This window comes from Heterocephalus glaber, unplaced genomic scaffold (genome assembly GCF_053883595.1).
Source record: "Heterocephalus glaber isolate CG9 unplaced genomic scaffold, H.glaber_assembly_v1.0 deba00001454, whole genome shotgun sequence".
In the NCBI taxonomy this organism is placed as follows: Eukaryota; Metazoa; Chordata; class Mammalia; order Rodentia; family Bathyergidae; genus Heterocephalus; species Heterocephalus glaber.
Window position 1 is genome coordinate 933,449 of NW_028258303.1, and position 246,504 is coordinate 1,179,952.

At 36.7% G+C, this 246,504-nt stretch overlaps 1 protein-coding gene and 1 long non-coding RNA gene across 7 annotated transcripts; one reads left to right on the forward strand and one right to left on the reverse strand.

Annotated features, from left to right (window-relative positions):
- Positions 1-6,594: 6,594 nt before the first annotated feature.
- Rap1gds1 (Rap1 GTPase-GDP dissociation stimulator 1) lies at positions 6,595-132,992 on the reverse strand. Of its 6 annotated transcripts, none has more exons than XM_021261098.2 (15): positions 132,798-132,992; positions 102,388-102,495; positions 92,981-93,161; positions 88,359-88,484; positions 62,203-62,349; positions 50,877-51,005; positions 45,659-45,784; positions 35,337-35,480; positions 34,751-34,882; positions 33,001-33,135; positions 32,203-32,328; positions 31,362-31,501; positions 15,814-15,940; positions 12,405-12,533; positions 6,595-8,472 (listed from the first exon to the last, which is right to left on the reverse strand). In XM_021261098.2, the coding sequence occupies exons 4-15, from the start codon at positions 88,477-88,479 to the stop codon at positions 8,345-8,347; spliced, it is 1,584 nt and encodes a 527-aa protein (XP_021116757.1). In that variant the 5' UTR covers positions 88,480-88,484; positions 92,981-93,161; positions 102,388-102,495; positions 132,798-132,992; the 3' UTR covers positions 6,595-8,344. The 6 variants fall into 6 exon arrangements, with proteins under 6 accessions (XP_021116757.1, XP_004848157.1, XP_004848156.1 ...); XM_004848100.4 differs by having other exon boundaries at positions 31,362-31,498; positions 93,039-93,161; positions 132,798-132,991; XM_004848099.4 differs by having other exon boundaries at positions 93,039-93,161; positions 132,798-132,991.
- Positions 132,993-133,028: 36 nt separating this feature from the next.
- Positions 133,029-136,590, forward strand: LOC110349964 (uncharacterized). The gene is made up of 2 exons (XR_002396201.2): positions 133,029-133,228; positions 136,358-136,590. It is a non-coding gene; the product is annotated as an uncharacterized LOC110349964 (long non-coding RNA).
- The last annotated feature ends 109,914 nt before the right edge of the window (positions 136,591-246,504 follow it).

Genomic DNA, 246,504 nt, shown 5'->3' on the forward strand with positions numbered 1-246,504 from the left:
AAACTGGGGCCTTTCCCTTGTTCTGGGCTCAACCTGTGGATGTGAATACACTGAGCCTGTATTCATCTAAGATAAAATCCTCCTGTTTCCCAGTGAGTGGTCTCTCAAGTCTTTTAAATTCTGCAACAGTAGCACGAATTTGGGAAACAGGAAAGTTGGAATGTTACATTTTCTCCTGAACAAAATTGGGGTTCTGCCAGTAAGAAAGATAGAGGAGCCAGACATTGGGTAAATAACTCATAATATTTGCCACAAAAGTATTTTCAACTCTCTTCATAGATGGCAGGGCTACGAGGAGTTCTGGCATTACCTTGGGCCTGGGTTGGTCACCCTTATAGGAAACAAGGCTTGGCAACTATTCCTGTGCTATTGCCATGTCTTGGTTCCCAGTCTAGGTGATCCTTGGTGGCATAGTGAATTACCTGGCTTTTCTGGAGCCTGGTGAAGATGGGGAAGCATCCTCTCCTGTGGTGCACAATGTACCTGAAAAGCTGAGGAGTGAGGTGTTCCTCTTTACTCTGGGCTTGACTGGGAGTGCAGCCTTTATAAATGAGGAGACATGTTCTTGGGGTTGGCTCTAGGGAGGAAACTGAGTTGCTCATGTTATTCTGGGAGGCCAGTGGGTGCAGTCTGTGGTAGGAATTCTCCAAAGGGAGATCTAAAATAGCAGAGTGCAGTTAAGTGTGGGCTAGCAGGAAGGGTAGTTCCTGACTTGTGGCATAAAGAGGATGATCAGTTTGCCCTTTATCTCAGGAGAAGGGTTGCATTCCTGACCTGGCTAAGGGATTTTCTAAATTTCTGCCAGTCCTATGAGGGACTGTAGGCTCAGCACCAGCTCCTTCCTATTGGGAGGATGGATGCACACAGGCTTGGGCCTGGCTTGCAGCTATCCACCTGTGTTCCTGCCATTCGTCAGAATGCAGCTGTCACCAGCCCTCAGGATGTCCCTGGGAGGGATAAAAACAATGCTAGGGAAATGACTTAGGTCAAAGGTTTGGACATCACGTCCTTTCCCATAGTGCTGCTTCTTTGCCCCTAAAGATCCACTCCCCTTACTCCTGACGTGGAAGCAGACAAGTGCACGTGAGTCTACGCGTTCACATTTGCCAGGCTTCCAGGGACTATGGGGTTAAAGTGAGCACAAGATGTGGACGAGTTGGAGATTCCAAAAAGCAGGAGGGGCACATTTGTGCAGAGGGCCATGTGCTAGGGCTGCATCTTTTTTTAATTTTTTTGGTGCTGAGGATTGAACCTGGGGCTTCACACATGCTAAGTGTATGATGTACTACTGAGCTACAAGTCCAGCCTCTAGATGGTCTTCAGGCCTTTGCACTGAGCAACATCCCTAGCTGCCACCAACACCACCACAACCACCAGCATCATCATCATCTTGAGGCAGGGTCTTGCTAAGTCACTAAATTGCTCGGGCTGGGTTCAAACTTGCAATCCTCCTGTCTCAGCCTCCTAGAGTACTGATTACAAGCTTGTGCCATCATGCCTGGCTACATTTTTCTATTTTAACAGAAAAGTCAGAGAACTAGATTTTTATGCAAAATCATTTAAATTTTAAATATTTATAGCTATACATTCCCTCCTCCTCCAATTTTTCTCCTTCTCTCTTGCTCCCCTCCTTCTTCTTTAAACACCTTGTGAGCCAAACAAAACATGGGTAAAGGCCCCCATAACATCTCTAGTCTATAGGGGAAATGGGTAGACCAGGTCACAGGATATTAAACGATGATTCTTGTGAAAGAAAAGACCCCCTCTGTTCCCTCTCCACATGAGCAGGGTCTGCAGATGGTTCATTAGCTTGACAGAAGTCAGAGCAGGGATTCACAGGCTTGGTGAGTTGCTGGCAGTGAAGCAAGCAGACTCTAGGCAGCTGACCAGCAGCTCTGTGGGTGCTGCAGATCCGTTCTGCTCCCTTCTTTTTGAGGGACTCACATTGATACCCATGGGAAAGAGGTGGCATGAGTGGCAGCGGGTGTAAGTGATGGGCTCCCTGGAGGCCCAGGAGCAAGAGTGGGCAGGAACAGAGTCCAGAGGTCCACATGAGGAGTGTCCAGGAAGGGTGTGAAGAGGCTACGGGAGTCTCTGTCCCTATAAGGGAAGGACTTCTGAGGATGAGGAGGGGAGCTTTGGGTTTAGGATTGGGGGCAGAATGTAGAGAGACTGACAGGTCAGCTGGGTTTTATTATGGAACTGCTCTAGCATCTGAAAATGCTAACTTAGCCTTTGGGTTTGGTTTCAAAACTCAAAACTGTATCTTACATTTCCAGCTGTGTGGTAAAAAGTAAGTTATGGCACACTCATGTGATTGAAGAATATGCAGTCATTAAAATGAGGCTTACAAAAATAAGTTCATAGTACTGTGAAAAATGTTTGGTGTGTAAGTGGGGAGAAGGATGTACCTACACATGGCATAATATCAACTATGTTACACACAGGGCAAGCGCTGAGGGAAAGCCGACAGTACATCAGTCTGGAACTCTGTAACAGACACCAGCCACAGCTGCAACAAGCATACTTCCTGTGAACTTTCGCATCAGGTTATGAGACACACAAATGCTTGGTTAACCCTTCCTTGTACAGTGGCGGGAAAGCACTTTCATTTGACGGTCTTCAGTGCTCAGCTTGCTCGGACTTCTTTTGGCTCAGAGGAAGTCACTGTATTTCTCAATTATCTCACAGGGGAACAAGAAAGCAAGAAGTGGGAGAAGGGAAAACAGGATTTCTTTTTCTTTTTTTCAGACATGGTCTTGATACATAGTTCAGGCTGGCCTTGAACTATTTAGCCCAGGCTGGCCTCAAACTTGTGGCAATCCTCCTGACTCAGCCTCCCAAGTGCTGGGATTACAGGTGTGCACCACCATACCTGCCAAAACAGGATTTAATAGTGATTACTTTGGGATATCATGAAGCTACTTGATCACCCTGCTGTGTCACCTCCTCTAACTTCTGCTGGGGAGCAGGGATGAGGTTGTGTGGGTGAAAAAGCCAGAATGTGACTCATCAGCAACTCCCCCTTATTTTTCTTAACTGCATAAAAAAAGAAGTAATTGCAGGAGTGGAATGGTGGAGTGGGTGACATTCTGGAAATCTACAAAAGGAGGGGTGGGGCAAAGACATCTGTCTACTGCTGGTTGGCCCCAGTTAAAATCTGGTGAAAATGAACTAGCTAGATTTTTTATCTTCAAGAAAATGTAAAGACTAATTCTATCATATTTTGAAGTCTGCAGAGATGGGTCTGCAGTCAAGAGCTACTCTGGTTAGTATTTCTTCCCCATTGCTCTCCCATCCTGTCAGAGACTCCATTTCTTCTTGTGTTGGACATGATTTACATGTCTTTATATCATCTTAGAGTACTATTCACTCTTCTCTTCTCTCAAAAGTTCAAAATTATTTTAGGTATTTGTTTGCCATTCTTGTGCTAGAAACAGAGAAGCTAAGCAAAAGAGGCTGAGCTGGATCTCCCTGAAAAGAGGTCAAGGACAGCAGCCTGACGGCTGGTTCTCAGCACCTGGAAGCATCCCTGAGGTTAGGGTGAACTGCTCCCATGGGGGGCTCTGGCTTCTTCCCACTCCCATAAGCCTGGCTTTCTTTACAGGGCAGCTGCCTTCCAAAGGAGAGGAGAGGCATTGGCTAAAGGGAGGCCCACGTAAAAGATTTCGTTATAAAATTCGAAGTAACTTTGTAACTCAGTTCTGTCAGTAAGCTGGGGGACAGCCAGAATGTCCTTCCTTTCAGGACTCTGTAGTGTTCCTGGGAATCAAATGACAATGTAACTACTGGGGTAGTGGTACTGTCTCTCAATTACGTAAATTATGGATTATTTTTATTTATTATTTTTTGGTACTGGGGATTGAATTTAGGACCCCGCACTTGCCAGGCAGGTACTATGCTGCTGATCTAAATCCCTGGCACAAAATTGTGGATTTTAAAAAGATCTATTGTTACCTAAAAAGTAATATATACTAAGTCTGGGTCAAGGCTTTAACATTTTTTTTTTGAACATTTTTTAAGATAAACTCTAGCAAAAATCTTTAAAATTCTGTCAAAAAAAAAAAAATCTCAAACCTGAAACTAAGAGACTTCAAAATATGATAGAATTAGGCTTTACATTTTCTGGAAGGTAAAAAGTCTTGCTAGTTCACTTTCACCTAATCCTAAAACCAGAAATTACCTATACATGTGACCAACACTGCACACTACAAAGCTTTGCACATACTGAGTGTGGTTTTAACTGTGTGGTTAAGCATATTAAAGAGTACACATGCCTCTAAGGAAAATCACGCATCTAGAGCCATGGACAAATTCCAGTAATATGCTCTGAGGCTGGGATGAAATGAAAAGGCCTGTGTGCTTTCAGATGGTGACGGAGTAATTCATTTCCTACCTGAGCACTGACTTTAATGTCTTAGCACCCTACTTACTCCTTGAAAGTGGCAATGGTAATACTGGAGACCAGCAAAATCACATGAGCTGCCTGTGAGACAATAGCACTGTTGGCAGCCTGATCCTCTTTTTGCGTAGCAAGTGGGAGCTCAGCATTTCTCCTAAGGAGGGCAACGCCAGTCTACAGGAAAAGCCAGGGACAGAAGGAGCACAGGTTAAGGGCATAAAGGCACCAGACCTACTTGGCTTAAATCTGGTTGAATTATATCTTTGAATACAGTATATAAATGAGCTGTCACAATATTAAGTTCCAATCTGTTATAAATAGCAGGCAGGTGTACACTGTCCATTTTGAAGAGTTGGATTATAATCTCTGGGGCCACAGCTACAAAGCTGAGTTTGGTAGAAGTTCTGTTTATACTGAGAGTTCCTAATATTACCACTTTATTTACATGGACTTGGTAGTAAGTAATGTTAATAAAAGTACTACTGAGCCACTCTCACCATTCCCACTTTACGGGGATAGTGCTATGGTGAGGACCTATGCTCAGGGTCTGCTCTTCAGTGCTGGCTGTTTCAGCCTCAAGGAAGAAAGCCAGGGGTTATGAGTTCTGTGGAGAACCTACTAAGGGCTCCTCAGCTGATCAGAAGACGCACTGTCTCCAATTCAATGGTTGCTTTTTGAATTCTTCTAGGTAGGAATCCTGCAGAAGGGACAGGAGAGTGCAGTCTAGGCCATAAAATATCGCAATTTTGTCCAGCCTTATCTTGAACCTTTGAAAATTTTGTCACAAAAATCCTGGAAAAGAGGGATTATCAAGCTTGCAATACTGATGAAAACCCAGAGTAAGCAACTTGGCCATGCCATACAGGCGACTTGTAACAGAACTAGGATGTGACTACTGATCAGTGTCCAAACATCACACTTTTCTCTGTATCATACTTTTAAAGTAGTGTTATCACACTTCAGTCAGATACACCTATAAAACATGTTAATGAAGCTAGATGGCATGTTCATATATATATACATGAAGAGATCACATTTGCATGTGAAAAATGCCTTAACTTTCCTAGCTACAGCTGATTTATCCTAATCATTAAGTGCTTTTTGATAGATACTTATACAACTCAAATGCTATTTGTTCCCTAGAGCTGAGTGGCTTTTAAGCTTACTGATTCTAATAACAGTTAAATAAAAGGTAATGATCATCTAAGTAAATGTCTTCACATGTAGACATCTTCACCTTGTATGTTCAGTGGAGTTGGATAAGGTCCATAATGATACCAAAGAGCATTTTAAACAAAATTCTTCACATGCAGTCTTCTTCAGATCACTTCACACTAAAGCTTGCACACAAAGTGGCAACATATTTCATTCATGAGTAAATCATTGTAAAACTGAGGTCTTGTTCCACATCTCCATCTTATCACAGTATGCTCAAAGTCTGATCAAGCAAAATACTGAATTCTGGGCCCATGTTTTGTCACTTTCTCTGAGAGCACAGCAATGTGCTACTCTGGGCAGGTGGTCAGCAAGGTTCCAAGATGCAAGTGGAACTGAGGGAAGGGGATTTATTACACCTCATTCATGTCTCTTCCTCCCAACTCAGGGACAGTGAGAGCTTCACTCTGCTGCTTGCTCCTCCTGTCTCCCTTAAAATGTACTCATCATGGGTAGCAAATTAATTTAATTGTGGCTTCTAGAAATAAGATGTGGTAGTAGCGGTACATGATAATGGGCAGTGTGGCTGTATTCTACTAGCTGCCATGCTTAGCAGTGCCCCACCTCATCTGGTGACCCTGACACCTTAAGGGCACTGCCTTCTGATCCTCCTGTAGACTGAACTTGGTTTTACTGAAAATGGGAGCTCCTAGCATATCAACGAACTGACCGCTGGCAGCTGGCCGAGATGATGACTTCTTCAAATCTATGATTTAAGGATATTTTGGTTGTAAAGATTTTTGTTTAATGTGAAAGTATAGACCCACTATTAAGCAAATATTTATCGGAAGCCACAGACTATCTAAAATCTCAAATTCTCTTATCAATTAGTCTATCTGGAAGTAGTTCAAGCAATCTGGAAATTTCATGGAAGTAAGAATTCATTCATTCACTCAACACATATGGAGCACCAACAATGATCTGTTCAAGGAGCTGGAAATACAGATGAAACACAAAAAGAAATCAGTTGATGCCACTATAGTTTGATATACTATTTATTAAGTTATTAATATGGACAGTCTATTCAGCAACATTACAGATGTCTTTCAAAACCTAACAAAATATAGTCCACTATCCAGCCCAGGAAAAAGACAATAAAATAACTCTCACAGTAAGTTTCGCATAAGCACTCACAATAGCCCCTTATTCGGGCATCAAAGGAAACAGTCAAAAGACTGGGTTTTAACTGTCTTCATTTATGCGTTTAAGAGTCAAAACTCCAACTCAGATCACCTCATGACAGGGTGTGTGGGATCTCACACCGGAGAGGAAAGGGCTCTGATGCCTCCTTGGTGGCCCATTCTACTCCTCTTCAGTCCTTCTGGAACACAGCCCTCCCTGCCTGCTAGGCTAGTAGTGGTCAAACTTGGGTACTGGAGTGAACTCAAGTGGGTCCCAGGGATGTTTGATAAATTCACAAAGACTGTGTTCAAAGCTCTAAAAATCCATTTTGTGGTGGTAGTGGCAGTGAAGGGTACACTGTATTTGGCCAAGGGGGCTCTTCTCATCTTGAATCTTGGCTTTCTTCTAGACTATAAGATTAGCACAGTTCTCAGTGGGAGTGTGGGTGAGAAACTCCAACAGTGATTGGTACAAGGCTCTCTGCAGAATGTACTGGACTGGCTACTATGGCTTTTAGAACCTGCCTTCCCTTCTTTAGTACTGGCAAGCTTATTTCTTCATCTTTCCTCCTATGTCCTACTAATGTAAGATGTAGACTATGAAAGATGAAATTTCTTGCTTTCAATCTGAATGATAAAAACAAAAAATTCATTTCCCAATGAACAATACTCAGTTAAAAATAAATGCCAAGGGCTGGGGATTTAGCTCTGTGGTTCTGCTGCCTGCCTCGCAAGCAAAAGGTACTGAGTTCAATCCTTGGAACAAAAAGAAAAGCCAAATGACTTTTAAAGACAAGTGCCGGACAATGCTGATTAACAGAGAGAGGAAGTTCTGAGGTGAAATTACACATATATCAGAATCTAAAATATAGGGAAAACCCCAAATGCTATAGCGTGATAGGGATTCTTTAACCCCTTTAGTTCTAATCACACTGAAAACTACAAATGTTTTCAACATTGGGCTACTGATGACCTGTCAATTAAATATAGAATCAGAAACCTCATGAAGTCTTGCCAAGTTTGTGGCAGTTTCAATAGTTTGTATACTTAGGAAAAAAGGGGAACAATAGGGTAAAGAGTGGGAGCAATGGAATTTCATTCAATGCTAGGTACCATGGGATTGATATTAGTAGGCAAGACTAATGAATGAGCAGCCATAGATTTTCTGGTCACTGTGCTTTCCAAGCACCAAAAATGGAGCTACTTTTACTATTCAACTTCACCTAGACAGATAGCTTCTGCTGCATTGTTTCAATTTACCAGTACATTATTAAGTAGTTTACCATATGTGAGGAGGAAATCATTATGTAGTATCAAGTTTACATCATCATAGGACTACAACATGCACATTCTACTTAATGTAACTCAAGCAACAGGAATACAAGAGAACAGTTATGGGTAGAGACTTGTTTGGACAGTTGTGTTCACACTAACTATGGGTTCAGAAATCTTATTAGGCAGGTACCTATAGCAGTTCTTCAGTTGATATTAGAACATTACACGCATGCACAAGTGATGTGGTAGAGAATGGAGTTGAAGAGGCAGCTGGATGGAGGACAGCAAGGAGTCAGAGTTGGGAAGAGCTGTGTGTCAGGAAGGGCAGTTCTCAGCTTTCCACTGTAAGTCTCTGCTCTGTGAGAGAGGCCTGTTGGGCAACGCTTTTGTTCTCATGACTGCGAAGTTTGGATACAACATCTAGAAAGGCCAAATCCTGAACTTCTTTGTGTAGAGATTCTGGAAGACAGACACAAGATAACAAGTTTATGTTAGGAAGTTCTAATCTTACTGTATTATCTACCTAAAACAAACCCAAAATGTGTCTTTTGATGATATGGAGGTATAAAACTAGGAACAATTCTAGAAAAAGTCATAGCAGTAGCACAATAATATCTTCATAAAAAATGTAATATATCAGAGAAAATTATACTTAATTTAAAAAAGATAAAATAAGTTCTACAGTCTAAGGTTTACTCAGGTAATTGGCTATGATTACATGCAGCTCACTGTATAATTTCAAGGTTCAATAATACACAACTTAACCCTATCCCCAGTTCAAACATCTAGTCTAATCATTTACTGCAAAATTTTTAAGATCTATTTCAAATTAATTTTGTGGAAAATGAGACAAATTTCTGTGATACTGGGCTCCCTTTCAGATTTCCTATCCTCTTCTTTTGCACTTTCTTGCTCCATTTAACCTTAATTATAGGAAAATATAGGATTCCTGCTAAGATTCTAAGAAACTATTACAAATAATGAGGCCCAATAGTTTAATCTAATATTTAATCAGCACAGCTCAAACTGACATGTTTATTTGGAAGTGAATGACACCTAAAACTGAACATTTTTAGTAGAAGGAGAAAAATTCATCCTTAAATTCATACGGAATCTCAAAGGACTCCAAATCTACAAAACAACATTGAATAAGAATAAAATTGTAGGTCTCTTGTAAGTCTTTATCTACTATAAAGCTGCAATAATCAAAAGAATGTAGCACTGGCATAAAAACAGACATACAGACCAATAAGGAGCCCAGAAATCAATCCTCACATTTGTGGCTGAAGATTTCAATGAAGGTACTCAGACCAATAAAAGTAGAAAGGACTAACTTTTCAACAAATCGTGTTGAGGAAACTGAATATGCATATGCAAGAAAATTAAACTGCACTCTTACCTTACACTATATACCAAAATAAATTCAAACTTCATGACAGTAGATTTAGCAATGATTTCTTGGGTATGACACCAAACGTATAAGCAACAAAAGAAAAAATGGATTTCATCAAAATAAAAACTGTGCATTAAAGAACATTAACAGAGTAACCAAAAAACCCCACAAAAAACTGAATTTAAAAAATGGGCAAATGATTTGAGTGTACATTTTTCCATAAAAAGATTTATAAATGAGTGAGCACATGAAAAGGTCCCCAATATTGCTAATCAAAATAAAATATGAATAAAAATAATAGTAAAATACTATCCCACATGCATTTATTTAGATTATCAGAAAACAAAAGTAAGCAACAAGTGGTGGTGAGGATGCTGAGAAACTGGAACCCATGTGCAATACTGGTGGAAATGTTACATGACTCAGCCACTGTATGGCAGTTCCTTAAAAAATTAAATACAAATCACTACATGATCCAGTAATTCCACTTCTGGGTATATAAACAAAAGAAAACGAAAGCATGGACTTGAAGAGAGATTTTTATACCAATGTTCACAGCAGCATTATTCATAAGTAAGCCAAAAAGGTGTAAACAACCCAAATGTCCATGAGCAAAATGTGATATACCCATACAATGAAATACTAAGCCTTAAAAAAGAAATGAAATTCTGACATGTGCTACACTACTCATGAGACTTAAATATATGTGCTGAGTGCAATAAGCCAAATACAGAAGGACAACTATTTTATTTCACTTACATGAAGTGCCTAGAACAGTTAAAATTCATAGAGACAGAAAACAGAGTTGTGGCAGCCAAGAGGTGGGGTAGGGATAAATAAATGGGAAGTTATTGCTCAATGGACAGAGTTTGGGAAGATAAAAAAGGTCTGGTGAATACGGTAGTGATGGTCGCATAGCAACATGATGTACTTAATGCCACTGCTGCACACCTAAAAATGGTTAAAATAGCAGATGCCATATTTCGTGTATTTTGACTGCAATTAAAAAGTGCTTCAACAAACAACTAAGGCCATGCTGAAAACAAATGAAAAAACTAGAAAGTCTCAGCAAGGAAACAAGGAAGAAGCAAATGGAAATCTTAGAACTCAAACAATAATTACTTTACAATGATAACTAAAATAAACTCAACAGGTTCAACATTGGAATGGAGGGGACAGAGGAAATAATCAGTGAGCTTTAAGATAGAACAACAGAAACTATTCTGAACAACAGAGAAAAAAATAAATTAGGGAGAGGAAAAAAAAAAGGTAAAGCCTGCAGGATCTGCAGGACTACGGCCGGAGAGCTCACGTTTGTGTCATCAGAGACCTAGTATGAGATGAGAAATGGGCTGGACTAGAAAGCAGCTGAAGAAAGAATGGCTAAAAACTTCCCAATCTATAGATTCAAGAATCTGGGAAAACTTCAAACACGGTTTCTGTCCCTCGTCAAAAACTAGGGCACATTGCAGTCAAACTTCTGAGAATTAATGATGAAGATAAAAGTCTGGAGAGACAGAAATGGTATGTTACCCTCTGGGGGGAAAATAACAAATAGGAACACAGTGGACTTCTCATCAAAAACTATGGATACCAGAAAAGGACAGAGGAAAATGGCACAACATTTTTTCAAGAACAGAAAGTACAGAACTGTGAACCCAGAATCCTATTCAGGGAAAATATTTTTCAGGAGTGAAGCAAAATATGACATTCTCAAAGGAGGGAAAACTAAGAGAATGTGTAGCTAACACACCCCAAATAATGGGAATTCTCTAAATAGGTAAGGAATGATTTTAAATAGTGAAAACAAAAAACTAATTTTAAAAGTGGGTAAATACAGTACTTTTCTTAAAGAGTATTTTAAATTCTGATAGGTGAAACAAAAATTATAACACTGTCTAATTTAGTTTTAAATATAGAAGAAATATTTGAGACCATATAAATATCAGTCAGTAAATGGAGTAAAAACCTTCAAGCAACCCACAGAAAAAAAAAGAAAACAGAGAAACAAGAATAGACTAGAAAACAAAAACAAAACTGGCCTAAGTCATAACATTATCATTACATTAAATGTAAATGGTCTAAAAACATCAAATAAATGGCCTCGGTACAGTAGATTATAAAACATGACTCTATTATATACTGTCTATGAGACACTTCAACTCTAACTATATAGTGTTGAAACTAAAGAGTGGAAAAAGAATGTAAATGGTCTTCAGAAGAAAGGAGTAGCTATATGTTTTGGACCAGGGATTGAACTCAGGACTTTGTGCTTGTGAGGCAGACGGCGGAACCACTGAGCTAAATCCCTGGCCCTTAGGAGTCATGTTAATGTCAGATAAAGTAGACTTCAGAGCAAGGAAAATAATCAGAGACAAAGGATATTATAGGAGGGTTAAAATCCACCAAGAAGGCACAGCAATCCTAATGCTGCATGTACCTAACAACAGACTGGAAAAATATGTGAAGAAAAAAACATGGAAATAAGGAAAAAAACACAAATCTGTAATTATAGCTGGAGACTACAACACCCCTCTTCTTTTCAACAGACAGTCAGAAAACCAGCGAAATTATAGCAAGCTTGATACCACTCCCAACCAACAGAGTCTAGTAGGCATTATAATACAGCACTTTATGCAACAGCAAATAAAATCTTATATAAAGTTCATGTACAGTATATATACCAATGATTTCTTGAACAAATTCCTTTGCTGGTGGTATACCATAAAAAAATAAGAATTTGCTCTTTATATAAAACAACATTTTGGGGTTATTGAAACTTACAATTAAGAATTTGACTTTTGCCTTTTTTTGTGTGTGGAACCAGGGATCAAACTCAGGACCTTGAGCTTGCCAGGCAGGTGTGGTGCATCCCTGGCCCCCCTAAGTTAATTTCTAATGCCTTTTAAATACAAAGTCAGCATTTAGTATTGCTTTTTGTTTAATATTTGACATCAATGGTATATTCATGGACATGACATGATGAAGACACACTTACCAGATCCCATAAGGGCACAGGTCAGGACCATGGAATTGTATTTTATTTCAGGAGCACTTCTTTCATCTGCTAGCAGTCTGTGTAAAATCTGTACAAGCTTAGCACTTTCTAGATCTTTCTCAGCTGTGCCTAGGATATGAAACAAAGTTTAAGCTATATTTACTGTGGGTAAACACAGTACTATCAGGCTAACCATTTCTAGAAACTTAGGTGAAATCCTCTAAAAGAAACCAAGAGATAATATCAAATTCACACTCTGAAAAGAATAGACAACTAGATTTCAGTAGACATTTCTAGAGTTTAGGGTTAGCAACACTAAAACATTCTGTTTACTATCTCCATCATCATGACCAATCTTGTTTCATCCACTTACTCTCATCACTCTCCCAAATTTTTGGAGGAAATCCTATATATAAATCATTTAATTTCTTCCACATATATTTCAGTATGTTTTTTTTTTTTGGTACCAGGGATCGAACTCAGGACCTTGCACACCTTGCAGGCACTTGAACCACTGACCTTAATCCCTGGCCCTCAGTATGTATTTTAACAATTGAGAACTCAGTGGAATTAAAATCCCATAAAGATTTTCCACTGAAAAGACATACTTATTATTAAAATTTATATGGAAAACCTCAGGCCTTAGCATGCCTAAAACAATCTTGAAAAAGAAGAATAAAGTGGAAGAAAACTTTCTACCCAATACTAAGGCGTATAGTAACCAAATAGTGTGGTATTACTGATGAAGAAATAGAGAAATACACAGATCAAAGAAACTGAAAAGAGAACACAGAAATAGACCCATACATATATGCTCAACTGATTTTGATAATGGTACAAACTCAATAGAGTAAAGACAGCTTTTCCAAAAAAACAGTGCTAGCTAGAGGAATTAGACACCCACAGCTTGGATGTGCACTGACCCCACAAGAACCCTGACCTAATTATAGCTCATCCAGATATTAGATATTAACTCAAAATGGATCATAGACTTACATATAAAATGCAAAACTATTTTAGAATAAAGAATTCTCAAGACTCAACAGTTAAAAGACAAACTAGAGGGCTGGGGATTTAGCTCAGTTGTTCTGCTGCCTGCTTTGCAAGCACAAGGTCCCAAGTTCGATCCCCAGCACCAAAAAAAAGACAAATTAGAAAATGGGCAAAAGACATTCATAGGAATTTCACCAAAGAATATATATGGCACATAAGTGCATTAAAAAATGTTCAGTTTCATTAGCCATTAAGGAAATGGTAATTAAAACCACAAAAAGATCGCAAAGTAGCTCTCAGAACAGCTAAAAAAATAGTGACAATATAAAATACTGGTGAAGATGAAGAGAAAACGGGACCATTCATTTAGTGTTGGTGGGAATGTAAAATGGTACACCCATTTGTAAGAATTTGACAGTTTCTTTAAAAACTAAACATGTAGCTACCATATGACCCAGGAATTATTCACACCATTTATCCAAAAAGATGATCACTTATGTTCATACAAAGACCTACCTGTTCTCAAATATTCATAGCAGCTTTTTAATTTTTAAAGCCCCAAACTGGAATTAGCCCAGATGGTGGCTAGTTAAACAAACCAGTACATAAATACCACGAAATTCTACACAAAGGCATGAACTACTGATAAACACAAAAAATTAGATGACTCTTGGAATTATGCAGCAGGAAAACAGAACAACTCCCCAAAAGTAACATAATTTATCATCTAATTTGTAACCTTCTTTAAATGACAACTTTAGTAATGAAAGGCAGGTTAGAGATTTCTGGGATTAGAGGCAGAGTTGAAGATATGGGCTATGGTAACAAAGGCCCCTTATTCCAACTGCACATGAAACTATGTTTTAAAGAGAAAGTCTTTAAAATGTGATTTTAATACTATATACAAATATTTATAATACTTTCTTAATAAGTCTAACATCTTGTAAGGATACAAGACTCGTTACAGTTTTCAAAGCATGTTATGTGTTGTATCTCAGGCTTAAAGAACCCAAGACAAAGTAGGTAACAATAGAAATATGGCATGTATTTACATAGTTCTATGGTTAAGGTGACCATAAAGAACCAAGCAACTGCTCAGCTATCAGGAAGCTAATGAAACTGCAGCTTGTTTGGAAGTTATTACTTAGGGTACAAAACCAGATTCATCCTATGCTCAGTAATCAAAGATATCTTTAAATGCTCCATCACTTTGAGCTGATAGGTCATTTGCCCAGTTTGACATGACATGGACTCACTGACTCCAACCCTTTTTGAGGCCTCTCCACTCAAAGGTGTCTGGACTTTTATATAGACTCATATATCCACTTAAACCATGTGACACTAAGTGAGGACCTCCAAAGTGTCCTTAACCATAGAAAAAAATCTCTGAGAGTAAGCATAAATAAATGTTCCTGAAGTCCTGTATGTTATCTTTAAAACCCAAGCAATTTTACATCCCATATATAACATGGCTATAATTTTTAAAAATAATTATGAATTGCTTAAACATTTAAAGCCCTTTACAAAGATGAAAACAATGTTTTTATACTTAAAACTGGAGTAAATCACACTGGAGGAAGAGACACCATGTTTGTGTATGTGTGTTTTGTTTCTCCTTCCTGAGACTGGAATGGGTGGGTCTGCTTACCTCAGTGTGAGAATAACAGATATAAATTATCAGAAGGGATTAAGAGGTGATGAGTTAACAGTATTTCCCCAGCTGGCCTTGAACTTCACAGAATATACCTACTAAGTCCATAGTCTTCCTGTGAGTAAAGCAGCCATAGGCCTTAACTATGGGCTACATGGCTCTAATGCACTGTATCAGGATTGGTTCCTGAGCCAAAGGTTGCTACCCATACAGTAGGTATATATGAGCCAGCTTCTCAGGGAGAATTCTGCCCATAGGTGAGCTGTATGCTAGAAAGAAACTAATACAATCATTTAGACTCTTCTTTTGGGGAGTTCTAAATATCAAATACAAAGAAGATGAAAATTTAGAGTGAGGGCAATACTACAAAGCAATAGAAACCATAGTGATAGAGAAGATTACCAGGAGAGAGTTAGTAGAACCAATAGGGACTAAAGGAAAAAAATCTCAGTCACAGAAGGAGTAGGGAATTTTATCTCAAGTATTTTCCATGAGGGCTGCTGAAAATATTTTCCATATTCTCTAAGTAGCTATAACCTTAGATAATACTTATAAGTTAGACCAATCTTGAAGCACTGTCCTAAAATGTTACCAAAAGGACAACCAAAATAAATAACTATGGTAACAACCTATATAAGATGACAGAAATACCAACACATTGCTTCCACTGAATGTTTCTATTCAACATCTGACTTCACATCTCTTATGCTTCCTCCATCCAAGATTAAAAATAGTAGAAAATAAGTTTGTCACTGAAGTACTTACCCAATTCTAAAGCTGCTATTAATGCCAAAGCAACAAGGGCTTCATTCTGCATTATTACATGTTCACTAGTTGCCATGGTAACTAGATGCTTGATGCCACCACTCTGTACAATGGCTTTAATTACATCCTACAATAAATAAATATCACAGAATCATAAAATTTAATTCTAAATACAAAGAAACTGCATTATAATCAGTCAATTCATTGTTAGGTTGAGTGGTTTTGTGACAGTGTCCAGTATCAATCATTACATTTTAACCATAAGTTTTTTCTTCACAGAAAGAAAGGAAAAGGCTTTTACCTTTAAATAAATTCATCAAAAGATGACAACTGGGCTGGGGATTTAGCTCAGTGGTTCCACAGCTTGTCTTGCAAGTGCAAGGTCCCGAGTTCAATCCCCGGTACCATAAAAACAAAAAAATCCCAACCAAACAAAAAAGATGACAACTTACACTGTGTAAGTGAAAAAGACCACTGCAATTCATTTGGAGTAAGAGAGGCCTAACAGCTATCAAAGGCAAAGAAATAAAAGCACCACTGCCCTGAATATTGACCTACCTGAGGGTCAACAAAAGAAGAGACTTAGAATTACAAACAAACAAACAAAAAAGTTCTAACATTTTTATGAGAGTGCCAGATGCTCTGGGTACAGTTTTTATAAACCGTACTTTTAAAAGTACCTTTTGCCCCTTGGTTCACTCTGATAAATATGAGAACTGGATTGCATGCCAAAGGACTGAGCAGAACTTCAATCCAAATTCTCTTTCTACCCCCGTTTCTCATGCTGACCAGCGTTGCCCTCTGAGCAGAAGAGATAGTGAGCTTGGGCTAAATGAATCCCAGCACTAACACTGACTTTACGAAAACCACTAAGTCTCTATTATCTCTGTGACTTCATCTGTGCCACTGGAATGATGTAAGTATACAACTGATAAAGTTATTATACAGAAGGCACATATAAGGATATCATGAAAAAGTTAGATTGAAAAAACAAAATAAAACACCCAAACATTTCCAGTAACCATACTGTTTTTACTCCATTGAGGGTTTTGTTAACATAGAACTCAGATTAAATATGATTTAGAGGGAATTTTCAAATTTAGAAAACTTTAAAAGTAATATCTTTATTAAATTTTTGCTACTTTTAGTAATGTGAAGCTCTAGATATTATAAGAAATACCCTGTTTAAACTAGTTTCAATGGTACAAAAGTAACTGTAATTATAAATATTTTTCAAATTAAGTTGATAAGTATTTGAAAAAGAATTTCTTTTATGCTTCCATCTTATGTGTATTTTAAGATTTACAGAAAATATCTTTGCTTTGAGCTCAAACTTTAGTGAAATCAGTGGAGTCTAAGAATTGAGTGTTTATGATAACTGAGTTCTGGCATTTATTAAGTCTTTTCCCATTAACTTCTTAGAAAAGTAAGAAACTGTCTTTTAAACCCTTTTCTAACCTGATTCACTGCTTACCTGGTGACAGTTTATTTCAATCTGATATATAATTCTTAAAATTATTTTATAAAAGTCACAAAATATCTTACTGTATAAAGAACATAAGACATTATGGATGCACAGGAAAGGTCCTTGGACTGTCATTTCATCCTCTATTGTTCAATTCACCCTGAAAGTCCACTGTAGTAGAAGAGCAGGGAATGGACGAAGGAAGTTTGTACATCAGAAATGAATAGTCCCTCCTTTAAATCCAAGCATAGCTTGTTTTTCATTGCTATTCCCAGAACATATTTGAATATTTTCTCTTAAAATACCTGTCCTCTCTCCAACTATTTCAATTTCTCTGACGAATATGGGAAATAAAAGAAATAAAAGTATTGTACTTGTGTGATATGATGGAGAAGAGTAATACTGATGGCTACCCTCTGGAGAACAATTTTATGCTGGACATTGTATTGGGAAGCTTACAGATATTAGTTCACTTTTATTCTGCAGAAAAATCTCATGAGCTAAATATTGTCTCCAGTTTATGGATGAAGAAGTTGAATCTCAGATTAACCTACAGTGAGTGATTAAGGGTAAAACCAAGGTTCAAATCCTCTAAGTATGGTGACGAGGTCCTTGTTCTAATTAACTTGTGGCCAATGGAAAAGTATTGGCACTAAAATTCATATTGCCTTGCATGGCCAGTTAGTTAATGTGATGTGAAGAGGACCTATGAATATATTTTCAAGTTATATTTTACCTTCAACATATTTTTAAAAAAGTGAAAAACAGAGTTCTTCACCAGTTCATAGAGCAAGAAAGTTCATCTGGTAAATTACAAGTAATTTAAATAAACTTCAAAAGTGAATCCAGGGATCATTTTAGCTTCTGTTAGACCATTTAATTTACAATAAGTAAGCTGTAGATATATATATAATCGAAGTTTTTTAGGAAGTCCTAGATGTGGATATGTCAGCAAAGTCTCTAGAAAGTTGTAGATGTTTTACAAAGTTTGAAACAGTATTGGTATATATAAAACCAAAGCAAATGACCTATGCTAATAATTTGGTCAGTTTGGTCAACTTGTTCCTGATTACTGAAACAAGCTTAGTTCAAGACTTTGTTAAAAGCTATATAATATATAATAAGGGGTGGATTACAACAGAATATTCTAAGATAGTTCTGGACTTGAGATCATCAATTAATTAAGACAAAGTTGGCATAACCACTGAGTCACCTAAAATTTTTTTTCCCTATTGTATCATCAAAGTCCTCTCAATATGGGATTTAAATAAATGTTTCTTGGATGAATGAGCAAATAACTATGTTTAAGTGGGTTTTTAGCTTAATAACTGAAGAAGAATTTATATTCTTAAAGGGTAAAGAAAAGTACCAACTTCATAGGCAGAGATTTTATAGTCCTAGTGTAAAGTAAAACTTATTTTATTTCCTGTTTTTGCTATCTGCAGCTGCAAACATCTAGTTAGCTAGCCCAGGACACTTTCAAGGGAAGCTGTATTTACCTAAAGGCACATAACAGGAATATTCTGCATATGGGTGAGATGACTAAGGAGTGTGAAACATCGTGAGTTAGTGTAGACTTTGAACAGCTGAATTTTAAAAGAGAATTCAGGGTGATTTTAAAAGGAATGTGATCTTCAAAGTTTAAGAATTGAACACGGGGTCGCACAGAACACGCCGAATCAGCCCGCTGCAGACTGGCAGGTCTGCCCATGCCCTACTGAGGTCCCCAGTCCCACAGAATACGCCGAATCAGCCCACTGCACACAGGAAGGTCTGTGCACGCCCCACCCAGGTCCTGAGTCACACAGAAGACACCGAATCACCGTGCTGCAGACAGGCAGCCACCTGGTTCCATACTACAAAGACGCAGAGGACACCAGACCACCAGACCAAGGTACCGAGTCCCGCTGTTCCCGCCCCAGAGGTAGGGGCTTCTGAGCCATCCTCCCACTGCTCCTGGTCCAGAGGACGGGGCGTCCCAGTTACCATCCCTCCCGCTGCTCCCAGCCCAGAGGAAAGGGCTTTTGGGCTACCTTCTGTCCCGCTGCTTCTGGCCCAGAGGAAGGGGGTTCCAGGCCACCATCCCTCCCACCACTCCCGGCCCAGAGGGAAGGGCTTCTGAGCCACCATCCCACTGCTCCTGGTTCAGAGGAAGGGGCTTCCCGGCCACCATTCCTCCTGCTGCTCTCAGCCCACAGGAAAGAGCTTTTGGGTCACCATCCCTACCTGCTCCCGGCCCCTGTCCCACCTCATCCAGCTCAGAGGAGGTAATCCATGCAGATGCTAACAGCCCCCCGTCCCAGTCGAAATGAGAAAACACGTAAATAAGTCTCAAACCAGACTTCCAGATCACCTACAGCAGCCCCAAAGGGAAATGAGATGGAACACTCTGATACTCAACCACCTGGACCCACTGAACACTGGCAACAAAAGGGGATCTGGAAAAAATGAAATCAGAAATAATTTCTCAGATAACAGGAGAAATTGTGCCCCTAGTGCAAGAAAGACATGATTAATAAATCTAGAGAGGAGCTAAGGAACATGATGGAGTCCCAACATAAGAATCAAATGGAATCCATAAAACAGATACAAATAGATTTCCAGGACATGAAAAACTCCATTGAAAGTCTACACAGCAGAATGAGCCAATGTGAGGACAGAATTTCAGATATAGAAGATAAGATTGCAATTAGTGACCAGGAAAAGAAAAATTGCTTCAAAATTCTAAGGGAACATGAGAAATCAATGCAGCAGCTGCTAGATGATGCAGAGAAGAATAACATAAAACTGATTGGGCTCAATGAAGAAACAGGAGAGAGTGCAGATGACATAAAAAATCTCTTCACAGAAATAATGGCAGAAAACTTCCCAAGTAGGGGAAAAGAGCTTGACATACAGATAAGTGAGGCATATAGGACTCCAAATAGCCTTGATCAAAAAAAATCTACACATAGGCATATAATTGTTAAGATTCCAGAAACACAACAGAAGAACAAAGTTCTCCAAGCAGTCAGAGAAAAGAAACAAATCACATACAAAGGAAAGCCCATCAGAATCACAGCAGACTTCTCAACACAAACCATCAAGGCAAGAAGAGCTTGGAGTGACATATTCCAAGCCCTAAAAGAAAACAGCCTCCAACCCAGATTGATGTACCCTGCAAAACTATCTTTCAAAATGGATGGAGAAGTAAGATACTTTCATGACAAAGAGCACCTTAGGAACTTCGTGAATACAAAACCAGCACTCCAAAAAATTTTACACAATATCCTAGGAAGAGACATTGAGGATCACAACCCCAGGAAGCAAAGCAGAATGAACCCATCTGGCATGACAAGAAATTAAATGTAAAGGGGGAGAACCCAACAAAAAGAAAAAGTCATGGCAATGACAAGTCAATACGTTTCAGTTATAACCATCAATGTTAATGGTCTCAATTCACCAATCAAAAGAAATAGACTGGCAGAATGGGTCAAGAAGCAAAATCCAACAATATGCTGCATACAAGAAACACACTTAATTCAAAAGGAAACTCATAGACTGAAAGTTAAAGGGTGGAAAACAATACTCCATGCGACAGGAACCCGAAAAAAAGCAGGAGTAGCTATCCTCTTGGCAGATCAAGTAGATTTCCAACCAACAATGATTAAGAGAGACAAAAAAAGGACACAACATCCTTGTAAAGGGAAGAATCCAAGAGGAAGAGATGACAATCATAAATATCTATGCACCAAACACTAGTGCACACAACTATATAAAACAAATATTAACAGACATGAAAAGTCATATATGCACTAATACAATTATAGTGGGGGACCTCAACACCCCACTGTCACAAATAGATAGATCAACTAGACAAAAAATAAGCAATGAAATACAAGAACTCAATCGAACTCTTGAACAAATGAATTTAACAGATGTTTACAGAGTCTGCCACCCCCAAAAAATCAGAATACACATTCTTCTCAGCTGCACATGGGTAATTCTTCAAAACAGAACACATACTCACGTATAGAACATGTTTAAGTAAGTGGAAAGAAATTGAAGTTATCCCCTGTATATTATCAGACCATAGTGCAATGAAGCTGGAGATCCATAGCAAAAGAAACTCAAAAACTTTCATAAACAGGTGGAAATTGAACAACACATTTCTGAATAGCCAATGGGTCACAGAGGAAATTAAAGAAGAAATCAGACAGTTCCTTCAATTAAATGACAATGACAATACAACATATCGGAATCTATGGGACACAATGAAAGCAGTCTTATTTGGGAAATTCATAGCAGTGAATACGCATATTAGGAAAACAGAACGAGCCCAATTAAAAAACCTGATGCTGAACCTCAAGCTTCTAGTAAAAGAAGAGCAGGACAACCCCAAAGCTCATACAAGGGAGGAAATTATAAAGATCAGAGGAGAAATCAATGCAATGGAGACTAAGAGAACGATACAAAAAATTAATGAAGCCAAGAGCTGGTTCTTCAAAAGAATCAACAAAATTGACAAACTTTTAGCCAACCTTGTCAGAAAAAGGAAAGAAAAGGCCCAAATCCATGCAATTAGGAATGAAAAGGGTGAAATGACAACAGACCCAGCAGAAATCCAGAGGATCATCAATACCTACTCCAGAACCTATATGCCAATAAGATGGACAACACAGAAGAAATGGACAGATTCCTAGATACACATGAATTACCAAAGTTGAACCAAGAAGACCTAAAAATTCTGAACAACCCAATATCAACCAATGAAATTGAAAATGTAATTAAAAACTTATCAACTAAGAAAAGCCCAGGCCCTGATGGCTTCACTGCTGAATTCTACAAGACATTTAGAGAGGAACTGCTGCCACTACTGTTTAAACTCTTCAATGAAATTGAAAGGGAAGCAATACTCCCAAATTCATTCCTGGAAGCAAGCATCACCTTGATCCCCAAAGCAGAGAAAGACACAACCAAAAAGGAGAACTATAGGCCAATCTCTCTAATGAACATAGATGCAAAAATCCTTAATAAGATAATGGCAAACAGAATGCAGAAGATCATCAAGAAGATCATACACCCTGATCAAGTGGGATTCATCCCAGGGACGCAGGGATGGTTCAATATACACAAATCAATCAATGTAATTACACTATATCAATAGAGCCAAGGACAAAACCATATGATTATCTCCATCGATGCAGAAAAAGCATTTCACAAAATCCAACATGCATTTATGATAAAAACCCTAAAAAAATTGGAATAGATGGTCTCTACCTCAAACTGATAGAAGCCATCTATGAAAAACCAACAGCCAATATCATACTAAATGGTCACAAACTGAAATCCTTCACACTAAAATCAGGAATAAGACAAGGATGTCCACTATCACCACTCTTGTTCAATACAGTTCTGGAAACATTAGCCATGGCAATTAGACAACAGAAAGAAATAAAAGGAATAAAGACAGGAAATGAAGAAGCCAAATTGTCATTATTTGCAGATGACATGATACTCTATATAGAAGACCCCAAGAACTCCATCAAAAGTCTTCTAGACTTAATAACCAAATTCAGTCAAGTAGCTGGTTACAAGGTCAACACACAAAAATCAATAGCTTTCCTCTACACCAATGACAGACTCACTGAGAGAGAAATACGGTAAATAATTCCTTTCACAATAGCATCCAAAAAACTGAAATAGCTAGGAATCATCCTAGTGAAAGAAATCAAAGACCTCTTCTCTGAAAACTATGGCACTCTGAAAAGAGAGATTGAAGATGATATCAGAAAATGGACAGACATCCCCTGTCCCTGGGTAGGAAGGATTAACATAGTGAAAATGGCCATACTTCCAAAACTGCTATACAGATTTAATGCAATTCCAATTGAGATCCCAGCAGCATACTTCATAGACCTCGAGAAAACAATCCAAAAATTCATTTGGAACAAGAGACCCAGAATAGCAAAAGCAATTCTAGGTAACAGAGACACGGCAGGGGGTATCACAATCCCCAAGCTGCAACTCTACTACAAAGCTACTGTGATAAAAACAGCATGGGACTGGCAAAGAAACAGACCTGAGGACCAGTGGAACAGATCAGAAGATGCAGAAACAACGCCAGACACACTCAGCCATCTCATCTTTGACAAAGGAGCCAAACACCCTCACTGGAGGAAAGATAGCCTCTTTAATAAATGGTGCTGGAAAAATTGGGCTTCAACTTGCCAAAGATTAAAACTAGACCTGTATCTCTCACCATGCACTAAACTAAAATCTAAATGGATTAAAGATCTAAGTATTAAAATAGAAACTCTGAACCAGTTGGAACAGAGGTTAGGTAGAACCCTTGAAGACATCGGTGTAGGAAAAGATTTTCTGAACAAAACCTCAGTTGCCCGTGAACTAGCACAAACAATCAACAAATGGGATCTCTTCTTATTAAAAGGCTTCTGCACAGCAAGAGAAACCACCAGCATTGTGAAGAGACAACCCACAATGTGGGAAAAAAATCTTCACCTGCTCTTCCTCAGACAAAGGTCTACTATCTCAAATCTATAAAGAACTTAAAAAGATCAGGCCTCCCAAATTTAAAGACCCAATCCAAAAATGGACATCTGAAATGAACAGACATTTCTCACACAACGAAGTAGAAATAGCAAATAAATACATGAAAAAATGTTCAACATCACTGGTCATTCGAGAGGTGCAAATGAAAACAACGCTGAGAGTCCACTTCACTCCAGAAAGAATGGCTGCTATCATGAAAGCAACCAATAACAAATGCTGGCGGGGCTGTGGGGAAAGAGGAACCCTGCTCCACTGCTGGTGGGAGTGTAGACTGGTGCAAGCACTGTGGAAATCAGTATGGAGATACCTCAAAGAACTAGGACTGGAAGTCCCATTTGACCCCGCTATTCCACTGCTGGGGATCTTCCCCAAAGAATTAAAAGAATCATACCACAGTGATATATGTGCACCCATGTTCATAGCAGTGCAGTTTGTAATAGCTAAAACTTGGAAACAGCCCAAATGTCCATCAACTGGAGACTGGATAAAGAAAATGTGGTTTTTTTATAAAATGGAGTACTACTCAGCCCTAAAAAATGAGAAATTAGAGACATTTATAGCTAAGTGGATGCACATTGAGGCAACAGTCTTAAGTGAAATAAATAGGACACACATGTAAATACTGAATAGCTTCTCTGGTGTGAGAAACTGAAAGTGTAAATAAGGACTAAATGTATAATAGGTAATGTGAAATAGGAAGAAAAGGGGCAAAGGGGAAGGAAGTGGGAGGGCTAGGGGAAAGGATAGAAGGGAATGGGATTAATATGAGAAAATGGAAAAATAGGAACAAAATCTTTGTAAATAGGGAGGAATGGAGGGGTTGAAGGGAGGGCTGGGCAAGGGTGAAAAATAAGAACCAAGAGAGACTATGTAAAGGTGCAAATTTCTAATGATGAATGTCATTAAATTGTATACCTAAAATGTACCAATGATTAGAATGAATAATTGATAATGTAAAATGGGAAGAAAAGGTCCAAAGGGGTAGGGGTAGTGGGAGGGGCAAGGGAAAGGAAAGAAGGGAAAGGAGAAATGATGAGAAATGGAAAAAATAGAAATAAAGTCTTTGTAAATAGGGAAGGGTGGAGGGGGTGAAGGGAGGGCTAGGAATGGGGAAAAAAACAAGAACAAAGATGCATCATGTAAAGGTACAATTCCCAATGAGAAATGTAATTGTGTTGTATACCTACAATGTACCAATAAAAGAATACAAAAAAAAAAAAGAATTGAACATGGGTGGCACAAACATGGTTGCAGTCCTATGAACTACAATCCTGCAAGCTGGGGGTGCTCTGTTCCATGAGGGGTTGGTGCATGACAGCTCAAGGGCCTGTTCGTCATGGAAGCGCCAGTGGGGTAGGTGTACAGTGGCAGCCACCACAGAAACAATGCAAGGTAGCCAAAGTGCAAACCTGAAGTTCAACTGGAAAAGTGGAACACAAAAACTGGAACATCAATGCTAAACATAAGAATCTCTGAAACCTTTAGAGAAGTTCATGACTACCTCCCAAGGATCTTCTTGAACTGAGATCTTATGAACTTTCATACTCAAAATTTAAACTGCTAAACATCAAACCCCTAAAGGTCAAGAGCAGTACCACAAGGCTGGAGGTAGATCCCCCAAGATGTGGCTTTTTAGGCAAGGAGAAGGCCAGGTGAAAGTGGTAGGTGAGCTGCCTACAGCTCCTCACAAATACTGTTATCAAATTTTGGTACATCCACCCTTTAACAGAAGAAGCAAATGAAGAGATGTAGAGAGATGAACCAGAAAGGACTGTTGCTTTCACTCAGTATCTGTAGTATGGCTGCTACCACAGGCAGCAACTTAAATGATACAGATACTACAGTGAAGCGGGGAAAAAAAGGCTATGATGAAATGGGACATTACTGACAGGTGTGACCCCACAGCCCTTCTTCACCCAGTACTTTGTAGACCACATTCTGAAGGAACTGCACCATCTTCCACTTGGGAAGAGAAGCAGGGTAGTCAATCTGTTTTCTGCTGAATCTGTGTTCAGCAGAGGGGACTCCCATTCTTAAGAGGCAGGGGACACTGCCCAGTCTTGGAAAGGCTAGTTAACTCTAACTACTCTGCCAGCCCATAGCTGGGCTAATGACCTGGCTGTGGGCCCTCAAACCAATGAGATTAGCAAAGGGCTTTGTAAAAGAGGAAGAAAGCAGGGTGGTAGCATAAAAAACAGGTAAATAGACCAATGGAATCAGAAAGAGTACCTAGAAGTAATTCCATGCATTTATAGCCAGCCAATTCTTGACAAGAGTGTCCAAAAAACTAAGAAGGGTAGTCTCTTCAATAAATGGTGCTGGAAGAACTAGATATCCACATGCAGAAGGCTGAAACTTGATTCCTAACTCTTATCCTGTAACAGTGATGGTAAAACTTTTAGAGCTTTTAGTGATAACATACAGCCCTGCTGCAGCATGTGTGCCATATGTTCACCACCACTGCCCTATACCATCTCAAAATGGATCAAAGACAAAAAAAATAAAACTACTGGAAGAAAATATAGGGAAAAAACTTCAATTAAAAATGGACAAAGAATATGAATACATACTTCTCTAATGAAGAAATTCAAATGGCCAACAAATTTACCAAAGAATGCTCAACTTCATTAGCAAGGGAAATGCAAGTCAAAACTACAATGAGAGACCATTCCACCCCAGTTAGAACAGTTATTAAAATAACAAACATTAGTAGGGATGTGGAAAAAAGGGAATTCTCATCCACTGCTAGTAGGAGTGTAAATTAGTATTGCCATCACAGAGAACACTTTTGAGGTTGCTTAAGAAACTATAAATAGACATACCATGTGATCTGGATACATAAATATACAAAGGAAATGTATCAGCATAAAAAGAGTCACCTACCTTATGTGTTCAGGTTTGCTGCTGAACTATTTACAATAGTTATAATAGGGAACCAACATAGATATTCATCAGTGGATGAATGGATAAAGAAAACATGATATATATTCAAAATGGAATATTATTTAGCCATAAAAAGAATGATATACTATCATGTGCAGCAAAATAGATGGAACTGAAGGTCAATGTTAAGTAAGTTAGAGAATGACAAATATCATGTGGTCTCTCTCATATGTTAATGTTTAAAAAAGTCAATCAGAATGTATTAGTGATTACTAGAAGCTGGGAAGAGTTGGAGGGGTGGGGGGGGGAGGAATAGTAGGAGACTGTATAAGAAGGTACCTAGTTAGAAATATTAAGTTCTGATGTTCTATAGCACAGCAGGATCATAGTTCACAATTCTCTGTCGTATATTTTATGAATAACTACAAGTAAGGAGCTGGAAGGTTTCAAAAAAAAAAAAAAAGAGAAAAAGAAACATTAATTATCCTCATTTTATTACCATGTAATTATATACATGTAGTGAAATATCACCCTTTACCCCATAAATACATATAGCTACTAGGTTAATCAAAATTTTAATATGTTTAAAGGAGATAGAAATGTTATCTACCCTAATTTTATCATTACACAGTGTATACTGTGTATCAAACTTTACCTCATAAAAATTTGTACAGTTAAAATAATAAAATAATTCAAAACACACAAGGTCATATTGCTATTAAGCAGTAGTACAAGGATTCAAACTGGTGGTTTCTCAAAGCCATAATGTACAGAAAACATCTGGCCAAGTGGTAGGCTTGTGAAATGAAAATTCCTTGCAGGTGGAGGCTGTCATTAGAGGACAGTGTAGGTCCCAAGTAGCCTGCAACCTGGCATTAAGATCAACTACGGGGCTTTGTCTGAGGCATGGCATGGCCTTACGTGCATAATAATTTGGAACAAGATCTTTGAAATAACTTTCAAGTCTGAACTTTAGATCCATTCCCAGTAATGAAATTAAAGATGATTAAATTCTTGCATTACCTTGGTTGGTTAATGCCCCAAAGAACCAATAATTATATTTTGCAAAACTGAAAGGGGACTGTAGAAATGTGAGGCTTTGGGGAGTTGCTAGTCTTAAAATCTTTCCCAATCTCAAGACTATCAGTGTGCTGACAACAAACCCAAACTGGACGAAATGGACGATAAACCAAAATTCTATGAAGAAATGACAAGTAGAGAGCTGTGATTCATGACAGTTGGTTACAGAGTTATAGGAATGTAACAAATTTGTATCTAGTGTTTAATTATTAAAATCTTATTACAGAATAGCATTTTCCAAAGTAAGTGAAGTATAATCTAAGTAAATGCCACTTATAAAACAATCCTTTCTCAAATAGTCTGGAAACCAGAGGATTACATAAAGTTAAGGAGTTTCTCTAGAATATTATTAATACTTACCACAAACCCTAAAGGCAAGGGAAGGGAAGCACTATTACTGTAATCAACTTGACCGTACAACTATATCTGCTTTGTGGAGCATTTCTTGCAATTACTATCTGATAGAATATCTTTGAGAACTGCTGCTCAAAAGTAACCACCAACTCTACTTTAGTATTTTTTAAATTTAAAAATAATTAAAAAAATAGTTCTGATCTGGAACTCATGTGATGAAAAGATATGATTCTGATCATTAAAGTGTGTGAACGTAGGTTTCTACTGCTGCTTAGTAACAGTGTACTCCCAACTACAGGAAAGATATGTAATGGAAAAAATAGCCATTTATACTAAATTGTAAACCTAAAGTCAAGTGTGACTATAAAGGTGCAATCCTATAAAATTTCCAATTGTTTACTGAAACACATACACAGAGCTAGAAAAGTACAATGCTGTATTTCTCTTGTATTGCAAAGGGCCTACCTGGATACTTAAAATTTCTTTTGGTGGGGGAAGTACAAGGTTAGATGAGGGAAAGGGAAATCTATAATAAATGAAATTCAAAAAAATGCCTTAAAATCATCAAATTTCAACTTAATATTATAGCATTTGAGTAGTTTTGGCTCCTAAATATTGTTATTTAAAAAGCCAAGATAAAAAAAAAAAACCAAGATGAATCTTTCTGCAGATACATTTTTGTGTACACTAATGGTTTGGTTGACTGATATTATTTGTTCATAATGAATTAATCATGACTGTTGGTCTTACTACCACAGGTAACAGGCATTTTATGAGAGTTCCCAAACCAAATGCAAGAAATGTGTTTATTGTAATGTAATAAAACAATTATGATTTGCCTAAACTCTAAAGTGTTGGTGGGTATACTCATGGACTGGGGCAAAGAGATTCAAAGATTTAAGGATTAAAGGATTTGGGAGGTAAACCCCTCTAAAAAGCATGGGGCGGGGACCAGGAGTAAGCAGTGAGGGAGTGCTAGCTGCACTTCTCCCTGCACCATCTTACTGTGATGAATGGTATAAACCGACCTGTTGCCAAGCCCCAAACTTCGAATTGTCTATAAACCACCTATTCCTTCCTATAAGACTTTCTGGATCTTTTCTCAAGTTCTCTTCTCTTCCATCCTCACTGGTCAGTTGAACCAGGAAATGAAACAATGAAATCTGTGTGTGACAAAAACTGTTAAATAGTCAAACTGCTCAACCCCAAAGAATTTTAATTCAGATGTTCATCATCTCTTATGCATTTTTTTTGGTAACTCTCAAAACTCGTTTCCATTAAATTCTAGAGTCATCTTTCTAAATGAAAACCAAATAATGGCACCTTGTTAGCTAAAATCCTTTAAAAACTCCCTAATTCTCTTGAGAATCAAATCCATACACTCTCACTTAGCATATTATTCATTTTAATCTCCAATTCTCATCCTCTCTGGCCACTGTCTATATATATTCCCACAGCACGCTCTAGCAATACTGCTACATTTGCAGTTTCCCTCTAAAAGTATGGTGTTTTATATCTTTTTGCTTTTGTACACTTGTCCTCATTACCTGAAAGGCCCTTTCCCTACTTTCCCTTTTCTTCTTGAGAGATTCCCTGTTAACCTGTAAAAGACCATCCCTAAAAGGTCCAGAGGAGTAGGGGAAGTGGGAAGGAAAGGGGAAAGGACAGAAGGGAAAGGAAAAATTATGAGAAAAGGAAAAAATGGAAAGAAAGTCTTTGTAAATAGGGAAGGGTGGAGAGGGTGAAGGAAGCACAAGGAATGGGGAAAAAATAAGAACCAAGATACATCATATACAGGTACAAGGACCCAATGATAAATGTAAATGTATTGTGTACCTAAAATGTACCAATAAAAGAATTTAAGAAGAAAACAAAACAAAACAAAAAAACCCATCCCTTCTGTGACACCACCCTGGGTCAGAAAGAATTGATTGGTCACTCTTTTCTCTATTCATACCTGAACAGTGTATGTTCTTTGTAATTAGCTCTTTTTATATTTATATCCTCATTAGAAAATTCTTTAAAGTAACGTCATGTTTTAGTATTTACACTGTAAGCACCTAAATTGAACAAATGGGCCTCAGAGAAGAATTGTGATGGAGTAGGATGAGAGAGGTATCAAAGGAGGTCACTTTGCCATTCTTTCTTGATACCTGTCATCTTGCCAATATACTACTTGGTTCTGTGTTGGTGTCACTGAGGATATACAGGCTCTTAGGCTGGTCTGGGTGAGACAGGAATCAAGAAGGTCCTGGTTAACACCTGTCTTTCCCCAGTGGAAGATCTCAAGATATGGCATCTGTTGGGAACACTCTTGAGGTGAACCAGCTGGACAGCTAATGATGGTAAAGTCTATTATTTATATGAAAGAGACCTAAACAAGTTAAGGGACTACCTTTACTTTTTTTTATCTTGGCATATTTTATCTGTTCTATAAATAAATAATAGTAAATTTGAATTCTAAAGTGACTTTCTTCTCATATACAATCACTATTCAAGCTGTATAACAAGTGTAACAATCAAAAAGTTCATAAGTATAAAAATACTTCATCTGTTCATTCACTGATTAAGTAGCACGTGCCAGACAAGTATGAGGGAGGCTGACACTGGTATGACAATATACTAGGCATCATGTACTATCTAGGTATTTGATTTCTTTTTGTTTTTTTTTTTTTTGGTACCGGTGATCGAACTCGGGACTTTGTGCTTGTGAGGCAGGTGGCGGAATCACTGAGCTAAGTCCCCAGCCCTCAGTTTATATATATATATTTATATATTAATATGTCCAGATGTGAAGACACTCAGTCATTTAAATGGTAGACATAAAATGTGAACCCATTTCTATTTTATTCTATAGACTGACACTCCCTCACCCCCCACTGGGCTTTTAGTTTTGTTTTTGGAGATAAGGTCTTGCTATGTAGTACAGACTGGCCTTCAACTTGGTAAGTAGCCCAGTCTAAGCTCAAACTTGTGATCCTCCTGCCTCAGGCCCTGACTGCTCGGATTACAGGTATGAGCCCCTACACCCAACCAAAGCCTTACTCTTTACCATGACAGAACAAAACTAAATTTAAAAAGCTCAATCTTCACCTTTCCTCAGAAGTTCTGGTTAATGTATTTATATAAAACATAAACATGGAAGCTCATGATGTAGGATCTACACACTGGCCAATGTAATGTTTTATAGTCAGCGGTTTCCTCTGAAACTTACTTTTGATTTACTGTGCCGTATGAGGGCAGAGAGCAGTCTGTTTGACTCTCCCATCACACCAGCATGATCTTTGGCTTCACACCATTCCACTAAACGTTCCACTAATTTAACATTCTTCCCCAGTTGTTCAGCAGCTTCTGCTGTTGGAAAGAAGGCAAATAAAAAGAAATCACTAATAGTCAATCATTTGAAAAAACTGTTAAAGATGTCAAGAGTGCGAAAAAAATTTATCTCCAAAAATCACAGCACAGTAATTTTACTAAAGCAAAAACTGCAAATACTCTGTACCTGAAAGATTATTTAGCTTCTTCTATTAAGTTGAGAGTTTTCATAAAAAATACAAAAATAAATGACTTTATACTGGTATTCTGTTAGTACTCTGGCAGAGTGTAACAAAGCAATCAATATAGAGAGGGGTTTAGAATCTAGAAATAGCTAAATAAACATAATTCATTTCTAGCACGATTTTCATTTGTTTCTGCAAACAGAAAAATGCTCCCCATTTGTAAAACTTCAAAAATTTGACTGTCTCTGTACTGAAATACGATTTTGAAGACAAAGTTAAATACTGGACACAGAAAGTCACAAAAACCCTCAGGAATTGATAATAAACCAATTTAAAACCAGGATTATATGTATGAATAAAGAGGTACACTATAATTTCCACTTAAAGCCAGATATAAGAAGAGTAGTAATGAATAGGATTCCAAAACCAATCCCTTTTAACTTTTATTTCTATAATTATATAGTTATGAATCCTAAAATCTAAGTCCTTTTTCACTCAGAGGCATATTAAGACTATCACGTATTAATGCAACTTGTGAAAGCGTTTTTTTTTTACCTTGTGCATCTATTAACATTCTTAGTGTTCCCAGAAGTTTGAACTGAACAGGAGGCATTTCAGATTTAAGAAACTTCAAAACTGTCTCTGTGACCCCAGCTGATAACATTTTTGCTTTATTTACAACTACAAAGAAAGAGTATAGTTAAAATGGTGTCAGTATTCTTGATGATAAACATTAAATTCAACACACATTTATGTAGAAAAAAATTAAGGATGAGATTGGATGTTTATACATGTAATTACTTTATTTGTTTGTAAGAATGTAACATACAAAAATCATTTTAACCTAATCTCAAAACTTTTACATAATTTAAGAAAATCTGAAAACGCTTACTTACAAAAAGCATATTCCTCAACTTAAATAAATCTTTTTCCTTACTGTTATCCCTTATCCAACTGTATTAATATGTCGTAGACATTAATAAACAATATTACCATTATGATCTCCACTTATTAAGAAAAGTGTGAACAATTTTTAAAATTAACTTTATTGGTATAATTTAAATATACCTAATGATCACATTCATCAAAGCGGGTTTGTACCTGTACATGATATAGCTCGATCATTCTTTTTCTCCCATTTCCCTTCCCTCCCTTCAATCTCCCCTCCCTGCCTTATTTACACAAGCTGTTTCCATTTCTTCCTTCTTTTATTGATTTTTTTCCCTTTTTCCCTCTTCCCCTTTCCCTTTCCTTTTGAACAGTTTTTTCCTATTTTATATTATCACAGGATAATTATCTTCCCCCAGTGATAGATTTTATTTTCTACAGTTCCCTCCTGTTTTCACATTATACCTGGAATGGCCAGATTTCGGAGGGCACTTAGGGCTGCATGCTGTACAGTTACATTTCCATCTTCCACGTGTCTGTCCAGTAAATCCATGAGTTTTTCTACAATTCCATTGTCTACCATATGAATGCAATTACCATCTGAATTAAACAAAAATAATTTTATTCCTCTATAAAAATGTGTAGGTACACTCTGTAGTATTGATACTCTAACTGCTCATGATCTACATTGGGGAAAATGGAGCTATATCAAAATAAAATGAATTCCAACTATTTCTCCACTCAGATTTATAGATTTTAATTTTCTTGAGAAGTCCAATTATGAAGATTCTTAAAACAGAACTATGAAGGTTCTTAAAATTTTAAAAATCAGAAATATGACCAGAAAATTTCCTCCTTTAGAGTCTGATTATATATGAAAGTAGAAACTAGATACTTAAAAGTGTCTGCCAATAGTTTTTATTTATAGTAAAGTATGCTCATGTTGTGCCAATACTAGTGACAATCATCTAACTTTTGTTATCATGGCTGACACTTATTTTTCAAAGCAGAGAAATTATAATGAACCACTATTTATCTCACATTTAGCTTCAATAATTACCAATATTTTGCCAGCCTTAACCTCATTATTACAGAGTTACTCCCAAAAAGAAGGGAGTGAAAAGTGGGATGAGTTAGCCATTATAATACACATATTAAGCAATCCTGATCAGAAAATCCAAAATCTGAAATGCTTTAAAGTACAAATTCTGAGGGGGGTAATGACAGAATAAAAGTAGAAAACTTCACAACTGATTTCATGTGTTTCATCACATAAAAACACAGGTGAAGTAAAAATATTGCCTAAAATTGCTTTCACGAATACAAAGTGTATAGGAAATTATATAAATAAATTTCATGTGTAGACTTGGGTTCTGTCACAAGCTATCTCATGTACATGCAAATATTTCAAAATCTGAAAACTATCTCAAATCTGAAAACATTTTTTTTTGTACTAGGGATCGAACTCAGGACCTTGAGCTTGCAAGGCAGGTGCAGTGCCACTGAGCTAAATCCCCGGATGAAAACACTTCTCCAAGCATTTTGTATAAAGGATACTCAAACTGTACTACATATTGGCCATTCGTTTTGAAATAGAATTAAGCTAAAAAAACGGGCTGGGGGTTTAGCTCAATGGTTCCAGCACTTGCCTTGCAAGCACAAGTTTCTGGGTTCGATCCCCAGTACCAAAAAAAAAAAATGACTCACATTTGCTAGATACAGTATGAGTTTTTAGAGTGAATAGCAAGAGTGCCAGATTTCGTAAAGAGGTCTGTGTCTCTGAAATTTTATTAAACAAAATAAAATACTCTGTACTGAACCAGAGGATTATTCACACTTGAGTTTTATGGGTATAAGAGTATAAATCAGGGCCCAAAAATCCTACAATGAGTATTCAGATTATTCAAGTAAAAATAAAATCACCAGGGCGAAGAACATATTGCCCATATTAGTTATCTATTAGAATGGCATTCATGTTTACTAAGATTTGCAGTGCAAAACATTCAAAAGAAGAACCTCTTGATCACTATTCATGATTTGTAAACTATTAGAATTTAAGTTAGGAAAGTCACTGTAAGTATTGCAGGCTTCTGAAAAATTAAAAAAGCAGCACATACATTTCTGAACTGTTTTAAGTACATGTTTTAAGGAAATAAAAAAAATTAAAAATGTAGAACATTTGATTTACAAAGGAAGAGCTAACTAATATGTTTACCATTCCTGGCAAAATTTGCAATTGCCAATGCTCCAGCAAGCTGTAGCTGGTGGTTATTTGATGGAATCCAAGAAAGGACTCTTTGGAACACATTGCCTTTCCCCCCTTCAAATAGTTTCTGCATGGATTCATCTGTAGGTAAATGAAACAAATAGTTAAATATGAATTAACAGCAACAAATCCATATTCCTAAATAAATATACAACAGGGGAACTACATACTTCACAAATTATTAAGTTCATTATAGGAAAATTAATGACTCTTTTTATAAGCTTTTGGAGATTAGATAACAGAGTTTAGAAGTTTTCTAGTACAAGTTTCAAGTAGCCCTCTAGCTTTGGTCCAACTGGTGCTACAACTCTTTCTTCTACATAACAGTTCTTCAAATACTGACAGATAACAAAAGCTCCTCTTTCTCAGGTTCATCATCTCCAGTTCTTTTCATGATATGCTTAAGACTTTCAGTATCATCACATTATCAAGGAGATAGGAAAATGAGAAAATGCCTACTACAGTATCTGAAGAAGAAACTCAAAACATTTACACAATTTCACAACCATATTCTTAGGCATAAATTACAACTCACCTCCAAGAAGTAATAAAACCATCAGATCTGAAGCAGTTTTGAGTTCGGCAATATCATCCTCTTTGTCACTATTTACCTTCTCCTGAACAATCTCTAGTAGACACTCTACCAGGCCTGCTTCAACCAGCTGTAGTTTAATAGCATCTAAGAACAATGTGAATAAAACCAAAATTTTAAATGAAATAGGTAGTCTGGTATAAATAATCCACTATGTAACCAGGAAAAGGCATGACTTACATATATCACCTTCAGACATTTGAGTTTCAAAACAGAATGTAGCTTAAATACCCAACAATTTTTTTTTCCATTTGAAATTATTCTTACAAATATTGCATCTCCTAAACAAATCAATTCTCAGCTCTGAAGGCAACTACTATACTCAGTACTATTCTAGATTTTATGATTATATTTAAAGGCAATGCTATATTACATATTACAATATGCCTATAACACATATACTTGTCATATAAACTTAAAATACATCACTAACAGGTCTTGAATACTGTTGAAAAATAAAGAGCTATTAGTAAATTGTAACCTACACCAAAAGTACATTTAGAGCCTCATATTTGTATAGATCCTAATTTGCTTTAGTGTGTGTGTGGTACTGGAGATTGAACCCAGAACTTTCACAGTGAGATACATCCCCAGTCCTTTTTTGAGATAAGGTCTTGCTAAGTTGCCCAACCTGGAGTGAACTTTTGATTTTTCTGGCACAGCTTTCTGAGTGCTGGGATTACAGGTGTGTGCTACCACACTCAGCTAAATGTTAATTTTTCTGGTGGAATTCATCTATAACCTTCTGAACTTTAGAAGTCATATTTTTAAAAAGGGCTTCAGGTTTCATTAATTTAAAGCCTTCTTGAATCTTGGGTACAGAGTGGTTCCTTATAGTAAATTCTTTTCTGAATGTTTTAAAATGTTCACATCAGTTGAAAGAAAAAAACTGTGAAGCTGACGGGCAACTTAAAATAGGGAAAAATTTATACACCAATTATATTTTTAAAAAATGACCATAGTAAACTCAACCCCAACATCAAATAATTTTTTTGGGGGTGGTACTAGAGATTGAATCCAGGACCTCTGCACTGAGCTACATCTCAAGACCTTTATTGCATTTCTTTTTCTTTTGAGACAGAGTCTCACAAATTGCCAAGACTGGGCTCAAACCTGACAATTCTCCTGCCTCAGCCTCTTAGAGTGCTGGGATTAAAGGTGTGCACCACTATACCTGGTGAAATCAATTTTAATGCTTTCAATTTATTTTCATTATAGCAATCATTCCACTGGAGGTTTTATACTTGCATTCATATCTGTCTCCTGCTAGCACAACTTATTACTCTGTTTTAACTTAAACTGGCTTTTCTAAATGCTTTAGATACTCCTTCAGAGAAATGTCAACTGACCAACCTTAGAAATATAATTGTAACATGGGAGTTTTTAATTTAATTTTAATTTTTTAGTTGGATTTTATTTTGGTCATTGGTTTCCCTAAATTGTATGTGCACATATATACAGCAAGAGTAGTTTTAGCTTGTCATATGGGAAGGAAAAAAAGACTTATATCTCAAAATACACAAAATATTCAACCTGGAATACTTTTTTTGTACAGGTATACTTGTACTACGCTATTCTGAAAGTAGAGCATTTCCCTGGTTACAGAAGCAAGAACTAGAAGCATGGTAGAAATTGAAAACCATTAGCTAAGCATGGTGGTGCATGCCTGTAAAACCCAGCCCCTGGGAGAGGCTGAGGCATGGAGATCATGAATTGGAGGTCAGCATGGGCTGGCTACACTGTGAGTTAGAGGCTTGCATAGTGAGACTGGATTGCATAGTGAGATCTTTACAAACCAAAACCAAGCCAAACCACTCTTGAAAATACTAAAATCCCTGACCTACACAACCCCAAAAGACTGTATGTCAGAATCACTCTTCCTCTGTACACCAAGAAAACCACAGATGGTACACAAAGTCCAGAAACAAGTTTTCAAAGATGTCACTCTATTCAATACATAATTATAAAACAGAGGTAAAGATGTAGAGAATGCAAATAAAAAACATGAGAACATTCATTTTGAAAGTCTGCAAGGAAGGTATAGATAGTTCTCTGGCATAAAATTGACTGAAGATTCATGCTAAAATTTTCATTTTGCAAAACCACCAAATGAGATGAAAAAAAAATTTTCCCCTAAGAGTAAGTCCTAAGTCATTCAGAAAATATAGAATGCGTTAAGATTAAAGACCACAGATCTGTCTTCTTACAGTTTTACTGTAATTCAAAATATATTTAGGAGAAAAAATATATATATATATTTAGGAGGCTTAAATTGTTTTAATTAGGATTAGCAAGGCATTTTGGCAGAGCAGACAGCTTAGCACATTTATCAATACTATTTTGTCCAAGGACATCTGTATTTATCACTACTGTTTGTATAAATACGTATGAATGCATATATACATGTATGTATGTTTATATATTAAATAGCCTTTTTAAATGGTGAACAACACTCACAAATGGAGAAAAATGTACAAAATATAAATAGTAAGCATAATCAATTATTAGGATGCAAATTACCATGTATCATCACCTAGCTCAAAAATTCATTGCCAATAATCCAGAGAGCCCCTCTGTGCATTCCCGATTATAAGCCCTTCCCTGGATTCTTCTCAGTCAGTATCTAGGTTGTTATAGTGATGACTTCTATACTTTTCTTTACTGTTTCACCAAAATTAATCATTCCCCAATAATTAGTTTAAACTCTTTTTGAACTTTATTATTTGTGAAATCAACAAGTTTATATTTGTGAAATCAAAATATTTTTCAATGTCAGTTTTTTCCCTTAGACACTGTGTTTGCAAGATTCATATACACTAGAACCGGAACCAGGTAAGGTGGCGCAAACCTGTAATCCTTGCACTTAAGAGGCTGAGGCAGGGCTGGGGATTTAGTTCAGTGGTGCCGATGCCTGCCTGGCAAGCACAAAGTCACAAGTTTGATCCCCCATACCAAAAAAAAAAAAACCAAAAAAACCTGAAGATAAATAATTTGAGTGACCACAAAAGTCATTAAAATTAACCTCCTGTTTACAGTTTGAAAGGTATTTAATTTGGGCTGGGAATTTAGCTCAGTGGTTCTAGTGCCCACCTCAAAAGCACAAGGTCCCAAGTTCGATCCCCGGAACCAAAAAAAAAAAAAGAAAAAAAAAAGGCTGAGGCATAAGGATCACTATGATTTTGAGAGCAGCCAGGGCTACACAGTTGAGTTTCAAGGCTAGCCTGAACTACACAGTGAGACCTTGTCTCAGAAAACCACACATTAATACACACTAATGTTTATAGCTGTCTTCATTCTTTTCCATAACTGCATTTTCCCCACTATATGAATATACCACGATTTACTGATCATTTTACTTTTAACAGTTATGAGTTTGTTCCAGTTTTTTGTAATCATAAATAATGCTGCCTGCAATGGCGCCTGGTGAGCACTCACATAGGTTTCTGGGCATACACCTAAGAATGGAACTGCTGGATCTTAATAATGTCTACCCCAGCTTCAGCAGATGTTATTTTCTGAGTTGCACCAATTTACACTCCTACCTGCACTTAATGAGTTTCCACACCCTCATTAATATTTGGTATTATAAGATTTTCCAGTAGGTAAATAGTACTATTTTATAGTGGTTTTACCTATTATGAAATTGATAATGTTTTCATGCCTTTTTAGCCATTTGGATTTTATCTTTTGTCAAGTATGCACTGTTTTTGTTTATTTTCTCTACTTTTCTTAACAATTTGTGGAAGTTTTTATATACTGTACAAATAAGTCCTGTCCCAGTTATATGTGTAGTCTCGCACCTATTGGATTTTCACTTTAATGTGTCTTTTGAAAATGGAAGATTTACTCTTAAGGTAACCAAAGTTATTAGTCCTTCCTTTATAATCAGAGCTTTATGTGATCTGAGAAAACTTTCTATACTTCAAGGCCATGTTTTCTTATCTGATAAATTTTCTTATATAAAATTTCACATATGGGTTAGTAACTTATTTGGAGTTAAATTTTTTTAAATATAGTATGAAGTGGGTGTGTGTGAATGTCTCCAATTATATTTTTCTCATATTCCCAGTACTGTTCATTAAAAAGACTGTTTTGCAGTGATATTTTAAAAAATCTAATATATCTGTGTTTCTGGGCTATGTGATCTTATCCATCCTTGAAGTGGTATGAAACTGTCTTTTACTTAATACAGTTTCATTAGAATAAAGTTTTGTTATGGTTACCCAGTAAGGCCAGCTCTGCTACCACATTCTGTTTGGGTTTTTTTCCACATTCTTTTTAACCTTATTTTGGTGATATGGTCTGGATTTGAAATGTCCACCAAAACTCATATGGTAAAGGTCTGGTTGCTGATGGACTCTGGAAACCGACTGAATCATGAGGGCTCTAACTTCATAATTTGACTGCATTAGGAGGTCAGGGAAACAAGAGGTGGAGTGTGGCTGAAGGAAGTAGATCATGGAAGCATGATCTTGGCAACTGTATGTTGTCTCCAGCCCCTTCCTCTCTAGCTCTTGAATTCACTCTCTGCTTCTGGCTGCAATGAGGCGAGGAGCTTTACTCTGCAACTTTCCAGCATAATGTTCTCTCACAGCAATGGAGCCACTCAACCATAGACTAAAACCGTTAAAACCATAAGCCAAAATAGAGCTTTCCTTGTTTAAATTGCTTTTCTAGGGTATTTTGAAATAGCAATGGAAAGACTAACAATTGGCTATTCTTGGTCTTTTGGGATTTTTGGTTAGAAATGTACTGAGTCCACAAACCAACAGTGAGAAATATACATACCATACAACAGAGGTTTCCAATCTATGAAAGTGATATAGCAGTCCACTTATTTGTCTTTAATTTTTCTCAATCAGTTTCTAGTCAAAGGCCTTGCAAATCTTTTATTAGTTCATTCTTAGGTTTTTCTCATTTTTCACACTACAATAAACTCTATTTTAAAATATTTTATAGTTTTTGCCAATGTATAGAACTATACGAATTTATTTATTTTCCGTTTGGGCCACAAAACTGTCAAAAAAACCAATTGACCAATAGATTCTTTGGAATTGAACATACACAACCATATAATCTACGAACAATGACAGTATTTTTTTTTTTCCCCCTTCCTTCACTGGATTCCTACAATACAATACTGAAGAGAAGTAGGGATGGACCTCCACATTTCTAATGTCAAATGACAAGCTTTTCATTTTACCACGGAATGTAATGTGTTCCATAGGTTTCTAGTAGATACCCCTTTCAGACTGAAGAAATTCCCTCTTAGTACTGGTTTAGTAAGAATTACAGAAAATTATACAACAACAATCATATCAAATGGATTTTTTGAATCTGAGATCACATGCTTTACGTTTTCAGAATAAATGCACTCTGGCATGATTAGCTTAATTGCATTCCTAGAGTTAATGTGCTGCAGTTTTAGACACACTAGTAAGTATATTTGGTTTTCCTACTCTCTCGAAGAATATAATTATTCCACTTTTCTATTTCTTCTTGGGTCATCCATACTTTAAAATGTATTGGATCATGTCCCTAACATCTTAATATCTGTAAGATCTGTAGTAAGGTCTCCTTCTGCATTATTTGTGCTTTGTCTCTCTTTTTTTTCTGATTGATCTTACTTTAGGGATTTACCAATTAAGTCTTTTCATGCTGAACTTCAACAACTTGATGCCTATAGTTCATTATGTTATTTCAATAATTTTAGCTCTTCTTCTACTGTATTGAGCTTCTTTTCCTCTAAATTCGTGAAATAAATAGTAAACTCATTGATTTTATTTTTATTCTTTTTCTTTTCTTTTCTTTTCTTTTCTTTTTGTACTGGGACCTTGTGCTTGCGAGGCAGGCAGTGAAACCACTGAGCTAAACCTCTGGCCCAAGTTTTATTCTTTTTCTAAAATATTGATTTAAAACACAAAATTCCCTCTCAGTATAGCTTTAGCTTTACCTGTATCACATATGACTTGAAAAATGTTTTAATTCTATTTTCATTATCAGAACTATTTCTTCTAATTTTCAGTATAGCTGTTCTTTGATCTCTGAGGTATGGGAAGCATATTTTTAAATATTAAAGCAGACATTTCCTAGTTGTCTACTATTAGTTACTAGGGTATTGACTTAGGTCAAAATAGTCTCTCCAACTTAAAATCCTTTGCAATTTGTTGAAGATTATTTCAAGACAAATACAAATAAGTGATTCTAAAATATGTCTATTAGAAGTGCAACAAGGGACAGAGGGAGGGGGGAGGTAAAGGAGGGAAAAGGAATGGAAAAAAAAAAGACTATAGTCATAAAAGGTCTAGTTCACTTGGAGGGTTAAACAATTACATATTACTCCAAAATGTAAGAATTAAATGCATTCAGAACCGTGAGGAGAAACAGGCACATCTACAAGTATAATGGGATATTTTTGTATGTCTTTCAGTAATTTACAGAACAAGCAGGTGAAAGTATGACATAAAAAATTTGAGAAACATAATTAAGAAAACTGATATAACAGACTTTTTATTAGTATGTTTGTAGTTTATAAATATATTTATCATGGGGAATTGGTACATGTATATAGCAGACTTTAACTCCTTTTTTCATTCTCTTTCTTTCCCCTTCTATCTCTTGATCCCCTTCACCTTTGAGAAATATCTACCTCCCTACTTCTATCTTTTACTTTGCTCTTTATTTATACCTTGAGTTTCTCATATAAGAGAAACAATATTTCAGCTTGTGTGTGTCTGATTTACTTCACTTAATATTATGGTCTCAAGGTACATCTATTTTTCTACCAATGACTCATTTATCTTTCCTTATGGCACAGTAGCACTCCATTATGTATAAATACCACATTCTTTCTATCCATTCATTTACTGGTGGCTGTACATGCCACATCTAAGATTTAACTAATATGAATTGTGCTACTACAAACATGAGTGTGCATGGCTCATTGTAATGTGATGTCTTTAACTCTTTCAGGCAGATATCTAGAAGAGAAGAGGTGGGTCAAATGGAATTTCTAGCTTCAGTTTTTTGAGGAAATCTCTATACTGATTTCCAAAGTGGTTGTACTAGTGCACATTCCCACCAACAGTGTAAAAGGAATCCCTTTCCCCTTATCCTTGCCAGCACTTGTTATTAATTTCTTGATGACAGCCATTCTTTCTGAGATAAGATGGAATCTTAGTATTGTTTTAGTTTGCATTTCTCTAAAGGTCAGCAATGTTGAGCATTTCTTCATGTGTTTATTGGCCATTTGTATTACTTCTGTGAAGTATCCATTTTATTTTGGGGGTCTTTTTAAAGTTCTTTATATATCCTAGATATCAGTTCTCTGTGTGAGGTATAGCTGGCAAAATTGTTTTTCCCATTCTGTAGGTTGTCTTTTCACTCTGTTGATTGTCTTCTGCTGCGCAGAAGATTTTAAGTTTGACATAGTCCCATTTGTTGACAATTAGTCTTTCAATGAAAACATTTAGGCTACACACATTTAGTGTGATTACTGAAATACTGTCTTAAATCTATTACATTTTTATACCCTATTTTTATTCCATGTTTCTGGTTCTTTTCTTCTCTGTTTGTACTGATTCTGTATTTAAAAAAATTCCATAAATCTTCTATTAGTTTGATAATTACATATTATTTTTTTAAATTATAGTCACCTTAAAAGTTGAAATCACTGAATAATCAGAGCCTAATAGTTCCTCCCAATAATGCAAGAGTCTTGGGACCCTTTAGTCCTTATTTTCTCTCAGGCTGGGGATTTTGCTCAGTGGTACCTTGCCTGCCTCACAAGTGCAAGGTCCTGAGTTCGATCCCCAGTATTGAGAAAAAAAAAAATCCTTATTTTCTCCCAATTAATGTGCTCAGTTTGTGGTGTATTTTATATCCTCACAAGAAGTTAGCTGTTTGTTTCTTTTTGGCTTTTTTTTTCTCCCCTTTATCTGTATCATTTTCCTTCTGACAAACAGGTGATTTTTCCTAGTGAGATATTTAATTGGAAAACTTTTCTCTTGCATTTATGTTGAAGGGTATTTTCACTGGATTTAGAATTCCAGGTTAGAAATTATGTTGTCCTACTGTCCTCTAGCTTTCATTGCTGCTGTTGAGAAGTTAGCTGTCAGCCAAACTGCTGCTCTTCTGAAGGTTATCTATTTTTCTCAGGGTTAATTTTAAGATTTTATTATTGGTTTTCTGCATATGATGCCACTAGATGTAGGTTTCCTTTTGTTTATTGCTATGATTTGAATACTACTACCAAAACTCATGTTGAAATTTAGTCCCCACTGTGAGGTACTAAGAGGGTAGAAAACTAATCTGACTATGGTATTTGGAGAAGAAATATCTGGGAGGCAATTAACATTAAATGAGGTCATAATGGTGGGGCTACAATCAAACAGTATCAGGGCTTTGTAAGAAGAATGTTCTACGCAATGTGATGCCCAGTAGAGAATTCTCACCACCAAGAAGGACCTTGTATCTGCCCAGTCTTGAACTTCTCAGCCTGTAGAATCATGAGCTAAATATTACTCTGTCTGTGATACTGAGTTACAGCAACAAAGACAGACTAAGACATTTGTCATATTTGGTTTTATTGGGCTTCTTGAATCTTTAACATCTCTCATACTTTTCAGTAAATTCTCTTCCAAAATTTCTTAAAATATTTTCCACCTCTCATTTCTGTTCTTCTTCTGTGTATCAGTCAGTGCTCATTAGAGAAACTGATTTAATGCAAGATATACAAATATGTATGAATTTACAAGATTGGCTTACGATGGCCACCCACAGAGTCAGGTGTGAAGAGAGCAAAAGGTCTGCCTGTGCATGGAAGATTCAAAGGCCTGGACATCAGTGTAGTCCTGTGCCAGTCTATATCAGGAGGCCAAACGGTCTGCACTGGAAGGCTGCAGGGTCTGGGCTAGAAGCCAGGAGGTGACATCCAAGGTAAACAAACAGAAGGGAGACTTCCTCCTTTGTTTCCTCTTCATAGGGAGCATTCAGGTGACAAGCTACCCTAGGGTGAGTCTTCTGTCTTCAGTAAATCTCTTTAGCCACACCCAGAGATATGGTGATCCAATTTAGCTTGGCATTTATTATTCAAGTTGATACACTCAGTTAACTGTCACATTCTGTGACTCCAAAAAATATAAGAGAGCCTTTCACTGTATCCTCTGCAACTCAGCCCCCACACATACACACACAAAGGACTGAATTTAAGGCCTTCACACTGAACTACATTCTCTGTCCTTTAAAAAAAAATTTTTTTTGTTTTTTATTTTTGAGACAGGGTCTAAGTCACTAAGTTGCCTAGGCTGGGCTTGAACCTGTGATTCTCCTGCCTTAATCTCTGACAGTGCTGGGATTAAAGCCGTGTGCCACCATGCTTGCATCTTCTTGTTTTCTTTCATGTATATCTTTTCTCTTTTTCTTTATGTATCATTCTGTATTTCCTTCCAATTTATTTTTGGGTTCAAAGGTTATACGGATTTAACTATATGTAATCTGTGGTTAAACTCATCCATTAGGTATTTAATTCTTCAGTTCAAAACTTTTTTCAGTGAATTTTTCAGTTGAAAAATTTTCATTTGTTTTTCAAATCTGTTATGTAACATTTTATAGTTTTCTTCTAAATTTTTCAAGCTTACTTTTAAATCTTTGAACATCATAAACATACCTGTTTTGAATCACTGTGTAATAACTTTCTGAAGATCTGCTGCTGTTGTTTGTTCTTTGTGCTGGTTATTACTTACAGTGTCTTGTCTCATGTGGGTAGATCTCTTTGACTATGTGCTAGACATTCTATTTAAGAACTACTTACAAGGGGTGTTTTGTTCCCTCTGTTTTGCTTTTTCCTCCTATGATGCATCCTCTAAAATATTTTTTTGTCCAAACAAGGGAATGGTTTACCAACATGCTCAATATTTGCAGGGCTACGACTCTAACTTTTACTCCTTTTTTCTTACAGGAGTACAGAAGTAGAGTTCAGTCTCTACTTGCCTTTTCTGGATTAACAAAAATGGGTCAGCTACAGAAGTATCTCTGCTAAGACTTTAAAATCAAAGGGACTTGCAAAATAGCTTTCCCCAATGTGGATAACAGCTGTGGAGGAGATAATGTAGCTGAAGTTAGAGATACCAAAATAATACTTAGTACATCATTAATAACACAAAGAAAGGTTCTGAGATAAAGAATTGAAAATTAAACAATATTAGAGAAAAACCTGAATAAATCTACATCATCAAAAAATCAAAGAGATGCATTTATTTTCTCACCATTTTCTGCCAATGGAGCAAGAACTTCAAAAATCATTTCTCTCTTATCATGCTCTACTTGTTTCTTGAAGAGTCTGACTAACTCTTCAGCAATGTTTGTACTGGCAAACTGTTCTTTACTTGACTCTGCAAACCAAAGGGAAAAAAATTTAGAATAAGTAAACACAATTAAAGCCAGAAATTTGTTTTCTACCACTTGCAATACAGTACTTGGTCATTCTGTACCACTGCTAAATACAAATGCTCTTCAAATACAGGAACAATCAAATTGATTTTTAATGCCCCTGAAAAAGAAAAATGTCTAAAGCTGTAGAGAAAATGTTCTCACCCAATTATATTTGAGGCTATGAAAACTGTTCACTAGCATAACAAACATTTAAATAACCATAGCAACAATAGTTACTAAATCATAAATTCAAAGTTTCAAGGCTTTTAGTAAAAGAAAAAATAATAATAGATGGCATTTTACATAGTAAAAGGCTGTCACCATTTTATCTTTAGCATTATTATGTTTCTGCACTGTTCTTGACACGACAATTTTTTGTGCCTGTTTTGTGGGGCTGGGAATCAAACGCAGGACTTCATGTATTCAAGGAAAGCACTATACCACTAACCTATATACCAACCCCACGACCACTATTTAAAGGCCAATTCTTCACAGATGCTGGGGGTTTCATTCCCTCTGGCCACTTCAGCACCTCCAAACTCTTTTCCTTACTCTAGAAAAGCTGCATTTATATATGCTAATTACTCACATAAATAAAATTTTAAAGTTCTGAGAGTATAGTTCTGCAGTACAGTGCTTGTTTAGCATGTGTGAGGCCATGAATTTGATCTCCAACACTGGCAAAAAAAAACCACCACAAAACTTTCTTCCTTACCTCACTTCTGTCTTCAGCTACTATTCAATTTCATTCACTGTTACAAACAAGTTTCTTGTTAATATTGTCTACTTACACTGACTCTACTTTCTCTCATGTGCATTCCTAATTACTGGTGTTACTTTGTGGCAGAAAAAAAATCTTGTAAATGTTAATTAACAGAAATTTGTATGGTTTTGATCAATAATAATACGTAATAGTTTAAAGAAAAAAATAATGCAATATATTTCAGAAGGGGAGACAGAAAAGAACAATGGAGCTCTGCTGTATTAAGTCTCATGAATTTTGTCATATTAAAGGTGTTTCCATTTTGGGACCTAGGAAGAAAATATCAATACAGAGATGCTATTTGATGCTATGGAGAATGCCAAGGGTGAGAATCAGGACCAATAACATAAGAAAGCAGAGTACTAGATCCCAAGGAACAGAAATCTTTAGCCATTTAGTGGAAAAGGAGGAGCAATTATGGAAGAGGGCAAAAACTAGTTTAAATGTGTGCCAGCATATTCCTAGCTTACCATGGAAAACAGAAAGATAGGCAAAGCTGTCTATGCAACTCTCTACTTACCTCTTACCCCTCTGGCAGGCCAGTGCTACGACAATATCCTGTGCTGTATGCTGTGTGTGTGCTCTGCAGTGCTGGAGATGGAACCCAGGTCCTCAAGCATGCTAGCCAAGCACTCTACCTCGGAGCAACATCCTTAAGTTCCACATGCTGTTTTCTGTCCCCAAATTATTTTTGCTTATTCTTTTGTCCAGTTATAACTTTCCATTCCCCAGCTGCTTCTAATATTGCACTGTACTGATCTCTTCAACATTCATTTAATAAATATCATGTGCCAAGTACTATCCAGTAAAAAAATAAAAGATGTATAAAATTGGAAAGTAATTTATAAGAGGTAGATGGCTAAAAATTTTGGCTATCTAAAAGAATATTAATGTCTGAAAAGGGCTGATAAACAGAGATGAACCTTTGACAGAGTTATGAAACAAATACTTCTGCTTTATTTACAGGTTATTTTTGCTTTCAACAAATGTTTCACTTATTTCCCCCAAGACTAACATGATTGGATTCAATATTGAAACATTTCTTTTACTCTTCCAATACCAGTTTATAGTAATCTCTAAAGTCCACAGGGTAGGGTTGGGGATTTAGCTCAGTGGTTCCGCCACCTGCCTCTCAAGCGCAAGGTCCTGAGTTCAATCCCCAGTACCAAAAAAAAAATAATAATAATAATTAAATAAATAAAGTCCACAGGGCTCAATAAAAACACTGCTGAGAAAGTATAGGCCATAAACCATTAGCCTGTAAGCATGGATGTATTCTCTCCATAAAATATTTCTATATATTAAACAAACTAAACATAACTGAGAATTTAACATATCAAAGAAATTTGAGTCTCTAATTACTTTAAGCTGAATAAGCCAAATGGTTTAGTAAAATCCGTAACTGACAAGCTATGTGGATTACACACAGCAAAAATACTCACAGATACTAAAATAAGAAATGATAGTATTTAAATTATTAAAGATACTGTGTGTAAGAATTCAAGTTCTCTTTTAAGAAGATTATGAAACAGATTTTCAAATGATTTCCCCTGATAGAAATCTTATAAGGCTAGATTTTAAAAATACTACATAGTGATTCACTGAGTCATGAAATCAGTTTATGATTATGACCAGTATGTTAAAAAAGAGGTTATCAGTGGACTGAATATAGTAGAGATACATACTGTTTAGTTTCAGGTGTATTTATGCGGTTTTTAAACTGCAGGCCACAGTACAAAATCTTTGGAAAATTATTGCCCTAATATGAGCAATTTACAATACAGGTTTCTAAGGTGTACTTTAGGAGAAATATTAATATTTTATATTTGCATTGTAATGTCATAAACACAGCAAGAGCTATATCAGTATTTGCATACTGAATGATCTGAGGCTTCAAATGCGCAATTTGTCTACATAATTTAGATAAATTAAATACACTGTCTTTCATAAATTTCCATCCCAGAAAGCAGCTTCTTTACTATATAAATGTGAATTCATATTGCTAAATAAATCACTGGATGAATTAAATGTAAGATCACATCTTATTTACTTCCTAGGGCTACTGTAACATTTAAAAAAGGTCCAGGACCTCTTTTATGGAAAAGCGCAGGACTCTTACAAGTAACCACTTTCAAGGAGCATCCTCTTGCATTACCACGGCTCTTTGTGCATTTACTTCACCAAAGGAGGTATAACAATCACTAAACCTCTTGCCTTGGCTCTCACTGGAGGAATGGAGGAAAACAAAGTACAGTGAACCAACAACTTAATTCTCTCCCCAAGAGGTCAAGCAGAGTTCTGCAAAGTTCCTGAACCTGAAGCATTTACAAGGTTTACACATATAATCATAAAAGGAATAAAATGATTCTCAGAAAATAAACTTTAATACAGCATAGCCTATCCAAAGATTACCATTTCCTTACTTGGTACTGACTTTTTTTTAAGATTAGGTGAGATAAACCTCATCAGCCTTTGCATTCTTCCACAAACTCTCCTAAAACTTCAAAGGGGGAGGGACTACTACAGGGTAAAGGATAACTTTGTAGTAGAATTTATTTCCAAGAATACCAGTGTCCATCAGAAAGTAATTCATTTTTTAAAAATGAAGCAACATACTAAGTCTTTAAAATCCATTGTGAATTTTTAATTTTCATTGACACCTCAATTGAAGATTATCTGTACTTCGATGCTCAACAGACAGACATATGTGGTTTGTGGCTATGTATTGTACAGTGCAGTTCTAAGAATCGATGCCGTTTTTACATTTGGTGGATTAAAGTCAAGTTAAGATGGATTTGAGCCAATCACATTTATGTTTCTGGTTAAAAAAAGACTGTTGCGGGCTGGGGATTTAGTTCAGTGGTGCTGCCGCCTGCCTCACAAGCAAGGTCCTGAGTTTGATCCCTGGTACCAAAAAAAAAAAAAAAAAAAAAAAAAAAAAAAAAGACTGTTGCTATTAGAATGTGAGTATAACACAATTTGTTTCATTTCTACCAGCTATCCGGGACACACACTCCTGCAGTTCACTTCAATAATGGAAAATAATGTTGTGAAACACTAAAGGAATGTTTTTTCCTCCTTGGTCTCACTTGAACGATGGGGGAAAAGTGTGTTAATCAGGCTAATATGAAAAGCAGAGGAGACAAAAAAAATTCAGAAATACTATGGCAAGATCTGCTGAATAAAAATGACAAAAATATCTCTGGTAAATAATCATATTTCTTTAAGCCTGAAGTCAAAACAAAAGTAAAATATTGTGTAGTATGTAAGGTTTAGTATGCAAGAACATGAACTCAGAAAAAGCAACAGTAGCGTCAGGGATTTAGCTGAGTGGTTCCGCCGCCTGCCTCGCAAGCGCAAGGTCCCAAGTTTGATGGCCAGTACCAAAAAAGAAAGAAAAAGAAAAAGCAATAGCAGACACTAGATTTTATTTAAAAAATGGAAATTATTAATAAGACTTGAATTATATTTAGTTATGACAAAACATTGAATAATTTATTATGGACATGGTCGTGGGGTAAATATTAAACTAAAAGTTGTAACTTTCTGTTGAGTCATGGTAAGGAAGGAGAAAAGGGAGGGGAAGCAAGGAGAGGAAAAACGAACAAAAAAATAACAGAAGGAAATCAGCAGTGCTGAGCCAATGAGCTCTCTTAAGACAAGAATGTTTCTAGCATTGGTCTGATTTCAGAGCAATGGTCTGATTTCCATCTTCTAATTTTCAAGGATACCTCAATTTTTGTTTTCTAATGTGGTTATAAATATAATCATATGAAAAACTTACCTGTTGTTTTTTGGGATTTCGTAAAAAGAAGGGAGAGAATTTATGTCTCTTCACCTTGTAAACAAATAATTCATACAGAATGTAATAAATAATAATGTCTTTTTCCCTAAACATACAACTCAAGTGCAAGACCACCCCTCAATAAGAAATACCAAAATATTGAATTCTATTAAATAATGTACATAATGAACTTTAAAAATAAAATTTTGGTGGGTGCTAGACAGCAAACCAAAGGCTTCAAAAATTCTAGGCAAGAGCTCTACCACAGAAGTACACACCCAAGCCCTTAAATTTTAAATCTTAATTCTCAAAATAATTAAAGGCCATTCCAATTAAAACTACAATCATAAGATCTAATTGGATCTACTTTTTTAAAATACTGAAGCAAGTATCTCAAATGCCTAAAATAATAAGGTAATATAATCTAAGTGGATTCCATGTTAATAAACAAATTATAAGTACATTAATAAGTTAATATCATTTGTGCTCCAGGACCAGGACTTACCAAGTTCTGCTAAATTACCAAATGCAACTAGACACATTTCTGTGAGAGCTGCATTGTGGCAGTGGATGCCCAGTAATGTCACTAAGGTAGGTATAACACCCATATTGATAAGCTGAGCTTGAAGGGAATCTGTAATAAAAGAAAAACAGGAAGAAAAGCGTTCACAAATCAAATAATACTGTAAGAAAACACCCGTTATCTTCTCTAGTATAAATTCAATGCTATTTAAATACAAGAAAATGAAATCCATTTGTGCTTGACTTGAACATTTAGAACACATTAGTTCAGAAGAGATTTGAGTATTTTCTATGACCCAAAAAAATTTAGAAATGAAAATAATTAAACCATTGTTTTTTAATGGGGCCTTATACCTTTAATGATTTAAGATATATCAATATCTTAAATAGTGTCACTAGTTTTTAAATGAAAGTCAGAAAAAGTAACATTTACATTATATGAAGTTATAGAATACATGAAAAGGCTAAGAAAAAAAGCAAGTAAAAACCAAGAAAGGAAGTAAAAAAATCTTAAGATCTTTTAAAGATAGTCTCTTTATAATAAAAAATAAAGAGTATATGATACATAAAATGATTGAGAGTATTTACAAGCAGAGTGTTCACTGATGACAGCCAGGAAGAAATGTAGCTTAACAAGGAAAAAAATGAGTTACTTAAATTTTTTTTGTCTTCAAAGTTTTATTTAGTTATAAGTGACAGATCATCTCAGTAAAAGAGATAGCTTGAGATAAAGAGATTGAGGTCAGCAGGACCTTGTCATCATTGCCTTCATTTTCTGAGCAACTAATTGGTTTTAAGGTACTAAATGTGCCTTGGGTTTCCACAGTGACTCTTCATGAAGTCCAGCCTCTTAAAATAAGCTAAGAAGAAAGACATGTAAACATCTATATGTTCACACAAAACACTATTACTGTCAATCCCGGTCCATCCATCGAAAGAATGTTCCTTCAAATTTTAATTTTCTCTTTAACATTATATGCTATTTTCAAACTGCTAATTTCCTCCAAAAGAATTTTAAAGTTACCTATTTGGAATCTAAAGATAGAACTCTTTCTTACAAAACACATTTCCTCCATAGCACAAATCTGTTTACAAGGTTTGCTTTCTAATCTCTTTATCACTCTTATTGTTCTTAACCTGTAGACAAGGAGGCAGGTGGGTGATGATCAGAAAAGAACACAAAGGCAGGGTTGAGTTGTCTCACATGCCAGTTGATTACAAGTCTGGTGGTCTTTGTTGCTAATTCCTCCTGGCTTTTAGAGTGAGGTATGAAGAGATAGCCAGTAGAAGCTTATTGGTAAGTGGGTAATTACAGATAATTATCTGATTTGGTTGTTGGGGGCCATCTATACTAGAAAGGGTTCTACTACCAAAGAAGAATATAAGATAAACCTGAGAAAAATTACGGTTCAAATAGTCTAACAGAGCAATTTCAAATGTTGTAACAGAACTGTAATGTTCTAATTGGAGTTAAAAAGAATACATATCCAAAAATTTGTTTTTATACAGCGATGCAAATTTTTTTCTTGAATATACAACACAGCAATCAACAAATGAGTCACAATACTCACAGGCAAAATATTTATGTTATAGGAGATAGTGTTATACCTATATGTTATATGGACAGAACACTTGCATTATGATTATAGTACTTATAATGACCATGCACCAAGGAGTTTTTCAAGTTAGAATTATTATGGTTACTTACCAGTAAATAGAATTCTTTATTAGTGGATCACCTCTGCATATCCTTGTTCTTTAGCAGTATTTTTATGTATTCATTTTGACTACCTCATCAATAACTGCAGAGCTGCTGAATCATGAGAAATGTCAGGTACGTAAGCGTGAGCACTAGCGCATGCATTGAGTGTGAGTCAAACTCTGCTCTCTGTCTGCATATATGTAAGCATCACACACCCCCTCAGTACTGTTGGTACAAACTTCGTTAAGACTCCAACAGTCCAGGGACATTAGGGGAATACATTTTATGAAGCAGATAACAGGAGAGTGCCACTTAGAAGATGCCCCTCTTGTCTGCCTAACTTGACATCTCTACCACTATCTGGGGCTGCTTTTAAAATGTTACAAATTTTGGTTCCAGAGAAAAGAAGGGCAAAATTTTAAGAAATGTTGTAATGCTTAACAAAGTCTTTGGCATACAAATTGTACCAGTAACACTTGAAGCTGCAGCAGATAAGGAGGAAAAGTAGTACAGCCAAAAGGCAAATGGTGTAAATTGCCATAATTTATGAAAATCATGTTACTTCATGAAAATGCATTTTAAAACTATTCCGGAGTCAAATTAATTATATACTCACATACAACACACATACCACAAACAAGGAAAAATATTTAGTTATCTAGTTGGATGAGCTTGTTTTGGACTAACTGGGTGCTTTCTTTTATATTAACTTCTATGATGGCAAGGAAAACAATAAACTAAATTTGTTCATATACTGCACACAAGAAATTCTCTCTGGAAAATTAAGGTTCAGAATACAATAAAGATCTTTACTCAAACATGTTGATATAAATTTTTCTATTTATGGAATAAAGAGGCATCCTAGAACATGGTTCTCAAAGTGAGACCCCTGAAACTCTCAGATCATAAAGTCAAAATTCTTCTGGATGGTATAAAAAAAATAGTAGGGCTGGGAATTTAGCTCAGTGGTTCTGCCACCTGCCTCGCAAGCGCAAGGTCCCGAGTTTGATGCCTGGTACCAAAAAAAAAAAAAAAAAAAGTAAAACTGCAGGTACATTAGCCTGAACTCAGGCCAATATCAAATTGTGCTAGCTACTATATACTTCATCATAAAATAAAACGATATTCATGGCAATTTTGTTTTAAAAAAACATTTTTCATAAAAACATTACTTATAATTGTTAACTTAAAAGATGTACTATTTTCAAAACTTTTCATTTCATTTTTTAGTAAATATTACGAGATATCAGCCGGGGACTTAGCTCAGTGGCTCTACTGCCTGCCTCGTAAGTGCAAGGCCCTGAGTTCGATCCCCAGTACCAAAAACAAAAAAATATATATATACACACACACACACACCAGATGTAGTGATACACAAAGTTCTCCAGACCTTCGATAGTAATTTTGAGGTGTCTAAGACAGTCTATAGACACCAACGTGTAAGAACTACTGTTCAAAGGATTATCTCATTTTTTATAAGAGGTGGCTAGGAGGGAAAAAAAAAACCTGGAAAAGACATTCTGTAGGTTCAAAGATGTGACTGGCACACATAATAGGAAAAAAAAAAGAAATAAAAATTAAAAGCATGGTAGAATCCCAGATTTTGGTGCATAGAGAAATTACCTTAATAAAGCACCTGAACTTCTCATCTTTCTTATATGAACAAGAGCTCTACTTGAGTCAAGAAATTTCAGTTACAATTTAGTTTGTACCATTAAGTGGCTTTTAAAAAACTTTTTGAAATTAAGAATGGATCCTATTTGTGTGGAGTAAGTTGGCATGAATTCTTACAGTGGAAGCAAATGACTAGTTTCATCAAGTTTTTGTGACTGTTTTTAAAAGGATAATAACTGACATCCATGCCATCATGAATGAAATCTGGAACATGACTTTTAAATGACAGACTAACAGGAAGAAATTCTTAGAACCAGAAATAATTCACATTCTCTAAACACACTGGAGAGGACACATGAAACAACTGCAAGACTAAGACCTTGGCATCCCTCAACACCAGTAGCTCCAAGGGAATGTTTATAAGAGCTTAACAAATAGCAACTCACAAAAATGCATCCCAGCTCAGATATAGCAAACACTTATGTGTGAAAAGACAGTCTTTAGACAACACAATGTCATAAATGTCTGAAGACTTTTAAAAAACTGCTCCTGACACACATCACAGACACATACTGACCAAAATACAGATTTACAAAATCACATAATATCAAGATGACACAGGCCCTACATGATCTGTGGGGAGGAAGAGGAGAAAGGCACTGAGGGGGTGCAATACAGATGCATATACAAAGAGGTATAAGGCAATCAACGCATGCGCTGGTGTGAACACTTACCTACCTACATTTGAATCTCAATGGTTCCAAGTTCTTCAGGTCACACTCATGGAAACTCCAAAGAATGGAGATCTGGAGAGAAGATCTCAAGTTGAGGAAACTTTTTCCCCCTGAGTTTTCAGTTCTATGTTTAAAAAATTGGTACAGACTAGATTCTAGGTCCAGAAAAGTATGCTGAGAATTCCAACAACTCAACTGAAGTTATGTTGATCAATTACTAAAAATAAGTTTCTTAAGATTATAACATGTTTATTTATTCCTAAGGTCCCTATAGACAATGTTAAAAGATTATTAACCTTATTGGTAAATAGGATTTAAGAACGAAACTATGTCAAAACAAAACACAATTCAAAATACCTTTTCTACAGTAGTATGTATATACTATATGTATATTACTCATGGTATAAAGATGTGATATTGCTACTTACTACATTAAAGACCCCATCTACAGCTAAAGAGTTGTACAAAGGTGAAACACTGAAAATAAGAATATCTAAATCTTGATGAAAAAATCCTTAAGCAAACTGGCTAAAAAACATTTGAGCATTTTAAAGACTGAAGAAAACTGCGTCTGACTTAATGGAACATCTGTATTTGCAAAGATGTGATATCAAAATAAAAATCAGGAATAATGTAACAGTGAAGGGGCACTTTAGACTTTAAGCAAGTTTTTGCTCTATAACATTAAAAAGGAAACTGATTTAAATACAGGTACTAAGGGATGATCAGTGTTAAAAACTATAAACTACACCCAAAGCTGGGCATGTTGGTGCATATCCGTAATCCCAGCACTATGGGAGGTTGAGTCAGGAGGATTACAAGTCCTAGCCCCAGCATGGGCAACTTAATAAGACATGTATCAAAAAAAAAAATTTTTTTTTTTAAGCAGCTGGGCTGTAGCTCAGCACAAAGACCTTGGGTTCCATCTCCAGCATCCCCCTACCCAAGGCCCTATACACATAAATGTGCAGGGACCCTTCTTTTTCAGTTTCTGACTATACATTATTTATTTGTTGATCAAAAAAGTAAAGAAGCCTAAACTTCGTGTTCAATATGTAAAAGTATATAAAGCTAGATTACAGGTATTTACAATCAAATGTTTTAAAAGCCTTCTCTACACAAAACATGCATGTGTATTTTGCACCAAGATTACCCTTTTAATTTCCAAGCTATATACTTCAAATACACAGAAATTTCAAAAAGAAAAGACAGGGAAAGAAAGAGAACAAATGAAGATATATTAGTATTGAGAATAATGGAAATTGAACATAATTCATTTATACTAAAAGTTAATTAAAAAAAACAGAATTCAAAAGTTCTTTCTGGGCTCTAAAAATAAGAATTTCTATATGGTAAAATTTTCCTTTTGTGAAAGTTCCAAAGATAAGTGACCAAATTACATGTATGAGAGTAATATAAAATAGCAAGAACAAAAAATTCAAAGCAATCTAAGATTTTTATTATTTGTAAGAGGCCTAACACACTGTTCTCAATCCAGTGATACCTAGGGATTTTATCTTAATCTAGTAGGTAAATTTGCTGCCTATTCACTCCAGGTTAAATTAATTACTACAGATCAACTCTTGTTACAATGAATACTGCTATACATAAAACTACTACAGATGTATCCACTCTGGTTTTAAAGACTCCATGCTTTAATCTCGGAAAGAAAGTGGTCTTTAATATTAAAACTGATCTCACTCTCTCTTTTTCTCCCCAAAGAACTACTGACAGTAGTTGTGTAAGCACCTCTTATTAAGGAAAAAATAAATTCCAGTCTCTGCTTACATACCAATCCTGAAACAAAGGCCATGTCTACCGGAAGCTTAAGTCTAAGTCTAAATTTCTGTATAGCAAACTTACAAATATGCATTTAAAAATGGAAACAGTCCTTATTTTACAAAATTAAACACTGGCTTCTAAAAGAAAAAAACATTATTTACACTGGGCAATTATTATGATTTAGTTTCTAGACTGTAAAATTACACAGAAGTTATTTACAATGTACAAACTGTGTTAACATGATATATGTGCATATCAAAAAGAATGGAGATTTCTAGTAATACTAGTTTTTCAAACAGTATTTAACTGCTTTAACAGTAAACTAAAATAAGCAATTCAGCACTGATTTGATTTTACTTGTAGTTAAAAAAAACAGGATTGCTCATTTTATAAATGTTAATTTACACGTGGCACTCATTTTTTCTTTGAATGGACTGTTTAAATGGCCTTGGTTAGAGATGCACTGATATTTGGTCAAAATATAAAAATTTGTGCATGATCAATTCCTATGTTCTTTACACCATCAAATTTCAACTAGCATAGCAATATCTATAATGAAAATAAGACGTACTCTTTCACATTGTTACTGTTTTAATATTCACTTTCAAACAAAGGTAAGCATTCCATGTAGAGAGAAAAATCTTTTCTGCTTCATATATTAAAATTCTATAAATCAACTGAAATGTTAATGTACATTATCATGATATTAAAATGCAGCAATAATCAATGATGGTGAAAACTATAGAAATATAAAAATTAAATCAAGGCAGAATAGAATATTCTCTTTAGGATTCACAACAAAAGTATTAGAAGTTTGTACTTTTTAGTTAATTCCACTCAGGCAATGAATCTTTCTATAAAAAGTTTAATTTGGAAATTTGTTATATTTTGTAAAGATGAGTAAAACATTAAAAAACCAACTTTGTCACCTCAAATTTTCACAGTAAGGAAAATCTTGCAAACAATGTTCAACATCTATGACTAATCATCCTCAATCTGTACATAAAGCAACAACAGGGGAAAAAGACATGTTGGAGAATAAGGAATTACAGACATTACATTGCTCCTCCACAGCCCTTGGTTTTAGGTGGGCATCTATGTAGTATAACAATGGGAAATGTGCTACCCTACTAGCAGAAGCAATCTAGAAGCTGATAATGCTAAGAAAGTATTAGTCCTATAATACTATAATGCAAACTTTAAGTGCTAGGCCACTAAAACCACTGATAGAAAAACTACAATAATCATTTTTCTAAAATAAAATTTTAGAATCTGTCATTCAGAAGTTCATTTTACAATAGTGACTAAAATAAAGGTAAAATAAAAGCTAAATATTAATGCAAATACTTGACTATGTAGAATTAGACCAAATGTGTATTTGTACACCTTTACTAAAAACCAAGTTGTGAAGCTATCCCTTAAGTAATAGCATTAGCAATAGCTTAAAAGAATTTTGACTAAAAGCTACACTAGTCTAATTGTTTAAATTTAGTCAGTAGAATTAGCAACAGGAACTAGAATAACTGATCTTTTAGTAGTAAAACAATTTTTAAAAATACATTTATAGCAGAATTTCACAAAAGCAACCCACTGCAGCAAACTAATTAAAAAGCTCTGTTGGACACAAAGCAAAAATTTAGTAATATTTAAAAAAAAAGCAAATAAAGAATAAAGTAAATGAAGAACAACACTAAAGTAAGTAATAATGAAAATCTAACAATTTCTCAAGCTGAGCTTCAAAAGAAGAGTGAACTTAAGGATACATCTCCTAAGGTTTTATAAACAGGAAAAAAACCCAGAAAACACATTTAAAAGTGTATTGGAAAAAACTGATTATCATTAAGAAAAAAACAGTGATTGCAAAGATACAATTAAATAATTTGAATTTTTTCACCTTAGGGTTAGACAAAAAAGATTCTGGTACTTAGGAAATATATGGAAATATCATTTGCCTTCTACTCATAGGAAGTAAGCTTTGAAAATAGTTCCTCATTAAAAAAGTTTTTCAAAACATGTAATATCTAGGAAATGTTCCTTATTACCCATAATAAAGTAATACCAAAACAAAGATAAATATGTAGCTCAGGCAGAAATGCTTTATAGCTTTAAATAAGTATCATTTCTTATTCATTTCTACTCCTACTTTTACGTATGAAGAAAAATAAACCAAACCAAGTAACTGGCCTGGGCTCAGTAGGAAAATTAATATGCTGATCAGAAATGTGAAATTCTAAAAAGTATAATAGCTAAAATTAGACATTAAAGGATCTTTAAATTAGGTGATAGAAAAATACTTCAGGCAACTATTTTAAACAAGTGAATTTAAATACTAATCTTAAAACTTAAATTCAGTTGTAATACTTCAAAAACATACTCGATCCCCAGTACCAAAACAAACAAACAAACAAAACATACTCCAGGAGTTACATTTCCTAAATCACATACACAGTCTCCCTTCAACCATAGTTAGGTTATCTTTAAATCCATGTAAGCAAATAAATGTGAGAATTATCATGAAGATATCTTAAGAGACATTTCAGGATCCACAAAAGAGAAATAAATCAATAGCAAGATGTTATTAAGAAATTAGAGAAAAATTAGCACAATTTGTAGAAACCATACATATACGTATACATATACATATGTATACATAAAATACAGGCCAGATGATGAAGTCATAGACTGTGAACATGTTAATAATTTTAGAAAGGAACTAAGTTTTCCTTTTTTGATGGCATATTTTTTACCTCTACTTTTATAGCACAGCTTATGCAAAACAACTACAGTCTTTATTGCTTATCATCATTTAAAACTTTCTTTAGACCTAAACTTTTCCTTCCATTTTGTGTCTGTAGCACAACTGTATTAAGAAAAACATTAAACCCTTAATCAGTTTTTGTTAATATATTGATTGGTTATGGTTACTAGTAATTTAACAATGGTGACTATGAATAGATTCTGGTCTTCAAGTGCTCTGCTTTAGATTATGGATTTGTGGGGCCAGGGATTTAGCTCAGTGGTCCCGCTGCCTGCCTCACAAGCACAAGGTCCCAAGTTCGATCCCCAGTGCCCAAAAAAAAAAAAAAAAAAAAAAAGTCTGGGGCCAGGGATTTAGCTCAATGGTTCTGCCGCCTGCCTCGCAAGTGCAAGTTTGATCCCCAGTACCCAAAAAAAAAAGAGAATAGATTATAGATGTGGTTCCATTCAAACCTGCAATCAACTTGCAAGTGTACATATGCAGACTTAATAAGTTTGTATATCACTTGCAGGAAACTTTTAACTACAGTTTTGGTTCCTGTTACTTGTTTTCAATGCCCTTTTCTGCTACTGCCGTGTATCAGGATAGGAAATATCAAAATTGTGGGAAAGCTAACAATGCTTCTAACTTAATGAAGAAAATGCTTTCCGGTAGTGTATTTCTTTTCTAAATATTGATTTTGTTAACAAAAGTTTTAGACAATATTAATATACAAGAAAGTCAATAACTATTTTCCAAGCTAAAATGGTACATGTGATACAATGCTTCGGTTTATGACTTTCCGATCTTACAATAGTAACAATATGCATTCAGGAGAAATCTTACTTAATAATTTGATCAAAATATACATTTTATCGTTTTCTAGACTAGTGATATATGGTATGATGCTGTGACAGTCTATTACAGGGAATCAATCACTGCTCTGATAATTTGGCCACTTGACAACTTTTTACAAAGATACTGAACAGCCTCTTCAAAGGACTAACAACTAGTTTAGAGGCATAACAAGAATAATTCAATTATATAATTATATCAAAAGTTGCTATAACTCATGACTAATTTATTTTATTTACCTTTCTAAAATATTCTCCCACTCTGCAGTTTTCCTACTTTTTCAAATGTCCACTCCCAAATGAAATTAAAGGGAAAAGAAGCAAATGAACAACTGATCAATGATTTCCTTTTGCAATTCGGATACCTGTATAATATGGCCAAATTTCAATTGTTTAGGAACTACTCATTTTATAGATTTGATACCCAGTACCAAAAAAAAAATCATTTTATAGATTACCCAGACTGTATCCTTCGTGTTTCTCCTGTTAATAGTTAGGATATTTTTTTCTTCAAAAAGGACTGACCAGAAGAAAGGAAAAACAGAAGTAATTGACCACATAAACACAACCAAATACAATTAACTCAAGTTTAATAGGATTGCCATTTGATCAACAAAAACGTGTATGGTATTATGGACAATTTCAATTCACAGGTTTACAACTGTTGACCCCTGGGTGGGATGAAACTTGAAGGCATTTTCCAATTAGCATGCACAGTTTTAAAAAGCAAATAGAAGAGAACACTGAAACATCCTGTCATATGGAAAGTGAGATTTTTCAGCTTCCTTACTCCCTCAAACAGAAAGACTTGGCAGTATTTGGCTAACCTGCCACACACTTGAGCTAGAGAAGCACACTGGGCGTGCCTTTCCATGGGACGAGTGCTGTTCTGTGAAAGTTCCCACCATTCACCGACACTAACACCAGGGCAAATACTAGTAGCCAGGTTCATCCAGGGTTACCTTTTTACTTTTTAAATTATTCAGAACATTTCTTTGGATACATAAATAATAAAAAAAAAGAAAAAAAAGAAAAAAGAAAAAAGAGGGCCACATGTTTATAGAAGAACTAAGTAAACAATAAAATACATTCAATATGCAAATAATGTCTCTATAAAAAGACTACAACTTAAAATGCCATTACGAAAGAAACCACACAAAGACCTTATTTGTGTTACATGCCAAGGAATACACTGGAGTCTGCGTGTTTGAGTATTTCATATAAGATGATGAACGATATTTTGTGGCATAAAAAGTATTATGAAGTCTTAATATTCTTATGTTCATTTCATCAACAATCATATAGGTATCTAAAAATTATTGTTGTCATTTGTTGCTAGGATATAAGATGTTTTAAAGGAAAAAGGAACTGCTGATTTTTAAAAGACTATTTAATTTCTAAAATGAGCTAGCTGCAATTACTTAGAACTTTATTTTTCTAAAGCCAGATTTTATTAAAGGTTTTGCTTTAAATTCTTACAAGTAAATGTAGCATCTAGAATAAAATAATTATTCTTCTAAAAAGACAATGTTTATGTTTTAAATTTGCTGTTACTAACATAAAGTAATTAATATTTTTAATAGTTTACCTATATATTAAACATGTTCACCAACAAGGAGGCAAGAAAGCTTAAGCCATACTTACAGAATTGGAATTATGTTTTGGTACTCATTAATGTGGGCAACCCTTCAAATACTAGTCCCATTTAGAAAATTAGACCATTTTGTAATTTTGAAGTACTATACCTTAATGTGAGTTAAGTATTAATTTTATATGCCACTTATGAATCCTTGGTTCATCATTCCTCAAATACTTGTTGTGTACTACAGTAAAGATGATGATTAATTTTTCCCCCAGAGAGAAAGCAAGTTTTCAGTTTTGTTTACCATTCTCATTGCTATAGTTCATCAGCATGCCACAAAAGACAGTCAAGAGCTTCTCACTGGCGGGGTCTGTTCTACTGCACAGCGACCTCAAACGGTCAATTACAATCTGTGCACCACCTGCTTGGTCAACTGCACTTCTGCCCTCATCTGTAAAACAAAGAGTTAAATTAAAAATAAAACAAAAAAGAAAAGTACCTTACAATTTCAAATGCAAAACATAACAATGTTTGTTATTCCTTGTTTTGTAAGTAGAAAATAAGCCCAAGCAGGACACTAATATGTCCTTTTAGAAAATACAAAACAAATAAACATGGAAATGGGGTGGGATGGGGAAAAGAGATAACTACTTTTTAAGAGAAAAGGATTATCATCTCTGGCATTATATAGGAGCTTAAAGAATTTATTTGTATCCTAGTTTATAAACATGAATTTTTCCACCTCTCTTTCACAAAGGATAATTTTGTTAAGAAAAAACCAAGAACTAAATGATATTCTCTGGTATAGATTTTTTGTTTTTCAGTTTGAAAACTACTAAAAATATATTTCTATCAGTGGTTTTCAACGTCGCCTATTACCACAAAATACTGAATGGGACACAGTACAATTCCAGGTCACAATGTGGAATTCTGAACATTAGTACTAGGTCTTTTAAATGGTATTTTCTGTTTTCCAGAGGATGTTCCCCCTTTTTTTCATTCTTGATTTGTGTTTCATGTTTCCTTATTCGCTCTACTCTAGCTCATACCATTCTATTTCAGCATTACAACCAGTGGTCATATAAGGTCCAACACACTTTCAATTATATGTACATGTACAATGCATAAACAGAACAAGGCTCATAACCACTGAAACATTAAACACAGCTTCAGAATACTTTCTAACTTTTGAACACAGGAATGGAAAGAGATAAGGAGAATGTGTCTTTCTAAGTCTGACTTCCTTACATTAAATATGATAGTCTCCAGAACAGTGCTGTCCAACAGAAATATGACACTCACAAGTGTGATTCACATGTTTAATACCGTATATGAGTAGACACATTAAAAAAGTAAAAGAAATGAGTTAAAAATTAATTTTAAATATTCCAACATGCAGCCAATATACAATTAATACAATATTTTATATTTTTTCCTTTGTAATAAATATACAAAATACAAGTATATTCTACCCCAGAGTTACATCTCCGAATCATTGGAAATTCAGAATCATTTGGAATTCAGAATCATTTGGAAATTCAGTCATATTCCAATTATTCTTTTGTAACCCAAAGCAAGAAGCAATAAAACTTAAGTGTCATGGTTATATCTCACAAATGAAAGAAAAAAAGATCTTAGCAGTTAGCACTCTACTATCAGAACATGTTAAACAATAATTGAGGAAAAGACCTAAAAGTCACCAGTAGGTACAGTTATCATGGTATGATATAGTGTATCCTGACTTAAGATGCAGTTAAATGTCTGGTCAAATATGCTGACTTTCTTTGTGGACCAAAAATGCCTAATACATGCTAGGCACTCAAAACTTTTTAAATAAATTGCATCTTTGGCTAGGTTTTGGAAAATCACCATGTACCTTGAGAGTGTATGTGTCGGTGCTTGTGTTCAGTGTGTGTGTGTGTGTGTGCAAAAAAGAGAAAATATAAACAAAAAACATTTACAGTAAAACCTCAGTTCACAAATGCTTCTAAAAAGTGTTCAGCAAAATTTTGTTTCTGTTTGCAAACTGCATTAGGTGACAAACAGCCATGGCCATCTTCCCCACACAAACACAAAGGCAGCCATCTTCTCCAAAATCATAAAACAAATTAAGTTCATGAACTGAGGTGATACTGTACTTGTTTTTATTTTTTAACCACTACAGTGCTTTATTTTTTAAAATTTTGCCTGTTTTCTAAACTCTATAGGAATGAAATGGAATGATGCATTTAGTATTCTGGCCTAACTTCCCTCTCTTCCCCTCCTGTCCCCACCTGCCTTTTCCTTCCTGGTGCTGGTGAATTTAACCCAGGGCCTTCATACTAAGCTATATCCACAGCCTTTTTAAAATTTTGAGCAGGGTCTTGCTAATTCACCAAACTGCCCAAGCTAGGCTCAAACTTGTGATCCTCCAGCCTCAGCCTCCCAGAGTGCTGGGATTACAGGTATGTGCCACCATGCCTGGCTCGAGTCTAGCTTCTTATTTTCAATAACACATTTATGAAATTCAGTACATCTCCTTGTCGTATGATATTCATCAGATAACAGACCACAATATTTGTCTACTGTTTTTTGCTAATTATTATTTAGAGTCTTTTAGGTTGGGGTAGTCCTTGCTATGAAGAGACAGTAATGCCAGATCACAGTCTATCTTCTCTTTTGTGAATAATGACAAGTTTCCAGAGCCAGCACACAGCTGCTATACAATAGGAAAGCTCCTGGAGCTCCCCTCCTTATATTATTCAAGTTTTAAAAGTTTAGACAACTTGATGGGTGAGGGGTAGCTCAGTCCAGAGTATACAGCAGCATATCTTAAATATAATTCTCCTGTATATTGAACAGGGTAGTTAATTTAACATCAAGAAAATATAACACGTATGTGAGAAAAACAATGTTCAAGTGGAGGAGGGAGAGAGGAAGAGAGATACAGTAAATACATAGTATTAGAATAAAAAAACTCAATTCCCAGTTCCCTTTCCCTTCTCATTTAAATAAAGGTTACTTTTGCCTCATTTGACTACCTGTAAGATGTAAGGGAGCTCCAGAATAAAGCTTGCGATGTAAAAAGCCAATAATCTGCGATGGTATTTTTTTCTAAAATTCTTCAAAATATTATTTTTATAATTTACAAATTTATGACTTTCATGCTGTCATCAAATACAAATCATGATTTATGACTATATATATTTGATATTAGTTTTCCTTCTCTTCAGTTCTTTGTTTAGTGATAGAATCTTGTCTTTTTATGTATCCACCTGCTCAAAGGACTTAATTCCTACTGGACATTTTGATCCTTTGTGACATCAAGAATGGTTATTGCAGTGATTAGGACACAGCATCACAGAAAATTATAAACACATGTGAGAATGAGCAAGAGTGATCATACTAAAAAGATTTTAGGACAGGGGATCTATCTAGCTCAGTGGGGCCCTGCCTGCCTCACAAGCACAAGGTCCTCAGTTCAATCCCTGGTACCGGAAAAAAAAAATCTGTATTTGTTAAAAATTAATATTGAGAAACAAAATTTTATGTATGGAGGTAACATTGAATAAATTTTCATTTATTTTTTAAGAAGTTTTAGCAAACAGTTTTTTAACATTCTCAAGTGTTTTATTAGGTTTGTACACTGCTGCATTCTGTTTTTTATAAAAACACCCTGGTAGGGGCTGGAGATTTAGCTCAGTGGTTTCGCCACCTGCTGCGAAAGTGCAAGGACCCAAGTTTGATCCCCTGTACCAAAAAAAATTAAAAAATTAAAACACCCTGGTAAAGCTGGCTAATGATGTCGGCTGTGCATATGCTGAGTACACACAGTACAGTAAGCACAGGGTGTGCCACATCATTGAAGATGGTATAATACAGCATATAGCTAGCTACTTTTTAAGCTTACTGACAGCCAGAATAAAAGCTAATGCACTTAGAAACTAAACACAAATAACTTTTATTGAGAATGTACTTCAGAGGGAACAACAAAGTGATTAGTGATTAAAGAAGATACACTATAAGACATACTCATTTTAACTTAGATTTGCTTAAAGAAATGATGATAATTAAGTATCAGCATTCTGATCTGGAACTTGTCAAGACTAAATTCCAATTCAATGGTCCTCAATAAACACTTTTTAAAAAAGTACACCAAGTAGAAAGAAGTTGATTGACAGAATCTATTTCATGCATATTGGTTCAGGGCTTAAAGTGCCATAGTATAACAGTATAACGGTATACCACAATGTTTATATCCATGTCAAGACTCAACTAGGGAGGTGGCATGTGCCTGAGGTAGGATGATCACTTGAGCGTAAGAGTTCCAGGCCCACCCTGTCTCAAAAAAAGCAAACATATCAAAAATCATGGAAAGTAATATATCCATTCACTAAAATCTATTTTCAGAATGATAAAAATTCCCTAAACTCCTACGAAATGTGCTTTAGATAATATTTAGAAGCACAGTAAAGAATAAATCAATCATATACGTTCTTTAATTTTGTAAAATTATAGGCCCCAGAACATGAACTAGTCCTTAACTACGCTACACAATCTTTTCAAACATCCCTGTCACATTTCTCATGATGACCTATGCAAATAATCACCATTTTGTAATGGCTGCATTCTAAACAGCAATCACACTTCCTAGTTCAGACAGAAAGCAGAAAACAACAGCATAATCCTCCTCTTTTTTACTGGTCAATTATTAGACATTATGCATGTGTACTATATGCATTCTTTTTCATTCACTTTAATTCAAGTTCAGTTACAGCTAATTAACAGTAAAGAAATAAAGTGAGGTGATTTACTTTAAACAGAAGACTTTTCAACTAAAAAAACTGTAGACATTTCTGCAGAAATGAAGGGTAAGAATACTTGATGAAATTCGAGAACAAGGCCTGACTGTCAGAGACAATCTCAATTTCTTTGCTACATAAGATTGAAATGTTTACTAACGAATTTCTGTAGGATAGACGTTTTTAATGTTAGAAAAATTGTAATATCATTTTGAGGTAACATCTTATAAAACAACAATAATAAAGTGTCTAAATTCTAGGTTTTGAGAGTTTAAACTAGTAGAAAAATCTTTAAATGCCTGTCAGTTTCCTAATTTGGAAAAGGGGGCAGAACGTTATTTCTTTCTCAACTGTGTATAACCACGTTGTACATAAAGTACTGCACTTAATATTTACTACATGTGATTTTTTAAAATAGGAAACAAACCCTGAAATCTTACTATTTCAGCTTTGTAATCACTGTACTTCAGATAATTATTTTCTCCAATTATTTTAAGAAACTATAAAGACTTGTGGCAAATTAATCAGAAATTTATTCTTCAAACTAGAAAGTTTGAGTTTTTAATTTTTTCCTACCATGAAAAATACTCTCTAGAAATAATTTTGATGTCTTCTTTCTTAGCGAACAGAATAGATGTTTAAAGTCAAGATAATTGTAACTTAGGTCCCAGTTTACCAGTATGAGTTTGCAGAAAGCAGGAGCATTCCAAAAATATTATCAATTTTAATCAAGTCCCTCACAACTCTGCCTCCAGATGCCACTTTGTTGACTCTCATAATAGTTTATTACAATAGATTTTGAACATATATAACACATAGTATTCTGCACCAGGTCTTTAAAAACAACAGGCAACACGAATTAGACTAATTTTCAATATAAGGATATACTAGTTGAAGCTTTTTTTAGTCAATACAAATCAATTTTATGAGTCTACAGTTGAGGATTTTAAACTTCAAAGAGCCTATAGTTAGTGTATGGCAGCCTCATATTATAAAATTCAGAGATCTTAGAAAGTTAAATGAAAACTATTAGTGAAAGTGCCTAAACTGTGATTAAATTATCCAATGTTGCCCGAATTCTTTGACAAATACTCCAAATAAGTGCTGAGTGGAATAAGTTTGAAAATATTTTCATTAAAATATGACTTTAAAAACTATCAGTTGCCATTACATTTACCTGAACTGAAAAGGAATCAAGTATCAAAATTCTTCCTAACATATTAATATATAAATTCATGGCAGAGTTGAACTCATGAGTATCTTTTTAGTCTGATTTTTCAGAATCAGTAGTTTAATATCTTATCTGTATGAGATGTTACTGATATGGGATTATGCTTTAGATACACAGATGTCCCTCCAGTTTATTATGGGTCCAGTTGTGTCCTCCAAGAATAAATGTTAAGCCAGGCTTGGTGGCACATGCCTGTTATCCCAGCACTTGGGAGACCAAGGCAGGAGGAGTGGCACAAATTCGAGGCCAGCCTGGACTACACAGTGAGTTCAAGTCCAGCCTGAACTACATAGCAAGATCCTGTCTCAAAAAAAAAAAAAATGTTAAAGTACTAACTCTTAGTATTCCCTCAGAATGTGACTTTACTCGATACCAGGATACTATAGATATAATTAAGGTCATATTGGAGTAAGGTTGGTCCTTAATCTAATATGACTAGTGTCCCTATAAGAGGAGAAAGGTACAGAGAGGACAATGCCATGCAAAGACAGAGTCAGAGATTGGAACTGTGCAGCCAGAAGCCACCTGAAAATAGAAGGGGGGCGGGGGAGGGCTTTCTCATAGATCTTAGAGGGAACACAGTTCTGTTGACATCTTAACTATGGATGTACTTCCTCTGGAACTATGAAACATTAAGTGTCTCCTGTTTCAACACGTTCACAACAGGGGCGTAATTCATGTCTCCCTGCTGAGTGGGTTTGAACCACCTGTGATACATATATGGACTGTCCCATCAGGCAGCACAGTACCACTGGTGGAACAAGCTAGCAGGAATGTGTTAACTCACCCAGTTTGTAGTACTTTGTTATATAAAGCAGCCTTAGGACACTAATGCACAATTCTATCTAAACATTGCAAAATATTTGTGACTGTTGAGATGGAATGTCAACTTGATTAGCTTGGGAGCTACCCAGATGATTAGTTAAGTACGCTTCTGGGTATGTCTGGGTGTATGTCATGGAGGCTGGAGGTCTATGTCTGGTCCTCTTTTCCACTCAAATCTTACTGCCCTACTCTGCTTGCTACCATGAAGAACTAAGCATTTTTCCTTCACCACACCCTTCTGCCATGATGTTTCTGCCTTGCAGGCAGCCAACCATGGACTGGATTCCCTGAAATGGTGAGCCAAATAAACCTCTCCTCCTTTAAATTGTGGGTGACAAGTATGGTGTCTCAGCAACAAGAAAACTAATAAAACATTCAAATTCCACACTTTTTACAAAAAAGTACTGTTTAGAAATTGATGTTTGCTCCACAAGCTAATAATGAGAGATGCTTTGTGGAGAAATAAAAATTAAGATGGCTGTGGGGTCAAGAGAAAGCAAAAATCACTCTGTAGGTCTCAGAAATTGCAGTGAATTGCTGCAGTGACCTCAGACACAAGTTCCTCAAGCTTTAAGATAAAGAATGTGATTTGAAAAGATGGTGCTTAAGAACTGTCATAGCTTCCAATGCTGGGACTTCTGCTTTTAGTGTCTCAAAAGAGTTAATGCTTACTGATAATGCCCTTGTGACAGCCCCTTAGCAACCAATCCTGTATAGCTTAATGTATCAGTCTCAACACTAATCTGAATTCATTCCAAAAAACCTTGTAGTGAACACGACCAACTGAATATTGTTCAAAACCAGTTACTGCACATCATCCCACTATTCTTCCTTTTCAAAACCCCAGTCTTTCTGACCCTAATAGAATATCTGAACGTAAGTCTTTTGATTTACAACTATATTCAATGTATTCTGTATTTGATTTTATTTTAGCTTCACTTATGATTTCTTGATTTGTATCTGCATGGGTTCTGTCAACTACAATCTACCACTGGGAAGAGAGAAAGAGAATGGAGAGACTCCTCGTAGTGTGGGCATGCACAGAAGGCTCAAGGCTGAAGGAAAAGCAAAAACACTAAGAAAAGCCCCCCACTGCTCTCCTTCCTCAAGCACAAGGTAAGAGCAGAACAGTACTAAAGAAATTTGAAGAAGGTACTGCATTAAGGTAAGGTTAGTAACAAAATGTGAGCCAAATCTGTGTAAGTTGGTTTGACTTATTCCACTCTGACAGCCCAACATTTTTATGCTCATTTTTAGAGATCAAATACTGTTGATCTCAATCTTTACTGTTTTTCTACATACAATGTTCAGCATTTAACAAAAGGCTGAGACGCATTAAAAAAAAAAGAAAAATCTTTAGTGTCAAAAGATAAATCAACCAACAATCAAATTCATAGGTTGATATGAATGTTAAAACTATTATACAAATGGGCCGGGGATTTAACTCAGTGGTGCCGCCACCTGCCTTGCAAGCACAAAGTCCTGAGTTCGATCCCTGGTACTACAAAAACAAAACAAAACAAAACAATCAGATAAGAACTTTATGATCAATATAGTAAATAATCTAACAAAGTGATTAATATCTATTAACAGATGTGGAAGTTTAGAAAAGAAGTTTTAAAAAAGGAAAACTGATGAGTTAAGTGGAAATGCTAGAAATAAAAAACGTACGATATCAAAGAATTATTTCAAACAGGCTGAACAGCTGACTCAGCAGAACCAAGGCACCACTCAGTGAGATTGTAGATCAAGAAAAAGTAGTCAAGATAAAATACGAAGAGACAGAAAGAGCGGTAATGGGAGGTACCTAGAGCACCTAGAGAGCAGAGAGATCAAAGCAAATGGTCTAACGTACATGTAAAGGGAATTCCAGAAGAAGTGACAGACAATAGGGAAGAAGAAATATCTGAAGAATAAATATCTGAAGAGAACTTTTCCAAATATAATGAAAGAAATCATGCCACAAATCTATAGTTTGGAGAACCTGAAGAAATGGAAGTAAGGCAACTCTACACATCTGGATGCATGGATCTCTTGAAAGCAAACCAGAGGAAAAAAAGAAATATGTATTACTGAAGAGAAAAAAATACAGCAGACCTCTATCCAGAGCTACACAAGTTAGAAGACAATGGCAGCTTTAAAGTGTAACTCTGAATTCTATACACAGTGAGGGTCCCTTTCCATAAGTAAGGTGATGTAAAAATGTTTCAATCATATAAAAGCTGAGAGAATTCATGCCAACAAACTTATACATAAGTTAATAAAAGTTTTTCAGCAGAAGGTAACAATAGTAAACAAAAATTTGAATTTACTCAAAAAATAAACTGCACTGAAAAATAATAAAAAGTAAAAATAAACATATAAGACCATTTCCCTCTCATTTTTAAAGATAATTGTCTAAAATAAAAATATCATCAAAGCTTTATGGGGTTTCTAATATATATAAAAATACAGCATGGATGGGCCAGGGATTTAGCGCAGTGGTTTCACTGCCTGCTGAGCAAGCGCAAGGACCTGAGTTTGATCCCCAGTACCAAAAAAAAAAAAAAAAAAAAAAGCATGGAAACAATAACACAATGGATGAGAGGAAGGAATTGGACAGACTTACAAGCTTCTTCAACTATATGTGATATGACACAATATTTGAAGATAAACTGTGATAAGTTTAAGATATGCATTGTAAACTACAGGGACATCAACAAAAAATTAAAATAGGTATAATAAATCAATAATGGAGATAAATAAGAATAATCAAAAAGAAAGATAAAGAGGAGAAAAGAAACAGAATAGATCAGATGACCAGAAAACAACTAAGAAAACAGATTTCATGTAAACATCTTAGAGATAAGTCAAATGGATAATAAAAAGAAAGCTCAGGGCTGATTTAGTTCAGTGGTGACCCTGCCTGCTTTGCAAGCGCAAGGTCCTGAGTTTGATCCCCAGTATCAAAAATAAATAAATATTAAAAATAAAAAATAAAAGAAAGCCCAGCCATACTGACTATAAGTAACCCACTTTAAAGATAAGAACATTACTGAAAGTAAAAGGAAATAAAAGATGTATTGTGCAAACTCTACCCAAAGGAAAACTGGTAAGTCTACACTGTCAGATAGTAGATATAAGAAGAGGCAATATTACCAGGGATTAGAGGGATATTATACAATGATATGGAGTTAATTCAGCAATAAGATGTGAAATTCTGAATGTGTAAGCATCCATAACCAAAACTTCAAAAGGAAACAAAACCTAGCGCGGCATGGTAGCATATACCATTAATCCCAGCACTTCTGGAGGCTGAGGCAGGAGGACTGAAAGTTCAATCCCAGCCTAGGCAACTGAGACCTTGTTCTGAAATAAAAAATGGGTTGAGAATGTAGTTCATTGAGAATGGTCTGGCTTCAATCTCCATACTGGTGGGATGGGGAGAACTTACAGAATGTGGAATCACTGACACATCCACAACTACAGAACAAATGCTTTTTTTTTTTTTTGGTACCGGGGTTCAAACTCAGGACCTTGCACTTTTGAGGCAGGCACCAGAACCACTGAGCTAAATCCCCGGCCCCAACAAATGCTTATTAAATACTAATGTCTGCCAGGTACAGTGGATATAAACATGAACATCAGAAGACTGCTTTCAACAAATTTCTATTCCTATGAGGAGGACAGCAGTAAAGAGAATAAAAGCTTCAGTACAGTTTTTTGCAGCATGCTATGGAAGTACAAGAAGGAGAACACATATCTCTTCTGGATTAATGGATAAAGAAAAAAGGAGAAAGGATTATTAAAACTTCATAGAAATAATATGTTTATAATAAAACATAAGCGTACTCACCTAATATCTATAAATAATGACCAGGTAGATCATTAAGGATCAGGTAGATTTACATGGAAAAACTAAAATAAGTGGTACCTGTCATCTGTTAAGTACTATTTAACATGAGTAACATTTCCTTATTTAAAGTACTGATTACTGACATGTATTGCAGTTTAATTAAGGTACCTCAAAATCTATGATCAAATTAGTACTCACTCTCCTTCATTTATTAAATGTTTTTGAGAGTGCCATTTTTGAGAATAGTTTACACACTAAGATCCTGAGAACAGAAAGATAATCAATCCAGTTTTATTTAGGTAAGGAGAAGAGGAAGTATGAAGAAGAGAGTGTAAAGCTATAAACATAGTTAAGTGTTCATAGTACAAAGAATGCACATTAAAAAAAAATAAGTCTTACCTGGAGAGATCAGAAAAAGATTCATCATGCTTCTTAAAATGTCTTTTGAGCCCTTAGTGCAATTTATTATGTGTAAGAAAGTGTGCAATTTTTAGTTTCTGATTTGATTCTCTCTCTTGACTCTATTGTGAAAAATTTATGCAAGATAAACTACACAGATTTAGTAGCTCTGCCCCCAGGGCTAGGCAGTGACTGCTTTCTGTCACTAAAAATTAGTTTGGCTTTTATATAAATAGATTTATACATTATGTATGCTTTTATGTTTGGCTTCTTTACTCAGTGTAATGATTTCAACATTCACCCATAACATCACTGTCTTGTTGCTATAATAGAATAGTCTATATTGGGTAATTCATTAAGGTTGACAGAGAAGTTTAAGACCACGGAGTGAATATCTGATTGGCTTCTGAAGAGAGCCTCATGCTGTTCCATGAATGATGGAAAGCAGAACAAGTGGACACATGTAAAGAGCACACATGTCAACAAAGGAAAAGTGTGAACAAGCTTTTAAGACAAGTAACTCACTTTTGAGATAACTAACACTTGCAGGAATATCAAAATGCTCATGAGAGTCAAATCTTAGTAATGCCAAATGACTTCTAAAAGGCCTCTTTCCCTACACCATTACACTGAGGATAAAGCCTCAACATATTCAAACCACAGCAGTCATATTCTTAAAGTGGCTTTTTTTTCTTTTCTCCCAGTTGTTATAGGACTTGAACTCAGGGACAGCTGAGCTACTGTCTCATTCTTTTTTATTTTTACATTTCTGCAGTATGGAGGACTGAACCCAGGGCCTTCGTGTTGAGCTACAACCCTAGCTCTTTTGTTATCTTTATTTTGAAACAGGGTCTTACTAAGTTGCCGGTGCTGGGCTCAAAAGTGCAATCCCCTTGCTTAATCTTTTCTTTACTCTGGGACAAGGCCTCAGTAAGTTGCTCAGGCTGATCTCAAACTTCTGATCCTCCTGCTTCATCTCACCCAAGTAGTTGGGATTATAGATGTACACCACTGTGCCCAGCTCCAGTGATTTGTTCTTTATTGCTGAATAATACTCCACTGTATGGATATATCATTATTCTCAATCAATTCACCAGCACTGATAGACATTTGGGTTGTGTCTAACTTAGGAAACTATAAATAATGCTGCATTGACCATTCACATATATATGAAAGATACAGTTAGCTCTTATGCCAGATATATGTAAGATTTATTACTATATGATTACTAAACATTATATTTAAAAGAATGTTATATGCCACTGAAAAATTGTATTTAAGAGGTTCTTATATACTGTAAAAGCAGAAAATCTTAAAAGAAATAACAATGTGTATATTCTTAAGCATGTAAGAGAAGTACTTAAGTAAATGTTTCTCAAATTGAGTTGAAATCTCATCTACTTCATATGTAGGTATGCATACAGCCTCTCCTCCAAAATCATGTAGGCTTTAGAAAAGCATCAGCCCCCATTTATGAAAATGATTTTAAATATGCAAACTTTCTACAAAGTAACAATTTTATAAATCATGAAATGATAAAATTTAAAGGCTTAAAGAAATGCAATTCTAGAAATGATCATCAAGAATATACATTAATGATTAAAAGGTATGAGGATGAAAAGGGGAAACAACTAGACCTTTATGCAAAAATAATGCACTTGAGTGGCACATACTTGTGATCCCAGCTACTTGGGAGGGTGAGGCAGGAGTCTCAGGCCAGCCTGGACAAAAGGGGCTAAGGATGTAGTGAAGCCCTGAGTTCAAGCCACACACACACGCACACACGCACACACACACACACGTACACAGGGAACTGATCCTACTCTCAGAAATCATTTGTTTCACCTGGATTGCTAATTAATTTTAACATCAAGTTATTTTCTAAAAACCATTTATGACTTCCTGAAATATATACCAATCTGAACAAATTTAGCTCATCACGATTTTGTTACAAACTACTGTATAGTATTGATCAGATCTAATCAAGATGAGCTAATACAAATAACATTGTATATATACCCCTTACCTAACCTATATCATATTTGAGGAGGGGGACAGAGGAATAGAGTAACAACAATCTGGTGTTCACTTCAAATGACAAGCTAAGGGAAGAATTTGTTGGTTTCAGTTTTTAACCTTTTATTACTGTTTATTCTAAGGTTTTTTCAGGTGATATACGTTTTTTTCTGTTTATTGACATATTAATATGCTTTTGCTGCATTCAGCCCCAATTTAAAGCACAGTATGAGGAAGAAGACTTTGCTAGAGGACTACTAAAAACACAGCTCACTTTGCAATGCCAATAAATCAGAGAAATTTAAAAGTATATAATAATAATAATCAGTAAAAATTGAACAAAATTGAAAATGTTTATTAAAATTATGTTAAGATATGTAACATTTCTTTATATCACTCAATATCCCAAGAAAGGAAGAACATATTTAGGACAATATAATTTTAATTTTCATAATCTATACACTTTGTATACAAAGCAATATATATTTGTCTGAAAATGTGAATGATATACTTATGTCTAACTAGTTTACTGAAAGTTTACCAAAAGTAAAACTCTCACATTTTTACCTAGATTTCCTTAGTTATTATTACTAAGGATCTGATCAAATAAAAACATACTGTACTTCTCAATTTAAAAAAAGAAGCTTGTATTTTTATATATGCTCCTCTATAGAGAAAAGCTCAAGAATAAAGCATCAAATTATGATAAAGTATACGTATTTTTAAATAGTTTTTAGATTTTGAAAAATATGAAGATGAAGAAAAAACTTCACTTCTTTCTTCATCTTTTTCTCCATCTTCCTTCAAGTAGGTATAAAATTTATTTTTCTGACTTAAATAAAATGAAAGTGCTGCTCTAAGATTAACTTATAGTAAAAATCTTAGAACACAGTCCCATGCTGTATCTTATTTCTGAGAGGTCAACTATTCATATAGAGGTATAAATGACAGTATTTGTACAACAATAATTTCCTCCTAATATAGTACTTACAGAGACAGCAAACCAGGGACTTGGATTTTACATTAACACAATCACTAACTGAGCTGTTGATCCTGAAAATTTACGTGAAGGAATTCAAGTGAAATTGAAGGCCTCAGTTTCTTTATGTATAAAATTTTGTAGGGATGGATTAGATGACTTCTAAAATCCTTAATTTAAAAATTATGAGTTCTGGGGCTGGGGATTTAGCTCAGTGGTTTCCCCGGCTGCCTCGCAAGTGCAAGGTCCTGAGTTCAATCCCCGGTACCAAAAAAAAAAAAAAAAAAATTATGAGTTCTAAGTGGTTTTATTTTCTTAAGTTTTCTAAATTCTCAGTATATCCTTGAATACATATCCTACCCAAGTAACAATGCCTGAGTCCATTACTAAATGCAAGAAATTATTTTAACTTTTTGAATGTTCATTCCTAGAATGTATAATATAAAGATTAACTTCCAGCTGAAATTTTCTCTTGCACATCTCTATTAAGAATCTCAGACTTTATCCGGTCTCCAGTTGATGGGCATTTGGGCTGTTTCCAAGTTTTAGCTATCACAAACTGTACTGCTATGAACATGGGTGCACATATATCACTGTGGTATGATTCTTTTAATTCTTTGGGGAAGATCCCCAACAGGGGAATAGCAGGGTCAAATGGCACTTCCAGTCCTAGTTCTTTGAGATATCTCCATACTGATTTCCACAGTGGTTTCACCAGTCTACACTCCCACCAGCAGTGGAGCAGGGTTCCTCTTTCCCCACAGCCCCACCAGCATTTGTTATTGGTTGATTTCATGATAACAGCCATTCTTTCTGGAGTGAGGTGGAATCTCAGCCTTGTTTTCATTTGCATCTCTTGAATGACCAGTGATGTTGAAAATTTTTTCATGTATTTATTTGCTATTTCTATTTCTTTGTCTGATAAAATGGAGTACTGCTCAGCCATAAAAAATGAGAAATTAAGAGACCTTTATAGCTAAGTGGATGCACATTGAGGTGATACTCTTAAGTGAAATAAATAGGACACACATGTATAAATACCGAATAGTTTCTCTGGTGTGAGAAACTGAAAGTGTAAATAAAGACTAAAATGTATAATAGGTAATGTGAAATAGGAAGAAAAGAGGCAAAGGGGAAGGAAGTGAGTGGGAGGGCTAGGGGAATGGATAGAAGGGAATGGGATTAATATGAGAAAATGGAAAAATAGGAACAAAATCTTTGCAAATAGGGAGGAATGGAGGGGTTGAAGGGAGGGCTGGGCAAGAGTGAAAAATAAGAACCAAGAGAGACTATGTAAAGGTGCAAATTTCTAATGATGAATGTCATTATATTGTATACCTAAAATGTACCAATGATTAGAATGAATAATCAATAATGCAAAATAGGAAGAAAAGGTCCAAAAGGGTAGGGGTAGTGGGAGGGGCAGGGGAAAGGAAAGAAGGGAAAGGAAAAATGCTGAGAAATGGAAAAAATGGAAATAAAGTCTTTGTAAATAGGGAGGGATGGAGGAGGTGAAGGGAGGGCTAGGAATGTGGAAAAAATAAGAACCAAGATGCATTATGTAAAGGTACAATTCCCAATGAGAAATGTAAATGTGTTGTATACCTAAAATGTACCAATAAAAGAATTTAACAACAACAAAAACAAAAGAATCTCAGACTTAATATGGCTCCAGCAAGGCAAATTAAAAACAAGCAGCAGTAACAATACACCCGAGAAAAATAAAACAACCCCTGTTCTTCCCTACACATATCAGCAAATTGCCCCATCAGCTGTCCAGGCACTCAAGCTCCAAATCTATGAATCATTCTTGACTTCTCTTTTCCCCTCATTCCGAATCCAATTCATCAACCCAAATACTTTCTAAGTTCTTCTAGATCCCTCCACCTTCACTACCATAACCCTTGTCCAAGTCACCATGAAGTCTTGCCTGGACTACCACAAAATGTTTTCCATTGGTTTATATGCTTCCATTTCCAATTCTTAATTACCACTCTTCTCAACCCATTTTCTATGCAGCTTCAAGAGTGATATTTTTAAAATCGAAGTCAGATCATCTCACTACCTTGCCTTTAATGACCTAAGTCTTGTTCCTGTTAACTCCATCTCAGAGACCCCGGTCTCTTTTCTGTTCTTTGAACACACCAGTGTTTCCCCTCTTGGCTTTGCAACTACTACATTTTTATAAGCAATATTCTTTCCATTCTCTATGAATAGCTAGCTCAGTTTCATTTTTCAGACTTCAGCTCAAATAACATTCTCAGAGAAAACTTTCTTCACCATCAGATATTCTCCATTAAATTAATTCCTTTACTATTAATTTCCTTTCTATTAATGACACAAATATGTAAATACATTCTTTTTGTAATATTTAGTTATTACCTTTCTTCTCCTGTGAAAACCCCACAAAAATAGGTACTTCTTCCCTTTATTTCCTATGATCTTGATCACCTAGCACAGTTCCCTGTATACAGTAGGATCAATCTGTATGTGCAGATTAAATAATGTTTTGGTGTAGACAGCAGAGAATCCAGAGGCATAGAGTAAAAGTTTTCTGGCATTTATTCATAACTACTACTGAATAAAACACTCAAATCATATGACCCATGATATAGGTTCTAAGACTTTCTACAGGCAAAAATACTGACACATTATCTTTAATGACAAAAGGATGTTTCTAATTCTAATCTTAGTAGACACTGACTTTTTTCTATGTCAGAGACTGATAAAAACAGGAAGATTCAATAGGTTAAATCTTACTTTATTGTTCTGTGGTGGTAAAGCTCTTGATTTTAAGTTGTAATCCTCAGAATCACACTATTGCTGAACTCATACATTTTTCAATGACAAAGGATTATCCTTCAACACAGGAATTCTAGCCCTTGAATCTTCCTGGTATAAATATACTTTATTAACATAAATTTTGCAAGTATAATTATTACTGATGGGACCAGTATCTCAAAGGGGGAGAAAAGAACAATCATTTCTTGTGCTAAGAAGGGTGAGCTTTCATACTCAATAGAGTTTGATAGTAGATATGGTGGCACCTGCCTGTAATTCCAGCACTTGGAAGTCTGAGGCAGGAGGGTTGCTGTGAATTTGAGGCCAGCGTGGACTACATAGGAGTTCAAGTCTAGTATGGACTACATAGTGAGACCCTATCTAAAAAAAAGAGGTTGGAAGCCACTGATCAAAATCATTCAGAGCTGTGTTGTATTTTTAAAGCTAATATATGGCTATTTTAATCTGCATGATTATGAAGAATTTTTAAAGATATATTATTTAGTGCAAAATAAATTATTTTACTACATAGCAAGGTAATGACAGACATATCTACATTCATTTTAAAGATATTTATCACTTCTAATGAGGAAAATTAAAATCTGATACTTACATTTCTCCCCTATAATTCTGCCAAAATAGTGAACTTTTATTACATTCCTAAAGATATGTTTAAATGTTTTAAGCTTTCAAAGGAAAGAAAACTCAACCCATCTGTATCTTTTCTGAAATTCAAAATGACAATTTTTTAAAGTCCCAGGAGCAGGTAAAATTCATGAAAAAAGTTAGGTATAAAATTACATCAGTGAAATTACAAAAATGAGCCTTGAGGGAAAAGCTACCAAGATCATTATATACTCATGTATCAAAAAAGCGTGGAACTTGCAATTTTGTGACATTATATTCTGCTTTTTCTATATTTATATATTTACATGTGTAATATTTTCCTGAAGACACAATTTAAAATGAGGTCATGGCACAGCACTTGGTAGACACACCAAATTAGTATTAATTTCTGTGCAGTTACAGTTAGATCTGTCAGTTAAAATGGTTTGATAATTAGTTTTGAAAAACCTTTTTCTAACAGAGGATCCATAAGTGACAATGAATCACTGGTGTTTCTCTAAATTTTATATGTCTACTATTTGTTTGCAAAAACTATGTACTTTATATATAAATTATAAAATAATTTATTAAAATAAATTATTTATATAAAAATTACCTAAAATTCTTAGTATTTAGCTAACAATGTACATATAAATAAATTTGTTGCTCCAATTTATTAACAAAATTGTTCAAGACCAAAATTAAATTTTATCCCTAATATTTTAAATATGATACATTCATGGCAAACTACTTCACATTTAAAATAAATTATGCTAGACTAATAAATGCATAGGTGTCTGTGCACATGTAAATAGTGTTATGGTTTAGAATTTAACCTGAATTTATGACAGCACTATTTCTCTAAAGGTACATTTACTCCACTGAGTGGGAAAAATGTAAACTATTCACCTTTAAGTAGTATTTATTTTTCACATTCCTTCTCAGCAAAGGCAAATATATATACCTCCAACTTGTAGAAGAGACAACTTTGATTAAAACCAGAGGTTTTTAGCATTTTAGCTTGGTTACAAAGAAAAAAATTAGAAAAATTAAAACATTTGAAAGAACAGATGATAATATGTCAATAGGATTTCAATAAGCAGACTTATTAAGTTTATGTTTCACAAATCTAAACTTCAACTTCATTTTTTTTTTTTTTTTTTGGTACCGGGGATTGAACTCAGGTCCTTGCACTTGCAAGGCAGGCGGCAGAACCACTGAGCTAAATCCCCGGCCCAATCGATTTCATTTTTAACAGGCTTAGTTAGAGTTGTAAAGAGGTAAAGTTTTAAATCACTGTGAAAATCCCCTTCTTTTAATTCTTTCTTAAAGAGCTTGATAATTACGTTTTCCCTACCCTACCTAAGACTTGTTAACCAAAAAAGGAAAACTCCAAAGGCTGTTCAGACTTTTTGACTCACAGACTAAGAGGCAACCTTGTTTCCAAGATGCAAAAATAATTAATGTGGCAAACATACATGATTTCTTATTGAATTCAAGAAAAATTATTGTTTTTTGCCATATGCCAATGGTAAAATGTCATATGTTGCCTCCACTTTCATATCTATAAAATTAGTAACAATTACCAAAAATTATTATTCCATATTTTCACAAAAGCACAACCACTTATTTGATAATGATACTACTTTAGAAACTAATCAATCATTAGGCAAAAAAAGGGGGAGTATATAACTTATCTGCCTCCTATAACTTTTAAATTTATACCATTTTAACCCTTCAATGCCTAGTGTTCCATTTCAGGAATGCCCATAACAACAGACCATAATGAAATTTTTTCTCTTCAAATTCTTGTTCCTTGAATTTTTCTAGGTAACATTTATGAATTCTATGGAAAATTTCTAAAAACTGCAATCTTTGGCCTAAGTTAGTAAACAAGGCATTTCAGGTTACCAAGTAAATGAGGAACGAACTTAGGTCCTTGAGCTTTCGAGGCAGGCGGCAGAACCACTGAGCTAAATCCCTGGCCTCTCTCTCCATATTTAATTTCACCTTTTCTGCTCCAATCAGTATTTACCACATCATACCTGGCTTGCTATAGCAACCTCCCAATTTTCCTTCCTCAAACTCTTCCTATCCCAATTGAAATTTTATGTAGCTATGAACCTGAAAATATAAATTTCAGTTACTTTACTGTCAGTGGCTCTTTTTGTCCACACACCAAAATACAAAGTAACTCCTTAGATAACTACACATATTTTAAGTGAATAACACATATTAATACACACACATAAAATCAAGATCTCTAACCACAGATGACCTTCATCACCATATGGTTATTTTTAAAAATATCTTCATGATTGTTTATAATATGCCCCAGAGATAAAGTTCCTCCCTCACACTACAATTTCCTATCAGCACCTTCCTACTTTTATGAGCTTAACTTTTCTACCTGGAAGACAAAGAGGACATATTTTATTCATTGCTCTCTTTACTCCTTAAAAAAATAAAAGAAATATATATGTATAATTCACTTATCTTCTATCATCTTTCTCTGAGGAAGAAAAGTCCTTTTTTCTTCTAATACCAACCCATTTACTTGGGTTAATGACTGCATTTCTTCTTTGTGTGCATGTGTGTCTAGAATCTTTCCCCATCAATTATCTCTTCTCTGGAAAATTTACTGTTCCTGTCAATGGGTTCTAGCCCAATACAAATTCCCTCTCCCTAAATCTTATTTAGGGGTTGACAGTTTTTTGATTGGTTTTTCCCTAAAACCACATTTAGAGAAAGAAAAATTACAGGCATTTTTGTCCTTCATTTTAATTGTACAAATCCAGTAAAAATATATTTATATATAAATTTTGGATCATACTTTAGACTTGTATGTGTTTGTGTGTGTTCCCCATCCTCTGCCTCAAGAAGGTGATTTTCCATAGGAAGGGCCCTATGTATGCTCTCTGGACAGGTGAGGTTTCAACACTTTCATTTTGAAATAACTGGTAGATCACAGGAAGTTACAGGGGGAAAAAAGGTACAGGAAATGTCTTATACATACTACTTCATTCAGCTTTCTACAATGGTAACATTCTAAAACTCTGCAACAATTTTCCAACCAGAAAATTTACATTGGTACAATTTACCGTACTTAGATTTCACCCATGCTTATATGCATTTATTTTGTAAACATACAAGGTTCTAAACAATTTTATCACATGTATAGATTCATGTAACACTACCAGTATGGCGTTTTTAAAAACTTTTGTGCAAACCAGATTTTTATGAAATTGACAATGGGTTTAAAAATCAAAGATAATTTGATCCCCGGTACTGGAAAAAAAATCAAAGATAGACATTTTTTATTTCAAACAGTAGGCTTTGGAAATAAATACACACACTATATATGTGCATATATATGTATGTATTTACATGATACAAAAAATGACTGGTGACGGGTGATGAATGCCAAGTAAAATTGTATTTTGGTTTAAAACAAACTAGGAAATATATTCAAATCACAGCTTCTTCAAATTTTTAAGGTGTATACTAGAAGCAAATTCAACTGCCCAAAAACAATGTATCTGGGCTATGCTTCCCAAAGAGTACTATCTTTACTACTATTTCTTGGACTCTGGTGGATCAATACAGAAAACAATCATATAGAGGACTCTTAGGCATGATTTGCAGAACCGTTACTGAAGACACTAACAACAGTCAATTTCCTTTACATATTTTAACTGGGTACTATATGTGCATGTCTATGGAACTAAGGATATCTTAATGATAAATATCTTTTACTATTTTGTCTCAAGGGTTTTTTGTTTAAGAACTGAAATATTTTCTTTAGAATAAGATAAATATTGTATAGAATAAAAACTGTTTACCTTGGCTGCCAAAAAGCACACACGTGTGCATGCACACGCACACACACTTAAATATATTATCCCTAATTTGTACTAGATTTATCATTGCCTTTTTTTATAAGGCTGTGGCTTTTATATCTTTATTGTAAATTTCTGTGTACAATATAGTATATACTACAACAGGTCACAGCACTAATTGTTACCATAGTATTTACTTTGCATAGTTTATAATCTATACTCTTTTATATATAAATCTTTTTAAATTCACATAACAAATCCACTGTACCAGTAAGGAAATTAAAATACAAAAGATCAAATGAGGGCCGGGGATGTAGCTCAGTGGTACTGTGCCTGCCTGTAAAGCACAAGGTCCTGAGTTTGATTCCTGGTACAAAAGAAAAGGGGAGTGCGGGGGTTTAGCTCAGTAGTGCCACGCCTGCCTGGCAAGCACAAGGTCCTGAATTCAATTTCTGGTACTGGAAAAAAAAAAAGAGATTAAATGTCAACTTAGTAAATAATGGAGCTAAAAATCTATCCATTTACAGTATGTGTCTTCCAAGGGGCATATTACATTTTTACACACATATTAAATTTTAAGTGAACTATACTTCTTTTTAAAGAAATGTACTATATCAATAATTTCTTAAAAGCAGCTGCAATTAATGTTCATTTATTTTTATTATAGTCTTTTTTATGTTGTTTACCATATTAAGAGCTCTTTTTCTACATGAACTTTTTTTAGAGCTTAGGATATGGTTACAAAACAATATCTATGTCAATCTACATTCTTAGGATATCTTTACAATGACATTTTCATTTGATAATGGTCATAATTATTATCTTTAAAAGTAGAGAAAGCATACAATTTACTCTTTTTTCTCTCCAGGAGTAGGAATTAAACCCAGGGCTTGTGCATGGGAGGTAAGCATTTTACATCTGAGCTACATCCGCAGGTAATCTATTCATATATATATATATATTTTTTCTTATACATGTATGATGTACCTTGGCAATTAACTCATTCATAAGATAAAAAACTAGCTGATGAAAGTTGATGAATCATAATTTTATGTCACTGACGTATCTATTTTATTTAAAACTAAATACTGAAAAAAACAAGCAACAGATCTACAAAATTCTTTAGTACCAGTCCCATAATTTAATTTATTTCATTGAAATAAATATTTATTTTTAAATGACACATAAATAGTTCCTGTTAAATACATATAACTGCTTCCAATATACTTTGATTACTTAGGCAACTTCAATACGTATCTGTAGTACACTAATGGATACTTATTAGACCAATTTACATTATAAAATATTGGAATATTAATTACTGTCATCATTTGTAGTCAGAATTATGGATTCTTCATGCTTTATGTAAAAATAGTGTAGCACAGTAAGCATCACTAATATATAAATGGGTACATGCATATATTTGAGTATTCATTCATACTTTATATAGTCAATTAAAATAAAGAAGTTATAAGTCAATTAAATTTTACTTCAAAATATTAACCAAGAATATAATTTTCTGTATCATTTGAGATCACATATCTTATATGCATCTTACATGCCAATAGGATTAATTATGTATTTCTGAAAAGAATTTCTGTTCTATTTTAAAATACACTCATTTCATTTGTTTTAATCTTAATTTTTGTATTAAAAAGGACAAACACTTAATTTTATATTATCATTTTCTTGTAGCCTCTACTAATAGCATTTAACTAGTATATATCAAGTATATTATTACCACTTGAGAACATCTGATCTCAAGTGGTAATCTCTATACAAAAAATTCAGTCTCCAATTACCAATTTGTTTCTTAGAACTATACATCTAGGAGAGGAATTTAATATGAAGTTTTTCACAACTACAAGGCCATTTAAATATATCATGTGCATAGGTGTATACATATAGCAATGAAAGAAGGGAATGCCACAAAAATGGCCACAAGAAGAAAACACTATCATCTCTTTCTGAATGAGGGATGTGTAACAGGCCAAACTCATACATTTCTGAAATAATACTACTGCAACTCTCTTCATTTAAAACCACACTTCTGAACATATTTCATCATATATAGAGCTGTGGTTTCTTTCCAAATTGAAATACAATTTTTCTCTTCTTTGATATGAAATATGTCAAAGTTCTCATAAAAAATTATTTTTGACAAAGTTAAAGGGCAAAAGAATTTTAAAATGTTGCCTGTATCAAAAATCTGTTTGGATTCTCTGAAAGAGAAAAATATATGTGAAGTGCCTTGGAGGTTATCTGGAAGAAAAGAAAGTAGATCAAGCATTCGAAAAATTAAAGAATGTTCCCAGTCAATGCTTCTTTCATTGCAACATGCAAGACAGACACTAGGATTAAAAAAGTTCATCAGCAACAAAATCTTACTTCATCTCATCTAGTAGTTATGATGTTAGGGTTATATTATACCTTTTTCTTCCAGAAGGAAGAACTCCTAAAATGGAGCAGTCAAAGCTGTTAAAACTGAAATCTGACCTATGTCTTCTCTAAAGATTTCCATGAAATTTTATAGTTAACTGCTTCTTTTTACAGAGGGAACTTTCTTCCTTGCAAATAAACTATGTTAACTGAAATATGCTAGGTAAATGCTTTACTTTGTAGATGTGAAAGTAACAATTTTAACATACATACAATTATTCTCATTTTTTCCTCCAATAGTGACTTGCTTATAGTATTTTTTGTTTATATCAGCCCTACTATCTACTGCAAGTTTACTATCATCCTAAATAAAATCACATTTTAAAAATACTCATTTGGAACACATTAACAAAGTGTATCAAAATCAACTCATTAGCTTCACAAGCAAGTTTGAGAAAATATAAATACAAATTTTAAAAGATATTTTATTTGGGAAAAAGATCCTTGTTATTTACAAGGGTGTCACAGTTGTCTATTCTCTTTTAACAACGAAGCATTATCTTCCTGAGAGGGAAGAAGGTTGATAAATTAATTGGATGCCATTAAACACTTAAAAAAGAGAAACCTAGGCCAGGGATTTAGCTCAGTGGCACCACGCCTGCCTCGCAAGTACAAGGTCCTGAGTTCAATCCTCAGTAACAAAAAAAGAAAAACTTAACTTTTTAGGTTTCTTAAAACTCTCAATGTTTACAAAGTAAAGGAAAAATGCATTTCAAATAAATTCACAAGTGCCATGCAGCAACACATCTACAGACTTTTATATTTTTCTTGAAAGCCAAATACAGACTCTGTAGTTTTCCTACAGTACTTTGAAAGATATCACTAAGAAGTTCAAAGAAAATTTCAAATAAATAGGTAAGAAAGCATGCAGTCTTGTGGAAATTATATGTATAAGACAGCACAGTACTATGAACACCTTTATATTACATGTTTTTGTAAATAAATCAGTTCTTATATTTACTCAACTGCTAGCTTCATTTTCCTTAACTAAGGTTTAAAAGTGTAAAAAGATGGCATATATTCACTATGATTAATTATCCACTTAACTATAATTTCCATTGAACTAAATGAGGATGATGTAGTTACAAATATTCATAAATAAATTTCAAGATCTAAAGCATATCCACTAAATTTTAAACTGTATCTCATAATATAAAGGAAATAAATATAACAAATACTATAAAAATGGACTTGAGTTTCATCAAAATAACTACTTTATTAATTGGACAATTATTACCTTAACATCCAGTTTTTAGAGTACATAAGAAATAAAATTACGCCATGCTCATGAAAACCACAGCAGTATCACAGAAAAGCTCACTATGTTCAAATACTAAAAGAAGCTCTAGGACAAATGTACTCCAAACAGATAACATTCCCCACATCTAAATAACACATAATTAAAGAATAGCTAAAGAAGATGTCAAGAATACTTTTGGTAGACTTAAAGTCTAGTAACAATCTGTGTGGAGGTATTTTTAATATATATTACTAAAATTAACCATAACATATATATTTAAATGCTTCATTCTTAAGAGCTGGGATGACAAGCTATGGTGTTTAATAAAAGTCATAAATATGAACATGCAAAATTATAAACACAAAGCACTAGCATTTTATAAATAAAGCTAATACTCTAGGATAAAAAGAAATGGAACAAAAGAACAGATAGGTAAATTTGTAGGCAGTATTGGGGGTTGGAAACTGTAAGTTAAAATTCACATTAAGATATCCAGTCTTCAGACGTGTTACTGATATTTTAATCTATGGCTATCATATGTTACAGAAAAAGAAAAGAAAGGAGAACAAATGAGGATAGCCTTGCCACTACTGCTATAAAAACTTTATAGCTGGTTTCAATTTTTTCTTCCTATTTTTTATTATAAATTAATGTTTATACTCTATCTGACTCATAAATATAAATCACTGTTCAAGCACTGTCTATTATACAGGGGCCATGTATTTTGTGTTTGTAACAAAATACAACTCAACAGGGAAAATAAGCATTAAAAGTTAACCAATAAATCTAAATTTTTTGGAAGCTTTAAAAGTGAAAGGTTTGGACTCAGAAAACAGAAACTTAAGGAAAACCAAGATAAACCTAATTAAATGATTTTTCTATATTTTGTTTATAGGAGAAGTAACACTTTTGCAATATATCCATTCTCAAATTCTTGCTTTCTCTTTGTCTAAAACAGTGTGTAATAACAGAAGGTGGTAAGGATGACAATGATAAAATGGCAAATAGGAATGGAGTCAATGCAAATGCAGTGGCCAATCTAACTTTTACAAAGACAATGGTTTTTATGAATATTTTTATTAAATGGCAAGCTTAAAATATGGACAGACTTAGAAATTTTAAAAACTGTCCATAAGCATTCTCAGAGATAGTAATTCAATAAAACCTAATTGAAAAGACATACGTACATATTTTTGCTAAATTTAAAAGCCTCAGTTTTTTGAAATTTATTTACTTTCCTTGAAAAATCTCTTATCACAACAAAGGAAGATAACTCATTTTCTGTAACTTCTTATTTAAGAACATGATGGTCCAAACTTCCATCAGTTTATTTAGCAGTTCCATCTGCTAAATAAGCAGAGCTAAATCATATTGGTCCATATTAATGTCTTAGCTTCAAAAAGTAAGTCTGAATACCAAAGTGCAATAAATCTGGTAAATCATAATTCTTAAAAATTTGTAAATGCATTACTGATTTTTCAACACTTACGGCTATCATAACATATGTTTCCCAGAGCCCTGCCTGTTTGAAGGAGCACTTCCTGGTCTTTGCTATTTAGCAGCTGTACCAGTGGTGAAATCAATCCAGCGTCCACACATGGAATTCGCATAAATTCTGAAAATAATAAGAGACATAGCTTAATCAAAAATTGAAAGATTCACACCTTATATAAATCACCTCCCTTTATCCTTACTATTAAAACATTTAAGGTGGCTTGGATTTAAAGGGTACATTTCTGTTCAATCCTGTTAAATATATCATGAAATAAGTACACGAAATATGAGTGTGATCTTATTTTTGTTGATAGTCTGTCATAAACAGAAAGGATTTTTAATTAACTCTCATTACAACTAATTTATCACTATCTTCTCAGAATAGCTGAATGTGCTTTGGAAGCAGTATGTCATGATGGCAGTGTTCTTTATGTGAGTCTGATAATTAAAGTTTTACAGTTAAAAGCTAAGCCACTGAATTGCCTAATTTTTCACTGTATGTTCTCTAAAAAGCCAAAATATAAATTTTTTAAAAATGTTCAGTGAATCATTAACAATAGTAGGCCCTTTTTCAATTGGTAAGACCTTGGGGAATCATGTCCTTCTTATATTCATTCCTTTTTTATTAAAATCTATTTTATGGATAATTTATATCTACAGTTGTATCCATGCATTTGTAACTCTAAAGCACCAAATATTCACTTTTTAATACTCCAAACTCATTTTTCCTTATTTTTATAGTGTACAACTCTATACTGATTCCCAATGATTAGAAATAAACTGATTGTATTTTACAGGGTTTCATAATGAACCATTACAAAATTTAAGGATAATGAAAACATAATAGATGAAAGTTCTTGAATAATTAATATTAGAATTGCATTCTGGACATCACAATTTACCCATTAGGATGTTCTGGTCAATAAAGTTAATCAACAATGAACTAGTTCTTCAACTTATAATTTGTCCTACCAGATATTTCTCTCTAACAAAATAAAGGATTTTATTCCTATCATATCTCTTATCCCTGTATTACTGAAAATTTTCTGGAATTTAAACTTCCAAGAGTAAGAGTACTTCCCACTTTATTTACTTTGATTGTGTATGGGGTGTCTGTGTTCAAGACAGGGCCTTGCTATGTAGTTCAAGGTGGCCTCGAACTCGCAATTGTCCTGTCTTAGCCTCCCCAAGTGCTGGGTGTACAGTCATGTACCACAGGTCCTTCCTCTCTTTTGTTCCTTTTCAGATTCTCTGAGCATATCAGATAGGGGCATAACGGTGTGTGTGTGTGTGTGTGTGTGTGTGTGTGTGTGTATTACTGTGTGTGGGCCAGGGATTTAGCTCAGTGGCACCACAACTGCCTCTCAAGCACAAGGTCCTGAGTTCAATCCCCAGTACCCAAAAAAACAAAAACAAAACGAGAACAAAGGCAGTATAGCCCTCAGCTTTCAGTGCTTAGTCTCTGGAGAAGTAAACTCCTCTAAAACACTTTAAAGTGAAGAACAGCAGCCCTACTTCACTAATTTTAAAAAATGTTTCAGATATATCTATATAAAAAATATACCAAGAACTTAAAAATATGCTTACTATGTAATGACCCATGCCTGTGCTCTCACTGTGAGCTGCTACCCGATAGAGCTGGCTGAACTGAGTCAGGGCTGTCAATGACCACAGATGGTCTACTTTGAAAGATCTGTTGACCAGAGCATCTGATTAAGGAAAAGTCAGATTCTCTCTTTTGCTATTTGAACTGCAGAGCACTGAAAAGTACTCTGAGGACTGGGGAAGACTGTACAGGTGGGGCTGAAACAAAGAACAGGATGACAGCAAGGAGAAATCCAATAGTCAGTGGGCACCATTAGGTCGCAGCAGAAATCACAACGTGTGCGTATATATGTGTATGTATCTACACAATGCAGAATTTACTTTGATTTTTGCATAATGTGTGGACTTTAACATAGAAATTCAATATGGAGGTTTTAAGGAATAGGCAATGCTGTCTATCTCAGTGTCAATAAAATTTAGTAACAAAATTAACTCCCGCTTATGAATGATTTTCTCTTTGAATCAGTAATATATTTATTAAATGCTTGCTAACTGACTGGATACTTTATATTCCTTTCTAAATCCAAAGTGCTAATACTTTACTTTTCTGCTTTTACTTTCCCAAACCTATTTGAGTTACAAATTCTTCAGCATTATCATAAAGTACAGATGAAAATCACAAATAAATTATTTTATGTACACTGAGATTAATACATTTTACATCTCTAATTATGAAATATTTACTCCCACCCACCCCCATCCCCCATACTGGGGACTGAACTCAGGACCCTGCAATTGCCAGGCAGGCACAGCAACGCTGAGGTACATACCTGGCCTTTTTTTTCGGTACCAAGAATCTAACTCAGGGCCTTGTGCTTCCCAGGGAGATGTGGTGCTGCTGAGCTACATCCCCAGCCCTCAAATATTTAAAATACATTCATATGTATTTTTTCCACTTTCAGCTATCTAAGAGAGTAAATATTTTCCTGTATTAACTCTTAAAATACATATTTTTTAAAATACAAAAAAATTATGAGGCATGAAAAAAGAATGACTTGTATACTGGTTGTCAAGTTGACATTTTAAAATTCCCTTTTTGTCCACATTGCCCTTCTTTTTAAAGATAATACTTATAACATTGTTATTCTTACAAAGTAAACTGAAGTTTCAAGGTATACTTTAGGCTACTGACAACATGGTATATTTTTCTGAAGTTTCAATTTTACTCATCATAGCTTCTGGGGCACATATACACTTTATAGTAAAACAGCTTGTTATATAGTAAAGGCAAAATTAAAATAAATAAATTTACAAGCCCAGATCTATGAAGTATATGTTAATATATCTCCTGTCATTATATAATATGCATAGTAAAGATAGATCAACTTCCAACTTCATTTTTTTCTAATTCATACAATCTGTTTCACTGTCCATTAGCATTCTCTGTTGTATCATGTTGTTTCTAATGGTATATATTTGTGTTAAAAAGAATACTCAACAAGATTCTACTCTACATTTTCAGCCAATCCCTTAAAGCAATATGGTGATTTAAAAATAAATATTCAACATGGACCCGAGTTCGATCCCCAGTACCAAAAAATAAATAAATAAATATCCAAATGTATCTCATTTCACTATGTAGAGGTTAGTTGTATTCTCTGTATTAGCCTCTGACTACAGGTTTGAATATTAAAAATTCTATTGTCTTTATAGAGGACAACTATTATCTACTACACTATTACTGAAACAAACCTGTAATAGCAGAGTTGTCATGGAACTGTGAAAAGGCATTATGAGCAGTTATATTAAAAGCATATAGGAATGCCAAGCCATTTCATAAAAATCTATCTAAAATTTCTAAATTTATGCTATAATATTTCTACCCATTCTAAGAAAAAAGGTTTTAAGATACAAATTGAATCTCTGATTTCTGGGAATCTATACTATCACTCTAATAAGGTATCTAGGAAGATTCAGGTAGTGTTGGTCTAGGTTAGTGGTGGCAAGCCTATGGCACGCATGCCGCAGTAGGTTATCTGTTATCATTCAAAGCGCTAAAGAGTCACCATCAGTGGTCTAGTTTAACAATGTCTAAAAAGGTTCCATTTTCAAATCAGATCTGATTCTTAGATGTGACATACCAATCAGTAATAAGTGGTCAATTTTCAGTTAAAAATAACTAAAAATTTTTTAACAGCACAGAACCTGAAAGACATTTTGGTAACTTTTTCAACAACTGAAAAAGTTTCATGGCAATTTTTTTTGGTAACACATATAGGAACAAAGTGTTTTACCAGCCCAAAACAACATGTAACAGTACTTTACAAAACCATCTAGTACAATGATTATACAAATGAAACAAGAATTTTAGAATTACTTTTTAAAGTGTAATATATGCAACATATTTAAATAGAAGACCTAAAAATAGTAATAAACTCTGAAAAACTGAGGCACACTAAAAGTATTATATTTACTACAGCTTTCAGTATTAAGTGCTTTCTCAAACTAACTGAATTAACAAACATGTAAAAATATTTCTGCTATAATTCTTCCAAAGAATCTCAGTAGGTATAAATAATGACATGAATTAAGTTACTACATAACCTAAACTATGTTGTCATTATTTTTCCAAAGTATTCTCAAATTTATGAAATAGATATTTTCCATGAAAATAAGTGCAAAAACTAGAGTATAAATTCCAGCTGCACTGCTGACATTAAATACCAATGTTAGAAGGACAGGCAAGAATGGAAACCAACACAGTGACTCTATCACAACCCACACACAGATGTTAGAAAAGGTTAGCTCTCCTGAGACAGTGAAAATGAATGACTTAATGACAAGCTCAGGAATCCCATACTCAAAGTAATGAATGACACAAATACAGCTAAGACCAGCAGTGCTTCCCTTAATTCTACTTTGAAGAGATGGAATAGCAAATGGAGAATGTCTGAATAAAATGACTATGAACATAGTCATTTAAAACAATTACATGAAAAAAGTCAAAGAAAGGAGAAATAGAAAAAAGACTAATCTATAAAATTAAAACAGAAATTAATAAAACATACTGACAAGTAAGGTGTAAAACTGAAGATGTTCCCAGCAGAAAAGTTCTTGAGGAAAACCTCACCATTTTTGGCTACTTCAGCTATGACGTTAGCTATTTTGGCTGTGCAGGAAGACTGTGGGGTCAAAAGACTTGCGAACAGCTGAAGTATTCCACTTGCTTCTATTTTTTCACTTGTTTCTGTATCTGAAAGAAACAAAAAGGTCCCATGAAAATCTTTATTACTAACACCAAAACGGAAATCTGTAATAAATTCAAAAATTTTTTCCTATACATAATACAAATTGGGTTCAGTATCCATTCAAATGTACATGTTTACATAAAATTACCTTCTGCTCCATAAACTTTTATTTTAATTTAGTCTGCATAAAACACTTATAATACTGTCTATATATGGACAGACTACAAAGGAATTCTTTATGCATATATCATTTGCTTAACAAACTTACTTTCAGTATCAGTCTCAACTCTATTTAGAACAGGAATGCTTTTTTCTATCTCTTTGAACCCTTAGAGATATAATAGCTTATTATTTTATATGAGTTCTATGTGTCCCTATAATTCTGTCACAGTTTTTAAAGTGGCAATAATAGGGTAGGAAATAAAGCTCAGTGGTAAATCATCTGCCTAGTAAGCACAAGGCCCTAGGTTCAATCTCTACCATTGAAAAAAATAGAAAAGTCAATTATCATGAGCAAAAACTCTTCATATCAAGTGAAGAAATGAGTAACAGCTAGGATAATATAGTTCCATTTGTTTTTCATACAACCCAATCTGTAATGAAGAAAGGGAACAGTAAATAATAAAATCTATGGCATTCTGAACTCTATTTGATGATATAAAAAACCAAGAGGTCTTACTATTTCTTACTTTAAGACCCTATAAAACCAAGCTATTTTATGTACCTGTTATTAAATTATGTACCTGTTGTTACATGACCTATGAGAGTAAAGAGTAACAGAAATACCTGGAATGATGAAAGAAATAAAAGTTCAAGAAAATAAAATTACTATTTGGTTATGAACAATAAAGAGAAATGATATGTGTTTAAAGATTTTAAGCCATGTTAAAACATTAAATTTAAAATTTGTCTCTACAGCACTTGGGAGGCTGAGGCAGGAAGAACTGTCATGAGTTTGACGCCAGCCTGGGCTACACAGTGAGTTCAAGGCCAGCCTGAACTGCTAAGGAAGACCCTGTCTCAAAAATAAATAAAATAAATAAATAAATATAAGATTTGTTTCTACATATGGCTACTCTATATCCTTTAATTCCTTGGATATACATACAATTAATAGAGAACACTATGTCTCTTGTTATGTAAATGGCAGGTGATGTGAACAATAGAGCAAGAAAATAATTTTAATAGGATAATATGAGAATATTTGCAAAAACGTTTCTTTATAGCATATGTTGATTGGTTTGTACAACGTTTTTCAAATTGTAAGTAGGTTACCAACTCATCAGTGAGCTGTGATATTTTATTTGGCAACTGATGATCAGCCATTTTTATAAAAGAGAAATGGGATTAACATCTACAACAAGAGAAGAATAGGAAAATGCTGCACAATGTAAGGTGAAACACTGTTAAGTGAATTTTGGTTTGATTTATGTATATGGATATGTGCCTGTACATATGTGTATTCTGTTACACGTAAAATGAATTTCTAATCATGAGTTCTGAATAAAAACTTTAAAAACTATTATTCCAATGTACCTCTTCACTACCTAGAGTTCTAAATTAAAGAATTGTAATATACCTGGTATATACTTTCATATTTTGTACTAAAAAACAGTACAAAAGTATTTTAAGGTATTACTTGAAAATCTTACACATAAGATCCAGTACTTTTTTTAAGAAGCCTCTTTACTATATTAAAATCCTTTCCTTTCTCACTATGGCTACCAGAAGATGTATAACCTGAGAACACTGAGTCTGAGTGCCCCAGGGGTCTAGCCTCACCATCTGCTGCTATATATGGATGACAGCAAGAATCTGGCACGGGGCATGAATCATGATTAGATTGAAGCTGGGTTATTTGTGTTCATGGAGGCGAGCTAACTGCAAATCATTCGTGCATATTGCATTTTAACTATAACTAAAAGAATGCCCGAGTATCAGAGCTGAATGTTAGGGGCAAGGGGAAAACAAAACAAAACAAAACAAAGCAAAGCTAAATTTCATATCTTTATGAGACTTTCCACAGATTACAATTCAAGGATTTGAGAATAGCAGTACTAAAACAGAAATTCAGAATTTGGGAAGAGTATTACTTGCTGGTATGTAGACTTCTATATAGGTTTAGAATTTAAATATCTGGGAATAACATTTTCCCTTTGCCATTAAAAACAGAACAAAATACTGCTCTATAACAAAAATTCCAATGCCCAATAAATAACTATGTTAACTTCATTTCAAATATATTTCTGCACTGCCACTCTGCTGCATCTGAAAATGTATATTTACTTATGAACTAACAAATGTTCTCATATCTGTGAGTGCCCTTCAAATAATTTTAAAAGAGCATAAAGAAGTAATCAGAGGTTGATGTTTTTGCAGGTCCAAATAAATAGCTACTTGTAAGCAAAATAAAACAAACAAATTTAAAAAACCCAAACACGCACTAAATTAAGTCCTTTAAAAAAGATATATACCACTTTTCATTATATTCAGCCATAATACTACTGACATTTTAACTGGCAAGAATCAACTTTCTCCCCATTGATGTTGACTTAGGTGCAGTAACAAAAACTTTTTGAGTATACCCACAAATTATGGGCACTCAGCAGTCCTTCAATCTTGAAGGACTCATACCTGAAGGGTAAATGCTATAGTACTCTAGAATAATAGCTGTGAAAGCCACTGTAGGAACCATTACATTCATGAAAGCTCTACCTTTACGCTACACCTATCTTCTGACATGACAGACTAGGAGGCAGCTTAGTTACACATGTCAGACTAGGCAATCAAGCCAAAGAAACATGAAAGAAGAGAAAAATCAAGAAGCCAAGGAGCGGGGATTTAGCTCAGTGGTTCTACCACCTGCCTTGCAAGCACAAGGTCCCGAGTTTGATCCCCAGTACCAAAAAAAAAAAAAAAAGCCAAACTATAGTGTTGTGTAGGAAGAAGTTCAAACAATGTATACAACAGCTGGGTAGAAGGATGCAAATAGGTGGAATGGGAAGCAATTCACAATTTACAATTATGGTTTGAGAAAGGCTAAGAGTTTCAACAATGCTGCCAAGTAAATAGATTTAAGTAACTGACTTCAGTGAAATACCAAGAGGGAGTTTTCAGGTATGTTACCACATTAAGCTGAAATTATGATGTTATCACATAGGCTTCATGAAGAGAAACTGAAGAAAAGCATTTGATAATCAAATTCAGTGAACTCCAAGCTAGAAAAATAAAAGTAATGACTACTATTTCTATCACTCTTATTGGATTAAAAATGGATTTGGACTATATTGGTAATAGTTTTAGAGGAATACAAAATGTCTTAAGTTTTGCTTGATTATGAGAATAATAACAACTGTTGCCTAGATACTATGTGTCCTAGGGATCCTGATGCCAGACTGTGTGGAGAAGACAGGTTTTCACTGAGGACTCAGATTTGGTATTGACTACAAGGACTAGAAATATGACTCAAAGGACCTACTGTGTTTTAGTCTCTGCAGAACATATATTTCTCAAGGAGTAGATTTTATAAATAAGGTGTAACAAGTGACCTGGCTCTAGACGGGTGTGGTAGCGCAGGCCTGAGGTAGGAAGATCACTGCAAGTTTGAGGCCAGTCTAGAATACATAGAAAGGCCACCCTCAACTAAGTAGGGAGACTGTCTCAAAACAACAAGCAAACAAACCAAGAGAAGTGGCTCTGTGCCTGGGCAATCTGATCTAAATCAAAGGCTTCAGTTACCACCACACAGAAAAGTGTCAAACTGTCTTTTATCCAACAGTGACAAAAAAAATTTGCACTTGGAGAAACATAAATATCTAAAATTTAACATACCTCAAATCAAATCCATCTTCTTTCTTTTAAATACATTCTGATTTTTACCTCAGTGAATCATAGAACATCAATATCAGGCACCCTAGACTAATTCTAAATTTCTCTTTTTCAGTAACCACCCATATATAATCAGACAGTAGCTTCCACAGATTCCCATCTCACTAATATCTTTTGCATCTATCCTTTTCTTTTCATATCCTTGCTATTTTAGGTCCTCAGTTCTGACCCTGATGAAATGCAACAGCCTCAAGAGACCCCTAACTCTAGTTTGCCTTCCCCTATCTGTTATCTACAATGATACAAAGTAAAGTGGAAATTTGTCAATTTCTTAAATCTTTAAGTGGTCTCCCATAATTTTAAATAAACACCTCAGGAAATCCATGTTTTCCAGTCTTACCTCCTGAAATTCCTCCATTGATATCCTATATTCTAGCCACATAAAAGTACTTACAGTAACCCAAATGAATCATTCTATTTCATAACTGCTTTCAGCAAATAATGTTCCCTCTCTAAAATACCACCCCACTTTATCATTTTTAGCTAATTCTTACTCAAACTAATATTGTCCTCATTCAAAAACACCTGAGTGAAAGCCATTTAAAATATGACTACCACAAAAATTCTGTATCTTAACTTCACACCGGGAATATTTTGTTAAAATTTCAAAGCATTTTCAAATATATTATCTCTTCATTTAACAAACAGCCATGTGAGCCTGGTGTTGATGGTACATGCCTCTAATTGCAACACTTAAGTCCCTAAGGCATGAAGATCACAAGTTCAAGCCCAGCCTGAACCAGACCCCTAGACAGACCTTGTCTCAAAGTTAAAAATGAAGTGGGGAGGGGGGAAAATATCTTCTGTTGGAAAACACTTGGTTAAATCCCCAGTACCACAAAAACAACAGCAATGATGACAACAACAAAAACAACTACAACAACAATAAACCAGTCATGTTGAGATAGGTACAAGTCGTGTTCTTCACATTACAATTACAATTTAAGATTATATTGAAAAAGGACAAGGAAACCAATTTTTCTGATTACTAGTCCAGTGCTATTCCAAAAAACAATTTTCATTAACAATTTTATGCTGAAAACAGACATCAAATTATTATGTGAAAGATATTCTTATTTATCATGCCTTACAGAAGTAAGAACTAGGGCAAGATAACTAAGAAAAGAATGTATAGAATTTTGGAATAATTAACCTGAGGCCATTACTAAAGAAGATGGAGGAAACTAAGTATATAAAGAGTGAAACAGGTTTAAAACATACGAGAAATATACTGAGTACACGAAAAGTAAAGTCCTAACAGGTTAGAAATTAATGTTTCTATAAGAAAACAGAAGCTTATATCAAGTGTACCTGGATAAAATGGTGTACTACTCAGCCATAAAAAATGAGAAATTAGAGACATTTCTAGCTAAATGGATGCACACTGAGGCAATACTCTTAAATGAAATAAATAGGACACACATGTGCAAATACCCAATAGTTTCTCTAGTGTGAGAAACTGAAAGTGTAAATAAGGACTAAAAGGTATAATAGACAATCTGAAACAGGAAGAAAAGGGGCAAAAGCGAAGGGGAAGTGGGAGGGGTAGGGGAAAGGAAAGAAGAGAATGGAATTAATATGAGAAAATGGAAAAATGGACACAAAGTCTTTGCAAATAGGGAGGGATGGAGGGGTTGAAGGGAGGGCAGGGGAATGGTGAAAAATAAGAACCAATAGAGATTATGCAAAGGTGCAAATTTCCAATGATGAATGTCATTATATTGTATACCTAAAATGTACCATTGATTAGAATGAATAATTGATAAGGCAAAATAGGAAGAAATGGTCCAAAGGGGTAGGGGAAATGGGAGGGGTAGGGGAAAGTAAAGAAGGGAAAGGAAAAATGATGAGAAATGGAAAAAATAGAAGCAAAGTCTTTATAAATAGGGAAGGGTGGAGGGGGTGAAGGGAGGGCAGGGAACGGGGAAACAATAAGAACCAAGATACATCATGTAAAGGTACAAGTTCCCAATGATAAATGTAAATGTATTGTATAAATAAAATGTACCAATAAAAGAATTTAAGGAAAAAATTTAAAAAAAAAAATAAGGGGGCTGGGGATTTAGCTCAGTTGTTCTGGCACCTGCCTTGCAAGCGCAAGGTCCTGAGTTCAAGCAGCAGTACCAAAAAAGAGAAGGCTTATCACTCTTTTAATAACAAAATTTTACAACTATTTAAAGAAAAAGTAAAAATTTAAGACAATATTAAAATCTAGCTTCTTAGAACAATTTCATTAACTTAGGAAAAAGTTTTCATTCATTCAGTATAATTTTTTATTTTGTAACTAAGACTTCAAATTCAAACTCTGGAGTCTGCCTCATCAAGGCAAATAACTTTGGTAAATTTGTTTCCTCATCCTTTAAATGGTGATAATACATGTAATTTGGGGCTCCAGTAACAGATACCTAATCTCGCCCAATGCTAACAGACAGAAGGTGCTCCAAAGATATATACTGTATATCTCTTATGTCAAATACAAATATCTACACTGACTCCTTCTGCCTTTGTCATACTGTTTTGCATTGGTATTCTTAAGACATAAGATTTATAAATTTTGTTTGATTGTTAACAAGACATTTATTTTGTTCCCTTCATGGGAAGTCATTAAATTGTTAGAGTTTCTTGGTTTTGTGAATACCATGTGGTTATGCGGCCTTCAGACTTTGTGATTTAGCTGGGACAGGGACATAGCTCAATGGTAGTGTGTGTGAGGACCTAGGTTCAATCCTAGCACCACAAGAAAGGAAAAAGAAAGAAAGAAAAGGAATTTTTATGGCATACAATTTTAAGACCATTTGCAAAAAATAGGTTCAATGAATAAGCCCAAAATAGATCTGAAATGTAATCCACGACTTATAAACTTCTCCGTATTTCTTGAATCTCTTCTATAAAACACTATAAACTTTTGCTTCCTCTTCTCCTCCTCCTCCATCTGTCTTCTGGTCTTTCCAAAGGACTAGTTTTTGGAAGCTGATGAGACCCCCAATCACCTCAACAAGAGTACAGCAACAGTATTAAAAGAGAGGACAAGGGCTGGGGATTTAGCTCAGGTGCACTGCAGCTGCCTTGCAAGTGCTAAGTCAAAAGTTTGATCTCTGGCGGGGGGGGGGGTGGCGGCACACGACAAGATCTTAACACACACATGGAGGGCCCAGGACGGTGAAAGCTCTTATCAGGCTAAGACACTGTCTCCTGGAGCTGCCACTATTTACTGAACACGTAGCTTCTAGAAGGGGTAAGGGGCGGTGTAGGGAACAGTGGATGGAGAGCATTGACTCGAGCAGGTTCTTAGCAACAAGGGAGTGAAACATTCTAGCAAGAGCAGCTCCAAGATTAACGGGAAATTTGTTTCTTCCCATGGATTTTCCCCTATAGGAGAGTTTTCTGTACGAGTCATGCTGCCCTTAGCTGTACTAATGTCTTGCCATCCAACACATCACAGCATCATGGGTCACTGAGACCTCTGCTGTAACCAGTGGTGTTGGGAGTTATTCCTTTCTCACACACCAACTGCTGGCTCTTCAGACAGCCATTGTGGGCTAATAGGCAGACTCAGACTTTTACTATGAAAAGCCAGTTTATACATTTGCAGCTTGCTCAGGGTGGTCTCCATCACCCTTCCACATGACCAACAACATTCGTGTCTGAAGCAATTGGTACATTTAAAAAGCAAATTCTGCTAACACAGAGCGAAGGGGCGGATCACTGAAGATAAAGGTGATAATAAAATAACTCCTCAAAAACATAAACTTGAGATACTCAGTTCACTCAGGCTAGTTATCCTATGCAAAGCTGCCTACAGGCACATGTATAAATTAGATCATCACGTGGTTTTTTCCAGTTCTGAGACTAGTTACAATCCTCAGTAAGGCTGCCAACTGCCAATGTACTGAATGTTATTAACTATAAATAGCTACCTGTTTCTACTACAATGTGCAACACTGCCTTAGACACTCTCCTTTCCTTTTTCTTTAACATCTTATTCAGATGCTCTTACTGAACTGCTTGTTTTAAACCTCTTTTCTGTTACACTAAAATTAGACAGGTTGACACAATTATAATCTCAAAAGCAAAGAGAATTACTGAAAGACAATTTTAAAAGCCAGCTTTAAAACGTGCTTTTTTTTCTTGGCTGATTGGTACATTCTTATAATCCCAGGTACTTGGGAGGCTGAGGCAGCAGAATCACAAGCTCGAGGCCAGGATGAGCAATTTAGTGAGACCTTGTGTCAAAGTAAAAGTAAAAAAACCAAAAATGTGCTTCATTAATAAAAAGTAGCATAAGCAATTACTTTAGATTTTTTAGTCACAGATTATATAAAAAAGAAGTAACATACATCTCTGAGTGCTTGAAATTGAAATCTTGGGGCCGGGGATTTGGCTCAGTGGCACCCGCACCTGCCTCGCAAGCGCAAGGTCCTAAGTTCAATCCCCGGTACCAAAAGAAAAAAAAAAGGGGGCTGAAAATGAAATTGAAATCTTTACAATATATATTCTTCACTAAATTCTTTTTCTTTTTTACTAAATTCTTTATTTTATTTTTATTTTTTTTGGTACCAGGGATCGAATTTGGGACTTTGCGCTTGTGAGGCAGGTGGCAGAACCACTGAGCTAAATCCCAGGCTCTTCCACTAAATTCTTTGTCAGTGACATAGTTCCAGGATAAAGAGAATGACATAATTAAATACAAGCACAGTACAGCTGCCCAGAATTAAAAGAGCAATTGAAGACCATTTTATACTTATCTATTCATGTGATAATACAGAAATTAGTGAAGAGCAATATATCAAACACAACAGTTAACACTGTGTCAGTGAAAGAAGTATGTGATTTCTGTCTCTCTCAGTACTTACCTTAACACCAAAGGTCAATCTTACCTCAGTTTTAGGAGATTTTGGATTACTGCTGATGCCTATTTATTTTAAAATAATAAAAGGTATAACATATCAGGAGGAAAAATGTGAAATGTTTCCAGCTCCTCCTTGTTTTTCCTCTTCACTCTCCCTACAGTATAATATGGTATGCAGTCCTTTTTTTAAAAGCACAAATGTAGGTGTTGAGAAAAGAATAACTATAGTGCTTATCTGTTGGGAATGAAATAATTGCCTCATCTCTGGGACTAGTATAACAATCAAATCTTCCTTTCTTTGCCTATCAGTTTGGCTTTGAGTACCTTAGGGGTGGGGAGTAGGTAGGAGGATGTAACATTTAAAACAGTATCAGTATTCAGGGAAAGGATTCAAAAGAATTCAAGTTATGTGAACAAGTTGTATGCTTCTCTACCCATTTCTGAAAGATTGCTGACTAGATCTTTTTCTTTTGAATAAATACAATGAAACTTACTATTTTGAGCAAGGGCTTGAAGCAGACAATCCAAGCATCCTTCCAAACTGTCCTCAGTCCTGTCAATAGCTGTTATCTTCAATTTCTTTAAGGTATCACTGAGATTATCTGTTTACCAAAAAAAAAAAAAAAAAAAAAGATCAGAAATGTACCAACTTTATGACCATCATGTTACAGTGAAAGGATAAACAGTTACCACTAACATGCAAAAGGTTCCCATTATACTGAGCTAATCTCCATATACCTTCCAAATGGCACTGGAGGGCACTACTACCAGTTTTTAAAATTGTCCATTTAATTCAGTGTGAAGCATTCAGTCTATTAATAGTTAAGGTACCTAGGCTATTTCAGATTATCACTGAACACATTTTACTATTCCTATAATGAAGGAACCACTTGGAAAAAATGAATCAGAACCTGAACTTTATATATGTATGAATATACTTCTTAATTTGCCACTGTGGATAGAGCCCAGGGTCTTCACATTGAGTCACACTCCACTCTTTATTTTTTGAGAAAGGTTCTTGCTAAGTTTCCCGGGCTTGGGTTTGAACTTTGATCTTTCTGATTCAGCATCCCAGAGTGCTGGGATTATAGGTATGCTATTTTAGTAGTCTCTTCTATTTTACTGCTCTTGTTCAGAAACCAAGTACAGTTAAGAAAAACTAAATGTCTACAAAACAATCATATAGCTTTGCAAATAATATTTTTCTTGCTTCCTTTGTTGTATTTTAAAGATATAAAATTAAAACGAAGGTCTATCAAAGTTTCAAAATAATATAAGTTCAAATAATACTGTTAAAATAGTTACAAAATCTACTTTAACACTTCCATGTGAAAAATATTTCACACCAAAGTATTGCTTTACGCCAAAATGTGCATTTTGAAGTTATGTGATGCTCTTAAATTATATGTTAATTCCTTGGTAAACTACAGATTCTCAAAATCTTTTTACAGTAATACATTTGTAAGGACCCAAAAAGGTTTTTTATTTACATTATTTCTAAGGATAATTAACACATTAAAAAAATAAAAACTGAGGAAAGGGGGGTAATAAGGGGTGAAAGAGACATAAAAAGAATTAAGTTGTGTGTACATATGCCAATTCCCCACAATGAATGTAATTATATATTGCAAATATATACTAATAAAAATATGAAACAAATAAAACAGCCAAATAAACAGACTTCAGAGATTTTTACTAATTCACTTAAACATGACAATAAGAATAGTATCTGTTTTACATGCTTACAAATCTATAACATGCGGCTTAAAAAGCGGCACTAGGTTCTAATATTCTGCATTCAATCTTTTGTAAGGTACTGTTCCAGCTAAGAAGATTAAAATTTTTTCAGCCTCAAATGCAGTTAGAGAACAACAGATTACTTGACAGGTTTTCAGATAATTGCAGTATTATTTGATATGACACTAAAATCTGATAAGTGGTAGTTCTTTAAAGATTAGTTGCCATGTCAAAGCTGAAACTATCAATGAACATTTCCAATTGTTATATTAAAATCCATTAGTCTCTTGTGCATTGAATCTTTCATACACGTAAGACATTTATTATCATTCACTGATCAATTTAAAAATGAGGTCACTGAGTTGTACACATCTCCCAAATGCTGCCACATCTTACTGTGTTATCTCAAAATACATGTTAATATTATCACTCATCTTATTTGAAAATTCAGTTTTATCAACAGCATCTATGCTATCAGTTTTTTCCTAAATGACAAAGTGAATTTACTCACTTGTAAGAATGTGTACCAAAAATACAATTCGTCAGTTCTCTTAACTAATACATGTCATTCCTGAGGGTCAGGGAGCTTTCATTAGACCACATTTCAAACAACTGCACAAATGCTTTTCTTCACTAGAATGGTGTCAGATTCCTCAATGCAACACTCATGTACACTTCCAAGTTCATCCAGTGGAATACTTTCTAAAATTTATTCTCAAAGCTTGAGGTTTTAAAAAATATTTTTCTTGACCAAAATGGGCATTCTCAAAACTGGTACAATTTTTTTTTTTTTAACTTTAAGTATGTGATGGTGAAAAAGACAGTAGCTATTAGTACAATCTGGTGCTATTACTCTGATGTATGTTAACATACCAGCAGGGTATATTTACCCATAATTGCTTTTGCACCACTGTTAATGCAAGTATCAACACAGTGAAAAAGACAAATAATGTTACTAAGCAAATGAGCTTTGGCCACATGGGTCCCCTAATAGGCTACTGAGGACCTGAAGGATAACTGTTTTCAGGCATTCTCTCACTTCAAAGTAGTGTGCACATTTTAATAGACTGTTGTACAGGGCTAGTTCATGACAACTCTAAAAATATGATGGAATCCTTTTTTATAAAATGAGATAACTGACTTTCCAGGGAAAAAAGTAGATTTAAAACTCATAAAGTTTGTTCAATAAATACTAACATTCTCTGGTTATACAAAGTAAAATCTGTGACTAATTTAGTAATCTTAAACCTACTCTATTAGAAATCCCACTTTCTCATTCATTATCAAGGTTAATATTTATTTTCTTGGGCTGGGGATTTAGCTCAGTGGTGCCACACCTGCCTTGCAAGCCCAAGGTTCTAAGTTTGATCTCCGGCACTGAAAAAAATTTTTTTTTACTTTCTTAAGACAGACCGGATAGTTTTGAAAAACTGATTTTTCCTAAAGAAATAGAAAGCTATATCCATATGTACCTCTTCTCTTCTAAAAGCTAAAGAGATGCTGTATAGCATCATATTTCGGGTAAATTTTTTCACTCATAATATGTAATTTTTAGTTGATTTATCTGAAATAAAAGACCAATAATATATATTAACATTTTTAAAATAAAACAGCAATTATCACAACATGAAGGAAAAATATGACTGACAATGTCGGCCAAATTATAGCATTTCATCAAAATTATCAGTCGAGTTATAAGACCAACTTACTGAGTACTTATTGAGTACTACAAAATGCTTTAAAGATACTGCCTCATCCGGTATGTACAAAAACCTAATGTAAAATATGAGTACACTCTTACATTCTTTTTACTCATCGAAGCTCTACTTATTTAATCTGTACAAAGACTTAAAAGTAGAATGTACTATTATTTGTTTCCCTATAAACAGCTTATAAATGGAGGCATAGCAAGTGAAACAATTTATACCAAAATCACCCAACTAGTAGAAAGCCAAGATTCAAACCAAAGACCTCTGGCTCCAGGGTATATTCTCTTAACCTATATGGCCTATTGCTTTACTGGTATATTTAACAAGTACTTAATGGATTATCATATTAGATTTTACTAGAGAATATTTTGAAAATAAATATCTAAATGTAACAAATTACATTTATAAAGTAAAATGAATATAAAGTTTTAAAGAAATAGCTTGAAATTTCAAAATACAGAGCAGCACAATATATGTAACATGAATCCACTGATTTAAGTGACTGCTCATAGTTTCAAATATAACCTTATACAATATTTTTTATTTTGAGACAAAAGTCTCAGTAAGTGCCCAGGGTGACCTGAAATTTGCAATCCTCCTGTCTCAGCCTCCCAGGTTGCTGGGTTTACAGGAGTGTGCCACTGCATGTGGCTGTAATTACATTTTTTAACTGTTCATACTCCCTCACTATATTGTATGGACACCTTGTTTATTATAGTCATTACATCTATACTTAACACTCTGCATATAGGAAGTACCCACTAAATATTCATTAAAAGAACTGAATGAATAAGGAAAGAATTCCTTATTTCCACAAAACTGTCTAGTTACCATTGTTTGTACCACATTCTTAAGATCTACAGTGCACCAACAGTGAAGGGACAGTAAAAGTTACCTATTAAGTACCACACTGTATACTCTATATTATCAGATATATAAATACAGAACCATAGAATTTAAGATAGGAAGAGATCTATGAAATTAATTTAAAGCATTAAAAATATAAAATATACAGCTGAAATTTACGTGTAAAAATCTACTTTTTTAAAATTTCTATTCAGCCAAAGCTTGGAAACAGCCCAAGTGCCCATCGACTGGAAACTGGATAAAGAAGATGTGGTTTTTTTATAAAATGGAGTACTACTCAGCCATAAAGAATGAGAAACTAGAGTCATTTATAGCTAAATGGATGCATACTGAGGCCATACTCTTAAGTGAAATAAAAAGGACACACATGTAAATACCAAATAGTTTCTCTAGTGTGAGAAATTGAAAGTGTAAATAAGGATGAAAATGATTAAAATGAATAACTGATAATATGAAATAAGAAAAGGTTTGGGGATGGTGGGAGGGGAAGGGGAAAGGGAAGAAGGGAAAGGAAAAATTATGAGAAAGGAAAAAAAATGGAATCAAAGTCTGTGTAAATAGGGAAGGGCGGAGGGGGTGAAGGGTACACAGGTAATGGGGAAAAAATAAGAACTAAGATACATCATGTTCTGTTACAAACACCCAATGATAAATGTTTACATTTATGTATTTTATACCTAAAATGTACCAATAAATATATATATAAGTTTAAAAAAATATCTATTCAGCAAAAAAAATCAGTCTTTCCATGGAAATAATTATTTGCCTATTGATGTGAAAACTTTTTAGAGAAAGTTCTTTAAATTCTTCATCCAGAGACAACCATAGCTGTCAACAGAATTACAAGTTTAATATGATTTTTTAGCATTTTAAATCAACTAAGAGCTCAGTACTTACCAAAAAAATGGACGGAGTGGTTTGGGGATTTAGCTCAGTGGTTCCATCGCCTGCCTCACAAGCACAAAGTTGCGAGTTCAATCCCCGGTACAAAAAAAAAAGAGCTCAGTACTAAAAATCTTACTATGAATTCTAAAATAAAGTGTTAGGCTGTTCCCTGTCTTCATTGGAGTGGCAGTGAATGCAGGGGTACATTTGTCAAAATTCAATAGCACACTTCAAATCTGCATTTTAAGGGCAGATTTAGTTCAAAATAAACACAGTTGGGTGGCAGAATGGTTACCTAGCATGTGTGAAGCCTGGGTTCAATTCTGACTTGAGCCCAGGAGTTCTAGGCCAGATGGACAACATTGCGAGTTACCAAAATCAAAATTCAGAAGGTGGAATAAACATGCATAGCTCAGCCCCTTCTGAATTCCTGCTCTTTTTGAAGGAGTCAAGAATTTTCTGGTCCATTATACCTTTGGCTATCCCGCTACACAAATGAAAACTTTAGCAAAAATGTAATTAACAGTTAACTTTAAGCAATCTCATGTGACTATACAAGGACCAGTCCTTCACGCTAGATTTTACCAACTTTAAAGCAGATATTTTATATTCTAGTAGATGATTCCTTGTTAGAATGGCTCAGAACCTATTCAGTGCTTGTGAACTTTGGTAAAGAACAAAGGGAGGGGGCCAGGGATTTAGCTCAGTGGTTTTGCCGCCTGCTATGCAAGTGCAAAGACCCGAGTTCGATCCCCCGTACCAAAAAAAAAAAGAAAGAAGAGTCTTGCTTTGCCAGGGATTTAGCTCAGTGGTTTTGCCGCGCGCTGAGCAAGCGCAAGGACCCGAGTTCGAACCCTGATACAAAAAAAAAAAAAGAACAAAGGGAGGGTGATCCTTTGCAAATGAGTAGGGGATCAAAAGATGGGGGAGGACATAAAAAGAATTAAGATGTTTTGTGTACATGTGCCAACGTCCTATATGAATGTAATCATTATGTACTGCAAATATACACTAATTAAATTTTTTAAAAAGGAACAAAGGGCTTTAGTTTTGAACTTCTGCAAACTCTGACAGTACATTTCTGTCATGAATACTTACTAACTGAATTATTTTTCATGTAAATCTATAAGTCTGTATTTGTATTTACTTATAATTTAAAACACTGAAATTATCCTAGTGAAAATTTCTCAGCCACTGACTGGAGTGAGGCACTGTAGAGAAACGGAAAAATTTCATGGGAGATTTCAATATGAAGTATTTTTTAACTGTTATGGTTTTACAATGCTGGAGACTGAACTTTGCAAATGTTGGGCAACTGTTCTACCACTGAGCTATATCCCCAGCCCAAAAAAGTATTAACAAAAATAAACTTTTTCTTAAAAAAATCTCTCTCGTATAAGACAACATATAACTTTATGTTGTGAAAAGAAAATGTGACTGTCAAAAGGTTAAAGCAAAGTTGACTTTGGTCAGTATGTGAGTCTACTGCTTCTCAGCCCACAATCTAACCCACATCCATATCAAATAGAAAGAACTGCCACATGTTAGGCCTTGCTACATTTGGATAAAATCTGCGACTTCTGATAGCTTCAAGTGTATTCAAAAGTCACTGGTGAAGACACAAGAACAGGTATACTTTCCTGCTAGATTTTACAAACAACTTTGCCAAGTCCTTTCTTTTCTCTTATATACCATTAAGCACCAACCTCTTTCTGCTATAAGCCAGAAACTCAAATTATTTACTGGTCAATAAGTGTTTTATAGAAGAGTTTTAGTATGGCCTAATTTTTAGTTATCAGTTCCTCTCTTATCAGTCTAAGAAAAATGAAGCTATATAATATGTAGTGACTATAAAAGTATGTAAAATCATCACCATCATCAGATGTATTTGAGTGTAAGCAAAAGACTGTCCCAAAGGACAGGTCACAACGTAAGTCAGCATCATAGTAAGGGAATAAATTCTGAAATTGTTTATGCTATTTATAGTCATACATTTTTCAGTTTAATTTCTTCACAACATCATTCAAAAATGGTAGATTATTTTCAAGGTGATTGATCCAAGATATTACATTTTAAAATGTTAATCATTCCTATCACTTTATGTTAGTAAATACATAGACGGTAGATGAATAGATGTGTTTGTTACCACTGGAAAGTATACCATTATTGGTAATAAAACCCAGAGGAGCAAGTACATGACAAAACCGCAAAGCTGTGAATATTTAAAAACTATTTACCTCTCTTTAAATACCACTCAACTTTTTTTATAATGTACAGTCACTCATATTTAAAAGGTGAATATACTTTAAAAAGAGATTAAACATTTTTTACCATTGAAGTTAACAAAATTTTTACATAACCCATAAGAAAGCTTCATTACCATCATTACCCACTCAAATGTAAAAGAAAAATTATTTCTGGGCTGAGATGTAGCTCAGTGTTAGAGCACTTAGGCTAGCATGACCGAGACCCTTAGGTCAATCTATACACCACAAAATTTTTTTAAAAGTCCATACTAATATGGTTTTCAAGCATGTAGAATGAAATAAATGCATGAATAAATTTCAAAATTTATCTAAAAATGAATAGCATTAAATCAATTTGTGGCACCTGGCTTAAAACAAGTATAAATAACAGTCCCTCCTAGATATTATACTTCACTTAACTAAAGGCTTAATACTTGACAGAATGAAGCTATTTTTAAATAGCAAGTCCAGTGAAGTAGTTTTTTTTTTAGCACAACAAGTGGAAAGTACTGTATTTTAAAATAGTAGTATAAACTAGGTGTGGTGGTGTACATCTGTATTCCCAGCATTCAGGAGGCTGGAGGAGGACTGCCATGAGTTCGAGGCCAGACTGGAATACATAATGAGTTCAAGGCCAGCCTGAATTACAGAATGAGACCCTGTCTCAAAAAAAAAATTGTGGTATTTTCAGTTTCTTATTTTGTAATTGTTTTCTGTATTATTTTTGTTGAAAATAGGTTTACAGAGTTGGTCCTGAGCAAGGCTGAAACCCAAAACCTGAATGAATTACCTAATTCATCTTCCATTAAGTTTCCATTAAGCTATCCATTAAGCTATCCCTATGAATGAAAAATATTTTTTTCTTTTAATGAGTTTCTGCAAGTTGAGGAACTCAAAGCCCAAAAAGGATTTAAATCTCTGATTATTATATCTTCCCCCTCTTTGAAAACAAATCCTAAATTTTCTAATTTTCCTTAAAATGCTGGAGTGAGTAGATGGAGATTTGTTTCTGAGTTTTATCAAACCTTAGCCCACCTTCCCAACTTCTCCCCATCCAGGCTGGAATCCCAGGAACTTGTTCTTCCCAAAGCATATCACTACCCTGTCACAAGTCTTTAGTGGTTTATTAGTGCCAAAAGTTCAGAATGCTTTGCTTAAAAACAAAGCCTCAATTGATATTATACACTTGCCTCTTATTATTTGGTCACATATTATGTCATTCCCACCAGATGACTGGCTTCTCAGGCATACCTCCATTTTTACAACTGGGCAAATTACATTCCTTCTGTCTAAATGTCTTTCTGTGCATTCTCCACCTATAGAATGGCTATTTACTCTGCAGTCAACTAATAAACACCAACTCATTGTATTACGGCAGCCAGATCAACCTCTTCCTTTTTTCAGGCTCCCATATTTTGTTTGTAACTCAATTGTGGTATTGATTGCACTGTTTTCTATACACTACTTATATTCAGCTCGTTTCACTGTAACCACACAATTGTAAGGATAGAGAAAGGAGTGTGCCCTAGAGATTGACACTGCAGCATCAGGAGTCACCCCATTTAAGCTTAAGTCCTGGTTCCATATTTTACCTGTGTAAGCTAGGCAGGCTTATTTTGTTTTCTCAGATAAAATACATATGACAGTATCTTTTCATTAGGTTGTTGTGAAGATTAAATGAGGTTATACACGTGCTTTTAGTACAGGCTGTAGCACACACAATAACCAATCAACCCATACTAATGACTGTTGATATAACAACTCTCTATCATTCTTTTACTGACTACATTCATTACGTTGTCTTCCACACAATAGGCATTCAATGAATGACCACTGAATTGAATGGTAAACAAAATACGTACACTCAGGTATAAACCACAAACAGGATGTCTCCAATTTTCTCACTGTTATTTCATTTGTTTATATACATACACTAAGAATAATCTAAATGTTTAAATGTGGTATATCTTTTCCCTTTTTGCTTGGTCTTCCTTCCAGCCTTTTCTTCTTTATCTTCATTAACCAGTTAACTCACATCTCAATGCACTAGTATTTTTTTAAGATTTTGGGTTTTTTTCTTTGAATAATCACACAGAAAATACAGAAAGTTTCGAAAGCTTTGGATATATTTTTCTTTATCTTAATTTTTTTTACTCTATAATAATTCCTATAAAAGTTATTCCAAGTCAATTGGTGTAGCTCCAACTCACTCTTTTAAATAATGATATCACACTCCTTGTTGGGAGATAGCATGATTTATTCAGTAATTCCTATATGCATAGGTTTTTACTTTCTTTTGTTGCATTTTGTTTTGGTCATTGGTAAGAACAATATAATGAACATCTCTGTACACGTACATAGAGCTTTTAGTTTTACAGAATAGGTTTCCCAAGAATGAGTCTGCTGTATCTAAGTATTTTTAATCTTTAATTCTGCCAAATAGCTTTCCAAACAAGGCTGAAAGATTTCATTTTCCTTTCAGCTATGTAATGAAAGTGCTCCTTTTCCAGTATCTTGGCTGATAATAAATATTACAGCTCTCCACTTCTTGACACTCTAATCGGTTTTTGCATGTAATTTTTAAAAATTTTCCAGTACTTTAATCACTACTAATGTCAGCATCTTTTCATACCTGTTGGAAGTTGGATTTGCTTTCCTATAAAGTGCTTATGATACCCTTCACCAGGCTCAAATAGACCTGTCTTGTATTTATGGTACAGTACAGACCTTGTCTCTCATCAACAGAACTTTTCTAAAATTTATAAATAATCTATCAGCTTCACTTATGTTCTCCCTACCAATACTAATTTTCTTTTATAGCATCTGGATTTCCAGCTACAGGTAAAGTCTCTTGAGCTCCCAGAAAATAACTTCATTACCTTGTAATGCTATGATTCTTTACAAATCTTTAATTTCCTGGAATTAATTTTTACATATGGCCTAAGAATGCGATTTACTTGTTTTTCTTATGTCAGGAGTCTGTAATATTTATCCTTTTCCCATTAACTAAAGTTATTACTGTTATATTCAGAAATAAATTTCTGAAGTTTTTCTTCTTTTTAATGATCAGCATCTATTCAAATACCATACTGATATAATTACACTGGCTGCATCTCATGTTCTGGTATCTGGTAAGACTTGTCCTAAGACCACTCCTTCTCAGCTTTCTTAGTTATTCAGGTATTTTTTCTATAAGACTTTTAACATATTTCAGCTAATCACTTTAGAGTAAATGAATGACAGATTTTAAAATGCATAAAAAATGAGCAAATGGATTTTAAAATCTCCTGAGTTTATAATTAAAATTACATTAAATTTATATTTTAATTCTGGAATCACTTTCATTTTTACTATTCTATGATTCTACTACATGTATGTATTTAGTTCCTTCTATTATATGTATTTAATTTTGTCCAGATCTTCAATAAAATCTTGTATTTTTATGTAGATTCTATGACTTTACTGTTAAATTTATTTCAACCACTTTACAATTTTGTCATTAGTGAGACTTAAATAATTTCCATTTCTATGTGTAGATAGGCATGCCTAGAGTAAAAAAGAACTACTTTTTTATTTTTTTTAAATTAAATTATCTTGGTACATTGTAGGTATATAATACAATTACATTTCTCATTGGGAATTCTACCTTTACATAATGCATCTTGGTTCTTATTTTTTCCCCATTCCTAGCCCTCCCTTCACCCCCTCCACCCTTCCCTATTTACAAAGACTTTATTTCCATTTTTTCCATTTCTCAGCATTTTCCCGTTCCTTTCTTTCCTTTCCCCTGCCCCTCCCATTACCCCTACCCCTTTGGACCTTTTCTTCCTATTTTGCATTATCGATTATTCATTCTAATCGTTGGTACATTTTAGGTATACAATATAATGACATTCATCATTGGAAATTTGCATCTTCACATAGTCTCTCTTGGTTCTTATTTTTCATCCTTGCCCAGCCCTCCCTTCAACCCCTCCATTCCTCCCTATTTACAAAGATTTTGTTCCTATTTTTCCATTTTCTCATATTAATCCCATTCCCTTCTATCCTTTCCTCTAGCCCTCCCACTTCCTTCCCCTTTGCCCCTTTTCTTCCTATTTCACATTACCTATGATACAATTTAGTCCTTATTTACACTTTCAGTTTCTCACACCAGAGAAACTATTCGGTATTTAAACATATGTGTCCTATTTATTTCACTTAAGAGTATCACCTCAATGTGCATCCACTTAGCTATAAATGTCTCTAATTTCTCATTTTTCATGGCTGAGTAGTACTCCATTTTATTAAAAAACCACATTTTCTTGATCCAGTCTCCAGTTGATGGGTATTTGGGCTGTTTCCAAGCTTTAGCTATCACAAACTGTGCTGCTATGAACATGGGCATACATATATCACTGTGGTATGATTCTTTTAATTCTTTGGGGAAGATCCCCAGCAGTGGAATAGCGGGGTCAAATGGGACTTCCAATCCTAGTTCTTTGAGGTATCTCCATACTGATTTCCACAGTGCTTGCACCAGTCTACACTCCCACCAGCAGTGGAGCAGGGTTCCTCTTTCCCCACAGCCCCGCCAGCATTTGTTATTGGTTGCTTTCATGATAGCAGCCATTCTTTCTGGAGTGAAGTGGAATCTCAGCCTTGTTTTTATTTGCATCTCTCGAATGACCAGTGTTGTTGAACATTTTTTCATGTATTTATTTGCTATTTCTACTTCTTTGTCTGAGAAATGTCTGTTCATTTCAGATGCCCATTTTCGGATTGGGTCTTTAAATTTGGGAGGTCCGATATTTTTAAGTTCTTTATAGATTCAAGATACTAGACCTTTGTCTGAGGAAGAGCAGGTGAAGATTTTTTCCCACATTGTAGGTTGTCTCTTCACACTCCTGGTGGTTTCTCTTGCTGTGCAGAAGCCTTTTAATAAGAAGAGATCCCACTTGTTGATTGTTTGTGCTAGTTCACGGGCAATTGAGGTTTTGAAGAACTACTTTTTATAATGATCACATATTCAGGACCATCCAAATTATCTTATAAATCTTAGTGGGGGGCTCAGGATTTAGCTCAGTGGTGCTGCCGCCTGCCTTGCAAGGCCAAGGTCCTGATTTCGATCCCTGGTACCGAAAAAAAAAAAAATCGGAGTGGGTTTAAAAAAAAAAAAAATCTCCTGAATTCTCTATGCATATAATTATTTGATCAGCAAATATACATCACGCTATTCCTTCTTTTCTGATTTTTTTGACGTTTACATCAAATAAGAAAATAGTTCCAAACTATTATTTCATGGCCTACTAATTTAATGCTTAAATTTAATACAGAAAATCTTCACTTCTCTTAATATTGCTCACAACCCTCTATGAATTTCTGAAGATTGGGGGATATACACACAGAACAAACGGGAAGAAACAGGAACTTACTTCTTTTTTTTATGTGGATGGTTTGTTTTTGTGGTACTGAAGACTGAACCCAGGGCCTTGTGCATACTAAGGCAAGTGCTCTACTGCTGACCTAAATCCCCAACCCAGATACTTATTTCTTAGCAAGCTATGAAAGTTGAGTAGAAAAACCATGCCTCTCAATTGCTACAGCTGCATGCTGCCAAAGTATCAACTAGAAAACAAAACAAAACTGAAAGTCAGAAAGACTATTTAAAATTTAATAATTTATTAACTTCATAATTATTACTTACAGAATAAGAGCCTTGATTAAAGAAAATATGAAGCTAAAGTTTATGAACTATTTCCTTTTATTAGTTTCCCATAATTAAGTTCCACAAAAACACAGTCTAACATTAATACTAAATATGTCTGGTAAACACATAAATATACATATGACTTGGAAGGACGTATCTAAGTAAAAATGTGACTATTCAAAATGCATATGTACAATGTTTAAAGAGCAATTCTAGCAATACTTGGAGAAGTAAGAATATTTGTAATATTTCAAGGGAAACAAAATTAAGATCTAGAAACTGTTCTATTTAATGCAAACTCCAAACTAAATTTCATGAATCTCACATTCAAAATTTTTATCCCATTTTATTACTTTAACATGTGATAATACCTATTTATACACATGAGCTCTGCTCCCAGTACAGTCCTCCAGACCAGTGATGCTGTGACTCTGCTCATTCCCTGGCTACTCAAACATCTACTCCCTGGATACATCTCTTTCATTCTCCAAGTTGATTATAACCAAACTTATCATATCAATTTAAACAAGAAGACTAAGATTTCATAAACTATAAGGGCTTAGATGAATCTAACCACTCATTATAAAAAAGTAATGCAATCTGAGGTCTATGCCAAGTGACTGAATTCCAAAACTTAATAAATTCATAAATTTATTTAACTAAGAAATTATTTTTATAAAATTTCATCTACTTCTAATATTTCTATATTTTTCATCTGGCTAGTTTTACATAGTTCTAGGTACATAAAAGTTTGAGTATTATGTTATTTCTATTAATGAAAAATTCTAGGATACTCAATACTTTTTATAGTGAAAATACAGTAGTCTTGATGGCTTAATATTATTTGGCCCAGGGATTCAGCTCAGTGGTTCCGCAGACTACCTCACAAGCACAAGGTACTGAGTTTGATCTCCAGTACCAAAAAAAAAAATTACTTTCTCAGTGCTGAACTTGTACTGTATCTTCTATTACCAACTATGGTGTAAATTTCCATGATTAAGACATATTTTAAAGGCTGGAGGTATAGCTCAGAGATACAGTGCTTACCTGGCACGCATGAGGCCCTGGGTTATTCCCCAAAACCACAAAAGAAGTAAAATTCAAAACATAAAATACTTAAAGGTATGGTTATTTTTTTAAAAGTATTTTTCAGCTGGAGATACAGCTCAGTGGTAGTGCCTAGTATGCTCAAAGCCCTGGGTTCAATTCCCAGAATCATTTAAAAAAAATTTTTGGTAGTTAAGATTGTCTATACTAAAATAATGACTTCATTTTACTTAAGTTTTCTTCTCTAATTCTTGCAGAAATCTGACCATTTTTCATTCATTCTTAAATGGAGTTAAAAAGTCCATTTTTAAGCAGAAACACTGTAGTTCTGTCATGTTTGATTAGACGGTTAAGAGTCTGATAGATGAGCTTCTTAACTACAATTTTAAGCCATAATGCATAAGAGCAAAACAGCATGTTAAATTTTATTTCACATAATGCCTTATCACTGAGTTCAAAAATTATTTCACTGTTTCACAGCTACCAAATATAGTTTTACCATATGCCGTGATATAAATTACTAATAAGGTAATATATTATCATTTTTAAAAATCACATGATGAGGTACAATGCGATCCAGGCTTAATTCATTCTTTGTCTAAGAACTGACCGAGAAAATATTAGGATAATTTATTTTCAACAGTCTCCTAAGTGGAAAGATTTAAGGCATTCTCATATCAAATAGTGGTCAACACCCACAGGATACTACAAGTCAACTCAGAAGACCTATGTAGATAACACAATTTGTTGACATGCTAAAAAAAATGTAAAGAAATTTAAATTATACTGGGACAGCGTGAGTGAAAATGTAACCTACCAACTGGAATGACTCTACACAGAAGAGCAGCTCTAGAAGATGCTAGAAAAAGTGGAAACTATATACTTTCTTTCTTTTTTAAAATTTACTTTTTGGTACCGGGGATCGAATTCAGGACCTTGGGCTTGCGAGGCAGGCACAGAGTCACTGAGCTAAATCCCTGGCCCCAAAACTATATACTTTCAAATTTCTAAATAGGTAAGCTATCTGTATCTATAATAAAGAAGAAACACTCTAAATACAAAAATAAAAGTAGCTATTTGAGGGTCAGGGATGTAGCTCAGTGTCACTGCACCTGCCTCACAAGCGCAAGGTCCTGAGTTTGAACCCTGGTACCAACAAAAACTATTTGAAACATACTTGCCCTTGTCTAGCTTGTTAGACCTATAACGTGCCTGCACGCCAACCTAAGATTTGCTGTTACCAATATTCACCAAGATTCTTCCAGAATAATGTCTTATTAGTTTATTATACTGTGTTTCCTAATCTCTCAGGTCCCATTTTATTTATTTATCACTCATATTCCACTTAGCCCCTTATCAGTGGTGGCAGAACCCACAGCACATGTGCCACAACCAGCTGTTTGTTATCACTGAAAGCTCTAAATGGTTTTCCATCAGTGCCTTAGATTAATACACTGATCTTGGAAATAAGTATTTTACCTGTGAATTCTACTTCTCCAGGATACTAGTCAAGAATGTGCCTATGATGTATGGCTGCTGACACAGAATCAAAGATACAAGATGTTCTGCCCTAGACTCTATGCCCAATCTCATACAAAAACCACACAAGGGACAGCTATATAATTTCAATATGAAGAAATTTTGCCTGAAAATGTGACACTTTTTACAGGATATATTAGTTAGATAAACAAAAGTGTCTGTGGTTCTCTGTGGCAAGACTCTGGCCAAAGGAGTGTTTGAAGTGAACGGGAAAGAGGAAAGAACTTTCTAGACAACAATTCAAGACTCCCGTAATTCATGGTTAAGTTCAGAGCAGATCTGCAGGATAACAGCAAGCAGAATTAAAAGCAGTTATTCTCAGAGATGTCTGCCTTGGCCATTGTGTCCCTTCAATAAGATTTCTTAAACTAAGTAGACACATGTCATGTAACAAGGCATCCCAATTCTTTCCCTGTCCCCTGACCAAGCTCCTATACAAAAACTTTTCTTCTACTTCTTTGTTCTCAGGTCCTTGATTCACAAATAAGCACCAAAAACAGCTCAGAGCTGTTTCCCAGAGGTTCTTTTATGACGAAGCCCCTCTGGGTTCTTAGGGATTGATCTAAGCGCCTCATCTCTGAGTTGTCTTCATCCTCTACACAGCCACAGTTGCCCACTGCAACAATTCTCAACTCAGATTTCCAAATAGCATGATTCTTTATTAGAAGAAACTCAAAGTTGTGCTAACCAGATATAGTGGTGGGGAAAGAAGACAAGACCCTTTTTTACAACATTTTCTTAGAGAATTAAAGATGAACCCCTAAGCAAACAGACTTTTAGATGGAGAGAAACAGAAGTATCTCATTAAAACTGGCATAAGAGTCTAAGTAACCTAATAAGTAACGTGGAAGAGATAAAAAACATTGAAGTTTATAAATTTTTTAGGCAACATCAACTTTTCTGTGTAATAAAATGCCAACTAGAGAAAAATGATACACACAAGTAGTTATAAATGTGAAAGATGAGTTTAGCATAGCCATATATTAAGCAACAGTTTAAGAATTTTTAAAATCTAAAAAAAAAAAAACCTCTCAACTATCACTTACAAATCAAAACAGGAAATATTGTTCCAAAACATTGCCACAGGAAGCAAAAGGAAATTTTAGGGTCTAGACAAATAAAAGAGCATCCAGACAAACAAAAATTAAGTAAATAAAATTAATATAATTAACATCTTTACCTAAAGCTATGATGCATCATGTGTTTAAAAGAATGAAATTCAAGCAATAGATTATGTCGGTTATCAAATTATTTGTCTCTTAGGTATAAATTCACTCTTAGAGCCTGCTGTGTAAAAACGAAGCTGGATCTTTTTAGGTTATCTTTCCCTTGCCAGATGGCATGATATACGCTTTGTCTAGAAAGGACAATGGATAGGAAGATACCCTTCTTCCTGCTCAGCCTACATGATTTCTCCACCACCAAGTGCCTACTACTGGTGGCTTCCACCACATATGGCAGCAGCTCCATTTAGAGTTCCAGACAACTCAGGTCTGAACTTCAGCCCAGGCCACTGCTTTGCACACCCTCTCCACAGCCTTTTAAGTACACAAACTGGAAGTGCTGTGAAAGAGGTCACCCAGAGCCACCCTGAACCAACTATACACAGAAATGTGCTGGATTCCTGCAGAAGGTCTCTCCAATTCCCAGTTCTAGCAGTACCTGCCATGGTGCTTCAACTCGTGCATATTCAACTGCATGCCCATTTACCAACCTCAGTCTGCCTTTTCTCCAAAGAGTTTTTTCTATACATCAGGCGCACATCAATCAGCTATGGTCTCCACAAACCAATGAACTTCTATGCCATCCAGAGAGTTGGAACTACATCCTTTGATAAAAATGTCCAAGAAATTTTTTGTTTTTTGGTACTGGAGATCGAACTCGGGTCCTTGCACTTGCGCAGCAGGTGGCAAAACCACTGAGCTAAATCCCTGGCCTCTCCTTTCTTGGATACATTCCCTAAGGCCTAGATTATCCTTTAGAGTTTGCAGTCCACCTTTTATTTCTCCCATTACTGCTTAACAATTATATAATAAATGTCCTGTTTAAATTACTGTATGGTAGGAGGCAATTTTCCCTGGATTTCTTGGTATTCCTGCATGGTTAGGGATTCCTGAGCAAAGGAAATTGATAAAGTATAATAACAGTAAGTCTCCTTCCCTGGAAATATTCCAGATTCTAAAAATTCCCCTCTTCTTTCTAGAGATTTGTTTTTAGCTTACTTTTACATAAACTTTAAGTAACTTTACATAAGAGCTGTGTATGTATTTTTCTTGGCTGGGCATAGGTGCCAACAACTCTGTATCACAACTTTACAGTTACTTTCCTACACTATATCTCTGCTACATATACAGGTTAACATCAAGTCCTTACCACACTGCCAAACTGAGATCTGGACTTGGGAAACCAACACTAAGATGCTCCGTGAGTGTGTTAATTCTGAGTATGTCAACTTGAGATATGCCCAACTAAATTGGATCAGCACTGTTCTGGGTGTACAAGACCCACCCTAAGGAAGATTGTCACCAGAATGGTGTAAAAGAGAAACAAAGATGGAAAGCTTGCTTCTGTTTCTTTGGAGGAGCTCCAGTATTCTCCTTCATGTTTGATGTCTTCTGGTTTCCAGCTCAGACCCGTCATCCTTTAGTCACAGACATTTTGGCGTCCTGATACAGGCTCGCACTGGAACAAGAAAGTAGGCTACAGGCCTGAGTGGATCCTTTAGATCTCCAGAGCACAGACAAGCCTTCTGCCCTCTTCTACATCTGACTGTGTGGGCGGCCATTGTAATCCAATCTTGTAAATTCTTATATATTTGTATATCTTGCATTAAATCTGTTTCTCTAGTGAACACTGACTGATCCAGTAATAAACTCTTTTCTCTAATATATAAACCTAATGTTTTGTCACAATATCTATATATACATACAAACTTAACATTGTATAATTTTTATTTGGACTGAGAATGATAGAGATCTACAAACAGCCTTTAAATGAGTTCTGTGAGACTAAACTAATGATGTTAAGAATGTGGTAACTAATAAATTAAGATGACCTCAAATTTCTGTTCATCCAATAATATGAACTAAGTACTGTACCTACCAAGCACCAAACATTGCACTCAGTACTAAAGATACAAAGATGAATACAACACAGCTCTGTTCTCCCATTTTTCACCACATAGAAAATATTTTTTAATATTTTTATTTTAGTGAGAATTACTTTCACATACCCTAGTTTACCCACAGAAGCAAGCTGTTAAGTTTCTTATGTATCCTTTCAGCGGCACTCTGAGCATCCGCATGCAATTATTTACATACATATATACACACACACAAAACTTCAAAGCATAAACAATCCAAATGTTATTATAGTTCTAACTGCCTTTTTATTTTTGGGGGGTACCAGGGATCAAACTCAGACCTTGCGCTTGTGAGGCAGGTGGCAGCACCACTGAGCTAAATCTGTGGTCCCCCTAACTGCCTTTTTACTGGCAGTGATTTTAATAAAAATAACCATTAGAATTATTTGAGAAAATCATATTATATATAACTAAAATCACCTGGTAATTTTACAACAAAGTACTATTTTATTCAGTGGTCATCAACCTAGAAAACCCTTTGCCTTCTAAGAAAGTGATATGAAAGATAGGATTTAAAACAATTTTGCCAATATGTTAATGTGAGGCTATTACTATAAGGTTAACATTAAAATTAACTTAGAGATAACAACTAAAGTTTCAGATGAAGAAACTAGTATAGACATCCTCTGGTTAGTAAAGTTTTATTAAGCCTTGTGTTTCAATAAAAATACTTACAGTTTAGTGGTAACCATCATTACAAGTATGGGTGAAATTTTTCATTAGCCGAACATAAAATTTACCATAAAGTTATAGTGAAAACTGCAAATGATTAAACATACATAATTCTTCCCTGTCTAGTAAGGCAGTCAACTAATTTCAAGGGAATTATTATATGTCCTGCCAAAGTGAGCATGCCAAGGGAGTTATTGTCAGAATAAAGAACATGTAAAGATACTAGGAAAATCTACTTACCAGGTAAAATTCTCTATTAGGCTACCTTATTTAAAACTAAAAAAGACTAAGGGTGACTTTGGGAGTAACTCAAGGGCTGGGCATCACCTAATCATATAAGGGTTCACTTGCTCATGTGTCTGGTGACTGACTTGAAAGAACTTGAAGACTAGGATTTGCTGACATAAGACCTGAGAACTTGGACTTTTTCACAAAGCTTAGCTTCTCACCAACATGATATTCTTAGGATACTCAAGACTTCTCAGGCCCCAGGCAGGCCAATGTTCCAACAAACAAGGCATAAGTAACATAACCTTTTATGACCTAGACTAGAAAATCACATAGCATCACTGCTGCATTCTACTGGTTAAAAGCTAGTCACAAGAGTACCAGATTCAATAGGAGAATGAGACCCTAACTATCAATGCAGGATGGCAAGTTGTAGGAAATTATTTCCGGTCAAGAGATTGCTGCAGCCATTCTTGGAAAATATAATTGGTTATACTACTTAATATTTACTACATGGTTTGGTTAAAGTAGTACAATAAACAGCATGATAGTCTTTGGTTTTAATTCGGAATATAAAGATTCTCCCCACTGCTGTGCAAGCGCAAGGACCCGAGTTCGATCCCCAGTAACAAAAAAAAAAAAAGATTCTCCCCAAAATGATTGTATTTTCAGCTTTAAAAATGGAAATTAAAGTTATACAGATATTATTTTATGTAACATCTACAACTTCCATGTGAAATAGGTGTTATTATCATCTGCATTTTAGCTGATGATGAGTTGAAATTCAGAAGCTGAATAATTTGTCTAGAGTAAGTGCTACATTTGGGATAAATCCAGACGTGTGTTTTCAAAGTCCTGGCTCTTTCCACTGTATAGGCAGTCAGCACTTTGCAGTTAAATGAAACTCAGACTGATCCCATGTAGATGAGAACTGTGCAAATCAGTGACTGCATCTTCCTTTATACTGATGTAAACTCTTCAAGAATGAGTTTATTTGACCATGCTAGTTAGCAGTACTAGGTAACAACTGTCTATGTATTGAATATATGATCTAAAAAGTAACAATGTCATATGCCAGGAAGCAGTCTCTGCCACAGTATCTCAGGAATAATACAATCCTGCTTATCTATTCTAGGTCTTAGTAATTACTTAACTGAAGAAGTAAATAAACCCTAGAGAAAAAAGTCCCATATATTAAGTAATGAGCACTTGTATATGCCAGAAAAACTACCCTAGGTTGAGAAAATAAATATGATCTTGCATCTTATTTAAACTGAGGGTGTGTTTTCCCTTTTGAGAACAGAAATTATGACCTCTGTTTCTATTAGTCATTCTTTTACATTATTCTTTAGCTAGAGTTGACCTTTTCAAGAGTGGAACATGTGACTACTTGAACTACTTGTCTTGTCATCTACCTCATTTCATATAGTAAGAGTCTTGTCTTATGTTTCTGACTTGACTGACAGTACTCATACAAACCATATAAAAGCCAGACCTGTGACACAATGGACAGCCAGCCATCCTTTCTCAGAACTTAACACCACATCGCTCTTTCCCAAAACATATTTTTACAACTTAAAGGACATTAACCACCTCAGGTAAGTTTTTTCTTTGTTCTGATTTTATCTTTTAGAACAGACATACCCCTATTTTAAAGGCAGATCAACATTTATTATTCTGAGAAATAATAAATATATCAATGTAAGTTTTGCTTTTTTTTTTTTAAAATGATGTTTCATACACTGGTATTATTTAAGGAATCTTCAAACAGAATATTTTTCAAAGGGATCAAGGGAATTAGGAAAGGAAAACCTGACAAATTTATTTTAAAAAATCCTTAAGATGGCATAGATTTCTCTCTGCTTTGAAAGTTAATCTTTTGTAAAAATGTAATGATTGCTGTTTTTATGGTTGTTTTTTCTATGAAACAAAAATCTCACCACAGATTAGGGGAATTTACTAGTTATTTTAAATTATTGTATCTTTTTTTTTTTTTTTTGGTACCAGAGATTGAACTCGGGACTTTGTGCTTGTGAGGAGCCAGGCACTGTGCCTCCTCACAAAATTATTTTCCATATAATTATTTTAAGTAATTTTATATAATTCTTACATGTTAGTAAATATTTTCTAAGATATAAGAAAATAATACTCCTTAGAACCAATCTAGCAGTCCTCTGCACTGTGATGACCTTTTCAGAATGTCATGCCATTATTTGCCCTAGAAAATATCTGTAATGCTTAAGGGACAAAAATAAAGACAGGAAAAACTCCAAAGGACCTTTGTTAGTAGTAGAAAGGTCCTGAGCTTTAAAGTTTCCGTTATATGATGTGAGCAGGACACAAGCCATCTTATCCTTTTGCCTGGTTCTAGCTGTTAAGAACCATACAACCTGTGCACCTGTGTGACAACTTGTGTGGTAACCACAGTATGATAACCATACAGCCTGTGTGCCAAAAAACTTACCTTGTGAACTTTTTTTTGTTTCGTTTTTTGATACGGGGGAATGAACTCAGGACCTTGCACTTGTGAGGTAGGCACGGTGCCACTGAGCTAAATCCCCAGCCCTCTTGTAAACCCTTTCTGAGAAACTTATAAAAATGTTTTCTAAAAAATGTATTTTTGCCACCAAAGGATTAGCATGTTGTTTGTACACCACTATAAGATTAGCACATATTGCTTGTATCAAACTCCCTACGGCATAGAAGATGAAGCCTCTGCCCTGGTTACTGCTCCTCGCAGACCTGTCACTTGAGCTCTGCAAATGTCTTGTGACTGACTGTCCAGAAGGCCTGATCTCTGGATTTCCATGAGTTCCAGTGCTGTCTGTTGGGCCCTTGTGTTCTCACAGCATGTTAGCTGGGAAGAGGAAAGATCCTGCACTGTGGGTGCTGCCTCCAGCTTCCAGCTTATGGCGTGGGTGCGCTCCCCTTGTTCCCACTTCACTGCTGTGAATATGATAAATGCTCAATAAACTGCTGCATTGGGGAGATTGCTCGACTCTTGTGATCTTTGTTTGGTAGATGCACAGACTCCCTCTGGCTCCTTCGACTCCCAAGGTGGCCTAACTTAGAGGGCCATTTGGTAACATTATAATTGGTGTGGATTTCTGGATCTCGTCTTACAATTCCAAAAACCCATAATCTGAAGATTTCCGATAGAAAAGCCCAGAAGATGAGCTCCTCCCACTTCCATTTTTACTTGGCATCTATTCTTTGGTTCTTATTCAATGATAGTTTTAAAGGTACATACAAAAGGGAGATTAAAGAGCTTAGGTAACTTGCCAAAGGCCAGACAGACTTCAGGGTTTATGAAGAGGAGAGAATCTATCCTTTCTCTGTATCATTTTGGCCAAATGAAAATTCAGTTTAACCATGACTGACAACTATATATACCTCAGGTAGTTGATATGTTATTGACTAGTTGTATGATTTAATTTTTACTTCATTTTAAAATTTTTTTCAAAAGTGATTCAACTTTGTCACAATTTTTAATAAAATTAAATCTTTAGTAATTCAGACACTGATATCTGAAACCTCAGGATATGTCAGTATTAATGAATCAGCATTAAGGAATCAACTTTGTAGGCCGTAAGACTTGTCAGAAAAGGCATTGAGCAGTGGTGGTGAACCTATGGTGTTCGTGCTGCAGCAGGCTGCTTATATCATTAAAAGCTCTAAAAGGTTTGCCATCCCTGGTATTGAGTTTTCTATTAACACACTTACTTAACAAATCCTTATTAGATTTGTGTTTGTTTGTGACTGTGTGTATGTACCTCTACTTACTAGCCTGAAAGTATTCCCTACTCAACTCTACAGTTTGCTATATAGGAACGTGGGTCCAAGGAAGATAAATTTTTGGGCTACCCAGAACAAATTAGAGATCTAGAATATGCAATCTTCAGATTGCTAATTTTTGGAATTAAAAGACGGTGTGTGAGGGCCAGGGATTTATGAGCTCAATGGCACTGCACCTGCCTTGCAAGTGCAAGGTCCTGAGTCTGATCCCCGGTACCAAAAAAACCCCCCAAAAATGGTGCGTGAGATCCAAGGCCTTAATAATGGTATCATGGCTCTGTTTTTGTAGAGTACAAAGAGAAGGCAAGTGAGATTGAGAGACCTATCTAAGTTCACATACAGCGGTTATGACCAAACTGACATAAGAACAACTTGGATTAATTAGGTTAATGAACGATTCATCTCCCTCTTATTATCTATAACATGTTCCCAGGTAAATATCCAGATCTCCACTGTATTGACTTAGTTACAACCAACTCCCAGAAACTGACTGAGTTTATAAGTCAAGGATCCACTGTATTTACTTAGTGGCAGTATCTAGCCTGGTATCATGATCACCTAACTGCTACACTAGTGTGTTATTTTCATTATACCAGACTAGGTCGAATTTGTTAATGAAAAAAGATCAAATGTCACCCATCAGGACATTCATTCAGAAGAGAATTCACAGGGTGAAAAAGACTTGGAGCAAGGTGAGGTAGTATAACATTACTTCATAGCAGGACTGGGCAAACTGTATAACCTGTTTTCACACAGCTAACGGATAACAGTGGCTTTTATATTTACAAAAGATTTAATAAAATCAAAAGGCTGTATTTCATGACATCAAAATTAAATATGGAATTCAAATTTGTGTCTACAAATAAAATTTCATTAGACTACAATTCAAATTGCATTCATATTATAGCAGCAGTTTAGTAGATGTGACAGAAACCTCACTTTACACGGTGATTGATGCACTACAAACAGCAGTGACATAGTTACAACTTGCCAATGTTCCAAGTACAATGTATATCGTCATACCACATTTCATTCTGACCATTTCAAAACAAGAAACATAAACAGTCCCTGACTTAGAATTTTTCAACTGTATAATGGTTTAAAAGCAGTATGCATTCTGTAGAAACAATATTCTCAAGCTGAGCAGAAGCTGTGAGCAAGAGATTTTAGCAAGCCATGTGACCATAAGTGTAAATAAGAGATTGTTTTGTTATTGTGTTACAGAGCAAGCCATTCTATCACACAAATGACACTGTAGCTATCCAAAAAATAAAAAATAAAAAAATGCAATATGGGTCAATATTTCCAGACTAAGCATCCATCACATTCTCATCTCACAGGAGCAATCACTAGAGAGATGAGTTAATATAAAACAAAGTACTTCATCCCAGCAGAATTTCACAAACATGAAAAATGAAATTGAAACTGCAAACAAAGAAAGTTTCTGAGTGGCCCATTTATTATCCAAAGAAAGCTGTTTAACCATGGTGAGTTAATTAAATGATATTTGACTATAGCAACCAAATAACTATTTTATGTTTAAGAATGGCCTTTCATTAAGACTAACTACTCAAAATGAGGACACTAGGAACAAACCAACATACAGCTTAAAAAAAAAAAAAAAAAAAAAGGCAATAGATCGAGAGGTTTTCCCTGGCTTTATGATACTGATTTGTTGTTTATCCAACAAGTCAATTCCAAGTGACTGAAGATTCTGCCTCTGTTCATTACTGTTCAGAACAATAATGGAGAAGAATATTTTTAAAGTTGAGAAAATAACTAATTCAGTATAACCTGAAGTGGAATCTGCTAAGATGCATTATCTTTGACAGTGGCAAAAGATACGTGACTAGAAAGAGGAAAACTGAACAACACACAAAGTAGATGAAAACGTAAGGTGTTTAAAGCCATGGCTCTTCATTCTATTATTCATTAGTAAGTTTTTTTACAAAGAAAGTATTTTAATCAATCATGTATTATTGAACCAATACATCCTTAAAACTTTATTTGCTCTCACAGATTTAAATAACTCAGTTCTGTGCATTTTCATCGGAAACAAACTGAATACCTTGGCTTGATTTATCACATAGAAACCTAATGACTTAGGAGCTGCAAAATTTTACTTTTTTAGTTCAGCACACAAATGAAATTTTCTACAATAAGAAATGCTTTCAACCCCTATGATCAAGTAATGTCTTTGAAAATCAGATTTTGCTGCAGATTTGATGTCTCCTAATGAATCTGACCTCAAAGTCAAGAAAAAAATGCTTATATGAGAGAGTACCCTGCCATAAAGTCGTTGGAACAACAATGTTCAAATCACAAGTAGCAAATGATCCATTTTGAATATTTCCTATGTTGTCAACAGCTAAACAAGATCTCCATGCAAACCCAAATTCTTAACATACACTTTTCAAGCTCAACCTACAGTTATGGCAGTGTTTTTCAGACCTCACAGCAAATGCAAAGGAAATTTCCATATTTCAACACCCATTTAACTATCCAATTGAGGCACTCCCACCTAGCCTTCAAGTGGAAATGGTTGCTGAGCCTGCTAAATTTCAAATATCAAGAGAAGAATCTAAATGAATTCTATAAATGTCTTCCACACAATGAATATACTCATTAAAATCATATCCGGGTCTGAGGATGAAGCTCAGTGATAGAGTGCTTTCCTAGCATATGCAAGATCCTTAGTTTGACTTCCAGTACCACCAAACACAAAAAATAAACATTCCCAACTGGCAGTACCTATCTGTGTGGGGGAAAGAAAAAACAGAGCTTCAAAGATGAAGTGCATAAAGTCACATTACTTTAACAGAATAACATCTACAAACTAAAATCACTTCTGATAGGGTCAGAATCCTATGATTGAAACCACAATTACGTAAATGTTATCTTCCTCCCCGCCAAAGCCAATTTCAGTCTTTTCACTTTGTACTACAATAAACTATGCTCCATTAATGTTATCATGCTTTGCATCCAGTCAAAAAATTTGTGGATAGTTGTTTTCTCTCATCATGAATTTTCTCTCATTTTTATGTAATAACCTGGGTTTTGCCTCTTGGCCTGTAAAGCCTAAAACACTCGTGATCTGGCCCTTTACTGACATCTGCCAGTCTTGGATGGATGTGGCACTATCCTCAGTGCAGCATCACCTAGGAACATCTTAACAATGCACATTCTCAGGGCACTACACTACCTGCTGAATCAGAATTTCTGAAGAGTGGGCCCAGTAGTTTTTAAAACAAGTTCTCCAGGTGATTCCTATGCAAGCTAACCTTTGAAAATCACTGCATGAAATTAGTTCTGTCTCCCTGTATAAATTGTATAATCAGTAAAATAAGAATTGTCACTCATTCATAGAACTGTTGGAAAGATTAAAATAAAGGTTAGGTGTGATGATACATGCCTATAATCACAGCATTCTGAAAGACTGAGGCAGGAGGACTGCCAAGTTCAAGCCCAGTGTGGGCAACCTAACAACTTAACAAGACTCAGTCTCAAAATAAAACGTAAGTGTTTTTAAAGGGCTGGAGATGTATCTCTGTGCAAAGGCCCTGGGTTCAATTCCCCACTACTATGAAAAAAAAAATTCAAATTGTAGCATGATAACTGACATCAATAATTTTTTTTTTTTTTTCTGAGACAGGGTCTCATTCTGTAGTTCAGGATGGCCCAGGCAGGCCTCAAAGTAGTGGTGATCCTCCTGTCTTAGCCTCCTGAGTGCTAAGATAACCACACCCAGCAGACATCAGTAATTCTTACTGAATTAGTAACTCAATGGTGTACTAGGTACTCCTTTACTGGTCAATGAGATATGATTACATTTTTAGGAATTTTATGAATTACTAAAACACGCACTACTGAAAATTAAATTATACACACTTTAAATGAATTACATTAAAATTATTAATATTAAAAACAACAATTCCTTACATTTTAGTATTATGTGCTTAAGGGATTACTAAGCCTGTAAGGTAGATATACTATATAATGATATGTTGCATTTCATCTCTTCCTGAATCTATGGGTATTTGGTAACACAATTTTGTAGCTTGAATCTGTCCCTGGTTAAAGTATTTACAACATAGGAAACTGGCAATCACCACAAATCAGGGCTTCTGGAGAAAGGCTGTCAGTTAAACACCAGCACACCCTGGTTACTGTTATTAAGCATTATAAAATGACTTAAGTTTTGAACTTGAATTTGAAGTATGCATGAAGAAATATTTAATAATCTACTGGATACAAAGATGTAACACACACACACACCCCAATTGGTATCTACTTCTTGCAGAAAACTGAAAAAAACCATTATGACTCTGGAATTTACAACTAATCATAGCTAGTAGATCAATTTAACTACCACTTATCACTATCCTAGACCGTGGTTATAACTAGAATGCTTCTGGTAACAATAAAAATACACTGAAAGAATGGTAGAAATTACCATTTGAACACTAAAGAAAAACAAGTTATGCTACAATGAATCTAAGCATCAATGTTATTATATATACTTACAACTTCAGTTTCAAACAATCAAAATTTTAGACTCAAAATGGACTTTATCACTGCTATGACTTCAGTGTTTTTGTTCCCATCAAAATGCATGTTGAAACAATGCCTAATGACAGATACTACAAAAGTAAGTTGTATGCCAAGTCATAAAGACATAAGGACATGAAACATCAAAGAAATGTGAAGCACTGGGATGAAATTACAAATTATTCTCAAGCAAGAAAGGATCATGTGTCAGTCCCTATAAAGAGCAACAATTTACTTCATAAAAATGTGTAATGCTCCTTCAACACACAAATCCAAACTTTTTTATCTAGACATTTAAGATTTTCCATTATCTGGTTGTCTATTAATACTTTTCCTCTTGTCTTCTGCTCTAGCCAAACATGGTGATTCAATCCAATCCTACAAACGTCTCAAATATTCCCCCTCTCTTCGTGTACATAGTCCCTTCCCCATTCCTGAGTAACAGTTTAATTTCAAAAGGTTAATTGACTCAAATACACTTCTCTAAAACTTTCTGTGCCCATTATCTGTAATATAGGTAAAGGTCTTCTATCATTTTTGTTTATTTCTATTACAGTTATTTGTGCATCATTGTTTCTATTACAATTATAAGAAACATATGGTTGATAATCAACAAATAAAAAATGTTGAATTTATAACAAAATACACACATGAAATAACAGCCTTGGTCCATAAGGTTATATAGGAGTTTTCCTTCACTTTCTTGTAGAGAAAATCATTGCTATAAAAATCTTTTTTTAAAAAAATCACCTTATTTTTTGAGATGACAGATTAGAAAGCAATTTTCCTCCATTAACCAACATATCTCATGAACTGTTATAATAAATTCCTTGGCGCAGACATATAATTGCTTTGAAGGATTTCAATTTTACATTATCATATGTACCTACTGATCACACACAAACGACCTTACCACTGGAAACAGCAGTTTAGAAGGAAATGGCTGGTCTGAGGTTCACTCTAAAATAACCTACATTCTTTTTAAAGAGAAGAGAGACCATACTGTAATTATACTTCCCTGTTCCTACGTCTTCTATACCTCCCTATCTACCTATCCAAATGTTTGTTCCAAGTCTGCACTTTCAGATTCAAATGTTAGAAATAATGAAGAAATAATGAAGTTAGAAAAAGGTGGTTTTTAAGAACTAATTTGCAAAGTTTACTGAATAACTACCATGTAAAAAGCACTGTGAGATACAGAAAAATAAAACATAATTCTATCTTCTGGAACTAAAGATTAAATACATAACAAAAACACAAAACCAACTCCAGTATAGATTATGTAAGTGCTAAAAAAGCTAACAACGTACAGAGAGCTGTAAAATTAATCTAACCAATCTTTGAAAGAAATTATGTATTTCAGCCAAGAAAGTTATTATAACAATTCATAAGACATACTGATTAATGGTGAGGAGAAATTGCCTTTTAATCTGTGTTCTCAAAATGAGTGGTGGTCTTCTCAAAATTAATGGTGGGTTTCTCCTTGTTTTTTTTTAATCACCCAATAACATTCAAAAATAATTATTTTTAGGTAATTTAATTTGTTTTTGATGATTTTACTAATTTTGCAACAGAACTGGGTTGTTTTCCAGTGAAAAAGTACTGATTCACCATTTAAATTTTTAGTTAAATGGATTTAAGCTCATCTTGAAACATGAACTGTATTTCACAAACCAAACTTGTGGCCTATAATTAAGAAATCTGTGTGGCTCAAAAGGCAACAGTATGTTCAATTATCTAATTTAATATTCATTAAAAATTCTAGACAAAATATGGCAGGCACAGAAATTTGTTCGGCGTTATCAATAGTACTCACATTAAAAGGAAACAACAGAAAATAAAATTCAGGGTCCTTAAGTATTTTTCCTTCGCACTACCTCCACCTGCAGGGCGCCTCTTCTGAGCCATCACAAGCTCAAAGATCGGGAGCACAGCTGGGAGCATCTGTTTCACAGGAAGCTCCACACCATTTCCAGATCGAAACACCCCTTCCTTCAAGGCTCTGGGTTGCCACGACCTCACTGCGGATGTGCTGAACACTGTGCTGACAGATGAAAGGACCCCACTTATGCCAAGCTTACAATAACTTGTACATGGTAGCAGGGAAAGTCTGAGTGGGGGATGCCAATGGAGCAAATATAAAAAGGGAAAATTATGAAAGGAGTGGAAGCAACCTGGGGAACAAGTGGAAGTAAGGTGTTCCAAGTCGCTACTATTAAAACAAACTTCGGGCTTTTAATTACATCACCGTATACATTAGACTTTTTTCAATTACTAACAGGTAAGTAATACATGTTGAAAAATTCAAGTTAAACCACATATAGTTTTGCAAAGCGTTGGTTTTAAATATTTCACCCAAAACCCATCTCTTGAGATTAACTATAAATACAAAGGAGCTAAAATCAGATTATGCAGATCTGGGCTGGGCAGCCGGGAGACAGCAGCCGGCAGGTGGATTCGGGCCCGGAGTCGCAGGAGGCTTCACGCGCAGCTCGGCCGGGAGCCGCGCGCCCCGCACCCGAGCAGTCGACGCCGCCCGGCCCTCGGAGCCTTCCCCGGAGCACCGGACGCCTCTCTGGACCGAGAAGGGCGGCGGGCCGTCTCGAAGTTGCGAGGGGCGGTCTCTCCCGCCAGGACCAGCTGGAGCCAGGCCACGCCGGGCAAGGGCAGCCGCGCGGAACCCCACCCAGTCGCCGCGCCCAGTCTCCTGAGCCCGCGGACCCACGGAGCCGGCAACTTCGCGCGAGACGCGGCCCGGCAGCGCCGAAGGAAGATGTCCGTGCTGACCGAGCCGACTCACCCATGTTCCCGAGCTGAGGGCCGAGAGCGAGGCGCGGCGCGGGCGGGTCCTGCTCTGCTCCGTTTCTCCCACAGCCAGGGAGGGACTCGAGGGACGCCTCGGGGAGGAGCACAGTGGCGACGAACGGTGGCGGGCGACGGCGAGCCGTCCTGAGAAGCCGGCCCCGACGCGCGTCCCGGAGCGCCCCACCCTCCCGCCGCACCTGCGCAGTGCGGCCCGACCCGCGGCTGCGCGCGGGCGGGCGTGGCTGCGGGGCGTGATGGCTGCCGCGGCGGACTGAAGCCGGGCCTGGGACGCTGAGCACGAGAGCCGCCGGCGGAATCGCCCAGCCGCGCAGACTCTCGGGGCTGGGGGGCTTCCCCGAGAAGACCCGGCAGCGTGGGGAAGCAAGGCGGACGCCCCGGGACGCACGCGTGGACGATGAGGCCGCGGTACGATCTGGGCACTTGTGGCTCGGGGCCCCGCGGTCAGCGGACCACGGGCGCCGGCCGGAGGGGCCCTTCCACCCTGCCGCCGGCTCCCTGGGCGGGCCGGCTCTCTCTCTAGAGGACGCCCTCGCCGCCAGGCATGCGCGGCCTGTGCCCCAGAGGGAGGTGGATGCTGCTGGAGATCTGCGGTTTCTTTGCACCTTGGCCTCGCTTGGCTCCCTCTTTTTGAGACGGGAAATCGAGCCCTCCCCAGGCTGCAGCGACCGCTGCTCTGCAGGCGAGAGGGGCGCGATCCGCTCTTCAACTTGGGGTGGGAGGATTGGTAATAAGGGTTCTTTCCACCTTTCAACTTTTGCTTTGAAGCAGATGTTGAAAGACGTTTTTCTTCATCGTAGCTCTCAGGGTCAGATGAGTTTCTGTTTGTTTGACAGATGTTACAGGCACACAGATCAGAAAAGGCCTCTCATTTGGCCAGCAGGAAGGTTTTATATGGTTTTTCTTTTTTAAAATGCAACATGAAATTTAAAAGAGGGAGGTTTGGAAACAGGAAGATAAGATTTATAAATATCAAAGTAAAAGGGCCAGGGATTTAGCTCAGTGATTCCAGCGCCTGCCTCGAAAGCGCAAGGTCCCAAGTTCGATCCCCGGTACCAAATAAAGCATTGGACTTTTCTAATGCATAAGTCAGTTAAGCACTATTGAGATAAGAATGCTCTTCCTGTTTGCCTCAGAATCATCTTACACACTGAATTAGTGTCCTAGGGTTGCATAACAACTACCACAAACTGAGTGTTTTAGAAAAATGAAAAGTACTGTCTTTGTTCTGGAAGCTAGAAGTCTGAAGTCAAGGTGTAGGAAGGGCCATGCTTCCTTGGAAAACACTAGAAAAGGATCTTTCCTAGGCCTTCTAGCTTCTGGTGGTTCTTTGGATTGTAGCAATATAACTTTAACTTTCACATGATGTTCTCCTTGTGTGATTGTTAAAATTTCCCATTTTTATAAGGAGACTGACCATATTGGATTGGGCAATATGACCTCCTTAACTGTCTACAATTACCCTGTTTCCAAGTGGGGCCACAGTCTGTAGTTCTAGAGATTGGGCTTTCAACATATGTTTGGGAGGGCCAGGGATTTAGCTGGGTGGTTCCGCCGCCTGCCTCACAAGCTCAAGGACCCGACTTCCATCCCTAGTACCAAAAACAAAAAACTAACAAACAAAAAAACATGTTTGGGAGTGGGAGAAATGCAACCCACCAGGTGCAAGTTCCACCTTACACATACATTTTCCTTTTTTTAATGCTCCAGAAGACCACCTTAGGCCATTGTATTGCTGCTTGTTTTTGTCCTTCTTTCCTTAACATCACTAATCTCTTCCAGATCAAGTTCATGTGCTTTATTTTTTCTAATTCCTTTTCAATTATATAGTCTGATAATTTCATAGGGCATCTATCTTTTGGATACATGAATTTAAATTAGAAAAGCAGCTGAACTGGTTTTGTAACCTTACTGCATAACACTTTAAGCACCTTTTTGTTTTGTTTGGATCCATAGCCATTCCTTTAGCCTTCATACCAATTAGAACCACTCGGCTCTTCAGGTATCCTCTAGCACTGAGTCCCAAGGCCCTGGCTGTCACCACCATCGTGAGACCCAATACTGACTGTAACCATTGTGGACTGTATAATGCTTATTCCTTGCACACACACTAGCACCTCTCATCCCTTCACCTTTCTTCTCCTTTTATAGCACTATAACATTTTTTCATGTTTTTATTCAGCGTTTACCTGTATGAGTCCTTCACTAGCCATATTATCTAAAAATTTTAATATGTCCTGTTTCATATCCCCAGTTCCATACTTTATTTTTTCCTTAACACTTATTCAGATATGTGTTTGGCTTCCCAAGCACAGAAATTGTTATCTTTGCCTTATTTGCCATTATAACCTCAGTGCCAAGAAACAATGCTAGAACGTTGCAAATGCTTAATACATTTTTCTATATGAATAAAAATTTTTTCACACTTTTTTCCCAAGATTTTATCTCAAAAGAGCAAGAATGGTGTTAAGATTCTCTTTATAAACTCTAGTACCTGTGCTCACTTCAGCAGCACATACAATAATAAACTCTAGCACCTCACCAAGTAAAATTATTAAGTAAATATTTATGGTGATAATGATAACTACTTTGTTATTTCCATCTCAAACTATGGGTCCTCTACTAGGTGGAGTCTTTGTATTTATTCATTCATTCTGTTCATAGAAATTTACTGAGAGCCTTACTATGTACCAAGTACTATAATCAGCACTAGGGTATAGAATAAAATAAACTATGGCCTGCCCTCAAACAAGGTTAGGTACTAGAAAATTTGCTAATACACTGGTCTTGAGCACAGAAATAGCTAGAAAACACTGTCCTGATATCAAGAAATTCTTCCAGAAATCAATCTTCTAGTGTCCATGCTGCAGGTTAGGCAATGGTTGAGTTTTGATTAGGCTTCCTACAAAATAGAGGAAATTCTGGCCCAGTGTGGAGGTTTTCAAATTCTATCCATGAAATGTATTACATATTTATTTAAATAATAAGTTCTTTTGAAGGTTGGCTTATGATTCACTAGTTCTTATTTGTGGAAGAATGGAAAATATCAAGAAAAATGTCCATTAGAGAAGATGACAGAAGCATTACCTTTTGGCAAGGCTAATAACCTGACCTCATTGACATGTATAATTTCAAAAAGGCTAGAAGGTGATTTAAATTCTTTAAAGGAAATTGTTGGCAGGGACAACGCAAAGAGTGAAAAAAGAAGAGAGAAAATGTCTTTTAAAAGAGTAACGGGAAACTGCCTCTTCTTGGCCATGATGTTCTGAATTTTTAAGAGAATCACTGGAGTAGTTAACTAAACTTTGCATTGATAAAGAAAACAATGATTTGGCAGTGAATGGCCTTCCACCTAAACTATTTTTAAAAGCCCTCATTGTTGAAGGTAGGTTAGTCCAGTTTGAACAGCTGAAATGTCTTAATCTTTACAATAACTTCTGTTCCTGGCCTCCCATTTGCTTAATGTATTAACCACTTTCTAAATCTTATGAAATCTGAATTTTCTTTTTTTTTTCTATATTCTATTGTAACACCCAGGCATGGACTGCAAACCACTGCTTTGCTGGAAAAAGCTGGTCCAGGAGTTGCTAAGCTTGGCATTCGTAAAGAACTAAAGAGGCTGAGTTTAAAGTTAAAGAAGATGATTTATTTGAAGATGGAGAAAGAGAGAGATGACAGCTACTCTGAATGAGAATGATACCAGTATTATTTTAATTACAATATTACCTACATTACAATAAATATTACTTAAGGCATGATTTCTTCTTCAATACTGTTTTAATCATGTCATTTTATTTCTCTGAAACTTTCAGTTGTTTCCTATTTCCACCTTGTTAAGTTCAAGTTCCTCTGCCTGACTTTTTCAATCCCTCAAAATCTGTCCCTCACTAAATTTCCAATTTATTTTCTCAATATACTACGATAAGCACCCTTGTTGATAGTTTGATAAATATGACATTCATACTGTTTGTGACCTCAACTATTTAAAAAAATACAACTATAGAATTTCTTTATTTGAAGCAAGGATTTCATATCTTCAAATTATTTTCTTGCTCCTGTTTCTCTGAAATTTACTATAGAATCTGTCCATTACTATCATTTTATTTATGGATGTTTTAAAAAGCTTTTGATTAGTATATAGTTCAGTTGTTTTTGAAATCACAGAAATCTTACCAAGTTTTATCACCTCATTTTATCTTCTCCATATCATAATAAAAAGAAAATTGTGCCAAAGTAAAATAAGTAAGTGGCTTGAGAACACCAACAGAGCTGATGATTGAGAACATCACCAGTGAGGGAAAAAGTTAAAGAGACAAGAATTTCAAGTTCCCTTTCATCACTACCTATGCAGTAGTTAATTTTGTTGCAGTTTAAGTGAACCGCCTCTCAAATTTCTTCCTGGTAAAAATTGTGAATTTTCTTTCTGTCAGGGGAGAAACAACTATCTTTTGAATGTAAGGAATATCTTTCTCATTATTCTCATTGGTTTTTTTTTTTTTTGGTACCAGAGATCGAACTCCAGTCCTTGAGCTTGCGAGGCAGGTGATGGAACTGCTGAGCTAAATCCCCAGCCCACATTCTCATTAGTTTTGGAAGATGCTTTTAACTCTTACCACCTAATACCGCCATTCTCCACCACCACCCATCAATATGTACACAGACTCAGACTCAATACAGTTAGAAACAAAGGAGCTAAGAAACTCCTTTCCCTTTGTTTGAATGTAAACATTGCACCACCGTAATGGTTATCCACACTTCCATAATCCTAAAACAGGGAGATTGTGTGAGGCACCTCCCTTCTCTTACTCCAACCATAAGGCAACACCACCTCAGTGTTTATTCAGGCACAAATTTAGGAGGTCCCACAGATTGCTGACAGCGAGAGAGACAATGGGAGGCACCTGGAACCAGTGGATATCTGACCCTAGAAATGCTGGAACCCTGAGTTACAAAGGCTTCCTTGCCCGCTTTGCCCTTCTTCATGTTCCTGCTGCTAGTCCTCCATCTTCAGTAAATGTAACTACATACTATGAGGTGTATGCTTGGCAGTTCTTTCCTTATACACAAGAGCCTGGACCATTTGGGCCCACTCAATTGTATCAGACTCACTAAAGAAATCTTTCAAGTCCTAAAACACTATATTCCTCCAGCCCTGGCCAGCCTAAGACAAAACTGGGAAGTAATTGTAATTAGTTTTTGTTGTTCCTAGTATTATTTATGTGTTGAAAATGCTCATGTAATAATAATATCATATGAGTTAGGTATTTATAAAGAAGTGGTGAATCAAAATACTCTAATTTGTTTGCTTAAAATCACATGACCAGCAAAATGTAGAGCTGGAATTTGAACCAGCTCTGATTGATTTCAAAATCTATGCTCCCAGTTCATCACACTGCCCCCTTTAAATTTGTTTCTTCACCACTAAGATCACTTCTGTAGGGAACAGGGAAAGGGGACGTTACTAGAACCTCTGCAGTAAGGTCCTAGTCTCCTGTGAGCCACGGCAGCACAAGGTGAATTACAGAAAAGGTAGAAAAATGAGACTGAGAAGAAGCTGAGCTTTGAGTCTGATCAGTGCTGCTCTGGGCAGCAAAGAGGAAAGCCCCCAGCTCACTGCACCTTTTTTTCAGTACATCGGGAGAAACAGTATAACAAATGACTTGCAGAGAGTTCAGTACATCCTGCATAAATAAGTTGTAACAATCCAAGAACTAGGAGGAACTGAGTAGATGTTTGTTCCTTCCAGGATGTTCTCAGCTCCCAGGATGTTTCTTGTCCTGGAGAATCACAGCATCACTGGATCATTGAGGTCTCAGTTGCGACCGGAGGCCAAAATGGAGTTATGTCTCGGAATTCCATAGCTGGGCTGTAGGCAGGAGAACTAGGCTAACCAAATGATTTTTACCCTAAAATTATGTAGCATTGCTCCGAACACACTTCCACTATGATACTGCATGAGAAAGAGAGGTCTGTATTTTACCTACTTCTCTGCAATGGTAACATTACCTGTTGGGCTCGATTTCTCTCAAGGAATGCATTCCTTTTCAGAGTGATAGAAAGCTAGTCAAGTGTCTGTGCCAATAAGATGGTCATAACCATCCTTTCCAAAATCTTGCAAAAATATATAAGCATGTTAAGAGTCTTTAGATAAAAATAAAGAAATTCAAAGCATTGTTTTGACAAGGTTATCCTGCTTCCTTCGTGTACTTTTATGTAGTTCAAATCACCAGTTACTGCCCATTCTGCCTATGCTTAGGGTTTTTCCAGATCATCTCGGAAATCCTTGCTAACCCCCTTTCAAGTCTTCCTGAAAGTTCATCTTTAGGAGGTATTTCCTAATTTAATCTGTCTGGTCTGGATTAAGCAGTTCTTAATTCTTACAAAGTTTTTGTAGTAAAAACCTTGCTTGTTCATTCGTCTAGAGAAAAGCTTCATTAACCAGCATGTCTGTTTACTTACAGTTCAGTAATAATTGACTCTCACAATGATGACCTCGATGGGCAAGATTTTGAAGTACTAAAGACTGAATTAAGTTTGTTTCATTGTAGTTGGGTTAGTTTTCTGTGCTGTAACAAATTACCCCAAATTTAATGGCCTAAACAACATAAAAGCCACATTATCTTACAGTTCTGGAGGTCAGAAGTCCAAAATGAATGTAGGTAGGGGGGTGTTCCTCTGGGAGGCTCTGGAGGAGAATGTGTTTTCTTGTCTTTCCAGCTTCCAGACCTTCGCACATTCTTCCCTCTGCTCAGTCTGCCTGCTGGTCAGCATTCATATCACTCAGTTTCATCTTGTTTCAGTACATTTCCTCCTACTCTCCTGCCTCTTTTCCTTATAAGGATTCTTATGATTGTATTGTTTTGTTTTTTGAGACAGGGTCTCCCAATCCTCCTGGCTCAGCCTTCAGAGTGCTAGAATTATAGGCCTGCGCCAACATGCCCTGCTCTTGTGATTATATTGAGCTCACCCAGATAATCCAGGAAAATTTTCCCATCTCATGATCCTTAATTTAATCATGTCTGCAAAGTGCTTTTTGTCATGTAAGGTACCATATTCACACATTCCAGGGATTGGGACATGGATATAAACATCTCGTGGTGTGAGACCTAACTAACTCTATTTTAAAGTTTGACTCCATCTTAAAATAAAACAGTGAAGTGGCCTTGACATAAATTCCACTTCACTGAAGTCAACTATTCCCCTAGTCTCCTTTGTGCCCATAAAATAATGATAAAATGTCCTTGCTGTGAGACAACAGATAAAAAAAGACACAGCTCCTAACTCAATCCTCTGTCTGCCCAGAAAACAGATGCTCCCGGGCCCATTATCTATAGAACATTCTGTCAATGTGCTGATTGTTCCTTTTTCCCATAAACTCTACATGTAGCCACCCCTCAACGCCCCATGCTTGCTAAATATCAACCAATCATGTAACTGCTAAATGGAACATCCCCAAACCTTGCGGTAGCCACAATAAAAACCCTGCTGATTTAGAATTCGGGGCTCTCAATCCTGATCCGCTGCGTCGGTGATGGTTGAGTGCCCCTGCTCGAGCTTAAGTAAACGACCCTCGTGTGTTTACATCAGAATCGGCTCCTTGGTGGTCTTTGGGGACTTCGCGATCTGGGCACAACAGTGGAGATAGGGTGGCATTATTCTACCTACCCCCTTGGCTAATATTAAATTTTTGAAAATTAGAACCTATATACCAGACATGGTAGAGCACACCTGTAATACCAGCACTTGGGCGGCTGAGGCAGGAGAATTGCCTCGAGTTCGAGGCCAGCCTGAACTACATACCAAGATCTTGTCTCAAACAACCAAAACTAAAACAAAAGAAAAGAACCTATATGTTTAGATGATATATATGTGATATAAACTCAAATTTACTTGATAAATTAGTTCTTTAATCATGCTATAAAACATCTTTATTTTATAATCCATTGATATATATTTTTCTCCTTTCAGATCTACAAATACATTCCTTTCTCATGTACTTTTTTTCCTTTTGGAAAAGTTCTATAAAAAAAGTTCTGTATGTGTAAATTTTCAGTTAACATTGATAAAGTATTCTTGAAATAAACATCTCTATGGCATTTGCATTTTTGGAATTGGTTTTATGGTAAAAGAAATCCTGCTTTTATGGGAAAAAATTTTGGGAAGATGAAAATTTCACATGGAAATTAATTGAAATAAGTACTTTGTAATTATAAAATCAGCAAATGAGGTATTATAATTGTAAGTGGCTAGTTCCATGTAATCATTCATTAATTCAACTACTACTTCTTACTTTCTGTGATTTAAGACTTGGGGCTATAACAGTGAACAAGAAAGAACTGAACTATAATGAGCAAATACATAGCATATAAAGAGGTGGTAAGTACTATGAGGGACTCAGATTAGAGCTGTGACAAACCACATGGCAGAAGGGAAGCCATCATCTGTAACAGTGTACAAGAAGGCTACCCTTCATCTGTAAGATTATACTGGAAGGCCACTCTTGGAATGTGACAGTTAATCAAAGTGGGGAAGATAAGAAGGAGCCAATCATGTGAAAAGACCAAGAAGGAATTTTTCAGGCAGAAGGAATGCAATGCAAAATGTAAGCAACAAAATGATGGTTTTAGGAAACAGAAGGCCAGAGTCACTGAAGTTGAGTAAATGGGGAGAGTAGCAGAAAATGAAGCTGCAAAGGTAGTGAAAAGTCAAATAATGTAGACGGGGCTTTAGTGGATGCCAATAAATAAAAAACCCTTGTGTTACTCCAAAACCAAGTGTGAGATGGGACTCAGGAGCCAGTAGATAGAGATCAAAATACTAGCTTCATAAAAAAAAAGAAAGAGCTGAGCATGGTGAGGCACACCTATGATCCCAATGCTCAGGAGGTTGAGGCTGGAGGATCGCCATGAGCTGGAGGCCAGGCTAACTACTTAGTGAGACCCCAGCTTCATTACTGATTCTGCCGATTGGAGAACCACAGCCAAAGGGCTCCCTAATACTCCTCCAACTGCTACTACTGGGGGTAAACCTACTCTCCCTTTTGTCCCAAGCAGAGCTGAAAGAGCCTTCCCCCCTAGGGACAGAGTAACTGAAGAGACTTCAAAGCCTCTGAAAGAATGTATGCCATACACACTCTGGTCTCTGTTCCCCATCTCACCAAAGAGAACTCTTTCTGCCTCTGGAGAAGAAAGGAGTGCTAAGGGATGGAGGTAAAAGAAGTGGTTATTCAGAAAGCCTAGAAAGGGTTCTCTGATTTTTCTTGTTGTACAGAAAATGTTCTCTCTATTGTTGTGTGGTGTGGGGAATAAATATTACCCTGACACTCCCATTGGATGGATCTTACACACCGCGAGACAGTTTGAATTTCTAAGTAAAAATGGGAAGCATTTTTGAAGGGGTCCCAGCAATGTAGCTACATAAGCTGATTTATGATGTGGATGGATCACACCCTGGCTGCTGTGGAGGCAAGGGGGAGAAAGGAGGCTGCTGGAGAGTCACTTTCCAGTAGGCTATTGCAAAAGTCATGGTGAGATATGCTACCTACTGCTGCACAAGATAGACACGCTGGGTTTGGCTGATGAATTAGTTTTAGGGGAGAACCCAAAGGAAGAATTCAGACTAAGTATGGGATTTTTGTCTTAAGTAACTATATAGTTGGTAAGGCCATGTATTGAAATGAGAAAAATCGGGAGAAAAATAATATAATAATATGGAAACAGACACAAACTCCTTGGATTTGGCATTGTGAAGATAATTGGTGATTCAGTGAGAATAGTTTTTGTAAATACTTGGAAGGGAAGCCAGATTTAGAATTTGAAAAAGAACTAATAGTGATTGCTTGTATACATTTTTTTGGTCTTTTTTTCTTTTTTGTATTTTTGGTACTAGGAATCGAACTTAGGGCCTGATGCTTGCCAGACAGGTGCTGCACCACTGAGCTAAATCCCAACCTACTCGCATACATTTAAAAAATAATTTTTGCTATGGAAATAGGGAGATAAATGACATATGGGCCTTTAAAATATTTTCTGTTTTTGCATTGAAGAAAATGGTCTGTTGGTAAAATAAGGTAGACAAAATAATTGGAGCTACAAAACTTTTGGAAAGGCAGGATGGGATACACTTACAGGGAGATGGCCTGGGAAGACACCTAATGTGAACCTTTGTAGCAGGAGTGAAGATGATATCATATGGATGGATTGGTGGATTTGATGATAAGAAGATGGAAAGTCTCCAACTGAATAACATCTTTTTTATTTCTGAAGCATGAAGGAATGTCAGGGGAGGGGGAAAAGGAGATTTGAGGAGAGAAGAGAGCATGAAGTAGTTCTGTCCAAAAATAAGAGTGCAAACCTAAAATGGAGATTAAGTGTTATTAGGCAGAGTTGCGTGTCCATTTCAGGTTTGTAATCATTGATAACAAGTGGAAAATTTTGTCAGTTTGGTTGTTTTATTTTCTTCAGGGACCATTTTATTTCTCATGGGAGATCTGAATGTGGTCAAAGAATGGTTGTAGTACTGGTAATAGCACATGTGAACTGAAAGGATCAGAGGTTTAATGTGTATTTCAGAGGTGGCTCAGTTTTTAAGTCCGCAAATATGACCATTGGACTAGGTGGCTGAAGAGGAGTAGAGAAATAATTAAGAAGTCAAGGAACTGAGAGGAAGATTATAGTCTGGGTCATCCATGTGTGCTGAAATCACAGAGTGTGATGGAAAAAGCAGAAGTGGAATGTGAGCCAGAAGCCAGGTTATCTGAGTGGCCCAGAAGATGGTAGATGGGAACAACAATATTTAGAAGGAGGTAACCGGGTGATATGAATGTCAAGAGAGCAGAGGGCTCTGTGAGACTGTAATAAGGAGCAAGGAGACACCCACTCTCTACATTGGTCGTGTGATAGGTGGGCTGTGAGGGAAAAAGAAGGCATTACCTGAAAGGACTAAAGGATGAAATGTTATCCTCCAGTAAATGTTACTTAGTAGTCAAAGGCTGGGAGGGGAAGCTCCTGAAAGTTGAACATGTAGAAAAGTTTCATTGACAATGTCTGAATGGAGGGTATCTCCTCCACATGAACTTTCCAGTAGGATTGCTGGACATGTTACATGGCAAATCAGGGTTCCCTAAATGCGAAAGTGGAAATTTCCAGGTCTTCCTGAGGCTTAGATCTAGAATTGGCACAAAATCAGCTTCTATCACATTCTCTTGATAAAAGGGAGTCACAGGCCCAGTCCAGATTCAAGGGAGGGGACTCACAATGATAGCATTACCAGCTTCATATGAAATACCTGTGGAGATAGCCACACATAGGAGTTTGCTGATTCCAAATCCAGAATTTTTTGAGAGTTCAAAGGTTGCTGTGAAAGTGGGAATTCATTCAGTTTAGAAGATTTCAGAGCAGTATGGCAATGAAAGAGCAGGAGTAATAGATGACAGAAGGATTTGAACTTCCAAAGATGACTAAACAGGAATCTGAAGTGTAATGAGGTAGTTCTACTAAAGCAATGATCTCCAAATTTCTTTCTGATCAGGCAGCCTTATCTAAAATTTTTTGAAATCTCTTCAAAGTTAATAATTATATAATTATTAATTTTATACTTAATAATGTTCTACTTTAGTACGTACTTTGTAAAACAAACATGAAAATAGAAGCTAAACATGATGAGATAAAAGTAATCTAAATAATAACCTTCAAATTATTTTGTTCATCAATAGTTTAATAACCTTCACCATTCCACCGCCTGCCTCACAAGTGCAAGGTCCCAAGTTCGATCCCCGGTACCAAAAAACCCCCTTTTACCCAGTCTGGTGAAAGCATTTAAAAAAAAAAAAATGCATCATCAGTTAAAAAATCTTGGCTTTATACCTTGTGATAGGTGGATGAGAGATCTGATTGCAAGTTCCAGCTATTTGTATGTCAGTTTTAAGGCCTGTTTTAGCTGAAAGAGCCATCTTGCAAAGATAAGTACAGCCAGATGGAAGAAGTACAGGATTGGTTGTACTTGCTAAATCATGACACTCATTTTTCAACCCCATTTCCAATAATCCAAAGCCTTTTGTTGAAATTCAGCTAGCAAATATATATCATTCAAATTAGCAACTATCCTTGTAGATAGCTAAGCTAGTTAGAAAATAGCATAAGGCAGTTAGGCAAAAGGCTAGGCTTTCAGCACAGAAGACAATTGTGACACATTTACCAAAAGGTCAGGGTTCAAAAGGAACTACTACACCCAGATACTTCCCCTAAGCATGATCAACAGTGACTGGTATTCCAAATAGGTATCAATAACTGTGGGCAGGGACCAAAACCTCCCATTCCTTCCAGGAAATCCTTGTTCAGTCCATGTATACTTACTGTGTGACTTGCTTCCCTATTTGATCCCCACTTAATCAGTATTGCCTAAGTGACCATGTTTGTTGTAATCTTATTGATTGATCATAGTTTTGTCCCACCTATCTCACCTCTTAGCTTTTTACTCAATAAAACACCTTTGAGAAGTGGGGTGGCAGGCAACCCACTTTGTATTCTCTCTTCTGTCTCTCTTAGACAGAAGCTATCTTTCTCTCAATAAATTCTTCCTACTTTTAACCACCATTGTTCCTACAATTCATTCTTTGATTGTAGAGAACATGAACTTGACGTTTCAGATATCTAGCAGACTGAGATATATAATATTTCCCTTACATTATTTGGATTACTTGGTGCCCTATATCACTTGCAAATTATACTTAGAAATTGTTGCATTTTTTGTAGTTTTTATTATTTTTGAAACCAAACATTTATTGGTAAATTTTATTTAGTTTTTAGTTTTTAGTTTTTTTATTGGTACATTTTAGGTATACAATTCGTTTACATTTATTGTTGGATGTTTTTACCTGCACATGATGTATCTTGGTTCTTATTTTTTCCCCCATTACCTGTGCCCCATTCACCCACTCCGCCCTTCCCTATTTACATAGATTTCATTTCCATTTTTTTTTCTTTTCTCATAATTTTTCCTTTCCCTCTTTCCTTTCCCCTTACCCTCCCTTCACTCCTTCATCTTTGGACATTTTTTCCTATTTCAAATTATCAATTATTAATTTTAATCATTTTAACCCTTGTTTACACTATCAGTTTCTCACACTAGAGAAACTATTCGGTATTTACACATGTGTGTCCTATTTATTTCACTTAAGAGTATGGCCTCAATATGCATCCATTTAGCTATAAATGACTCTAGTTTTTCCTTCTTTATGGCTGAGTAGTACTCCATTTTCTAAAAAAACCACATTTTCTTTATCCAGTTTCCAGTTGATGGGCACTTGAGCTGCTTCCAAGCTTTAGCTATTACAAACTGTGCCGCTATGAACATGAGTGCACATATATCACTATGGTATGATTCTTTTAATTCTTTTGTGAAGATACCCAGCAGGGGAACAGCTGGGTCAAATAGGACCTGTAGTCCTAGTTCTTTGAGGTATCTCCATACTGATTTCCACAGTGGTTGCATCAGTCTACACTCCCACCAACAATGGAGAAGGGTTCCTTTCTCCCCACAACCATGCCAGCATTTGTTATTTGTTGATTTCTTGATAGCAGCCATTCTTTGTGGGGTGAGGTGGAATCTCAGTGTTGTTTTCATCTGCATCTCTCAAATGACGAATGATGTTGAACATTTTTTCATATATTTGTTTGCTGCTTTTACTTCTTTGCCTGAGAAATATCTGTTCATTTCAAATGCCCATTTGTGAATTGGGTCTTTGAATTTGGGGGGGGGTCTGATTGTTTTCAATTCTTTATATATTCTAGATAGTAGTCCTTTGTCTGAGGTACAGCTGCTAAAAATTTTTTCCCAGATTGTAGTTGTCTGTTAGAACTGTTGGTGGTTTCTTTTGCAGTGCAGAAGCTTTTTAATAAGATGAGATCCCAGTTGTTGATTCTTTCTGCTAGTTCTCGTGCTGCTGAGGTTTTGTTCATGAAGTCTTTTCCTATGCCAATGTCTTCAAGAGTTCGACCTAACTTATCTTCCAGCAAGTTTAGTGTTTCTGTCTTAATATTTATATCTTTAATCAATTTCAATCTTAGTTTAGTGCATGGTGAAAGGTATGGGTCTAGTTTTTATTTTTGGCAGGTTGAAATCCAGTTTATCCAACACGGTTTATTAAGTAGGCTATTTTTTCTCCAATGAGGGTGATTGGCTCCTTTGTCAAAGATGAGGTGGCTGAGCATGTCTGGAGTTGTTTCTGCATCTTCTAATCTATTCCACTGATCCTCAGGTCTGTTCCTTTGCCAGTACCATGCTGATTTTATCACAGTAGTTTGTAGTATAGTTTCAAGTTGGGGATTGCGATACCCCCTGCCATGTCTCTGTTGCCTAGGATTGCTTTTGCTATTCTAGGTCTCTTATGGTTCCAAATGAATTTTGGATTGTTTTCTGTAGTTCTGTGAAGTATATTGTTGGCATTTCAATTGGCATTGCATTGAATCTATATAGTAGTTTTGGAAGTATGGCCATGTTCACTATATTGGTTCTTCCTACCCAGGAGTAATGGATCTCTTTCCATTTTCTTGTATCTTCTTAGATCTCTTTTTTTCAGAGTGCTATAGTTTTCAGTGTAGAGGTCTTTTGCTTCCTTTGTTAGATTGATTCCTAGATATTTCATTTTTTTAGATGCTATTGTAAATGGACTTGTTTCCCTAATTTCTCTCTCAGTGAGTCTGTTATTTGTGTACAAGAAGGCTATTGTTTTTGAGTGTTGACCTTGTATCCAGCTACTCTACTGAATCTGTCAATTAAGTCTAGAAGTCTTCTGGCGGAGTTTTCTGTGTCTTCTATGTAAAGTATCATATCGTCAGCAAATAATGACAGTTTCACTTCTTCTTTTCCTATCTTTATTCCTTTTATTTCTTTCTCTTTTCTAATTGCTGTGACTAATGTTTCCAGAACTATATTGAATAGGAGTGGTGATATTGGGCATCCTTGTCTTGTTCCTGATTTTAGCATGAAAGTTTTCAGTTTTTCACCATTTAGTATGATATTAGCTGTTGGTTTTTCATAGATAGCCTTAATCAGGTTAAGATAAAGACCTTCTATTCCAATTTTCTGTAGGGTTTTTATCATGAATGGGTCGAATGCTTTCTCTGCATCTATCAGAGATGATCATATGTTTTTTGTCTTGACTCTGTTAATATGGTGTACTACATTTATTATTTTATGAATGTTGAACCATCCTTCCATCCCTGGGATAAATCTGACTTGGTCAGGGTGTATGATCTTCTTGATGACCCTCTGTATTCTGTTTGCCAGTATCTTGTTGAGGATTTTTGCATCTATGTTCATGAGGGAGATTGGCCTGTAGTTCTGTTTTTGGGTTGGGTCTTTCCCTGGTTTTGGAATCAAAGTGACATTTGCTTGCAGGAATGAATTTGGAAGTATTGCTTCCCTTTCAATTTCCTTGATGAATTTAAAGAGTAAAGGCATTAGTTCTTCTTTAAATGTCTTGTAAAATTCAGCAGTGAAGCCATCCGGACCTGGGCTTTTCTTTGTTGGTAAATATTTTATTACATTTTCAATTTCACTCATTGTAATTGGGTTGTTTAGAATTTCTATATCTTCTTCATTTAACTTTGGCCATTCATATGTATTTAGGTATCTGCCCATTTCTTCTGTGTTTTCCGTTTTATTGGAGTAGAGGTTCTCAAAGTAGGTATTGATGATCCTCTGGATTTTTGTTGCATCTGTTGTGACTTCACCTTTTTCATTCTTAATTGCATGTATTTGTGCCTTTTCTTTCCTTTTTTTGATAAGGTTGGCTAAAGGTTTATTGATTTTATTTATTCTTTCAAAAAACCAACTCTTTGATTCATTGATTTTTTGTATTGTTCTCTTACTCAACATTGCATTGATTTCTGCCCTAATCTTTATAATTTCCTCTCTTGTATGAGCTTTGGATTCATTATGCTCTTCTTTTTCTAGGAGGTTGAGGTTCTGCATTAGGTTATTTATCTGAGTTTTCTCTGTTTTCCTAATGTGGGCATTCACTGCTATGAATTTCCCACGTAGAACTGCTTTCATTGTGTCCCATACATTCCTGTATGTTGTACTGGCATTTTCATTTACTTGTAGAAACTGTTTAATTTCTTTTTTAATTAGTTCTGTGACCCATTGGTTGTTCAAGAGGGTGTTATTCAGTTTCCATGTGTTTGTTGTGGCTTTGTGGTTTCTTATGTTATTGAGCTCCAATTTTATTGCACTATGGTCTGATAATATACAGGGGGTAACTTCTATTCTTTTACATTTACTTAGATATGTCCTATGAGCTAGCATGTGGTCTATTCTGGAGAATGACCCATGTGCAGCCAAAAAGAATGTGTATTCCGATTTTGTGGGGTGGAACACTCTGAAAACATCCATTAGGTCCATTTGTTCAATAGCTTGGTTCAGTTCTAGAATTTCCTTGTTAACTTTTTGTCTAGATGATCTGTCTATTTGTGATAGTGGGGTATTGATGTCCATCCCCCACTACAATCGTGTTAGTGTTTATTTGGTTTTTCATGTCCATTAATATTTGTTTTGTATAGTTGGGGGCATTCATATTTGGTGCTTATATATTTAGGATTGTCATCTCTTCCTCTTGGATTGTTCCCTTCACAAGGATGTAGTGACCATCTTTATCTCTCTTAATTAGTTTTGGTTTGAAATCTACTTTGTCTGCAAATAAGATTGCCACCCCTGCTTTCTTCTGGGTTCCTGTGGCATGGAGAACTGTTTTCCATCCCTTTACCTTAGATCTATGAATTTTCTTTTGAGTTAGGTGTGTTTCTTGTATACAGCATATAGTTGGATTTTGCTTTTTAATCCATTCTGCTAGTCTATCTCTTTTGATTGGTGGATTGAGGCCATTAACCTTGAGGGTTATAATTGATAGGTATTGATTTATCCTTGTCATGATGTTTTACTTTTGTTGGCTCTTTTATTTCTTTTTTTTTCCCCCCTTTCCCTTTAATGTCTTACCTTGCCTGGTGGCTTCTCTCTGTTGGGCCTCATGGAGTTGTGACCTTCATTGCTTTTTTCTAGCATATTGTTTAGAATTGCTTGTAATGCTGGATTGGTGTTCATGAAATTTCTCAGGTGTTGTTTGTCGTGGAAGTATCTAATTTCCCCACCAGTTTTGAAAGATAATTTTTCAGGATACAAGAGTCTAGGTTGGAAGTTATTTTCTTTTAGGGCTTGAAATACTTTACTCCAGTCTCTCCTTGATTTGAGGGTTTGTGTTGAGAAGTCTGCTGTGATTCTGATGTGCTTTTCTTTGTAGGTGATTTGTTTCTTTTCTCTAACTGCTTATAGGATTTTGTTCTTCCGTGGGGTTTCTGGGATCTTGACTATTATATGTCTAGATGTAGATTTTTTTTTTTTTTTTTACCATGGCTAGTTGGAATTCTATATGCGTCACTTATCTGTATGTCCAATTCGCTACCTCTGTCTGGGAAGTTTTCCACTATTACTTCTGTGAACATTTTTTTTATGTCAATTGTGCTTTCTCCTGTTTTTTCATGGACTCCTATCAGTCTTATGTTATTCTTCTTTACATCGTCTAGCAGTTGTTGGATTGATTTCTCATGGTCCCTTACTATTTTTAAGAAATCTCTATTTTCATGGTCTCTAACTGCGATCCTGTCTTCTATATCTGATATTCTTCAGATTCCCCTAATCTGCTGTGGATACTTTCAATGGAGTTTTTGATCTCCTGAATATCTATTTAATTCTGTTTCATGGATTCCATTTCTTTCTTATGTTGGGAGATCATGGTTTCCATTTCTTCCTTATGGTGGGTATTCATGGCTTCCAGCATGTTTCTGAGCTCATCTATTTTTTTTATCTGTTTTTGTTCTAGATCATCTAATCATGTCTTTCACTCTGCTCACCATCTCTGTAGATATCTCGGAGATTATTTCTGCTTTTGATTTTTCTAGAGCCTCATTCATCTGTTTTGTTACTTCCTGTGCTATCAGTTAAGGGTATCCAGGTGGTTGGTTATGGGACTTTTCCATCTCATTTCCCCCAGGATTTACCCTTGGTGGGGTGGAAGTCTGAGTTTGTGCCTTGCTTAAATGTCTTCTCATTTTTGTTTTTGGTACTGTCCTTGGTTTAACTCCTGGGTTGATAATTTGAAATTGCTTATTGTAGGTATCTTTGTTGCTTATAATTAGAACCCTTATGGAATGATTGCTTCTTAGAGGTGTCTTCCAGATATAGCTGGTCTTTAAGTTTTGAGTCTCTAATGACTGTAAGGCTATCTCATTTTCCTTTTACTAAGAAGGTTCATTGACTAGATCAATACCAACACCTTAGCCCAAGTGATACAATCAGCAACACCATTGCATCAAGTACATCTTTGAAAATGACTTTTTGTGGTAGTTATTAATCTATCACCTTTAGCTGTGTGAATTAAATCAAGATCAAGGACCAACCCATCATATAGTGAATAAGCTCTTCAATATAACAACTTTACCCTTTTGGATGAGAAGTTCGAAGGTGTTGGGGAGGGAGGGACAGATGGGAAGAAGGATAGGGGAAGGTTAGCAGTGTGGCCAGAGGACACAGGTGAGAAGGACAAAGAGAATAATAGGAAAATAAAGAAGAACTCCAACTGAGGACCAAAACAGGGACAAAAAGGGAAGATGAACTATGTGGGAGAGCAAGAGAGTGAGTGTAAGAGAGAGAGAAAGGAAAGGGAAAAGAAAGAAGAAAAGAAAAAAAGGAGAGAAAAATATTTGCAAAGAGTAGTAAAAAAAAATTAAAGAGGAGCAAAAGAAAAGAAAAGAGAAAATAAACGAACTAATAATACTAATTTTGGGAATAAAAAATAACCATGAAGATAGAAGGCCTCTTTCAGTGTATGTCTCTGCTGTCACAATAGACAACATGGGTAGCAGTGTGCAGATATAAGTCAACGAGTCTCAGCAAGCTAGTCACAGACCCATGAGATTCAGGCAGATTTCTGGCTGCAAGTGCCAAGTTGAGCTCCCTGTCCTCCTGTAGGGTTGAACTCTGCAGAGCGGTATTGCAGGTTCGAGCTGCCCTCCCCCTGAAGAGAGTCCGGGTCTGATGGGAGGTGAAGATGACTCCAACTTACCCAGTACAGTGGTCTGGTGGTCCAGTGTCCTCTGCATCTTTGTAGTGTGGAACCAGGTGGCTGTACAGAGAAGAGGCCAGAGGAGCAGGGGTGGTGGTTGGGATGTCCAGTGGATTGCTGCCAGGGGATGGGCTGATTCGGCGTGTTCTGCAGGACTTGCGACCTTGCTACAGCATCCACAGACCTGCCTGTCTTTAGCAGGCTGATTCTATTGGTACATTTTAGATATACATAATAATAACACCCATCATAGGGAATTTGCACCTGTCCATGATATATCCTGCCTCTTCTTTTTTTCCCATTTCCCCCTCCCCTCAAACCCCCTTCCCTATGTACAAAAGTTTTGTTTCATTTTTTGCCTTCTATTTTCACTTTTTTTCTTGTCCATTCCTTCCTTCCCCCTCCCCCCTCCCTTGTTCCCTTTCCCGTTTGAACATTTTCTACCCATTTCCCAATATCTGTTAGAAATTTTAGTCCTTATATTGCAGATAGCTAAGTTAGTTAGAAATTATTATAAGGCAATTGGACAAAGCTGGGCCCTCAGCATAGAAAACAACTGGGGCACATTTACTGGTTAGTATTATAAAAAGAGAAAAGTACTGTACCTACCTACTTCCCCTGGGGATAAATAGGCATCAATCTCCCTAGCCTGTTTCCTTTCCAGAAGTTCTTTGTACACTTGCTACATGACATGTTTTTCCATTTGATCCCCTCTTAATCAATATTACATGGGTGACTGTATTTGTAATCTTATTGGTTGATCATGGTTTCATCCCACCTCATGCTCACCTTGTGATTTTCCATTGGATCTTATAGTTTTGTCCCACTTTGTACCCACCTCACCTTGTGACTTTGCCCTATATGACACCTTTGAAATGCCAGTGGGCAGGCAACCCACTTTGCAGGTGTTGTTCCCTCCTGTCCTTCTCAGGCAGGAGATGTCTTTCCCTCAAATTCTTCCACAAACTCACATTTTGGATATCTAACAGATTGGGAATTATAGTATTTCCCTTATTTGGATTACTTGATGTCCTGTATCATTTTGGAGGTTCCACCAAGATTGGACAGAGGTAAGAGTTTGCTTCAGTTTCATATGTTCTGATTTTCTGGTCTTTTTGCTTCATAGATTCTAAGTCTTTGTTTCATAAGTTCTGGCTCTTGCTTTTGTTTCATAGACTCTGACCTTTTGATTCATCTGCCTCTTGTTATCTATAGCATGTACCCAGGTAAACAGCCATATTTCAGCTGTGTTGATTTACAGCCAACTTGAGTTACAGTCAGCCCTCAGAACTGACCGAGTTCATAAGTCAAGGGACCACTGTATTATGTGGTAAAAAGTGTTAGAGGGAGAGGAGAAAGACCACCTGGGGAGACACTGTGTGAGCAAAGAGGCTGCTTATTCACTTACATGCAGGCATGCAGATGGGCTGCCTCTGGCAAAAGGGAACTCAGCATAGAGCAGGCAGAGAACAAAGAATTTAAAGGGAAGGGGAGGGGGTTATTGCCTTGAGGAATTTGGGGGGTGCAGATAGAGTTAGGTCACTCTTCTCAGGATAGCCATTGCCTTGTCTTTGCTCTCCTTTGAGGCTTTCTGTACTTCTGTGGAGGATTGATGGTGCCTGCATACTTGGGGCTGTGCTCCTGCCTGCATGGTTGCCATGGAGACAGCTTTCAAGGTTGCCTTACCCACAGTGCATGACAAAAATATTCATGGTCTGCCTTATTAAAAGTCTCTATTATTGTTTTAAAGGCCTTATGTAAATAATTAACTGTGTTGACAACATCCTATAGCACATAAAACTATGGCATAACATAATGTACAGAATGTTTGAGGCTCTCACTGCCAAGCCCTGCTGGGGCTATCTTATGTACCCTGTATGTTTGAATTCTTTTTTTTATTAAGTTTATCGGTACATTTTGGGTATACAGTATGATGACTTTGATCATTGGGAATTTGTACCTTTACATGATATATCTTGGTTTTTATTATGTTTTAGTATGTTTGAATTCTGGAGTAAATAAGACCAATAGTATTAGTTGGAAAATGAAGTAATATCAGAAAAACAAATCCTGTCATATTTTAGACACACACAAAAAAGTGTGAAGCTTAGTATTTTCTTTTTGTTCCCTGCTGTTTCATTTTGCACACCCTACTTTGGAAGTCACAAGTTTTGAAGATGTGGAGGGAGGGTGGCCACTTTGATCTAACAATATGACCCTAAGTAAAACAGCAACTTAGGGGTAACTGTTCTTTCTGGAGACACTTAGAGTGTTGTTCATGCTGAAAAGTCTGCCTGCAGCACTGTTATTAGGGACCAACTACATAAGACAATAGTTTTAGCAATGACTTTTACATTGAGAGAGAAAGGAATTGGGGAGGAAAGAGTAGGATGAAGAGACTGATGCTTGTAACTTATTTATCTCATGAGAAATTCTTTAATTAATTAATTAATTAATTTATGAGACTAAGTCTCCATATGTAGTTCAGCCTGACCTTGAACTCATTGTGTAGCCTAGGCTGGCCTTGAACTCATGGAGATCCTCTTGCCTCAGCCTTCCCAGTGCTGAGATTATGGGCATGCACCATTAAGCCCAGCCAAAATTCTTTTTTTTTTTTTTTTTTGGTGCTAAAGAGTGAACTCAGGACCTTGTGCTTGCCAGGTAGGTGCTGGGCACCACTGAGGTAAATCTCTGGCCCCCAACCAAAATTCTTAACCACCAAATCAGAGAGACTAAAAACTGTGTTAGATAAGACTATGAAAGATGGTAAAACTCTTAGTCTTCAGATTTTGGTGGATGAATTTATAAACACACTCATTCACTTAGAAATTTTTTTTTACCAGATCTTTTGGCATACATCTTAGAAGTGAGGCCAATGAGTTCCAAGGATTTACCAAATTTTACACTAGAAGTCAGTGGTAAACCCTCGGCTGAGCTCCTAGGTGTTCTATTTACAACACTCTTCCTTCCAGGGATGGTACAGCACATCTGTAATCTCAGCACTTGAGAGGCCAAGGCAGGAGAATGGTGTGTTTGAGGCCAGCTTGGGCTGCATAACAAATTCAAAGCCAGCCTGGACTATATGGCAAGGCTCTGTCTCCACACATGTATGTGCGTGCATGTGCATGCACACACACACACACACACACACACACACATATACACGAAAGTGCTTCAGTTACTGAGATGGAATTTAACCAGGAATGAAATGGTAGAAACACAACAAAAGAAAACAGATACATCTCCCAAAACACAATGGCCACAACAAGAACTCGTGCCATCAGAGGAGCATGACCATCAGATGCTGAAGTCAGATGACAACACACTTAGGTCGCCATAACTGGTGGGCAGTTTGCAACACAAGTATCAGTCAAAAGAAGGAAGTTGTCAAAAACATTCGTCCTAGAATAAATAAGCATATTGGTCTAGTGGCTCACAGGTGAATTCTAGAATTTCTACAAACAGTAACATAGAAAGAGGAGGTTTTGCTGCTTAGCAGTGAATGTGAAATGGCAATGGCTATATGAGCCTGGAGCTCAGTGTGGAAGGAAGGGCTCACGATCTGCACTTCCTCCTAACTCTGAGCCTCCTTGTCCTCTGCTTATCTCTGATTATTGGTGAACCCTCTTCCCTCCCCTTTCTCCTCTACACATTCTCTCTGGATGTCTTTATTTAGTCTGGAAGCTATAAATTTTCTCTCATCCTGACACAGTGCAAACATGTACATATAAGCTACCTATTATATTTCCTCCTATGTGTCATAAATAACTCAAAATTTATATGGCTAGAATAGAAATTTTGATTGTCCTTCCAGCTCCAACCTCCTCCTCTTCAATCCTTACCATCTCATGTTGTTTAAACCCAAATCACCCTATCCATCCATTTCTTCCTTCTTTCAAAATATATTCCCTTGTCCAAGTTACATATTCTTATAGCTAGATTTCTTGAAGAGTTTCCTAGCTGTTCTCCCTCATTTTTCTCTTACCTCCTTACAGTCCAATCTCCACATAGCAGCCAGAATCACAATTTTAAAATGTAATCAGATGTATCACTCTTATGCTTAAAATCTTCCAAATAAACCCAACTGCCTTAGCCTACTTAAAAGACCTCAAGTGATCTACCTTATGCTTGCAATTATGTTGTTATTTTAAACTTTTCCTGTTATGCTTTCTTTCTACTTCATGAACTTAACAAGCTCGCTCATGCCTTTTGAGCCACTAAAATAGTTATTCCATGAGCCAGAAATACTCTTTCCTCAGATAGTTCCATAACTACTTCCCTTTCAGGTCACAGATAAAGTACAGCAGAATTTAGTTGTCTCATTTCTCTAATGCACACAAACAAATCTAATACAGTCACTCTACCACATCACTTCATTTTATTTTTTATAGCTTTATTGTTAGATATTTTCTTGTTTTGTTTCTTTTCCCCTTGGACTAAAATGAAACAACAATGAGAATAGGCTGGCATGATTTTTTTTTAGACATCAATTGTGTGTCCTAATAGACTGCAGTGGAAGAGAGTGCTTTAAAGATAGAGTTATCATGAGCTTCATTAAAAGAGTGTCCTATTTTTTTATATTAAATTCTTTTATTGGTACATTTTAGGTATACAACACAATTACATTTCTCATTGGGAATTGTACCTTTACATAATGCATCTTGGTTCTTATTTTTTCCCCATTCCTAGCCCTCCCTTCACACCCTCCACCTTCCCTATTTACAAAGACTTTATTTCCATTTTTCCCATTTCTCAGCATTTTTCCTTTCCCTTCTTTCCTTTCCCCTGTCCCTCCCACTACCCCTACCCCTTTGGACCTTCTCTTTCTATTTTGCATTATCGATTATTCATTCTAATCATTGGTACATTTTAGGTATACAATTTAATGACATTCATCATTGGAAATTTGCACCTTTACATAGTCTCTCTTGGTTCTTATTTTTCACCCTCACCCAGCCCTCCCTTTCAACCCCTCCAGTCCTCCCTATTTACAAAGATTTTGTTCCTATTTTTCCATTTTCTCATGTTAATCCCATTCCCTTCTATCTTTTCCTCTAGCCCTCCCACTTCCTTCCCCTATGCCCCTTTTCTTCCTATTTCACATTACCTATTATACATTTAGTCCTTATTTACACTTTCAGTTTCTCACACCAGAGAAGCTATTCGGAATTTATTCATGTGTGTCCTATTTATTTCACTTAAGAGTATCACCTCAATGTGCATCCACTTAGCTATAAATGTCTCTAATTTCTCATTTTTTAGGGCTGAGTAGTACTCCATTTTATTAAAAAACCACATTTTCTTTATCCAGTCTCCAGTTGATGGGCATTTGGGCTGTTTCCAAGTTTTAGCTATTACAAACTGTGCTGCTATGAACATGGATGCACATATATCACTGTGGTATGATTCTTTTAATTCTTTGGGGAAGATCCCCAGCAGTGGAATAGCAGAGTCAAATGGGACTTCCAGTCCTAGTTCTTTGAGGTATCTCCATACTGATTTCCACAGTGGTTGCATCAGTCTACACTCCCACCAGCAGTGGAGCAGGGTTCCTCTTTCCCCACCAGCATTTGTTAGTGGTTGATTTCATGATAGCAGGCATTCTTTCTGGAGTGAAGTGGAATGTCAGCATTGTTTGCATTTGCATTTCTTGAGTGACCAGTGATGTTGAACATTTTTTCATGTATTTATTTACTATTTCTACTTCTTTGTCTGAGAAATGTCTGTTCATTTCAGATGTCCATTTTTGGATTGGGTAAGACTGTCCTATTTAGTGCTATTTCATGGGACAGAGGCCATATCCAACATCAGTGGTATAGTATGAGAAGAGACGTCTAATGGAACAAGTGTTTTCTAAAGAGTTTTAATTACTTTAGACTTCTGATCAGGGAATGAGTGAATGAATAGGTTCAAGGAGTTCTTCTGTGCACGTGCTATACTGATAACCATGATAGGGTTATACAGGAGACAAGATGGTGGGACAGAGCCAACTCATTTGTCCATCTGATTGTCCTGTGAGCGACTGGGAGAATAGAAAAGAAATACAGCATTAAAATAGCAATCACAGGAAAAATACATGATGAAGCTGTATAGAATTCAAATCAATTGCATAAACAGATCAGTTACCATAAAATATTATTCATACTGTCAAGGAAATTTACAATATAAAGGTGGAGGCAAACATATACATAGTTTAGTGGAATCTAAGTTCTTGAATCCACTTCATGAACAACTTCAGGCCAGGCCGTTTAGTTTTAGACCTTAAATAAACCCAACTATGAGAATACTGCTTAGAAATAGAGGCTTGATAGAGGTACAGATTCATATAAAAAAATGGCCAAAAACTGTGCTCTTTTTGCAGTTTTTCTCTTATAAATTGCTTTACTCCTTTTGTTCTTGCTCAAAATATCCTCAGAAGCCTTTCTAATATTATTGCTCAGGTCTCCTTCTCAAACTATACTAGCTTGCAGGAATTTCTTAGCAAAGACAAGTCTCAGCCAAACTATGACCACTTGTTGTTCCTCAGGTGCATTTTTAGGATGGTCAGCAAAGGGATATGGGGAGGAGAATGGCTCAATGCTTCTGCCACAGGTATGTTTTGAAAGTGGAAAACAATCCAATGTTTTAGAGTTTAAATTTCATGGTGAAGTTTAGTTAAAAATAAGTCTGAAGTGGGCCGGGGATTTAGCTCAGTGGTTCTGCTGCCTGCCTCGAGGGAGCAAGGTCCTGAGTTTGATCCCCAGTACCAAAAAAAAAAGTCTGAAGGGATCAGGATGTAGCTCAGTGGCACTCTGCCTGCATGGCAAGTACAAGGTCTTGAGTTCGATCCCTGGTACCTGAAAAAAAAATCTGAAAAGATAGCTCAGGAGGGTGTAATTAGGTTTGAATGTCACTTCAAACATTTTTGTTTTGTAGGTCAAGTTTCTGAAGAGACATTTTTGTGATCAAATTTGCACCATAGAGAGGCAACTCTGGGAGTTCCAACACAGTTGAATAGAGGAGGAGTCACATCCGAGAGACTCAGAGATCAACTAGAAAGGAAACTCTGGGAACAACATGAGGTGTAAAGTAGAAAATTAGCTAAGACAGAAACACAGATTGTAGTTTTTTAAAAAGCTATTCATGGCTGGGGATTTAGCTCAGTGGTTTTGCCTCCTGCTGTGCAAGTGCAAGGACCTGAGTTTGATCCCCGGTACCAAAAAAAAAAAAAAAACAAACCTGTTCATGAGGAGGATATAAAGTAAAGTATTGGAAATGACATGGAGGAGACAATTTATAAATATATTTTAAATTCAAGAATATTCAGAATTTTAAGTGTGGTTGGATGTAGATGATGAAAGGTTCCCTGTTCTCTTGTTTTAGCAAGCAGTGAGAGAGTGATACAATTAACTCAGTTAGAAATGTAAACAGTGAATCATCCTGCTATTTTCATGTGTATATCATGGTTTGCACTTTTGGGCAGTGATAGGTCTCCCACTACCTCAGCAGCTATTATGTACAGTAGCTGCCTTCTTCCTATGGTGCCTTGCCCCCTCCCCTGTGTGACATCATGCCAAGATGGCTGCTCCCACCAAAGAACAAACCCTTCTTCCCAGCATGCCCCTGGTCCCACCTAGAGAGTAACCTAATACTCGCTCACCTTCTACCATCTAGTGATGTCACCTGCTCCTCCACTCCCTGATCACTACCTCACTCAACCCCACCTCAGCCCCTACAAGCCCCACCCCAGTCTCTATAAAAGACTCTCCCTGCCCCAGCCATGCTGCTTTTTGTCTCTCCTTTGTTCAGAGACAGCCCGGCAGATCTATTCCCCTAATAAGGGCTTTTGTGGCCTGGTCTGGTCTTGGTTTTCGGCCCTTTTACCTGACAGGCAGCAATAATGATTTAGATGTCAAATGAGACAAGTAGGAACACAACATGCACACATGAAGATGTACGGTATTTGGAAATGAAAGGTGGAAGAGAAGAAATTAACTGCAGAATGATGGTGAAAGCTGTGGATGTGGATGAACAATGCAGGAACAAATGTGGAGCTAGAAGATAGAATAATAGAATATGAACAATGTTATGGTTAAGGAACTCATGGAAGAAGAGCAGAGAAACAGATTGACCAGGAGTTGTCATAAAGAGAAGGGCTGTCATAAAAGGAAGCTATTATGTTTGAGAAAGTGAGAACAATGTGAGAATTTAGGAAGAAAAATTAGGATAGGTTACAAATAAATACGGAATTCTGATGTGCCATATGTGTCAATCACAAAATTTAATTACCACAAGCTGTTGATAGTTATAAGCCCTAATTATAGTGAGGTTGTGGGAGGGCAAGTGGATAGGGAGAAGATTCAGCTCTGAGCATGAAAAAGAAGGAGCAAGAGTCTTTGCTCTTTCAGGGCCTTTTTGAACAAGTACAGGTGGGTAGAGCTGTGTTCCAATGAAACTGTATTTATCAAAACAGACGATAGGCTGGATTTGGTCCCCTGGCCGAAGTTCTGTGATCCATGTGTCTTAATCAGTCAATGCCTTAGATCAATATTTGGTTAGGTTGGGACATGTTGATCTTTGTGCAAGTATTGTTTCAGTATAGACACCCTGCAGAACTGAATTAGTTTTGGCTAGGTACAACTCTTCTTTTTTTTTTGGTACCGCAAACTCAGGACCTGACATTTGCGAAGCAGGCAGCAGCACCACTGAGCTAAATCCCCGGCCCTAGGTACAACTTTTCTATAACACTTTTATAATTTCAGATTTCAATCTAAGTGTGGTAAACATTAATTTGGCAATTAGTGAAATCTCAAAAGAGTGAAATGACATTATTAAACTAGCTAAGGGACTTTTGATTCTGTTGTGAAACAGTTAACTGAATATCCATAATACTTTTGATACTCCTTAGGATCTTGACCACTGCGTGAAGTTTTTGTAACTCCTTTATTATGTTTTTATTACTTTTTTTTTTTTTGGTACTGGGGGTCAAACTCAGTACCTTGAGCTTGCGAGGCAGGGGGCAGAACCACTGAGCTAAATCCCTGGCCCCTTTATTTTTAATTTAATAAATGAATCAACATGTTAACAAGTAGATCAGTCTCACTAATATGCTGAAGTTATGAAACAACTGCTTGTCTTGTTTATATTACCCAATATAATTTGCTTAAATGCTATTAATCAGTATAATTAAAATAGACTGAAAACACTAAAAAATGAATTACTGTTACTTTTTGATTATTCAGCCACTATTTTCTGTGTGCTTTATTTTAGGCTTTCTTCTTTAGTCATAGTTAAAAATACAACATGTATTCATTAATTTATTCATGAAGTCTCATTGAATGCCCTGTGTTAGGGAGTGCAATGTGCTGAGAATACAAAGATAATCCCACTCAATCTTTGCCTTCAAGATGCTCTATTTCAAGGGACAGTAGAATTTTCATAGGGAGGGAGAGTTTGCAGGGTCAAAGATGGCAGACAAGTTAACCTTAAGACATGGACAGAGACCATTAGATTTAGCAGTAAGAAAATTAAGGTTGACCTCAGAGTGAGCAGTTCCAGTATAAGCGGAACTTTTAGAATCTTCACACTCTTAACTATGCTACCATGTTGAAATTCCCAACAATACAGCAGAAGGGCAGGACATTTGTCTCTCAACCTAGCTTGTATGTTGAAATCTTTCTTTACTTTTCTAGTGGATTGGACTTTGAAGCTGTATCAGTTAGAATTCCAGTTGTAACTGATAGAAATCACCTCTGCTAGGTAGAAGCTGGAAAAGATTGTAGTAAAAGATATTGGCTACCTCTTAGAATTTCTAGAAGGACAAGAGAACCAAGCTTGGAAGCTACACAGAAAACAATTACATTCTGAAGTCTGAAACCAAGCTAGTCCCACTGCTCAGACATTGCATCTTGACTAGCTATCAATACTGGTAGGAAACATTGGATACTGTTGCTAGAACTACTACCACTGTGGCTTCTTGATTGGACGCCACAGTTTCAACTTTCTGTGTCACCAGATCCTGAGTACATATCATTCTACCTCCAATGGAGACTCAAGAGAGTATCCAGCTTCTATATTTGGCCAAGAGGCTCTGTCTCCCATTAAGATTCATTAAGTGTAGAATTTCCTAATCTAGAAAGGGCCTCAGATGCTGAGCAGCCAAAATAAATAGGAGCACCCGCTTCAAGAATTCAGAAAGACATATACTATTATCCTTTACTTCTTTGACTTAAACCTAAGACTTAGAATCAATAGTGAACAATTAGTTCTCTATTTTTTCTGTCCTTCTATTCTTTAAGAAAATAGCATTCTTCATTCCAAAAGATACAAAATAGCTCTCAAATCCCAAATGTCCAGAAAGACCCTCAAAGTCTTCAGTCTCAAAGAAAAAAACCTGAAAAAAAATCACAGATTAAAAGATTTAAAACCACAGAAGTAGAGAGACCTAAATTCTATGACTCCATCAGATTCCTTTAATTCTCCCAAAAAGTGCTATGATTATCACACTGAATTTTTCCCCGAAGCCCCTGAAGGTTGGGCCTCAGCCTGTGGCACTATTGGGAGGCAGTGAACCTTTTAGGCAGGGGTGGGGTGGATTGGACAAGGAAGTTAGTTCATCAGAAGCTTGTCTCCAGAGATGTGGGACCTTGTCTCTTTCTTGTCTCTCTCTTTTCGTTTCCCAGCTGCCAGGAAGTGAACAGCCCTCTTCTGCTACAAGCTGTCTGCCATGATGTACCATGGCACCACAGGGCAGAAGTAACAGGGCCAAGCTACCATGAATTGATTCCTCTGAAAATAGGAGCCAAAATGAATCTTCTTTTTAAGTTGGTCATCTTAAGTATTTTGTCACATTGACATAAAGCTGACTAATGAAGAGTTTTGATCTTTCTTTTTACCCAAAGATAAAGGCAAAAGAAAGCAAATATCTACTCCTCTGTCTTCTAGGCAAAATACTAACCTTCATTTTTATTTTATTTTATTCATTTATTTTTTTTGGTACCGGAGATCAAACTCAGGCCTTTGCGCTTGTGCAGCAGGCGATGAAACCACTGAGCTAAATCCCCAGCCCACATTTAAAAAAATAATAATTTTATTGATGCATTTTAGATATACACAATGATAATATTCATCATAGGAAATTTGTACCTATATGTGATATATCTTGGTTCTTTTTTTATTCTTTTTTCCCATTCCCCTCCCCTCCCGTCAACCCTTCTTCCTGTCCTTATTTACAAAAGCTTTTTTTCCACTTTTACCTTCTATTTTATTGTTTTCTTTTTCCATTCCTTCCCTTCTCCCCCTGTCCTCCCTAGTTGCCCTTCCCATTTGAACATTTTCTTCCTGTTTCACAATATCTGTTATACATTTTGGTCCTTATTTCCACTTCAGGTTTCTCGTACCAGAGAAACCATGTGATTTTTGAACATGTCACTTAAGCAATTTATTTCACTTAAAAATATGGTCTTGAAGTATATCCATTTACCTAGAAATGTCTCAAGTTTATCCTTCATGGCAGAGTAGTGCTCCATTGTATAAAAAAACCACATCTTCTTTATCCGTTCCTCAGTTAATGGGCATTTTGGCTGTTTCCAAGATTTAGCTATTACAAACTGTGCTGCTATAAACATGGGTGTGCATATAGCACTGTGGTATGATGCTTTTAACTCTTTCAGGAGGATATCAAGAAGGGGAATAGCTGAGTCATATGGAACCTGTTTGTACCCAGTGAGCGAGAACCAACCAGAGACCAATATTAAATCCACACAGGAGTTTATTACCTGCCTCGACTGGGGGTTGACAAACATGTTTAATACACCTTTGAGGCCAACAGTTTTCTAGGCCCCCCTATGGGATAGAACTAGTAAAGCAAGCAAAAGGTACAGAAGTGGAACATCCTTCTGTTAGAACATTTGTAAAACAATAGTTGATTAATTGTTTCTAAGAGGCTCTCTAAGGGGAGGAGGTTTCTAAGCTTCCTCCTTTTGAGCTCATCTAAAGGGCAGGCAGGTGGGTCAAGCAGCAATATGGAGTCTGTCTTGCTAACAAGAGTCCTTCAGAACCTTTAGTTTTAACTTTTTGAGGAGTCTCCACACTGATTTCAACAGTGGTTGCACCAGTCTACACTCCCACCAACAGTAGAGAACGGTTTCTTTTTCCCCACAGCTCCACCAGGGTATGTCATTGACTGATTTTTTTTTTTTTTTTTTTTTGGTACTGGGGATCAAACTTGGGACCTTGAGCTTGCAAGGCAGGCAGAGGCACTACTGAGCTAAATCCCTGGCCCTGATTTCTTGATAATAGCCATTCTTTTTTTTTTTTGAGTGAGATGGAATCTCAGTGTTATTTTACTTTGCATCTCTCAAATGACCAGTGATGTTAAACATTTTTTTCATATATTTATTTGCCATTTCTACTTCATCTGAGAAGTGTCTATTTATATCAGATGCCTATTTTTGGATTGAGTCGTTATATCTGTGGGGTCTGATTTTTTGAGTTCTTTCTTTATTCTAGGTATTAGTCCTTTGTCTGACGAACAGCTGGGAATCTTTTTCCCCTGCTCTGTGGGTTATCTCTTCACTCTGTTGGTGGTTTCTTTTGCTGTGCAAAAGCTTTTAATATGATGAGATCCCAGTGGTTAATTCTTTGAAATATTTCCCATGTGATCGGGTTTTCCTTTTATTGTTTGTTTGTCTTTTTGATTTTAGATTTTTTTCAAAGTCTTGCTCTAATTCGAGCTGGGTTTGAACTCACTATGTATCCCAGGGTAGCCTTGAACTCATGGCAATCCTCCTGCCTCAGTCCTCCAAGTGCTGGGATTACAGAAGTGTGCCCCTATGCCTGGGTGATCTATCAAGATTTTCTTCATAAATTCTTTGCCTACACCTATGTCTTAAAAACTTCTACCTACTCTATCTTCCAGCAGATTTAGCATTTCTGTTTCAATATGTAGATATTTGACCCATTTTGATTTTAATTCAATGCATGGTGAAAGATATGGGGTTAGTTTTAGTCTTCGGCATGTGGAAAGCCAGTTTTTCTAGCACCATTTATTAAAAAGGTTATCTTTTTTCCAGTGAAGGTGTTTGGCCCCTTTGTCCAAGATAAGGTGGTTGAGTGTGTTTGTAGTTGTTTCTCCATCTTTTAATTTGTTCCACTGATCCTTGGGTCTGTATTTTTTTTTGCCAGTATTATGCTGTTTGTATCCCTGGAACTTTATAGTATATTTTCAAGTGAGGGATTGTGATGCTCCCTCCCTTGCCTTTGTTGCCAAGGATTGCTTTTGCTAACGTAGGTCTCTTCTGGTTCCAAATACATTTTAGAATTGTTTTCTCTAATTCTATGGGGCATGCTATTGTTATTTTGATCAAGATTGCATTAAATCTGTATAACAGTTTTGGAAGTATAGCTATTTGCACTATATTGGTTCTTCCTACCCAGATACAAGGGATATCCTTTTGTTGGGGGCGGGTACTGGAGATTAAACTTGGGTCTTTGCATTTGTGCAGCAGTCAATGAAACCACTGAGCTAAATCCCCGGCCCCTATCTTTCCATTTTTTGATATTCCCTTCAATCTCCTTTTTCAGAGTACTGTAGTTTTTAAAGTAAAAATCTTTTACTTCCTTTATTAGACTGATTCCTAAGTATTTCATTTTTTTCCATGCCATTGTGAAAGGCATGGTTCTTAATTTCTCTTTCAGTGAGTTTCTTATTTGTGTATAGAAATGCTACTGATTTTGAGTGTTGACTTTGTATCCAGGTATGTAACTGAAATTGGTTATTAAATCTAGCAGAATTTTGGTGGAGTTTTTGGGGCCTTCTATGTAGAATATCAATGTCAGCAGCAAATAGTGACCCCAATTTCTTCCTTTCCTATCCTTATTCCTTTTGTTTCTTTCTCTTTTCTAATTTCTCTGGCTAATATTTCCAGAACTATATTGAATATGAGTGGTAACAGTGGACATCCTTGTCTTGTTCCCAATTTTAAAATGAAAGCTTTCAGGTTTTGAACATTTAGTATGATGTTGGTTATTGGTCTATCATAGATGGCTTTTATCAGGTTGAGATAAAGACCATCTATTCTGATTTTCTGTAGTGGTTTTTTAAAATCATGAATGGGTGTTGGACTTTGTCAAATGCTTTTGCTGTATCTTTTGAGATGATCTGTGGTTTCTGTCCTTGGCTCTGTTAATACAGTATGTTACATTGATTGATTTGTGTATGTGGAACCATCCCTGCATCCCTGGGATGAATCCTACTTGTTCATGGTGTATATGTTCTTGATGATTTGCTGCATTCTGTTTGTCAGTGTCTTATTGAGGATTTTTGCATCTATGTTCATTAGGGAGATTGGCCTGTAGCTCTTTTTAGGTTGGCTCCTTCTCTGGTTTTGATATCAGGGTAATGTTTGCTTCCAGGAATGAGTTTGGGAATACTGCTTCCCCTTCAATTTCATTAAAGAGTTTGAGGAGTAGTGGCATTAGTTCTGCTCTAAATTTCTTGTGGAATTCAGCAGTGAATCCAACAGGAACTGGGCTTTTCTTTGTTGGTAGGCTTTTAATTACACCTTCAATTCCATTGCTTTGGCAATTCATATATAGCTAGGAATCTATCCATTTCTTCCATGTTTTCCATCTTAGTACAATACAGGTTCTTAAAGTAGGTATTGATGATCTTTGAGATTTTTGCAGGATTTATCGCGATTTCATACCTTCATTTCTAATTCTATAACTTTGAGTTTTTTCTTTCCTTTTTTTTTGTATTAAATTCTTTTATTGGTACATTGTAGGTATACAACACAATTACATTTCTCATTGGGAATTGTACCTTTACATAATGCATCTTGGTTCTTCTTTTTTCCCCATTCCTAGCCCTTCCTTCACGCCCTCCACCCTTCCCTATTTACAAAGACTTTATTTCCATTTTTCCCATTTCTCATCATTTTTCCTTTCCCTTCTTTCCTTTCCCCTGCCCCTCCCACTACCCCTACCCCTTTGGACCTTTTCTTCTTATTTTACATTATCAATTATTCATTCCAATCATTGGTACATTTTAGGTATACAATATAATGACATTCATCATTAGAAATTTGCACCTTTACATAGTCTCTCTTGGTTCTTATTTTTCACCCTTGCCCAGCCCTCCCTTCAACCCCTCCATTCCTCCCTATTTACAAAGATTTTGTTCCTATTTTTCCATTTTCTCATATTAATCCCATTCCCTTCTATCCTTTCCCCTAGCCCTCCCACTTCCTTCCCCTTTGCCCTTTTTCCTCCTATTTCACATGATCTATTATACATTTAGTCCTTATTTACACTTTCAGTTTCTCACACCAGAGAAACTATTAGGTATTTATACATGTGTGTCCTACTTATTTCACTTAAGAGTATCACCTCAATGTGCATCCACTTAGCTATAAATGTCTCTAATTTCTCATTTTTTATGGCTGAGTAGTACTCCATTTTATAAAAAAACCACATTTTCTTTATCCAGTCTCCAGTTGATGGGCATTTGGGCTGCTTCCAAGTTTTAGCTATTACAAACTGTGCTGCTATGAACATGAGTGGACATATATCACTGTGGTATGATTCTTTTAATTCTTTGGGGAAGATCCCCAGAAGTGGAATAGCAGGGTCAAATGGGACTTCCAGTCCTAGTTCTTTGAGGTATCTCCATACTGATTTCCACAGTGCTTGCACCAGCCTACACTTGCACCAGCCTACACTCCCACCAGCAGTAGAGCAGGGTTCCTCTTTCCCCACAGCCCCGCCAGCATTTGTTATGGGTTGATTTCATGATAGCAGCCATTCTTTCTGGAATGAGGTGGAATCTCAGCATTGTTTTCATTTGCATCTCTTGAATGACCAGTGATGTTGAACATTTTTTCATGTATTTATTTGCTATTTCTACTTCTTTGCTGAGAAATGTCTGTTCATTTCAGATGCCCATTTTTGGATTGGGTCTTTAAATTTGGGAGGTCTGATCTTTTAAAGTTCTTTATAGATTCGAGATAGTAGACCTTTGTCTGAGGAAGAACAGGTGAAGATTTTTTCCCACATTGTGGGTTGTCTCTTCACAATGCTGGTGGTTTCTCTTGCTGTGCAGAAGCCTTTTAATAAGAAGAGATCCCACTTGTTGATTGTTTGTGCTAGTTCACGGGCAACTGAGGTTTTGTTCAGAAAATCTTTTCCTACACCCATGTCTTCAAGGGTTCTACCTAACCTCTGTTCCAACTGGTTCAGAGTTTCTATTTTAATATTTAGATCTTTAATCCATTTAGATTTTAGTTTAGTGCATGGTGAGAGATACAGGTCTAGTTTTAATCTTTGGCAAGTTGAAGCCCAATTTTTCTAGTACCATTTATTAAAGAGGCTATCTTTCCTCCAGTGAGGGTGTTTGGCTCCTTTGTCGAAGATGAGATGGCTGAGTGTGTCTGGTGTTGTTTCTGCATCTTCTAATCTGTTCCACTGCTCCTCAAGTCTGTTTCTTTGCCAGTACCATGCTGTTTTATCACAGTAGCTTTGTAGTATAGTTGCAGGTTGGGGATTGTGATACCCCCTTCCATGTCTCTGTTACCTAGGATTGCTTTTGGTATTCTGGGTCTCTTCTTGTTCCAAATGAATTTTTGGATTGTTTTCTCAAGGTCTATGAAGTATGCTGCTGGGATCTCAATTGGAATTGCATTAAATCTATATAGCAGTTTTGGAAGTATGGCCATTTTCACTATATTAACCCTTCCTACCCAGGTGCAGGGGATGTCTGTCCATTTTCTGATATCATCTTCAATCTCTCTTTTCAGAGTGCCATAGTTTTCAGAGAAGAGGCCTTTGATTTCTTTCATTAGGATGATTCCTATGTATTTCAGTTTTTTGGATGCTATTGTGAAAGGAATTATTTGCGCTATTTCTCTCTCAGTGAGTCTGTCATTGATTTAGAGGAAAGCTATTGATTTTTGTGTGTTGACCTTGTAACCAGCTACTTGACTGAATTTGGTTATTAAGTCTAGAAGACTTTTGATGGAGTTCTTGGGGTCTTCTATATAGAGTATCATGTCATCTGCAAATAATGACAATTTGACTTCTTCATTTCCTATCTTTATTCCTTTTATTTCTTTCTCTTGTCTAATTGCTATGGCTAATGTTTCCAGAACTATATTGAGCAAGAGTGGTGATAGTGGACATCCTTGTCTTGTTCCTAATTTCAGTGTGAAGGATTTCAGATTTTGACCATTTAGTATGATATTGGCTGTTGGTTTTTCATAGATGGCTTCTATCAGTTTGAGGTAGAGACCATCTATTCCAATTTTTTTAGGGTTTTTATCATAAATGCATGTTGGAGTTTGTCAAATGCTTTTTCTGCATTGATGGAGATAATCATATGGTTTTTGTCCTTGGCTCTATTGATATAGTGTAATTACATTGATTGATTTGTGTATATTGAACCATCCCTGCATCCCTGGGATGAATCCCACTTGATCAGGGTGTATGATCTTCTTGATGATCTTCTGCATTCTGTTTGCCAGTATCTTATTAAGGATTTTTGCATCTATGTTCATTAGTGAGATTGGCCTACAGTTCTCTTTTTCGGTTGGGTCTTTCTCTGCTTTGGGGATCAAGGTGATGCTTGCTTCCAGGAAAGAATTTGGAAGTATTGCTTCCCTTTCAATTTCATTGAAGAGTTTAAACAGTAGTGGCAGCAGTTCCCCTCTAAATGTCTTGTAGAATTCAGCAGTGAAGCCATCAGGGCCCCGGCTTTTCTTAGTTGATAAGTTTTTAATTACATTTTCAATTTCATTGGTTGATAGTGGGTTGTTCAGAATTTTTAGGTCTTCTTGGTTCAACTTTGGTAATTCATATGTATCTAGGAATCTGTCCATTTCTTCTGTGTTGTCCATCTTATTGGCGTATAGGTTCTGGAAGTAGGTATTAATGATCCTCTGGATTTCTGCTGGGTCTGTTGCAATTTCACCCTTTTCATTCCTAACTGCATGGATTTGGGCCTTTGTTTTCCTTTTTCTGGCAAGGTTGGCTAAAGGTTTGTCAATTTTGTTGATTCTTTTGAAGAACCAACTCTTGGCTTCATTGATTTTTTCGTATCATTCTCTTAGTCTCCATTGCATTGATTTCTCTTTATAATTTCCTCCCTTGTATGAGCTTTGGGGTTGTCCTGCTCTTCTTTTTCTAGAAGCTTAAGGTTCACCATCAGGTTGTTTAATTGGGCTTGTTCTGCTTTCCTAATATGCATATTCACTGCTATGAATTTCCCTTGTAAGACTGCTTTCATTGTATCCCATAGATTCTGATATGTTTTATTGTCATTGTCATTTAATTGAAGGAACTGTCTGATTTCTTCTTTAATTTCCTCTGTGACCCATTGGTTATTCAGAAGTGTGTTGTTCAATTTCCACATGTTTATGAAATTTTTTGAGTTTCTTTTGCTATGGATCTCCAATTTCATCGCACTATGGTCTGATAATATACAGGGGATAACTTCAATTCCTTTGCACTTACTTAAACATGTTCTATGTGTGAGTATGTGGTCTATTTTGGAGAATGACCCATGTGCAGCTGAGAAGAATGTGTATTCTGATTTTGTGGGGTGGAAGACTCTGTAAACATCTGTTAAGTTCATTTGTTCAAGAGTTTGGTTGAGTTCTAGTATTTCATTAGTTATTTTTAGTCTAGTTGATCTATCTATTTGTGACAGTGGGGTGTTGAGGTCCCCCACTACAATTGTATTAGTGCATATATGACTTTTCATGTCCGTTAGCATTTGTTTTATATAGTTGTGTGCACTAGTGTTTGGTGCATAGATATTTATGATTGTCATCTCATCCTCTTGGGTTCTTCCCTTTATAAGGATCTCGTGTCCTTCTTTGTCTCTCTTAATCAGTGTTGGTTTGAAATCTACTTGATCTGCCAAGAGGATAGCTACTCCTGCTTTTTTTTAGGGTTCCTGTCACATGGAATATTGTTTTCCACCCTTTAACTTTCAGTCTATGAGTTTCCTTTTGAATTAAGTGTGTTTCTTGTATGCAGCATATTGTTGGATTTTGCTTCTTGACCCATTCTGCCAGTCTATTTCTTTTGATTGGTGAATTGAGACCATTAACGTTGATGGTTATAACTGAAAAGTATTGACTTGTCATTGCCATACCTTTTTCTTTTTGTTGGGTTCTCCCCCTTTACATTTAATTTCTTGTCATGCCAGATGGGTTCATTCTGCTTTGCTTCCTGGGGTTGTGATCCTCAATGTCTGTTCCTAGGATATTGTGTAAAATTCTTTGGAGTGCTGGTTTTGTATTCACGAAGTTCCTAAGGTGCTCTTTGTCATGAAAGTATCTTACTTCTCCATCCATTTTGAAAGATAGTTTTGCAGGGTACATCAATCTGGGTTGGAGGCTGTTTTCTTTTAGGGCTTGGAATATGTCACTCCAAGCTCTTCTTGCCTTGATGGTTTGTGTTGAGAAGTCTGCTGTGATTCTGATGGGCTTTCCTTTGTATGTGATTTGTTTCTTTTCTCTGACTGCTTGGAGAACTTTGTTCTTCTGTTGTGTTTCTGGAATCTTAACAATTATATGCCTATGTGTAGATTTTTTTGATCAAGGCTATTTGGAGTCCTATATGCCTCACTTATCTGTATGTCAAGCTCTTTTCCCCTGCTTGGGAAGTTTTCTGCCATTATTTCTGTGAAGAGATTTTTTTATGTCATCTGCCGTCTCTCCTGTTTCTTCATTGAGCCCAATCAGTTTTATGTTATTCTTCTTTGTATCATCTAGCAGCTGCTGGATTGATTTCTTAGAATTTTGAAGCAATTTTTCTTTTCCTGGTCACTAATTGCAATCTTATCTTCTATATCTGAAATTCTGTCCTCACATTGGCTCATTCTGCTGCGTAGACTTTCAATGGAGTTTTTCATGTCCTGGAAATCTATTTGCATCTATTTTATGAATTCCATTTGTTTCTTATGTTGGGATTCCATCATGTTCCTGAGCTCTTCTCTAGATTTATTGATCATGTCTTGCACTAGGGGCACAATTTCTCCTGTTATCTGAGAAATTATTTCTGATTTCATTTTTTCCAGATCCCCATTTGTTGCCAGTTCAGTGGGTCCAGGTGGTTGAGTATCAGAGTGTTCCATCCCATTTCCCTTTGGGGTTGCTGTAGGTGATCTGGAAGTCTGGTTTTGAGACTTATTTACGTGTTTTCTCATTTCAACTGGGCCAGGGGGCTGTTAGCACCTGCATGGATTACCTCCTCTGAGCTGGGTGAAGTGGGCCAGGGGCTGCGAGTAGCGATAGGGATGGTGACCCAAAAGCCCTTTCCTGTGGGCTGGGAGCAGCGGGTGGGATGGTGGCCGGGAAGTCCCTTCCTCTGGACCAGGAGCAGTGGGATGGTGGCTCAGAAGCCCCTCCCTCTGGGCCGGGAGTGGTGGGAGGGATGGTGGCCTGGAAGCCCCTTCCTCTGGGCCAGGAGCAGCGGGACAGAAGGTGGCCCAAAACCCCCTTCCTCTGGGCTGGGAGCAGCGGGAGGGATGGTAACCGGGATGCCCCGTCCTCTGGACCAGGAGCAGTGGGAGGAGGGCTCAGAAGCCCCTACCTCTGGGCTGGGAACAGTGGGACTCAGTACCTTGGTCTGGTGGTCTGCTGTCCTCTGTGTCTTTGTAGTGTGGAATCAGGTGGCTGCCTTTCTGCAGCGGGGTGATTCGGTGTCTTCCACGTGACTCAGGACCTCAGCAGGGTGTGCACAGACCTTCCTGTGTGCAGCAGGCTCAGAGTATTCAGTAATATCTGTAAAACCTGTTTGAAATTCAACTCCATCTTTACATTAGCTGACCTCTTCCATGCAAGTGCTGCTTATGTCTATCTCTAAAATCTTTTCTTTCCTTTTTTTGATAAGATTGCTAAGGATTTGTCAATCTTATTTAATCTTTCAAAGAAGCAGCCCTTTGATTCATTGTTTTTTGTATCACTTTCTTAGTCTCAATTGTATTAATTTCTGCTCTAATCTTTGTAATTTCCTCCTTCAAATGAGCTCTGGGCCTGATTTAGCCTTATTTTTCAAGAAGCTTGAGGCTCAACATTAGGTTACTTATTTGAGCTTGTTCTTTTTTCCAGATGTGGGAATTTACCACTATAAATCCCCCTCATAGGAGTTCTTTTGTTGTGACCCATAAGTTACAGTATGTTGTATTGTGTTGTCATTTAATTGTAGAAACTGTCTGATTTCTTCTTTTTATCTGTAACTCACTGGTTGTTCAAGAGGGTGTTATTTAATTTCCATGTGTTTATAAAGTTTTTGTGGTTTATAAAGTTTATAAAATTTTGTGTTTATAAAGGCTTTGCCATTGAGTTCCAGTTTTATTTTACTATAGTCTGATAATATGCATGGGGCAATTGCAATTCTTTGCATTTAGTATGTGATCTGTTTTGGAGAATGTCTCATGTGCAGCTGAGAAGAATGTGTATTCTGGAGTTGTGGGTTGGAACAATCTGTCCAAAATTTGTTCAAAAATTTGGTTCACTTCTTTGTTGATTTTTTTCTAGTTGATCTACTTGTGACACTGTGGTGTTGAGGTCCCCCATTACAATTTTATTAGTGCTTATTTAATTTTCCATGTCTGTTAATATTTGTTTTATATAGTTGTGTGCACTGGTATTTGGTGCATATATATTTATGATTGTTATCTCTTCCTCTTGGATTTTTCCCTTAACAGGTATGTAGTGACCTGCTTTGTCACTCTTGATCAGTCTTGGCTTGAAATCTATTTTGTCTTCAAATAGAATAGCAACCCCAGCTTTTTTCCATGTCACATAGAGTATTGTTTTCTAGCCTTTGACTTTCTGTCTATGAATTTTCTTTTAGTTAAGTGTGTTTCTTGTATTCAGCATATTGTTGGATCTTGTTTCTTGATCCATTCTGCCAGTCTGTTTCTTTTGATTGGTGAATTGAGACCATTTACATTGATGGTCAGAACTGATATGTATTGACTTATCCTTGTAATCTTATTTTCCTGCTGTTTGTTTTCTTTCTTTCCTCTCTGTTTAATTACTTGCCTTGCTTGGTAGATTCATTTTGTTGAGATCCATGGAGTTGTGTCTTTGTTATGTCTTTCTAGAATATCCTTCAGAACATTTTGGAGTGATGGTTTGGCGGTCATGAATTCCTTCAGGTGTTCTTTGTCATGGAAGTATCTTCTTTCTCCATCAGTTTTGAAAGATAGTTTGGTGGGATACATCAATCTGGGTTAGAAATTGTTTTCTTTTAGTGTTTGAAATACTTCAAGCTCTCCTTGACTTAAGGGTTTGTGTTGAAAAGTCTGCTGTTATTCTGATGGGCTTTCCTTTATAAGTGATTTGTTTCTTTTCTCTAACAGCTTTTAGCACTCTGTTGTTGTTTTAAACTTCTAGAATCCTGATTATTATATGCCTTGAGGTAGATTTTTTTTTTGACTATGGCTTCTTGGAGTTCTGTATCCCTCACTTATCTGTACCTCAAATTCTTTTTCTCTGCTTGGGAAGTTTTCTGCCATTACTTCTGTGAGCAATTTTTTAAATGTCTTTTGTGCTATCTCCCACTTTTTCATTGACTCTGATCAATCTTCTGTTATTCTTCATTGCATGAACTAGTACCTGTTGGATTGATTTTTTTGTGGTCCTTCACTATTTTAAAGAAATCTTTCTTTTCATGATCACTAACTGCAAGCCTGCAGGCTAGATCTGATATTCTGTCCTCACATTGGTTCATTCTGCTGCATATACTTTCAATTGAATTTTTAATCTCCTGGATATCTTTTTAAATTTGTTTCATGGATTCCATTTCTTTCCTATGCTGAGCATTCATGGTTTCCATCATTTTTCTAAGCTCCTTTGTTCTTTTACTGTGTCTTCTCTAGATTCACTAATTATGCCCTTCATTATGGTCATTATCTCTGAAATTATCTGGGAAATTATTTCTGATTTGATTTTTTTCTAGAGCCTCATTCACTTGCTTTGTTACTTCCACTGTTACCACTTCAGAGAGTCCAGGTGTGTGGCATTCAAATTGTTCCACTTCATTGCCTCCTTGGTTCACCTTTGGCAAGCTGGAAGTCTGGGGTTGCAACTTGGTTCCATGTCTTCTTGTTTTCTATTTTTTTTTTAGTTTAATTCTGCATTGATGCTTGTAAATTGCTTATGGTAGATATCTTTATTGCTAGTATAGAGAACCCTTAGTAGATGATTATTTCTCAGAGATGTCTTCTAGGTATAGCTTGCCTTTGGGCTTTGAGTTTGTTGCAAGTTCCTACATCATCATTTTTTTGTTGCCTCTTTGGCCTAGTCCCTGGTTCTTTGGTATTAGTATTTTTTATGACCATCAGAAAATTTCAGTCTTGGCATATAAGGAAGAACAACTGATTAGAGAAATTAGGTCACCTTTGCTAAAGTAGTAATCAGTAATAACAATAGCATCACACACCCTAGAAAATGAAAATCTGTGGCAACTATTAATTTGCCACCTTTAACTGTATTAACAGGATTTGTAGTTATGTAGCCAAATTTAAAACAAACCATAAAATTGTGTAGAGTAAATATGTCCTCAGCATGGTGATTTTATCCTCAGAGGAGAAAAAAGGGGTTAGAGGGAAACATAGAGAAATAGAAGAGAAAGGGATTATAAGCAAGGCTGATGGATGAAGGAAGATTATGCAAGTTTTGGGAAGTGGTGAAGTAGACAGGAGGGAAAGAAAGGAGAAATAGAAATAAGAACAGAAGAAAACAAATGAAAACTAGAGACAATGTTCTCACTCATATAAAAACAAGAACAAATAATCAAGAAAAGGACAAAAAAATAGAAAAGTTTTAAAAAATAAAAAAGCAAAGAAAGGAAGAAAAGTAGAAAAAAATGTCCACTTTAGGACATGTCTCTGCTGTCCCTGGTTGACAGGCAGCAGACAGAGCCCAGATCTGTGTTGATTGATCTCAACAAGCCTGCAATAGAATTATGACAGTGGTGGATAATCCCAGCAAACCTGGGGCTTTAGTTGTACTGACAGGCTGCTTCTAGTTTGTGGCTGTGAGGCTGGAACTCAAGTTTTTCAGCCCACAACACTCCAAGTGCCTCTTGCTGGCTTGAATTCAGCTCCTGCTAGCTTGAACTCTGCTCCCTCATGTCTTGCCAGTTTGAACTCAGCTGTGCCTCACCTGTACACTTAGAGGTGCTAGATGGAGCCAACATGCAGCTACTCTGAGTTCTGACTTCAGCTGACCTCTTTCCAAAGTGGTACTGGCCAATGGCCCTCTCCTCGGGGGCATCTGAACCTGAATAACCCACCAGCCACTGCAATCCCCTGCATCCATTGCTCCATTCCACTGGCATGTTTCTCTGTGGAAGCTTCTGGGGCTGCCAGTAGTCACTGTGCCTCTGCAGGTTTGAGCCTCTCCTATGCTAGGAACTAGGGCTCAGAGAGAAAGTGCCATTTGCCACCTCCCTCCTCTGCATTGTGGTCCCTCTCTTTGCTCTTCCTGTGGGCTCTAATTCTCACTTCAGATCCTTGCTGGGTCCTGGGGACCCACTTCCCTCATCCTTCTCTTCTTCACTTTTCTATATTCCAGCATCTGGATTTCAAATATTGGAGAGGCTATTTCTCTGCTACTCACCATTCTGCCATCTTCACAGAAGTCCTCACTCCCATTTTTTAAAGGATGCTTTTCTATTTTCAAAGGTTTTCACATTGTTCTGGGAATATTTTTGTGATGGTTCCCCATTCCTCTACTGTGTATTTTTAATGCCTCCTCCCTTTATTGTTCTCTGAGATTAATGCAAGAGAGGCAGGATGTGGCATGGGTTTGAGTATAATTTTTAGTAACACCAGTTCAGAAAAAAAAAGATAGGTAGCATTTGTTTTCACTGGTTCTTTTCTTCTTGTGGCACTAAGGGTATTAGATTGTATGATGAGATCTTTTTTTCTTTCATATTGCATATAACTAGTCTATAAATAAGAGTTTGTGATTGCTTTGTATAAAAGATTTCAAACTGGCATCCCTCAAGTCAACTTTTATTTTGTGCAGCACATAGTTTTTAATCATTTAAAAATGTGAATACCTTTCAACCAGTGAAACCTTTTCAGTTCTCTGAAGGCTTCACCGCTCTGTGTTCCTTCACACAGTCATATTTCCTGCCTTGGTCTTTGAAAACATTTGCAGTCTCCTAATGTAATCTGCAGCACTGAGCTCTTATTTTCATAGTTTTGCAGTTACACTCCTTGCTTTAGGTGTTAGTCTGTAAACAAATTGAATTTTTTATTACTCTTCTCATCCTTTGAATAATTTGCTAATGAGTATGTAAAGCTGTTGTTTTAAATAACAGTTGGTTTACTTTGGCTTTTTTATTTTCTTTTCATTGACTTCCCAAAATGACAACTTTAAACTTTCTAAAAATTCTTTTTATTTATCTTCATTGTATTTATCTTTTTCTTCAAGAGAGATATCTTCATCCCCAGGTAAACTGCAGTAACACAATGCATCTGATCAGTGTTATTAGTTCTTCCTATAGAGCCACTGAAAGGCCTTGGATTTGAATAAGATCCACCTATCTTTGAAGCTTCCTGCTACACCTCTCTGCTTCTGCCGGCACCTATGAGCACTTGTGATCACATCTTCCAGCTTTGCCACCTATCTTTAGATTTCCAACAAATTCCTTCCTGTTGGCAGGAACTGGATAAGCTGTTCAGAAAGCCTTCTAAAAATATGCAAGGTCTATGCTTATTTTAATTGATTTCAGGGGATATATTTTGGAAGTAAATGTATTTTGTCTTTACTAATGATTAAACAAATACTTTTATCCTTCTCGTTGTCTCTGCCCCAAAAGAGCTTTCTCCCAGACATGTTAGTACATGTCTGTAATCTCAGCACTTGGGAGTCTTGGGAGGCTGAAGCAGGAGGATTGTGAGTTCAAGGCCATCCTGGGCTATATAAGGAGACGCTTTAAAAAAAAAAAAGAAAGAAAGGAACAAAAAAAGAAAGAAAGAAAGAAAGAAAGAAAGAAAGAAAGAAAGAAAGAAAAGAAAGAAAGAAAGAAAGAGCTTATATATAGGCCAGGGATATAAATTGCACCGGACTGGAGCAGATACTGTCTTGGCCATCTTCTGCATTTTTGTCCTCTTGCTTTCTCCTTTGTGCTTACCTTTCTCCTCACTGCGGCACTGGAATGATAAGATGGAGGCTGGTTGCATTTTCAGGACTCCCTTGCCTCGGAAGACCATGTAGAGCTGATTGGTACCGGGGATTGAACTCAGGTCCTTGCGCTTGCGCAGCAGGCCGCGGAACCACTGAGCTAAATCCCCAGCCCCTGTATATTATTTTAGACTTTCTACTCTGCATTTCTAATTCTTGTTATTAAATGATAAGTTAACTTCACCCTAATTTCAACAATGTCCTAACCATATTACTGAGCATAATTTTCTGAATTGTTACGCTGGCATTGCTATAAATTCTCAGAGAGGCATTAAATGTTACTTTAATTTTTCCTTAATTGCCATTACCCACAGTTTTTCTTTTTTAAATCATAAAAGTGAAACATAATATAACACGTCTTTCCTTCATGGTAAGTTTCTTTCTCAAAATAGACTTAGATCTTCTTCCAATGCATGTTTTGTGTTAATGCACTTCTGTAAAATTTAGGATAGAGATTTCTTCACCACCTTAGCTGACCAGCTACTATGTTTGAAAATATTTGGTTTTGGAAATAATTAGTGGTTAGATATAGCTAGTTTTTTTTTTTTAATTGTAGAAGACTCTTGGTTTTAATTCCTTTTTAAAAAAATTTCAAATTCTTCAAAGATAAGAATCCCTTGTGTAGGTGTTGTGTATAATAGCACCATCTAACAGAATTTTCTATAGCTGTGCTGTCCAATATGATAACCACTGCATGTGGCTATTTAGTATTTGGATGGTAGCCAGTACAACTGAAAAAAATAAATTTTAATTTAAACAGTCACATGAAGCTAGTGGTCTCTTGTTAGATGGCACAGATTAGAACATACTTTCTAAAATTACTTTTTAGAATTTTTGCCTTCTATTTTTTACTCCTTCACAGTTCAAACTTGATATACCAACAAAATATTAACATATTAAAACCCTGAGCTTGTGTAGAAAATGAAAGCAAAAACTCTAAATCTCTTTGAGATGAAAGGCAAAAAGTTCAAATCTGAATAGCTTCTTATGTTTCTCTGTATCTCCAGGAATGTCCAGCTTCAAATGAATTTAAAAGCATGAATAACTTCATTTCAAAGTTGGGCGAAAAACTGTGATTTTAATTTTCATATCAAACTAACACACATTTCACTCAACTGCATCATGTAGTGGAAAGAATACTGGTTTAGCATTATAAGATTCATGTTCCATTTCCAGCTCTGCCCCCTAAGTTAAGTGTGTGACTTCAGCTAGGCCATTTACTAACCTGTTTCAATTTCTTTATCTGTAACAATCCCCAACCTACTGAAATTACAAGTGTGGTAAACTGTTAAATACCAAATAAATTTGACTATTTCTCAGACCGTCTGGGGAGACTACCAAGTTTTTAAAATTTTTCACAGTTATGGATTGATACAAATATAATGAAGATAACTCAGAAAAAATAATAGATATTTTTAGATTCAGTAGATGTATTGCCAAATTGTTATAAACATTTCCAAAGGAGCCCGCTGCAGACAGGCAGGTCTGTGCACGCCCTACCGAGGTCCTGAGTCGTGCGGAAGACTCCGAATCACCCCGCTGCAGACAGGCAGCCACCTGATTCCACACTACAAAGACACAGAGGACACCAGACCACCAGACCAAGGTACTGAGTCCCACTGTGACCGGCCCAGAGGTAGGGGCTTCTGAGCCTTCGTCCCACTCCTCCTGGTCCAGAGGAAGGGGCTTCCCGGTCACCATCCTTCCCGCTGCTCCCAGCCCAGAGGAAAGGGGTTTTGGGCCACCTTCTGTCCCGCTGCTCCTGGCCCAGAGGAAGGGGCTTCTGGGCCACCATCCCTCCCACCACTCCCGGCCCAGAGGGGGGCTTCTGAGCCACCATCCCACTGCTCCTGGTCCAGAGGAAGGGGTTTCCCAGCCACCATCTCTCTGGCTGCTCCAAGCCCACAGGAAAGGGCTTTTGGGTCACCATCCCTACCTGCTCCCGGCATCTGTCCCACCTCACCCAGTTCAGAGGAGGTAATCCGTGCAGGTGCTAACAGCCCCCCGCCCCAGTCAAAATGAGAAAACATGTAAATAAGTCTCAAACCAGACTTCCAGATCACCTACAGCAGCCCCAAAGGGAAATGAGATGGAACACTCTGATACTCAACCACCTGGACCCACTGAACTGGCAACAAATGGGGATCTGGAAAAAATGAAATCAGAAATAATTTCTCAGATAACAGGAGAAATTGTGCCCCAAGTGCAAGACATGATTAATAAATCTAGAGAGGACCTGAGGAACATGGTGGAATCCCAACATAAGAAACAAATGGAATTCATAAAATAGATGCAAATAGATTTCCAGGACATGAAAAACTCCATTGAAAGTCTACACAGCAGAATGAGCTAATGTGAGGACAGAATTTCAGATATAGAAGATAAGATTGCAATTAGTGACCAGGAAAAGAAAAATTGCTTCAAAATTATAAGGGAACATGAGAAATCAATCCAGCAGCTGCTAGATGATGCAGAGAAGAATAACATAAGACTGATTGGGCTCAATGAAGAAACAGGAGAGAGTGCAGATGACATACAAAATCTCTTCACAGAAATAATGGCAGAAAACTTCCCAAGCAGGGGAAAAGAGCTTGACATACAGATAACTGAGGCATATAGGACTCCAAATAGCCTTGATCAAAAAAATCTACACATAGGCATATAATTGTTAAGATTCCACAAACTCAACAAACTCAAGAACAAAGTTCTCCAAGCAGTCAGAGAAAAGAAACAAATCACATACAAAGGAAAGCCCATCAGAATCACAGCAGACTTCTCAACACAAACCATCAAGGCAAGAAGAGCTTGGAGTGACATATTCCAAGCCCTAAAAGAAAACAGCCTCCAACCCAGATTGATGTACCCTGCAAAACTATCTTTCAAAATGGATGGAGAAGATACTTTCTTGACAAAGAGCACCTTAGGAACTTCGTGAATACAAAACCAGCACTCCAAAGAATTTTACACAATATCCTAGGAACAGACATTGAGGATCACAACCCCAGGAAGCAAAGCAGAATGAACCCATCTGGCATGACAAGAAATTAAATGTAAAGGGGGAGAACCCAACAAAAAGAAAAGGTCATGGCAATGACAAGTCAATACATTTCAGTTATAACCATCAACGTTAATGGTCTCAATTCACCAATCAAAAGAAATAGACTGGCAGAATGGGTCAAGAAGCAAAATCCAACAATATGCTGCATACAAGAAACACACTTAATTCAAAAGGAAACTCATAGACTGAAAGTTAAAGGGTGGAAAACAATACTCCATGTGACAGGAACCCGAAAAAAAGCAGGAGTAGCTATCCTCTTGGCAGATCAAGTAGATTTCAAACCAACACTGATTAAGAGAGACAAAGAAGGACACGACATCCTTGTAAAGGGAAGAATCCAAGAGGATGAGATGACAATCATAAATATCTATGCACCAAACACTAGTGCACACAACTATATAAAACAAATACTAACGGACATGAAAAGTCATATATGCACTAATACAATTGTAGTGGGGGACCTCAACACCCCACTGTCACAAATAGATAGATCAACTAGACTAAAAATAACTAATGAAATACTAGAACTCAACCAAACTCTTGAACAAATGAACTTAACAGATGTTTACAGAGTCTTCCACCCCACAAAATCAGAATACACATTCTTCTCAGCTGCACATGGGTCATTCTCAAAAATAGGCCACATACTCACACATAGAACATGTTTAAGTAAGTGCAAAGGAATTGAAGTTATCCCCTGTATATTATCAGACCATAGTGCAATGAAATTGGAGATCCATAGCAAAAGAAACTCAAAAAATTTCATAAACATGTGGAAATTGAACAACACACTTCTGAATAACCAATGGGTCACAGAGGAAATTAAAGAAGAAATCAGACAGTTCCTTCAATTAAATGACAATGACAATAAAACATATCGGAATCTATGGGACACAATGAAAGCAGTCTTACAAGGGAAATTCATAGCACTGAATATGCATATTAGGAAAGCAGAACAAGCCCAATTAAACAACCTGATGGTGAACCTTAAGCTTCTAGAAAAAGAAGAGCAGGACAACCCCAAAGCTCATACAAGGGAGGAAATTATAAAGAGAAATCAATGCAATAGAGACTAAGAGAATGATACAAAAAAATCAATGAAGCCAAGAGTTGGTTCTTCAAAAGAATCAACAAAATTGACAAACCTTTAGCCAACCTTGTCAGAAAAAGGAAAACAAAGGCCCAAATCCATGTAATTAGGAATGAAAAGGGTGAAATTGCAACAGACCCAGCAGAAATCCAGAGGATCATCAATACCTATTTCCAGAACCTATACGCCAATAAGATGGACAACACAGAAGAAATGGACAGATTCCTAGATACATATGAATTACCAAAGTTGAACCAAGAAGACCTAAAAATTCTGAACAACCCACTATCAACCAATGAAATTGAAAATGTAATTAAAAACTTATCAACTAAGAAAAGCCTGGGCCCTGATGGCTTCACTGCTGAATTCTACAAGACATTTAGAGAGGAACTGCTGCCACTACTGTTTAAACTCTTCAATGAAATTGAAAGGGAAGCAATACTTCCAAATTCTTTCCTGGAAGCAAGCATCACCTTGATCCCCAAAGCAGAGAAAGACCCAACCGAAAAAGAGAACTGTAGGCCAATCTCACTAATGAACATAGATGCAAAAATCCTTAATAAGATACTGGCAAACAGAATGCAGAAGATCATCAAGAAGATCATACACCCTGATCAAGTGGGATTCATCCCAGGGATGCAGGGATGGTTCAATATACACAAATCAATCAATGTAATTACACTATATCAATAGAGCCAAGGACAAAAACCATATGATTATCTCCATCGATGCAGAAAAAGCATTTGACAAACTCCAACATGCATTTATGATAAAAACCCTAAAAAAATTGGAATAGATGGTCTCTACCTCAAACTGATAGAAGCCATCTATGAAAAACCAACAGCCAATATCATACTAAATGGTCAAAATCTGAAATCCTTCACACTAAAATCAGGAACAAGACAAGGATGTCCACTATCACCACTCTTGCTCAATATAGTTCTGGAAACATTAGCCATGGCAATTAGACAAGAGAAAGAAATAAAAGGAATAAAGATAGGAAGTGAAGAAGTCAAATTGTCATTATTTGCAGATGACATGATACTCTATATAGAAGACCCCAAGAACTCTATCAAAAGTCTTCTAGACTTAATAACCAAATTCAGTCAAGTAGCTGGTTACAAGGTCAACACACAAAAATCAATAGCTTTCCTCTAAATCAATGACAGACTCACTGAGAGAGAAATAGCGCAAATAATTCCTTTCACAATAGCATCCAAAAAACTGAAATACATAGGAATCATCCTAATGAAAGAAATCAAAGACCTCTTCTCTGAAAACTATGGCACTCTGAAAAAAGAGATTGAAGATGATATCAGAAAATGGACAGACATGCCCTGCTCCTGGGTAGGAAGGATTAATATAGTGAAAATGGCCATACTTCCAAAACTGCTATATAGATTTAATGCAATTCCAATTGAGATCCCAGCAGCATACTTCATAGACCTCAAGAAAACAATCCAAAAATTCATTTGGAACAAGAAGAGACCCAGAATACCAAAAGCAATTCTAGGTAACAGAGACATGGCAGAGGGTATCACAATCCCCAACCTGCAACTATACTACAAAGCTACTGAGATAAAAACAGCATGGTACTGGCAAAGAAACAGACTTGAGGAGCAGTGGAACAGATTAGAAGATGCAGAAACAACACCAGACACACTCAGCCATCTCATCTTCGACAAAGGAGCCAAACACCCTCACTGGAGGAAAGATAGCCTCTTTAATAAATGGTGCTGGAAAAATTGGGCTTCAACTTGCCAAAGATTAAAACTAGACCTATATCTCTCACCACGCACTAAACCAAAATCAAAATGGATTAAAGATCTAAATATTAAAATAGAAACTCTGAACCAGTTGGAACAGAGGTTAGGTAGAACCCTTGAAGACATGGGTGTAGGAAAAGATTTTCTGAACAAAACCTCAGTTGCCCGTGAACTAGCACAAACAATCAACAAATGGGATCTCTTCTTATTAAAAAGCTTCTGCACAGCAAGAGAACCCACCAGCAGTGTGAAGAGACAACCCACAATGTGGGAAAAAATCTTCACCTGTTCTTCCTCAGACAAAGGTCTACTATCTCGAATCTATAAAGAACTTTAAAAGATCAGACCTCCCAAATTTAAAGACCCAATCCAAAAATGGGCATCTGAAATGAACAGACATTTCTCAGCAAAGAAGTAGAAATAGCAACTAAATACATGAAAAAATGTTCAACATCACTCGTCATTGGAGAAATGCAAATGCAAACAAGGCTGAGATTCCACTTCACTTCAGAAAGAATGGCTGCTATCATGAAATCACCCAATAACAAATGCTGGTGGGCTATGGGGAAAGAGGAACTCTGCTCCACTGCTGGTGGGAGTGTAGACTGGTGCAAGCACTGTGGAAGTCAGTATGGAGATACCTCAAAGAACTAGGACTGGAAGTCCCATTTGACCCCACTATTCCACTGCTGGGGATCTTCCCCAAAGAATTAAAAGAATCATACCACAGTGATATATGTGCACCCATGTTCATAGCAGCACAGTTTGTGATAGCTAAAACTTGGAAACAGCCCAAATGCCAATCAACTGGAGACTGGATAAAGAAAATGTGGTTTTTTAATAAAATGGAGTACTACTCAGCCCTAAAAAATGAGAAATTAGAGACATTTATAGCTAAGTGGATGCACATTGAGGCAATGCTCTTAAGTGAAATAAATAGGACACACATGTGTAAATACCAATAGTTTCTCTGGTGTGAGAAACTGAAAGTGTAAATAAGGACTACATGTATAATAGGTAATGTGAAATAGGAAGACAAGGGACAAAGGGGAAGGAAGTGGGAGGACTAGGGGAAAGGATAGAAGGGAATGGGATTAATATGAGAAAATGGAAAAATAGGAACAAAATCTTTGTAAATAGGGAGGAATGGAGGGGTTGAAGGGAGGGCTGGGCAAGGGTGAAAAATAAGAACCAAGAGAGACTATGTAAAGGTGCAAATTTCCAATGATGAATGCCATTATATTGTATACCTAAAATGTACCAATGATTAGAATGAGTAATCGATAATGTAAAACAGGAAGAAAAGGTCCAAAGGGGTAGGGGTAGTGGGAGGGGCAGGGGAAAGTCAAGAAGGGAAAGGAAAAAATGCTAAGAAATGGAAAAAATGGAAAGAAAGTCTTTGTAAATAGGGAAGGGTGGAGGGCATTAAGGGAGGGCTAGGAATGGGGAAAAAATAAGAACCAAGATGCATTATGTAAAGATACAATTCCCAATGAGAAATGTAATTGTGTTGTATACCTACAATGTACCAATAAAAGAATTTAAAAAAAAAATTAAAAAATAAACATTTCCAAAGGTATATTCTCAATTTCTGAATTTACTAAGTTAAGGACACTAACAGTTTGAGAATCAGTACCAGTCCTTAAAATGCACTGTAAGTAGCTCTGTTCTGAGCAATCAAGTTTTATGTAGTTAAGTGTTTTATATAATAGTACCATTGATGTATCCATTAAAGATATCACATTCATTATTCAATACAAAAGCAAGAATTTTATGTGAATTAAAAAGCAATTTGATCATTTTTTAAGAAATCAACTTTTATTGAGGCTAGAATTTTTTTTTCTTTTGGTACTAGAATTGAATCTAGGGCCTTACACATGCTATGCACATGTGAGCCTAGAATTTTGTTTTTTTTTGTACCCGGGATGGAACTCGGGTGCCTGCACTTTTGAGGCAGGCAGCAGAACCACTGAGCTGAATCCCCTAAGCCTAGAATCTTGATTTATTTTGTGTAATTTGTCATCATATGTATTTCCATGTAAAATGAAAAAAAATGTGAAATCAATAGAACTATCTCAGCGTATAGGTATAAAATACAGTCTACTTTAGTATTTATTTAAAAAATTATATTGTATAATGTGTTTGTTCATATATGTGTTCAATTCATAGTTAAGGTGACTTTTAATAGTGCTCAACACAGTTTCTCTTGGTTTATTAAATAGTCATGTCCATCTGCATTTTTGTTTCTAAACCCAAGTAAATACTTTCATGACTAAAATTTTCAGCTGCTTTAAAGCTAAAGTTTTGTGATTCCCTGATTATAATATAGTAAATTACACATATGTATTTTGCTAGCTTATCGATTTCTTATGCAAAACCAATTGCTGATGATCACTGTATACAAATCTCCCTTTTTTTTCCCTGCAAGCTGGTTTATTTAATTTTGTTTACATTAGAACATAAGATGACCTCTTCCTTGCTTGATTTTACATGCCTAAGGACAGTTACACGAGTTTCAAACATTCCAGGTGAGGTTTCAATAGCTCTGTTCAATCTTTTATAATCAGCAACCTGTGTTTCATGAGCCCAGGACAGCAACTTGCTGAACAAATGCGAACACTAAGTCTCTTTTCCACTTCAATCCTGCCTGAGATAAAGCTTGTCACTCACAGTGCTGCACCTGGCACTGTGTCACCAGAACACAGCTTACATGTCTGCGTTTCTCCTGCTGTGATGTTGCCCCCTTCCTGGTCCTCCGATTTTAGAGGACTCCCTCCCGCTGATCTGAGCGCCACCCCCGGATCCTGTGGCTGTGAGTGGAACCTGACTCCTCATGGGGTAGGATCAAGGTTCCTGCTTCCTGCTGTGAGGCACCAGCCTCTGTGGCCTGTGGCCTTTCCCTAAGACCAGCCACGCAGGCCAAGTCCTCACGGGCCTCAAGACCCTTAAAAAGCTCCCTTTTAATTACAATCTAAGAATTGGATCTAGTCAGAGAAAGTGATATATGTATTTAATTTGAGTGATTAAGTTGTCCTCTATCAGTAAGTCAGACAACTGGATAGGTTTGTTTTCTTAGATCCTTCTCTTTCACTACATCCAGCCCTTCTTGTACATAGCCCCTTTAAACTACTGGCTCTTACAGAAAGATGTGTGGTCAAGGCGTAGAGTGAGTGCATAGCCTCAGGACTGGGTTAGCCTTCTCAGAGTCCCTGAAAAGGTGAGGTAAGGAACTTAGCAAAATCTGGAATTTAGCTGACCTGTAGTATTTTAAAAATCTTTAAATGTTTTTAATATGTATAGGTCAATATTTAGAAAGATTGCCATGCCTGTTTTGTTTTGCTATACTATATTTGTACTTTTGTTACAATATACAATAGATATAGATGAGACCTGTATTGGTACAATCTGTAAACATTTTCATCTATAAATCCTATTGCATATTATTATTCACTTACTAAATGAACTCAAAGTCTATTTCTTTGCTTATTATGACCTACAATATTTCAAACCTACAAAAAAAGCATAGAGAAGAATGGATACCCTCATATTCACCATGCAGATTTAAGGAATTCTAACATTATGGGAGATTCATATTAGTTACTTTTTTTTTTTAGACAGTGTCTCGCTATGTAGTTCAGACTGGCCTTGATCTCACTATGTAGCCCAAACTGGCCTCAACCTCAACCGATCCTCCTACCTCAGCTTCCTGAGTGCTAGGATTCAGATGTGTACCACCATGCCCAGCCCATATTAGTTACTTTTTAAATATCACATTTAAAGCTTCCTGTGTATCATTCGTCATTTCTTTTCCTTCTCTTCTTCCCTATAAATTACTCCACTATTGTGGCAGACAGCTGATGAGGCCCCCGGTACCTTGTTACCTGGGCATTCCACCTGGTCACGTGGCCATACAAATAAACCACATTTCCCTCCCTTGCAGCAAGACAGGACTAATTAAGGACAATTACAGGTAAGTTGAAGTGATGATGCAACTTTCAGGTAACCTCCTTAAAGCTGTTGACCTCCAGCTTTCTTCCTTCTCACTGGCTGGAAATGTGGTAACTGAAACAACTTTGGAAAGCACCTGTTAAGAAGGCAGAACTGCCCTGCATTCTGCATTCTTGGGTAACATCATGGAGCAAAGCCTCATCTATCTGCCATGGACTGTTGTCGAGACAGGAATAAACCCTGGTCTTCTTCTTAACGAAACTTAGCTTATACAATGTTTATATCTCTCCAAAGGGATGTTTATATGAATTTTTATTATACAGCTATGAGCCATATGATGTTTTGGTCAATAATTAATCGCATATAACAGTGTCAAAAAAGTTTTTTAAAATAGGAAAAAGCATGTGAAGATATAAAGGAAGAAAATACTTTTATAGAGCTGTACAAATGAACAGTGGTTTATAAAATCTGCAGTAATGTGCAGTATTACCCTAAAGCAGCAGTGGCAAACCTATGGCATGCATGTTATTTGTTTTTCTTTTACGACAAAAGATGTTAATGCATGGGTTTCTTTTTTCTAAACTAAAACCTCAGTATTCAGTATTAATTGCAGTGTTGGCACTTTGCGGTAAGTAAGTGGGTTTTGGGTTGCAGTTTGAGTACTTGTCTTTAGAAGGTTTGCCATCACATTCACTCACAATTCACTGACTCACTCAAAACAACTCCTAGTCCTGCAAGCCCCATCTGTGATAAGTGCCCTGTATCCATGTATTTTTTTATCTTTGTTATTATAATGTTACTGTACCTTTTTGATGTTTAGATCTGTTTAGAAATACAGATGCTTACCACTGTGCTACAGTTACCTAAGGTATTCAGTATAGAGTAACACACTAGCCTAGGAACAGGGGCCATAACATGTAGTCTTAGACTATCCTATCCAGGGCTGTTAAGTGCAATCTGTGATGTTTACACAAAAATGACATTAGTTAACCAGGCATCTTTCAGAAAGTATCTCTTTGTTAAGCAACATATGACTGTTTAGTTTATATATATGTGTCCATAAATAATTCAGTAGAAGTATTTTACATATTTAAACACTTTTATATAAATTCTTTCTCTAGTGTCATTCTGAAACTTTTTTCATTTGGCATTAGATTTTTAAAGTTACCTAAGTTAACTTATGTAACTGTCACTAAACTTAATCTACATAGTATTCCATTGTTAGACTACACACTCGATGTTTTTGTTTTGTATTTTTCTCTCACTTTCTCTAGCTCTGTGCTCATCCTTGCTTGTCTGGTGGTTGTCTCTGCCCAGATTCCTGGACTCCAAGGACAAAATCAGGATTTATTATATTAGTTTGGAGTCCTTGCTGCATGCTGACTTGGCAATATTGTGGACATGTTCACCAAGCCAGCTCGTGGCTTGCTTCCCTACATAGTTAAGGACCTGTGCCCATTTTCTCCTTACTTAAGCCTGACATTTCATATGTACTCTGGTGAAATCAGATAACAATGTGTTTTCATTTTCTGTTTAGGAGGTGAGTTCCACTCAGGCCTTAGCCTTGAGCAGTGGCTGCATTTTCAGTTCTCCATCTTGCATAGCATATTTTCTGTTGCTGTTAGCCTTCAGAAACCAAATTCCAGCCACCAATATTTAATTTTGAATTTAGAATCCACCAGAGTTTGTGACATTTTTCTTATGCCTCTTATCCATGGATATTTTTCTTATGTTTGAGTCTGATGAGATCCTTATATTTCTCTCTCTTTTTTTTTTTTGGTACCGGGTATCGAACTTGGGTCCTTGTGCTTGCACAGCAGGCGGCGAAACCACTGAGCTAAATCACCAGCCCCTATATTTCTCTCTCTTAATGATTTTATCTACCACTGGTACATTTTTTTTGTGTGTGTGTGTGTGTGTGTGTGTGTTTCATGTGTGGGTACATGAAAGCCTTAACTTACAGTGTCATCTTGACTATAAATCACATAATAACCTTCTCAAACCTAATACTTCATATTTTCTCTGCACCAGAAAAATGAGATGAGACAGTAATTTAGAAAGAATCTCACTGCTTAAACTATATTTTCTGCAGATATGAGTATTTATTTTGTACAACCTTCATGTGCATAAGAAATTAAAATTTGTTAAATGGTAAGGTTGTATAATCTAGATTGTTTCATAGCTTCTTACAAGTAAAATTTTATTTTATAGAATTATCATCCTGGATACTCATTTGTGTGGCTCTAGAAAATCTAAAAATGTCAGGTACATTCACAGAATATTATATTCTAAAGTTAAAAGAATATGATTCTCCAATCCTCGGGATAATCTGCCACAACTCCCCATGATACGGTGTGTGGTGGATTAACTAATGGTCAGCTTAAGTGGGGACACTCAGCTGAACTAGATCAGCGTGGTTCTGGCATGGAAGACCGGAGGATTGTTGCCAATGGCATTAAAAAAAGAACTGGAGGAGAAGGTTGCATACTGCTGATGTTCCTGAAAAAGCTGCTTCTTGGTGGTTTGTCTTCAAAGGAACTTTGGCTGCTGTCAACCCTTGTCTTCATCTTGGATGTCATCTCCTGGCTCCCAGTGCAGATCCCTCAGCCTGGTGACAGAGATCCTTCATCCCATTGGCACAAACTTTCTGTCTTCCACCACTGGCCCTTGGGGCATTCTGGTGCAGATCCTTAATATGAACTTTCATGGGACATTGCCATGGCCTCCAAGCCCGTGACTGGATCCTTTGGTTCTCCAGTGCGTAGATGGATGTTTGCACTCTTCTACATCTGACTCTAGTAAGCATCAACTAATACACTGTGGGACTTCATAGTAATTGTCTATTATATTATAATAATTTTATTTATTGCTCACCTCACCAATTATTTGTAATTTTTGGAGGTTTACCATTTTCTTCACTTCTTTATTTTCATTATTGATAAATCAAGAGGCTTATGTACATAAGTTTAAAAGTAAAGAATTCTATATATTAATCAAAATTTGCCATTAGCAAATTAATGTCAATTTAACTAGTTTCATGTTTGTAAGAGAAGGTACGTTAGTTTTCTTTTGCTTCTATGATTCATTATTGCATAGTTCTGGAGGTCAGAAGTCCAAAACAAAACTCCTAGGCTAAAATCAGTGGACCCTCAAGTTACAGCCAGCCTGACATAGGAACAACTTGGGTTACAACCGGAATTTTAGTTTCAACTTACAAACAAAGTCTTGAGTTATGACCTGAATGCCAGCTGCTTGTGCTTCCAGATGGTCTCAAACACAAATTTAACCCTTAAAGAGTTCAGGAAGGAACATTACAATGTCCTCTCCGGTGTGGGGTTAATTGAGAAATCCTGGGCCAATGTCTATGGACACTGTGATCTGGCTATATACAGAAGAGAGACTTTGAAGGCTGTGTAGAGGAGCCTGAGTCTTCAATTGACCAACTCAGTTACAACCAGCCCTTGCAAATGAACTGAGTTCATAAGTCAAGTATCCAGTGTATTGGGAGTTGTGTGTTCGTTCTAGAGGCTTTAGGGGAGAATGTTTCCTTGCCTTTCCCAAATTCTAAAAGTTGCCTGTATTACCCATAGCCCCTTCCTCCATCTTCAAAGCCAGCAGCATAGTATCTTCAAACCTTTCTCTGACACTCCCTCCCTATTCCACTTACAAGCACTCTTATGATTACATTGGGCCCACCTGGATAGTCCAGGGCACTTGTCGCACCATAGATATATTTGATTGGGTGTCAGGCTCGACTTGGTCATGAAATGCTTAATGAATATGATCTTCAATTCCAAGCTACAGTTTGGCAAGATACAAAAACCACAGTGCTCAACAAAGCAGGCAGCCAATGCAGGTGCTGTCTCAGCCCAACACAAGCTGTATCTGAGCAGATAGAACACAGAGCACTGGATGGGATGTTCCCAACATAGAGATAAAACCATAAAATATGGCATCTTCTCAATGCCAGGTTACCTGATGATATACATCTACCTTGATCACTCATGGACCCCAACCACAAATATTTGCTCCACCTCCTATATGTGACAGATGTACCAGACCACTCTTCCAATGCCCTATAAAACTTCCTGCTTTTTCTTTGTTCAGATCTGATGGCCTCTTGCTTGCCCTCAGTCCACCTGCACGCAGGTGAATAAAGTCTGTGCTTTGCTCCTTTCTGTTTGCCTGCTCAGGTGGTCTTATTCCTCTCTGCTGTTTGTTACATTAGCTTCCTTAATTCCATATACAACCTTACTTCTCCTTTGCTATGTGACCTAACATATTTACAGCTCCTGGAGTTTAGGTTGTGGACATTGGAGGGGTTATGGCTTATATCTAGATGTCCCCCCAAAGCCTTAGCAGTCATAGGTGAGGACCTATGATGGAGGTGCTAGCATGTGTGATGCTGGGAGTAAGGATGTAATGCTGGGATTGATTCATAGGGTGATGCTAGGATTAACGGTGTGAGTGCTACCTGCCCTAGGGTGGGTAGTCTGGATAAAATATAAGGAACAGAAAGTTCTGCTGTGTTTGTTGCTTGTTGCTACCTTGCTACTTTCTGCCTGCCATGAACTATTTCTCCTCTGCCATGCCACCCTGCCTTGGAGCCAGTCAGCTATGAACTGCAACCTTTACAAACTATTAGCTAAATAAACCTTTCCTCCTTTAATTTTGGTTGTTGGGTATTTTGTTTCAGTAATGAGAAAAGTAACTAAGACAATTCGATACTGGGATTAAAGGTAAGGAGAACGGAAGCCCTGCCCTGAGTATGGATGGCACCAATTAATAGGCTCAGTCTGGATGCAGTATAAAGATACAGAAAGAAGGCATGATCACAGCTTCACTGCTTTGCTGCTTGTTGCCTTTTGCCTGCCTCACTGCAACCTGTTTCTCCTCTGTGATGGCCCTCTGCCATGCCAACCTTCCTTAGAGCTAGCTGACTATGGACTTAACCTCTACAAACTATGACCTGAAATAAACCCTTCTTTAAAAAAAAGACAGATTTTTGTACTGGGTGTGGGCACACTGCTGTGACTGCAACTGATTATGTGGTTCAGGAGTCTTTGGAACTGGCTTGTGGGAAGAGTTTGGGAAGGTTTGGAGATGCTGGCTGAAGAAGCAGCCATGGAATGCTGTGAGCTAAACTTAATGGAAGATTTTGTTTAGAGCTCAGAAGACCAGAATGATGATAGAAATGCATCTGGTATAAAGACCAGGCTCAGGATGTTTCAATTAGGAACAAGGACTGAATTGACTGTTGAACTTCAGATAACATGTCTTATGCTTTGGTAGAAAATTTGTTTGCCTTTTGCTTTTGTCCAGAGACATTGCCTGAGGCTGAGACTAAGGGCAATGGACTAATTAATTTGGGAGAAGAAATTTCAAGGCACTTTAATGTTAAGGCTGTGAGATGATTACTGTTGGGGGCTTGTAGCCAGATCCATCTTGAAACTCAAGAGCAAAGGGTTCAGCAGAATGATTTAAAATGTTTTGAGTTTGGCCAGAAAATGAGCTCTAGTAAAGTCATGGACTGCAAAGATGGAGTCAAGGACAACTTGGTTGCTGAGAAGGAACAGGCAATAGAAAAGATGGCCTGAGGACATCACAAGAAACAGCAGGAGTCCAGCCTTTGCAGCCTCAAGTTGCAAAGGTGAAAGATTTTTCTTTGAGAAGAGAGCTCCAGAGCACCATGTTCCATAATGGTTGTGGCCTAGATAATTTGTTTCTCAGGCTGTGGTTCATAGTGCTCAGCAGTCCAGGTACCAACCCTTACAGCCAAGAGAGAAGGAAGCTTGGCTACTGCTCCAGTTGGTGATAGACTTTGGCATCATCCATGTGGTATTGGTTTTTGGTGCATGCATCATGGAAGAGTTGTGAAGTCAGGAAGGCTTCCACCCAGATTTCAGAAAAAGGCCTGGGAGGCCAGGCAGCATGCCCCTGAGAGGGCAGAGTGAGAAACTTTTAGTGTGAAGCCAAAGGTGCAGTGGAGACCCCAGAAGGTTGGAGAAGCCAGGAGCGTGAATCATTGGAGGAAAGCTGCAAGGAGTGAGAAAAGTTGGCCCAAGAGAGAAGCCATGAAGGCTACAACCACTGGCCATGCCATAAAGGTGAAGTCACTCAAGCAATTTGGAGTTCTTATCTTGCCACAGATTGCTTATGGTACTGGATATTGAACTACAAGATGTAATGTTTGCCCTGCTGAATTTTGTTCTTGAGTAAGTCCCATTCCATTCTATCCCCTTACTTGCACCTATTGGAATGGAAATATTTATCTTGTACCATTGTATGCTGGAAGTATGTAACCTTCTTTTCGTTTGTACAGGGGTTCACAGCTAAGAGTTTGTCTTTAATCTCAGAGGAGACCTTGGATTTAGGCTTTTCAGCAATGCTGAAGCTGTTAGGACTTTGGAAATTCTTAAGAGATGAACTAACTGCCTTTTGGACAAAGGGATGCCCATGAGTCTTTTGGGTCCCAGGGGTGGAATGTAATGGCTTTTATCTAGATGTCCTCCCAAAGCCTCAGGTGGACATAGGTGGGGAGTTTCAAAGGTAGCTGGATTAGGGTGTGTAAATGTGGATTAAATGTGTAATACTGGGATTCAGGGTGCAGGGAATGAAAGCCCCACCCTGGGTATGGGTGGTACCAATCAATTGAATATAAAGGGACAGAAATAAGGCAGGCTCACTGCTTCACTGCTTTGCTGCTTGTTGCTTCTGCTTGCCACTCTGTGAACTGTTTCTCCTCTGCGACGGCCCCCTGCCATGCCACCCTGCTTTGGAGCCAGCTGACCATGGACTGAAACCTCTACAAACTATGAGCTAAATAAACCTTCCCTCTGAGAGAGAGAGAGAGAGACAAAGTCAGAGATGGGACCACTATCCTATCTACCAAGAAAGATTAGCACTTAAAACTTGGAAAAGTGATTGTAAATGATAGTGAAATAAGTAGGTGGTAACTTAGAAAATTAGAAATAGGGTTATCTGCCTTACTTTTAATAATATATCCAAATAGCTGAATGAAACAAAATTATAAATGTATGAGAAGATTAGAAGATGACTAAATAGAGGTGCCCAGCACTCACTTTGTCCTCCACAGGAAGAACCAAAGAAACATGATAGATGCATTCTTATGTGACTATGGTAGAAAACAGGAATCCAGGAAGGGGGGAAAGAGAAATCTTGTAATGCTTGGAGACCTGAGACAAATAGGAAGAGAAACAAGGTGCACCAGCAACTATTATCCCAGTTCCCCTAGTAGGAAAGGAGACTTCCCATTGCAGGAGAAATGGTGAATGAGAGTCCCAGCAAACCACACCAGCATAGACATGGGCAATCCTCGCTTCTGGAAAGTTTTACAGGCATCACAGGCTTTCAGCACAAGTAGGAGAACAATCCAGAACCTGTACATTAGCTTTGCTCTGGATAAGAAACTCATACTTTCTTCCTATCAAGTTCCAGAGCCCAGGTGGCTATAGCTTGATGAGAAAGGAGCTATTATCTAAAGTCATACTGTCTTAGGAAATAGAACCCCCTGCATATCCCAATCCCTGGGATCCCACAGACATTCTACCACACTAGCACAAAGGACTGCAGCCTCATGAATTCAGCTTCATCCAGAAGAGCAACTGTGACCCCAGCAACCAAGCGTGTTTGGTGCCCTGATGGCAAAAAAGGGGTAGAGGCATAGCAAATGTATTCAGTGAAATGATAGCTGAAAATCTCCCCAATCTTGAGAAAGATATGAACATTTGGGTACAGCAGGTCTGTAGGACCCCAAATAAACGTAACAAGAAAAACAGTGATGAGAGTGGATATATTTTATATATTTCAGATCTTTCTCTCATTCAATATGATACTGGGTCTGGGTTTGTTTTATATATCAAAGTATTCAACATGCATATCAAATTACAATACTGCATCCCATTAATTTGTAAAATTTAAAAATTTAAATGTATACAAAAAATAGGCATTTTAAAAAATATGAAAATTATAAACCACTAACTAAACAATTATAAAGCCACTGTATAAAGATTAATATGGAAAAATCATCAATAAATCAAAATGGAAAATAATTTGCCACATTTGCTAAATAAACGACCAATAGCCGTAATAAACAAAGAGCTCTTAAAATCAACAGGATAAAGGCCACCAACCCAATAGAAAAGTAGAAATAGGCAAAGACAGTCAAAGAAGTACGAATTTATACCAACCACATAATGTTTATTTTACCTTCAGTGTGTTTGATTTCATATTTCAGAAACAAGTTTTTGTTTTGTTTTGCTTGTTTGTTTTTTGTGGTCCTGGGGATCTTACTAAGTGCCTCACACATGCTAGGCACACACTCTACCACTGAGCTGTATCTCTTGTCCTTTTTTGTTTTATTTTGAGACAGACTCCTGCTATATCGCCCAGGGTCACCTTGAACTCACAGTCCTCCTGCTGCAGCCTCTGGAGTAGCTGGGATTGTAGTCATGTGCCACCATGCCTGGCCAGAAACAATGTTTTAGATGTGAGTTTCATGGTAACTTATAAGAGCCCTTTTATTCTATCAAGGCATCTAACTATATTTATTGATTTATTTTTTCAGTACTGGGAATTGAACTCAGGACCTTGTGCTTGCCAGGAAGGCGCAGTGCCACTGAGCTGAAACCTCAGCCCGCTTCTAAATTTTTAAAGTACACTGTGAGATTGCTATTTGTATCTGTATAAAAAGATAGTGTATAAGTACTGAATTATGCATAAGAATTTTAACTACAGAAATTATCACAAGTTTTTATATCTTGCTAAATTAATAGATTGATTTTTATTGAATACATTAAAATAAAGAAATATCAGAGTGATTATTTTCTACTAGCAATTCAGAAGATAGCCTAATTATCACATATTAACATTTTAAACTATAAGCCAAAATTGGGGTGAAGCTTTCTTATACTTTTAGAAAACTACTTAAAATTAAACATTAAAAAGATTTTTTCCACTAACTATTCAATGAGAGCATTTTTATAGAGGTATTAAAATGTTAGCTATTCAAGAATTGCAACTGGTAATTGTTTGAAATTATCTCTCTTATTTAAATTTGGCTTTATTTTTTTTACAGTGGCAAAATGCATGTTTCTCATAGGAGCTTTAATACTCAAACCTGTAAAAATATTGTTCAATCTTGTGGGATTTATTATGAACATTGATCTTGCTTTAATATTTTGAGGTGGGTACAGCCAATACCATACTTTTGGGAGAATCTTACATTTCATTAAAAGCCAAATTTTATTTTTATTATTAAGCCAAATGGGATCATGAAAACAATACTCTTTTTTGAGCCAAGATAAACAAAATAACTATAGCTTTCAAGTTTTAAATAAGGGATAATTCTTATAGTTACCATAGTCCTCAAGTATAATGATTTAACATGATAGTGTGAAATAATTTTACCTTTATGACCCAATATTGCTTTTAGCTTTAACATTTTGTTTTAAATTACTGAACAAAATTCATTTGAAATGCTTGTTTTGTAAATGTTCTTTTTCCTGGAGGATTTTTCTGAATATTGCATCAGATTATTTTCTTAGGTTCCCATATCTAAGAGTTTGAATAAAACCTCCCCAAGAGATTATAGCTAAGACCTCATTATCAAGATACATTTGATTTGAATAAGAACATTATGATTTGAGTCAATTTATTGTCATCCTTTTTTGACTCCAATTATCAAGTAATTCAATGTTTTTCATAGTCATCATTTTTGATAAAATAAAAATGTTTTTGAAAAAGCACAACTATTCATCAGAAATGCAACTAATTCCAGCTTCACTGGAATTGTAATTAAAATAGAACAATGGTGACTTATACTATCTGCAATCATATGTATATTATATTATGCTTAGAGGTTTTTAGTACATAATTTTCTAATTAGGCAGCATTAATACATTGCTCTTCTGTGGATGTTCAGTAGACCTACAGTTTTACAAAGAGATCCAGGAATTTGTAGTGTTCAAATTGTCAAGGATGATAGGAAAATAGCATGTTACAAATACAAAACTGTCCTCTTCATCTCTGCAGTGAAGAGAGGGAGTATTCCTCATAGGATGCTCATGGGATGTCCTTATTTAAGATTACAAAGTCACCAAGATTGTCTTTAGAGAGCTACCATGTGTTTATAGGGTGGTTCAGAGCTTTATGAATTCATGATGTTTTAGCCTGAGAAGATGCTTCTAAAATGCAGATAGATGTTAGCTTTTTATTTCTAATTCAGCTTGGATTATATTTTACATATGTTCTTTTAAATGAAAGAGTGTGTTGTGTAAACTACACTTTATATATGGGACAAAATTCAGAATGTCACACAAATATTGATTTTTTAAATGAGTTAGAACAGTAGTAGTAACTTATTTATTAAAGTTATCTTTAAAGTATGATTTAAATACAAATTATATTTAAAATGTGAAAAATCACAAGCATGAATAATCTTTCACAATTATCCTTGTGTTGATGCTATGACTTCTGGTCAGTTCAATATTGCATGATTTAAAGACAGATGATATGAACATCAGTTAACCAGATTAAAGCAAGAGAAACTTAATTTGTTCACAGTATTATAATTCACCAAAGTCCACTTTGTACAATATCCTCTCTTTTGTCTTGAAAATATTTGAGAGTTTATCTCATTTGAGAAATTGCTGCTCTGGCTTTCCTTCATGAGGCCTAAGTCAGAAAGGAGGAACTCTCTTAGGATGCAGTCTCTTTTGGAGTATGGGGAGTATTAGGTGGTCAAAAGGATTCTGACTGTGGACCTGCTGGTTTTGTTGGAACTGCTTTGAAATTTCATTAGCTTGACCTTTTGGTGTTCTAGTCTTATGAATATTGTTGGTCTCATATAACTTTTAAAAGAACCAGTTTTCTTGTAGGCTGCCTATATGAATCAGTAAAATGGAAGTAGAATTCATAGGGATGGTGGGAGAGGTGACATTGAGGTACAGGTAGACATTCCCAAGAGCACCTAACAATTTTCTTGGGTATTGATGCGGATGTGAGGAGCTAGGTATGTGGTTGTACATGCAACATTAGAGAGGTCAATTATTGAGATGGACTCGCCATAGGTTAGAGTTGTTTTGTAACGAAAAGTCTGGATTTGGATAGGAAAAATGTCTTTTTTTTAAAAAAATTCTTTTATTGGTACCTTTTAGGAATACAATATGTTTACATTTATCATTGAGTGCTTGTACCTGTACATGATGTATCTTGGTTCTTAATTTTTTCCCCATTACCTGTGCACCCTTCACCCCCTCCACCCTTCCCTATTTACATAGATTTCGTTTCCATTTTTTTCTTTTCTCGTAATTTTTCCTTTTCCTTCTTTCCTTTCCCCTTCCCCTCTCACCACCCCTATACCTTTGGACCTTTTCATATTTCAAATTATCAATTATTCATTTTAATCATTTCCATCCTTATTTGCACTTTCAGTTTATTACACTAGAGAAACTATTTGGTATTTACACGTGTGTCCTATTTATTTCACTTAAGAGTACGGCCTCAATATGCCTCCATTTAGCTATAAATGTCTCTAGTTTCTCATTTTGTATGGCTGAGTAGTACTCCATTTTATAAATGTCTTTTAATTTTTTCCCAAAGAGTTCAGTTGTGGATACTTTGTAGTTAAGATGTAGCAACTCTACTCTCACATGGAAACTGTAATGAGTGACAGAGTTTACCACAAGACAATGAGTGAGGATATTGAACTGTAGATCATCTCAATGCTTCTTAACCAGTGTCATTCCCTACTAATGCGGAGGGATAGAAAGGAGTGTGATTGAGAAATTGGAAAGCAGAGCGGCTGTTGGGACCTCCCAGACAGGGGCTATCTCTCTACTGACCACACAAACTAGGTCAGCCTTTCATTGGATGTCAGACTTATTGCCCTGTAACAACCTCACTAACCACTACTGAATCATTATGTGTATAATTACTGGTACATTTCTCTTTCACTAGATGGTACTGTTCGAGGGCAAGGAATATGACTGACCTACTTGTAGTTGCCAACCCAGTACCAGGTGGAGTTGATAATTCATATTTGTTTGAATGAATTAATGATAGTAAATTGGGTAAAAGTAAAACTGCCCTAGAGCTCCTTCAAGCTCTTTATACTAAAATTGAATTGAATTTATCTTCTACAAGGCATAAGTGAGGCATGTTTGTCTTTTAAATCTGCTTTTCTCTTTTATTCATTAATATGATCAATGGCATTATCATTTATCTGGTCTCCTAAAGAAGAAAGCTCAGAGCCATCTTGAATTCTTCTCTCCTTCCTAATTTGTGTCTAACAACCTACAAATGTTTTTATTTTCCTTTACACTATCCGTTTTGTTCTCTTTATATAATGACATGATCTTAGTCTAGCTATTATTATGCATTATTTGAAACATTGCAACAGTACTGAATGGGACTGAACTTAGCCTCTAATTTCTACCCATTTCAGTCTATACTGTGGGTGTAATGATTGATGGTATCTCCCAAAACATTGATGTGTGGATAACTTTTTGCTTAGCATTTTTCATTGATTCTTTTTTTTCTTTTTTGGTACTAGGGATTGAACTCAGGACCTTGTGCTTGTGAGGCAGGCAACAGAACCACTGAGCTAAATCCCTGGCCTTCATTAATTTTTTATTAACTAACAATAGTCATATCACTGAGTCTTATATCATTGAGTGGTCCTCAATGGGACTGGTGCTGTTCCCTAAGGAATATTTGCTAGTTTGGGGATACATTTTGTTTGTAACAAGGATTGAAGATACTATTGGCTCTGATTGGGCAGAGGCCTGGGAGGCTAGGTGTCATGACCATCTTTTTCAGTGAAAAATGTTTCATATCATGCACAACTTTAGTGAGAGTCCTGTTTAAGCACGTAATAAGAGTTTTCCAGTAGTAGAAGTAAATTGAGGGGAGTAGATTCTTTGTTTCATTCTGAACTTTACAAAAGTTGTTTGCCATTTTGGAGAATCATGCCACCAATGGTGGATACTGCTTGGGATACACAAATTGCCAAAATCACTTCTGCATTTATGGCTGCCACATTTTTTGAGTCTATATATAGATGCAAGCACATGACACTTCATGTTTACCAGTGTAGTTGTACTCAAGAACTGACATCTTAAAATGTATATTGTTTTATTATAAATTATTTTCCCTTTATTTTTCTTATATATGACATTAAATAATATATTGGTTATTTTGGAAGCCATTTGTAGGCCAGTTTTATTATTTATGAATTTCATTTCCTGAAAGAAATAGCAACAAATATTTAATAACAGTATGGATCATTGGGTTTAAAATTATACATATGGCAAGATCTCAGATTTATCACACTATACTCAGTGAGTAAAGAAAACAGACTTTATTTTCTCTAGCACTGACCTAATATTTCCCATAAGTCCTCACTTATTGTGTAGTGGGTGAAAGAAAACCAGAATTTTAATCTGCACCTGTAGATGCAAACCAGTCAAATAATTTTAAACATCTCTTTGGATAAATATATAATTACTTGAGATAGAGTTCTCAGTCTCTCAGGTTTCTTGTCTCCACTATTCCTCTCTGAATGTCTCTGAGATGAGTAGAAAAGGTTATACATACACAACTCTGAGGTGGTGAGCGAAGGAATTCTTTGCTCCCCTTCAAGATGACCTCTTTAGAGGTGCCCCTTGGTGTTAAATTCCATCTGTATGCTACAGATGACCTATAAACTGACCTCCTATCTCTAACCTTAAATTCCTCTTTTCTGGCCTTTACTATCTACCTCCCAACTTGATGTCTCCACCTGAGCGTCTAACTGACACCTCCATCTTAACAGGACAAAGGCAAAACTCTGGATTTCACCTCTTTCCAAACCCATCTCCCACCATACCTTTCCTATGTCAGGAAAGTTACTGTACCCCACTACTCATACCAATAACAAAAACTAACAGTATATATTCCTCTCTCTGTCCACATCCCAATCAGACCTATCAGCAAGACCTATTTGCTCTACTTTTTTTCTGGTACTGGGGATCGAACTTGGGACCTTGTGCTTGTGAGGCAGGCGCAGTGCCGCTGAGCTACATCCCTGGCCCATGGCTCTGTTTTTAAGTATATGTAAAACCTGAAGATATTAACCATCTCTGCTGTTAGAACTTGGTATAAACTTCTATCTTTACTCACTGGGACACAGTAATTTCCTCCCTGTTTCTACTTCTGTCCCATAATTATCTTCCTCATGGGTAAGTTGGATCATGTCACTTCCCTACCTGCAATCCTTCAATGACTTTGCAGTGTAATCAGAAAACAATATGAAGTCTTTACCATGGCCTCTGAGCTCTGTGTCATCTAGCCTCTGCCTATGCTCTGATATCACAGTCCTCCTCATTCTCAATGCTCTATTCCACTTCAGATCTTTCCCCGGCTTATGTGTTGATTCCTTACCATTTGGGGCTCAATTTAAAAATCATTTCATGAGAAAGCTCGGTCATGTTCTTCTCTGTACCCCAAGTCAAAGCATCTGGCATCAGCGGACTGGCTAATCTCTGTTGTGAAAAGCCTGTTGTATATTCTTCCAACACACATGACCACCAAAGACACATATATGTGATGATGTGGTGGCACTGGGTGCTGAAGCCTGGCCATTGGTCCTGGACCTCCCAGTTCTCTCACACAGTATCTTTTCTGGTGACCCCAGCCTGTGCTGGCCTGCTGGCATTCTCGGTCAGGTTCCCTGCCTAAAGTACTCAGGAATTTCTGGGTCCTGTAGAGCATTCATCAGCCATGAGGGGTAGGAGATGTGCTTCGGGTTTCTTATGTGACCTTTATATTCACCGTTTCCATGGTGAATTAACACTTGTTTGTTTTGCCTAGCATATCATTTTCCAACTTGCTCTCTGCTTACCAAAGTCTTTCTTATCCTTTTAGATTTAGCTCAGTGAAGGCAGTGAAACCTTCTTCAACTAACACTATGTTCATGATAACTATTTGTTTACTACTAGTTCAGCACTGCAACAGTAGGGGCAGCATTTTATTCATTTCTACCATTAGCCCTGGTATTCTGGCTGAACACGTCTCACTTGTTCTTCTTATTTAATTTGATAGAGAACATACTTTGACTTTGTGTAGGAAAAGGTTACTGAACTTCCACAATGATGTAATTCTTCTTTTAACTGGCTACATGAAAATGCGAAAGCCACAAAGAGTAAGAAGATACTTTTATAAATCTAATACCCTTTCTCACATTATTTCTCTTCTTTATGCAAAGAATAAAGAATTCATGTGAAGAAAAATTTGTGATGAATTTTTAAAAGCCCACTATATTATGTAAACTTCAAAAAGAATTATAAAATAACATTTTAAAAGTCCTACTCACTCTATTATACATTAACAATCAGAAAGCTTCAAATAAAATAAAATATTTCAATCAAGTTTGAATATGCAAAACTAAAAAAGAAAGAAATGATCAAGATAGTAGGTAATCATACTATTTAAAGATCAATTAACAACAAAATAAAAGGTTTTTGTTTTATGAAAAGAAAGAGTCAGATAACATGTCTGCAAAATTGTAGCCTATCTTCCTTCATTTTCCTCTTTCATAATGGAACAAAAGCAGAATTTGTCTATCACAAGCAGAGGAAGGTTTGTAAGAAGAATGCATGTAAGTCATTACTCAAGGGATGGCTATGTACTCAAGAGGTTAAAGCAGGAGGAGAGCTCAGGAGACCTTGACTTTTCTTTAATGTTCTCTATTGCTTTCTTCAACCCAAACATTCTTGCTCTAACATTCCATTTTCCTGTTTGAGCTTCAGATTTAGAATACATCGTTTCCTCACCTTTGCAAAACTCAGCAACAATGAAATGATAGTATTTTCTTTAAGAGACATAAGAACACAGCTGTGAAAAATATTCAAGTTAGTCACATACAGATGCACAGCAGGTTGAAGGAATAGTATTTCCTTCAAAATATTCGGACATATATTACAGACAAACCAGAATATATGGAAGACCCAGTACATATTCCAGGATGCATGTCTACCCACAACTTCCAAATGTAACCTTATTTGGAAATATACTTTTTGTAGATGTAATTAGCAATGGATCTTGAATTAAGATGATACTGGATTAGGGTAGATCCTAGATCCAGTGACAGGTATTTTCATAAGAAGAGATGAAGACACAGAAATACACAGAGAAAGCTATATAAAGATGGAGGCAGAGCTGGGCATGGTGGCAGGAGGATGAGTTTCCAGCCCAGGCTGAGCAGCTTGGCAACATAGTAAGATCTTGCCTCAGTATTTAAGAAAGGGTTGGGGGTGTGGCTCAGTGCAAAGGCCCTGGGTTCAATCATCAGTACTGCCCTCCTCCCACCCCCAAAATACATGAAAGCAATCTCTATTGGAGTAATACAGCAGCTACCCTCCAGGTGATGCTTTGTATTTCTGGAAGTCACCAGAAGCTGGAAGAAGCTCGCAGTGATTCTTTCCTAGAGTCATCCAAAAAGGCAAAGCCTGTTGGGACCTTGGTTACAGAGTGCTGGCCTCCCAAACCATGAAGAAATAAATTTCTGTAATTTTAAGCCACTAAGTTAATGGTGTTTGTTACAGCTGCCCTGGGAAACTAATGTAGCATAGTAGATAATCCTTATACCCCACTCTACCTTAGAACGCAGGGAAGCTCAGGTATTTTGCAGAGAGAAGAATCCTTCTGTGAACTTCCCCACCACAGTTCACAGCAGTGTAATCCTCCTGTTTATCCTCCACAGCAATATATGGATGACTGTTCCCTGGAAATTAAATTCTTGCAAATAATCCCTGAAAGCATTTTGAATGTGACAGTATCTGAGAACTGAATAAAAAAAGTTTCCTCAAGTTTTTCTCAACTGTTTCCAAAGCTATACAGATACTATAGCCACAGCCACTGTAGACAGTAGTGTAGGTTGTACACTGTACAACTTCAAAGGTAGCTTTTATATCAATATGCAAAAGAGTGGAAAAGTGCACAGTGTGAACAGACTTATACCTGTTGTGATTCATAAATTTAAATTTCATCTAAAAGCTTTGTTGAATTAGCGGCAATTTTTTGTCATTATGCATTTTTTTATTCCATCACTGGATTTTTTATTTACAACTCCTGTCTGCTAGGTGACTATGCCTTTCTTAAAAAGATGTCCTTACACAAAAAGGTATTGTCAAGTTTGCTTCACTAATAAACCACAGATGGGGAGTCTCTTTTATTTTTCCTTCTTATTTGTCACTCTTACCAATCAGTCCCAAAGATTTGCTCACTTCTTCCTTATAATGTTTCTTAAGAACTATTTGCCTTTTGTGTAACAATCACTTTATTCTAGCTGTTCAGGACTTCAAATTAAAATGACTGTTACTGTATTTCTATACCATTTGGTTTCCTGTCACTTGATTTCTGTTTGTCACAGAATTGTAAATTATTTTTAGCAAATGATTTTTTTATGATGTCAGTCCCCTGATCAGGAACTTTACTTTTACTTGTAGAATTAAATCCAAGTTTCTCAGCATTTCCTTCAAACTTCTGCTTATTTATCCTATTCCATATCTTCTCTCACCACTTCATATCACTGTTCTTTTGAAATTGGCAAATTGACTTTAACAATCATTTTTTCCCTTAAATTCTTTAATTGGTACATTTTAGGTAAATAATATATTTACATTTATCATTGGGTGCATGTACCTGTACATGATGTATCTTGGTTCTTATTTTTTCCCCATTACCTGTGCACCCTTCACCCCCTCCACCCTTCCCTATTTACATAGACTTTATTTCCATTTTTTTTCTTTTAGTATAATTTTTCTTTTCCCTCCTTCCCTTTCGCCTTCCCCTCCCACCACCCCTACCACTTTGAACCTTTTCTTCCTATTTCAAATTATCAATTATTCATTTTAATTATTTAAATTCTTATTTACACTTTCACTTCCTTACACTAGTGAAACTATTCAGTATTTACACGTGTGTCTTATTTATTTCACTTTTGAGTATGGACTCAATATGCATCCATTTAGCTAGAAATATCTCTAGTTTCTCATTCTTTATGGCTGAGTAGTACTCCATTTTATAGAAAAAAACACATCTTCTTTATCCAGTTTCCAGTTGATGGGCACTTGGGCTGTTTCCAAGCTTTAGCTATTAAAAACTGTGGTGCTATAAACGCTATAAACATGGGTTAACATATATCGCTGTGGTATGATTCTTTTAATACTTTTGGGAAGATACCCAGCAGGGGACTAGCTGGGTCAAATGGGACCTCTAGCCCTAGTTCTTTGTGGTATCTCTATACTGATTTCCACAGTGGTTGCACTAGTTTGCACCCCCACCAACAATGGAGAAGGGTTCCTTTCTCCCCACACCAACCACCAGCATTTGTTATTGGTTGATTTCTTAATAGCAGCCATTCTTTCTGGGATGAAGTGGAATCTCACTGTTGTTTTCATTTGCATTTCTTGAAAGACCAGTGATACTGAACATTTTTTCATGTATTTATTTGCTGGTTTTACTTCTTTGTCTGAGAAATATCTGTTAATTTCAGATGCCCATTTTTGAATTGGGCTTTTGAATTTGTGGGGGGGTTTGACTTTTTGTTCTTTAATATTCTAGATAGTAGTCCTTTGTCTAAGGTACAGCTGCTAAAATTTTTTTCCCACATTGTAGGTTGTCTCTTAGCTCTGTTGGTTTCTATTGAAGTGCAGAAACTTTCTAATAAGATGAGATCCCAGTTGTTGATTCTTTGTGCTAGTTCTCGTGCTACTGAGGTTTTGTTCATAAAATCTTTTCCTATGCCAATGTCTTCAAGAGTTCTGCCTAACTTATCTTCCAGCAAGTTTAGTGTTTCTGTCTTAATATTTAGATCTTTAATCAACTTTGATCTTAGTTTAGTGCATGGTGATAGGTATGGGTCTAGCTTTACTCTTTGGCAGGTTGAAATCTAATTTTTCCAACACCATTTATTAATAGGCTATCTTTCCTCCAATGAGGGTGGTTGGCTCCTTTGTCAAAGATGAGGTGGCTGAGTATGTCTGGTGTTCTTTCTGCATCTTCTAATCTATTCCACTGAAGCTTGGGTCTGTTTCTTTGCCAGTACCATGCTGTTTTTATCACAGTAGCTTTGTAGTATAGTTTCAAGTTGGGGATAGCAATATCCCCTGCCATGTCTCTGTTGCCTAGGATTGCTTTTCCTATTCTAGGTCTCTTCTGGTTCCAAATGAATTTTTGGATTGTTTTCTCTAGTTCTGTGAAGTATATTGTTGGAATTTCAATTAGAATTGCATTAAATCTATATAGTAGTTTTGGAAGTATGGCCATTTTCACTATATTGGTTCTTCTTACCCAGGAACAAGGGATGTCTTTCCATTTTCTTATATCCTCTTCGATCTCCTTCTTCAGAGTGCTGTAGTTTTCAGTGTAGAGGTCTTTTGCTTCCTTTGTTAGATTGATTCCTAGATATTTCATTTTTTGGATGGTATTGTAAATGGAATTGTTTCCCTAATTTCTCTCTCAGTGAGTCAGCTATTTGTGCTTAAGAAGGCTATTGTTTTTTGCATGTTGACTTTATATCCAGCTACTCTACTGAATCTGTCAATTAAGTCTAGAAGTCTTTTGGCAGAGTTTTTTGGGTCTTCCATGTAAAATATCATATCATCAGCAAATAATGACAGTTTAACTTCTTCCTTTCCTATCTTTATTCCTTTATTTCTTTCTCTTTTCTAATTGCTCTGGCTAATATTTCCAGAACTATATTGAACAGGACTGGTGATAGTGGGCATCCTTGTCTTGTTCCTGATTTTAGCATGAAAGTTTTCAGTTTTTGACCATTTAGTATGATGTTGGCTGTTGGTTTTTCATAGATAGCCTTAATCTGGTTGAGATAAAGACCTTCTATTCCAATTTTCTGTAGGGTTTTTTTTTTTTTTTAATCATGAATTGCTGTTAGATTTTGTTGAATGCCTTTTCTGCATCTAGTGAGATGATCATATGGATTTTATCCTTGGGTGTGTTAATATAGTGTATTACATTTATTGATTTATGTATGTTGAACCATCCTTGCATCCCTGGGATATATCTGACTTGGTCAGGGTGTACGATCTTCTTGATAACCCTATGTATACTGTTTGCCAGTATCTTGTTGAGGAGTTTTGCATCTATGTTCATTAGGGAGATTGGCCTGTAGTTGTCTTTTTGGATTGGGTCTTTCCCTGGTTTTGGAATCAAAGTGACACTTGCTTCCAGGAATGAATTTGGAAGCATTGCTTCTCTTTCAATTTCCTTGATGAGTTTAAAGAGTAATGGTGATAGTTCTTCTTTAAATGTCTTGTAGAATTTAGCAGTGAAGACTTCAGGACCTGGGCTTTTCTTTGTTGGTAAATATTTTATTACATTTTCAATTTCACTCATTGTAATTGTGGTGTTTAGAATTTCTCTATCTTCTTCATTTAACTTTGGCAATTCAGATGTATCCAGGAATCTGTCCATTTCTTCTGTTTTCCATTTTTTTAGAGTACAGGTTCTCGAAGTAGGTATTGATGATGCTCTGGATTTCTGCTGGTCTGTTGTGACTTCAGCTTGTTCATTCTTAATTGCATGGATTCGAGCCTTTTCTTTCCTTTTTTTGGTAAGGTTGGCTAAAGCTTTATCAATTTTATTTATTCTATCGAAAAACCAACACTTTTTTTTCATTAATTTTCTGTATCATCTCTTAGTCTCCATTGCATTGATTTCTGCTCTGATCCTTATAATCTCCTCTCTTATATGAGCTTTGGGTTTGTTGTGCTCTTATTTTTCTAGGAGCTTGTGGTTCTGCATTAGGTTACTTAACTGGGTTATCTCTGTTTTCCTAATATGGGCATTCACTGCTATGAATTAGCCATGTAGAACTGCTTTCATTGTGTTCCATAGATTCCTGTATGTATTATCATTTGCCTGTAGAAACTAATTTCTTCTTTAATTACCTCTGTGACCCATTGGTTGTTTAAGAGGGTGTTATTCAATTTCTGTGTGTTTGTGGGAGTTTTGCGGTTTCTTACGTTATTGATCTCCAATTTTATTGCACTATGGTCTGATAATATATGGGGAGTAACTTCAGTCCTTTTACATTTACTTAGACACGTCCTATGAGCTAGAATGTGGTCTGTTCTAGAGAATGGCCCGTGTGCAGCCGAAAAGAATGTGTATTCTGATTTTGTGGTGTGGAACACTCTGTAAACATCTGTTAAGTCCATTTGTTCAATAGCTTGGTTCAGTTCTAGAATTTTGTTGTTAATTTTTTGTCTAGATGATCTGTCTATTTGTGATAGTGGGATTTTGAGATCCCCTACTACAACTGTATTAGTGCTTATTCAGTATTGCATGCCCATTAACATTTGTTTTGTATGTTTGGGGCATTTGTATGTGGTGCATATATATTTAGGATTGTCATCTCTTCCTCTTGGATTGTTCCCTTCACAAGGATTTAGTGACCATCTTTGTCTCTCTTAATTAGTTTTGGTTTGAAACGTACTTTGTCTGCAAATAAGATTGCTACGCCTCTTTTTTTTTCCTGGGTTCTTGTTACATGGAGAACATTTTTCCATCCTTTTACTTTCAGCCTATGAATTTCCTTTTGAGTTAGGTGTGTTTCTTGTATACAGCATATTGCTGGATTTTGCTTCTTAATCCATTCTGTCAGTCTATTTCTTTTGATTGGTGAATTGAGGCCATTAACATTGATAGTTAGAATTGATAGATATTGACTCATCCTTGTCATGATATTTTACTATTGTTGGCTCTTTTATTTCTTATTTTTTTCCCCCGTTCCCTTTAGTATCTTACCTCACCTGGTGGCTTCCCTCTCTTGGGCCTCATGGGTAGTGAACTTCATTGTCTTTTTCTAGGATATTGCTTAGAATTGTTTTTATTGCTGTTTTGGTGTTCATGAAATTTCTCAGGTGTCCTTTGTCATGGAAGTATCTAATTTCCCCATCAATTTTGAAAGATAATTTTTCAGGATACAACAGTCTAGGTTGGAAGTTATTTTCTTTTAGGGCTCGAAATATTTCACTCCAGGCTCTCCTTGATTTGAGGGTTTGTGTTGAGAAGTCTGCCATGATTCTGATGGGCTTTCCTTTATAGATGATTTGTCTCTTTTCTCTCACTGTAGAATTTTGTTTTTCTGTGGGGTTTCTGGGATCTTGACTATTATATGTCTAGATGTAGATTTTTTTTGATCATGGCTAGTTGGAGTTCTATATGCCTCACTTATCTGTATGTCCAATTCTCCACCTCTATCTGGGAAATTTTCTACTACTACTTCTGTGAACAATTTTTTTTATGTCCGTTGTACTTTCTCCTTTTTTTTTTTTTTTGTGGATTCCTATTAGTCTTATGTTATTCTCCTTTGCATCATCTAGCAGCTGCTGGATTGATTTCTCATGGTCCCTCACTAGTTTTAAGAAATCTCTGTTTTCTTGGTCCTTAACCGAAATCCTGTCTTCTATTTCTGATATGCTATCTTTAGATTCCCTTAATCTGCTCTGCATGCTTTCAATGGAGTTTTTAATCTCCTGAATATCTGTTTGAATCAGTTTGATGGATTCCATTTCTTTCTTATGTTGAGTCATCATGGTTTCCATTACTTTCTTATGCTGGGCATTCATGGCTTCTAGTATATTTCTGAGCTCATCTATTTTTTTTATCTGATTCTGTTCTAGATCCTCCAATCAAGTCTTTCACTCTGGGAGATTATTTCTGTTTTGAATTGTTCTAGAGCCTCATTCACCTGTTTTGTTACTTCTTGTGCTGTCAGTTCAGGGTGTCCAGGTGGTTGGTTATTGGACTTTTCCACCTTGTTTCCCCCTGAATTTCCCTTTTGTGGGGTGGAAGTCTGAGTTTGTGCCTTTCTGAAAGTCTTCTCATTTTTGTTTTTGGTATCGTCCTTGGTTTAGTTCCTGGGTTAATACTTTGAAGTTGCCTTTTGTAAGTATCTTTGTTGATGTATTTAGAACCCTTATGGAATGATTGCTTCTCAGAGGTGTCTTCCAGATATAGCTGGTCTTAACTTTTGAGTCTCTAATGGCTGTGAGTCTGTCTCATTTTCATTATACCAGGAAGGACAACTGATTAGATCAATCACAACATCTTAGCCCAAGTGATACAAGGAGCAACACAATAGCATCAAGTACCTCTTAGAAAATGACAATTTGTAGTAGTTATTAATCTATCACCTTTAACTGTGTGAATTAAATCAAAATCAAGGACCAACCCAACATATGTTTATAGTGAATAAACTCTTCAATATAGCAACTTTACCCTTTGGAATGGGGAGTTAGAAGTAGTTGGGGAGGGAGGGCTAGGTAAGTAGAAGGATAGGGGAAGGTTAGCAGTGAGGCCTGAGGACACAGGTGAGAGAAGGAAAGAGAAGAAAAGAAATATAAAGAAATACAAATTAGGGCCAGAACAGGAACACAAAGGGAGATGAAGAACAATGTGGGACAGCAAGGGAGTGACAGAGAGAGAGAGAAAAAAAAGAGTAAAGAAAGAAAAAAGAGAAAAATAAAAATTTTAAAAGAGTAGAAAAAGAAGGAAAAAAATTAAAAATAAGAGCAAAAAAATAGTGGTAATTTTGAAAATAACAAATAAAAGATAAAACTGAAGGGCCTCCTACAGGGTTTGTCTCTGCTGTCACAGTAGGCAACGTGGGCAGCAGTGTGCAGTTATACGTCAATGAGTCTCAGTAAGCCAGTCACAGACCTGTGAGATTCAGGCAGATTTCTGGCTGCAAGTCCCAAGTTGAGCTACCTGTCCTCCTGCAGGATTGAACTGTACAAAGTTCTATTGCAGGTTCCTGCTTCCTTTCCCCTGAAGATAGTCCAGTTTCCGATGGGAGGTGATTTTCCCTTGAACTTACCAAGCACGGTGGTCTGGTGTGCCTTTATTGCAGAGACTCTCTTCACTTTTCAGATGGGCTTCAGTTTTCATCAGGGAGCCTGAGAGAGGCCCTCTCTCTGTTGTTCACTTCTGCAGCTCAGGACATTGGCCTTTATGTCCCCCTGTGCTTCTGTAGTGTGGAACCAGGTAGCTGCTGCACAGCCAAGAGGCCAGAGGTGGGGGTTGGGGGGGTGTCTGTTGTTGCAGGTGCTTGCGTGGCTCTGTGGGCGGCTAGTGGGCATGCCCAGCATGGGGGGGTCCTCACTGGCCCCTCGTCACACGTGGGCGTGCCCTGCGAGACAGAGCTGGACTTAGTCAGCCCGGGGCGCTGTGTCTGTGCAGCTCCTGACTTTACAATCATGTTAAGTAGCAGGAGCAAACTTTTGATTTCTTTCTATTGCTTTCCTTTTCAACCTTTTGGGCTGTCACCACTTCAAAGGAAGCTCTAGAAAGAGAACATACATGAAATAAGAAAAAGATCTGCTTCAAAATTATTGTTCACTTATAGCTTCAGAGACCTTGCTTTGTAAAGGCATTGCCAAAGATAAAACCAAATGTACCACAAGGAGTTGTTCTTTGTCAGAGCTGGTAATGTGATATAACTACTAAAGCGACAAAAAGTTGTCATGAGTATTTATTAGTAATTGTAAATTATATATTTGATCACAAAATGTGCAAGTTATAACGCAATTAAAATTTGATTTCAAGAAACTTCATCTATATTGTAAATGCATGTATCTTTAAGGATCTATTTTTAAAACATGAAAAATATTTTAATTTCTCATGCAATCATATTTTAAGAGACATTAGAAAGACATTATTAACACTTCTAAATAGTATTAATAAATAAAATTTCAATCTCCTTTTACATCTCAGATAAAAATAGGTCTTCACATATCAGCAGTCCTTCAAATGCTAATTGAATATTAATTAAAATTCTGTTGCTAATATCTCATACTTTGTACATTAATGTATTTATTATATGTAAAATGTTATAATAGATGTCATTCATTAAATATATAAAAGCTCAAATTTAGAAAGTTGATAAAATAAGATATTAATACATTATATGAAGTTAAAAAGTTTTCCTAACAGTACTATGTTTATCCCTGTCTCTTCTTATCCATTAGTGTATTTTCAAAGTATCAGAGATAGGAGAATTCTATATAAAGCCTGAACTCAGGCAAAACAGAAATTCCTGGCATTTTATGATGAAGAAAATAATGAAAGCATAGATCATGAAGTATAGAAGACATTGCTAAGATCTGCCCAATGTTCAAAACCCAAAGGCAAATTTGCTGATCACTAGGTGCGTTATCTGACAGTGGCCAGAAACCAAACTAATGATCACGATAGTAAAACTTTGAGCCAACAAAATGAAGAATTTGATTACAATCTCTCTCCAATCCCATAATTAAATTATGAAATAAGATTTAACCAAATTAGCTCTTCAGACCATTTAACAGGATCCCATCAGTCCTTAAAGAGTAGGGTACCTTAATAATCATTTTGATACTGTCTTAATTACTAGAAAAACATAACTGTTTTAGCAGCAGCTTTCTACATTTACTAATTGGAGTTGTAAAACCATTACTGACACCAGAAGAATAGGAAAAAACATATGTACTTAGGCTGGTTCCAAATACCTTGTTCCTCTCTTCAATGTTTAACCACTTGGAGCTAAAGTATAAAGGCCAAACAGGAATCTCACAGTTATTCAGCCAAAAAATGTCAACAAATCAGGAACATTTTACCTAGAAAATTGGTCAGAAATAGAATGTTAGAAGTAAGGGCAAAAAATAAAGATTAGAAAAGGCATGAAGTGTGTTTGGACATCAAAAAACATGACAGTACAACTTTATATATTATTTTATTCCCTGTGAAAATGTCAGGAATGCCATCCTCTATTATGGGCTGTGTGTTAACAACTCAGGGTAATGTATCACAGTTGCAAAGATGAAAATATTCCACTCTGATGTAGGAGGTGGAAGTGTTGGTACCAGTTAAGAATGGTGAGAGGAAATTGATCAGGTGGCAACAGGTGGATAAGAAATTCTCCTTTGTGAACTATACATGTTCCAAATAAATCTGAAACAACAACCTCAAATATTCTTTGATCCAGCTGGCATTAAAAATGGATGCATCAAAGCCCAGGAACAAAAAATTACCAACTTCATCTACTATTTTGCCATTGTGTTGTATGGTATGTGTAAACATTTTGAGCTAAGCATATATCTGCTCGCATAGCATGAAATCATATAAAATCCTTCATAAACATATTCCATAGTAAAAATACTACAACTACCACCAATTTTAATCTTTAACTAGGATGTAATACAGTTATTGTCTTAATGAAGTCTGTTTCTATTAAATATTACAATAGCATTTCCTACAAGATAGTGTTGTTGGTACTTGTCAGTTTTATGGAACTTGAATCCTTTACCTCCTTCAGTAGAAAGCCAGGTTTGGGTGCTAGTTAGGCAGGCAGATGGGCCACAAGTTAGATCATATGAAATGGTCTCCTGAGTGTTAGGAGCAATTGGAACCAGACTGAATGTAGTTGGAGTCTTAGAGAATTAAAAATAAAATCAGAAAAGTGACATTTGTTATCACTTCAGGGTGCAGGAACAGGAGTTCATAAACACTTAGGGACTGCTCATTGAGTGGCACTAGTCCTCAAGAAGATTCTCACTTTAAATTATCAGTATCATGGGAAATAGGTCACGATTAAAAACTTAATTACCTAAAGTTTTAAAATGAGATATAAAATCTTCTACTTCCTTGACTTCTACTTCCACTCTGCAGAGACAACCATTATTAATAGTTTCTTATATATCTGTGGGATAACACTTCTGATTTTACTCAAAGCCTAGGAAACATACGTGCACCTGAGGACACTTAAGGTCACAAGCTCGCTGTCAGGGGCATGTGCATAATGGGCCACAGTTATCTAAGAATGACAACATATTTAACCACGCATGTACAGCATGGCCAAGGTCATGCAGGAGTTGTATAGTCTCACAGTGTTCCAGTAAGCTGATAAGACCATAACTGCTGTGAACTAGAGAGCACTGTAGCTGTTGTTCAGCTGTCTTTGCTGTGATGCTGCAGGAATAAAGATGAGCAACTCTTGAGCTCTGGGGCTCTGGCTCCAACTCTCCTGTTGTTATGCTGTCCTGATGCTGATGAATGGCTCTGTGTGTTGTTCTTATTGGGGAATCAATGAACTCACTCACGGAACAAAGGATTATATGGACTAAGCAAACCTTCTCCAAGTTCCTCAGGGAGGCTCTGCCTGCACAGTATCCTTCCAGGAATTTTCTATTTATTTAGAAGCATAAATTTTTACTTTAAAAATTATTATTATATTTACTATAAAATTATACTAAAATGTAAGAATTTTTGGTCATATCTTTTTTTTCCCTCATTAAGTTTATTGGTACATTTTAAGTATAAAATAATTTACATACATCATTGGGATCTTGTACCATTACATGAGTATCTTGGTTCTTATTTTTTTTTCCCCTTCCCCTGCCCTCCCTTCACCCCCTCCACCCTTCCCTATTTGCAAAGATTTTGCTTCCATTTTTTTCCTTTTGTCATATTTTTTCTTTTTCCTTCTTTCCTTTCCCCTACCCCTCCCACTTCCTCTGCTCTTTTAGACCTTTACATCCTATTACACAATATCAATTATACATATTTAAAATTACAATATCAAGATCTAGGAGACATTACCACAGATTTTACAGAATTTAAAAGGATATAGAAAGCATATTTCAAAAATCTGTTTTGAAATAAATTTGACAACTTCTAAGAAGTACCTTGGAAGACAAATTAATGAAACTAACTCTGGAGGAAACATAAAATTTGAATAGCACCTATTAAAGAAAGTATATTCCTAGCTTGAAAACCTACCTATATGACAACAACAGGCTCATATACATTTTAACTGATAAATTATATCAAACATTTAAAGCAGAAAAAAAAAGGAACACTTCTCCCCTCATTGTAGGAAATCAACATTGTGCTAATCCTAAAACTGGATAAAGATAACAGAAGAAAAAAGTATGAACATAGATGGAAATTTGTTTAACAAAACAAACTATTAGAAGTCAGATCTGGCAGGATGTAGATAGTGGTTTTGTTATAGGGATGGCAGTGTTGGTTCAGCATTGGAAGATCCACCCCCAAAAGTCATCATTTTAACAGAAGAAAGAAAAAAGCCATATGATACTGTCACTAGTTAGAGAAAAAGTATTGGACTAAATTCTACAGCTGTTCATGGTAAAAGCTATTAGGAGCCTAGAAGTAGAGCAGAACCTTCTCAACAGATTAAAGACATGTACTCCATACTTCCAGCAAGAACGCCTTATATGAATGGAGAAGATACAATGCTTTCTCCTTAAGGCGGGAAACAAGGGCAGATATGCTTACTCTTCATCTGTCCATTAAACTTTGAAACCTAGGCCCAAACTAAAATAGTCTGGTAATAAAATGACACAATTAGGATAGGATTGGCAAGGTAGAAGCAAAATCTTTGTATGTAGATGAAATGATCATCTACAGAGAAAATACTAAGAAATCTCTAGGAGACCCTAGAACTTGTATTTGAATTTAGCAGGATTAGAAAACACAAGGTATATATAAGAATTCAGGTCTATGTATAATTGCTATAAATGAAGAATTTAATATTGAAATTTAAAAGTTATGTAGGAGTACAAAGGACCTAGAAAAGTAGGAAAAAAAACCAGTGTTGGAAGACATTTAGTACCTAATTTTAAGACTTCCTCTAAAGCTACAGTAATCAAGGCAGTGTTGCTGTAAGGAAAGATATATAGATCATTTGAATAAAACAGAGAATCTAGAAATAGAACCACACATATATGGTCCACTGAGTTTTGAAAGATTATTTAACATTAACATTTTATAGAATATAAACTCAATTCAAGAGCCAAGGAAAAGATAGTGTTTTCAGCAAATGGCACTAGAACACCTGGTATCTGTATATAAAAAAATGAACCTCAACCCTTTATTTCCATACATAAAAATAACTTGAAGGTATCTATGAACCTAAATACGAAAGCCTAAAAGTATAAAACTTTAAGAAGAAATTATAAGGGAAAATGTTTATGGATTTAGGGTAGGCAAGAACTTCCTAGAATACAAAAAACATGATATATGAAAGAAAAAGTTGATAAATGATTCCATCCAAATTTAGAACTTTAAAAGACATCGTTGAAATGAAAAGTAGTCCTTAAACAGACCATATTTACAATGCATATAACCTATGACCAGAATAGATAAAGAACTCTTACAGCTCATTAATGGACAACCCAATCAAAAAGTAGACATAAGAAGATGATAAATAGCCAGGTCAGCACAAGGAAAGGTGTGCAACTCTAGAATCAGAAAAATACTATTCATGAACAACAACAAGATTGAATTATATACTCATTAGGGAGATGAAGTTAAAAGTTTTAAAAGCCTTGTCATGACTTTTTCTTTTTGTTGGATTCTCAATCTTTGCGTTTAATTTGTCACACCTAACAGATTCATTCTGCTGGGCTTCCTGGGGTTGTGATCCTCATTGTCTTTTCCTAGGATACTGTCTAAAATTTTTTGGAGTGTGGGTTTGGTATTCATGAAGTTCCTAAGGCGCTCTTTGTCATGAAAGTACCTTATTTCTCCATCAATTTTGAAAGATAGTTTTGCAGGACATATCAATCTGGGTTGGAGGCTGTTTTCCTTTGGGGCTTGAAATATATCACTCCAAGCTCTTCTTGCCTTGAGGGTTTGCATTGAGAAGTCTGCTGTAATTCTGATGGGCTTTCCTTTGTATGTGATTTGTTTCTTTTCTCTCACTGCTTGTAGAATTTTGTTCTTCTGTTGGATTTCTGGAATCCTAACTATTATATGCTATGTGTAGAGTTTTTTTGATCAAGGCTAGCTGGAGTCCTATATGCCTTACTTATCTGTATGTCAAGTTCTTTTCCCCTGCTTGGGAAGTTTTCTGCCATCAGTTCTGTGAACAGCTTTTTTATGTCATCTGCAGTCTCTCCTCTTTCTTCATTGACTCCAATCAGTCTTATGTTCTTCTTCGCATCGTCTAGCAGCTGCTGGATTGATTTCTCATGGTCCCTTACAATTTTAAAGCAATTTTTCTTTTTCCTTGCAATCTTATCTTCTATATCTGAAATTTTGTCTTCACATTGGTTCATTCTGCTGTGTAGACTTTCGATGGAGTTTTTAATCTCCTGGAAATCCATTTGTATCTGTTTTATGGATTCCATTTGTTTCCTATGTTGAGATCCCATCATGTTCCTCAGCTCCTCTCTTTTTTATCTGTGTCCTCTCTAGATTTATTAATCATGTCTTGCACTATGGGCACAATCTTTGCTGTTATCTGAGAAATTATTTCTGATTTCATTTTTTTCCAGATTCTCTTTCCTTGCCAGTTCAGGGAGTCCATGTGGTTGAGTATCAAATTGTTCCATCTCATTTCCCTTTGGGGTTGCTGTAGGTGATCTGGAAGCCTGTTTTTGAGGCTTGTTTACATGTCTTCTCATTTCCATGGTAGGGGGCACTGCTTCTGGTGCCTGCTCCGCTCACCTTCTCTGCCCTAGGAGCATGGACTGGTGGTGGGGCAGCCTCTTCTTGGGCCCTCGGATTGGCTCACCCTTCTCTTCCCTAGGAGCGTGGAATGGCGGCAGGGTAGCCTCTTCCTGGGCCCTGGGATTGGCTCACCTTCTCTGCCCTAGGAGCATGGAATGGCGGCCGGTCATATCTTTTAATAAGAGGTCTCCAATGTAAATCTATAAAATAAGCAAAGTTCCAAAAATGAAGCATCCAGGAAAAAGGAACTGTTAGTAAACATTTTTATTATGTTCTGTGAAAATTATAAAAAACAAACCAGTTAGTTGGAATTAGATAAAGAAAATGAATATCCTTAAAACAAATAAATATGTGCCTATTAAATTCTTTTACCTAGCTTTATTGTACTTGGAATAAAAATATTTTTGGAGACTTTTCTGTAGCAGCCTACATAGACTTTAAGTTCCTGATTACTGTACAATTTCTATTACTATTTATTTATTTCTATTTTTTTGGTAATGTTTACAACCAGTCAAATATTAGTGAACTTCTAACAAAATGTTGTTTTTGCTACTTTGAACAGTGCTGCAATGAGTAATTTTTTTGGTATCTGAGATTGCACTCAAGGACTTATGCTTGCAGGCAGGTGCAGTGCCACTGAGCTAAATCCTTGGCCCATGCATTGAGTAATTTTATACGTTTTTGTGCACATGCATGAGTAGATCTGTCAAGTTCCTTTTAAAAGCAATAACTGCATCAGTTTCTAAATTTTAGTAGGTGACAACTCCAAAGAAGTTGTACTTTTTACGCACATTAGAAGCAGAGGAATGTGCCTCCCTAGGGAGTCAGCACCAGGTGGTGCAAGCCTGGATCCCAGCACTCTGGGAGGCTGCGCCTGGAAATCCAGTTGTTTAGTAAGATCCTGTCTCAAAGAAGAAGAAAAAGAAGAAAAAAGCAGGGGGCTGGGGACACATTAGGTCCTGTGTTCAATCCCAGTAACGCAAATTAAAAGAGTCACCAGCACTGGGTGCTTCAGCTTCTTAGTGTTTTCTAATGTCCCCTGTGAAGAAAGTGCTACATCAATTTTTTTGTCTTTTGGTACTGGGGATGGAACTCAGGACCTTGCATTTGTGAGGCAGGCGGCGGAACCACTGAGCTAAATCCCCGGCCCTGCTACATCAATTTTTAAAAGCCTTTTAAATTAGCTACAACTGAGCCAATTATTTTTTTCTAAGATTGTTAGCTATTTTTGTTCTTTTTTTCTTGTAGCATAAGGTAGATCCTATCAGCCTTCTCTCAAAACCTTCCTGTAGTTTTCTTGTTTTATACAAAAGTAATAGTCAAAGTTCATACTATTGTCTATAAGGTCCTAAAGGATCTGACTCTTGGTTTTCCCTCTGACTGTATTTTTCAGTTTCTTTCTTGCTCCTTCTGCTCCAATATACTGGCTTTTCCACTATCCCTGAAGCATAACATACTTATGAAGACAAATATACTCGTGTTTTGGGGGCTTTGGTTTTCGTTTCCCCTGCCTGGAATTACCATTTCTCCACAGCACCATGATCCCCACATTTCAGTTCTGTGCTTACATGTCTTTGCACTGGTTGGATGGTGAGGTAAGAACCCGTTTCATCCTGCTCTCCTCACCCAGTGTTATTATGGTTGCTACCTAGATGTTCCACAAAAGGCTTTTGGCAGGTGATGGGATTGTGGAGCTTATAGATCTCTTGCTGTTAGTAAAAGTGTGTCATTGCGGGCATGGCCTGGAAGTCCACATCTCCCCAGCTCCTCCTTGTCTCCTTCTCTGCTGCCTATCCACTATGCCTCTCTGCCATGCTGACCTGCCTTGGAGCCAGCCACCATACAAGGACTGAGACTACTGAAACATGAGCAAAATGAACCTCTCCTTCCTTTAAATTTGTGGGTGTTTGGCATTTTGTTTCAGTGATGAAGAAAATAAGACACCTACTTGAATTTTTTCTTTAGAACACTTCACAATATTCCAAAATATCATTGGTTGTCAACAGAGGGGTAGACATTTTGCAATGTCTAGGAGCATTTTTGGCCGTCACAACTGGGGAAGGAGGATTGCTTCTACTGATATCTAGTAGGTAGAGGCAGGAGATCCTGTAATTCCCAGGACAACACCCCCACACAGATTACTATGTTGCCCAAAATGTTAATATTGCAGAGGATGATAAGTTCTGATACATATCCTATTGGTTTAATGTCTGTACAAGTATTGGAAAATATGATATTTAAATTATGTAACAACTAGGGACATGGTACTGAACAATGAAATTGGGCACAATTAAAAGTGACAACAGTGATCCTACAAGTGCAGATAAATATCAGCCCTGCTGGGAACATTTCCTTGTTAAATAATCTATTTTAAAATTGATTTGTCATTTTTGTTCATTTGGTTTTTTCTGATTAATCCATGCTATTCATATATTAAAGAAATTAGAAACATTACATACCAGATCAAGGAATATCACCCTTTATGTAAAAAACTTTTAATTTCCAATTTTCCCTACATAGGTTCTACATTTTTAAAAGCTTTTGTGAAGTATCTTTATTGTAGAATCTGAGGTTGAAAATTGAAAAAAAACTTTCTTTAATTTTATTTTTTAACATATTTTTTGTCCAGTGTTTTTTTTTTTTTTTTGAGTGCCAAGCACATAAGGAGTAGGAAGCTGAACGTAGTTTAAGAGTAAAGACAAACAATTTCATTACTGATTTTGTTTTCACTACTGGTTTTGTTTTTTGTCTAGATCTTGCTACCTACCCATCTGTCACCTACACATTCTAAAACTAAGAATGTCTTTCTCTTACCATTCAGTTATCTTATACAGTGGATCCTTGACTTACAAACTCTATAGGTTCCTGAGGGCTGGTTGTAACTCAAGTTGGTTGTAAGTCAATACAGCTGAGATCTGTATGTTTACCTGGGTACACTCTATAGATAACAAGAGGCAGATGAATCTCCCATTAACCTAATTAACCCAAGTTGTTTGTATGTCAAGCCGGCCATAACTTGAGAGTCTACTGTATCTCAGCATCTCTTCCTGATAGCCAACTCCCTCGTGTTCACCTAAACACTTTGAGATTTTTAAAACTAGCTAATGTAAGTATATATATATATTGTTTTCTATTCATTTTGTAATCTTTTGTAATGCTTTGTGTTAAGTGATTTAAGATTTTTAATTTTTCTGTTTAATATTTATACTCATGGAATTAGTAGAGCTGTGATCTGTTTAACAATCTATATAGCTTATATTCATATACATAGTGTATGTAGATTGTACTCAGAGACATGAGAGAAAAAGGAGGCTGCCAAAACCCTAAAAGGGAGCAGAGCTGGAAACCACAGCTTAATTCATCAGCTTGGCATGCATCTATTAGCAACCTCATTCTCTTACTTGCAGAAATGCCAATGTTTACCTCCTGTGGTCTCTTCACAAAAAACTGTCCACAATGGTCAGTTCAGCTTCTGAAGAGAAGGGAGAAAAGAGAATCAGAAAGCCAATGGAGGCCTCTAGCATCAGAGGCTTTTCTGTCATTGTATTTCGTATCTCTACTGAACACCTGTTCTTTACGGTGTGAGGAACAGCTGTTTATTACTGCTGCAGTGACATCCTGTCTTGTCTGGATGTCTTCAGCACTGTACAGTTACATGATAGTTAGGCTTCAGGTTTATATTTACACACACAAGGCATTGACCCTTGCCTTCAATTGACCACATCCTTGGTGGGTAGGGACTGAAGTTGCGTCCTGATTCTCAAGTGTGCTTTGACCAAAACTGTGGTTATTCTGGATGGCTCGGTTCTTGAATTAGCTGAGTTTCATACCCAAATCTCCAGGGGAGAGCTCTACTTCAAAACCTATGGTGCCACTTTCCACCTTGAGCAAAGCCACCCCACATTTTTAGAAATTATATAACAGTATTTTGCTTCAAGAAGAAGTTGTTCAGGTACTAGCTGAGTTAGGCATAGTGGCACATGCCTGTAATCAGAGCAGTCTGGGAGGCTGAATCAGGAGGATCACAAGTTCTAGCTCACCCTGAACATCTTAATGACTTAACAAGAGCCTTTCTCTTAAATATTTAACAAAGTTCTGACAATGTAGCTCAGTGTGAATGCCCTAGGTTCAATCCACAGTACTTCAAAAACAAAACAAAGCATAGAAACAGTTTATTCAGATCCTGATTCATTTTTTCCCCCAACTGACTTCTTCATTAGTATGCAAATTTCCCCTCACCTTACCCTAGAGACAAGCTCTGTATACCAAAAACTTGAGGAAAAACTCCAGGTTATAAGACTTTTACCCAAGAGAACAAGTGGTTGAACATCTTACACAACTAAGAGCAAAACAGATATCTTCGTGGGGATGGGTGACAAGTGCCTAAACCAAAACGTGCTCCCAGCTTGTTCTAAATCCAGCCTCACCTGGAATTCTATTACATGTGTAGGCCATCACAACCCCAGACAAGCCAGAAGGAGGAGTGAGCATTTTGGGAACACGTGGAGGCAATTATCTAATGCTTCAAAACTTCTCTCAGTGCTCTCAGTGTGTCTTCATGGTTTGTGGGTGGATTAGCCAGGTGTTAGAGCCTAAAGACAGAAGGGAGACTGTATAAATCAGAATGCAGCATGTGAGGTGTTAAAACAGTACACAGACACTCTCATCATGATTAGAATACAAATATCACTTCACCATTAACAAAATTATATTCTATCCCCATACATTGCTTTAGACATCCCATTAACAATACACTTGGACATCAGATAGGCATAAATTAGTGTAAATAACTTATAGTGCAAAACATGACAATGCTTATTGATTCTTAAATTAAGATAATGTATTTTAGCTGGTGCAGTCTTTTATCAATAAATCTTAATTGAATTTTCAAGTTAGAGACTGGAGGGGAAAATGTGCTTTTTTTTTTTTTTTTTTTTTTTAGGTTTACTAAATGTTGTGAATATTCCCTGACTAAATGTAACTGGATCACTTTGCAACAATGATGAGTCAATTCTCCTAACTTGCTCAAATGAAAAGTATTCACATATTCTGGTCATAACGGGGGGTTTTTTGGTACCAGGGATCAAACTCTGGACCTTGCCCTTGCAGGGCAGGTGGTGGAACCACTGAGCTAAATCCCCCGCCACTGAGCTAAATCCCTGGCCAAAAGGAGAGAGGTTTTTTTTTTTTTTTGGTACTGGGGATCGAACTCTGGTCCTTGTGCTTGCGAGGCAGGCGGTGGAACCACTGAGCTAAATCCCTGGCCCCATAAGGTTTTCAGCTACTCTGTAAAATTATCTTTTCTTGTAAACTATATTCTAAGCATTAAATATTACTCTTTCTCCCTTAAATCATTATCGAATTTCAGTGTAACAATCACACAATAAACCTTGATTATGTGTGATTAAATGATATATTAAAAATATTGGGGGGCCAGGGATTTAGCTCAGTGGTGCCATGCCTGCCTCACAAGTGCAAGGTCCTGAGCTCAATCCCTGGTACCAAAAAAATATTGGGGACTTTTGAAACGTTATTGGAAACTTTTATAATAGGCTTTAGTTTTTTGTTTAACGTATGGTGGCGCAGGCTTGAGGAAAAAAACCCCTAAGAGACAGAACTAAGAGGAATGGAAAGCCTGTACCAGGATGAACTGACAAAGGCAGTGGCCAGTTTAAGCCACTAAATTTTATTGGTAATCAATTGGGGTAAAAGCAAGTTATATATAAGGGTAGCATTATGTGTAAGCATGTGCAGTTGTGTGGTTTTTGTAGACATTAAGGTAAGCAAGCCTTGTAAAAGACAAGACAAAGCATTTTTGAATTAGGAAAGAATAGACAAAATATTGGTTGCAATTAGAACATTGTCTTTTTAGTTAAGAAGGTTTCAGTTGTGGAAATGGAATTTGGGTGTCAGTTATTTTGACGTTGGCATGTAAGCTTTGGCCAGACTCATTTCTATAAACAATTGTGGGGTTAAGTCTTTATATCCTGTACTGCATATAGCTTGTTCTGGGGCATAATCAATATTGTAGTCTCTCACAAAAAAGACTATGCTCTTTAAAAAATATTTTTGTGGAAAAACATGCATGCCAACACATTAATGGGATTGAAGTTATGGTAATAATCCCACAATTTAAAAAATAATATTCAGCATTTTTGTACTTTGACTTGAAGAAAGTGACAAAGGCATTACTTTGAAATTTAGTTTTAAATGACTCTTTTTATCAGAAATGTTCAAAGTTATTGTGCACTATTTTCTTAAAATTTGGCTTCCTTCAATATGATGTATCTTCACTGGGTTGCCCCAAGAGCAGAATCAGAAACAAAAGCTTAGATAGATGCAGACAGTGTATTTGGGAGATGGTCCCATGTGGCAAGCAAATTGAGGAAGCTAATTTGTTGGGGTTCTCTAGATGAATATAGCCAATAGAGAGAGGGAGGGAGGGAGGGAGCGACAGAGAGAGAGCGAGACAGAGATAGAAATTATGAAAGGGGGTTTATTAGGCATTCATACAGGATGTGAGACAGAGTAATCTACAATGGCCATATACACACTGGAGAAGCAAAGGATCCAGTAGCTTCTCAGATCAGGAAGCTGGAAACCTCAAAACAAGATAGTTCAAAGATGCAGCCACACAATGAAGGCCTGGAAGCTCCCTGGAGAGTTGCTGGTGTGAGTCTATGTTGAAAGGCTGAAGAAGCTGGACTCTGATGTCCACAACTGATAGCATCAGCAAAAGATGCATCCACTGAAGCAGAATCAAACTTTTACATGCCGGCCAACTTCATTGTTATTCCCCTTTCCACTCCATCCAGACTGCAAGCCTAATGGATGGGGCCACCTACAATCAGGCAGGTCTTACCCCCTTGATTTGCTGCCTACATGCCAGTCATCTCCAGAAACACCCCCCAGATGCACCAAGAAGTGTGGTTTACTGCTCTCCCAGTAGACCAGTTAAACCAGTCAAGTTGACAATCAAGCTTAATTGTTGCAGGAAGTCAAATTGAGGTTGGGAAAGCAGGAAAGCCAATAAACAGAGCACTAATGTACAAAGTGTAGCAGAAGGCTATTGGGCATTAATTGTGGTGGGATCCCCAGAGAAACTGTATATACCATGTATGGAAATAAAGACCAACCAAAGGAGACCAGACAGTCTGTGTTCAAGCTTACAATAGCAAGAATCAGGCGTCATCACTTATGTTTGGGACAAGCATGCAGAAGAGTGGGAAAGCTTTCTAGTAAAAGGAAGGCTTCAGGTATGCTCTGACTAGAGGCCATTGGTATGGGAAAGCTGTAGGCAGGCTAACTACAAGTGAGGGGTACATATTGAGTTTTCACTCTGTGGTCCTAAATTGGAAGTGGAGATAAAATTAGGGAAGTTATCAGTTGTTCATCAAGTTTAGGCATCTTGGGCTAATTGTTCCGGGGACTATTGTTTGACTTCTCAGATTGTTTCATAAAGATAGTAGTTTGACCTTCTGCAAGTCTGACTTGTAACTAGTAGGCTGTGTTTCTCTTGATAACCAGGTTGGTTTCCTGGGCCATTTGGTGGAGATTATAGGTAAGAGTTCTATTTTTTTTTAAGAGTTCTATTTTTATATATGGTCTAGCCTTTGTCTATATATTCAGTCTGTCAGACTAGATAGAATTATCTTCCCGGAGGTTAAAAAGCCTTGGGGGCACTTATTTAGCCTGTTTCCAGTTCCCAGGGGTTGTTGTTGCTTTGAATGACTTGAGTAGCTCAAACTCTCACAGTCTCAGAGTGAATCCTCAGGCAGGGAAGAAAATCACAAGCCTTTGAAGTGGGAAGTTGTCAGTGTGTTGAAATAGTTTTCTGCATTTGGCCTCACTGTGACTTGATTACATCTGCAAATAATTTTCAAATAATGTCACATTCTGAAATTCCAAGTGGAGATGAATTTTGGGGGGACATTATTCAATCCAGTTTATGAGGTAAGATGAACTTGCCCCAAACTGATTCTCTGCAGGTTGGCCTCCAAGAAAAAGGAATTGTTTTTCTTCAGAGCTCCATCAAACCTGGCTACATCTAAATCTTAAGGCATTCAATCCTGGTGAACCATAAGCCTACATTAGAGCTCCTGACCATATCATTGGAAAGACTCATGCTTGCTTCAGATATAAAAATCCAAACTCACAGAGCAGGACTGAAGCCAAGGTTCTCCTATGCTATCTTTTTTGTTTTGTTTTGTTATTTGGTACTGGGATTGAACTCAGGACCTTGTGCTTGAGAGGCAGGTGGCGGCACTATTGAGCTAAATCCCCAGCCCTCTCTTATACTATCTTGTTACAATTTTCTGGCACCTGATTACCTGAAGGTATGGGCCAATGCTTCCTTAATGATGCGTCTTAAAAACTCACAGGCCAGAGATTGATGGCTGTGTTACTCACCTTCCCATCACTGGAACAAAGTATGAAACAAATTAAAGAAGGAGAGGTTATTTTGGCTCATGATTTCTATGAACTGCTGGCTGCACAGCAGAAACAGCATGATGGAAGGGTATGGCAGAGGAAAGCTGCTCAACCCATGGCAGACAGGAAGCAGAGACAGTAGAAATGGAGACTAAGAACATACCGTTCCAGGTCACATCCCCAGTAACCCACCTCTTCCAACCAGACTCCACCTCCTAACAGCACACATAGCTATGAAGTCATCCACCGATAAATGTAGTGCCTCATGATCCAGTCACTCCTAAACCTCCACCTCTCCACGCATGAGACTCTTACAGGACATTGTATTTTATTTCCAAAATGCTTCAGTTTCATTTTATTTAAGTATTTTTTATCAGTACATGTTTGCAATGATGAATATATTAGTCACGGTGAGTTGGAAAATAAACATATTGCATCTTAGTTCTTTTGATTTCTTGGAGACAGTTTAGATCTAAACCATAACAGGGTCCCTGTTCCAGAATGTGACATCAGACCATGTCAACAGTCACCTACACACCTGTTACTGTTCTTGTCACTATGAATTTTCTCCTGGAAGCTTTGCTCTAACAGACCCCAAACACTGTGTGTTCAAGTGTCATTAGTCCTGTTTTTCTGCACGATGATGTATTTTTAAATTTCATTACAACATCAACTCTCTGAGGTTCATGGTCATTAATCTCTATTTCAAGCAACCAAATCTAACTCTTTTAGCCAGTTAAGCAGAAAAGGGAGTTTTAAATAAAGAATATTGGTTAGTTCACAGAAGAGTGTAGAGGTGTAGAGAATAAGACCTGAAATTAAGCTCTTAGGAACAATTGTAAAGACTACATGGCAGTGTTGGTCAGAGGGGAAGTTATCTCCAGAGCATTAGAGAAGGTGATGTTAATGCCCAGCTTCCTGCCTTGGCCACTTCTGTGCCAGGAATTTCACCTGGAAACCACTGAGAAAATACATTTACTATTGTTGCCACTACAAAAGTAGGCAGCAGCATTGTACTCCCATTCCAGAAAAAGATGTGTTCTGACTGGTGCTTCCTTCCTCTTGCTGCTCCTACCAGTTAAATTTTCATGTGTACGAGTCTGTCTGTAAAAGACAATGCCATTGTTATATCCCCTGGCCTACCTACAGGAGAGGCAGCAAACAGATTTTTCTGCATTCTAATTTATGGAAGCAGGACTATTAGGACTGCAAATTTTCCACCATAGAGTGATGCTTTCAAAATGTGATGGGTAGCCAGGTATGGTGGTGCATGCCTGTAATTCCAGCACTCAGGAGGCTGAGGCAGGAGGATCACCATGAGTTTGAGGTTAGCCTGGACTATATAGTTCAAGACCAGCCTGAACTACATAGTGATATCCTATCTCAAAAAACTAAAACAAACAAACAACCCAAAATGTGATGGGTAGTTAAAAAAAGACAAACATCCCTGTCTAATATATTAAACAACCTTATTTTATCTATGAGGATACTGAAAATGAGGAAATTTCAACATGTTTAGCATTTTGGCCCTTTTAGCTGTTTTTCTACTATCAGAAGGGATAGAATCAGTGTATTAATCCAAGTTTGTCTGACTTACATTCTATACCCTTATTCATTGTTTTTCCATCCAAACAGAAGACCTACATATTCTTGTACATAGAATTTTAGAAGAACAATCCTGTTATTATCAAAGAGTGTAGACATAGGGGTTCAAATGGGAACATATAGAGGGCTTCTAATTTGTTTTTCACATACGTTGTCTTCGTTGTTGTTTTGAGACACTCATTATTTGTTCTCTCTTTTTCTGATAATAACAACTCCTCCTCTGGATAACTGTTACTCTGCAAATACACATGGACGTGATGAGATTATTATCATGGCACCCTCACTCCACCTCTTGGGAGTAGCTGTGCAGATGTGTCAAGCCCATCCTGCCTCATCCTCTTGGCCACAATGATTGGCTTCCATATGAGCATGTCAACCAAGATGGGCCAGGAAAAGTTTTTCATAGGATTTTTTTTGCTAGAGTTAGTATAGGAGACACACTCTATGGTTGGCTGAATAATGGACTCCAAAGATGTTAACACTTGAATCCCTATAGTATAGGCATAAATATGTTACCTTACTTTACAGAGATTTTGTTGAAATGATCAAATTGAGGATGCTGAGATGAACAGACTATCCTGTGTTATGTGGATATTTCATTTTGGGTAATCTTGAAGTAATCACAGGACTTCTTAGGAGAAGGAGGCAGGAGGTCAGAATGAGTAGAAGGCAAAATAACCATGGAAGACAAGATTGGAGTCATGTGTTCACAAGTCAAGCAATGCTGGCAGCCACTAGAAGCTGGAAGAGGCGAGGAACAGATTCTCCTCTGGAAACTGCAAAGGAATGGACTTTGTCTACATCTTGAATTTTATCCCTAGAAAACTCATTTTGAACTTCTGACTTGCAGAACTTTAGGAGAATAAATGTGTTTGTTTTAAATCACTAACGTTGTGGTGGTCTTTGTTAAAGCAGCAACAAGAAAAGCAATACCTTTTCTTTACAGAGACATGAGAGAAAGATACACAGAGAGAACAATGAAGATGATGATGGGTTGAAGGGAGGGTAGGGGAAGGGGAAAAAATAAGAATCAAGAGAGATTATGTAAAGGTGCAAATGTACAATGATGAATGTAATTATATTGTATACCTAAAATGTACCAAAAAAAAAAAAAGATGATAATGGTAGCTAGGTGTTTGAAACCCTTGATTTGGCTGTGTCTAAGATGGCACCATTGCTGGACATGTTACTTACTTGGCCAATACAACTTTTGAAGCCTGAATAATTTTTATTCTATTTTTGTTTTTGTTTTTTCCCTGGTACCAGGGATTGAATTCAGGACCTTGCATTTGTGAGGCAGGTGCAGTGCCACTGAGCTGGATCCCCAGCCCATTTTATTTCTATTTTTAAAACTCCTAACTGAAAGAGCATTGACAGCACAGGGTAACCATCTCATTTAAAAATTTTCCAATTTTCAAAATATAAAGAAAATGAGAATATAAAGCAAATAAGTTTCTTATTTCCCAAACACACATGTAAAATGGATTAACTGAAGAAATGAGTGCTTTTTAAAATAGCAAACAATAGAATAGTTCTTGTAAACAAATGAAAACAAACACCTTAGAACTCCAAACTTGCAAAATCATCTGTCAAAAATTCAAATAAGATAAATCAGAGACCTAAATGTGAAAAGTTAATTGATAAAACTTCTGGACCAATTAATGAAAAAACCCTATCATCAGGATCTTGGGGTAAGCAATTGTTTCTCAAAACATCATAATATAAGAACAAATTATTATAAAACTGAAAAATTATACTTCATTAAAGTTAAGAACTTATGTTCGTCAAAAGACACCATTAAGGAGTAGAAGGGAAGTTAAAGATTAGAAGAATGAAATTGCTGGGTGTCTTAGTTACTTTCTCATTGCTGGGACACAAATGTCTGACACCTACAAATTAAAAGAGGAAAGGTTTATTTTTGCTCACATTTGTAGAGGTTTCAGCCCATAGTTGGCTGGCTCTAAGACAGGGTAATGTGGCAAAGCAGAAATAGTCCGTGGTAGGGCAGAAGGGAGCCAGGAAGTGGCGAGGCTGTCTTTCTTCTTTCCCTTTATATTCCATTCAGGCTACAAGCCTATTGGTTGGTGCCACCCATACCAGGGTGGGGCTTCCCTCTTCAATAGTTCTAGCACCCGCAACTATGGTAAACCAATCAATGGACTAATTCAGTTATCTTACACCCATAATCCAGCCACCTCACAAAAGCCCCATTTATTATTGCCTGAGTCTTTGAGGGGGCATCAAGATATAAACCATAATACTGGGCTACAACACTTTAAAAGATATTGCTAAAGAAATTTCTAAAGTAGTTGTACCAACTAACATTGACATTGGCATAACCCCTTTTATATATGTCACAAGACATGCAACGCCTAAAAGACTCATCCACCAGAAGGCTAAGAATAAAAAGTGTGACTATAGCAAAGTGTTAGTGAGGTTGTGGAGAAACTAAAACTCTCACACAATGATGATGGGAACATTAATTTGTACAACTTTGGAAATTTTCACGGCAATATTTCATTCCTAATATAATGAATTTTAGTTATACCAACTATATTTATAAGAATGTTCACAACAGCTTTATTCGTAATCATAAGTATCTGGAAACATCCCAAATCTGTGTCAATATAATCATGGAGAAACCAACTGTGATATATTCATACAATGCAAAATTATTCAGAGAACTGCCATATTCAACAGATTGAATCTCACACAATCAATGTTCTGCAAAAGAAACTAGGCACAAGAATACATATACGTGAGTCAATTTATATGAAGAGCAAAAGAAGGCAAAACCAGTTTAGTTTATAGAGGTCAGGACAGATTTACCTTTGGGGAAGAACTGATTAGGAGAAGCAAAAGGGAGCATTTTATAGAGCTGGAAACATTTCCTCTCTTGATCTGGGGTGTGATTATGTATGTTTGTGATAGTTAGCTTCCCATTGCTGTGACAGAATGCCTGAGGTAAATAAAGGTTTATTTTGCCTCATGATTTCAGAAGTTTCATTCCATGCTTGTGTGGCTCTATTCCTTTTGGCCTGTGGTAAGACAGTGAATCGTCATGGGGGGATGTGGCAGACAAAGCTGCTCACCTCATGGCAGTGAGAAGCAGAGAGACAGGAAGGGGCCTGAACTCTAGTGTCCACTTCAAGGGCATATCCTTGATGACCTCTCTTCCTTCTACTGGCCCTGCCTCCTCCAAGGTCCCAGCAGCTGCATCAGTGGGGGATGAAGCCATTTACACTTGAGCTTTTGGGAGACACGGTCTGAAATATAGCAGTGTTTCCATTCATTCAGCTATAAGAAAAGACTTTCAGAACAGCAAAAGCTGGATGAGTTGTTTAATAAATGTGCACTAGGAGAAAAAAAGGGAGTTCTTCAGTCAGAAAGAAAACAATTCTAATCGGAAGTGTGGGACTCTGAGGAGCAATAAAGAGCGAGAGAAAGGGTCAAAGGAGGGTGGATATTAGCTAAACAAGATAATAACAGTAACCCCAAATATAATAAAGAAAATTCAAATACTTAGCAACAATAACACAATAGAAGGCAAAGAATAGTTAACAGAGTTAAAATGTACTGAAGTCCTATTTTTATTTTTAAAATTATATTAAATCTTTAAACTTTAGCAAGTATTTTACCCTTTATAACATGTCTCCATTTAGACTACTCACATTTCAGGCTCTCACAGGTGTCTATGTCGGTAATATATTGAGCAGGTTTCTCAAGAAGGAAGATTTTTGTCCCCAAGGGGATATTTGGTAATATCTGAAGACATTTTGATTGTCATGACTGGGAGAGAGAAGAGTATGCTAGTGCTATCTAATGAGTAGAAGCATGCCTTCCCCAACCCCAATAAAGAGCTATTCTGTCCAAAATATCCACTGTAGCACAGTTGAGAGATTCTGCTATAAGGTAATCCTTAAAACAATACAAGTGTATAACTAATAAATGGTGTGGAGGGGAGGAATGAATAGTAAATATTACCTGACTAATGCAAAAGAGTAAAATAGAAACGTGTGACAAATAAAACAAATAGTAATATTAGTAAAATTGCATTAAATGTCAGTGGATAAATATTGCAAACTAAAGTTGTCAGATAGAGGAAAAGGTCTCCAAATATACACTGCAATGGGAAATTATTTATTTAATTCAAACCAGGACATCACACATGCTAGGCAAGTCCTTTACCACTGAGTTATATTTTCATCCCCCAAACATTTTAAATATAAGGTTATTGAAAAGTTGAAGGGAAATCATTAAGAAGTCTCTGAGATCATAGAGACTCTAGGCAAATGAAACCAATATAGCTATACTAATATCAAAATAGATCTTAATGCAAGGAGTATTACTATAAGCACAAAGAGATATTTCATAATGATAGAAGGGTCCTCCATCACTGTGATGGAAGTGATCGATTTAAAATTCCAGATGACTGCATTCCTAGTGTAACTCTTTCAGTATTTCCCCATTGGCCCTCTGGGAAATTCAAATTGCAATTTTGGTGGATGAGATTCTCCACGAATCACCTGCTTCGTCTCTAACATCTCATGTCATTTGTTTCCTCAGAGTTTCTTTTTTTTAATTTTTTTATTAAATTCTTTTATTGGTACATTGTAGGTATACAACACAATTAGATTTCTCATTAGGAATTGTACCTTTACATAATGCATCTTGGTTCTTATTTTTTCCCCATTCCTAGCCCTCCCTTAAACCCCTCCACCCTTCCCTATTTACAAAGACTTTATTTCCATTTTTTCCATTTCTCAGCATTTTTCCTTTCCCTTCTTTCTTTTCCCTGCCTCTCGCACTACCCCTACCCATTTGGACCTTTTCTTCCTATTTTACATTATCGATTGTTCATTCTAATCATTGGTGCAATTTAGGTATACAATATAATGACATTCATCATTGGAAATTTACACCTTTACATAGTCTCTCTTGGTTCTTATTTTTCACCCTGGCCCAGCCCTCCCTTCAACCCCTCCATTCCTCCCTATTTACAAAGATTTTGTTCCTATTTTTCCATTTTCTCATATTAATCCCATTCCCTTCTATCCTTTCCCCTAGCCCTCCCACTTCCTTCCCCTTTGCCCTTTTTCCTCCTATTTCACATGATCTATTATACATTTAGTCCTTATTTACACTTTCAGTTTCTCACACCAGAGAAACTATTCGGTATTTATACATGTGTGTCCTATTTATTTCACTTAAGAGTATCACCTCAATGTGCATCCACTTAGCTATAAATGTCTCTAATTTCTCATTTTTTAGGGCTGAGTAGTACTCCATTTTATAAAAAACCACATTTTCTTGATCCAGTCTCCAGTTGATGGGCATTTGGGCTGTTTCCAAGTTTTAGCTATTACAAACTGTGCTGCTATGAACATGGGTGCACATATATCACTGTGGTATGATTCTTTTAATTCTTTGGGGGAAGATCCCCGGCAGTGGAATAGCAGAGTCAAATGGGACTTCCAGTCCTAGTTCTTTGAGGTATCTCCATACTGATTTTCACAGTGCTTGCACCAGTCTACACTCCCACCAGCAATGGAGCAGAGTTCCTCTTTCCCCACAGCCCCACCAGCATTTGTTATTGGTTGATTTCATGATAGCAGCCATTCTTTTTGGAGTGAAGTGGAATCTCAGCATTGTTTTCATTTTCACCTCTCTAATGACCAGTGATGTTGGACATTTTTTCATGTATTTATTTGCTATTTCTACTTCTTTGTCTGAGGAATGTCTGTTCATTTCAGATGTCCATTTTTGGATTGGGTCTTTAAATTTGGGAGGTCTGATCTTTTAAAATTCTTTATAGATTCAAGATAGTAGACCTTTGTCTGAGGAAGAGCAGGTGAAGATTTTTTCCCACATTGTGGGTTGTCTCTTCACACCACTGGTGGTTTCTCTTGCTGTGCAGAAGCCTTTTAATAAGAAGAGATCCCACTTATTGATTGTTTGTGCTAGTTCACGGGCAACTGAGGTTTTGTTCATAAAAATCTTTTCCTACACCCATGTCTTCAAGGGTTCTACCTAACCTCTGTTCCAACTCGTTCAGAGTTTCTATTTTAATATTTAGATCTTTAATCCATTTAGATTTTAGTTTACTGCATGGTGAGAGATACAGGTCTAGTTTTAATCTTTGGCAAGTTGAAGCCCAATTTTTCCAGCACCATTTATTAAAGAGGCTATCTTTCCTCCAGTGAGGGTGTTTGGCTCCTTTGTTGAAGATGAGATGGCTGAGTGTGTCTGGTGTTGTTTCTGCATCTTCTAATCTGTTCCACTGCTCCTCAAGTCTGTTTCTTTGCCAGTACCATGCTGTTTTTATCACAGTAGCTTTGTAGTAGAGTTGCAGGTTGGGGATTGTGATACCCCCTTCCATGTCTCTGTTACCTAGAATTGCTTTTGGTATTCTGGGTCTCTTCCTGTTCCAAATGAATTTTTGGATTGTTTTCTCGAGGTCTATGAAGTATGCTGCTGGGATCTCAATTGGAATTGCATTAAATCTATATAGCAGTTTTGGAAGTATGGCCATTTTCACTATATTAATCCTTCCTACCCAGGAGCAGGGGATGTCTGTCCATTTTCTGATATCGTCTTCAATCTCTCTTTTCAGAGTGCCATAGTTTTCAGAGAAGAGGTCTTTGATTTCTTTCACTAGGATGATTCCTATGTATTTCAGTTTTTTGGATGCTATTGTGAAAGGAATTATTTACCGTATTTCTCTCTCAGTGAGTCTATCATTGGTGTAGAGGAAAGCTATTGATTTTTGTGTGTTGACCTTGTAACCAGCTACTTGACTGAATTTGGTTATTAAGTCTAGAAGACTTTTGGTGGAGTTCTTGGGGTCTTCTATATAGAGTATCATGTCATCTGCAAATAATGACAATTTGACTTCTTCATTTCCTATCTTTATTCCTTTTATTTCTTTCTCTTGTCTAATTGCCATGGTTAATGTTTCCAGAACTATATTGAGCAAGAGTGGTGATAGTGGACACCCTTGTCTTGTTCCTGATTTTAGTGTGAAGGATTTCAGTTTGTGACCATTTAGTATGATATTGGCTGTTGGTTTTTCATAGATGGCGTCTATCAGTTTGAGGTAGAGACCATCTATTCCAATTTTTTTAGGGTTTTTATCATAAATGCATGTTGGATTTTGTCAAATGTTTTTTCTGCATCTATGGAGATAATCATATGGTTTTGTTCCTTGACTCTATTGATATAGTGTAATTACATTGATTGATTTGTGTATATTGAACCATCCCTGCATCCCTGGGATGAATCCCACTTGATCAGGGTGTATGATCTTCTTGATGATCTTCTGCATTCTGTTTGCCAGTATCTTATTAAGGATTTTTGCATCTATGTTCATTAGTGAGATTGGCCTACAGTTCTCTTTTTCGGTTGGGTCTTTCTCTGCTTTGGGGATCAAGGTGATGCTTGCTTCCAGGAATGAATTTGGAAGTATTGCTTCCCTTTCAATTTCATTGAAGAGTTTAAACAGTAGTGGCAGCAGTTCCTCTCTAAATGTCTTGTAGAATTCAGCAGTGAAGCCATCAGGGCCCGGGCTTTTCTTAGTTGATAAGTTTTTAATTACATTTTCAATTTCATTGGTTGATATTGGGTTGTTCAGAATTTTTAGGTCTTGGTTCAACTTTGGTAATTCATATGTATCTAGGAATCTGTCCATTTCTTCTGTGTTGTCCATCTTCTTGGCGTATAGGTTCTGGAAGTAGGTATTGACGATCCTCTGGATTTCTGCTGGGTCTGTTGCAATTTCACCCTTTTCATTCCTAATTGCATGGATTTGGGTCTTTTCTTTCCTTTTTCTGACAAGGTTGGCTAAAGGTTTGTCAATTTTTTTGATTCCTTTGAAGAACCAACTCTTTGCTTCATTGATTTTTTTTTTGTATCATTCTCTTAGTCTCTATTGCATTGATTTCTCCTCTGATCCTTATAATTTCCTCCCTTGTATGGGTTTTGGGGTTGTCCTGTTCTTCTTTTTCTAGAAGCTTGAGGTTCACCATCAGGTTGTTTAACTGGGCTCGTTCTGTTTTCCTAATATGCATATTCAGTGCTATGAATTTCCCTCGTAAGACTGCTTTCATTGTGTCCCATAGATTCCGATATGTTGTATTGTCATTGTCATTTAATTGAAGGAACTGTCTGATTTCTTCTTTAATTTCCTCTGTGACCCATTGGTTATTCAGAAGTGTGTTGTTCAATTTCCATTCGTTTATGAAATTTTTTGAGTTTCTTTTGCTATGGATCTCCAATTTCATCGCACTATGGTCTGATAATATACAGGGGATAATTTGAATTCCTTTGCACTTACTTAAACATGTTCTATGTGTGAGTATGTGGTCTATTTTGGAGAATGACCCATGTGCAGCTGAGAAGAATGTGTATTCTGATTTTGTGAGGTGGAAGACTCTGTAAACATCTGTTAAGTTCATTTGTTCAAGAGTTTGATTGAGTTCTAGTATTTCATTACTTATTTTTGTCTAGTTGATCTATCTATTTGTGACAGTGGGGTGTTAAGCCCCCCCACTAGAATTGTATTAGTGCATATATGACTTTTCATGTCCGTTAGTATTTGTTTTATATAGTTGTGTGCACTAGTGTTTGGTGCATAGATATTTATGATTGTCATCTCTTCCTCTTGGATTCTTCCCTTTACAAGGATGTCGTGTCCTTCTTTGTCTCTCTTAATCAGTGTTGGTTTGGAATCTACTTGATCTGCAAAGAGGATAGCTACTCCTGCTTTTTTTGGGGTTCCTATCACATGGAATATTGTTTTCCACCCTTTAACTTTCAGTCTATGAGTTTCCTTTTGAATTAAGTGTGTTTCTTGTATGCAGTATATTGTTGGATTTTGCTTCTTGACCCATTCTGCCAGTCTATTTCTTTTGATTGGTGAATTGAGACCATTAACATTGATGGTTATAACTGAAACTATTGACTTGTCATTGCTATGACTTTTTCTTTTTGTAGGGTTCTCCCCTTTACATTTAATTTCTTGTCATGCCAGATGGGTTCATTCTGCTTTGCTTCCTGGGGTTGTGATCCTCAATGTCTGTTCCTAGTATATTATGTAAAATTTTTTGGAGTGCTGGTTTTGTATTCACGAAGTTCCTAAGGTGCTCTTTGTCATGAAAGTATCTTATTTCTCCATCCATTTTGAAAGATAGTTTTGCAGGGTACATCAATCTGGGTTGGAGGCTGTTTTCTTTTAGGGCTTGGAATATGTCACTCCAAGCTCTTCTTGCCTTGATGGTTTGTGTTGAGAAGTCTGCTGTGATTCTGATGGGCTTTCCTTTGTATGTGATTTGTTTCTTTTCTCTGACTGCTTGGAGAACTTTGTTCTTGAGTTTGTTGAGTTTGTGGAATCTTAACAATTATATGCCTATGTGTAGATTTTTTTGATCAAGGCTATTTGGAGTCCTATATGCCTCAGTTATCTGTATGTCAAGCTCTTTTCCCCTGCTTGGGAAGTTTTCTGCCATTATTTCTGTGAAGAGATTTTGTATGTCATCTGCACTCTCTCCTGTTTCTTCATTGAGCCCAATCAGTCTTATGTTATTCTTCTCTGCATCATCTAGCAGCTGCTGGATTGATTTCTCATGTTCCCTTTTAATTTTGAAGCAATTTTTCTTTTCCTGGTCACTAATTGCAATCTTATCTTCTATATCTGAAATTCTGTCCTCACATTGGCTCATTCTGCTGTGTAGCCTTTCAATGGAGTTTTTCATGTCCTGGAAATCTATTTGCATCTGTTTTATGGATTCCATTTGTTTCTTTTGTTGGGATTCCATCATGTTCCTCAGGTCCTCTCTAGATTTATTAATCATGTCTTGCACTAGGGGCACAATTTTGCCTGTTATCTGAGAAATTATTTCTGATTTCATTTTTTCCAGATCCCCTTTTGTTGCCAGTTCAGTGGGTCAGGTGGTTGAGTATCAGAGTGTTCCATCCCATTTCTCTTTGGGGTTGCTGTAGGTGATCTGGAAGTCTGGTTTGAGACTTATTTACGTGTTTTCTCATTTTGACTGGGGCTGGGGGCTGTTAGCACCTGCACGGATTTCCTCCTCTGAGCTGGGAGAGGTGGGACAGTTGCTGGGAGCAGCGGTTGGGTTGGTGACCCAAAAGCCCTTTCCTGTGGGCTGGGAGCAGCGGGAGGGATGGTGACTGGGATGCCCTTTCTTGTGGAACAGGAGCAGTGGGACGGCAGCTCAGAAGCCCCTACCTCTGGGCCGGGAGTAGGGGGACTCAGTACCTTGGTCTGGTGGTCCGGTGTCCTCTGCGTCTTTGTAGTGTGGAAGCAGGTGGCTGCCTGTCTGCAGGGGGGTGATTCGGCGTCTTCTGCAGGACTCCAGACCTTGGTAGGGCGTGCACAGACCTGCCTGTCTGCAGCGGGCTGATTCGGCATGTTCCGAGCAACTGGGGACCTCGGTAGGGCGTGACCAGACCTGCCTGTCTGCAGCGGGGTGATTCGACGTCTTCCGTGTGACTCAGGACCTCGGTAGGGCAGGCACAGACCTTGGGTCCATTGTAATTTCATCCTTTTCATTCCTAATTGCTTGGATTTTGTCCTTTTCTTTCCTTTTTCTGATAAGGTTGGCTAAGGTTTGTTAATTTTGTTTATTAATCTATAGATTTATTAATCATGTCTCACACTATGGACACAATCTCTGCTGTTATATGAGAAATTATTTCCAATTTCATTTTTTCCAGATCCTGTTTTTTTGCCAGTTCAGGAAGTCCAGGTGGTTGAGAATCTGGGTGTTCCATCTCATTTCCTTTTAGGGTTGTTTTAGGTGATCTGGAAGTCTGGTTTTGAGTCTTATTTATGTGTCTTCTCATTTCAGTGGGGGGGGGAGCGGTGTGCTGTTGGCACCTGCAAGGCTCACCTCCTCTCTCCTGGGTGTGGTGGTGGTAGGGGGGCCCCAAAGCCTCCCCCTGAGGGCTGGGAGTGGCTCCTCCCTTACTATTTTTAAGAAATTCTTCTTTTCTTGATCACTAATTGCAATCCTGTCTTCTGTATCTGAAATTGTGTCCTCACACTTGCTCATTCTGCTGCATAAACTTTCAATGGAGTTTTTAATCTCCAGGAAATCTGTTTGCACCTGTTTTATGGATTCCATTTGTTTCCTATGTTGGGATTCCATCATTTTCCTCAGCTCCTCTATTTTTTTATCCATGTCTGCTCTAGATTTATTAATCATGTCTTGCACTATGGGCACATTCTCTGTTGTTGTCTGAGAAATTATTTCTGATTTCATTTTTTCCAGATTCTCTTTTGTTGGCAGTTCAGGGAGTCTAGGTGGTTGAGTATCAGATTGTTCCATTTTATTTCCCTTTGGGTTGCCTTTGGTTATCTGGAAGTCTGGTTTTGAGACTTATTTATGTTTCTTCTCAATTCAACAGATGCAGCCTGCTGTGCCTTTGTTGAGGAACTTTTTGTTCACCCAGTGTTCTTCAGTTCTCAGCAAGCCACCAAGTAACCTTTTCTCTACTGCTCACCTGTGTCGCAATTCCTGGGTTTAGAATGGTTGCCTTCTGGGTCCCTGAACTGACTTGTTGTCTGGGCAGGCTTCTGGCTGTGCCCTCTTGGAATGGTATCTAGGTGTCCCTCTGGCTAGGGCCTGTCCCCCTATGTAGCTGTTGTCTGGGAGGGCCTTTGGCTGGGGGCTGTGCACCCCAGACCTTGGTGTATGAGCAGGCTTGTGGCTAGGGTCTCCACACACTCCTTGATGGTATTGGTTTGAGACTCTGGCTGATACTTGTGCACCTGTGCAGCTCTTTTCTGGGCAGCACTTTGGCTTGGACTTGTGTGCCCAAGCCACTGGTGTCTGGGTGGGGCTGTGGCTGGGATCTGCCTGCAGCTGAGATCTGCCTGCAGCCATTTGGCTCTGGTCCACAATGCTTCTCATCAGGATCTGTGTGCACTTTCCAATGGTATGGGGCGGGCTTCTCCATGATCCCATTTCTGATGGGAGGTGGGCCCTAGTTTTCACAGATTGTTTTGAAGATGATTCACACAACAAAATCAACACAAAATCACTGCAAAAATCCAGTCCCCAGGCTTTTTCTACTCTGTAGTCCAGAGAATTTTCTTTAAATCTAGAAAATGTTTAAATGTGAGCAACATGTCTAATATGTCACCAGAGACATCTTTCCAGTGCCGCAATGTTGTTAAAGCTCCCATGTTAAATCCAGAATCCCCCACAGTAGATGTTCCTTAATGTACTTTTCTATCAAAAAAATCTGTCTAAGCTGGGGATATAGCTCAGCAGTAGAGTTTGTGCTCAGTATGTGTGAGGGTCTGGGTTCCATTGCAAAGAAAAGCAAGATAAAATAAAACAAAACCAAACCAAAACAAACGAAACAGACACGCTGGTGAGTTCATTGTTTCCTCTGTCTTCAAACTCCTGGTAGTTCTTGTCTATGAAATTTCCTTCTCTTAACTGGAATTTGTCATTCAAGACAGTGTCCTCTAGTGGCCAACCAAATTCTTCATCAAAAGCAGAAGAGAAGAGCAATGGGAAGCTCTCTTCCTTGGGTTGTTCATCACTACAAATGCATCCTCCACATAGGCCACTGGGGGTGACCTTCTATCCTGCTGTAGTTCCCCTACCCTCTGTAGAATCCCCATCATCTCCAAAAGCACTGGGGTGCAAGTGCAAGCAGGAGACCTGGCCAATTAGATGTGGCATTCACTACCAGCTGGATCCTGGTGTGTCCAGGCTAGGCTCTGGCTGTGCTGCAGCCACCTGGGCCAGACCTCTATGTGCTGCCAGGCTGCACTGTGCACCCTACCGCCACCATCACCACTACTGCCATGTGGCCTAACTTTGGTTTCCCTCTTCTTAAAGATTACTTTTCCTGATATTTTTGAGTAAAAATGATAACTATTAAAATTTATCTGACCCTATAGGTAGTTTAAATTTGATCACACTCACACTAATACATTTCAAAATCCAAAATCTTGGACTCCTATTTTATAGACTTAGGATTAAATGGGCTGGATGTGGTGGTGCACACCTGTGATCCAGCACTCATGAGGCTGTGGCAGGAGGATTGCCATGAGTTCAAGGCCAGCCTGGGCTACATAGTGAGTTCAAGCCTAGCCTGAACTACATAGTGAGACCCTTCTTGAAAAAGAGAGGGGGGATTAAATGGATTAACTTCATGTTATTGGAGAAAAATTGTGTCTACCAAACCTCTTCTGTTTTTTTTTTGTTTTTTTTTGTTTTGGTACTGGGGATCCAACTCGGGTCCTTGCACTTGTGCAGCAGGTGGCAAAACCACTGAGCTAAATCCCCAGCCCAAAACTCTTCTATTTTTGAGCCAAGTCTCAGGCTGACAAGAACACACTGCTCTTACCTGTGTCCACTGATGCAGTCTACCTCCTCACATGAAGAAAGAACAAGGTGACAAATTGCCTCATGAGGAAGGTCCAGGGTTGGGAAACAATCCATTAGAATTGTCATTCATTCATTCTTTCATTAACCAATTTGTGTGTGCTTCTTAGCGCAAGGGTTCAAGCATTTGGATAACATGTCTATTACTTCTTTTCTTTCTTTTATTTTTTTGGTACCAGATAGAGTTTGCTCAGGACCTTATGTCTGCAAGGCAGGCATGGTGCCCCTGAGCTAAATCCCCAGGCCTATTATTTCTTTTCTTAAGGGCTATCTGCAAGCACAAGGGCGCACAGAAGGGGTGCAGATATATGCCTAGAGTGGGGTGTAAGTTTTACTCAGCTCTCACATGATGCCAGTGCTTGCTGTTGTTTCCACCTGCCCAGTCCACTAACAGACCACTGGCCAACTTCCACCCTCTCTTCTCCACACAAAGAGTATGTCCTTGGGGATGTGGCTCAGACCAGCACAAGGAGGATACTTCCCCCATCGGTGAGGTAGGTGAAAGTCAAGTGACCCCATTCACCCTATTTCTCCAGGATTATTATAGATGGAGGTAGCAAGGAAGGCCTTGGTTTAGAATGCCAGAATTAAAAGATTGTGAAAGTAGATGCTAGTGGTTCTATTTCTTGGTCTTGTGAAAAATACTTGTCCAAAGTAGGGGATAATAAAGCCACCAGAGATGCCAGAGATTTGAGCAGAAGAAGAGTGTGAGGTGTTAAATACTGTTTCCAGATTTGAGGTTCTAAAGGCTGACAGCACTCCTCAGTAGTGTTATTTGATGAAGGATTCTGGGCAGAGGAGAGGCTGCCTCCTCAACTCCATCTGACATCTCACCATCTGGAGCTCAGAGCAGCACTGTGTCTGCCCAGGGCTCAGAATGGGTCTTATACAAACAGCTCCTTCAATCTCTGGCTCCAGGTCCTTATCTTCTACCAGTGTTGTCCTCAGCTCACATCTCCTGAGAAAAGCAACCGTATGTAGGCACAGAAGCCAGTCTCTGGGGAAACATTCTCTCTCAAGGGAACCAAATCTGTAGAAATGTGACTCTTGTCTACTAGGTAAACAATATTTTAGATAATTAAACAAAACCTTTCTCTAATTGTAGTCTTTGCTGTATAGTTACAGAACAAGAGGTTTAATAAGAGGTTTAATAATGTTTTAAGAGGTTTAATAAGAACAAAGCAATCATTTGTTTCATGTGTGCTCCCATGTTTTGTGGGGGAAAACAAAAAATCACTAGCAGCTTTGAAATAGCAACTTTTTCTAGTCCCTATTCTTCTAAATCCAGGAGCCAAGATTTAGTCCAAGGTCAAGCTCAAGATGCACTGTACCCGTCTTCCTCCCAGAAGTCTCTGCAGGAAGCTCTTCACGGCTGGTGCCTCACAGATGGGAATGAAGCCCAAGGGATGGAGCCCAGCTGACTTCTTTTCTATTTTGATCCAGATATCACAGTAGTGTTCCCGTGAAGATCATAAATATCTGAATGAGGTTATTCTGTGAGTAGAAATTCAAGACAAAAATATAGTGAAATGCCAAGGAAAGAAATAGAAATTTAGAAGCAATCCCAGTGCAGGTAAGAATTGAATTAACTTGTCATGCAGAGTTCAGAATACTGTGACTTTAAGAACTGTGGCACATGCTTGGGACAGGGACAGAAGCTGCCAAAAGAGAACAAATTGGGGCATAATTCAGTCCATATAGCCCTATTTGCTTAGACTTCAAGATCTAACTACTCCTCGTTCCACGTCTTTACACCATTGCCAAATAACAGCTGCCAGCTCTATCAGCCCCTCTCAACCTGAGTTTCCTCTCCTCAGGCTCAATGCTTTTGCTGCTTGTCTTGTTTCCTGAGCTGGTCCTTTTGTTCTTTCTGCTTTTGGTCTTGGTATTATTAGAATAAAGGGGATGTGACAGGAAACAGTTTTAATCTTAGTTTTTTCTACAACCCAAAGGGGTATTTACAAGAGAACGATGTGATGATCATAATTAAGGTTGTATTGGACGCGGTTGGAGGGTCCCCGCCTGCGTGGAATGCACCTATCCAGCCCGCTTCAGACAGGTGCCTCTGCGGACACAGTTGGAGGGTCCCCACCTGTGCAGAATGTGCTGATCCATGCCGTGCCCTGTCAGCAATCCACTGGATCCCCCCCCCCCCCCGCTCCTCTGGCCTCTTGGCTATACTGACATCTGGCTCCACACTACAAAGACACAGAGGACACTGGACCACCAGACCACTGTACTGGGTAAGTTGGAGCGATCATCATCTCCCATCAGAATCGGGATTATCTTCAGGGGAAGGGCAGCTGGAACCTGCAGTACAACCCTGCAAAGTTCAAGCCTAGAGGAGGGCAGGGAGCACAACTTGGGACTTGCAGCCAGAAATCTGCCCGAATCTCATGGATCTGTGACTGGCTTGATGAGACTCATTGACTTACATCTGCACACTGCTACCCATGATGTCTATTGTGACAACAGAGACATACCCTGAAAGAGGCCTTTCATTTTTATTTTTATTTTTTATTTCCAAAATTAGTATTATTGGTTTGTTTTTTCCCCTCTTTTCTTTTCTTTTTTTTTCTCTTATCTTCAATTTTTCTCCTACTCTTTACAAATTTTTGTTTTTCTCTCCTTTTTTTCTTCTTTCTTTTCTCTTTCCTTACTCTCTCTCTTACACTCACTCTCTTGCTGTCCCATATTGTTCACCTCCCTTTCTGTCTCTGTTCTGGCTCTCATTCAGAGTTCTTTATTTTTCTATTATTTTCTTTTTCCTTCTCGCCTGTGTCCTCTGGCCTCACTGCTAACCTTCCCCTATCCTTCTATCTGTCCCTCCCTCCCCAACTCCTTCTAACTCCCCATCTGAAGGCTAAAGTTTTTATATTGAAGAGTTTATTCACTATAAACATATGTTGGGTTGGTCCTCGATCATGATTTAATTCACACAGTTAAAGGTGATAGATTAATAACTACCACAAAATGTCATTTTCAAAGATGTACTTGATGCAAGGGTGTTGCTGATTGTATCACTTGGGCTAAGGTGTTGGTATTGATCTAGTCAGTGCTCCTTCCTAGTATAATGAAAATGAGATAGCCTCAGAATCATTAGAAACTCAAAACTTAAAGACCAGCTATATCTGGAAGTCACCTCTGAGAAGCAATCATTCCATAAGTGTTCTAATGACAAGCAACAAAGATACTTACAATAAGCAATTTCAAACTATCAACCCAGGAGTTAAACCAAGGACAGTACCAAAAACAAAAATGAGAAAACATTTAAGCAAGGCACAAACTCAGACTACCACTCCACTAAGGGTAAACCCTGGGGGAAATGAGATGGAAAAGTCCAATAACCAACCACCTGGAAACTCTGAACTGAGAGCACAGGAAGTAACAAAACAGATGAATGAGGCTCTAGAAAAATTCAAAGCAGAAATAATCTCCAAGATATCTGCAGAGATGGTGAGCAGAGTGAAAGTCATGATTAGAAGCTCTAGAACAGAAACCAGTAAAAAATAGATGAGCTCAGAAACATGCTGGAAGCCATGAATACCCAGCATAAGAAAGAAATGGAAACCATGATCGCCCAACATAAGAAAGAAATGGAATCCATGAAACAGATTCAAACAGATATTCAGGAGATTAAAAACTCCATTGAAAGTATTCACAGCAGATTAAGGGAATCCGAAGATAGAATATCAGATATAGAAGACAGGATCAGAGTAAAAGACCATGAAAACAGAAATTTCTTAAAAATAGTAAGGGACCATGAGAAATCAATCCAACAGCTGCTAGATCATGCAAAGAAGAATAACATAAGAGTCCATGAAAAAACAGGAGAAAGCACAACTGACATAAAAAAACTGTTCACAAATCATAGTGGAAAACTTCCCAGACAGGAAGTTACCTCTTACAGAGGTAGAGAATTGGACATACAGATAAGTGACGCATATAGAACTCCAACTAGCCATGATCAAAAAAATCTACATCTAGAAATATAATAGTCAAGATCCCAGAAACCCAACAGAAAAACAAAATCCTACAAGCAGGTAGAGAAAAGAAACAAGTCACCTACAAAGGAAAGCCCATCAGAATCACAGCAGGCTTCTTAACACAAACCCTCAAATCAAGGAGAGCCTGGAGTGAAGTATTTCAAGCCCTAAAAGAAAATAACTTCCAACCTAGACTGTTGTATCCTGAAAAATTATCTTTCAAAATTGATGGGGAATTTAGATACTTCCACGACAAAGAACACCTGAGAAATTTCATGAACCCCGAACCAGCACTACAAGAAATTCTAAACAATATCCTAGAAAAAGACAAGGAGGGGCACAACTCCATGAGGCCCAACAGGGGGAAACCACCAGGCAAGGTAAGACACTGAAGGGAAGGGGGGGGTGGAGAAATAAAAGAGCCAACAAAAGTAAAACATCATGAGAAGGATGAATCAATATCTATCAATTATAACCATCAATGTTAATGGCCTCAATTCACCAATCATAAAATAGACTGGCACAATGGATTAAGAA

Coding starts and splice junctions, on each gene's coding strand:
- Rap1gds1 (XM_004848099.4), bottom strand. Junction 32,329..33,000: donor CCGAAATCTGGCCATTCCAG/GTATAATGTGAA, acceptor CTTTCTTTGTAG/TTGTAAATAAAGCAAAAATG. Junction 8,473..12,404: donor CTGTGCCCTTATGGGATCTG/GTAAGTGTGTCT, acceptor TCTGTCTTCCAG/AATCTCTACACAAAGAAGTT.